The sequence below is a fragment of the Vanessa tameamea genome, chromosome 3 (genome assembly GCF_037043105.1).
Source record: "Vanessa tameamea isolate UH-Manoa-2023 chromosome 3, ilVanTame1 primary haplotype, whole genome shotgun sequence".
NCBI classification, from domain to species: domain Eukaryota; kingdom Metazoa; phylum Arthropoda; class Insecta; order Lepidoptera; family Nymphalidae; genus Vanessa; species Vanessa tameamea.
Genome location: NC_087311.1, coordinates 769,658 through 1,058,015, shown reverse-complemented (window position 1 = coordinate 1,058,015; position 288,358 = coordinate 769,658). Strand labels below are relative to the sequence as shown.

Sequence of the window (288,358 nt, the reverse complement as noted above, 5' to 3'; positions counted from 1 at the left end):
TCAGAAGTCATCTTGGACTTTCATCGAGCAGATATATTTAGATAAAGAATAGGAATGTTAGCAAATATATTTTACTTACTATTAATAATATCAAACAGTTTTTTATCTTAAATACTTCATAGGGTTTTATATATACGATGAAAATAGAAATCCTTTATAGGATTTGTTTGTCTTTTATTGTGACCTCGATTACACTAATTGGTTCGTATTTTAAAAACTCTTTGTAATTGATCTAACTGTTCAACAAGAACGTGACATTAACCACGTGAGTGAACTTAACAGATAATTGTCCAAAAGATCGAAATTAAAATATGAGAGTTATGTTCGCATACATTCATTCCTGATTTTTTTTTAGAAATAGTTCTGACGTTTCTATCTTGTCAATTGACAAAATAATCTGATTGATTCCCTTTATTTATTTACACATGCAGCTGAGTTGTTTAGCTCTTGATACTTTTTAGTAATAGTTTACTACGAAACATTTGAAGAAAACTTACTTTTAATTGTTTAAATACTCTAAAAAGCAAGAACCCTTTTGTTACTCAAACATCGGTAACAGAAATGCAATTTATAATCTAGAATTAGAATTTAGAACTCGTTCTTAATCCAGAACTCACGTTTTTGTGATTTCTAGACTCAGAACGAGGCTAGGACTATTTGAGGATTTGGTCAAAAAATCATTCTTGGGGCAAGGTATCCGTTTCTATAATAAAATTCCGCAGACATTTTTAACTTTGCCGTTTCATAAATTCTAATCAGTTGTAAAAAATACATTGGTAAAGTAGGCATATTATTCGATACCAAATTATATAGATGATAAAAAAGCGTGTAGTTAATGCTTGTTGACTTCCAGGCAGGAGACATAACATACATATATAATTGTATTTAACTAACATGACTGTATTATTAAATATCGAAAAAGAATAACTACTGAGTTTCTTGCCGGTTCTTCGCGGTAGAATATACATTCCGAACCGGTGGTAGCTTTACTTAAAATAGTTTGTTAAATGTCGATTCAAAATTGCTTGTAAAAGCCTACTTGAATAAAGTATATTTTGATTTGATTTGATTTGGTGGCAGGGCTTTGCGCAAGTCATTCTGGGTAGGTGCTACCCGTCATATATCCTACCAATCAACAACAATATTTAGAATTTTTGCGTTCTGGTTTAAAGGGTGACCCAGCCAGTGTAATTACATCATAAAATCTTATTTCCCGTTGTTGGTGGTATATTGGCGATGTAAGGAATGGTAAAATTTTCTTATGGTGCCAATATCTATGGGCAGTGGTGACCACTTAATGATCAAGTCAGGATCATTTCCATTTGCGCGTCCAATACCAATGCTATAAAAAATACCTCGTGATAAAATATTGAATTTAATGTAAGCATATTCCAATAAGAAGCTCTAGTTTGAATTATATTCATAAATCAATTTATTTATAGCTGAGAGATATCCCCCTCGTTATAGTTCTCTAAGGCTTTAGAAGGGATTTTTGATTTCCCCAGAGCTTCAGCTTGTACTACGGTATCTGGTAACAAGTCATTTGACACGTCGGGTACTAGAAATGTAGTAAGACCAGCTAAGAAGGAGACAGTACCAAAAACCTGGAAAGGCAGACCAGACCAGTAGGTTATCTGCAAAAGAAAATTATTAATTAATAGCAATTAGCATAATATAATATAAATTCCGTTAGTTGGACATTTAATTGCGTCGATTCTAACGACAGAAGAATTTATATATGTCACATTCGCTAACTCTTTATAACTCTTTTTGAAAAACACTCCGGATTCAAAACTCAAGATTACTTGTTGAATGACTTCCTATTATATCAAAAAATATTATTCGACTATATATTTAACAGGTATAAAGTTATTTTTATGAAGTTTTGTATTTAGTAGTTTTTCAGTAAGGGACTACAAAAAAGTCTCCTTATTTATAAATATAGATTTGGTAAAATATGCTTACATTTATATTCTACCTAAGTACATCTAGATTAAACCTAATTTATTAATCAATTTTAAATAACGTAATATACTGAGTACAAGTACAGATTTAAGCGAATCGATATAAATAACTCTATAAAGTTATAATAAAATGTATATATCTATAATTTTCAAATCAAATCAAATAAAAAATCTTTATTTGGACATACACATTTTACAGATCATAGAAATATAATATAATAATACATACAAAATAACAAAAGACACAGAGAATGTGATGTCCAAATTGATAAACCACTCGGCTTATGTTGAAATCATTGTAAAATGAGTTTCAACGCTGGTATTCTGTGGTCGCCAGTCAATACGTGCGTCACGTCGCAGGTAGTGAATAAATACAAGATAAATAAAAAAAGAAAAAATATAAAGATTTGTGTGATTATATATAAATAACAATAAAGTGAACGCCTTAGTGAAAGTCCGGACGCTCGCTTGATCGAACGTTAACAAACGTCACGGGACTTATCGAGACACTCGTATGTATGTACTGATAATAATTTAATATTACAGTATATAATAGTGTCTCCTAAATGAAACTACCTAAAGAAGAACCGTTAAAACTAAAATAAATATAAAATGAATGCTACAACAGGGGGTAAGTTGAAAATAAATTTTGTTAATCCCTCATTATGGAATAGATTATGAATGAAATTGAATTTGGTAAGATATAGTACAGTCATAATAATTTAATACGCGCTTTTCTCAGCTAGCTGTGGGTATAAAAATAGTAAATTTTATATAACACAATTTCTAATTACATTTTTAGATTGGGGGTTTCAATCATTATATCAAGCAATCAACGTACTTGACAAAATACTGTACATACTTGTTGAGAGCACAGGAGCATCGTCACGCTGCGAAAAGGCCATATCAAAAAGCTAATAATTTACACCAATTTTACACAAAAAAAAACATGCGAAGAAAAAAAAATTATTAGAAATATGATGATATGATTATGATTTATGAATATAATTGTGAATCTGTTAAATACTTTTTAAATTTGTTACTAGATATTGAATTGTTAATAGATATTGAATGTTTTCAGGTTTTGAAGAGGTTGTTCCAGCAATTTGTCGCAATGTAAATAAAACTCCCCCGAAAGGCACCAGTCAGAATATTAAATATGAAATAAAAATATTTCGAAAAATGAAATTGATACCCATGGCAAATCTAGAAGAATTTTTTTTATACTTTTACTTTTGGGGTTATCTCGAAAAACAATCTAAATTAAAATGTTATACTTCTGCCATTATTATCTTAAGACAACGTTTAAAATATTATATAAAATGTATTAAATTAATAATATTTTTTTAATTTTATTTAAGGAGTTAAATAATTTCTTACCATTTATACCGGATAAATCGGAGTGCCAAGCACAAAACTGCACCAACAATGAATGAAAACATCAATGGCAATTTTCTTTTAAAATAATTATACTATTGTAGCAATTCATGTATACTCATACCATCATCATAGTAAATGTCATATGATGCTATAGAAAACCATTTAATTTTATTTCTTTTTAATATCCTAAAGTAAAACGAAAACGTTGTAAATACGGAAAAATGGCACGTGCTTGACGGAGAGATAGGAATTTGTGAATGTCAAATTCAAAATTTTACATCTAAAGACTTTCAATGAGTATAAGTATTTTAAGAGCTTATATAAAAAAATATACACAAACGTTAGAGACGAATCCACGAAAATTTCTAAGAAAGACCGCCATTAAATAAATGACATAAGGTTGAGCAGACTTTTTACAGAACCGATTACTTTAATTAAATTAAAGAAATAACTTTATTTTTCTTCAAAAAGTATGAAAATCTTTGAAAATCTGCAAGAGTTTACAACAAATAGGACAATGATAATATATTTTTCAATTGGTAATATTTACCTATCGGACATGGGTCCAGCGAGAAGTAGACCGCACATATACCCAAAACTGTGCACTGTTCCGACCAACGTTCTCTTCCAGTCTTGACAAGCTAGATGAAACTGTAATAAGCATCTGTAGCTAAGTTATCAACAAAGAACTACAACATTGAATAAATGCTTTCATCTTTATTAACCAGCTTCAAAAATAAGTAAATTCACGATGCAATTGTTTTCACTTTAAGTCTACAGAAGATATTTTATTGCTATCATGTTGAGACATAACTCTCAATACTATGTTTAAATAACATTAGCATAATATAAACAAGAGTTTTTTTATATGCAAGGTACTTTAAAATAGTGCAGTGAATATGATTATTGTCGATCCAGTTTGTACATATCTCCAAGTAGCTTTAATTAGTATTATACTGCTGTTTAAAAGGTAAGAGTAAAGATCGTTCCCTAAAATTATCTATCATTATAGCTATTATGAATGCGATAGTAACTAATTTGGTTTGAAGCAAGCTTGAACTCAAATGAAGGACATAGGCTTCTTTTCTAACCCCTACAACGCGAATCCGCGCGCGAAACAAGTAATGTATTTAAATTAAATAGTTCACTTAAAGCACATTTTCATGAAACTTATACTATATGTCAATAAGTAGTTTGTGCGGGAAAGGTCTATACGTTTGCCTACACGTTTGACGAAAAAATACTATTAGAGATTACATATGTTTCATTCTCAGGTCACGCATATAAATAAACAATAATTTATAAATATTTAAATTATCTACGAATATATAAATAAAAGTTGATAATATACATATTCCATTAATAACTAGGCAGAATATGGTCACGTCATTTAAAAATCCAATTAAAAAAAATAGTATCTTCATCGTAACATTCTGGATGGATATAACCAAGTATTAAATCTATAAATTCTCAGTGGTTTATCGTAATAATAGCCCATAGTGATTCATTTCTTGCAACACAAGCTGTTCGAAATTACTTGTGAACTTTATAGTTATAGAATCAATTTAACAATAATAAATACAATCAACAATATAAGGCCAAGACCTCAGAGAGAATGATAAACTTTATATTATTAGTTTATCAATCACTGCTTCTCTATGAATAATCCTCGTTTTTATCAATATTGTGTTTATGGGCAAAAATTCCAACAGACAATAAAATTATCTTTTTTTAATCGCCACAGGGTCATCGCTTTATATCCGATCTTACCCAGGTATCTGACAAAGTTTACCACGTAAGTCGGAAGATGAATTATTGCAACAATTAAAAATTTCGTCTCATTAATGCATCGAAGGTAGGATAGGTCAAACGACGAGTTTGTGACCGTACTGTTGCGAAGATTAAAATAAAACTATCGCATACAAACCCAAAAGAGCATGCAGAATATAAATCAACACTCTTGGAATATTTAAGGCAGATGGTCAACGGCAAAATTCTGACCAATCCCTTTTTCGTCCAGAACACACAACACACTGACACGAAATCAGTGATATAAAGTGAGAAATTTTAAATTAAATAATAATTGTTCTATATTTCGAAATCACCACTGCTTCATAATTTTAACAAGCATAAAAACTATCCCAAATCCGTCAGTCAAATTATATTAATTAATAGTCACCTGTACATAACAATTACTATATTAAGTTAAACATTGCTGTCTCCTTCTTTCAACTGTGATATCAATGTAGGAAGAAAAGGAGAGAGCAGTGGATAACAGAACACCCGATGAGTTGCTATTAAAGCTATTGTAGGTAAGCTATTCAAAGATATTGATTTTATTCTATCATTAATTCGCATTTGCAAAATAAGGAACACTATACCTTAGATATTCGTTGTATTATTTTTGTATTTAATTCTTAAACCTTCGTGTGTAGTGTGTACACTGGTTTTCATTGGTACGCCACTCCGAGGTCCCGGGTTTGATTCCCGGCCGAATCGATGTAGGTACAAAAAGTTCATTAGTTTTCTATGTTGTCTTGGGTCTGGGTGTTTGTGATACCGTCGTTACTTCTGATTTTCCATAACACAAGAGTTTTAGCTACTTACATTGGGATCAGAGTAATGTATGTCATGTTATCCAATATAAAAAAAAATGCTATTAATAACTTACATAAACTACAAAGCTGTCCGTATCATCGTACAACCACTCCGAACAGAGTTGCGTCGAATTAGCAGAACAGGAATGTGAATTATCCAAATCGTCTTTGCATCTGCAATAAAAGATAATATTTAAATTGGTTACTTATTGAAAACTAATAATATTTTTCGATTAATCGTTATGTTACTGCATTAATATTTAAGCTTACAAATAACAAAGGATTCAAATAAAATCACCACTGAATATATTCGAGGCACACATAGCTTTCATGTGCTAAAATTGTGCTCAAAATTCGTTCCATTTTCAGTGATGATGGAATTATATCGGGGAGAAACTTACATGGGTTGGCTAAAAATTTTCTACAATTAGCAGTGTGGTGAAAAAACCTCCAAGTCCAACTTATCATCAACTGTCATATTCGTAAGTTATAGTCTAATATAATTGCTTATAGTTTGGACGAATCTTATATATAATCTTCAGTCAGCGATTGACACGTTATTTCCTTATAAATTGTTTTCAGCCCTAGCGGTCGTAACATTATCAGCAACAAGGGGGCGAAAGTCGAACATTGAGCCTTAGAAGTGAAAGAGGGAAAATGGAGATCATCTTAATGGTGTCACGCGAGATCGCTCTTCGGATTAGCGCGTTATCAGGACGGAGTAATCTTGAGCACGTATATTCATCGATACATTAAAAGTAACACTTCAAATCTCACTTCTACTCAAGGCTCTTTAATAACTAATTATGTTACTTCCAGATTGTAACTTTACTTTACTACGTGTCGAGGTTACACCTATAGAAATTTATAATAAACACGTTAAAAAAGATCTGATCGTCCGTGTATTCATAAAATTATTAATGGACTTAATTTTAAGAACATTTAAAAAAATCATAAAAGTTAAATCATAATTTAAAAATGAAGTTACTAAATGAATAACACAAATATAATATAATGTTATATGTTCATATGATGGACATTTCGTAACGACGACGAGCACCGCATGCGTATTCTTAATAGCAATAAACATACAATATAGTTGTACATAAACTAGCGTCCCGATTTCGTACGGATGAAATAAAAAAACCTGATCGGGTTGACCTGCCGGGTGCAATCTAAGCACACACAATAAATTTCATCGAAACCGGTCCGACAGTTTAGGAGAGGTCAGTAAATATACACGTATAGTAGATTTACAATTATACAGATATAGTATATTCCGTGACCTCTGACGGCATCAATTTAAAGGGCAAAAGCTTTAACCGTCAGATTGTAACTTTCTTACTGCGTTAAAAAAAATAACGGTATTATAAACATCGTATTCGAAAATTTAAATCCATGTCACCAATGTTCGATCGACCGTTTTCTTAACGGCCTTCTGAATTCAAATTATTGTCAATTTCCCAAAGCATCAACAGTGTATATTTGATTACACCGGCTTCAATCCAAATCTAGTGCATAAATTGTCTATTGCAAGGGATTTCAAACAGTTTATATTTATATAATAGACCATTATTGGAGTCATTTAGAACGAATATACTAAGACTGTGGTAATTAGACGCAAAGTATGTCTCGTTAGTTAACATTATTTTAAATATAAATTAAAGAAGCTTAATACACTTCGATATATAATATCCACAATAAGTCGGTTGATTTACCAGTTTAAATAAAGAAAGTTTTTATTGCCACACACTACAGAACAAGTAATGATAATTTAATAAACAAGCCAGATAACAACTAATTAGTTAATAACTGAGTCGAAACACAGCAGGTTTTAGCCGTTGACTTCATAAATTGCGCAAAATCAATAAACAATGGATTATGCAAAAAAATATCAAACAAAAGATGTGTATTTCTAAGTGATATTAAAAGTAAAATTATCTTTCACATTAACAAAAAAAAAACGGAAAGTGAATTGATTTGGTGTAAATCTACCAGTATTTTTTGTACTCATTAAATTTTTTATGATGTTACGAAACGGCGAGACGGTAAACGATACCATGGTAACACTGAAGAAAGAACTTGCGGTTTTGAATTATTAATAATAAATAAATTATTTCAAAGTGGCGTCACGATACAATTTACCTCAACTTTTAACGATAAAGGGATGTGAATTATCATTATTTGTGAGCGAAACACCACTCATCACATCTTTGAAAATGTAGGCACTCCTTTCGCGACGTTGACTTTTACTAAAAAAAGGATGATTGAAAATTTTAACGTCAAGTGTGAGAAATGGGATGTATGCCTTTTTTTTGCCCGTACGAAGCTTAATTCGTATTAATTAAATATATGCACATATATATTTAATTCTCATATATATATATATATATATATATATATATATATATATATATATATATATATTCTTTTTTTTTTATTTAACTAGCCTAGTTCAATAAAATTAATAAATATAAGATAATTTATAATTAGTAGCAATTATTTATTATCGTCAATTCTAATCATCGGTTTTATAAAGACATTTGTATGATATGTTAAGGGGTAGCCTGTAGCTGTTAATTTTTTGTAAATAATTAATTATTCAATTACAACGATAAGAGAATTTTTTATTGAAGATTTGATTTAGACATGTTATAATTAATTTTATATTTCATAAACAATGGTAAAAAAGGTTGTAATGTAATTTTACATTAGCCATTGTAGAAGACTGGAGAATTAAAAATAAAACTTCTGACCAATTCAAAACTTAATTTGGACACCATATTTAACTATTCCAAATTTAAACCGTCCAGGTTTTTTAAAACAGATCTGAAGATCTAATCGGGTAAAGGATCGACTAAAAATTAAAGCGCTTGCGACTCGATACACATGTATTTATCGAGCAAGAAATGTTTATATAAATAGATAAGAAATACCTGTAATTGACTTCCTTAGCAACAAAGACAAAATTCGCGCTGTACAAAGCATTTGTAATAAAAGCGAAAAATGTTAAAATCATCATTTGTAAATGATAACTTTGAAATATTCCGAATTTTCCGGGAATATCGTCCAAATCCATTTTCTTTTCACTGATAAATTTTGGCGCACACATTCTTGTTATACGTTTCAATAGTCGTATAAAATAATATTATTTATTCAATATAGAACTTCAATCAGTAACTTCATTGTATATAAGATTCGCTTCTATTTATTTGCTTTATTAATAAGCGAAGAGAATTTCGTTTGAAAGATAAACACGCGATGAATAAACTCAGATGAAAATTTATTTCAATGCTATCTATGAAGGTTACGGTCTAGAGGTATGGCTTAATAGCATTCGAGAGTTCTTTTGTGGTAAATATATCGAAGTCTAACTGTTTATAGGGTTCCGTAGCCAAATGGCAAAAAACGGAACCCTTATAGATTCGTCATGTCTGTCTATCTGTCTGTCAGTCCGTCCGTCCGTATTTCACAGCCACTTTTTTCCGAAACTATAAGATCTATACTGTTGAAACTTGGTAAGTAGATGTATTCTGTGAACCGCATTAAGATTTTCACACAAAAATAGAAGAAAAAAAACAATAAATTTTGGGGGTTCCCCATTCTTAGGACTGAAACTCAAAAAAATTTATTTTCATCAAACCCATACGTATGGGGTATCTATGGATAGGTCTTCAAAAATGGTATAGAGGCTTCTAATATCATTTTTTTCTTAACTGAATAGTTTGCGCGAGAGACATTTCCAAAGTGGTAAAATGTATACACATGTCCCCGCGTAACTCCGAAAATAAGAGAATCATAAAACTAAAAAAATATGATGTACACTTTCTTCTCCATGCAAACTTCCACCGAAAATTGACTTGAACGAAATCTAGTAAGTAGTTTTTTTTAATATGTCATAAATCGTAAACCGCAATTTACCTTTCATTCAATCAACTCGATTTTAAAAATAAAAAATTGAATTTCATAAACATAAACCTTGTTACTTGCTGCTACGGAACCCTTCATGGGCGAGTCCGACTCGCACTTGGCCGCTTTTTTTTATTTTGTTGCATACTACGTGTATTTGATAGACATGTCCTTCTTTGATTACACATCTACCTATGGTATATGCCAGTTAGTAGCGAGCCAAACCATCTGTCTGCCCCTAATGTGTTACGGTACCTTAAAAATCTTACATCTTCAACCTTTTTTACTTTTTGCATTTATGTTGAGTAATATTACAAAAGCTGTCCTAAAATGATGAGTATAAACGCAGACGTTTTTTTTTTTTCAGAAAACGTTTATCATGTTAAGTAATATATCTATAAAGATGTTCGTGTAACAAATAAATTTCTTTTTTTAATTTGAATATATTCATATTACGAATCTTGTAAATAAATAAAAAATTGAAATATAACCAATAATAATATATCCAACCTAAAATCTCTCTCCGTTTCTTTGTGGGTCAAGGTATTGTCTTTTCCGAACCGGTTGTATTGTACAATTTGACAATCAATAAGTAAGTTAAATGCTTCTGTATTGAATGAAGGAATTCGATTTGATTTGAAAACTAAGCCTGAAATTGTTGTATAAAAAAGAAAGAAAATAATATCCGAATTACAGTGTGGCGTTGCAGTAATTGATTGGCTCCACAGTCATTTAAAATTATGATTTCCAACGCTGTTTAGGACTAAGACTTACAGCATGTGTGTAGGCTACTCTGAGATTAGGCTTCCACCCTGTTTGCGTAGCAGGTTAGGAGCTTATTTCAAAGTGACTGGGATAACAAAAACTATAGAATTTACCTATTTAACTTAGCCAATTAGTATAAAAAATGTGTATATTTTTTTCATAAACATATAATATATTTTAAGAAGTTAACGATGGGCAATCTTTATGATAATAATGATGATTGATAAAGTAAATAAATTGAAACACTTTTAAGGCGTTTGTAAATAATTATATCATACATCAATGAAATAAAATAATGCAGTTAGTTATAGTCATGTAAGATATGTTTTTGTTCATAGATATTTTATTTGATTACGAGCGTTATCTGTCACGTCGTAACTACTAATCTTTCTTTCTTCTTGAAATTATTTTTTCACACAAAAAAGCATTAAAGGTACATGGTTTTGCGTTTTTAAAAGTATAACAAAAGTGATTTAAATTGATTGCATCTAGTTCATGCAATAATGGATCCCCGAAATGCACCTTAATATAATCATACCTGTAATTATTACATAATATTTATGATTTATTTATAGAAAAAGTTTGAGCATTGACTCATTGTCGGTTCTTCTCAACAAAATCTTTTTTTTTTAATGGCGTTGGTAGGCGGTTGTATCAAATTCACTCGACATATGTCAGTTAAACTACATGGATTGAAAAATTGACTTCGGTATTCCATTTTTAAATATTTCAACATTCTGTCAACTGCTTGTTAGTTGTTTCAAATAATTATCAAATTCATTGCAGAAATGAATCTCTCATAAGAAAATTTTTGAATGTAACAACGGGATATTAATTCAAGCCAGTGAAAAATCTAACAATATTTTTGTCCCCATTATTTAGGAGTAGGTTAGGTCCACCAACATTGGTAACATCTGAGTTACCAATGTCGGTGGCGCATCAGTGGGCTTATCATCAAGTGGCCCATTTTCCAGTCCGTTTACAAATATCAAAAAATGAAACTGTTATAGACTGTATTGAATTACAGAAACCGATTTGATCACAACACGTGTCAATCAATAGAAATGTAACTCAATTAAATATTTCCTTATCAATAATAACGTATATTCTATATGTAGTTAAACTGGCTCATTCACCTTTCAAACCGGAACAAAGCAATACTCAGTAGTACTCAGTTTTGCGGTAGAATATTTGATAAAACTATATACAAGCTTATTATATAAACAATTTTGCAACGTAACAGTACCTTAACAAAGTGACATATTTATTAATTTAAAAAGTCAAACTATTAATATTCACCGCGTAGCTATTTCAAAGACATTTCCTTGAAAATACCTTCATATAAGTCCATATTCTCTTTACGAATACAAACATCCAACGAAACTACTAAACATATTCAATAATCTATCATTTCTAACGAGCTATATATGCATTTCTACTAATGCCTTTTAATGTTAGTATTAGTGTAAAGTATCTGTTAATTGAATCATAATTTACTTAAACATTTTAGTGGAATTTTGATAGTTAGTACGTAAACATCAAATCGATACACCATTCCATTGAACAGTTATTCTGTCACTGTACGTCGAATGGCTTCATTTGATTTGACATTGGTTCCTTTTTCTCGGTCATTGTTATCGGAAAAACTGGAAAAAAACACACAAAGTTGTATAAAAATATTCTCTGGCTCTGTTATATTAATTCATTCAATTAATAAGTAAACGATCTCAACATATGATAAGTCTTAAATAGAACAGTAGCTCTCTAAACAACAATGAGCACTAATATTTATATTGATGTATTGAAGTCAACCTACCTACTGTTATGATACTAGCAAACCTTATACGAATTGTGAATTATATCAGCATAAAATGTACTAACCACCAATGCCAAAGCATAGGAATATGCTGAGTCCGTCTTACTGACACACTCAGAGACATTAATCGATTACTTAAAGTTAAAGCTTTTTAGTATAAATTTTACATGTTTAATAAGGAGCGCCATAAGTTACTTATCCGTTAAATGCCTCTAAGAGTAGGAGTTAATAATTTACTCGTTGAGACTGAGTTCTGACAGTTATAGAGACATTAAGTAACTGAATTGATTGAATATTAGTTCTTTTATTTGAATAGAAATAAATATACAAGATCCGAAATGGCTCAGTGGTTAGAACGCGTGCGTCTTAACCGATGATTGCGGGTTCAAACCCTGGCAAGCACTACTGAACTTTCATGTTGCTCTGCGGTGAAGGAAAACATCGCGAGGAAACCGGCAGGTGTCTAATTTCAACGAAATTCTGCCACATGTGTACCCGTGTGGTGGAATATGCTCCAAACCTTCTCCTCAAAGGGAGAGGAGGCGTTATCCCAGCAGTGGGAAATTTACAGGCTGTTAATGTATCTATGTACATATAAATTTTATAGAATAACATCCATGTTCCACAGCTCCGGTGGCGCTTAGAAGATTTAAATTATAAATATTTTAATTCATCATTTGATTTAATGGTCGATAATCAAAGCACTTACCGATAATGTTTATACATTATTTATAGCTGACCAAATGTAAGTTACATTAACTAACGGAACCTTCTTAAGTAGAATTATGCAAAGAAGATAGCCGACAAATGTAATTTTCGAGCGTACCGCGCGTCCCTCGAAAAGTTCTTACAACTCGGTAATTGAATTACTCTCGTCCTCATGAAATGTGTTCGCCTGAACTTTGTTTTATCTTATTCTTCGGCCAAAACTGTTGTACTAATTGTGTTACGAAATACATTTTTTATCACTACTTTTGTACCATTTATTATTAGTTTTTCGATTATTATTATACATAACATAATACATACATAATCAGCCTGTAAATTTCCCACTACTGGGCTAAGGCCTCCTCTCCCGTTGAGGAGAAGGTATGGAGCATATTCCACCACGCTGCTCCAATGCGGGTTGGTGGAATACACATGTGGCAGAATTTCGTTGAAATTAGACACATGTAGGTTTCCTCACGATGTTTTCCTTCACCGCCGAGCACGAGATGAATTATAAACTCAAATTAAGCACATGAAAACTCAGTGGTGCCTGCCTGGGTTTGAACCCGAAATCATCGGTTAAGATGCACGCGTTCTAACCACTGGGCCATCTCGGCTCATTATCATACATATTAGGTATTCTCTAATATATAATACTTCACAGTTTTATTGGTCTAGTTAATATTTTATACAGATGGACGGGCAATTGGGCTTCCTCACGATTAGTGGTCACCTCCACCTATAGACACTGGCACTGTACTAAATATTAACCATTCCTTACATCGCCAATGCGGTAAGCTCACTCACTTACTACTCAAGCCGGAACACAAAATTTATTAGGTAACTAAGTATTGTTGTTTAGCAGTACAATATCTGATGACTACCTGATGAGTAGCAACGATCATATGCAACCACGCTAACACAGGCCGGCACCGTAGACTCCTTTTGTTACCACTGTGGTTCACAATTAAACTATGGAATGCGATCGATCCTGTTTTGCAGAAATGACGAAGATTCTTAAAGAAAAGATAATTATATAAGATGTTCGCCTTGTGGTCGCAATTTGGCGATAAATAATACTACTATTCCCTCCTTATTTCAAAATCAATTATTCTAATTTATATGTTCTTGATGACAAAACCCGATCTTTACCAGGATAGCTATAGACTAAAATAAATGAAAATACGGAAAGGCTCTTACATTTTAGCTGATATTATGTATTTACTAATTTTATTAATATATGATATAACTGAAGATGACATTAGTATCAATCTACGTCAACTTACAGGCATACTACTACTGGAACTGAAACATATTTATATAGTAATATACAGGATATAGCAACCTCATCATCATCATTATGAAATTGAGCTGCAACCACGTTGGAAAAAAGCAGACGATTAAAGAAGGAGGATAAGAAAAGGAGGTTATCCTTTTTTGTCAGGTAATAAAATTAAAATGTAATCAAACTAAAGTAATAATTGTTCTACGTACCTTTTTATACAGTTTTGTAGTTCCGAGTCTGAGTGTTGAGTTACGTAAGGACTAGTTAGAAACGTTAACGCAATTAGCCTACAGCGTCGACAGTCGAATACGATTTAAGTGACTAATTAAAGAAGTCCTTTAGACATCATCATAGTCCATTGTAACAATTATAAATAAACGAAAAATCTTCGATGGAAATTATGGACAAGAAAATATATTCAAAATTATTTCGTTATTAAATTCATTTCAGAGACAGCGTTAACTCTATCTGTACTTAGGTACAATTTTACTACTACACTAAACACAGTCTTTAACAGAGGTTGATGAGATGATGTTCAAAGACTTGAACAATTTATCGAATGAAAAGTTAATATTTTTTTATTGGCCCCATGGAATGTGTACCCTCGGTGTCTGGTATGTTATTAGAAAGCCATTAAACTAGGTAAGATATTAATTTAATAACGCCTATAAAAAAATTAGCAAATTCGACAAAACTATTTAAAACTAAAAAGTTGTCTGCAAAACTACAAATAAAATCGTATAATAGTTTCTCATTTCCCAGCGCAAATATAAATAATCAAGAATAAAAAAAAGTTGCTCTCGTAATGGCGACCGCGATGTGGAACTGCGCCCCGACGTACATTACGTTATGCTTAGACTAAATTTTATACCCGTAAACTTTCGCTGCTCTGAAAATATGTGATTATATATTTTTTAAATCGTTGTTTATTAATTCTTTTCATAGAAGGTATTTAACAAAAAAAAACGCTGGTTTGGCTGCAATAACATTTTTGAAAACATGATTGAAAAGTTCCGTTGTTTATCTCCAAAACTTATCGTCAAATATTTACGAAATTTAAATGGGACCTTATTGGATTAATTATCTTTCAACAATTAAATATGTTTAGAAATCGGTATACGCACATAAAAATATTTACGCGTCTAAATTAAGAAATCATTTTATGAAGTCCTATGGAAAATCATTAGTTTGCTTATTTTGCATAAATAAATCTAACTAGAAGTACAGAAGAAGACAAACGGAGCTTTAACGTATTAGGGGCTTTTGGCAGAGAGCCCTGAAGTGAACTATGCGGTATGCATCTCTGACTGATGATTAATGATTGCAAAAAATATTTAAATTATTGTCTTCATTATCTTTTTAAATAAAATAAACTAGTGTATTACATGTGTTTGCTAAATAAATAATTAAAAATTTAAACGACTTTATAGATTCAAATTTATTTATATATTTGATACGCAACAACAAATAACACATCGAATCCAATGCGACAGAGGTACACAGTATTTTTGTACAAGCTTAAATAGTGCTTCAATTATAGAATACATTCGAATCAATATTAGCAACAGAAATATCAATTAAGCAATATTCAATATTAATTAAATGTAATGAAAACATGGCGCAAGACGATCGCCAGGCCGCTTGTAATACTTAACTAGCCAAACCCGCGGCCTTACTCAGGCGAAATTTATAAAACTTCTCATATACCACACAAATTGTCACCCCCATTTTAACTTCTCGAGAGGTGAATTAAAAAAGTTTCCACAAAATTTAAAAAGTGTCTTTTCCCGGGACTCAAACTATTTCAATAGCAAATTACATCCAAATCGTTTTAGCGGTTGAAGCGTAATGAGATAACAAACAGGGTTACTTTTGTATTTATAATATAAATATATGTATATATTATCGCTCATATTCATACTAAATTATCGGAGATTTAAAACCTCGCCAAAAGGTGCTATTCATAATCGTTCGATCGATAAAGTGTCTTCGATGTATACAAGCTAGGACCTTACTATAAACCTTCGATATATATATGAAATCATAAAAAAAATCAAATATGAGGAACACCGATATCCGAAGACAACTATTTACAAGCCCATAATAAATTGTTCGCATTCTTTACGATGCGAGTTTTCAAAGGGTTTAATTTTGTTTAATTAAAATTTTGAGGTAATTGAAGTGGGAAAGTAATTTTTAACTCGATCAAAGGAATTTAATATAGCCGGATTCTTGTTTGAAGCTTATTAAAATATTTTTGATAAAATTTCAAAATTTTAAATTATACTTGAAAATTTTACCAGTATAATAATATATACATCCAGTGGGATACGGCTTTTATTTGTAATTGCAGATATATCGTATTACAGTTTTTAAATATTTGTTTTTATCATATAACGTAATAAATAATGCTGTTATATATAAACCTACATATAACTTTGTAGCTGATCGATTATGTACCCTATGTGCACCAGTTATATGTTACATTTATTCTGAAATTTAAATATATTAAGATTTTTTTCTTTAATAATTCTATTTATAATCTGTAATTTTTCAGTATATATCTGTAGTTCTGTGTATAATTTTACCCTGAATATATTATCATCAATATTAATATGAAATAATTAGATGCCATCATTATGAAAATGGCAGACATTTCCAATCAAGGCTGTTTCATTAAATCTACTAGCGATGATAGTAATGACTACTGAAATCCTGAAATACACGTATAACTGTCAGTAATTTGTAGGTGCCAGTCTTTATATTTTGCTATCGTTAATATTTATAAATTATAAACGAAATACCAGTCATCACGATGTCTCCGAAACTATAAGTTCGATTGAATTGAAAGCATAGTTAGTCCTTTCGGGATGTAGATGCTCGCTGAAGGTTTTTGGAAATTTCAAGACCAAGGAGGTAATGGGTAGGGTAATTTTGTATGAATTTAGGTCAGGCAGCTATTAAACTATTATATTATAAGTCTTTCTTAAACAAACCGGACCATTCCTCGCGGCGACGGTTGTGCCATTTCGCTAAAGCTCTCCAGCGTTCCCGCCGTTTCAACGCCTCGAGCGCACTAGGATCCCCCTCCTATCTAGCCTCCCGCGCTTTCGGCGTTCTGTTGGAGGACGCGGGTTTGCTGATAGACTCTCGCCATATCCATTTCCGCCAGAATGGCCAAAAGCGGAAAGTGCGCTAGAATATCCTCGCAATATGAGGATGGCCACTCTCCACTGCGAACTTTGGATCTTAGTCCTGCAACGGCAAACAGTCTGTGTGAGCAAACGGGGACCCTGTAAAGGGCCATGAGCGCACGACAATTATTATAGAAACGACGAACTTCCTCTCTTGGTTCCCCGCGATTTGGCAACAGTCTGTGCATGGCACCCGCTACCCTTTCGATCCGGTGGACTAGGTGCTCGAAGTGCTCTTCGAAGCTTCAGCGATCATCCAGCGAAATTTTTAAGGCAGGTAGTGACTTTCCATCAGGTGAGCGTCCTGCTCATTTGCCACCTATAATATAAAAAACTGTCACAGTAAGATCAAGGTGTTAATATAAATTGAATTTCCTATGTGATTAGAGTTTACATGGTAACATACATAGCGTAACTCTCTTTGACAGCCATCAGATAAATATCCTTTTAAATCTGGATATATTCGGCTTTAATGAGTATGTACCAGATATCGTACCGGTTCAGTTGTGATAAAATTTTAAAAGCCTAGAAAAAATGTGAAATGCTTGTTTAAATTTACGATTTAAATATTCGCCACATGGGTTCGTAATGCGCGCTATAAATTTGAATTAAAATATTTTATTACCATTAGACCGAATATTGGATCCATATTGCATTTTTCGTTGATGACATTATTTACATTTTTACTATAAACGTTAAAAAGTAATGTATGTTGCTTTAAATGTAAAATTGAAGCATACTTGTTACACACAGTTTTGCTTGTTGTACATATATACAGGGTTATTGGTGATTCCCGTTAGGAGGTAATAGGGATACCTATTTGCGATAATTTTAACCCCCATATGCATAATGCAAAAGTGAACCATTTTTGAGTTATTGCGTTTTTTAGATTTTTTCAAAATAAGTCAAAATTGCAACTTCAAAAATTTGCTTAAAAAAGTATCAAAACGATTAAACATTGGTTATTGGTTGTGTTATTTTTATAATAATTCTAATTCTTAAATTATTAGGAAATAGGAAAAGTCTAGCGTGGAGACTATTGATGGTATCAACACTGCACTATTGTACTGATCACACTAACAAAACGTCAGCGCGATTTAAAAGACTAGTAATGTCATATAGATAATTTTATGAAAATAAAACTGACTGACATAAATTACACTAAATATTTTAAACAGACGGCAACGCAAATTTTCGATCCAATAGCACGCACTCCTGACCTTACAATTTAAACCCGTATATATTAAAGATTTTGAAGAATAAAGAAGATATTGTGAGGAAACCTACATGTCTGAGAATTTCTAGAGTTGTGTGAAGTTTGCGTGACCAAACTTCTGCCTTCAACCGTTAAGGCAGCAAGGTGGACTATGATATTACTCTTATTATCAAATGAAATAAAAAAAGATTTTTATTCGAGTAGGCTCATAAAAGCTCTTTTGAATCGTCATGTTAGTCTTGAATTAAATGTTAAGCTACCACCGATTCAAAAATAGGTTCTACCAAAGAATAACCAAGAAAATCAGTAATTACTCTTTCCCACCATTTAAGTTATAGAGTAAAATAAATACAAAGTCCACTAAGTAAGATGAGTTTTTCGAGTTTTACCAGGTTTATTCCAAATGAATACCAAATTAATACTGAAAATAGGTTGGCAGTACTGATAAAGTATTAAAATTACTGTTTATTGTTATTTAAGTATCGTTGGCACTGAAGTAAAGTTTTGTCTTAATGTATGTTTTATTATAATAAGAAACTCTACACTTACGACAGTGCAAAAATGTTAAAATAAAAAAAATATTAAATAATTCAAATTCTACGTAACATTGTTGTATAAACTGCGCGCACATGAAACCGCCAGATGGCGCCGTACACAACCAATATTGAATTTCAAATTTTTGTTTTTGCATACGCATGTAAAAACAAACCGAAGCTGTAAATTACTCTAACAAAACAACGAACCTCGAAACGAACGCTCTGCTATACAGGTATTGAAATTCAGAATGAAATATTGTTTTTATCCAACACTGGAAACAGGAAGAATGATAAATTTTCACTATTTGTAAATGGATAGCCAAAGTATTCGCAAGTCGCAATCAAAATTAACCCATTACAGTGCAGTAACAGACAAATGATTCCATAATGGGAGGATAGGGGAGCCATTAGAGCCTAGGTGGACCGTCGATTAGAAAACGTCATTTTAAATGAAGATTGTGGGTGTTTATTAATCACCTCTTACTCTGTATTGACGGAAAACTTTTTGTATCCAACATTGGGCAAACATAGTGGAACAAGCTCTGAAACTTCCCTTCATAAGGAGCCTAAACCTAGCAGATATTTGCAAGGAATATTATTTAACAGTACTATTATATATTGAGCCCATCTGGTTAGATACCACCCACATATCAGATACTGAACCGAAAATCAGCAATACTAATTACACACATCAAGTATTCCCGTTAGAAGAATGAGCGTGTGCGTGAACTACAAGGCACAAGGGATAGAACATCTTAGTTCTCAACGTTGGCGTTGGGGAATGGTTAATATTTCTTACAGCACTAATTTCTATGCTCAATGGTGACCACTTAGCATCAGGTGTGCTATTTCCCCACCAGGTCCTCGCTACCTCAGTGCGGCTGGATAAACATATGACAGATACACTTGATGCTTGACACGCTAAGGTTTTCTTACGATGTTTTCCTGTACAACCGGGTATAAAATAAATTGTAAACACAAATTTAACACGAGATTACTCAACACTGATAGCCTGATTCTGTTCTTATTTACTTCGATTAAAATCTACACAAATTAATTCCATTACGTCATAACATTATCTAAAAAAGTTTGTAAAGTAAAAAAGGAAAAAAAGGTTGATATATTTTAAATTTTAAATCCACACCAAACAAACGTTGACTTCTTCATTTCGTTATTATTCAATCATTGACGACCTCCGTGGTCGAGTAGTGTGTACACCGGTTTTCATGGGTACGCCACTCCGAGGTCTCGGGTTCGATTCCCGACCGAGTCGATGTAGAAAAAGTTCAATAATTTTCTATGTTGTCTTGGGTCTGGGTGTTTGTGGTACCGTCGTTACTTCTGATTTGCCATAACACAAGTGCTTTAGCTACTTACATTGGGATCAGAGTAATGTATGTGATGTTGTCCAATATTTATTTATTTATTTATTTATTGAAGATGGCTCAACCATTAAAAGTATCTTAACAAAATTGCATCGATATAAAAAATATTTTAGCTTCTAACTGGAAATTTACGGAGAGAGCTCCGTAAATCATGTCAAGTATTTACAGGTGGTCACAATTTTCTCTTCTAATCTGCCTGTCGTCTATACGCATACTCTGACCACGTTAACAAAACAAACTGTCAAAAAATATACAGCATATAAACCAACTTCATAATCAATGTCCATCCTGAAACTTGAAACTGTCAAATCGACGCATACGAGTAGTATATATAAATAAACTACAGTACCTTTATAATATCACTATGATAACATAGTTTAAATCGAATGAAGTCTCAAGATATCAAAAGTAATGAAAAAGTCAGTGCATGAAGACTCGTAGCTACTTACCCGTACATAGAGCAATGTAGAATGTTGCAACAGCAATCCCGCCTCTGTATTACCGTCGCGAGATTGCTCTGAGCTGTCTCGTTGCCGCCTATTTGTTCCACTTACCCTTTCTTTTCTCATATAGTCGTAACTAAACTGTTCCTATATACTTTTCTGTTACTCATAGTATTTTCTGTGTATTGACCTTATCTAAACTATCAGACACGTAGAATCAAGTTGAATTATATGCCTTCCTCACGTACAGGACCTGCCCTTGGTCCCTTCGGGGTTGTTGTAATAAGTGCACGAGTTTCTCATGTTTTGTGACCAGATGGTTTATCGGAGTTAGAGCGGATTATGAACAGATAAGAAAATACTTCTTTTTGATCAAACGCCAAATATATTTGGATAAATACTGTATTTTCCATACTGAATATACTCCAAACCTTATCCTCAAAGGGAGAGGAGGCCTTAGCCCAGCAGTGGGAAATTTACAGGCTAGCTTTAGGTTATAGCTTCATACAAAGGTTATTCCTAATTCAATTATAAGCTAGTTGAAAAAAATCAATAAAATATCTAAGGCCTGCAATAAGATTTATCGGAATGGCTAGATCGTCATGATAGTTTCTTAATTAATTTACTTGGCTATAAATTTTCTAGTTGGTAGAACTATGTGGAAGCCTGTCCGGGTAGGTAGACCGTTTACTTTTTTCAAGTTAAATTGCTATGACTTAATCAAACTCTTTAAATATTTAGTTACGGGTACTCGACTGCCTAATCTAAAAACAACATAATAAGGAAGGTAAACAACTGCTCAGTAAGAATTTGTAGTCAAAATTAAAAAACAAAATCAAAATTTACTTTTTCTACTATTACAAGAACACCGTAGTATCGGCTACATCAATACAGCCACTGTTATATGATATATTATAATTTTGCTTTATAACATTTGGTAGGGTAAAAACCACACATTTTGTTTTTTGAGCATTCAAAACTAAATCGTTTGTTGTGAACCAATCTGTACATCATATAGCCCTACGACCGACTATAGATAGTTTGATATTATAAAGAAATATTTATTACAATGGAACTTATAATTCAAATTGTAAACATATTATAGTACGTATCACTAGTAAATATGTTTGTTAGGACAAACCAGGAAACTATGAACACACGTGTTTATTATGCTAATAAGGATCTACAAACCGATCTTCAAGAAGGAAAGTTTAGGTAATAATAAAAAATATATATACTCATAAATATAAAATAACGAAGACTAAAGATATGACCAGAACTCGTATTACATTGAAGGTTATATTCTTTCATTTTATGATAATGGTGAATTATGACGTATAAAACTGTTTAGTATTTTCGACTTAGTATCCGAGATAATTGAATTGGTTTTAGTTTAGACTTTTATTTAAAAAAGCTAGAACTTTATGTATTTAAATAAAAATAATTGTCATTTTTACGGATCCTGTTGTACAAATTACATTAACAGCCTGTAAATTTCCCACTACTGGGATAAGGCCTCCTCTCCCTTTGAGGAGAAGGTTTGGAGCATATACCACGCTGCTCCAATGCGGGTTGGTGCATACACATGTGGCAGAATTTCGTTGAAATTAGACACATGCAGGTTTCCTCACGATGTTTTCCTTCACCGCCGAGCACGAGGTGAATTATAAACACAAATTAAGCACATGAAAATTCAGTGGTGCTTGTGAAAATGTAGTGGTGTTTGAATCTTGTTGTAAATACTCTTATATTGTGTCTCGAATCATTGAGAGAATTTCGTTCTCGAAATGACAAATACATCGAAAAGCTCTTTTTAAAAATACAGTATATATAATAGAGTGAATATGCCTGAATCATTACCCCATATTATAGCATATTATACCATGATATGATACTAAGAAAATATCCAAACCATAGTATTTTACGTTATAGAGGAATTTGTATCAAGGTCACTTGCAATTTCAAGCACTTGTCTAGTTTTCCTAATTAAGTATCAAAGGAATACAATTCTAATGAATCTTAATTTAAATATTAAGCGATTTTATTTCGTAGGAGAGAAAATTACTAAAATGTGAAAGAAAACCAATTGAATTTCTGATGTGCAACAAATTTTCCACTCGCTTGTGGGAATGATCACGTGAAAAGGGACGAAGTGTGTAACGGTAAGCCGGGGAAGTGCGCGATATTTGATTTGACCAATGGTGTTCAGTGCTAGCGTTGGCCATCAGATGGTACCAACCAATTTTCTGACACGACATAATGTTAATGTTGCTTTTTACTAAGGTGAAGACTTTAATCTTTATTGTAAAATTTAAAAAAGTAGGACTTGCGCGCGAAGTGTTCCGTACCATTATCTATAAGAACGGCAAAAAATCATGTCTATTGTAAGCCCCCTTGAATATTTATTTTATTATGTTCTTTAGTATTTGTTGTTACAGTGGCAACAGAAATACATCATGTGTGAAAATTTAAAGTGTCTAACTATGACGGTTCATGAGATACAGCCTGGTGACAGACAGACAGACGGACGGACGGACGAACGGACAGCGGAGTCTTAGTAATAGGGTCCGTTTTACCCTTTGGGTACGGAACCCTAAAAACATAAACGACACCATTAGTACTATAAAATATATTTTGTATATAACAATACAAAGAATTACAAAAACAATTCACACTCCCACCATAAAATTTTCAGAGGTTATCTGTAGGTACAATATCCATAAGTAGATTTTTGAAGTTTTATGGAAAAATGTATAAAAATAAAAGCAATTTCACAATACTATTTGATTTTTTATAACATTTTTATTGATCGCGTACTGACAATATCTACGATATAATAAAGGCCTTATATATTAACCTCCAGTTTTATTGGCCCGCTGGCCCTTAAATAGCGTTTGTACCTGCCGTTACGTTTTACGAGTTTTGACATAAAGTGAAACTCGAATGGAGAGTTATATCGTTTTCTTTTGTATATTTTAACGCCTCTATTCCTTTGGATAGGGGTGATATATTTTATGAGCGTGGTTTATTGAAATAACGTATACGGTAGCTCGCGGTCGGAAATGAAAGTAACATTGGTATTAGTTATTTAAAACAAATATTACTTTCTTAATATAATATAAGATTGTTTTACCAAACAAACAACAAACCTACTAAGGGTTTTCTCACGAAACTACTATATGGGATTCTACAAAATACAAGTACTAGACAAGTTATATATATTTTTTTTTTGTTTTCTCTGTAGACATATATTTGAGCGCTTGGCACACTGTCTGTGCAATTCATATTGCCAAAACTTTTAGCTCAGTTTCATTCTATTATCAATTACTCACCTTAATCTATATAGAAAAGACAACAATTTCTTCTTTTCAGTCGAGTTCAAGTTCACATCAAATGATGACTGTGCTTATCAAAATTTATAATGACAAAATAACTATTGACAATAAGCTCGTCGATATTACTGTCCCTCTTAACATCTATTAATGCGTTTAATAAACACCTAATATGTCACCTAATTTCGAAAACTGTTTTCATTCTTATTAATATGATCGGCAACAGCGCGTACGTGGTCACAATATTTACTGTTCTTGATGTATTATTTCGTCTACATTCTGGGGGATCGCAGGGTGTCGTTCTGTGCTAATTATTTACAATACGATAGAATTGCAGTACGGTATCATGTATTTTAACTTAGTTCAATAGATTAATTATTATCGGTGACTCTCAACAATATTTCAAATTATAAGATGCTGATATTGTTTTTATTCTCGTCGTTTGTTTTGCTAATATTCCTTCTATTTTCGTAGATTATTTTGCAACCCTTTTTAGTATATGAGTTAGTAAATATTAGTATATTTAAATTATCACCAATACTCTTTCAGACTTTGGAAAAACATTGCGTCACGAGAATACAGTTAGTCTAACTCTACCTATAAATGTCGTAAGTAGTAAAAGATACACATATAATCACACATACTCAAGCACGTAATCATCGTAATGAACCATATGGCGAACGGCAATCAAGCCGTAAGCGACTGACTATTAAAATCTGTCAAACCCTTTTAATGTAGTTTCAAAATAGACGATCACAGATAATAAAATCGTCTACATCGATGACGTACCTTGTGAATGTCGCAGGCCGAATACTTAATTTGTCAGTTCAAAATAGCCTAGACACAGTAATTAAACTGTGACGTTTTTAAGTGGCCTAAAAGCAATTCAGGCTCATTTAAAATAATCCAATAACAAATGATTCCTTTTAAATATAATCATGTTCTGAATTTTTCTACATATAAAAAGTAACTCTTTACAATTGAGAAGAAAATAATAAGTATTTAGATCTGACTAATTTTTTAATTTTGACATTTATAATTATAGGCCTTTTCTCAAAATAAGTATTTTTATCAATACATTATTGAAAATTTTGCCATCAGAACTTTTGTGTTAATTATTTATTGATCAGATTATATTCTAATTTCATAGGCTTAAAATATTTTTATCATTTTAATTAATATTTAAAACATATATGTATTTTAAAAGAGAGTTTATCTATTCTATACGTTGCAATTTTAATAAGATATTGTTAGCTGTAACTTAATCTTAAACTAATATAAATATTTATTTATAAGGCTGACCGGAAATAAACGCGGATACCCATTATAAAATTATTTATTAAATTCAAAATATATTACGATGTAAAATATAAGTAAACTATCATAATTAAAATAAGTCTTAGGAACAAAATAAACACCCTTAATAAACCGAGAAGAATAACACACGATAAGCTTAAAAAAATACTTATATTCTAGCTATACAAATTGTTCATTTATATAAATTAAAAGAAAATATTATTTTGGAATATATTCTCATCCTGGCGACAGATGTGCCGGTTGAATGAGGGACAAGAAAATCTTTACTCCAAAATGTACGGTCAGCCGCATTCAGTTGGTGATTTTGTACTATTAAGGTTAGCTACTTGACTAATAAGATCTACCTGTGTGCCTTATTTACTTTCTTAAATACGAACCTCGTAGTTATTAGTGAGTTTTTCGTGAACTAAACCAATTTATTTTTAGGGTCGTACCTCTAAGGGACAAATGGAACCTTTATAAGACCACTTCGTTGTCCGTCTGTCTGTCTGTCCGTCGATATCCTTTTTCTCTGGAACGTGTAGAGGAATACAGTGAAATGAATGCCAAATACTGAAATCTGCGGTCCCTTGGAGCTGTGAAAAAATTAAACCTCTAAATCTACTCAGTTAAAAGATACAGCTGTTTATGACGCATTTCCCATAAATTCTCAAGGATAATCAAAACCTATACATCCCGTTGACCTAGAATCATGAAGTTTGGCAAGAAACAATATCATATAGCACAAGTATAGACAAAAATCCGACAAACGTAAATTTATTGTTACATCTGTACGTGTCCGTATATCTGTGTGGTATATCTGTGTGGTACGGCGCCTCAGTGTGCGAGTTCGAATACCATTTGTCCGGTTTTTCGGATTTTCCTTTTGTTTCAAGAAACATTTATAAGAGTTTTTGGAATAATTGACAGTGATATTTCTGACGTTTTACTATATTTTTCATTCATTTTGAATCCACTTAAGAAAACATTTTCGTAACAATAAAGAACAACAAATGAATTAGATTTTAATAAATACTAACTTGAGCATAATCTTGAAACACTCTGAAAATATTTTACGTCCCACGTTATTTAGCAAAGAATACTAAACACTCGGAAAGGTCTCGGGGAACATTCATTGTTGTCGAGGGAGACAGATCCAGTAGCACTCGTTATAATTGCGGGTACATTTCTCGGGAAATCCAACCTTTCTTCAACTGCTCAGTCGATTGTTGTTTGAGAGCTTTTATACTTTAAGGTGGAACAATTACGTTTTCCGATATGATAACCACTTTTACTTCTACATTTGAAACATGAAAATTAGTAATAAAGTAATAATATTAGTGCGAAATATTGATTCTTACACACTTGAAATTCAAGCTTTGTAAGTAAAATCAAGATTATGGCCGAGTGGATAAAATACAAAGATTCTTAACTGAAATTTATTTATACACCATATTTATTACATCACCGTCGGCCAATATTAATCCACATCTGTATATGTATACAGATTTGGACTATTCCCACCCAAGCTCCCGGTTCCTTCCTCATCTAGTCGAGTCCTATAACTTCCCAGGAGCCCTAAGCTGCATATGCCTATCCATGGTCTCCAATCTTCATTTGCTCAAACTAATTATTGTATTTATTTGTAATTGCTATAATTATCCTTATGCGATCCAGTGCCTTCTGAAATAATGTTAAAAAGTATTCGTAACAAAGTAAACTTGTAACCACACACATATAATACTATGTCAAAAAGGTTCAGGCAAATGTCAAAAAAAATAGACAATGTGTTCGCTGTAGCGGATGAACTATGAGTGAATGCATAGAGTTCGGATAAGTATATTTGACTGGCTGACTGTAACATCATAGATTGCAATGTCTCTTGGAAGACTGACGGTATGACTTGCACTAAGTATTTATTATCCGTACTCCAATGTATTATAGAGACATGCCATTCACGTGAACAGACTTTTTTTACCGTAACGTTATAGCGTGAACTAAAACATTTTATTTTGCGATATGTCTTTGTAAAAGCCTGTCTAGGTAGTCGTCCAATGATCACATATTCTACACTTAGCCTTTTTTCTAAATTAACCTTCAATTCTCAGATGAGTGAGCCGCTGTAACTACAGATACAAGGGACAAACTATCTTAGTTTCTATCTTAGAGGTGGTTAATATTTCTTACAATATCGATATATATGGATAGTGTATAGTGGATATACAAAAGATGCACGCTGTAAAGTCATTGCCATTCTTTATTGTACGTGCAATACAAGTATACAACCAAAATCGAAGAATTGAGTTTTTTTTTCTTCTAAAAAACAACATAGTAAGCGTTTTCAGATGTTATCCAACCCACGGGTAACATTCAAAGGATCAGGACAAGAATCGTCAGTGGTCAAAAGACGATTCAATTCCCGATACAAAACGTTTTATTCGTTCACCAAAAATAAGAAGACCGGTTGTTAGGCACATTTTCGAAGATGGCTTGGGATCGAAAGAAAGCCATTCTTGTACATCCCCTACCATGGACTTTAAAATAATATACAAATAATGTTATGAGGAGATCCAATGTGAACTATTCAAATGTTCATAATCAGTGATAATCATTGTATGTGCACAAGAAGTAAGAGATAATTAAATAAATGAAGGCTTATAACGCCATGTTTCCGACTCCGCAAAGTCGATAAATCATTCTTGGGGCAAGGTATCCGTTTCTATAATTAAATTCCGCAGATATTTTTAACTTTGCCGTTTCATAAATTCAAATCATTTAAAAGAAATACATATTATTCAATACAAGATTATATAGATGATAAAAAAGTGTGGAGTTAATGCTTGTTGACTTCCAGGTAGGATATATTACATACATATATAATTGTATTTAACTAACATTACTGAATTTTTAGATGTTGAAAAAGAGCATAGAACTACTAAGTTTCTTGCCGGTTCTTCTTGATAGAATCTACAATCCGAACCGGTGGTAGCTTCGTTTAATATAGTTTGTTAAATGACGATTCAAAAGTGCTTGTAAAAGCCTACTTGAATAAAGTATATTTTGATTTTAATTTTACAATAAATTGTTAAGTTATGATTCATCTATAGGCCGATCTAGAAAACACAGGGACAGAATATTCACGTAATTTTTCTCTGATACATTTGTTGGTTTTTTTTATTAGTACAACTCGATAGGACTTCGCTACAAGTAATCGATGTGAGAACAAATGGTAAAAGATTCGGTAACTTTACAGGAAATAAGAGCCCGCTCGGGGCTTGATACTGCCACAAAAAACATTTGGCTTGATTGGCTCGCTAGGCTTAAACTACGCACGAGAAACATAGTTGAACTTACATTCTGGAGGAGGCACTTATAATATTTCTTATTATTATTCGCCTCCAACACACACAATATTTACAAATACATGGACGTCAAGACAGGACAAGAGCCGAGATGGCCCAGTGGTTAGAACGCGTGCATCTTAATAGATGATTTCGGGTTCAAATCCAGGCAGGCACCACTGAATTTTCATGTGCTTAATTTGTGTTTATAATTCATCTCGTGCTCGGCGGTGAAGGCAAACATCGTGAGGCAACCTGCATGTGTCTAATTTCAATGAAATTCCGCCACATGTGTATTCCGCCAAACCGCATTGGAGCAACGTGGTGGAATATGCTCCAAACCTTCTCCTCAAAGGGAGAGGAGGCTCAACAGTGGGAAATTTACAGGCTGCTAATGATGGACATCAATAAGTATGAAACAAACAATTTTTTTGCGTTTTTAATTCTAACAGAAACAGATACTTACGTCGTTATTAGTTAATCTTATAAGAACAAGCGGTTTTACGACATAGCATCTACCGTTTTTTTTTTAATGTTTAATCAATGTTATAAGATAAAACATTAATTTTGTTGAGACTTGCAGATGATTTTTTGCCATTTATGTATCTGTCGCAGCCTACTACTTTAATTAGCCATTGAAGTACCTAGCCATTTTACTAGTCGGTTAATTTGTTAAATAAAATTTAATATTTTATTTAATATCCTAATTGCCTGCGATATGTCCACCGGTGTGTAAAGGAATAAGCTCCCTTCTGTGCGAATTATATGTTATTCTACTTGGAAAGTATACTTTTAAAACCGATCTATATAACTACGTTTGAATCGTCTTAGTTTTATTGACAAAGCGACTTACTAGGTGAAATAGAAGTAAAGGTTTGCTTTCGAAAAATTGTTAAATAATAATAATAAATTCTTAAATATTTAAACAACATAAATATGTCAATAAAAACATATTTCTCCGTTTGCATTATTGGTGTATCCTTTTTTATTGATTTAACCATAGGAGTTTACGATATATTGGTTTATTTTTTTGGTATCGTACTCTTAAACTAGATTAGTTTGTTCGGACATTGCACAACCTCTTAGACAATGACAAAAGTTATGTTAGTAGTGGTATTGATAAATATTTCAGTTAAAAATAACTAACACTAATTAGTTAAATGTATCATAATACAGTCAACTTTTAACGAAGTGTTCACTTGGTCAATCTAAACTATTCGTGCGATTAAATTTATATAGACCTTGACGCTCTAATGTCAGTTAAAATAGTAAAACATCTCCCCGGCAGGGAATCGAACCCCGGTCTCCCGCGTGACAGGCGGGGATACTTACCACTATACTACCGAGGATGATACGAATTTGATATAAAATGAGAATCTTATAATTTCAATGAAATTCTTATTTCCAACAATCATTATCCACAACACTGTTTTGGTTTCATTACCAGATCAGCATGATGGCACCAAATAATTCACTGTTATCTGAATCCCTTAAACTTTTACATATACGTCCACTCATCACGTATTCTACCGGCAAACAGGAATATTAAGTAGTTTTGGTTGCAGGTTTGAAGGACTAGTGTCACTATAGAGACAAGAGATATGACGTCATAGTTCTCCAGGTGGTGGTGAAGATCACTTACTATCACGGTTAACCAACTACCAAATTGAATTTAAAAAAGTCGGTATTTTCCATGTAACATTTATATATACCGCCTCCAAATATTCCTAGCGCCGATATATTTATAATGTCACGTGTATCGTGAGGTCGAGAGGGCAGCTGTTACTTTTATGCTCATCGGTTCGCTGCCTCGCCAACCCTATTGAGTCGGCTATGCTTCTTCGCTTCTTATATCTATACATACACACAGTACACTGTATTGTTGTGTTCCGGTTAGAAGGGTGAGTGAGCCAAGGTAATCACAGGCACAAGGGACATAACATCTTAGTTCCCAAGGTTGGTGGCGCATAGGTGATGTAAGGAATGGTTAATATTTCTTACAGCACCTTTGTCTATGGGCGGTGGTGACCACTTACCATCAGGTGGCCCATAAGCTCGTCCGCCAACCAATGCCATAAAATTAAAAAAAAAAAACATAATTCCTATATACTATGTTATGTTATTTCAGACTTTGAAGCTCGCGGCTTATATCTGACAAATTTATATGAATTAAAGTAAACTTAACTAGTTATTCTGTTCAACTGCAACGTGCGACGGTTCTTTAAATAATATCTAATCTAAAAACAATTTGTAAAATATATTTACTGACAATATTATCTTCTGATTTCTAGTACCTATAATATATTTTTGATGTATAATATATGTCCTCTTGCTCTCCTGCAATCTGTGGGAGTGACGTCATGAAGAGGGACGGAAGTGTGTAACAGGAAGTCGATAAAGCGCGCGCTATTTACTATGACCAATGCGCGCGCTATGCTGGAGATGCTAGGGATGGATAATCTTGCTTATTACTAAGGTGAGATGCTATACGTCATACATGACTACAGGAAGAGCCTTAGGCATAGCTTTTTAAATTAAGTAATATTGAGATTAAATAAGAATAATAAGTCATAAAATCGTTAAAAAAAATAGTTTCATTCGATCGAGTAAAAATCTTGGAAGAGGCTTTTGTAAACTTTGGAAGCTAAGATGTTACGTTTCTTGTGCTTGCAGTTACACTGGCTCACTCAAACCGTAACACAACAATACTAAGTATTGGCGGTAGAATATATGTTGAGCTGGTGTTACCCAGACGGGCACAAAGACTAACCACCAAGTAATTACTACTTATATATATATATTATATATACTTATTATTATACTAATTTCATGTTTGTCTAAGGTCTATGAGCGGTGGTGACCACTTACCATCAGGTGGGCCATTTGTCCGTCTACCTGCCTATATCATAAAAAAACTAAACTATTTATATTATGTAAAATAAATAAGAGGCATTAACTCTATTAAAATTCAACAATTTCAGTTTTATTATGTAATTAGAGTCGTAATTCGACTAGAGGCCAGTTTATGAGAAAAGTTCAGAGTCTGGATGGCTCTTCACACCCAGAACAAACATCTCCAAAGCCGCTTAGATTCAGAATCGACATACTATATCTAACTTTATACAAGCTATTTCAACTTTTAAAACTTTTCGTATTTCGTCTACTAATTGGAATTTTATAGTTTTATTTAATTCAAACCCGAATGGATACATATAAAAAGAAATATTTAAACTTTTTATTAATATAAAATAAAAATACGAAATACACAATTATTTCATAATTTTATGAAAAATAGTTTCTGATCAATTACTCATAAAACTTAAATAAGCAAGTCATGCGTTAATAACTCTATTCTGTTCAACTAATAACTATAATCAGTTAATACTGATTTTAAAAATCTATTGAAATTTATATATATAAATCTTTATTAATTTTGATTAAGAATTATTAACATTAAGTCCTTAAATATATGCAAATATTAATTAAAAATAATGACTGTATAAATCTTGACCGCGTGGTATGGTAACAAGATCTAAGATATCCGATCCTCTGGGCAAAAAACGAAGCAGCCCTCCTATAACCAGGTGGAGGCAATAAGGCGAGGTGTTATACTTTTAATGAAGCTATATATATATAATTATAATATACACTTATAACAATCTCTTCCTATCCTATCGGGCACGGAGGCCAATCTCGAGCAGAACATTTGTGCACTCTCGTAATTCGATGGCATGCCAAATCCAGTACGACCGGAAGACGGAAAGAGTTCAGGTGCAAAAACAATGGCTTAACGTGCTTTTCGAGACTTACACTTTCGACATCCAGACTTCGGGCTGTTACTGAGAATTTTTCATCAAAAGAACCTGATAACTTTTTATTGGCCTGACCTGGGATTTGAACCCAGGATCTGCGGTCTTATATCTTGCTACTAGATCATGAAGATATAAAGAAATCCTAATTGTGATAGAAGGTTACTAATATTATTTTTTATTTACTTGGTAGGGTTTTGTGAAAGCCCGCCTGAGTAGCTACAACCCACTAATCAGATATTTTATCCGCTTATCAGCAATACATAGTAAAGGTGATTGAGCCCTTATAATTATCGGTACAAGAGACATAATTAAAATCTTACGTCAAAAGGTTAGTGACACATTGGCGATGTCGGGAATGATTAATATTTCGCAAGGCGCCAATGGCTATGGGCGGTGGGAACCACATACCATTGCTATTATCACCAGTGGCCCACATGCCCGTTTGTCTATCAACACTATAAAAAAAGACATAATCTTAATATTAGTAATACTACCGTCCTGGTTTTTTTTAACACAGCGACAGTTTTTCAAGATCACCTAGTCTCTAGCTAATACAGAATATTTTATGGTCTAGTACATTAATAAATAGTAACTGCGCCAAAACCAGTGTAGCCTCTATATCTTCACTCTCAAAATCCGAGGGGACGGCAAATACGAAAAGTAAAGAATTCAGATGCAGGGCTAAAGGCCATATATAAGTACTTTACGGTGCACAGGAGTGTAAACGTTGAGAATTTATACGCCGAGCTACTGGGGTTTTGTCAACAGAAACTTCGAGATTTGCTGTCATACAAGCTAACCAATATAGCAACGAGTAAAATGATATCGTATAATACTGTTACGAACGCGGTGCCTTATGAATTCTAAATGAAGCAAACAATGAGCGCTTTGTAAAAAAATAATTATTTAGAGTAACTGCTAGATCTTTTACTTGGAACTCATACTATCACACTTGAATGCGGGTTGGTGGATGCACATGGAGCAGTTTGTTTTTTTTTTTTCGATCTTTTGCATTTCGCATACGATGAATAAGCACATGAAAGTTCAGTGCATGCATGCCTTGGTTCGAACCCGCAATCATCGGTTAAAATTCGTATGTTCTAATCAATGAGCATCATCATGTCTGTATATATTGTGTAAAAAACGCAAAACTAAACTATACTTATTTTTTCATAAGTTACCATACAATACCAATATTCTTATGAGTAATAGCCATGTAGGTATCCATACGAATATATTGAACAAGATACTAAACTAACAGGTAACTTAGAAATTCAAACACGCATTGGTGCTCATCCCATATCTATTACTGCTCTAGTATATAAGCACTGTAAACACTTCAGTAATTACTATGCAGTAATAATCTGAACACGATTGTTAAGACTCAACTTCCGCACGACCCATAGAGCGTAGATAATAGATTATTTATACAAAATTATTGTGGAAAGATTTTCTACTAATGGAAGACATAGCAATGCCTTCAACGCCATGTATAAAATGTGTTGTGAACGCAAATTAAGAACCAGCAATCATCGTCAATCTTAATTTTCTAAGCAATTAGCCTTTTCGATTCTGCAAAAACAAAATATAAAACCATAACAATAAATTACAATCTATACAATAAAAGCGTCCGCAAAAAATTGAATCATGATACATTAGCAATCATCCCTTCAATCAGTTTCCGAAATCCGCGGCCATTAATAAGAGCCACAATCCTGCGGACTGGATTGTCGATTTGACGTCGCTCGTCGTTGGCTAATGACCCCTTAATTGGAAGCCTCATTGCATGTCTAATTGCTGAGGCAATTATCCACTTCATTTCACATGCACGTCGCGCTCGATGAAAGATTTAACACAGGACCGTTTTGTTTAACCCTGAAAGACCTAACTTTGATATCAGTCATTGTCTATTCGTGGTTTTCTTAATCAGCCATTTACTTTAGTCAGCTTGTCATGATTTTTGAGATATATACGGTCTTATTTATAATTTAAGTAAACAATGACTCATCTCTTTCTGTCTTTATTGATTTGTTATTAGAGAAAAGAAGACAGCATGCTTTCGATTCTGATTACCCTAATCGACAATTTTATTGGTGGAGCTGATATGTAAGTTTAAAAGATGAGACAGTTCATGTTGTATTGGTTTTTGCGGAAAACATTAATGTTCAAATTAGTAAAACTTTCGCCAATTTATTTTTATAAGCATTTATAGACCAATGTACACTGTACATTTAATATTGGGCTAGATTTTGTAAGCATTACCCATAATAGATGAATAATAATATTGAGTTAGAAAAGGTAATTCCTATAGACAGTTCCTAATTGGTAAGATATTACAGTACTGTTAATCTTGCTACTAAGAAAGAAAAAAGAATTAAAAAATCATTTACTTGACCTAATTCTAGAACGACTAAGCCTTTATAGGTTACATAATTGCGGAGAGCATTTGATCTCTAAAAACTTTATATTCTTGGCTCATGTAGCTCAGATCAAAGAATAAGGTCTAGTAGCTTAAGCCAGCTAAGATATACCAAATAGCAAAGTAATTCTAATCCGAGCTGCGATTGAGACAAACATCTATTTGCATTCAGAAACGTCTGTTACTGCGTCGTAAAAAATGTCATCGCTCATTCGATGTATCTGTAATATATGGTTGAAATAATACCAAACAAAATAAGACCCAAAAGTAAATTATACATATATTGTATACGGACGGGCGGATGGATCACCTGATACCTACTAAGTAATTGCAACTGCCCGCAGACATGGTGGTATTTAGTGGTAGGCTTTTGTGCAAGCCCATCTGGGTAGGTACCACCCACTCATCATATACACTACTGCCAAACATCAGTACTCAGTATTATTCTGTTCCGGTTTGAAAAGTGAGTACGCCAGGTAACTACAGGCACAAGGGACATAATATCTTATTTCCCAAGGTTGGCGGCGCATTAGAGATGTAAGGAATGGTTAATATTTCTTAAAGCGCCCTTGTTTATGGGTGGTGGTTCCCGCTTACCATCAGGTGGCCCATGTGCTCCTCCACCTACCTATGAAATATAAAAAAGATATATATATTGGTAGCTGTAAGAAATATTAACCATTCCTTACATCACACCAAAGTTTCTTGTGCCTGCAATTTTTCATGATTATAATCATATGTAGCATACGCACAACACTGTGTGTGTGTAGATAGCGGCGGCAGACGGGGCACATGAAAGCATATCGAGAGCGTTATGCCGTCGTAGCATACTAGTTTTAAGGGTAAGGCGCGCCAATACATGTTACGTATCAGAAATACTGTTAAATCACAAAAGGAAATTTAAAAAGATACTGGGATTAATGTATTTTCTTAAAACCCTTTTTCAAAAGAGTCCCTATAAAGTTTCATTAGTTTTGAAAGTCATATATTAATGTCTTACTTTTACGCTTCGTTTCTCGTATCACAAAAACGATTGTTTATTGATTAAAATGACAATTCATTAAATATAAAGAAACCCGACACTAGTTAAGTCTATTCACTTGAAGTTGAGAAGTGTTAATTGTAAATTTCACATTATTTCAAAACTAAAACAATCGCGTTGCACGTTTGAAATATGCGATAGCATTTTTACTAAAACGGTCGAAAATCAAAATTAATAAAGTTAGCTACAATTCAATTTCAAATGTAGGCTTAATAGCTCTCGCAATAATCGATTTAAATCAATTTCCAGGTGAGCGGACCGATGTAGGCTACAATTTAATAGAACTAGTTAAAACCGCTTAGTTATTTTCAACTTCGCAGTATTTTTTATGTTTTTATTTTACAATTGAGAAATTTTATACTATAATATATACACAAATAATAATGTAAAATAATGTTCATATTAATGATACTAAAGGTGTCAGAATTTATTGGTAATGGTGGTTAAGGGGACTACATGAGCTAAATGCAAGTTTTATAATGCAAAAAGTATATGATCCAACGCAGTAAACCAAATGAAAAAAATATATGATAATCTTCAGGATACATGCTAGTTATTTATTATTTTGAAAACATAATGTAATTAATTTGATACGATAGTAAAAAAATCACAAAGTTACCTCTAAATAATCTTTTAACAAATAATAACTACACTTATATACATTCAATAATTCTGATTTTTTGTCAGATTATTCTACAAGCAATATACTACTTTACCCCTGTGTCACTTTTTTAGTAAAATCAATAGAATTTTTTAAATATATATAATAATCTTATTTTAGAACAAATAGCGTACGCATGTGTGCGTAAACGCCATGTACAGACTACAGACATTGCCGGCCGAGGCCTGATGCTATACAGACGTGTCGATCTTTTGCCGCATCATTACGTTACGAGATATTTTTTTCTAATTTTAATTGTAAATTCATTGTTTCATGTTTTCTTATAATAAATATTATTCTTTGTTGTAAATAAATATATTAAGTTAAAATAGTGTAGTAGTAATTAGGCATTTGTTTTTTATTATATTATTTGTTATAAATTTTAATTGTATAAAAAACGTTTATCTAAATTAAGCGCCGAACATACATATGAAAGATATTAAAAGGTAAGAGTATTTTATTAGTAAACATATATTTTTTGTTTTTATAAATTATGAATATTGAAAACATCTATTAGAAAAAATGTGCAATCAGTTCGCATAGAATCAGATTTTTCGAGCTATTTTTTAAATATTACGATAGAGTATTTGGTCAAAGTAAGGAAAAAATAAATTGCGAGTTACTACATTCGATCCCCATGAACTCGAAGCAATATGATATTTTTCATTAAAAGTACTATGGGACATATTTAGATACATATTTTTTAAATACATACTTTTATAATTAATAAAAATATAATTACTAGCATATATTTATTTTTTACAGAATAAAGAAAGTCGAAAACAATAACACGGAAGCTATTTATATTGCGTAAGAGTTTAATTTTATCGATTTTGTTTATAATAGGAATTAAAGTTATGTATGAACTAATTTTAATAATAAAAAAAAAGTAAAGTCGTAATAAAAAAAAATTTAATTGTTGTGAACCAGAGAACTAGAATATTTAGAAGTGTCGTTTGTACGTAATTCAAAAATTTTATTTTTTTTGTAACGTCCGCCATATTGGATTGAATATGGCAGCAATTCATGAATCGTGGTTTGTCATCGAGACTAAATATGTGTGCCAACTTTCAGCTCCATAGCTTCAGTGGAAGTGGGTGTAATATTGATTGCAAGATTCCAGGACATATGTACTGTATGTACATATGTCCTGTATCATACATACAAGTGAAATTAAATAAAAGATTTGAATAAAAAAATTAACACTTAATGTTGATTTTTTGTAGTACCAAATATAAATAAAAATATTTTAAATTTAATTAAATCAGTTTTATTTTTTAATCATTTTCGAGTAACAGTCAAAAGCAATATAAATAATTCTAATATCCTATATATTTTTATGAGATTTATGATTAAACCTAGTATGATTAACCTAGTTAAACAATGATTCAACCAAATCGACGCGACGACATTTTTTTCTAGTAAATATTTAGATGTTTTTTTTTTAATTGACTATATATTTTTTCTTTGTGAGCCGATATTAATAAAACGAACAAACACTACGCTATTAGTTACCCCACGGTTACTACACTAAAGATTTTGAACACTTACGATTTTATTATATAAGTAGATTATCAAACTTTTATAAAATGTTAAAAATTGGTATGTTTTAATATTTAGTATAAGAACTAATTGTGGTATATATATATAATATAAATAAAAGAAAAAAAAGATTAAAACTAATTGTCTATTTTATTGTATACAAAATAAAAATAAAAATATTGTAAGTTTAATTGAATCAGCTTTATTTTATAATCATTTGTTAACTAACATCGAAAGAAATAAAAACAATTCTGTTGTCCTATCTATTTTTTATGAGATTTATGATTGATCTTACTTCGCTCAGTTTGGCGCCATCTATTAGAATATTTGGGCGTAACCTCATTACCTCGCTTAACCATTAGTTCACGGGCTTGCCATTTTTGTCGATTTTGTAAGTGTGTGCGTGCGATTCTCAAGGGCTCTTAGCTCTTTTAGTCCTCTTAACTAATCAATTATTCCCCCGGTTCATTTTGTGTCTGTTCTCCAGTTTTTAGAGTAAGCGAAAGTTAAAGAATAAATAATTAAATGAACAAAACTCATTATTAAATAGTACTTCTTTCTAAATAGATTTCTAGGTAATATGAAATATAATATTTACAAATATATAATCCTGGACTGATCTTCGTCCACGGCGGCCAAAGTCAAAGACTACCCAGGCGGGTTTGCTCAAAGCCAACTTACTGGTAGAGCTTTGTACAAGCCCGTTTGGGTAGGTACCACCCACCTATTAAATATTCTGCCGTCTAACTGCAATAGATACGTAGTATTGTTATGTTCCAGTTGGTAGTGTGAGTAAGCCAGTATAAATACAAGGGATATAGCACCATAAATCCCAGGGTTGGTAGTACATTGGCGAAGTAAGGAATGGTGAATATTTCTTACAACGCCTATGTTGTGACCACTTATCAGGTAACCCAGTATATATGTATATAAAAAAAATTAGAACGCTCACAACGGTCTCTCTATTCTTTCACTGTCACAGTCTAAGGAATGGCAATCCAGAACAAAGTTAAGGGGCATGACCATCCGCTTTACGTGTTTTCCTAAGTGCTAGAACGTAACATTGCCAACTTCCCAACTCCTGCCTGTCACTGAGAATTTCGTTACAAAAAACTCAATTACTTTTATTAGCCCGACCCGGGATCAATTAAACTTTTACTGGGAATGTGTACCCAATCCATGATATAAAATAAAATACTCTACGATTTTTTGTTCAATAAAAGCATTTTGATTAAAATAATAAATACCAAACATTTCTATTGCCATACCGACATACTTCAACTTCATGTGGATTAGATTTCATGAATATGGCTTTACTGGTTCCAGTTTTACCTGGAAATAAATTAAATAAATAAAACATAGAAATCGGTTCATTGGTCATGCGTAGGTACTCAATCAAATACTCTTTATTGTACACCAAATAAAAAAAAAACAAGCGATCTTTTCCAAAAAACCTTTGGTTATAGAACTTTACCCAGCGGTGCGCAACTGTACATACTTTCATAGTGGTGACCTAAAAGAACTATTTGGTTTGCGAAATGATTTATGAATAAATAAGATGCTTAGTATCCTTAACAGAGACAATTATCCGAAAAAAGAAATATTTAACAAAGTTGCGAGATCCTTTCTGGAGCAACATTATTGATGATATTTACCTGCCTGTTTTACTTAAAGCTATTTGCATTATGTCTAGGAAAATATTTCTCAATTCATGCTTATGAATACATTTATTAAATTAAAACATTTTCTCAGCCCTTCCGTCAACCACAAGTTTTTTGGTCGCTTTCGCGCATAGCCCATGAAGACGCTCCGAAAAAGTCGTTAACCGGCCGGTTTGTTACAAGCACAATATATGACAAAAAATAGTGTCTCGCAGTATCAGATAAATTACTTTCTATACCTATAAGTACTGTCGGCCTATACACTTGAATTTAATCTATCTATTAATAGTCAAATACCACTCGAGCAGAAATATCTCAAGAAGACCGACGCCTGTTTGTGCTTCCAAATTAATATGAGATACACAATCTGTGTATATGGAAGAATATAAATAAATCTGTTTATCCAATACCATACAATACAGCTTCAATGTAAATACATTTTAGGAGCAAACTAAACCCACGGAATTCATCTCACGTTTGATTCGCGCTTGAATCTCACCAGCAATATTGAATATTTTTGTCGCTGAATCCTCCGCATTTATTACGTGTTTGAAATCGATAGAAAATGTGGACAATACATACGACACGGTTATATTACAATCCGTCTTCAGCTCCATCGACCAATTACAATTCAGATGAAAGTAAAATCAAGAAATTTCATTTTAAATATTTAGGGTATTTGCACACACATCATTCATCTCTATGTATAAGTTTGTTTATAGTTCATGTAGAAACTTTATTATACATGGCCCTTATTTGTTCGAAAATCGTCTCATCAAAAGTTGTCTGGAAGAGATTCCTACAGCAATAATACTGCCTTTGTACAGTCGTATCTCATCGTTATACCTCAATTTTAAGCTAAACAAAAGTTGTATACAAATCTATTCTATAATCTGCTATTTATAAAAATATTTTTATTGACACAAAGTTTTACTGACTTCACTGGTCCACTATATAACGGTGAAAATGTCGATATTTAAAAAAGGAACGTCTCTGTTAATTTTGTTTTAGTTATAAAACATGTTCAATGGAAATGGTAATGTTACGTGTGCCAACAGCCGCTGCCAAGAGAGGCGTTATCCTGACATATATTTACGAACATTTATGACATCAAATATTTTAATTCACTACAACTCGTAATCCAATATAATAATTTAAATAATAAAAGAAAGTTATGTCCAACAAAAGTCCCACAATTGGCCTAATTCCTTCTCTCCTTTATTTTTTAAAGGAGAACGTTATCTCTTCCACTTCTCCAATGCGGATTTCTGCAATAATGTGGAGTATATTTTAATGCTGGTTTCTTAAGAATATTTTCTTACACCGCCGAGCACGAGATAAATTATAAATACAAATGAAGCATATGAAAATTCAGTGGTAGTTGTCCAGGCTCGCACGCAGGATCGATTACGATTCCCGTCTTCTAACCACTGGGCCATCGCAGCTTTAGGACAGCATTTAAATAAATTGACATATTATTTGCTACTAATTTTTAACAAATATATATTAAATCTATTTGCTGAATCTCTAAACGAAAATACTTTGTCAGATTAAAAAATAACGTAGACAATGATTTAGCAATTATTACAATAAACATAAAATAATATATACACAGATTATCTAAAATGATAAAGTCTTCATAAAAATTTTAATACTGTTATTGTTGTTTTAAGAATAAATTATCTTAATTACGTTTATGTCCTTCTCCTCGAAAGGGAGAGGCTTTTGCTCAACAGTGAGACATTAATACGCTGTTATTTTAGGAGTATGTCCATTCGGAGTTTGGGTTTCGGATTTTCTATTATGCGATCAGGTCGTTTCACAAGCAAAATATACGTCTCACCCCATAAATAATACAAGCTTCGAAGCGAGTTATCCAATCCGGTATCTCGGTCTATCCTAATTCAATACGGCTTAGTTTCAATCGGCCGACGCGACGTGACAGGAATTGGACGGGTTGCGCGACGCTACGTAACGCGGACGTAATCGACTATGGCTCAAGAGCCCCGCCTCACATGACTGTTTCCGTTGCATTGTCAGCGATGTAAGTCAAACTTCAAGGTCAAATTTAAGGTGACAGAGTAAAATTTGTATGTATGTGACACAAAATGGTCTTACTTCTGTAACGTGTTGAAGGTACCACGCAATTTTTGGATACCGCACATAATAAAAAAATATTGAATACTTATAAACGAGTACTATGTATCGCAGATGACATTGGCGAAACAATCTGTGCCCTCTCGGCACAAACAAAAGCTAAATAAAAAAAAAAGAGTAGTACGTAAATTCCTCCATCATTATTCACAGTATTTCAAACTAAACACCGTCTGTCGTCAATGAAATTCGTATCATAAACTTTATTAAGCCGTTTGCCAAAATTTACATTACAATAATAAACGTTAATAAGGTTTTTAGTAAATATCCTTGAGGGTTAATTTGTAGCTTCATAAAGTGCTTCGTAAAATGAAGAATAGCAATACAGTCCTAAATAAATATATCCTAAGTTAAGCTAAAAACCTTTTAAGCTTAAACGTTGTAATGTATATGTTCCAGTTCTATTCTTATATTATAAAGCTCCAAGATTATAAAACAAAAGGCAGACGGGGCGGGCGGATCTTTGTAGCCAAGCAACGAAAGCGATTACAAATTTCCAGCAGTGTGAAACGATGTTAATACCTCAATAATTAGTAATAATTAAAATAACAACACTTTTAACACATTCAAAAAAATACGTGTCTATCCACACTACATGGAATTTCTATTCGCTTTCGATTTTGTATTCGTTTTTTTGTTTTAGTATAATGTTTAGCATACTCCGCCTGTCTGTTATTTTATAATCTGAGATAAAGCTTAAAAGTTTATACGATCTTACTCGGTAATCTTATAAATAGGGTGCACATTTCACAGATATGATCCTAGCCTATCAGTCTAGTCCCCGTTTCTAAGACATGTATTACGTATGCGGCAAAGTTAGATATGATGGGAAAGCCGCTTCGAAGATTAATACTACGCAATTTCTTGAAAATAGGTACCGCTATTTTTTTTTTTTAATACTATATCATTTTATTGAGGAAAATAACACTACTTCACTCTACGACCTTAAGGAATGAGACTATGACCTCGAAATTCGATCAATGTATAAACTTTATGATGCAGGCCTTAGGTACTTTTTGTATTTATATTATAATAATTTTAATGATTAATATTTATTCTAAAGCCTTTACAATAAACTATTTAGTCGTTTTCTTTAAAATTGTTATTAATAATTCGTTGTGATTTTGTTTTTTTTTTTTTTAATTATAAATATGCGTTCTGTCAAATGGACCACCCGAAAGTAAACGGTCACCACTACCCATAAACATTGAAACTGTAAGAAATATTAATAGTAAAGTATAGTAAAGTATCTTACACTGGCTCACTCACAACTCAAAACGAAACACAATAATACTGATTTGTAAAAATAGTTTTGCTATGTATCCGTAGAACATGTGATATGGACCTACCGAGGAGGGCTTGCATTAAGGTCTACCACCGAGTAAAATCTTTGAAACATCATATTGTGAAAATAAAAAACATATTATCAATGAAGCTAAACTTATAAGCCCATTCAAAATTAAACCAATATTTTCCGAAGTCAAAATAAATATTACAATGATGATAATATTAGTGTATGTTCATGCACTGTCATTTGGTATAATTTGGTTCAATTTAAGTTCGAAATTATTAATGCAAATACCTCCCAATGTCACCGAGCCTGAATTCGGTCCAGAGTCGCGACCACCAAATATAAATCGGTCGAAATTATTTCCACTTATATATCAATTAACTTTATAATGAACTACACGTTGAGAATTGCATTATTTGTGAACTAGTGAAAGACATTAAATAACATGTATATACCTAACAAATGACTTCGTTAGTGATTATTATTTGGTTTGTGAATAGAAACCGATATCGCTAGTGCAATGGTTAATGTAAAAGATCGCAGGATCCGATCCTGACCCTTGAGCTGTAGTCGTCCCCACTCCTAACACAAACTTCAAGCTTAATTTGACGGGTAAATACGAGTATTAGTAATTCCTTATACTGGGTCAGCGCTACTATATGGATGGCCCAGTGGTTAGAACGCGTGCATCTTAACCGATGATTTCGGGTTCAAACCCAGGCAGGCACCACTGAATTTCCATGTGCTTAATTTGTTTATAATTCATCTCGTGCTCGGCGGTGAAGGAAGACATCGTGAGGAAACCTGCATGTGTCTAATTTCAACGAAATTCTGCCACATGTGTATTCCACCAACCCGCATTGGAGCAGCGTGGTGGAATATGCTCCATACCTTCTCCTCAACGGGAGAGGAGGCCTTAGCCCAGCAGTGGGAAATTTACAGGCTGATTATGCTACTATTCTTTTAAAATAATAATAATATTTTTTATCACACTATATTCCTCGAAAATATATTATATAAAAATACGTAAACTTTTCATATAGTCTGAATCTAATACTAACAGTGCAATAAAACGCATTGCATTCCAGAGAGGTATTTTCACCTTATCTAGGTACAAATCAACGGAATTGCAATTTAACAAATAGGAACGCATTGAAACGAATTGTAGCATAATAGCATTCTTGACATTCTACGCGGTCAGCATTTGTACGGCAGCTTCTAATATTGATTTATATTTGTTTTGCTTAGTTTTAAATATAATAAATTTTATGCAATTAATATTATAATATTCGATTATATCAAAATAAAATATTATTTATTCATGTAGCTACCACCGGTTCGGAAAGTAGATTCTACCGAGAAGAACCGGAAAGAAACTCAGTAGTTTTTTCCGCCATTTTAAATACAAAGTATGTCAGCAAAGCACAGTTATTTACAATTATTTTTTACATCATGCCTAGAAAGCATATCATCAATAAATAATATGTCCACGCCTTTTATGAAAGTAAGAAAATGTTTAAGATATTCAACAAAGTTTCGGCTTTAACAAACATGCAGAAATAATGTATCAGATTTGTAAGGCCGCTCGTTTACGCTCACAGTAATTAATGTAATGTACGCATTTACGCTTTCAGACGACATCTATAGAAAAAAATATAAAAAAAAGAGCTTGAAGCTCCGACTCCCCGCAGAATGATCCAAAAAGTAACCTAGAAAGAACGACCGGTATAGCGCAACTATTTCAAAGACAATTTTAAATGCTGTATTTTTAAATATTTCAAGCTGGCGTCCATTTCGTAAAAACGGATTTTTTTTTACTGTGTTCCATTTTTAAATTGATGTAGATAAAAACAGGACCATCTCCATCATTCATTCGTAATTCTATTTACAAAACAAAGACACAATGTGGGTTACCATATTATAGGAAATTGAAACGTAATTTAAATGAATTTTTGTATTAAAAATATAGTGCCTGTAGTTACACTGGCTCACTCACACTTCTAACCGAAACTCAACAATATTAAAGATTGCTGTTTAACGGTCGAATGTTGTGAATAAATACTTTTACCCTCTGAAGTTTGACATTATTTGCCTTATTAGGCTTCTGAATATTATATCATTATAAAGTTGTATATCTACATCGTATACTTTTATACTTTTAATTATTATTATTAAATAAATTGAACAAGAAAGAAGTGAGTAACAAGAGTCAGCGGTGCCCGAGAGAACTCAAATTTCAAGGCTGAGTCTACTCGCCCCCACGCCCGGTGACACTGTAAAGGCCAGTAGGGCCAAAAGCAAAACTACACACAGATATAAAAACAAAGTCAGCGATGTAAGAGAGTAAGGCTGGATCCATACCTACTATAAGGTCAATCCCGGTTCGTTCGCGGTCCGATCTCGGTCTAAGTATCGACGACGACCAAATTAAATCAATTTAAATAAACGTTGAACGCTTTGATATTGAAATAAATTAATATAAAAAAAAAACAGTTCAAAAATATTACTGTGATTTTAAAAATTATCATTTTAGTTGAAATGTTTTTCGGATATTCTCGTATCAAATATTCAAATCGACGCTGGGACAGTGCGGTGTAAATTTACACAAGGATGGAAATCAAACAACATCTGTTTACGGTCTATTGACCCGCTTTTTATCGTGCTGGATATTGACTTTGATGGGCCAGTGATTTATAAAACCACGTACATAGAATGTGGACTGCTATATCTATTCTGAACAAACTACCCGTCCCGACTTTGCGTGGCTACAATAAGGGTAGGCATAAAATGTAAATGTTATATCATCATTCATATAATATTACTCTATTGTTTTACGTGACACGCCAGTAAAACTGACATCTTCAACTGTAATACGAGTAAAAAATCCACCTAATCCTTCATCGTAGAACACTCCGTCTAATGGTGAAATCTTTATGAAAATACATTTAGTAGTTGTTGAATTGATCGCATTTAGACAGACGGTTTCTTAGTATTTTCAATACATGTTAAAAATAATAACTTATGAGATACTTCCATATACATATAATAAAATTCGAGTGTCGGTTTGTTATATTATAATAACCGCGTTTTATTAATGCATATGTATATATATATACACGGTACATATACCAAAATAACATTTTTTACAATTTTTGTCTGTCTGTCTGTTTGTTCCGGCTAATCTTTGGAACGGCTGAACCGATTTCGACGGGATTTTCACTGGCAGATAGCGGATGTAATAAGGAGTAACTTAGGCTTAACTTTAACTTACTTTTATTTTAGAATTATATATAGAATAAAAATAAAATCACGCTACAATATCCAAATAACTTAAATTCAAACAACGCGCACGAAGTCGCGGGCACAGCTAGTTTAATAATAAATTTTCACGTAAGGAGAAAATTTGATTCATTTACAACGTTCCTATGTACAACGTTTATTATTTATTCGTGTATTTTTTTTTATAAATTCATTTTATATCCCTCGATTACTATATATCACATTTTCTGGGAATCCATTATGGCAACACTTTTTATTTACTCAAATAATATAACAATTTAAACAAATAAGACGTTTATGTTTTAAAACATATGTAGTAAATATCGATATAATATAAATGTTACGTAATATCATAATTCAATAAATTAGGTAAAATTTGCGCTGACCGCAGGCCGAGCGTACTCGAAACACGCTTTGTTGTAAAATTAACTCCAAACAGGAGTGCGCACGAACGCTTACAAACAATACAGACTCGCAGATGGCATAGTACTAAACACAACAGGAGATAACATAAGTTACTCGTGCATATTGCAGAGAATATTTGCTTATTTGTACAATTCTTTGCTTCAAACTGCTGGTTTTAAAACCTTTACCATTTATAACAAAACCAACAAGAAATACGAGGTATCTTGTATATGAACACTAAATACACCAAATAAATTTGATAAAATCTTTTAGAAAAATCTTACTGAACTGTTTTATCTATAGAAGATGTTAAATATTTATTTATTTATGGAAATCAACAGAAATCATATAAGATATGTTGACATAAAAAACAGTATCTAGAAAATATTGTCAATTACAATTTCCCATCTTTTTATACAAATTAATTGTGAACAAAAGAAACACACAATCATAATATAAAAATGAAAATAAACCGACCAAGTTCGAGTAAAACTCGCGCACGAAGGATTCAGTACCATATAAAAAACCGTATAAAAACTGCAAAAAAATCATGCCATAAGTATTTCAATATATACCAGTAAAATACCACACGTAAAAGTAAACCAATAAACATACTACACAAAAATGTTATAAAAATGTTTCATATACATTTTAGGGTTAATTTAAAACTCTTTCTTCCTTTCGTACCTTCAAACGACTTTTGTTTCCTAGAGATAAATAAAAAGTAGAAATATAAGGTAACGCTGAGGTAAAACGCAATAGTAAATTCCACAGAGGAAGAATAAACGGTCGGACAGACCATGTTTATTAGTTAATAAAAAATAAAAATGGTAGTACAGCACTTGCTCTAATTAAACGTGTGCATTTAGTATTAAGCAGCACCTGCACTATGCGGCGACCCTACAAATTAAAACTTGGATTCACTGCCTCCGCGAATCCCCTTATTATCAAGGTTACAATAAACAAGAGATACTGGTACTGGTATTTCTGAACTGACTATATTATTATTTTGTTTAAACTATACCTTCATTGACTTTTGGACCTGGCATGTAGAAAAATAGTTGGCATCAATCAATCAAAACATAGGTAATTGCATCTGCATAAATTAATTATCTTTATTAAAAATATCTTTAATAAAAACTAAATTAATTTAGTTTTTTTTCCTTAAATATTTCAATTGATTTGCAATCTGCCCCTTCCTTTTTAATATTATAAAGCGTCCCTATATTTATCTCTCCTTTTTCTATGTACTGTCGCCTCAAGGAGAGGGATACACGCAGCAATATATAATATAATATTATGATTTCTGCCCGCGCAAATGCACCTACACACTCACTAGGGTAATACAAAAAATACATGTACTCGAAATACAGTTCTTCGAGTTTAGTTCTGACAATTGGTTAGCCCATATCTTTTCAATATACAATTTCGAACTATTTATAAATCAAACGAGTTGTTCAAATGCGATATCATCGAAAAACCTCAACAAAATACAAAATTTAATGTTTAATATTTCGTTTTAAAGTGAGCGCCGTTACATCCTAGTTATATTACTCATTTAGAATTTATACCACAGACAAGTCACTCTCAAGTTATACCGGGAACTGTTAAAGACGGTATTACTTTGTTAGCTAATAGGATTAATGTTTTGACAAATTTGACGATGAAGATTGAGAGAAAATTGTGGCTCTCGACGATAAATACTTAAACGTTTCTCGAATGAAAGCCAGTTGTGTTATGCATAATTTATAAGTTGAATAACTAGCTTTTGAAAGCGGATTTGTTTGTGGATTTATATATATAGCTGTTACATTGTACAGTTATGAGACCTCTCTAGTATCAGTTCAAGTTCAGCTCGTTTCCTTTTAAGATATTTGAATTTCAATTTTATTCAAATGTTAAAGCCAATTTTATAATACGATCACTCTGTTTTTCACTGACTTAAAAAAGGGAGAGTTTTTCAATACATCTATATTTAAAACACATTATATGTATGTTTTTATTAATCTCCCATGCTTACAAGGGTTAATTTAGGAGATTCAGAGCTACTGTTCCGGGGTCCCCGGGTCCCCACAAGAAAAGGTCCAAATTGAAATGTTATAAACAAAAAAAAACACAATTCCGACGAGTAAACACATATAATTTAGTATATGCACTTGTTTTATTTTATTATAAATTATTTTATAAGGTGTTAAAAAAAATCTTACAATATATTAGGAAATCTCAACATCGGTTCACGAGCATTCAAAGCCGTATTTAGAGCTTTCGTGTGATGTAAGGAATGAATAATATTTCTGACAATGGCAATTTCTATAGGCCGTGATGAGCACTTACAATCAGGTCAGGTCCATGGCCAGATTTTCGATAAATGCCTGCTAACCGCAAATGCTATTATACTTTTGCTGTATGCTAGGAGCGTTGTGATTTTTATTATTAAATAAACTTTTTTATTAATGATGATGAAGTCATCTTGACAGATTTCAGTCCTGGCGGTCACGGCGGCCAATCTCAAGGGAGACTAGCCAACTCCGTAGGACATATTATATAGTTCACAAGTGTGAGCAAACAAGTGCACTCAATATTCCCAAACTCTCGTAATACAATGGGACAGCCAATTCAATACGACCGGAGAGTTCAGGCGCAGGACCAACCGCTTCAACTGCTTACCGAGGCACGGGAGCGTACTTACTTTCAACTTCCAGGCTCCAGGCTGTTACTGAGAATTTTTCGTTTGGAAAATCCATCTGGAATCAACAGCCTTATATCCAGCCACTAGACCAACGCAGAGAGACAGACTAGGAAATTTCCTACCTTTAGATACATGTTCATCGAATTTTAAATCGAACCACTTCCAATGCACTAAAAACCTTAACAACTAAGATGTTATGTTCCTAATTGTTTTTATAACAACACGGACTCACTCACCCTTCAAACCAAACCAAAACAAATTATTACTTCTCTGCGGATATTTCAATAGAGTAACACAAAACAGATATTAAAGAGCCGAGAGTTTCATAAAAAATCACAATTAGATGAGGTTCTTCTCGTGAATCTGATATAAAAAGGTGAAACAATTTTCAAAACATACTTCAATTAAATACTTTTATTCAAATAGCCTTTTGAATATCCGTTTTATTTCAAATTAAATTGAAATACTTCCATTAGAAAACGACTTGCAGAATAAAAACGTAGGTACTCAGTAACAAAGATAACTTCCAGAGTTAAAAAAAAGGTGAAAATTAATGTTTTTACATTTAAAATGTTATTTAAGAATATTTCATAAAAGATTTTTTTTTCAACTCGCAATTAATTTCAGCCATTAATTTTACTCCTACATTTTGAAAAGACTATTTTATACAAAACTTTTGCTTTGAAATATCTTTAATGCCGAATGCAGTGAAGATTTTTTTCAATCTCTTTTACAGATGTTCACTAAGCCATACATTAATTATGATTATAATTTGTGATTTAATTAATAAATATACGTCAATATTAGGTATAAAGGTTCGTCAATTAACCGGCTAAATCAAATCAAATCAAATCAAAACATTCTTTATTTACTTATGCTCATAAAACACTTTCGAATCATCGCGTTACGGTTTTGAAATAAATGAAAGATCATTTATTCTTTTATACGGATTATTCATTTATAAATTACTAGCTGGGCCTGCGGCTTTACTCACGTGAAATTTATAAAATTTTACCTATAGACCACTAACCGTCAATCCTTCCCCCCATTTTACCACCTCAAGGGGTGAATATAAAAAGTAGGCTTATTCTTCCCTTACTTCAATTTAGTTCAGTGGTGAGCGGGACTCAAACTATCTCCACACCAAATTTCATCTAAATCGGTTTAGCGGTTTCAGTATGAAGAGGTATAACACAGAGTTACTTACGTATTTGTGATATAACTATATATATATAGAATTGGGATTAAAATTTGTATACCCTGCATGTCGATTCGGTCTGCCTACCTATTACCTACATAAAAAAAAAAAAGAAAACAAAAAAAACTAAACCATTTCCACGTATTTTGTCTCGAATAAAACTGACAACAGATGATTTTATTGTATAAAAAAACTTATTTCGTATAAAATTAAAGACACTTAAGATATTCAAAAATCTACATTGTACAGACGCTTTTTAAAATGCCTCCTAAATAGACTTAAGTAAATTGTCGTAATTGATCTTTTATATGTACTGCAATCCATATAATCCTGTCAATTAATATCAACGCATTAAATTTCCACTTTTAATATGTCTAATATGTACTTTGAAACCGATCTGTAAATGTATAAAGCAAATCAAATAAAAGCATTACGTAGATGCCATATTTTTAAATCCGGGAAACTCAATAAGTTTGGAAAGTTCTAAATTTTAATTATTCAACTCTTGCTGAGCTAAAAGAAAACATCGTCAGGAAACCTGAACCCGAAGCCCTTTACTACCGATAAAAACATTTTTATTTATACTGGTTTATAATATCGATGAAAATATTAGTACCGAGAGCATTATTTGTAAAATATCATAAAAATACCAGTACTGAAACATGACTTTTAGTAATTTAAATGAAAAAAATAAGATTTATTTTAATTATAATTTGTTAAAAAAATATATGTTTTAGTGAATAAAAACTAAGTCAATAAAATAAAATCAAAAACACTTTATTCAAGTAGACTTTTACGAGTACTTTTGAATCGTAATTTTACAGAATTTAAAAGACTGGTTAAAAACTGAAAATCAACTACGGAAAAATTCGCCCTCTGAAGCGTTTACGTATGTACGTACGAGTCCGATACAAGAAAATATCCTTACTGACATTGTTTTCTATAAGCTATTCAATACTTATGTTTAATGACAAATATTATTACTATTAGGTATATGTGGGATAATGTTCCTCATTTATATCTGTATAACTTTCCAGCTTCATACGATGCATCAATTTGACGACCTCCGTGGTCGAGTAGTGTGTACACCGGTCTTCATAGGTACGCCACTCCGATGTCCCGGGTTCGAGTCGATATAGAAGATGTTCATTATTTTTCTATGTTGTCTTGGGTCTGAGTGTTTGTGGTACCGTCGTTACTTCTGATATTCCATAACACAAGTGCTTTAGCTACTTACATTGGGATCAGAGTAATGTATAAGACGTTGTCCAATATTTATTTATTTATCAATGCAACAGGATTCAGTTATATAACGTGCTAAAGTACTGGTGGTAAAATATTTTAGTAGACTTCCTCTGCACTCATGAATTGATCAAATTATATAACAATTGTATGATTTAAAAAATTGAATATTAGTAAAAGCACTGAAAATATTTGCCTCGAATATCTAACTAGTTGATAATAACCGGTTCTCAATGTGGTCCATTAAGGCAGCTAATCGGGCGCTGAGCCAACTCTTCCGGTACCGAACGATTGCAAAAATAAAATGGCCAATAATCCACGTACCTAGTGCATTAATTATTTATCTGTGCAATGCAGTCTCGAAGGAGCATACATTTTGTTCTAAAAATATATCTATTAATATTTTCTACTCTAACATTGCCTTAATTCTAAAAATACTAACCTAATTGTGTACAAGAATATTTTATATTTACTATTTCACGGTATGAAATTTGTAAAGCAAGGTTTACAATTATCAAAAAATTGTAAAATGGTTTGTTGTTTGAAAATAAATAAAGACTAATCTTTATTTAAAATCTCATTTTTAATTAGATAAAACTAATTTCATATAATAGACTGAGAGCCTATTATATAATATAATATTTATACTGTTATTATATATCCCAAATTAAGAGGACGAGAATCAAAATAATCCACCTTCATAAGGACAGCTAAGAAACTTTTATGTGGTCTGCCTGCACCTTAGAACCGACCTATGTGTCTGCCTTTGTAAATATATGTATATAATAATAGTATAAATATTATATATATATATATATTTTTATATATATAAAATATATAGGCTTTGCTGAAATGACGTAAATTTGTATCAAATTTAGGTACCTTTGAAATTATAAAAATATAGTAGGAACCGGAGTAAGTGTCTGCCATTAATTTTTTCTATATTTTTTCTAAGATATTTTAAGATATCAAAATGGCGGACATGCTGCGATCACGTTTTGAAAGTAAATTTTTAAGCTTTTCGACTCCTTCGCGTGCTCAAAAGAACCCTCGATGGGAATAGTGAACCTCCATTTCCCCAACAGCAGGTGAAGCAGTATACCTGACAGTAATATGGAGTTTGATACTATACCGTAAGTCTGCCGATCACTGGCTCTTAGACTTTAAGACTATATTTAAGAAAAATAAGTACGGACTTAATATTTATTGCAGGATTTATAATTTTTTTTTTGTATTTTACTGATATACTCTGTAATAAAATGGTTGAAAAGACTAAATACTGAGTTTTGTGCCGGTTCTTCTCGGAAGAATCTACGTTACGTACCGGTGGTAGTTTTACATTGAATTCTACACTATAACATGATGATTCAAAAGTGCTTTTATGAACATCTTTGAATAAAGAAAATTTTGATTTAATTAAACATGAATATACTGCTATCGTAAATTGTTATAGTTGTTTGTTTTTTCGAAATAACGTTTAAGACACCAATGATATGAATTTTTTAAATATATTTATTTAAAAGATGAAATCAAAATCAAAATCAAAATCTGACTTAATAATTCATCCCCTTCTCAGCTGTAAAGGAAAACATTCATGAGACAAATTAAATTCTCTAAATCTTCAAAAGGAGAAGACGCATTGAAAATTGACATTTTTTTTACGATCGAATGGTAAGTGGTCACAACAGCCTAAATAGATTGGCGCCATACAAAACAGTTTAACCATTCCTTATATCACCAATGCGCCACTGACCTTGGGATCTAAGATATTTTGTCCCTCGTGCCTGTAGTTACACTGGCTCCAGTCATAGTCCTTATAGTCAGACTTACCCTTCAAAGATTACTGCTTGGCGATAGAAAATATGATCAGTGGTTGGTGCCTACGGAGGCGGGTTTCACAAAGTCCTACAACCAAGAGTATACTACCTTAGCACCAGCACACCACCTGTCAAATGTAAAAAGTATATAGTTATTATTAAATTAAATAATAAAAGCTTAATATAACATTTAAAATTATGACCTTTAGTAAAGTATAATAAACAAGTTAGTTTTATTTTTCCAGTGCACTAAAATTTTACATTTAAGAAAATCCCAACGCAAACAGATCACAGAATCAACATATCAAGAATATGTTGTACTTTGAGAGCATTGCCAATCGAAATTCGAACATTTTATTGGCGAATTGTAAGCAAGTGCCAAGTGCCAGCCGCGAGGGCCCAGCGCAGTCACCGAATCTGGCCGTACTCAATCACACCGCTCGTTTGAGTCGCTGCCAACAGTGAATCGGATTTGAGTATTTTAAGACGAGTGCTCACAAAAGGGTAACCTTTCGTAATCTGATTAGATGGAATGAGATAACAGTAGAGGAAATTACAGCTGTAGTTGAAACTTGAAGGAAGATTTTGTATATGTTTGATGTTCGAGAGCTGAGCCGAGTGCCCAAACTTAGGCAGTAGTGAAACACACAAATATATGTTTATTTTTTACTTATTAATATACTTATTTTTAACGAAGGCGCTCTGACGTTACCATTTCTGAAATTTTATTCTTCATAGTATTTGATGTTTCAAGTTAATTTCATTTTATGAATGTGCTTATAATCGATACTTAATGGATTATTTCTGTCCTCCAAATCATAGGTCTGGTATTAACATTGATCATAATTATGTAGTCAAGTAAATACTAAACTTAGCAACTAAACTCGATCATGCTTGTTCCCTGACATTAATACTATGTACCACGCAATTTTTGTCAATGTTATTATGCCAATAAACGTCATTGTTGTTTTTTTTATGTAAACGAACGTGAAATATTAATCATTCCTTACATGTACGATATAATGTCTCGGGTGTCTGTGGTTTCACTAGCTCATTACCCTTCAAGCTGGAATACAATAATATTATGTATTACTGTTTGGTAGTAAGATATCCGACTATATGACTGGGTAGTACATATATAGACTGGTCTGCACAGAGCCTTACCACCAAGTAAAATAATTCTGATTAATTATTAAATTCCTATATTTCGTCTGTTTTCGGTAACAGTGTATACAAGTGCCACAATTTTTGTGACTTGGATCGTCTAAATTGTTGTTTATTGAATGAATATGTCTGTATAATTATATTAAATTAACAGTCTGTAAATTTCCCATACCTACATTGCTAAGGCCTCCTCTCCATGAAGAGAAGGTTTGGAGCATTATCCACCACGCTGCTCTAATGCTGGTTGGTGGATACACATGTGGTAAATTTCGTTGAAATTAGACACATGCAGTTTTCCTCACGGTGTTTTAATTATAAACACAAATTAAGTAAATTAAAATTAAAGTGGTGCTTGCCTGGGTTTGAACTCGCAATCATCGGTTAAGATGCAAGCATTCTAACCAATGGGCCAACTCGGCTTGAATTTATATTATGAAAACTAATAAATAAATTTGGAGTAAAATTAATAAAAACATGAAATATAAAAACGTATAAAATAAATATTTTTGTCTTATTATTACTATAGTATATAGAAACGAATTATATTTTATACGCACCACGTACACACAATGGAGAAGAGAGCGACGAAGAAAATATTCGTATATAAGATAAAATCGTGCCGTTTGCCGTCCCGGCGCAGGAGTCGGGCTTCCTATAAAAATGATGGGTATCTGCCATCTAGTACCCCTTAGACGCGCCAAAAGACGACGAAATAGACCAACTTTCAACGGTGGCTAATGAACGACCAACTTAACATCACGTTTAAAATGTTGGTAGTTAGTGTCCCTGATTTGTGAAAGAGCATAGCAAAGTCAATTAACAAGCAACTTAATAATTCCCTTTGGAGATTTGTCTCGATTTGCATATCTTTGAAACGTCGAAATCCGATTACTGCGATAGATGCATACCTGTTTATATAGTAACATTATTTATAAACTTACCGAGGCTAATCTCATGTTATTGATATATATTTTTAATAAAACAATGACATGTCTGTAGAAATTATTAATCTGTGCCAGATTTGTGGTACATTTTAAGAAACCATTTGCGTTGGGAATACTATATGTGTATATATATATTATTCATATATATGCACAAAATTCGGTGGTATAGACTGTTACTACTGAACAGATCTATAGGAGTTTGAATAGAAATATATACTCATTATGAAACACAACAAAGACAAATATTTAGTAACTGCTAATCTATAAATACCTATTTATAAAAAAAAAATACAATTTGAAAATCGAATATAGAAAATACGGTATAAGTATATAAAACCAAATATCGGAACAACTGTTATTGCACGAAGCTTGATATCTCCGCAGTAATCAAATTTGGGTCAAAACTTCGAGGACGAGAAAGTGTGAAGGCAAAAATATGTAAATATAGATCAGATAACATGAACAATATTCCCACGAAATCAAAGGTCCGAAGGGCGAATGTAAAAAGTTAGGTAAAAAACATTGGCCTTCCTTTCTGTAGCGTTCGTGTATTGTACTATTACGAATAGGTACATTAATATTCAGTGCCCCTGGTGAGAAATTTAAACGTAGACTATCGGGATTGCGTTGATAAAAAATATATTTATATCGCGAAATGTTCAAACCTCTATTTATATAACCTTAAGATTTGGCAACGTCATGATGTAATATGCATCTGTGGGATGTTTTTTTGCTACAGTTCTACCCACAATGGAGCAGCGTGGTGGAATAAACTCCGAACTAGGTCTCAAGAAAAGATGCCTTTTACCAGAAGTGGGATATTTGCAGGACAAACATTAACTTACCTAATAAAACAAAACTAATATATGTGTGTTAAAAAAAGAAAACAACGACGTCGCCATTTTAAAATTAAATGTGTTTAAATAAATTAAAAATAACACACGTAAAAAAAAAAACAATACAATTTTTTGCACGTATAAAACGAAAAGTCCCGTCTGATAGGCTTATCTCTCGTTTTGCACGTCGAATGCTTTGAATGACGTCAACTGATAGTAACAGAGTTACTATTTATTTTCGAAACCTTTCATATGACTAAAATGTTTATACACAATTTTTGTAAGCGTTGCTCAATCATTCATTTAACAAAATTTCATTCAACAAATGGAGATTATCTAATAACAATTTCCGTTGTTGCCGCACGGTAATTAAACTCTGTTGGTAGTAAGGCTTCGTGCAAGCCCGTCTGGGTACCACCCACCCATCAGATATTCTGCCGCCAAGAAGCAATACTTGTTATTGTTGTGTTCCGGTTTAAAGAGTGAGTGAGCCAGTGTTTCTGCGATGTAAGGAAGCGCCATTGTCTATGGACGGCGGTGACCACTTACCATCAGGTGACCCATATAATCGCCCGCCAAACTATACCATAAAAATAAAAAATAAATCATTGAACACAAAATTAGCACCCGAAAAATCAGTGGTACTTACCGGATTTGAACATGCTATATCCGATTGAGATCTATATACTGGGTCATTAATATTCGACCATTTTTTAACTTAAAACTTCAATAGCGTATTGGTTTAAGGGCCGCCTAGCGATGTGAAAAGTCGCAAGATCGATCCTAACCCCTTGGGCTGTTGTCGTCCCCACTCCTAACACAAGTTTTAATCTTAAATAGAGAATTAATTAGGAATATTAGTAATCTAACATTGCTACCATTGTTTATCAAAAAAAAACTTGAATATTTACGATAAGTAATGTTTTATTTAAAGGTGAGTTTCGCTGAATAAATTTATATATTTTATAATGCTATATATAAGTTGTATGTTTTCGAATAAATAACCTTACCAGGTTTGGTACTATTGTATAATCGGTATCGTTTATTCTCGCTGTTCTTTTACAGCTCAATAGAGCAACAATAAACCACACGTGATCAATAAGATCGGACACGAAAAGGATGTTTTTGCGCCTGCAGTATTTATCACTAGACCGAAGTAGGCCCAATTCATTAATAGCCCCCGAGGGAGTGAGTACTAGTCACTATTTTTTCTCACCTCTCTACTCTTCCCCTTATTTACGACGCTTGCGGGTAAAATTCTATTTACCGTAACAAAAGACACAGAGTAAAAATGTTTGTTTTAAATAAAGATTAATTAATTTGTATTTAAGAGGAATGTTGGGTATATATATATTTTTATTATATTGCGCATTTATTGTGTGATGTAAGTTATTTTTTAAATAAATTTATACGAGGTGCCTTACGCCTTCACTACAGACAAACATACATACGCACTCTTTATTTCCTCAATCCCGACCTGGGCTTTGAATTTAGGACCTTATTCTTTTTGTTTTTTTTTTCTTTTTCATAGGTGGTGAAGGTAATCTCGAAAGAAACATCACCCCCCCTCCCCTCCACTATCATCCCAACACCTACACTATACTACTACCATACGACTATACCATAGAAGCAAATGTACAAAAAATAACTATACAGGGTTATTGGTAATTCGACGTATTCCCGTTAGGAGGTGATAAGGGTGACTATTTGCGATAATTTTGACCCCCATATGCATGATGCAAAAGTTAACCATTTTTAAGTTATCACGTTTTTTAATTTTTTTCAAAATAAGTCAAAAATGCAACTTCAAAAATTTATTTTAAAAAAAGTATCAATTAAAATCTATTTTTTTCTTTTGATTTGTAAAAACGATTAAACACTGGTTATTTGTTAATATTAAAATAGTAATTATCCGTCCAAATTCAGAAATGCGAGACGGAGAAAGATATTACTTCAATGTTTTTTTGATTTCTTTTCCACAAAATTACCTTAAAAACTAAAAAATCGCTACGAAACTTGTCCTGCAGATATTTTTAAACATATAACCGTTTTCTTAGCTTTCCAAAAATATATAACAACTAGAAACTTATTTCAAAGCAATCGAAATAAAATAACCACTCTAATTAGCCATAGCTAATCAGGGAATCATAAAATATTTATTCTTTGTATACTGTATTATTTTAATCTGTGACCAAGTTATCAAGGCTCATCGTTTATTAAAATAATGTTAGCGGTAACGATATTGGTTGAGTATTATGATGCTATACACCCTGTATAGTGCCGAGGTCTCAGTGAATATTTAAATTCTATCTTCTATTTTATAGAATAATTTCATTCGAATAAAAAATATTCAATCTCGGTTTATCTTCTATTCGATTTAAATGTTCCACTGCCGGAAAGAGGCTAGTCTGATTGATTTTCATTAAAACACTAAATGTAAAAACTATTTTGGTCTGAAATATCAAAGATACCTTTCTGAAAATATGTAAGATATTTTTCCGTCATACAGCCATTTTTTTGTATCAACTTCTAAAATTTTTGTAAGTACCTTCTTTGATTGCTAAGATTGCAAGTAATCTCTAATCGAACTTATGTATATTGAGATGAATGAAATCAGTTCATTTTTCTATATATATTTTTTTTTTTTTCACCATCACCATCATCAGCAGCCGAACATGATTCACTGCTGATTATTTCTCTTGCGTGTGCAAACGCCAGTTGTTTGCCCTCTACATCCAGTTGGGCCTTCAATTAGTGGACACCAGTCTATAAATATCTCACAAGCACATCTGCTAAACGGTATAAAACTTTTCCCAATTGTAAGTTAAAGGTAGTAAGTAAAAGTATTACGTATGACTATGATTTATGAAAACAAGTAAACAAATCCCTCAGGGTGCATTTAATCAAAACTTGAGTGATGGATGACGAGAAACGTAAAAATAAGACGTATGTAAAAATATACATAAAGTAAATTGTATATTTATAATAAAGGTAATATAACTCAAAGAAGAAGTTATTTTAAAAAAATAACACTAACAGCCAGATTTTTTAAATAATAAAGTTTGATCAACTAATTTTACAAAATACTGAACGCTCATTGGTCAAACGAGCAATGAGCGTTCAGTTTCAAAACGAATTAAATGATTTTTTGAAACATGAAACAAGCTTGAACCCCAATGAAGGACATAGGTGACTTTTTTGTAATGAAAACCGCGCGTGACAACTACTACTGTTATAAATGCGAAAGTAACTTTGTCTGTTACCGCTGAATAGGTTAAACCGCTGAACCGATTTAGATGAAACAAGGGAGGAGGGAGTTAAAATGGAGGTGAAAGTTCCTGTGCTATAAAATTTTATAAATTTCACACGGGTAAAGACATGATTCAGCTAGTTAATAAATAACAATGAAATCAATAACATAAATCGATGTTGTACTATTTGTACTCACAATAATTGTTATTAAAAATATAAAGATTGAAAAAAAAAAAATAGTTTTTTATTTTAGTTTACATTGATATTTCACTTAAAGATCATGTTCTATGACGTCACAACATTTTATCCATAGACAAATTGCCGGTATATACAAATTAATGATCACAAATATGCTCTAAGGGATAGGAAACGCTCGCAATGGAATCATTTCTAAAGCTACGATCACACTTGTGCGTCCAAGTGACCGCGGAGTCTCTTTGTTGTAGTTATCTCGCTTAGTTGCACTGTTATCGCTGAGGCTTTAAATATGATTTCGAATAATATTATACGCCTCATATATTTAAAAATATTTTTATTATGTATTCAAATTTACATTATAATAAATATAATTTCTATCTTATATTATTATGATATCAAGTTAAGTGGGTTGAGACCAAAGATTACACTATATACTTGAATTTTCATGTGCATGTTCGTCTTATGTTCGACGGTTAAGGATAACCGAAGGATATAGAGTCGTGAGGATGACTACATACTTCCTCACCACTCTAGAAATATATACATATATATGTGCGATTGTGGGTTGATATACATGTGGAAAATTATCATTCTGTGTATATATGTATATATAAATATATATATATATATGCATATATTAACCCACAATCGCATTAGCATTAGAAGCGTGGTGATCTAAGCTCGAAACATACTCCTCAAAATAGGAGTCCAGTTGTGGGACGTTTACATGCTAAAACTTTCTTAATCTTGTAAATTAACGTGTACCGAGGGTGGCGATTATAATCAAAACACCATATTTGCTATCAAATAGTTTATTTTCAATAACAACATAAAAACAAAAATCAGATCACTTTGAATACAATAATAAAACGTTTTACACTAAATAACTAATACTGGTTTTTAAAATCCATTTAATACTATTTAGTAGAGCTTAAGGAACCCAGTAAAAGTTGTTTTTTTTAATTCTAGTACATTTTGTTGAAAAATATCAAATTAAAATTTCCATATTTAAATAGCGCGCAAAAACGCTACTTTGACAATATGGCGCTGCAATGGGGTCGGTGACGTCACTTGACTGTATTGTAATCTGTGGCACATATAATCCACATACAGTAGGCAAACGAGGTTAACAAGCAAGGGACGTCATCATAAACTCGACCAATCAGGAGCGTTTTGTGTCACGTGACAAACGTTTATAAAATCCTTTTTTTATTTATGGATTTTTGTTATTATTTACAACTTTCGTTAATAAATAATCACTTTTAAACTCATAATATATACTGATTACAATAATCGACACTTTATTTTTCGCATTGTCAAATAGCCTATTGCATCAGATCTAACGTTTGCTTCAAACAGCATAACAACGAACTAAGTTCAAACTAACATTGAGGCCCTTTTAAAAATATGAGTACATCATAAACATAAACATAATAAACATCATAATCAGCCTGTAAATTTCCCACTGCTGGGCTAAGGCCTCCTCTCCCGTTGAGGAGAAGGTATGGAGCATATTCCATCACGCTGCTCCAATGCGAGTTGGTGGAATACACATGTGGCAGAATTTCGTTGAAATTAGACACATGCAGGTTTCCTCACGATGTTTTCCTTCACCGCCGAGCACGAGATGAATTATAAACAAATTAAGCACATGTAAATTCAGTGGTGCCTGTCTGGGTTTGAACCCGAAATCATCGGTTAAGATGCACGCGTTCTAACCACTGGGCCATCTCGGCTCTCACATCAACATGAGTACATCATATTTTTTTACAATCTTGTACTTATTAGATGTACGAGCCCGGCAGCGCGTACAGTGAGTGCTATGTATCGTCGCATAAGCATTTTCACATTATTTCATCAGTTTGTGTACGGCTAGCAATCATACCGCGCGCGCTCATATCATTATAACATATAGTTCTTACTTACTTATATCAATCAATATCATATATCAGAGACTTTCAATCCACACTACTATCAACTATCAGTTACCAACAATCAATTATCACTAAAAGGCTGTACGGACCGTACATTAGATTATTAATAAGTATAATATACAATACTTATTAAAGTTTAATCACATATTCAGTTAAATAAGATCTTTTAAAACTCAGTATTTTATCCAATGTTATACTGTTCATCATAACTGTACGTTTTTCACGTCTCCCGGGGACGAACGTTACGAGTGTCACAGTACGAGTTGAGATGCTACGTTTATTGCGAACACAACTCGGTGTCTTGAGGGATGTCCTGAAAAGAACTAGCTTATCGCTTAGGATAACTTGAATATAAAATATTTTGCATTTTAAATATATACTCGTACAGTTGGAGATGCAACGTCGTCGTGAATAAACAATAGGTTCAGCTTCAAGATAGATTTAATTTAAAATTGATTGATTGAATTAATTTTTTAAATAACGCAAATAGGTCGAAATAGAGGAACTTTCACGTATGTAAAAAAATATTTGTCTAGAAGATTTCAGGTAACGATGCATGCTCGTGCTCAAAATAGGCAGTAGCAGTTTCGAGGAATTAATTATGAGGAACCAATCCTATTTTTCCTTTCCATTAAGTCAAACGGCAGAGTATATATATATATATATATATGTCTGATCATCACCTTTAAAATGTTCTTGGTTGTTTTCGTCCACGGTGGGCGTGATAATGGTGAAATATCAGAAATAAAGATACGTTGTAATTCTTCGGTACACTATTATTTAATGTCCCAGTACAAATACACAAAATATAATACGATTTGGTTGATTAACTTAGATTGAAAGCCAATAGGTTAGAAAGTGAGTTGAATGAATCAGCTGTCAGCACGTTTTACGACACACTACCCTATTCGGGACTGCCCGCTCTTAACATAAATATTCGATTACAAATAAACAATTTGTTATCACAAAAATCACAATAATTATCAGACAGGACACAAACAATTGATCACAAACAACTCGAACGCCATTAAAAATAGGCAAACTATGATTAATACTAAATCACCCTCTGAAATTATCAACGCGCTGCCATATATGTATATTAGGATGGCAGATGAGCAAAATTCACAGGTCACTTCTAATATAAATTATTTTTTCCATCGTTAGCGTACCACAAACCAAAAAAATTAAATATTGTGTTCTTTGTGAGTGTAATCACATTGGTACACTCACCCTTCAAACCGAAACCAAAGGTTTAGCGATAAAGTCTGTCTTACTTAATATGCAGTAACGGACTTAAAGCGGACTAAGGCCCTCAGGAAACTAAAATCTAAGACGCAAAATGCAATATTCCATACCCAACTACGAAGTGACAGTCCTAAATGGGATAGATTCTAAATCCTAATTATTTTAAAAATTTAATTGATATTTTTCCGTATTAAAATATTACACCACTTTAATTATAGTTTGTGTAAAAAGTATTCACATTTTCTGTATCGACTCATCGCAACATTATCGTTTTCATTCGAAATTCTTAGATAAACAATTCAAAGCGACAAAAATACTTCCTTATATAAGATGGTCAGCTAGAGCAGACATTGCAATAGCAATACTAGAAGTTATAAATGAAATTTCTAGTGCAGAAAATGAAACTCAAGCTTATTTCTCTCCGGATCTCTGCCCACTTGCTGAATCCACTTGACTTGAACTGCCTCTGGACATATTACATACACAGAAAAATTTTAATGAATCTCTCAATATCTAAATAAATTATTTAAATATTGATAATATTACCTGAAGATTTAAAAAAATATCATCAAAAAATTAATCTTTTTTTTAGCGTAATGTTTTTTTTTTTTATTTAACAGAAAGCAGTTAAATTTATAGTAATAATGTTTTAGTTACATAATTTTCCACTCTATATCCTTATCGTCACTTGCTGAGATAAGCCTGGAGTATAGGCAGCTGAAGGCCATTTATTTCAGCCGTGACGCCGCAGACATCGATACGTGTCACGCTAACAAGTAACAGGAGGAAAGATGGAGTGCTCCTGTTAAAACATAGAAAAATGAAATCACTTTAATAAAGTGGTGAATTAAAATAATTACATTTGAGAAAGCCACAAAGTACAAACAAAATTTGAAACTTAGGACTTTGTATATTAAACATATTTTTGAAGTGAAACTTAGCTGGAAAATGTCGTATTTTAATAAAACATTTAGCTATATTACATACTATAAAACCTAAATAAAATACTTCCTTCATGAGATATCGATCGTTTCAAATTATTATTTTACTTTCAAATACAAAGTTACCTCGAGGACTTCGATGGCGTAGGACTCAATTAAATTTAAATTAAATTCAAGCTTGGATTGCTAAGTAATTGTTTGTTGTATCGAATTTAACTATAAGTTTTATCTTCTATATTACAATACTATCAAATATTCTGTTTTAGTTATCTTTGTTTAAGGTTTAAGTCGGCTTTGAGCGATAGATACTACGAGTAGATATACTCATAAATATTACTGTCAGAATACTTTTCCGGTCAAAAGTTTTGACACGGATAAAGTCTAGACTTTAAATAGGTTAGGTATGCTATATTTCGGAAAGCGGACACTACGAAGATTCACAAAAACATCTTGTCTCTGTATTGAAATACACTTCTTATGACATACATAAGTATTCCACCGCGATAGCCATCCTTATCATTGATCGGAGTGGGCTTGTGTCCACAGCATCCGCTGCTCATCCCGTGTTTTGCTCAGCTCGTAGCTCGGCGAAGCTCTTCTCAATGGGCGACCGAGATTTCGCTCCCTCCCCATTCCTCACCCCTCTCAACATATACATAAGCAAATCTCTGCGAAACGTATAAACTTAGTTGTTAAGTACATATATTATGTTTGTAGTTACACTGGTAATTTAAAATTTCAAACCGTAATACTAGAACTATAATATCATAACCCATCGATGGTTAACAGTCGAGTATTTAATGAATGAGGATCTAAATCAGATACTCCTATCACCTGTAACTATTTATCTAGACACGCGGTAGTGTGTCAGCCAAGTTCAAGTAAAAGAACTGGCGAGCAGCACCGTGTGTAATATTACACGAACCATTTGGTGCCACTTTTGACCTCCTCATAACTCAAAAACTATCTGACATAAACGTGTCAAATTTGGCTCATATATTGAGACTTGTGAGATACATGTGTGTTCCGAATTTCATAAATGCAATCTCAAACGGTTATTTAGATATAAATGTCTAAAAATCGTCATTTTTATCACTGACTGACCTATACATCAAAACTATAACCTACTTCCAGGTGACCTAGAAAGTTCAAATTTGGCATGCAGGTAGATAATTAGGCCAATATAAAGTAAAAAATCTGAAACTAGTAAATTTTTATCATTTTATTATAACTTTTCATTTTATTGTTTCTATTAGGAACACTTATATACTTAGTTCCTGTAATAACTGTAAAAAAAATGATGTAAGAACCAGCAATCAAAACTTATGGCAGCCGGTCTTAATGTGGATTTTAAGGTCTTCACGTGAATATATAACGAGTTGAATACCACCCTTAATTTTTTTAAATCTAAATATTTCCGTTTTAGTACTTATGAGTATAGTCGACTTTCGTATTTATTACGTTATTAACTAGCATTTAGCGCACATCAATGGTGCAAAATCATTATACTTTAAAATATTATAATAATAGGCATTTTGGTACACGGCGCGCCACGCTACGCCGGAGCAGCGGGATAGGAGCGTTGCGATAAAACCTTGACGCGGACGTGTCCGAGCGAGGGAAATTGAAGCGGAACTAGCCAAGACAGACCTTAGGCTATAATATATTATCCTAAGTTATAAGAAGAAATGATATTTTATGTAGTTATAAATAAATTTCAGGAAGGACCATTGAACTTGGCACCCATTTAGATCTCACTTCTTTTGTCGTTGAAGTCAACAACCAAGGCATATATCATAGTATTGGACTTGGCTCTCATTTTTACATTAATGTTTTTGATGGGATAAAGTATTCACAGAAAAAGAAACTCAGACATGCTTAGATAATATACAAACGAGCGTTGCCGAAAGTTTTAAATACATTAAAACTTAATTGAGACCAACTGATTGATTACATCAAAACTTATTTTACTGAAATACAATTCAGCAAATTTGCTTACCCACTATCTATTTACTCTGCAACATCTCGAACTAGTTAAGTTAAACACAATTAACAAGTTAGCACCTCGGTGAAACGCCGTTGACGGTTGACTGCTTTTAATCGGTAACGAATATAGATAATGCTGCTTCAATGAGACTACATGCCATGTATAAATACAAATACAAATATTGGACAACATCACATACATTACTCTGATCCCAATGTAAGTAGCTAAAGCACTTGTGTTATGGTAAATCAGAGGTAACGACAGTACCACAAACACCCACACCCAAGCTACATAGAAAACTAATGAACTTTTTCTACATCGACTCCGCCGGGAATCGAACCCGGGACCTCGGAATGGCGTACCCGTGAAAACCGGTGTACACACTACTCGACCACGGAGATCGTCAATCAATGTATTTTTATAAACACTTATTTAAAATTAAATACTAGTCTAGTGATTATAGATCCGAGATAGACCAGTGGATTGGATCCACGATCCGATATAACCCTCACATAGAGTTTAGAAGACGGCCCAGGGTTCCTTTTTATTTCCGTCGCTTACCAAAAAAAGTCGAAAGAAAATAATGTCTTAACGGGACGGCAAGGAAGATTCAGGTTTATTTAAGGAATCTAACTTTACTCTTTTATCAACAAATGTCTATATTTCACGACATTTACTTTGTCTCTGGGAAAGATTAGATGAAGAAAGATAGAGAATTAATACAACATATTATAAAAAGTAGTGTTAAGGCATTCAATTTTAACAAAAATATGTTTCTATGTTACATTTTTGTATTTGACGGCGTTTTTAGTCGTAACTTCATTCATGTAAGTTGCAATGAACATAAAATGTTTTGTAACGTTTTCTTTCCGTTCTTTGTCTTCAGTCTGAATACAGCATTACAAATAACCCTACGGTACATGCAAAGATGTTTCTAAAAATGTTTGCACAATATGTTTTATTGAATACTTGAACGGTAAGTATACTAGATTGCGTTGTCACGAAAACTAAGTCTGTAAAAAAAATTCAGTTCCGTCGATTGGGTTATACTGGTATAAATTATATTACAATATTTAATTTATATTATTTTATTTATAAGTAAGAGGTGAAGTTAAATATAAGCCTTTAAAAATGAGAGGTAATAAAATTACAGAAAAATCATTGGGTAAAACTTCCAACGCTTCTCTATGAAGTATCCGGTGACCGAAGGACTAGGAGTTTATTCTTTCATTTGCCTTACTATTCGGAGCGCGGGTGCCTGCATTCTTAAGGACAAAGGATAATTTATATAAATATTTTTTTCCTCATTTAAATGTTTTATATGTTGTATTTCGTTACAAAATTATAATATTTTGTGTGATAAGCATTTTATCTTTTAAAAACAAAGGAAATATTTGAAATTAAGCTCATCAAAAGAATTGTTACTGAAAAATATCTTCAAAACACCTTGATGAATTAAAACGAACGAACGAACCGCTAAGCATCAGATCAACTATAAACAAAAATTAAGGACATGAAAATTCAGCTAGTGGCTGTAAAGATCGAAAAATCAAAATCAATGACTCTATTTTTTACAACGTTTATTGTGACGCAATTTAATGATACCCTTATTATAAAAGACCATTAAAATAATAATTATGACAAAACTAGGAATACTTATAACTAAATAGGATGTTACAAGCGTAATACCTTCGCATAATTTATTCTCTTCTACAGAAAGCTTGGTTAATGAGAGAAACGCAAACACAAGTTTATTATCATTAACGTAACATGTTAAAACGTTTCTCCTTATATGTTGCTTCCGTGTATAAAATCATATAACCCACTAAACAAGGCTGAGTATTAAGGCATGTACTTACTAAGCTCCGACGCGTAATGCCTCGGGTCTTGTCGGCTTAGCGTCTTGGCAGATACGTGTCGATGTACAAGTATCAGCTATTGCGAATGATGTTAATGCGTTTACTATATTATTTTATTATATACTAGGTTTCGTCCATTGATCGTAATTTACTCGTAATTCTTTGTGAATAAAAATATAATATAACTAAGTGAAATGAGGCTCAACTAGACGATACCTTGTCATTATTCTGATAAAAAAACCCAAACTAGTATAAAAACATTCTTTGTATTGAATGGAATCAAAGGTGATTTTTTTCCAAAATGATTAGGAATAACCATTACGATTCGATTCAAAGTGATATTTCAAATATTCCATGGTTCAGTCGTTATTGTTTCATGGATCGTAAGATCACTTCTATAATGTGGCTTCGTTTGGGTCATGTCAGTACTCCTACTCATTTAGCAAAAATCAAATTTAAAGATTATTTTGTGAATACGGTTTAAATAATGATCAATTCGTCCAGTAAACATCATTCCTTCAAGGCCACGGCATCCATTTTTCATTTAAATTACTTAACTACCGGAAACTCCAGATGCAGGTGCTGGCGTAATTCTACCGGCTCTGGGTTGAAGCCAGGGCGGCCTGGGTGGGTGAAACTGTCTTGACGCAGAAGGATGCCGCGTTGCGGGAGTCAAAGTTAATGTCAAAAATCTTTATTCAATATAGAAGTGTTCCACTTTGCTTATTGAGGAAAGTGCCTCCACTGATCCAATCTGCCAAAGACGACTAGACGGTGGCGGCTTCAGCGCTATGCACACCGTCTCACACTGCCGTAAACGTCGCCGAGACGAAGGGAACCTTCTAGTTTGGAGGCCCAAATACGAGAGCCAACCGTTATGGTAGCATCTGCAGAATATCCCTTGATGCCCCTCGAAGAGAAGATAGGTACCCGTAGTTATATAGAGGGTATTTCTTCCCCCACATGATGAGAGAAATGCGTACTTATATTTTTTCCAACAAGACCAAAAAATAGGATGCATGATAACGACCACTGACAATATACTCATATTGATTGTTCAATAAATGTTGTCATTTTTAATTAAATGTGAATATCAAATTTCGATACTGAACAATATTCTATAAATACATTTATTTATTTAAAAAATACTTGTTAATTTAATGTTATTAAACTTGAATAATGTGAATCTCGAGACGGGGTTAAAACACGTAACCAAAGATAGGGAAGTTAGCTCGGGCAAGCGCTTTATATAAATTATTTACACCTTTTATTTTCGCAATACATCCATTTAGATAGACTCAATCAATCTCCAAAACCCAATTCCAAACATACTCTATCTTAAAAATAATGTTTAAAATAATTTACATAGTTTTCATTGTACTGCGCTGCCGAAATCTAAAATATATATATTGGAATACATAATACACTACACTCCCATCAACAACAGTTGAATAAGGAATATCTTGAAAATGTTTCAAATTCAGTGATTTCCTTTTTAGAGTTGGAAGGTATATGATCGGGGATAATCCGCGTATCGGCCATGTGACAGACTAATAAATCCTCGTGTCAGTCGAACTTTTTATCTAAAGCGCGACTAATCTGCGCGCAACCTCTCTCTACGTTCTATTGCTTAAACCTGTCCAACTATCAAAGGCACTACAGAAAAATATGCTTTCAAAAAATTCAGCGACAAAATCTGAAAAATGCTTTTACCATCACAATATTTTTAAATATAAATAGGGAATGGTCTACACGATGAAATTTATTTTCCTATTGAGAATCTACCCGGTTGATCCCATCTGTGGTACCGATTTCAAATATATTTTTTGGTGCACATATATTTTTTTTTATTGTTGAGTTTTTTTACATTTTAGTACATTTACTTTACATTTACTATTTATTTTTGAAGCCAGATAAATTTTTAGGGAATTCAGAACGAAAAACGAGCATGATTTACCCAACAGTTTGTTAAGTAGCCCCCAAACTATGAATATCGCCGAAACGTCCGCGGTGCGGCAGATTCGCAAAAACGTGCGAAACGTACTACTTTTAGTTACTACAAACTGCAACTTGCTAGTCGTTGTTAGTTCCACGATAAACTCCCAACTTCGCTCTGATTGCGAGGAGCGGGGCCGGAGCGAAAAAAAAACTTGGCTAAACTTCGAACCTTGTTCCGCTGAGAACAGAGGAGTTGCATTAAAATTCACTTTGTGAATTACTAATGAAACGTTTCTTGGCAGATTAATGGAACGACTGTTTTTGCGATGGAACAACGCAAGTAAAAAGCTGAAACAATACTTGGCCAGACGCCTGGTCGCTGATGAAATTAGTCGAGCTTATAATTTGCAAGGCAATTATTTTAATGGATACAATTTATAATCACTATTCGAAGTGTATACGGACGAAAGTTAAACCATAGTTAAGTATCGAATTATTTTAAAGACAATTAAACATTAGCATATTATTTTCTACATCGAAATCAACGACAAATCCATTAAAGAACAGTATCTCATATAGAAGCGGTAGTAGATACTGATACTGAAACTAATAGCATATATTATCTAAGCATTGCTTATATAACACTATGTACTTGGTTGGTAATGTGATCTTAACTAAGACTGTAAATAAGAAAGTATTTATATCTGTCGGCTATCTTAACCCGTCATGAAACTATGAAGTAGAAGCCTCTGATCTGGATAGAATCAAAATCAAAATATTCTTTATTCATTTAGATTTTTACAAACACTTATGAACCGTCATTTTACACAACTGTATTAAACTAAAGCTACCACGGGTTCGGAGTGTAGATTCTACCTAGAAGAACCGGTAAGAAACTCAGTACTCTTTTCCAACATTTTCAAATACAAAGTTATGTCAGTCAAATAAAAATATATATAATACAGTCAACAGTAGTACTTGTACCATGTACATACACTATCTATATAATATTTATAATTGGTTAAGGTATTTATAAATGATTTGAATTTATGAATCGGCAAAGTTAAAATTATACCCGAATTTTATTTCAGAAACGAACACCTTGCTCCATAAGAACATAGGCATATAGAAACGAATTAAAAAAAAATACTTATAAAGTTAAATATAACTCAAAAGACAATAGTATCATTCGAAATTTAAAAATTAGTGCACAGCCTATGCGCACTTAATTTACATATAGAGGACGTAAAGAAAAAAAAATATTTTCGCTCGCAGCACTGCATAAAGTAATGTAATTGCCTATTACTGTCCCGCTGCATGGGGCCTAAAATAAATATTTTAGAAAGCTTATGTAATTGCTTTTATGTTGTAGCCGGCGGTTATTTTATAGTTCGCTTCTGTGCAATGTCGCTATTTATCGTTATGTGGTTTAATAAAATTAATCTGTTTATTTATATCAGTTTATATAAACGTTTAGCTAAATTGTTGTTTCGAATTAAACGTATCTTCTCCAAACCTTATATATTTACAAATCAAATTAAAGCAAAATTCAGCTTATATAATATTATGTATAATCATAATATGTTTTATAGTCCAAGTAGGCTCTTGCAAGCAATTTTAAATCGTCATTTTGTAGAATTAACCGAATTAATTAAAACCACAACTGCCCAAAATAGGAGTTATTTTATAGTTATGTTATTTTCAAGATTCATTGACGTAAAGACGTTAGTTTATTTATTCCAACATAATTTTTACATCCCTGAATAGATTTGGATGAACATCATACCGAAATTACCATTCAATCCAATCAGGCGTTGACATGCAATAATGTGAGCAAATAAAATAACTTGCCTCCTGACCGAATTCCGTACGACTAATCTCAAAATTCAAGGAGGGCGCAAACGTTTAATAGTGCAAAAATATGTACGCAAACGGGTACATCCTTATTATCCAATGGGCAGGCAATTACGACAGGAAACCGATCAAGCGAAGGACCAGTGGTTTGATATTACTTGGTGATAGGGATTTGTGTAAGCCCATCTGAATAGGTACTACCTACTCGTCAAATACTACCACCAAACAGCAAAACTTAGTATTGTTGTTCCAGCTAGTTTCCGCGTTGAAAGGTGAATGAACCAGTGTAACTACAGGCAAAAGGGACATAACATTTTTTGTTTCTAAGGTTGGTGGCGCATTGGCGATGCATGGAATGGTTATATTTCTTGTAGCCCCAATGTCTATGGGCAGTGGTGACATCTTACCAACAAGTGGCCTATTTGCCCGGCCGCCTACCGTTATGATAAAAAAGATATACATGTGTAATATACTCTTTCCGAGGCACGGAAGCGAAAGTAGAACTCTGTCAACTTACAAACTTCTACATAAGTATATCATATTATGTATAATGATATGTTTTATATTGTTTTTTAATTAATATTAAATTAGATATTAATATACGTTAACCTTTATATTTTAAGAATTCTGTAAACCAACAATAAATTACCTCTTCTTGGAATCATTTTTTGTCGCTTTTTTTGAGGAGATCTTCTGAGGAGTAACAAGCGGGAATAAAAAATAAAACTATAAAATTCTTAGGGAGTTTTTATAACACACAGTTCTTTCAACTGTTTTCTTCGAAAAAGTTTTACTCAGTAAGTCAGTTCATAATATTTTTTCTTTTGTTATGAAAGTGATTTTGCCCGGGCGTGTAAACTGCGTGTTATTACATCATTAATTGGCGAATTGAAACCTATGTAAAAATAACTATTAATAATACATATTCGACTGTAAAATTTATGAATAACCCGCTATGGTCCAGTAGGATAGAATATGTGAATCTTAATCGATGATTCTGAACTCAACACTCTGCAAGCCCGACTGAATTTTTATGTGCGAAAATTGTTTTTATAATATATCTCGTGTAAGACGGTGAATGAAACCTGCATGTGGCGGGTGAGAGAGTATCCATCAACTCGGTGCATTAGAGCAATCTTGGAATGTGATCCAAAATTTAAGTAAAGAGCCCAGGGACATTTACGATTATTAAGATTATTTAATCAATAAAATAATCTTAATTATAAGTAGGTACCTTAAGTATCAATACTTGAGTAACAATATATTTTTATAACAGTATTAATCAGCAACACTCAAATGATGAGAAAAATTTAAAAGAAATGTTATCTTTTCCAAATTTCAGTTGTCTCTGTTCTATTATGGATCAATTTCCATCCTATTTACGGAACTGAACTACTCTTCCGTCAAAACGAAATTAGTATCAATAAATGCGAATACAATTCTCTTTGAAACCGTTTTAAATGGCAGTTCCACTTTTCTTGCTTTGTTACAGAATACAGAAACGCAATCAGGCATCTGTCGAAATGTCCGTGGAACGGACGTGATGCTGCGTAAGCCGCGATTTTCTTTTTCTAACGCCTTGTCTATTGGACTTTTACATCCAATATTTGTTATATTACCTGCATGATCGAATAATCGAGTTGCAATTCATTCATTTCCGTATTAATACCGACCGTTTAGATATTAAGTCTTGGTAAATATTCAATGTATTTAAAACAACTACAATACTTCTTCGAGAGGATTCACGATATTCTATGCTTTGAGGTTCTTGCGGCAAACGCAAATCTATTTGAGAAATCCACATTCATATATTTTTAAATTTTACACTTAAAATATTTTATTGATCCACTACAATATAATACATATTTTAAATACATGAACGTACTTCCTGCTGCGTTACTTTGTACAATCTTTGGGTATATAGTGACTCTATATAAAGCATCTGAGGCGATTTCATAGTTGTTATTTTACAATGTTGATGATGTTACAAACAAAGATATGTTTTACAGGATTCGAACGTTCGAAGTTTCTTTCTTCCTTATGGAAGGTACTATTTCCCATTAAACAATAGCCTCCAGAAATTAAATGCCAATCGAGTGGTCCTTCATTAATAATTAATTATTGGGTTATGTCGGACACAGGAGGCAGGACAATGGCCGCCCTTCGTCGTTTATAACTACAAGTGGCACTCTTTGTTAAAACTGTTCGAAAGACCTCCTGACAATAATTAATCTAAAACGGTATGGGTTTGAACAATTTGAATGCCTATGCCTATTTATTTTGTATTTCTTATAGATATACTACCAGCGTATAAATAGACGATGCATTGCACTTTCTTTTTTTTTAATATGTCGGTTGGCGAACGAGCAAATGCCACCTGATGGTAAGTATTCACCATCGCCCACAGACGATGGCGCTGTAAGAAATATTAACCATTCCGTACATCGCCACCAACCTTGGGAACCAACCGTGGTACTTCTCGGAAATTAAAGATAATAAAATCAGGATAATTCCAGGAAAGTTGCTAGTAGATTATAATTTTTTTATATCCATATACTCCATGAAAAATTCAATATTTTAGTGTTCAAAACCGAATGCTAAATTCCAGTAAACTTTTCAATAAATACCATAAATTTGATTTCGGGATTAAAATCATTCCTCCAAATTATAACTCAATTTATAATTCTCTTAATAACATTCATAATTGACTGACACATCACATGAGAGACGCGCAAAGCATTTCACAGCTCAGTTAACTACGTAATGCGTACCCGAAGTTATTGAATGGAGAAGCGAAATACGAAAATCCAATAAAAAACCTGTCAAAACCAACGCACGTGACAGGTGTGAGTAGTTCGTAATGTTTACTTTGGGATTGAGGATGCGTGCAACAAAGGTTAAAAGCAATTATTCTTTGGATTTCCGTAGACATTTTTAACTTTGACCTTTCCTAAATTCAAATCATTTGTAAAAAATACATTGGTAAAGAAGGCATATTATTCGATACAAGATTATATAGATAATAAAAAATCGTGGATTTAATGCTTGTTGACTTCCAGGCAGGAGACATAACATACAGAACGTATATAATTGTATTTAACTAACATAGCTGTATTTTTAGATGTTGAAAAAGAGTAACTACTGATTTTCTTGCCGGTTCTTCACGGTAAAAACCTACTTGAATAAAGTATATTTTGATTTTGACTATAGTTTAAAAATAAAATATTTTTTATTCTGAATAAGATCGATCGATCGATTCAATAATTCTTCAAAATAATATGTTCTAGACCACGTGGTAAGTTAGGTTACCTTCTGTCCTTTTCAGTACATCTGACGTGTATGCAAAATTCACCATCAGGTTTAAAGTTAAGATGTAAACGTGGGACAAACAAACTTCGCAAATATAGTATTCGTTAGGAATTTTAATAAACAGTGCATTAAAATTTAAAAACCAAATTATCACGATATTGATACAAACTTTGCTTTTAGTTTAATTTCTTTTTCAATTCTTAGATTTTCCACAATTATTGTTCAATCAATCCTGTGAAGGTACCCAAGCTTAAATCCAGACTTTTTTCTAAATAGTATTATTTTAATGAAAAATAAGCACTATTGATTAATTTAATTTTAATATACCCATGTTTTAAATTTTTAATGGTACATTGATATTATTTTCCAGGACCTAATTTGCCCTAAAACGTTCTCTGAACCGTATGCAAGCCGAAAGCAAGGGTTACAAGCTTGTTTTTATTTCTTGTATTAATATCAGCTTTTATAAAATATTTTTGAATATTCTTCCGTATAAAGGTTATTTTATCATAAATACATTGTGAAACAGTCGTTAATACAAAAGCAATTTCAACATTACCCCATTACAACATTTCATATGATATAAGACTATGAAAATTTCTAAAATAGCAATACTTATGTCTGTAAGTTTTTAAGTTGTTTCAATTGCATAAATGGCACTACTTAGTTTACCTGCATTACATATACACATTTATTCTTTTTAAAGAAATTTATTTCAGTTACAACTAATTATTGATAAAATAAAATGGATCTAAAGCAAAAACTAAACGGTGAAAATCAATATACAATGTCAATGTCATTGGACGAAAATAAAACGTCAATTTGCAGTAAAAAAAAAAAACTTATTAAAGTTAGCATGAACTTGTAATTCAATTTTATTTGCCTCGATAAGTTTTGTTTGTTTGTGATGTTTTTTAATATTGAAATTGGATAACAATGGAACATATAAGGCAGTTTGATTGGTTTGTATATTTTTGTGTTTTTACAATAGGTTTAAAACAGCTATGTAGTGCTTTACAATTCAAAGATAATATTTTGAAACTAGTACTTTAATTAATTTAGCCAAAATCTTTTAAATAATTAAAAAAAATATAAAGTATTCGAGTATTAATTTGACTTTTGTTTAAGGTGTTTTTCTCAACCAGATATATATTTCCTAAAGGAAGATGATCTTACTAAGAGTGTGACAGAAAAAATACTTCGCAATAAATTTCATGATCCATTCATATCTAGTGATTCAGAAGAAGAAACCCCTAAAATCAATTGGGATGAAGTATTCACCAAGAAAGAGATTGTAAGTTAACTTTATGTGATATTAAATCTGATTTATTTTTATTAACATTATACTAACTTGCAACCTGGCTGTTTATTGACATCCTATGCTTAACATATAATTATATTTAAAAAAAAATTAAGTGTAATTTTGATAATTTTGACTAATTAGAGACAGCCAACACTGCTTGTTTTAGGACCTCCACAGATTTATAAACATTCGGAATTTTAACAACATATTCCAAAGCACATATTCAATATATATAATAATAGGACTATACAATTTTAAGCTTTAACATATTCTATCCTTGTAGTAGTTTACATCTAATGTTTATGAATTGTGCAAAAGTACAAGTTTACACAAGAATCAGTACCAATTACTGTAAACTGGAAATTCTTTTAATTACTTTTAAATAGTTGTATTTAATATAGTCAATATTATATTATGATTTAAGTCTCTATATATTGTATGAGTCTTTGTTACCTGAATTAAAAAAAAATATACATAAAAATATAAATAAATATACATCTTGCTATGCCATCAATTTATATATATTACCAAATGAAATAAAATATGATAAGATTGTAATACCAATATTGTTACATAATTAAAACTTTTAATTGTAAAATCTGTCTTGTCTCTGTATTAACTACAGATATCTTACTTTAAATAACAACTTACCTTATTTTCAGTTGAATCGAGAATATGGTGTCTATGTGCCATGTTTACCAAAGATACAGTACCCAAAGGTCTCAGCCCTCACTGCCCACCAGCAGTATCAGATTCTCAAGGTCATTTGTGCAGAGCATCCCCGTGTCCTAGAACAGGTGTTCATACCACGACCGACTAAGACAGACCGTCGAGTTTTTGAGGTACAAAATACAATAAATTTAAATAATCTAACTTATAGCTTCATACTCAGATACAATACTGGTATAGCTCTTTGAGCAAGCCTGTTTTGACTGACAAAAGACATTTACGAGCTGTTACTATTAATGTTATATAAATTTCGTTTGTTTCCAGGAACTTAAGCCTATATATGAAAAAGAGCAAAAAGAATACATGGAGTGGGCTAAAACCCTCTGGACTAATGTACACTGCGTCAGAGCACTACGTCCCAAGCCGACAATCGAAACTGTTTATGATGCTAGGTTTAAGATGAGAGCCACTGAAATGGAGTCATATCCTAAAACATTTAATATGGCAGCCCAGATACCTCTGGAATCAAGAAGTAACACTATCGAATTGATCCTAGAAAAGGAATTGATAAATGTAAGTAATATTTTGTTTCTTAAAGGTTGACGACGCACCTGCGAGCCTCCTCCTACACGTTTGATATCTAAAGGACCATAATAAAAAATAAAAAAAATATATATTAGGAATGCAAAAGAGTGATTGTTTATTTGTTATACTTCTACATCTTAAATAATAATCATCATGAAATTTGCATATGTCAGGGGACAAAAAAGACATAGGGTAACATGATGACTTTAAATGATGTTACTGAGGTTTATCACAAATTCCGCCCATGATCACTCGGATTCTTTGTTTAATTAGAAGAGCAACTTAGGTCAGCCAAATCAACTGATTATATTTCATAAAGAAAAAGACACCATATTCACCAGTTATATGATTATCTTCAATTATTAATAAAACCGAAATAAATATTATATTTGTATCTATTATATATTTAATTGCCATATACTACGTAATGAAAATAACACAGAGAGTAAACACACATGTCTTTTTAAAAAAATACAGGCTTTTAAACCAAACTCGTGTTAATATGAAGTGTATATTTATTTTGCAGGTTGATATTAAAGCGTTACCTCAAATTGAATGCAGACCGATAACAAAGAAACTAAGTATAATGAAACCTTGTTTGATCCCGGAGCCTTGCACCAAACATCCCTGCAGATTCATATTGCCAAGTAAGACTAAAATTTTCAATCATTAAAAATTAACCAAAAAATTATACATATATTACAAGAAACTATATGTACAAAAAAAAATATAAACAATGTCATCAAAATCGGTTCAGTCATTTCGTAGTTCACTTCAGTGACACACTCACAGAAGAATTATACATATACATGCATATATAATGACTACCTGTTTGTATATACCACTTGAGTGATGAAAATTTAACATATCAGTCAAAACATAATTGATGTGCTGCAGCTAGCAGCTAGTAGAGAATTGATGGTATTGAAACCTTTTCGTGATGTGAGTAAGCTCTTAACTTCGGAAGACGAGAATGCTCGAGTTCAGAAGTGGTTACTTTGCTTTACATGCAAATTTCCTTACGATTGCTCACGATCGTTTCCTTCACTGCCAAACGCTAAATTAATTATATTATATTATATATACTATAATTTTTGGTAGATGAAAAGTCAGTTTCCATACTTCCCTACACGGAGGTTCAAAGGGAGCTGGCACAGTTCGCGGTCGACAATGGCTGTCAGTACATAGCCAGCGAAAACGCTCTCAGATGTCTGGTGGAGCAGGACAGATCCTGGGATATTCCCGTATCCGTCTGCTCCGTGTTTGGACCCGGTACGTTCATCATTTTTTCTTCTCCTTTACTGAAGTACTAGCAAAACATAGCAAAACTATAAAGCAATAAAACATAGCAAATCTAATATATACTGACGTAAAAAAGGCGCTTCTATTCTATTTATTTGTATAGATTCCTAACATTCAAACACAAGCACAAGCCCCAAAATCGATAGCGCAACTGCTTCTTTTAATCAGCCATGAACCAGTGATTTTTATCTCCATAGATGGCGAATCGACGGACGTAGTCGTACTAGGCAACGAGTTCTCAATAAACAGGGAGTCAGTTCTCGTCAGGACCTACAAAGCCTACAAACATCTACTTCAACATACCCTCTTACCGTAAGTGGAACCTAATTTGTTTTTAACACGGCTTGCTCTGTATCACTTTTGATTAATATCCATTTCAAACCTACAGAGCGAAAGCATCCAGACTAAATAAACTTTTTTACAGTTTTTCAGAGAAATTGGAACAATTTCCTCCAAATAATACAATATTCCTCCGATCCCAGTCTGGTTAAGCAATCGTTTCGTCCAAAATTGTTTCTAGAATTCTGTAAATCTCGTCTTAAACAAATCACATGAATTCACAACATTCGTCTTACAATAAGTGACGATTTCATCCAAACTAGAATTAAAATCAAAAAATTATTTCAGACCGGCTGAAAAAAAGAAATTGAACTACAAAAATTTTGATCAAGAAAAAAGTAATCAAGAATCAAGCAAATTGAACGTCCTTAATGACATGGACGTGTCCTCCGATGATGAAGATAACAGCTTGTGTATAGACGGTATGTATTCATACTATATGTTAGTAGACTAGGTGGTGGTAGGGCTTTGTGCAAGCCCGTCTGGGTAGGTACCACCTACGCATCACATATTCTACCCCTAAGGCTTTTCATCGTCATCATAATCATAACAATTGTCATGATTATAATTCTCATCATCATCATCGACATAATCATCACGATTGACAGTATCATTATCATCATCATTATCATCACGATTGACAGTATCATTATCATCACGATTGACAGTATCATTATCATCATCATCACAATCGTCATCATTATAGTTATGATCGACAATCATGATCATTATTCTTATAATCATCACAGTTGTCATGATCATCATTATTATAATCATCACAGTCATCATCATTATGGTTATGATCGACTGTATCATCATCATCACAATCGTCATGATCACATGATCATTATTATCATCACCATAATCGTCATCATTATAATTATGATCGATAATATTATCAACATCATCACAATCGCTATGATCATCATTATTATAATCATCACAATAGTCATGATCATCATTATTATAATCGTCACAATCGCTATGATCATCATTATTATAATCATCCCAATCGTCATCATTATAGTTATGATCGACAATATCATCATCATCACAATCATGATCATTATTCTTATAATCATCACAATCGTCATGATCATCATTATTATCATCACCATAATCGTCATCATTATAGTTATGATCGACAATATCATCAACATCATCACAATCGCTATGATCATCATCATCACCATCATCACAATCGCTATGATCATCATCATCACCATCATCACAATCGCTATGATCATCATTATTATCATCACCATAATCGTCATCATTATAGTTATGATCGACAATATCATCAACATCATCACAATCGCTATGATCATCATCATCACCATCATCACAATCGCTATGATCATCATTATTATAATCATCACAATCGTCATGATCATCATTATTATCATCACCATAATCGTCATCATTATAGTTATGATCGACAATATCATCAACATCATCACAATCGCTATGATCATCATCATCACCATCATCACAATCGCTATGATCATCATTATTATAATCATCACAATCGTCATGATCATCATTATTATCATCACCATAATCGTCATCATTATAGTTATGATCGACAATATCATCAACATCATCACAATCGCTATGATCATCATCATCACCATCATCACAATCGCTATGATCATCATTATTATAATCATCACAATCGTCATGATCATCATTATTATCATCACCATAATCGTCATCATTATAGTTATGATCGACAATATCATCAACATCATCACAATCGCTATGATCATCATCATCACCATCATCACAATCGCTATGATCATCATTATTATAATCATCACAATCGTCATGATCATCATTATTATCATCACCATAATCGTCATCATTATAGTTATGATCGACAATATCATCAACATCATCACAATCGCTATGATCATCATCATCACAATCATCATCATCGTCATTATAATCAAATCGTCAACATTATAATTTTAACATCATCGATCATCATCGTCGATATCTTCATTATTCATTTGAAGAATAATAGACGGTAATTATTGTCACTATGATATAGGGATGTCTATAATTGTTTATTTTTTTGTTTGTATCATGGTTTATTATAGTCTATTAATCATCGCCACAGTTAATATTATCAGTATGTCCGGTTTCTTTATTTAACGTATTGCTATAATCGTTTTTGAGACGTTCATATAAGTTTATACGTCACATGTGACCAGCGACTTCAAAACGTTCGACGCGTTTTTATTGGGACGCTTTTAATTCACAAGTGTCCCTCGCCTCGTATATAATCACACCATCCCTAAGGACAGCGCTTCATTCCTTTAATATAAGTAACCTTAATTCGTGTGTGAGTGATTGATTTTGTATATGTGTGTGTTTAATATTTTATGTCTTACAGATATTTCCCAAATTAGTTGTGCGGAGGAACCGCAACCAGATAACGACGATGAGGAAAGCGAACAAGAAGCAGCGACGAGTGATAACGCAAGCGAGAAGCGAAACGAAGGAAAGAGGAAGTCGGATAATGTGGAGTTCTATAATTGTACTTGTAAAGGTAATTCCAGGCAGAAACGAACATTAAGGGAATAGCCTTTGTGAATTTTATGTTGAAACTTGAAAAAACATGGGATTTTTTTATGGTTATGTTATTAAGGCGATCTAAGGAATGGTTAAAGCAGCGTGATGGAATATGCTCCAAACCTTCTCCTCAAAGGGAGAGGAGGCCTTTAGCCCAGCAGTGGGAAATTTACAGGCTGCTACAGTACTACTGTACTGTAATGTTTCTTACAACGCGTTTGTATGTTGAGGAGGTCTTACAAGCTGGCGGCCCGTTCGCTCATTATGGCGTCATTTTATGGCTTCTATTCGATTGAACTATAGTCAGCAAAATCATGAATTATATTTTTTGGATTCCACTCGATTTAATTCGGTTTTTACTAGGTTTGTTTGTGAAAATATAACTTCACACGGGTTCGTTCGCCTATCTATATATATATATATATAAATATACAGATGTTACTATATATATATATATATAAATATACAGATGTTACTATATATATATAATAACCTCCTCAACGTCTAGAAAGATTATGATGAGTTCTTACTTCACCAGTACGAAGTCAGGACGGGCAACTAGTTTATTTATAAAACCGTGATTCCAATATTATTGAATAGCTACCTTAATTTAGTGAATACCTACCTTAATTACTGATACAGTTACTGAAACGATGCTTGCGCTACAAAAGATGATTACATATAATTTGAATATATTCAATATCAGTTGTGTTTACGTCTCAGACACGATGTTTGAGCTGCCGCCCCCCCGGTCCTTCAAAAAGTGGCAGATCGTTGACAAAACAACCGACGAGATTTTCAATATCGTTATACACTGTTCGCATAAAGTTCGGGTGAGTCTGATGTATCATTACATATAAACTTATAAAACTTTTAAGTTTTTCATTTAAGATACATCCATCTATGTATATTTAAATTGGCAATATCTTATATACTTAACATTATAATAAAATATGTTTACATTCAATAACATTATTATTAATTATGAATAAGAACTATCTATTATTTTAAAGATTAACTATTAAACTGAGTAAAATGAATCAGTAATTTTAAAAAATAATTTAGTTTTGGCAACGCTCCACTTGCGTGTGACGTCACTGGTTCCTAAGGATGCGGTTCGTATTCGCTCTGTTCATACAAATGTGTTGTGTTGATTGTGCCGCTTAATAGCTTTAGCTTTGTAATATTATAAATAAAAAATGAAGTAAAATACTATAGGACAACAATGGCGAAGTGTTACTAGAACCTATCCCGGAGTATCAGCTGGATCTCGGCGGCAGCGAGCAGTCGAAGGGTCGAATCAGAAGCTTGGCACTGGCGCTCCATCTGAGGAAGAACGTTTCCTTGCTGAATGGTAACATTTTTTAGTCTTTGAATTGATTATATCAATATTTGTAAATATGCGAGTCAGTTTTCACACACTCGTCTTTAAATTTTCATCGAAATTTGTTAACTTAACGGAATATTTATATCGATAGACCCCGTAGCAAATGTTGGAGATGACGTAGATAGTACAGAGAATGTGTTATTTTACACTTTTTAAGTGTACTTGACTGCTCTTTTGAATTGACGACCATGACCGATTAAAGCCTTAAGTTATGCATAAATATTTATTTATTTAGTGTTACCAACAGGCTTTATAATAATACTGCGATCTTCTTAATCCTGTTAATTTTAAGCCCACTGGTAATTTTAATTTTTATAAATATCAGGAAGCGAAAACAACAAGTTGTAAGAAATGAGTTGTAAGCCTTTATTATATTTACTTTTACTCGGTGGTCGGGTTTCGTTCAAGCCCGGCCAGGTACGTACCAATTACTCAGCAGATATTTTACCGCCAAACACGAATTTTCAGTATTTTCGTGTTCCGGTTTGAATATCTTAGCTTCTAAGATCGGTGGGAAAGAACGCGGAACACGATCATTTCAAAAGGAGACAAACATTACGTCGCCGGGCTAAGAGATAATTTTACTCGATCTTTCTAAATTTGTGGACGGATACACTGGGATGTCGGAACTTCCTCCGGCACGTCTGAGTCTCGCGCGCATCCTCGGGATCGAAGGGGCCCGGGATGGGACGGACCCAGCCGGGCACGTCTCGTACTCCGCCGGTCCGGCCCACAGAATGGCAAGATTACAATGTTTGGAATATCGAACAGTGCGGATCGACGGCGCGACCGGCGAGGTGGCGACTTTCGAAGCGACGAGCGCGGACGAGCTGCGCGCGGCGCACGCGGACGCGCTGCCGCTCGCGGCGCGCGCGCTGCTCGGCGCGCTGGAGCAGCTGCGCGGCCTGCGCGCGCGCCGCTGCGTGCTGCGCCACCAGGTCAGTCAGCCAGTCAGCTCGCGCGCAGCGGAACATGCTTTCTCTAGTATTTTACGCTGACCACTGAAATTTTACTTTTTGGCTTTTTACATCGAGTATAGAATTATTGACAGTGACGATGCCCTTGATGATGTAAAAAAAGTTAATTCACAAAACTCACTAAAATTGAAAATTCAGAAGATAAGGGAGAACATTAATATAAATTAGAAATAAAAAACATCCCAAATTGCACCCCCGGACCGCCTTTAAAGCGGACGTGGAAGAGCTATTTTAATTTTTTTTTCTTAAATATTTTCGGAGTACACGATGTGCATCAACGCGCAATGGATACATCATCATCATATGGAGTCAAATCGATCGGACGATTTAGTAGCCGACCTCCAAAAACCCATACATCGGACGTCTCCAACGCCGATACCGCTCCGTTGCAGCCGAGCCACGGCAGCAACGCGCTGCTGTTCGCGGCCGCGGCGGCGGCGGGCGCGGCGCTGCGCCTGCACTTCGACTGCGCGCGCGCCGCCGCCGACGACGAGCTCGGCCTGCGCGCGCCGCCCGCGCTGTGCGCCGCGCTGCTGCCCTACCACAAGTACCTACCGCCCCCTCGCCCGTCCTCGCCGGAGACCCACACCCAGCCCGCCGAGGAGATGAGCGAAGGAAACGAAATTGTTGTCGATTGAATATACGTAGGGAGATACGATCGGAGCGATATTTTCACTTGATTAATCACAAAACGTCTCTCCCCGCCCATCTCTTTAGTGGGTCCCCGACCTCGGGGCGGGTAAATGCTACCCCTTCCGCCTCTGTAATATCGGCCCGTGATACAAGTGCGGCCCGCCCACAGACACCGGCGCATGGCCCCGTGCGCCTTCACCCCCCACGAGCAGCACGTGTGCCGCCGCGCCCCGCGCCTGCGCGCCGCGCGCCCCCCGCCGCGCGCGCTACAGGTACGCGACACGCGCACACGCGCGCACACACACACACACGCACACGCGCGCCGACTCGACCGGTCCAGCGGCTTGTTTCGCCAGTCAAAAATCGACTATCACTGTTTTTTTTCAATTACCGATCTGTTCACTCACGACGTCGCACCCTTCCACATTTTACGAGTACATTAAACTTTGTAGACATATATCTGTATATATATTGTTTTCATAACAAATGCATTATTCCCTATACTTACCTAAAATAAAAAAAATAAAATAATCTTGTAAGCACGGGTGTCACTCGTATTAACGCACGCCGATATTTTAAAGTGACGGAGTGAGTGAATAGATCTACATTATTACGTCGCATAGTGCGTGCGCACTTCTACGGTCCATTTTTGAATTTCGATTCTCCTGGCGGATGCGAGTCGGACGAGAGATTCGGCGCTACACATGATACAAATCAACAGTCGAAATAAAATTTATAATTATTGATTGATTGACGAAAAATGTTTGTCTTCGTGACAATCTAATTACCTAATTCTAAGATACTAAACTCATTAAAATTGCCACAAAAACAGACCAACAAACGACTACACTATTGCACACTACGTACTAATTACTTTACCTTCAACATATTAATGTAGTTACGAAATTAATGTAAAAAGTTAAAAAGTAAGCTACTCTATACAGTACCTATTGTATACCTACCAGTAATCACACAAGTTGTCCTTATAAACGAATATGTAGCGCCGAAGTTAAGGTAGGACTTGCACTCGCGACTGTTCACTAGCTTGTTTCATGCTTTTAAATAACTATTTTCGGAAGCGAAATAATTTACAATGCAATTCATTCTATCCACGTAATCATAGAACAACCACACGGATCTGTAACTCGTTTTTTTAGGAATACGAACAATTAAAGTGGTCACCACCGCTCATCGATTCTGACTCCAAGAAATCACTCCTTAAACTGACAAAGTGGCACCATAGAATCTAAGATGTTATCTCTCTTATGCCTGGAATCTGGTCTACAGTCGTGTGCTCAGTTTGGTGTTGAATTTTCAATTAAACCGCAAGAAAACTTAATATATTTGTCAATATTATAAGACGGTAAAGACGTTAAGACCAAATTACACTTCTCTGGTCGACGCCGTTCATAATCTGGGAAGAAATCTCCCAAGAGTCATTACTGAAAATCGATTTATTGTTATGGATATATTTTTGCCAATAAGATACATTTAAAAAAATTGCATTTAATTTTTAAATGCTATCTTTGCATGGGCTTTTCTACTACTATCTTCTAGACTAAAATTGTTGTATTGTAATTATTAAATATAATATTCGATTATCAGTATTACTAAATATATATGCATTTATTAGGTTATTATTTATATCACCGAAACATTAATTTCACGTTAATATTCTTGAAACTTAGTGTAAACATAGAAAAAAAAAATTATGCCATATTAATATAGACTGATTGTTAAATTCGAGTATTAAAACGAGACGTTCGAACTATAAATAAGACAAATTATTAAAACATATTAGCTAACTCTGTCTGTTTTCAATCATTTTATAAAGAGGTCCATATTGCTTTTTTTTTGTTTATGGAAATTTAATATTTTTTCTATCTTCATAATATTAAGCTATTTCAATTGAAGGCGGATAAAAGGTAAATAACTTGTAAGGTGCTAGGGGTTTGACGTTTCAGTTGTTTTTGATTTGCATATACGTATGAATATCCTCGAAGTAAATATTCTTCACAGATTATAATCTGTGAAATGCCTCTAAAGTCTAAACGTCAAATATAATTATATTTGACGTTTAGACTCTTCTCTCTTCAATATTAATTCTATTAATTATATATCACAATGTCTACTGAATATTTAAACAAATATTATTGGGATGATTATTTATTTTCTTAAACATCATAAAATAAAAAAACCTTAATTTCAAACAATAATAATATTCAATCAAATCAATTATATTCATTGATCATGTTATCAAACTTTAAGTAAATTTAAAATTAACACTAGTTTTGTCATTAGCTCAAATTGTGTAGTGCTATAGAATATTCATGAATAATAATTGTTAGATGTCAGTAAATTGCATTGAATGTGTTTGTGAATTGTGAAAGGTTGTTTAGCTTTTCATGTCTTGATTAAATTTAATATTTACATTTTTAACTGTCTGCCAATGAAATACTATTCAATTTCCAGTTATGTATTTCTATTCAATTTTTGTTTATTTATTATACAATTATTTTTTTTTTTTTACAAATTCCAATTCAACTTCTTCGATGATTGTTGTAAATTAATATATTTTTTTTATGTTACCTACATCACATGTTCGTCGATTCTAATGAGATCGTTGTCTGTATGTCAACGTTATATAAAGATTGGAGTTCGTATGTCTAGTCAATAGCAATATTAATCTGAAATAAATCTATGTATACAATATTGAACGAATATTACTTTTAAATCGTCTGTAAAACTTTGCCATGTGTATTCGTAGTCACCTCGATGGAAGAACTCGAACAAGAGTACGAGTGTCCGATGTGTGACGAGCTGTATGTTCTTGGTGTTTGTTCGTTAGCTGGCGGCGGACGCGGAGGCGGGCGGCGCGCGCGCCAAGGTCGGGCGGTAGGGCCCGCTAGGCGCGTAGATACGGCCGTACGGCGCCGCACGGGCCGCACGGCTCGCGCGTGACGCTGCGCGAGTTCGGATACACTGATTACCAAATCGGCGAGCCTATTGCTATCCTTTTCTCTACTGCGACCGCTGGAGACCCCGAATACCTTCAAGTATCGATTGGCATGTTTACGTACGTCAGGAGCTACTGCACCGATGGCCTCGAGAACTACTGACCGAAGTACCGTCGAAGGGGAAAGTTTAAACGTTTAATTGAAAAAAATAATTGCTGTTTAAAATTAATTTATTTTTATGTTTTAGACTTTCTTTGGCGACCGTACGGATGTACTTTACTTCTGAAAGTATGTATGTAGCGGATTTGTTTGTGGATAAATTCATAAAATACACTTTCGACATTGAACTTTTTTATATTTTTTTTTCGAAGATGTGTTTATTTTAATTAAAAATGCATGAACATGATTTACAGTGGCTGCTTAGCGTGACGCTATAAGGACGTATTTCCTTCATGTATGTTTTTAGTGGTCAGTCTGCATCTCAATACTGTATTTCAACATGATAATTAGATACTTTAAAAAAAAAAAATCTTTTATCATGGTGTATATTACAAACATTTTTTTGTCTGTTTGTCATAATGTTAATTGATTTTATTTATTTGAATGACAGTAATGAGTATTTAAAATAACTCGATACTCGTTAAGCTCCTACTAGCGTTTTATTTCAACAAGTTATCACAATTCGTTTGTTTCAGTGGCCAAAGAAAAAAAAGAAGAAGAAGAAGAAGTGCTAATGATGTGACCGCTGTCAGTGGTAATAAAATATATATGTAATCAAAGGTGTCTTTTATTGAATAACACAATATACAATCTATGAGCACCTACGGTCTAAGTAAATAATAAATATATCCCCCGAGTATTCACGAAATACTCTCCCATCCGGCGGCAGTCACTACGCAGCCTCGTCGAAGTACCCGTCCAGCTGCGCCGCGATCTGAAAGGTGACAACGTCTCAGAAGCCGGTGGGCCGGGGGGGGCGGTACGGTGGGGGGCGGTCGGTCGGCTGGCGCACCTGCAGCGGCGTGTACTTGAGGTACTTGTCGGGGTTCTTGCTGAAGGCGGCGGCGGCGGCGCGCGCGTGCAGGGCGCCGTAGGGCGGCAGCAGCGCCTGCTTGTTGGCGCGCTTGAGCGCCTCGCGCAGCTCCGCGTCGGGCACGCTGTAGCTGCGCTGCGCGCGCGTGCTGTCCTCCCACTCGCGGTTGAAGGCCTGCCGCACGCACACGCTCACTCGACGCCTCGGCGGAGACGCCTGACGATTAGTCTGGTTTCGGTTAAAAGTAGCGACTCACGGAAAACTTATCCTTCAGCATTTGCCTGTCCTTGTCCCTCAGCTTGGCCGGCAGAGGCTCGTCTAGCACCAGGTGAGATAGCAGTTTGTTCCAGCTGAAACGACATTGCGTCACCCATACCTTCATTATATATTTGTGACAAAAATGTTCATTATTAGACCGTAATGGAGATAAATTACGAACTATCGCAGTATAAGCGAATCATAATATTAAGGGCTCCAATTTTTCATACACTTTACAAGTGTCAATATAAAAAAAATAATTAAAAAAAAATACCTTTGTATATACGAATTCTTATAATCCTGTATCATATCGCGATAGTTGGCTTCGCACTCTGGTTCCGCCAACATCAAAATATCTAGAAGTCCACTACGCTGTAAACCCTACAAAAGTATTTAATTATAAAAAAGTATAAAATAACAGACGCCCTCACTGCGAAATCACTTTGTAAATACACGAAACTACTACGTCAAACAATGCACAATAATAATAATTTATTATTAGTTTTCTTTTCGTTTCAATAGCCAGGCCACACAACGACGACATTATGGATGTTTTAAGACTTCTAACCGATTGTTTCATGTTTGTGAAATTTTATTAACATACAAATGTTATTCAAAATTTCTAATGAATTTTGTCAGTCAACTTATAGATGGCGTTCAAAATACTGGACATATATCCGACATTTTTAAATATAAAATAGAGATGAAGTTTTAGTATTGTACGAACACCATATACCATAGAAAAATATCAGTATCCGCCGATCGTTCAAAAAGTATATTTATTATATAATATTACTGGAGGTAAAAATGGATACAATTTCGCATTTTTGTGTTCAATTAGCTTGTCTATTGACAAATAAAGTAGATTTGAAAAAAAATAAGCATAACGGCTGCGTTCACACAGGGGTAATTAGTTACCCCACCCCGAGAAAATATAGCGCCGCAACGCGGTTATTCCGCTACTGAAGTAATGGAATCACACTTGTCTGTTACCGACTGATGTCGTCATTTGTATCAATTGCAAAGATTTTAGATCTCTAATTTCACTTTCTGAGCCGGGGATAACTAGTTCCCCCATGTGGACACTAAGGGTTAAGGTTAAATTTAAATAAGTTTAAATTATTACCCAAAAATAATTGTTTAATAAATGTGTTATAAAGTTTTACACAGCAATTTCTAGATTATTCGCAAAGCGATCATGGAGGGCTTTTGATTTAGTAATAGCCAAATAAATTACAATAATTTTCAAAGAAAAACGTATATATTATATAAGCAAGTGGTTAATAAATATGAGATATAAAGACGAGAACAAAAAAGGCGTTTTTCTTACCTGTAATAAATACAAAGTGTTGTTAAGAAGGAATATCGCTTTCAGCGCGTCCGGATACTGCTCGCTTTTGTTCCTCAGTGATAAATTCAATTGAGCCAACACTTTACCTAGATTTTGTGAAACGAAATATTATATTTGAACAACATATTTTACGGTGATCGATGTACACGATCACCGAATGACGAGAGATTGTTATTATTACAAAATTAACATTGAAGCATTCAACTTTGTTATGCAATTTGATACTATTAGTCACAGTATATAAACGTCAAATTTATTATATTTAACAATTGGTCAGTCGGCCACGATAAGTTTTTTTCAATAAAGTCACTAAACATAAAAATCATATTAGACAATATTGTATATTTTAAAATAGAAATTAAACACATGTACGACTCGTAAATAGCTCAAAAATGTTTTTAAAGTTAGGAAAAATGAAATGGATGGACCAGATTTTGAATTGAAACTTAATAAAGAGCCGACTTCTCTGAGAGTCCAAGTAGAATAGGTCACAAGTAAAAGGGAGCGAGCGACTTACGCATGTAGAGCGCCAACATGAGCGCGTTGCGGTCCGACGCCGTCAGCGCCGACGCTGCGCGCGCGTACCACGCCTCCGTCGCCAGCGCCGGACCTGCGGGCGGCACGGTGAGCACGGACACGCACACGCACACGCACTGCGGGGCGGGGCACTCACCGATCACGTGCATGTGCGCCGCCAGCGCGTGGCAGTAGGCCAGCGCCGCCGCCGCCAGCTGGTGCACCGTGCCGTCCACCGCGCCCGCCGCGCTGTCGCCGCGCACGCCCTCCACCCACTCCTCCAGCGAGCGCACGCACTGCACAGACGACACTCGAGACACTGCCCGTCGGCTCGGGGGGCGCGGGCGGCGCGGGGGCGCTACTCACGTGGTGGGTGCAGCTGTTGAGCAGCGCGGCGTAGGGCGCGGGCGACGCGGGGTGCAGCGCGCGCTGCATGTCGGGCTGCAGGCGCTGCAGGCGCGCCGCCAGCGCCCAGCACGCCGCCGCGCCCGCGTTGCAGCGCGCCGCGGCCTTGCGGCTGCGCAGGCACACGCGCTCCACCTCGGCGGCTGCGAGGAGCGGACGTTAGCGGGGGCCGGCTGCGGGCGCGGGCGCGCGGGGGCCACTCACCGAGCAGCGCGAGGCAGTCCTTGAGCAGCGCGGCGAGCAGCGCGGCGAGGCGCGGTAGCGGCACGAGGCCGAGCGCGTGGCGCTGCTCGCGGCGCGCCACGCGGCACAGCGCGGCGGCCAGCGACCCCGCCGCCTCCGCCTCGCGCTCGTCCACCGCGTCGCTGCCCTCCTCCGAGTCTGCGGGGAGCGGCCACTGCGTGAGTCGCGCGCGGGGTACGGGGCGCACCTCCGGCGCGGGGGCACTTACAGGAGTCGTTGATGGACCGTCGTGGGCCGATGGCGAGTCCGGTGGACTGCTCGAGAGTCTGTGACGCCTTCATCATTATATTGATCGCTCGCTTCTCCAGCCTGTTCGATATAGCAAAGAGAAATAATGTTTTCTGTTGTAACACTTTTCATTACAATTACTGATTTCATTGTACCAAATGAATATGCTTACACTTTTTGTATTTTGCTCGTTCTTCTCTGAGTGCTATCCGTACGATGCAGGATGTTTTTCGTTCTCTGCGAGAAACATTGAAGCACAATATATTATAATCAATATTTATTTAAATTCTCATAAATATACAGTCTAGGATGATATCTTACCATTAGTGGCGAGGCGGCCATCGACCTCGATCTGAGATAATCTTTAAAAGCTATGAGCGAGTTCAAAGCGGCCGGCCCTCGTATAGCGAGCAGCGGCCCGGCTGGAGGTCTGCCAGCGGCGCTGAGCCAGGCTGCAGCGGCGCGCATTGTTTCGAGAGCTATACTGGATGTCGAATTACCACCACTCACACTGACACTATCAACACTTGAATCTGAAAATTAAAAACAAAATTGTAATAAATGATTACTCATCCGGCTCAAAGGACCAAAAAATACTTTGTGGCTGAGTATGGATAATTCATAAATTAATAACACATCTCAGCTAACTATCAAGTTATTATGTAATTAAAATTTAATATAAATTCTTCACCATCCTGTAAATTGACAATTATATAAAATAATAATAATAAATTTATAAGTAAAACAATATTTAAATTTTATACTTAAAATTATTACTAACAACTGATGATATATGTTTGTAATATATATAGTGTTATGACTCACCTTCCTCTAGAGCAATCATGTCCATAAGAGAAGTTGGTGACAATGGTCGAGTATTACGACTGAGGAGCTCTTCAAATGCATTCTCTAATTTTAAAACTCCAGCATTATAAAGTTGATTCTATAAATAAAAAAAAAAATTCAAAATAAATAATATGCAATTACTAACAAACCAATGTTCAATTTATTTAGATAGTATTTAAATTTATTATCTATATATAATCTGAAAATTTTCTTTAAAAAAAATATTCATATACTTACAATATTCTCTAGTTCAACACTTTGTGGATTGTTTTTGTTGAAATAATTTTGAGCCTCTGCCAACTTATCTAAAGCCTAAAACAAAGTATTACCGAGTTAGTAATAAAATAGTATTTGTCAGAAGCTGAAATATTTATCTAAATTATTTTAATATGGTTATTTTAAATTGGTATTCAACGTTTTTTTAGTATGATATTAATTACATAATTTTTGGTAATGTTTCAGAGCAAATAATCTGCTATGAAATCTCTTTAGTATAGGAAATACTATAAACCAATCTGTATAGAACTCAAGTTCCCTTTAATAGAAATAGAGATGCATTAACCGAAGACATACCTCAAGATATATGTTCAAAGAATCCGTGGAACCTACATGAGGACCTGCTTGTATGATATCAGCTAGATCTCTGGACACCATATAGTAATTAATTACATGATCCAAAGCTGTAACTGTGTGTTCCATATCTAGAATAAATGTTATAATTATAATGTATGTTCATTAATACAGAAAGGAGAAAACAACTTAATAAAAAAGGACAATTACTATGAGAGGATGAACACTATAAAAACTATAGAACTAATATTATAAATGTAACTTTGTTTGTTAAACTTTCGAATGTCAACTACTCGATCAATCATCTGAAAATTTTGCATTCACTTTTGTAATTTACAGAAAATGACATATAATACCTGACACCTGCCACTCACTCACTCATGGGCGGATACTAGTATGAAATATTACTAACTATGATGTATTTGCTGTAGCCTTGCAGTGTCACCATACAGAGGCAGGACTGCTGTCTCTAGCTGCTGCAATCTCTGCTCGCATGCACCCAGCACATTACAGACATCACTTGCAAGAGATGAGCTTCTTTGTGCAGCCGCTTTAAGCTCTTGGATATTAGTCATTTCCTAGTAATAAAGAGATGGATACGCCCCATTTAAATATAGATAAAAATATTGTTATGAAAACATATTATTTAATTTAAAATATCTACTAACAATACATATAATTAACTATTATTTCAATATAATAAAAATCAATACCCTCTTCAACTTCATCTCGATTTCGAATTTTTTCTCCACTGCATACATCTTCTGTTGTATACTTTCTTATATTATCTTGTTAATCTTCAAATATCTGTTCACAAGGTTTTAAAATCTATACATACTAAAGAAATTAAAGATTGACAGCAAATATTATTGCATACTTCATCAAATTAGAATTACAAACACTACGCCTAGTTATTGGAAAATTAGAAATCACAATCAGTAGACACCTTGTAAAATATTTGTTATGACATTGATGTGGTCTGACGTTTCAATTTTGACATTAATTTTAACGTTATTTTTAATTTGCTTTAATAAGATGTATGTAAGATTTCAATTGATTTCTAAACAGTGCAATAGAAAAAAAATTACAATAACACATTCACAATTCAATTTAATACAAATATAACAAAAGATAATTAAGTATTATGCTTTTGGAATTTGGGTGATATTATGTAAAAGTATCCGATTTAGTATGTGGTGACGTGACGTACGACGTCGAAACGTGGCTGACATTCGTAGCTTTTACTTGTCACATATTCTAATCGTCACTCGTAGAATAGAGGTATTTTTATTTGCGAGACAAATACTAAATATCCCTTCGTTGTTTTTTGTGGTGGATTAATAAAATAGATCACTAGTGCGTATTAATATTAAATTGATTAGTAATGTACATGTTCTAATACATAATTTTTTAAATAAACGGTACTTTGTTTTCAGAAAATGGATCAAATTGCCAAGTTTGTTGAGCCTGGTAAGCAGTTCGCCAAGGACTCTATAAGATTAGTAAGAAGATGTACAAAGCCAGACAGAAAAGGTGAGTTCTAAGTAGTTTAACTTTGTTAAGATTTGTTTCCGCTTTAGCGCCGACTAAGCTATCAATGCTAGTCATGTCGAATTTAGTTCATTATGTATGGACTAAATTCGATCAGCTCCACTAAATAAATGATTATATATACTACTAAACTAAACTAAATAATCATTTTCATGAATATTTATTAATATTGTCTTTTTTGTGGAGTTATTAATAGGGCAGCAGCTGGTTCAACTGACATCCAGCCACTGTATTTCATATTCTATATATATTTTTTAACTAGCTAACTAAATCGCATATAATTTAAATTTGATACTCATTAAAATGTGTGTTTAAAACTTTTGCTACTATTTTGAGATGACCTTTTAATCTGTTTGCCTTCTTACTTTAAAAAAAAAAAGAGAATGAAAGCCTTTTTCTGTTAAATGTTGTGCAAATTTGAACATTTAATATATTTTAATAATTGCTTTCCTTAATATAAAACGGTTACTTATTATCTGTCAACATTCCAAAATATTATATGCCCTATGTCTGTAATAAAACTGGCTTACCTTTTTAGCCTTTACCGTCTGTAAACTAGTGGTACCAAGTAGAAATTAATAATTAAAGATAGTGCTAGACCAAGATAGAGTGTTAAGATATTAGTAAAATGAAAGCATGTTGTTTATTTCAATGTTTTTTTTTTCAGAATTCCAAAAGATTGCCATTGCCACAGCTATCGGTTTCTGCATTATGGGTTTCATTGGTTTCTTCGTTAAGTTGATACACATTCCAATCAACAACATTATTGTCGGATCATAGGCTAGTCTAGTTTAGTTATACCTTACCCTTAAGCCCCTGGATGTGTCTAAGTTAATTCTCACTTTCATAAAACTATCAACAAATTTTACTAGAATAAATTATTTCATTTTTAACATTTGTTTTATTTAAACAAAAAGAAAGTGTCTTATTAACATGTTATATCATCATTTATAATAAAATTTTGTAATAAATATTTGTTTTCCTACTCATTGACACACAGAATATAATTCTTCTGCATTAAGGTGGAAATTAACATGAATTCAGTAATTAGCTATTATTGCAATATTTCCAATTTGTAATGCATATTTATTATTTATATTCATATAAGTTAATATTGTCCTTGATAAATTTCCTACATTTAAGTTATTAATATAGTCAGTATTTAGCACTCCCAACTCATTAAAAAAAGATAACATTATTTAATTGTAGGACCAATAAGTTACTAATAAATAGCAATAAAAAAATACCATATTAATAGTATCTTGACTTAAATTTAAAATTATAAATGAATAGAAAATTAAAATTAGAATAGATTGATTAATTGGTGCATATAACATGTACTGTTAGCTATATATTTTTATAGTATACTTATGTTAGGTCACAGTATAATAAACAAGGACATTTTTCGATCTTGAGAAATTATGCCTAAGTTGTAAATGCTTTTAATAAAATTGTTTCAAACTCGAAATTTGTTTTAATTTGTCTAGTGTAGTTGATTATTATGCCTACACTTGTTTAGGCTGCACATCAGAATAGTTATAAAAAAAGTATAACAATATAAATTAACAATTTATTTATTTAGCTATATGCATTACAGTTTCGTTTTATATTAATTTATACATGACTCACTTTGTCCATAAAAAAATATTGTTTGCCCTTAGTACAGAGTAAAATAATCTAGTTATCACAGATTTGATTTTCTATAGATGTTTATTTACCCATGTACATATTTATTACAATTTATGTTATATAGAATTCGTTTTACAATAAAGGATATAATGTCGATAATCAATTACATATATTTTTATTTTTATGATTGCCATGTTTTTGAGCCTCTCTTAAAGTATCAATTATACTCTGTTCACACAGATTATAAAAAATGCATTACGAACTATACATTAAAGTACAATATGTTTGGCCATGTATAAGTTGTCAGTTAAGCGCTTTCTGCATGACGTGGATGTAGTAAGCGGGGTTGTCGACGCGCTCCAGCGGCTGGAAGTCCGCGTAGATGCTGTGCTGCGCGCGGTTGTCGAACGCGTCATCCAGCATCCGAGTAAAACTGTGCAATCGATGTGGGAAGTAGCACAGGCGGAATTCACTGAAATTTATTATTACAAGATTTAAATGATTATTTGCTAAAACTGCATTATCAAAAACCATTATTTTTTTTATAACTATACTGGACACTACACACGAATAAATGTAATATAACAGTACCTCTTTTCCGTTATGAGACCATCGTCTGTGGCGTCGATACAATAGTCGAGCGCGACAAGCTCGGGCTTACCACGTACCACTAATACGGACGTCTTGATGTCGACAGGATATTTGCACTGTAATATTTTAAATAAATATATTTTTTAAATACATTATTCTAACTTTATGAATTTTAATCGTCGCAAAGGTTCACAGAAAATATAAGTAGGTACATAAACTAGCACACCTAGGTAGGTAAAATCTACAAATCACATATTGTATTCGATTTGAATGATGGATTAGCAAGTGTATAATTATATAAACATCTTAGTCTCTATAAATAGATCGATAGTAACAGCCTGTAAATTTCCCACTGCTGGGCTAAGGGCTCCCTTTTTGAGGAGAAGGTTAGGAGCATATTCCACATGTGACAAAACTTCGTTGAAATTAGACACATGCAGGTTTCCTCACGATGTTTTCCTTGAATTGATTGATGAATTATAAACACAAATTGAGCACATGAAAATTCAGTGGTGCTTGCCTGGGCTCGAACCCGCAATCATCGGTAAAGAGTTACACGCTCTAACCACAGGGCCATCTCGGCTCTTAGTCCCTATGCTTGGTGTTAAATGATGGAGAAAATAATGGTATATACTTCAGTTTCTGTATGTATGGGTGTTTGTGGCCATTTTCTCTAAGTGGCTCCTTTATAATAAAAGTGACCACAGGAAATATATAAACTAAAAAAAACTCTATATTTATATTATATGATGGGGTATTTATTATCTGTGTTATAAAAATATTATGAAATAAAAATTGGTTATCGCTCACGCACACAATTGTTATTTAATATCGATAAGAAGTTATAACATGGCGTTTGATCATAAGTTTTGTAAACAAAAGATAATACTAAAAAGATGAACAAATCATCTTCAAAATTAAAACATTTATAAAAACAAAAGAGCCTCATGATTTACCATAGTCATACCTAATGGTAGACACCGCTCTCCATTTGGGTTCGTTTTGTATTCAAACATACAGTCAAACTAATGAAATAGTTAAGTCGATTCTCTCTAAGTTAAATTGATTGTTTTCATTACATAAAAATTTAAAATATATTTGTTTAGATGTAGGCAATCATTATTCATCATTAAGTTCTGAGTCTACATGTTACATAATATTTTAAATAATAAATCAATATGTTTGTAAGATCCTACATGAATAACAAATATTTTTGAATATATTTATGACAATTTAAATGCAATGCACTATTATACATTCCAAATTTGTTAGTCAATTGAGTGAATACTTACATTGTAATAAATAGAATGTCCAGGTGTTGCGCCACTGTTGATCATCGCGTCATAATTTCTGTGATCGATAAATAGCAGACCACCGGGTTTCAACACTTTAGCAAAGTTTTTTAAGCACATCTTCTGTGTTCTTTGATCCTCATATTCGTCCAGCAAATGGGCAAATGAATTTCCAAGGCATATTACTGCATCGAATGATGCCCCGGGTAGGAAGCCATCGACATCTTGAGGGAGCGTTTGCCAGCTCGCTTCTTCAATTACTGAAAGATTAGGCCAAGTTACAGTTAAAAATATATTTTTTATTAAGTATTTAAACACCTATTTTAAATAGGTAGGCTGGCAAATGAGCTACCCCCATGTAGTGCCCATAAATCATTACCATAGACCACTGCGTCACCTTTATTAATGGAATAATAACAATAACAAAAGCCAAAAGGATAATTAAACTGGCTTATTTATTGCCCAAAAAATACTTTGAATTATATATGTTGTAGGTATTGAACTTTTATGATTGTTATTGACAATTTAATAGGATATAGTACGCACCCCATTCGTCGTATCTGGAATCTTTTCTTTTTTCCCATCTTGCTTTTAAAGCATGTTTCAACATTTTATCGGATGCATCCACTGAGACCACCTTAAAACCTTCATCGACCAACATCATCGAATCTATGCTGAAATGGAGAAAAAAATAAAATATTTACATATGGAAACCTGAACCCGAACCTGAAATATGGCGCAAAAGAGGTCTTGTTTAGACTAAATTTAAAATTAGTAAAAGGCTAAATTTAAGGCTGTGTAACACCAATTTCAGGAATTTGAGGTTGTCAGGACGCACGATTTTTTAATTGTTTGGCGACCCACACTTAGCTCTTGAGTCTTCAAACATTGTACAAACTAATAAATATTTTTATTTTCATATTTTTTCAAATAAAACAACAATAAACGTGAGCACTTATCTGTGCTTAATTTCATTCGATAGACAATTACGAAAGGTCAGCCCGTATCTCATGTCGCTACTCGCTTACTGTTAAAAGATATTCTAAAATATTATTTCTCATTATTTTTCGATGAACTTTAACTAGAGTTTTAGATTACATGTAGAAAATTAACGCATCCGATATTTTTTCTTGACAAAAAAAAGTATAAACTCACTCCGAAACATGATTTTCGGAGTGAGTGTCGTGAGAGACAGCAAAAAGATTAAGATCATGTAAAAGTATATATTAGCATTTAAAATTGTAAATATAAAAATATACAGATATATATAATATATATTCTAAAATTAAAAAAAAACGATTTGGTAACCCTATTCACTTACACGAGACACATTTAATGTTTAATAAGTATAATAAATAATATCACTTTTGAGATAACAAGGTGATGTTACACGTCTTTGTAACAATTATTTGAAATAGAATATACAATAAGAAAATATTTTCTATGACAACTATTACGAATAATACTATAGTCTGGAGTAAGAAAAACTATGTAAAGTAACGGTCTACAGTGTTTAAATGCCCTACGACTGAGCTTTTTGTCCTTTTAGAGAGAATGTTTGTACTTTTGTAATTTATTTCTCTAAGCTGCTTCAACACAGGCGAGTTTCCTCGTTATATTTTTCTTCGCCGCCTTACACAAAATGAAGACAACTAAGGCATATGTAAATCCGATGATTGTTACCTTACCCAGTTTTTAAGCCGCAATCATGCGGTACGATTTATACAGGTATACTAGCTGTTTGGCTATATCTCTCTATCTTATGATTAGATGTTTATACATTGTGTTTACATATCTGCCAATGATCAATTAACAAACATTATAAACTCACCCGGTACCGCACGCCGCATCCAAAACGCGCACACAACCATGCTTTTTCAGCAGTCCAGTTAAGAAGTCTCTATAATTTTTAGTTCTTTGGTTACTATCTCCGATGTACTTCTTCCACACTCTGGCTGCCTTTCCATCAGCATACTGATCCTTAACACCCTCAGACGGGATGCCTTGCGACCGTGAATGGAATACTTTATCCGCTGACATGATTCACTGTAATTAATTATTTATTATTGTCGTTATTATATTATAAATGATGTTAGTACTGGTAGAGTTTTGTTTAAGCTTGTTTAAATAAGCTCTACCCATTCTATTCCCCGCCTCATCAGGCGCCGCAGAAACTAGTGGGGTTTTCAGTACCCCGGGAATCCCCCCTGTTAATTGGAAGCCCGCTTAGGCGGACCGACTGTCATGACGTCACGGTAACATGCGAAAGCGATCCTGTGGCGCAGGTTTTTTAGCGGGTTTTCCGGTTTACTAGGGCACCGTCGAGTCCCACATACGCCCAATTCGCGGGGGTTTTCGAGCGAGAAAAAAAATAAGGCTCTACCCATTCTAGAATTATTCTACCGCCAATCACCAATGGCTATTTTATTTTGGTGCACCTATTATATAAAAGCTGAATTGTACCTACATGTAAAAGAAACATAATAAATAAATTATATCAGAAGACTTCTTACCTCCTATGTATGTAAATATAAATAGGAGATGCCTAGATAATATTATCTTACTGTGGCAAAGGAAAAAATCTCACATTTAATTTATATGCTGACCGACTCTTAACATAAATAAATAAAATGGTCATAAAAAAATCTACTTATTTTGTTTTGACTAATTTGTTTAATTTCTCTTAAATTTTCGTAATCGAACCGTAAGATATATGTATTAGATACATATAAATAATTTAGAATATAATAGATTGTCCTACATAACATACCACGTATAAATAACACACAAATTAATTTTAAAATTACATATTTATAAATAGTTTTGGTAATTCGCAGAGACATACAAACAGACACTGATTGAAGCTGCCATGCCGCAAAAATACTCGTTACAATTACCGCTTTACAGATATACGTAGGAACGTTCTCACTACAGACATTTGAACTGCAATGCGGCTATAAAATAATCATAACGGGAATTGAATCGGTACACCTATCCCAAAACAAATAGTATACTATAATACCAACATAAGTTAATTCCGTTAAAACATGTTATATAACACAACGTACGATAAAGTAATTTACACTATGAAATATTTTTACATTATTTTAATGTAATCGCTCATTTTTTGTTAAATAGAATTCGTTAGAAACTCACATTATATTTAATTTAGAGAAAATTTTAAACGAGAATGACTCTCTGATACAATTGTTTCACTCTATCTTCTACTCATTTGATTCGTTTAATTTAATTCCGAACTAAAGTCTATTTCAATAAATCTGTAAACAAAACTAACTGTTCATTATATGTATTAAATAAAAAATGTTCTTAGTTCATGTAAATATACTACACATACAAAGGTTTAGCTGTAATATAATAGTGTTCGAAATTTAAATAATAAAAAAAGTATATTTGTTCCAAACATTCAGTAACAGTAACGTCAGTAACACGATAGTGGACTCACATTATTATGACGCAACAATCACGCGTGTGTAGGGAGAATGTGTGGAGTGACTGAGTGTGCACTTCTAGTCACCGGCGCTACCATGCCGACACTGCCGCAAATCAAATGTGCTCGCTTGATAAAAATCTGATATCACTAGGTTTGTTTCCTGGCTTTTTTAAACACAAGCATTTGATTTGATTGAGAGGTGTAGGTTGACCTTTTTTTGTTTTGTTTGATATGAAAGAAGAATATAATCACATGTAGGTATTATTTCATAGTTTAACATAATTTAATATTTTCTTTTAATAATAATAAGAAAGACGATACAATTGTTTAAAATTAATCTGGTAGATTTTACATCTAACATCACTTATTATCTAGCCTAGGATTCTTACCTATTCCGAAAATATAGGTACCTACTCATTAAATATGAAATTCAAAATTTTACACACAAACACCCATGACGATAATGCTATATATAATTAACAATTCATCATTCCGGATGCCCGTCAACTCTGGCATATCTTGTTTTCGCTTCGTGTGATGTAATATTGTTGTTCCTTACAAGATTGGCGTTTGTGTCCACGCCGGTCAATAACGTTTATTTTGATTTTAAATATCAAGTTTATGGGAATAAACACTAAGCTTTTAAAATTCGCAAATATATCCTTTTAATTATTTGAATTTGGATTTTTTTTTTAATTAATATTATTGAATATTTTAATTATAATGGTTTTTATTCAAAATTGAAGATGGTGTTTGACAGGTTGAATAGTTACGATACGTATTTACGTATAATGTAAGAATGTCATATGAAGACTCTTGGTTTCCCACGATTTTCCGTTTTACATTAGTTTAAAATTACATCTTTGTAATCATTATTGGTGACTCTATCGGCTAGAACGACTCTATAATTTATAAATTTTTATTTAATTTAATTTATGGTTTCGACTCCAGAATAAATCTTACGTGTCATTTTTATTTTTTATTAAAAGCAAAGACGCCCGAGACTCATTTTAATATTTCTCGATATTCCTTGTAATTACGCGCATAAAAAACTAAGTACTTGTTAGGAGGTACTCAATTATTTATCACGATGCCATTTTCCTTACAATCATACGTATGATACGTCATGCAACTTTTGCTAATATGATTCTGTCTTGTCATTATTTATTACATACCCTGTAAAAGATACCTTGATCTTATTGACAGATGTAAATTTTTCTGATCGACATAACTTATTATTTTCTTAATTTAATGATTTTAAAAATTGTAAAAATATTTAAAAACATACGTATAATACAAAAGTCTCTAAAGATTCGAGCATTATCCGAAAATTTTAAGACTTTTTATTGCTTCAAAGTAAAATTTAAATAGAAACACTGAAAATAATAGACGCTTGTACAATGTTACATCGGTCGGACGCTAGAAACACGAATAACAGGCAGTAACTGTTCTTGGTTTTTGACTAGTGGTTGGGGTTTCTTTAGCTGGTATAACTCTTTTTAGAAAAATAAGTTAAAAAAAATTTGAATTCTAATTTGAATTACGCATTCCATCGTTCCATCGACTGCTATATATGTTGTATTTTCTGTTTCCCATCACTAGCCGGTCTGTCAAAAAGATCAAGCTAACTTGAACAGGGTATACTCACATATACATTATACAATGCATTATAAAATAGATATATTTTAAGCTGGTAAGCAATTACCAACAAGATCCAAATCTAAAAATCAAAATATCTAAAATATACGATACGTACATGAAAAATTGTATCACTAGTACCTCGGCATCTTACATAAAACTTTACCGATATCACACAAAACCTTCATATTAAAAAAAGCCTATGTCATCAAATCAATCTCTGTACAAAATTTCATCTAATTCAGTTCAGGGGTTTAAGCATGAAGAGGTAACAGACAGACATTATAATGTTAGTATAGATACCTGTACCTACATATGTATAATTCGATGAAAGTTTTTATAAACTTGATGCTGCAGATTACCTTTGAATGAAAGGCGTGCTAAAAGTTGCGTCATAACGATAATGTATATTTACATCAACATTACGTACATTTATAATAATATTTATTATTATTTAAACATTTATAAACATTCGGTAAGATATAAATACACTGTGCATCAAAAAATATATTTTTGTAGTTTTTCAAGTAGGTTATACTTAATAAATTATCTATAATAATAATCAAATAATAAGTAATTTAAGTAACCTTATTAATCGGTAATAGATTTTCCTTTTCACAATTTTTTTTTTTTTTAACTTCTTGAACTGAAATAGGCCGCGGTGCGCATCGTCATATATTTTTTAATTTGAAATAATAAGTAGGTATTAGATAATGTCATTCCGGTTTAATACGGTTTTTTATTATATTATCAGTTGTTTTATTATAAACATATATTTATAAACGTGTCTCGTAAGATACAAACAAGAGATAAATAGTTATTTAGTATCTTTAATAGGCCTTATCTTCTATTGTAGAAAACAACATTTTTGTACGATTCTGCTTTTGAAAGTCGAACTATAATTTGAGAATTGTATATTATAAATGCCAAGTTTATTTTAAAACACACTGGGAACGTATCCTTACAGTCTTTGTGACCATACAAATGTGTGCACCACGCACAAACAATACTGTTTGCGAGGTGGATGCTTGATGTAATTTCTTAGCTGCCAAATTTGAGCGGACCCCTGTCCCATGTTATTTCCCTGTGTTGCTATATTTTTTTATATGGCTGAAGATGACTCAACATATTGTCAACATTTTTTTTTCAAGTCATAAAAAAGTAAACAAGGCACAGGGTGGTAAGTAGAACGCTTATAGATGTAGTTGTAAAAAAAAAACAAGAGATCCATAATATTCGCCAAAAAAAACCAACGATATATTGGTAAGAACTTTATTATAGGACAAATTATAAGTTCTTAAGCAATTAACTTAATGTTATAAATTTTAAGTAAATTGTAAACCAGAAATACACATGTACAAACTCTCAAGTTTGTACATAAGGACTACAATTGAAGAAAACATTATGTTATATGTATATTGCATACTCATAGACAAATTATATCTAAATTAATGGAATCGTCAATAGAAAAATATATACACATATCATACACATTATTAGTTTGATAATAAAATTTTGTACAATATTATATTACGTCAAAACTCAAATATAATCATTAATCAATGTTGACGCAATCACCTGAACCTAATATAATAATATTATACGTACTTTTGTACTCATCATCTATTCTTATATGCCATTTTCAATGAAAAAAAAAATGTGCTAAAATAAATATAATCTATTCCAATCGAAGGAATAAAGATAAAAAACTCTTAGATTTACAGATCCCATGCGATTTGCCAAGAGGTCTTCTATTAAGCACTTGATTAATATATTTATTACACGACACTACAACGCTTCAACACTCATGTCTAATTTAATATTATTTCATTCTAAAAGCCATTTCCTTCCGATTCCATACTGAAGACCATAGATTATTCAAGATCTCGGCCAATAATATCGCGCCAATTCCACGGCCAACTTGTTTATTGGTCTTTATTCCTGCTGCTGGAATAGGCTGTAAGATGTGAACATGGAATGAAATGGATTTTGAACATGTATTCTGTATACATGTGTTCAAAATCTATTTCACCACACAATCGTGTCCGGTGAAATACAAATAATATGTATATTTTAAGGTATATAATCCGCGCTATGAGAATACGAATAATACGACTTGGGCTAAGCCAAAAGAGGGGTTTATGGTTTTAGCAGAATGTCTATGAAGCGATATGTGATATTACATCTCCTCTTTCTCATTATTAATAGTATAAGTTTCGAGTAATGAAGTTATAAATCACGAGCATAAATCTATAGTAGTAAGCGAGCATCGACGCGAGTTTGCCGACGTGATTGCTAGCGAGCGGACCGCGTCTGAGCCCATTTTGATCTCGCGGATTAACGATATAACTTTAAAAATCACTATTAATAAATTTAGTGTAGCCTTTATTTGATTCTTAATATATTTTTTTGGTGGAACATAAAACTGTACCCTGTCCATTAGTCACATTTTACATAATTTATTAAATGAGATTTTTACAATTGAAAACAATACTCAAGACAAACTGAAAAGCTAAATAATACATATTTACTTGAATTTTACTAATGTAAAATTGTATAGGAATATGTTAAAAATGGAGCATTTTCAATTATCCAGCAATACTTTATTTAATAATTGAAACAGATATTAATTTAATCTTATTCTATCTTAAAAATAAAAGCTCAATACGGTCTGTTAAATACAATATAGATTTCTAATGTCAATGGCTACTTGATAGACTAAGACTGGAGTATGACCAGTGATATTTTGAGTCCAATATTATTAAATACAAAAATAAATCAATCATTATGTTCTATTACTAATTGTAATAAAGTTTATATCGTAAACAAAATGTTCTTCTTTTACATTCCAGCGCCAACATCATCTGCATCTATGCCGAGCATGGCCAGGTCGTCCAGTTCCTCCTTGTTCTTGGTGGACACCGTGGGTGTGGGCATTCTAGTCAGCGTAGTCGGAGTCGTCGCAGTGTTCTGGTTCTCGGCTTGATTGGAGGTTAAAGTCACATTGACCGTGGCCGTATTCTTACCCTGATTGTCATTCTTTTTGTCCTGGTTACTTTTGTTTTGATTCTGCCTGTTTTTATTATTCTGCCTCTGCTTCGGACTCGGCACTATCGGGACGTGCGTGTCGTACAGCTGCGGACGAGGCTGGAACAGCGGCGAGTTCATGTCGAAACCCATCATCATATGGGGGGGCGGCTGGCCGAGGATACTGAGCTGGGGGAAGGAGGGCATGACGCCCCCCAGGCTCAATCCCGGGGGGAAACCCGGGGGTGCCAGACCGGGCAGCCCGGGGAAGAGCTCCTGCTGTGCCATCTCGGCGGACTTTACCTCCGACGGAAAGATTATGTCCAGCGCGTCCTGGAAATCTTTCGGCAGCGTGGGCGGCGGGGCGGTCGTCGCTCTGGAACGAAATCACAAGTAGCTAAATGATGCGCTAAAATATTCCAAGTGCACAGACATTCGAGTCGACAAGAGAACGTGAGCTCACGGCGGCGGCGGCTGCGCGGGCGGCGCGTGCGGCGGCATGAAGGCGTGCTGCAGCGGCAGGCCCGGCAGCAGCATGGGCGGCGCCAGCTCCACCTGCTGCCGCTCCAGCTGCGCCTTCGCTATCTTCTCCTTGAACTCCGCCACCTGCGGGCCGACACCACATTCGAGGCGTGAGGTTCCGACCGAAGGAGTACGGGTACCGTTACTTATTGAGTTATACTACACGGGAGTGCGTAGTATTTTGATAATTACATACAATTATGGTGATTTATTTTCATAGACAAAAAAAATATCAACATCTTCAGTCTTACTCTTGGGCTACCTGTGAGACCTGCAAAATGACGAGGTGTTGCTGTATTAAACAAAACTTTGTCGTAGTTACGAGTACCATTTTTTATATAACTTCGTATTATAAATTATTATTAATAAGAAAAATAATTTTTAAATATCAGTTGTAATATTGTTTCACAATACAAATATGAACATAAAATCGATACCTTTTTTTGTATCTCCGCGTCCATCTCTTCTCGTCTCTTCTTCGATACCTCCTCGTCTTCTTTTTTCTTTTGTTCCTCTTTCTTCACTTCATCGACCTTTGAATTTTTACTCAAGTTCTTGTAAACGGGCATTTTACCTACGGAAAAAAAATCGATACTAGATAAGCACCCTGCCGACTGATCCGGAAAGCAACACGCAAGGGGAACTCGTTAATATAAAAATTATAATCGTCACACAAAAACAATGAGTGGGTGGGACATCCGCGGACGTCCTCGCACAAAACCCTACCACCAAGCAGACATATTTCGCAGTAAATACTCACCGATGAACGGCATCTTGCGAATATCCGGTTTCTTGGACTCCTGCCGCGGCGGGCTCCGGCGCTCCGAGTCCCGGTCCTCCTCTCGCCGTTCCTCTCGCCGCTCATCCCGCCGTTCCTCCCGGCGCTCCTCCCGCCGGCGCGACTCTTCGCGGCGCTCGTCGCGCGAGCGCGATTCGCGGCGCTCCTGCTCGCTGCGCAGCAAAAGATCGTTATAGCGCGCGCCTGTGTGCGTGCGTGCGTGCGTGTGCGTACGTGTGCGTGCGTGCGCGTGTGCGTGCGTGCTCACCGGTCGCGGCGCGGCTCGGAGCGGTGCGCGCTCTGCAGCTTGTCGAGAGTGATCCTGCGGGCGCCGAACATTCGGTTACACGATCGGTTATGACGTTAACGTTGGGCTACCGACGACTTATGTTATCGGACATAAATCGACTGGTGTGACTAAAATATGGGGAGTGCTGTAATTAATTATTTTTTTTTAAATGGGACTCTTTTTTTGTCGTAGATAATTTCGCTTGATGTGACATTTAACACTTAAAAAATATTATAAAATAAAATCCTCCTTTACCTCGTTTTAATATTATCGAGCAGCTTCCGATCGTTGTCGTTGAGACGCTCAACTTGTATGGAAGACATCCATTCGCTTAACTTGTCGTCCGAGTCATACTTGGACTTTGATTTCTTACCTGAAAAAATACTTGTATTAGTATGAAGCATACTAAAATGACTTGACTTTTATTCCGATTTTATCGTATGTTTATCGTTACGTAAATAACGATATATGTAAATACATACACAATGCTTAGCTTGTATGTATATGTAAGAATTAGATTTAAAAAAAATCTAGAAACATTATAGAGCTATGTGCAAGAAAGTATAATAAAGTTGTCCCGGGGTTTGTCACGACTGGACTCCTTGCCATATCTGCTGAAATATCTTCAAAAACACCGAAATCATAAATGTTGTGCCGACGTATACTCACTCTTCTTCTTCTTCTTGGGCTCGCTGTCGGAGCTGGAGGAGTCGCTGCTGGAGCTGCGCTTGCGCTTGCTCTTCTTGCTCTTGCTGCGCGGCGACAGCTTGCGCGTGGTGAAGCCGTCCTTGCTGAAGGTGATGGTGTGCGCGGCGTACTGCGGGGCCTCCTCCGCCTTGCCCTTCGCCCCGCGGGCCTTCTCGAAGGCCTTCTGCCGGTCCGACATCCAGTCCGTCTCCCAGTGCGGATTTTGCTCCACGAAGTTCTGCAAAGTTCACAATCATACTAACCCGCTGATCCAATGCCACGATCGTCAACGGTTAGAACGAATTTACGTTTTAAGTAAAACAAGTTTGGTCAATTAGGATAATTGACTGAGACTCAAGAAGTATATACCACCATATGTATGGGTACCGATCTACAAATTAACAATGGAGCAGCTTGGTACATTAAGTTCCAAACTTCTCGCCCAACAGTGGGCCGCTCATTGCTAGTGGCCCTACGAATGACATACGGTGTAGTTCTTGGAGTGCGTGACGGACTTGAGGTGGGCGGAGGCGCAGTGCAGGTCTCCGATGAACTGGTCGCACAGCTTGCAGTACCACGCCGTCGACGGCACGAAGAACTGCAGGCCTGGACACACGACACCGACTTACACGAGATGCACCTTGACACGATACAAAAAAAGGTATCTTCACTTTGCGAAACAATACCTCTGATGGGTGTCCGCTTGGTGGGGGCTGCGGGGAAGCTGGGGAAGCCCTCGTTGACGCCCGAGACGGAGTGCCAAGGAGCCTCCATGTGCGCCGCAGCCATCCTGACACAACAGGGGTGTCAGTATTTCAGGTTGCATGTTACTTTACCACATTATAGTTCGCATAACTACTGAATTATAGAAATGCTATTATAAGTTTAAACAGATTAAGGAACAATTTTGAATCATTAATTCATATTTATTTTATCTGAAGTCAGCCTGTATTTTATTGTCGACATGATTGAGACTAGTGTGTGTGTGTGTGTGTATCTGTGCGTGTGTTGCCACTGACTTGTGATGTGCGGGCGAGTGCAGATGGTTGAGGTACTCCTTGGCGGTCGGCGGGAACTCGTTGCACACGCGACACCAGTGCATCTCCGGGTCGTAGTACACGTAGTTGAACTTCTTGCCCGACGGAGACCTACAACCGCATCCAGACGATCACACATGGACACCAACGATAATTACAAAACGCTTAAAACTCTTTAAAGTTTAAATATACAAAAGTATAAATACTTTTTTTCATATAACAAAATGAATTAAATGTAAATTTACCACAGCCCGATAGCACATTAAATGTACTAGTTAATACTGAGAAAAACCGGAGGACGAAGCGCAGTAGATTCTATTGTATACGCATTCATACGTGTATATATTGACGTTACACTTCGTGAAAACGGTGTATATGAATATTTTTTAATATGTAAAAACACGTTTTATACAGATCAACGTTAAATAATAATAATAATAAATGGAGCGTCGCTCGCGTGGAAGTCGCTCTATATTTCGGTAATAAAACGACAAACTTATTAACATAACATATATTTATTTAAACGTATACAACAACTAACCATTAATTCTTAAGGTAACATTGGTGTGTCTTATAATATTATAATTATGTATCTATTAACAAAGCTTGCATACAAGAAACAGATTAAAAAACAATTCAAAAAGAATCCCAGCAATTATTATTATAAAGCATAGAATTTATTTAAATAATAAATTCACAATAAAAAGTAATTTCTTCGCTTCCCATCAATCCTTACCCGTACTTCTTGATATACTTCCATAATAAAAAGCTCAAGCTCTTGCATATTCGTTAAACTGTGCACTTCTGCTGTACATAGCAGTCATAACCACCAAACATTATTGTTATTAAATATCAGGAAAATTCAAGAGGATGACAAAATATACATGAGATATAATATATAATAATATTTACACTAGATACATTATATAAAGCGACCAATAAAAAGTCCGAAGCAACAAACCTCGACTTGCGTTTGGATCCGCGATCAGCGGACTCGTCCGAGTCGTGTATCTCCTGAGCCTCCTCGCCGATGATTCCGTTCAACATATCCACGACGTTGTTGATAGTCTTCAGTTTGTTCTGGATCTCCAACTATGCAATGCAAGGTAACACGATGCAGGGTTAGCTTCCGTCCCTAGATTCTTAATGATATACAAGCCTAGTTCTAAATAAGCAAACCTCTCTCACAACAACGAATTCTTCAGCGAGCATAATCAAGGAATTTTATATTAATAAAAATTGAACATATCACATCGGCAGAACATAGTCAAACCTGGAGTTTGGTGTTCTCTTTGAGAAATCTTTTCGTGTCGGGGCTCGGGGAGCGCTTGGAGTCCCCGCGCAGTTCGCTCCGTTGGTCCTTCAACGTGTCGAGTTCCTTTTTGAGAATTCCAGCCTTCTTTATGTAATCCTCGCGTTGCTTCGACAGAGCGGCTTTCTGATGACGCATTTCGGTCTCTATGGCCGCTGTGACGGAAAGCATAAGTGATGATTACATTCATACTAAGGAAATTAAATATTACATTTAAATTATAGCATTACACTTTTACCATTAAGTTAAATTGCACTTGATATCATAGCAAATAACATGTTTGATTTTGTATGCAAAGCTCAAAATCCTGGACAGGCCCGATAGTGTAGTGTTTAGGCAAAATTATTTTACTGAAATAAATGTTGACAGAAGAGCACATAGAGTTGAAATGTTACAAACCACTATTACACAATAATCCTGAAAAAAATAATTACAACTAAATAATAATGACAAAGCATCATTAAAAATATTTAGGCAAATCATCAAGGATTTACTAATATTTAGATTTTCGCCTCCACATAAGCATGATATGCGTGTTAATGAGTGCGTACGACAATAGCACAAGGGTTCAGGATCCAACCTGCCAGTTGAGGCAAAGCTCATGCACAAAATTATACTGTAAGCTGACTTACATATTTGGCTAAATAAATCACGAAATATTTATTTAAACAGTTTTAAAAACAACTTTATCATTTTTTAATTTCCTGATCTTATCAAAAAATTTTACATACTTATTTTATTAACCAGAAATAATGTAATTAAACTTGTTTTAACCCTCAACAAACTTAACTGTTATCAATGTAGGTCAACACTCTAACGAATACATGAACAATAAAAGTATCATAACAGAATAATTATTTACTGTTTAGAAAACTAAACTTTATATATAAAAGCATATTATAAATAATATATATTCAATTTCTCTAATACAAATGTATTTTATTCCCACAAAATAGTTACAAGGCAGTCCGTTATACCGAAATTATCTTTGTCAATTCTGATTATATTTATTTTGTACCTATTTCACATATGATATAGTATATATTGTTAATTGGAATATATTATAAGTATGATTATATTTATTTCACAATGTTACCTTCTTTTTTAATCTGATCTTCAACATTATATACTGGAGGAGCTGGTGGTGGTGGCAGTGACATTTGGTTCCAAGATGCCACTTCCGGAGGATGGGGAGCTGTTGGCATTGAAGCCACAGGTGGAAAATCATCATATATTCCTGAATATGATGGCTGATAATTGCTGGCATAACTGTTTCCCTGTAAACAAAATTTGGTCATATAGTTGAATATTATATGGCCAGTTTAATTTGCAAAGCACTCTGTCCTATATAATAACACAATTTTATCATCATTATTATTATAATACTACTGTGCTATTAACTCATACTGCCGCTTAATCTATTGTCGCTTACTTCTTGTAAGAATGCCTGTGGCGGAGGTCCGGAGAATCCTCCTTCTTGCAACTGATTATCCCATAATTCACTCGGCTCTGGCAATTTGGATATCTCACTAAGTATATTTTCGTCGAGCAAGTCTTTGTCACTCTTCCTCGGCGAACGACTTCTCCGTTTATCAACGTCCCTGGGATCTCGTGGGGGCGGACTGCGGCTATGCTTCCTCGACAAGGATCGTCGGCGTTTTTCAAAACGATAATCATGACGGTTCCAATCGCGATCGCGATCCCGATCCCGATCTCTCTCTCGTTCCCGACTATAATATGTTTTACGTGCAAAATCACGTGACATTTTTATTAAATATATTATATTCCCTAATTTAAATGATTACAAACATAAAATTGATACCAAAACACAAAATTCCACGCTATGCTTGGGCATTGGCGACAATGACAATTGACATTGACAATTGCTTTGGTAATGTGCGTGACAGTTGAGGTTAGGTGTTGACACTTGACTGTTCAAATTAAGTTTATTTGATATGAAGATAACTATAAGATTGTATTTATTTTATTTATAAATTTTCGAAATAACATCGGCATATCCACAAATTATGGGTGATATACAACGACAGGCGTTTACATTATACATTTATAACAACAATACTAAACACTACACTCCTACATGGCTACATTAATATCAGAGATGGTTCGAAGCCCTGTAACCATAACCGAAACTATTGGATATCCGAAATAAGAATCTATCAGAGATAAATAAATTAAGTACATTATATTATAATTTTCTTTATGCATAGTTTTATACTTAAATAGAGTTAATTGTATTTTAAAGGTCTTCGATTTAGTCCTGTGTTTATACCTAATACTGAATAGTAGCCTACATCAAGTAAAATTAATATCTTGTAATTTTTCTTTAAACATTTCTAAATAATGTAATATTCGTAACCGAAACTATCCGAAACAATCAGATAATCCGAAATAATTTCGTATCCGTAACCGTATCTGAAACTAGTAAAATATTATTCATATATCCATATCCAGATCTGAAATGACATATCCATAACATCCCTGATTGATATACATGGTTACTGATTAAGTGGACTTAGATCCATTAAGAGGTTGTAGTTTCCATCATTCCTGGCGGATTAGACTATGAAACACCGCACCCTAAACCTAAACGTTTTTCAAGATATTTAAATCTTAAAAAAATATATAAACATGAATAACAATATGAAAGAACAATATGTAGTAATTTAGGTAATTTATAACAAATTAAAATAAATAAACCAATGAAAGAAGAGCAAAAAAAATATTTTGCACTAATTAAGCAAAGAGGTTTACATTTTCTTAGAACTAAAAGCTATTATGGTCTATGAATATATGTATATATATCAATGTCATGAGCCGCGATATCTTATGTATCGGATCATAGGCAAAAACGAATGTAATATAGGGAACATTTGTAGAAAATATAAGAATAGCATAGGTATTTTGAATTGGGTGACGCTGAATCGTTCTTGGGACATTTACATAAATAGTGAGTGTAACTTTGCGAGTCAAAGTATTATTCCAAATATTATATAATATATTAAATCAAAATATTTATTCAAGTAGGCGCATAAGAGTACTTTTTAATCGTTGTGTTACAGCGTTGAAATAAATGTACAGCTACCATCGGTTTGGAAAGTGGATTCTTCTGAGAAGAACGAATTTGAATCACAGAGTATTTCAGTAAAACACAATTATTTTTTTATATATCCTGCCTAGAAATCAATAAATACTAACTCCATGTTTTTTATCTTTAATATAATCTAGTATTCAGTAATATGCCGTTTTTACCAATGTTTTTTTGAAATTAGCAGTAAACTTTTTAATAGGCTAAGTTAAAAATATTCTATTGAACCGTGAGTTAATTTATGCAGAAACATTAAATCATTAATGGACCAACGCTTCTCCAACGTGACCATGTGTGCTAAAAACTCTGTAAAACTTGTTTGAATTATTTCAAGTCGAGTAACGTGAATTGTATGACTAGGATTCCATGCAGAAGATAAAGTTATAATGACATCTATATTTTTAAAATCGTGACAAGTTATTTTAACCAATTATTTTCAAGCATTGGTTAACTATTGTATCTTAGTGATTTATAAATTGTATTTTTTAATTTTTAATTACACTTAAGTCTCGTATCTTTCCAACTTCGGTCAGTAATTTGTTTTCAATTAATAGTCACTAGTCACAAATAAGTAATTACAAATGACAATAACACACTAAACCGTGGCGTAGCTATCGTAGGGCCGGGAAGTGCAGTGCACCAGGGCCTCGGAGCTCACAAGATTTTTTTTCCAATCTGTAATTTTGAAGGGAAATATAAGTTAAAGAGGGAGTGGAAAGAGGGGATGAGGGCCCGATTCTTTTCCTATGCACCGGGGCCCTTGCCCACCTAGCTACGCCACTACACTAAAGACTGAGCGTTGAATCGCTTCCGGTGATAAAATATAGAGGACGTCTTACGATGTCCGTAGTAATGATATTTAATCGTACATAGTATATATCTTATTGGTTAAAATTGTACGAGATAAATTCTTAATTTTATCTGTACAAAGTAATGCATACTCCTGTGAAACGTTTTCATCAATTAATATTTTTCGTTAATTTGCTAAGAAATCGTAGTAGGAGAAAATGGTAACTATCGAAACATTAGTACTTGTATGTTTATGGAGTGTTAAATATATTAAGTATACGTTATATTATTTTTATATGAGGTCTCTTTATGCGGAGATGTTTTTTTCGGTATGTAACTGAAAATAACCTGGTTATGACTAACTAATGCCTAAATAGGTTAAATTAATGTTTAAAAATATAATTTGAAACTAAAGGCCTACGGGAAAGATCGTGTACTGAAAAATATCATAATATAGTTGATTTGGTTGACGTTGATGACTTTAGGGCAATAAGGAAGAAAAATACGAAGTCCCATACGGTTAAGATGTAGAAGAAAAAGAGTAACTTAGGACATTACTTGATATAAAACGATAAGAAAATCACACTGTACCGCCTAATTGGTGTGTTTTGATCTTTATAGAATTTTTCTTTTATCGAAATTTAATTTAGTTTCTACTTTCTGTCTGGTTTTAAAGCCAGTGCTCAATAAATCTTTCGGAACAGTTGTGTCCGTCAGAGGCAATTTGTCATATATCAATATCCAGTAAGCAGATAAGTCTTCATCATGACCTCCGCCTTATATGGGGATGCATACAGAAAGCAAGCTTCCGGTTTTGCTGAAGAGATTTGGATGAAAAACGCCACATTTTGTATATGACCTTCGTAACTTCGAAAATGCCAACGGTTTTTATCTTTTTGTTAATAATGTAGGCACTTATTTCGTGTACAGAAACAGAAAAGAAACATGTTCTATAATATTCTATAAAAAGAAATGAAATCGCAACAAAGTAACAAGTACAATGTAACAAGATGATGATTCGAAATGGCATAAAATACTTTATAATTATGTAATTATGTAGTACAAATACAATCAATTTAATATTTGTAAATATAAAAAGTAAAAGAACAAATCGCAAATCCTCATTACATCATGGCGTTAAACTAACGGCAAGTATTTTTTGTTATACCTACTAATATTAAATGTAGACTTAAAATCGTAAAGTAAAATTGCAACAAGCTTTTCATTTTGCAAGAAAATACTTAATCGATTTACAAGACTAATTTGTATCTGAATGGCAGATTGCAATTGACAAATAAAATTTGAAATGATGAAACAGTCAAAGCCATTAGTTAAACCAACTGTATCGCGATTTCAGCATCCTAATCGTGTTGAGCGTCATTTCTGTCTTACCTTCAACTTTGTATACATTATTGTTTAGTGCACTCTGCTTCAAGGAAGTTAGTTGAGAACACGGGTCGTTGCACCTCTATGGCGGGGAAGCAAAACTACAGCGACGGCTGAAGCGCAGCCATTGTCGCGTGGTTGTAGACCACGCATGCGCGAATAGTTTGTGCGGCGCGAAAAAGAAAAACGTCGTGCGTCCAGAAATATAATTAAAAAACATTATATTAAAAACAATAATTGTGTTTGTGTTTAAGTTCAAAATACTAAAACATAATGAAGTATAAGGTAAGCTCAAACTATTTATTAGTGTGTTTAGTTTTTTTTTAATTTAAATAATTATCTAAAACTAATATATTATATTCTGACATATATATTTTTTTAAATAAGTACACAAAAACTGTTTTTATTTTAATTAATTATACAATGCTTTATTCAATATTTATCATACCGGCGGATTTATTATTGCTATACAGACAATATCTAGTTAATTCAGTTAATTTGACTGTCATAAAATAAATAAGTAGGCTGCATTTGTCTTCGAAATTTTTTAAGAACTATCTGCAAAACCTTGGTGGTGCGTCTTCAAGCGAGATAAATAATAAACGTAACACTAATGAACGGAATGATTTTTTTAATGCAGTTCTTTCCTAAAATAAAAAGGCGACAAACTAAGGCTACCAATAAATTTGACAATGAGAATTCACGCGATACGAATAAACACTTAATGCAAAATAATTATTTTATTTATACAATAAAAATAAAGGTTAAAGTTCTTATATAAAAAAATACAGCTAAGTATAAGTAATTTTTCGTATTCAGGCATGGCGAAGGTAAAAAATATCGCTTTTTTTTTATTCAAAAGACAAGTGCCATTATCTGAAATGTAACTGATGATACTTTTTAATTAGTTGATGTATATATTAAACAAAATACATACATATAACAAAATTTATTTTGTACAAGGTTAGCGATTTACTGCAGCTTTGGGCAAATAATATAAAATAATTAACAATGTTCGATTTTATATTTCACTTTGTATGTTTCTTAAAACTAATTTTCTGATTTAGACTTAGACTCGGATTCTTATAAAAATAAAACTGCTTGCAAGTTACCTTAGGGACCTATAATTATAACCTTCTTAGCATGTGTTTGAGTGTTATAATCAGATTTATTAAATAATTGAACGTATTCAATAATTTATTTTAAGAATGTTTTTAGAATTGAAGTATTTTGAGAACACGCGTTACATCGGAAGTAAGATAGTACTAAAGTCGGTCTTATCAGTGGAACTGTCACTATCATACAACCTCGAATGAGAGGACACGACATAATTGAATACAATGAAAAAGTTTTAGGGTTCCGTATTAATAAACTATGCAGTTGTTTGAAGTTTATCATATAATTTATATTTTTGTCTGTAACGAAAACATTTCAAGAAATATGTTAGGATGTAATTATAATATGTTAGGATTAGATTAGCCGGTGTATGGAATACAAAATTGTACTCTGTGACAATAAAAATAAAATTAGTGACAAGTTATTTTCATAATGCTTTTTGACTGGGGAACTCTATTCCGCGCGGCTCGATATGGTCTTGACAGATTTAATAAACTAGGTATCTGATTATTTTAGTCTGTCATCCTAGATTATATCTAGGTTAGTTATTAGCGTGATTAAAACTTCTATTTCTATCTTTTTTTTAATAATATTTCATTTCTTTCGTTTTTCTTTTATGTTTCAACAATAACTTAGAAATAACACTAAAAGCTGAGTGTGTATATATTATTACTAGAAATAAAAATATATATATAAATTATAGGCTAGTGGTTAAACTGTTAATTCTGATTGCAACGGTTAAAAAATAGTTGTATATAAATCAAGCAATCCTTCTTTTGCATTGCTTCACTATCGCTCCCGTATAATATCACAGATATTATGCTTGCTACATTTATAATCTAAAATAAACACCATATAAAAATGTTGGCTCTGGTGCCAGAAATATGAATAATACTGGTTCCTATGTCGCGGCCACTGCAACGCACGGCACCGCATGCCTGACGCCGCGGTATCACGCGTACGTATGCAGCCTTACGTTTGCCATATGTATATTTTTAAACACTTTTCGTCGACCAACAACTCATTATTATTAATAATGAGCTGTTAGCACATAATAATGACTTTAACGATTTAACGAGGAAGATTATTTATTGGTTTTTTATTAAGAGAATAAGTAATCAATAATATATTTAACTTAAAATTTCGTTCAGGAATAATTGAATTAAAAAAAAATAATATTTTATTCATAAAATAACTATCTCTAAGGTTGATTGCGGAAAGCAAACCGTTATTTTAATCATATTATATACTTGACACCTATGTACCTTCTATATAACCTATCACAGCAACGACAGCTATATACAACATTTAGATTTTAAAACAAACACAACAGACAATTTCTTGTTTTTTTGCAGCTATGAAATTCAAAATTCTCGGTGTTTTTATACTATAATATAAATGTCTTATACATATGAACCTACCCCTAGATTGAGTCTGTTTATTGATGTAAATCGTATTGAAATCCGTTGCGCAGCTTACAAGATCTATGCGTACGGACGGTGGGAACACATTTTGTTTTATACTACGCAGAGATAACAAAGGGGTACTTTTGTTTGTTTGCTTATTCTTGTTTCAAAAGTAAACTTTTCGATGTGAAATATTAACAATAATGAGACATATTTTAGTTTCCGGATGAACGCTATAGACTACATATTATGTTTCTATCAAATTTATATTATATGTGTATGCAAAATTAAATCTGCTATTTATTTCACGACATAATATTTCATTGCTATTGATTCAGTGATAAGTCACTGAATCAATAACAATGAAATATTATGTAGAGGTAGTCTGGGATCTGAATAAGAACAGGTTTATAAAGTTTGGGATCTACGGGAAAAATAACTTGTAACTTTGTTACAGAAATATATACTATTGACAGGAAGCTAGTATAAAAATTATAACATTTAGGTACGTGTCCGTTTAAATGTAATAAATAGTTTAAGTAGAAATATAACGTTATTATTCCTCAACGCAACGCGCCACCCATATTGAGGACTAAGGTATTATCTCCTCTCTACAACTGCAGTTGTACTGTATTAGCTAACTCACCCTTTTAACTCGGCGAGCTACCCAGGCGGGCTTGTACAAAGGCCTCTAAGTAAAAAAATATTTCATTACAGACAAATTTTCATAGAAAATCGAGGAGGATGCCGATTGTGTAGTATACATCCGATTATACAGTCTTCCAGTTTGAGTTTTTAAAACAATATTCGTTTCTGCAAGTGATCACGTTAATCTAGTACTACTCGCTAACCGTTTATTCTACCTCCGAACAGCCATGCTTTATATTGCTGCGTTCCGGTAAGAAGAATGAGTCAGAGTAATTACACGGACTAGGAACATATTAACATCTTTAGATTCCATGCTTGACAGCGCATTGACAATGTAAGGAATGGCCACAATGCCAATGTCTGGACAGAGGTGAACACTTATCATTGGCATTTAAAAAACACACACAATTTAGTCATTTGTTTCCTGTAATTTTCATTGCTTATTAAATAACCTACTGATTTACGGCCATACCGATTTACTCTAACCAACTAAACATTGTATAATGAACTACTAACCTCACGGTTTCGTATGTAAAGGAAGATCAGGTTATCGGTACCTCGACAGCGTGTATATTCAATTTCATTATGATCGGTTGAATAGTCAAGAGGTAAAAGCGTAACAAACGAACAAACTCACTTTCGCATTTATAACATAAGTCAGGGTAGGACAGGGCATTAGCGTGCCCTGGCACGGGGCATTAGGCCCCGGTTGAGTCCCACATACCCGTCCCGGTCCCCCGACCGGGCGGCATTCGTAAATGCATTTCCTCCTCGTAAAACAAAAAAAAAAAAGGATGGTCAGTTAGAAACATTCCCATAACAGTTAACCCAATCAATACATTAGCAAGCGAACTTCAAAGTGACCCAGTTACGTATTCGCCGTTACGTTGAAACAATACATTCAAACAACATTATATTATGCTCTTTTCTAAAGAGATAGCCGATCGGTTCATACAGTGCTATAATGATAAAAGTCAAATCTGTCACATGTACACAAAGAAGAGTAGGTAACGCGTTGTCTGTATGTACTCGTACTGTCCGTTACATAACCCATAAACTGTGTGATTCACACTGAGATTTCGGTAGGCAGCTGATGACTTTATTGTTGCTGAGATAAAATTGAACAATGTTAAGGAATATTTCACAATTTATAATTGTGTTTTATTTAATAAAAATAATGCTTATATTCCATACATAATAATAAATAAGCATAGTAGACAACAACTCATCAGTCATCTTAGAAGTTTGTAATTCAATCTTATGGTCCCAGAATTAGAAAGGCCAATTGTGAAGAGATATTCATAAAACATAAATATAATTCATATATATAATTACAAATATAAGCTTTTCTTAAGTTAGGAATGAAAAAAAATATTAAAAAGAAGTTAAACTGTCTTTGTCTAAATGTCATTGTCTTTGATAGTAGGCTATGTAGGGTAATTACAATTAGTATATAGTGTATGTACTAGTTAAACAATACAATAACTTGACAGATATAACACTACATCCATTAAAAGGAACAAGTTCAAGCTTATCAAGAATTGTAGTCTCTTTGATTAGTGGCAACTTATGGCTCATTTAAAGATCGTGGCTAGTGGCGGTGATAACCAACTTAAATATAGATTCAAATTCCTAAAATCACGTCATTAAAATCTATATTTTAAACGTTTACGTTCTAGTTTTAAAAGCCTAAAACTAGAACGTAGTCTTTATTAGGACAAATTCTAAGCAATGCTTGAAGTAAAAGCTCGTGTCCTTGTTAAAAGGATGCGCACGCGCACATTATAGAGGTGCCTGAACTATAATCGATTTAGTGATCTTAAGGCATGCGGTTTGAAATATTTGAAATGTTATAATTCAATACTTATATGCCTGCATATTTAAAATCTTTAAATTATATTGTACATATATTTCATATATTATTGAAAGAATAAACATATAAGACATAAAGATTAAGTACTTCAGAAGTTTATAGATCTTCGATTAAATTGCAAAGACTCTGGGTTGATATCACAAGTGATATTCAGTCGGAATCATTACACAAAACCTAGATTTTCATATTTCAATCATTGAAAACAGGCGAAATTCTTTGCAAACGTTAATTTCCAATTTCACCCTCTTGGGTGATGACACTGTAACATATTTTCTTCACTTCACTTGAAAAAAACAACAAATTCTATATTTCTAACTTTCGAAAACAACAAATTTCCATGCAAGCTTTCATTATAAGTTTCACCTTTAAGTGATGAATTCTGAAAGACATTTTCTTAGTGCTCGCATAATTTCCATTCAGAATTCCTGTGCAAAATTTCACTGTTTAACCCATTCTGATTTGGGCTGTGCATTGTATGGCAGACAGTTATTTTAAAATTTTATTAAGGTCACTTCCATAATGTTTAATATTAGGTTGAATACCTAGTATAATAAGTTATTTTAGACAATTTAATATAAATGTGTAATTAAATAAATTGTTTCCTTCATTTGTTTAATTATATGTATTATAATATATTTGTTCAATAAAACGTCTGCATTTCTCATAGTATTGTATCATGCCACTAGAATGTCATTTATCTTGTATTACGAACCATAGCATTAGTTTCCCATCGCGACAATCAGAGAGTAATGCATGGAAGACGTTCCATGAATAATAATCGTGGTTTTATGCATCCGCGTTGTAATTAAATCACAACGATTAAGTACATAATAAAGTTACAATAAACAAACACGTTTAATTGGAAAAATAAAGTAAGTACACCGAAATTACGAAATTAGAACAATTTTACATCAGTTTTATCTTGAACTTGAGATTTCCATAGAAAACCACTTTTATTCCGGTTCAGTTGCTATTATTACAAATTAATCTATGGCTAAATAGTGACATCAGATTAGCGGGAAAAAAATAAAAATGGCGCTAGCGTTACGTACCGAAATGGTGCAAGTTCGTATATTCTACGATCCACTGAATGATTTAAGCCTTGAGAATATTATGACGTTTATTAGTTTATTTAGATCTTTTCTTTTACAAAATAATCAATCTTACATAACATTTAAAGCATATAAATTTCGACTTTTACTATGCGTTTGTAATCTACTAAGCTTTTGAAATGTATATGTATTATATAGTTTCAAGTAATTATAAAATTTCTGAGTATGACAGTTCATGTTTGCTCAAGAATATTATTCATGTGTTTTTGGGATGTTTTTTACTATCGCTTAACCATATTGCTGGATACAAACACAGATAGTCGATAGAAATTACTTTTTACCTAATTTTGGTGTCCATGATAATTAAAATCGACTTATATTATTATTATTATTATTATTATTATTTGAATTACGATGCTGAATGTACACAATAATTATTTCCTAATAATTGGATTGTTAGCTGTTAGTTTTAGATTATCGTGTATAACAAGATACACTTTCTAGTTTTATGGTAGAAATAAAGATACAGATAACACTTGTATGCTTGATCGTTAATTTAGTTTGATCCCCGACTTGGGCCATTTGAATGGTATAGTTCTTTTTTGTTACGATAATTTCAGTAGTTGCCCAGAATTTCGAAATAGCTCCCGTACTTTAAATCACGCTAATCTGTTGCTCAACTAACGAACAACTTTTTCTGTTGGTGTCAAATTCGCCGTAGTATGAGATAAAAGGTATAAAGAGTACGCTTTAATTACACTCCCTTGAGCATTCTTAAGAAATTATCAAACTTACATTTTTCATAAACCTTCACTAATCGCCAAGAGCGACGTAAGGATGTCACATACAACAATATGCAGAATACATTAAAGGGAAAGTACTACAAAGACACATATTCATTCTCCCACGGTTAAGGAGAAATCATCAGTTTGTCGCAATAATAATGGTCTCACGTTATTATATTAATAAAAAAATTTAAGGATGGAGTAACGGTAAATTGTATCGAAGCCGACATCATTTGTTTAGGCTTAAAAATAATATTAATATAGGTCAGAAATTTATTTTATTTAACAATGTAAATTGTAAAATAAATAGTAGAATATTGTCACATAAACACGCATACATCTATTGTATTTTTTTATAAATAATATCTTTTGCTTTTAAATATGTGGTATATAATTACAAAGAAGTTTTGTTGCTGCAAGTTAAAAATATGTATATTTAAAATAAAACAGAGACTGTGTTGTTTTATAAGTGTAAACAAAAAAATAAAAATAGACACCAAAAATATATATCACAATGATTTACCCTCTTACCCGATCCATTATTCAATGCTGTAACAGTTTTTATTCTACTGTAGATATATACCATGCAACAATGAAAAAATTCACCACAAAAGCACGTTTCGTGATGAGTTTATTTCCTTTCGAATTCAACGGAAAGCGAATGCCTAAAAAGAAATAAGAAAAAGTCAGAAGTAGAACAGTGTGGCAAGTGGAACACATTGCAAGAACAATATGACATAACTCAGTCCGCGCGTTCGATTATACTTGCATTCGGCAGATCGTTAGTAGATCAGTCTTTTTATATTATGTTATGGCTTACGTTGAACGTTGTGTATGTACTTGTACTTATGTTTCGATCATAAATAATCAGCTTACAATAAAATGTATTATTCTACATAAGATTATTTAGATTTAAAATTTCTCGGAGCTAGTACTTCTTGATAGTTATAGGTACAGCATATATAAATTTAACTTTATACGATTTTAACCTGAATATGACTGATTAATGAGCAACTATATTCTGGTCGGTTATTCTCAGTAGAGTCTTACGTGAAATCAATCGTAATTTTAAATTTATTTTATGTTTTAAAATGTCAATACAGAAGTTTTCGTACACGCATACTTCGTTGAAGTATATTTTTGATTAATTATTTACGACATAAACATATTTAACGCTTGGTTTTGTACATATATTTATACATATTTCGACAGAGAGAATTATCAAAAAAGTAAAAGTAAGTATCTCTCTACTGTCAAAAATTCCCTTCTCTTAAGAAATAGCTTTGCATTTTATTTGGGTTTTCAAATACTCATGACGTTATTATAGTGTTTCATCCGACATTTGTAAATGTACTCACGAGGATATCTTCACGGCTAAACCCAAGATCAGTTATCAACACTAATTAAATGTGTATTAAACCATTTCTCCATTAGAAGACTACAAATATTATATAATATCTAGGACCTACTCTAGTTTTATAATGAGTAAGTTGACGAAGAACAGGCTGCAAATGCTATACTGCTGGACTAAAACCTCTTTACACCCTTTTAAAGATAATTTTTGAATCAATTCAAGTCATATTCGATACACATGTGAAAAAAAAATTCACCCGAGACATGCAGGTCCTCATGATGATTTTCTTCAACACCGAACACGATTTGAATTATAACCTCAAATTAAGCAAATGAACATTTTTCGTTGGTTGCGGTGAAACAGTCGAGAATTGTTATAACTAAACCGCAAGGTTGTTGTTTTCGGGGATGTTAGTTATATTTCGAGAAGACGAGATCGAGCGTACACGCCTTTTATTTCGACGAATACCTATTGAGAGTAGTTATGGTTATAACTATATACCTCTCCCTTTGCGGATAAGCTTTTGAGCATATTCCACCACGCTGCTCCAATGCGGGTAGGTGGAATACACATGTGGCAGAATTTCGTTGAAATTAGACACATGCAGGTTTCTTTACGATGTTATCCTTTACAGCCAAGCACGAAATGAATTATAAACACAAATTAAGCACATGAAAATTCAGTGGTGCTATGCTGGGTTTGAACCCGCAATCATCGTTTAAGATGTACGCGTTGGCCGAGATGGCGCAGTGGTTAGCTATGGTTGCTTTGTTAAATATGAAATACTATGGTCATTATTCCGGTGTAAGCAGAGAGTAGATTGAAATTAGCGTTAGAATAACAATGATAAATTCCCAGAAATTGTGACGTCCTCGCTTTACTAAAAAATACTTATCACAGTAGAATTATAACAAGAAACAAGACTTTCTATTGCAGTTGATTTTGAAATTATTTGTCAATAATTTAATAGTACAGCAAGTAATTGTGATACGTTGAACTTCGGTGCAATAATATTTAGCTAATAATACTTAGCCGTGGCCGAATAAATAAATGATATACGTATACATTTGTTTATGTTGTATAATTATCACTATTGAATTGGTTCTCATTAGCTTATTAAAAGTAGGTATAACAAGATCATAAAAGCTAGACATTATTTGGGATTTATTTTTATTTATTTATTTATTTATTAACATCATAATTATGTCAAGAATGAAGAACGATCGTAAGGAAATCTTTATTTTTCCATTGTTTGATTGTGTTACTGTTGTTAAACTATTTAATTAATCTCAAAATAATATGAATTTAAAAAGCGAAGGATATTCGATTTTTTTTTAACTGAATTAAAACCAACCTAAAATACAATTAAAAAAAAACAAAACGAATATAAAAACTACTTTATAAATTAGCTCAGAAATGAGTCTGGTGATAAATAATTAAATAAAAACGGATTATGTGCTTGATTTTCGTTTTGTCACTTTTGCCGTAGTGATCTTATCTCCATACGCGAACGTTATGTCATTTAATTCGGCAATTCAATGGCCAGCATCTTATTAACCGGTTTATGTTTTCATTGGTGTATTTATCTTATAGTCCCTCTTATCTCGGCCCATTGTTTCAGCACAATGCGTCTGATGTCATGCTAAACTGGTTATATAATTAATAATCATTATTCGGTGATATGTTTTTGTTATTGATATCGTTTACCAATAATATTAAAACTTTGTTCTGAAATTTGTTCCGTTTAAATTGAACCCGAAAGCGACACGGCAGTACAGTGCCCTGCGTAGTTGGTTGTGGCAAATTTGAAATCAATGTTTCTCAGTCTTAATTTCTTATATAATTATGATATTTTTTACAAAATCTATTGTAACGTCTACTATTAGTATGTTTGGATAAAATCTTGGTGTGAGCCAGTGTAACTACAAGCACAAGGGACATAAAATATTAGTTCCCAAGGTTGGTGGCGCATTGGAGTTTTAAGGAATAGTTAATATTCTTTACAGCGGCATTGTTTATGGACGGTGGTGACCACTTACCAGCAAGTGACCCATTTTCCCGTTCACCTATATGATACAAAAAACAGAGTTGCTTGGTGTATATTGTTTTTTATTACAACAATAAACAATTTTTTGATTAAGCTTTGCTTTCGTTAAGATTAAAAGACACTTCGTTCTGTAAACGAGATGAATAATTCTGTTTTTCTTTCTGAGATGTCCCAATAAATTTATGAACTCAGAGTTTGAAACCATTAGAACAATAAGGCAGTCATGTACATGCACATAAACCATAATATTTTTGATGTTTGCAGGTCAAGGACATTGACAGTGAGAGCCAGCGGTCTGCTGCACAATTGCCGGATACCGCAAGCGGACTGGAGGAGAAATTGTAAGTTCATTATTATTCTCATGTTCCAGTGTAAGGACGGAAATAGCTAATGTACTTAAATGAAAAAGTAAAAAAAGAAGATAATTAAGTACATATATATATTATTTTACTGCCTAGAAACGCAATTTTTAATAAGAATAACGCTATTTTTATAAAGAATTTAATAATTTATAAATTCGTCTTATTGATCATTTATCGTCCCCGGTAATAAAATAAACAAATGTGTTATTGATAAATGATATGTTTTATTTGGACAGATGTATTGTATAGGTGCTACTTATCCGACGACACTAGACACAGCAATCAGTATTTTATTTTGTTCTAATTTAATTAAGTAGACCTTGTAAATTTAATTCAAATTTAAATAATATATATCTTTATTAATAACATTTCAGTTGTTTCTTCAATTTTTTTTTAAATAATCCCAATTTTGGTATGTTCTCTTTAATGTGCATTATTATATATTTTTGAAGTCATTTTGTTTTTAACTTTTCTTTCATGCTGTTGTTTATCGAAGAACATCCTGAAATATATTTTTATCTAATTTATTTCATACATATTCAAATTAACTTATTTATAAGACTACTGAGAAAACGAGGAAGTGTGCAGACGTGGCACAGCGGCGCATCATTGCATTATGCAATACTGTTGTGCCGAGAGTGCGTACCCGCATAAATAATGCACCTTCATCACATTTCAAATCTTTACATAGGATGAATGAGAAAATGGAAACTATTAAAAGACCATATAATCTCTCAACATCGATTTTTGAATATAAAAATGATGACACATAGCCTGATTTGAGCCCAACTATAAATAAACTTATCTATAAATTTATTAATACATGTTTAATGGTTTTTGGTATATAAGCACTGATCTTTTATAGGCATTGGCAACGCGTGTGATAAATTGAAATACTTATTAATACCTATTACAATCTATACACAATAGGGAGATAAAAAATATTATGCTACGGTAACAAACACGTTTCATTTACAAACGCCACTCGAAGATCATTAATATGACGGCAAAACTGTTATCATTATATTTTCCGTGTCGTGTCGAGGAAGGCATAGTAATACACGATTGGTACAAATTGGTAAAATAATAATAAGATTAAGAATTACATATTAAACGGTACAGCATTACTTTGAAAACAGAATCTGGTCGCATTTGGCCGTGACTATTGTTTATACCAGATTTTATAATTCAGTCTTAATAATCCTAACTACAGATATTTCGGCCTATAAATTTATAGTTTTTGAACAACACAGAATTATGTTAGATAGCTTTTAACCATCGACAAATCAAATAAACCAAACCGGATATATATTTAATTTTAAGTAAAGAATTTAAAAAAAAGAGCTCTTAGTTGGGTAAGTTTCGTGGTTTTCTCCGTTTTATAAGCTACATTCTAAACAGATGGTAGGTAAATGCTTAAAGGAAAGGTGCAGTACTGTTTTTTATTACTTTAATAAAGTGCATTTAGGTATTTTGAATATAAAAAAAAGGAAAATATCTTGGTGTTTTGTGCAAGCCCGTCTTGGTAGGTAACATCCACTCATAAGATATTCTATCACCAAGTAATAATAAGTAGTATGTGTATTGTGTTCCGGTTTGAAGGGTGAGTGAGCCAGTGTAAGTACAGGCAGAAGAGACTTAACATCTTTGTTCCCAAGGTTAGTGGCGCATTGTCGTTTGTAAGGTAAGGTTAAGATTTCTTACAAAATCACTGTCTATGAGCGATGGTGACTACTCAGAATCAGATGGCAGATTTGCTCGTCCACCTACGTTTAAATATATATATATAGGTATATTATTGCATAAAATTGCCCTTCTGTATTTATTTCCTTAACATGATTATAGCAGTATTTATTTAATTTGGGAACAGAGAGAAAAAATGCAATGTTATGCAATAGAAGATTACATAAGAAATATTAGAATATCCTAACAATATTCAAATCGATTAACGTCGTATGTTCGGAAAAGGTTGCTGGGCGTGTCGTGGAATTTGCCAATATTGAACGATGACGCTATCTAGCTATCCCAGTGCTATATCATCCTAACGGCTCCTGAGCCGTTGACCTTAATTCTTGACCTCCTCAGGTCAAGAATTAATTAACATGTTTGTACGCCAAACATTAATTATTATGTGCTATTGGTAATTTATTTAAGGAATCAGAGCTTTGGACCTTCGTCTAAAGACGCTGTTATTGTTCATATATTCTGCTCTTCCACCTTCGATGTCTAACCAGGGGTTCTAAGATGATTTATACTCGTTTTTATTCACACTGGCTCTCTCATTATTCAAAATACAGCAATACAAAGGTTTGCTCTGTGGTAGAGTAACTGGTGTTAGATACTCTGTGGATTTAGATCAGGGATGTTATGGATATGTAATTTATAAATAGTGTTTTACCCGTTTCAGATACGGTTACGGATACGAAATTATTTCGGACTAGCTGTACCCGCGACTTCGTGCGCGTTTGAATTTAACAAAAACTTATTGTTGTAGCTTAAGTTACTCCTATTTACGTCAGCTATCTGCGAGTGAAAGTCCCGTAAAAATCGGTGAATCGGTCAAATTAAAAAATATATTTTGGTATATATACATATATATCTCTGTATGTATATATATATATACCGTGTATACACATATATGCATGTATGCATAAGCGGACGCTCCAATTTTATTATATGTATAGATCGTCCAATTGTTTCGGATAGTTAAGAATATAGGATTATGTAGAAATTGTAAAGAGAAAATTACACAGTAACACTTGGACTTTATATTCAGGCCTGACTTCTATCTTTAAGTATGAGACTATCCTAAGACCAAAATGATAACAAGCAATGTTTTTATCGGATTCATTTACGGTTACGGAGATCCACAACATCCCTGCTTTAGATAAGAAAGTGCAAGTGCTGATTTTGTGAAGTCGACGGTTTCTGTTATGCTCCGTCAATGTATTCAGATCATGTTTTTTAATGTGCTTACTTTTAAAATTCTTATACAGAGTGTTCTATATATTGATAATATGAGACGTTGTGAACTGTTTGAATTCATTTATTTATTAAACACGAATGGAAAGTTTTTGAATGATTATTTTAATTTTAAAGTATAGTTAATTACATTATTGTTGCTATTACATACAAATTAAAAGAGAATTGAAGAGAAGGATAGGTTCCTTCAATTCACAGATAAACTACTGAATATAGAAAAAAATCAATACTTTTCAATTTTCTAAGGAATTTTATGTGTACGCAATAGATATATCCGTTAGCACTTATTGTCTAAGAACTGAATGGTGTCTGGACCTTAAAATTTTATCATAATATTCAAAAACAAATTAATTATAAGTTACCACAGATTCGTTATGTAGATTCTACCGAGAAGAGTCGGTAAAAAATCAATTGTTATTCTTTTCTAACAATTAAATGCACTCATATGCAGTCACCACAAGATGTCACAAGATGACAATTCCCATGGAGTGTTAGCGGCAGACAATCGATCAGTTATAATTTTAAAATATTCTCATAGCCTTAATCTTTGTAATAATAATACACCAAACGAATCCCAATAAATGGTCTTAACGGTAGTAAGAACTCAGAGCAATATAGGTAGGTATATTATTACAAGAAATCGAACGAAATTATGATCGCTAATTAATCTTCGTTATGAAGACTAGCTTTTATAATTTTCACTACATACACTTTGTAAATACAATTTATGAAATTCTTCAGAATAGATCTTATTGTATTATGAACAAAATAAATATTTAATCTCAAATATGTTATCGTACTTTAAACTTTATTTCTAAAGTCATTAGATACATTTTAAATTGTAACTAAACAATGTAAAACTATATGATATTCGTCGGAAATGATAGGACACGTAGCTGATAAGCTCAATGTAAGCACTATGGTATTATACATTCATAATTCATACTTGGAATATGATTAAATTTGCATTTTATGTTATCGTACCTACTTGGTAACAAAAACAGATGTATTAAAAAAATATGAAGAAAAAAATCCATACAATTTAAACGTGGAACTTAATTATCTTATATATTAAACTTTACACTTCCCATATAAAGTTAATTTATCTTATAGAAATTTCTAGAAGCTATTTTTAATAATAATCAAATAAAGAAAAGATAATTATGAACTAATATGTAAAATCAAACACCAAAGTTTGTGGGGATAGATGAATAGATATTTACTTCTCTTTCACACAAAAACCACTGAACGGATTTAGATTAAATTTGGAATCGAGATAGCTAACCTGACTTAACACATACATACCTAGATCTCACCCCAACGACCCAAACACGGGAGTGCAGCTTCGTGCGAGTTAATATCTACGTGTTATAAAGAAACAAATATTGAAAGTTTTACATTTGACAGACAGAGAGATTTACAATCAAGTTTATATAAGAAATAATTTATCATGAGTTTGTCTTTGGACATAGATCATAAGGACATAATCCAATATGAATGCGTAAGTCGAAGATTCAATATAAATAAAAACATAATTTAATCAACACACGCGCCTTATAATCGCCATACAAAGACATGGCAGAATTATCGACAAGGCATTACGGAGAAAGATACACATGTATCATCGGTTGACACGATATTGTGATAATGCGATGCTGTTCCTGGTCAATTATATGCAAAACTCACGACGATCGACGCATACGAATCATTATACCTACGAGAATTTATCGATCGAATCTTTCTTTTCTTTATTCATACGACCTTCGATACAGCAACGGTATGTACGTAAATTATGGAAATTTCTCTAATTATACTCGAGTTACAGTCATTGTAAAATATAGTAGGTTTTTTTTTTAATAATAAATATATGTCAGTATTATTCGTTGATGACATTATTGATGCGTTCTTTTAGTTTTTATTTTGAAACGTCGTTGTTATTATTATTCATCAGATAATTTTCAGTTTACATCACTATGGGTACTCGTCGTTTCCATTAGGTAATTATGCAAGTAATACTAAGGCCACGTACACACTACTGTAGATAATACATTTAGTAATGTATTGAATGGTTACCTAGTTTACGCACTATCGTTCACTCCTAATTTACATTCAATTATGTTTTGTTTGGAATCGATAATTTTAACTGTAATTTTATGATGTTTCACGACATGGTTTGGCGGAATACAACTAACGTGTTGTTCGAACGCATAGAACAAATATTCTTCAATATTTTTGGTGGAAAGACTTTGTGCAAGTCCGTTTGTTTTGGTACGACGTAGTTATATATCAGAGTATATTATGCGTATTCCGATTTGAGATGAACTAAAATATAGTATTGTTTTCCCTTGAATGGTGATTAAGCCATGTAACTGCTTGTACAAGAGACATAACATCTTAATTTCCATGGTTTGTGGCGCATTGGCGACGTAGACATTATCTATTGCTTAATAATTCGTTTCTATTTTTATTTATTTATTTAAATACTTTATTGCACAAAACATGAGTATATAAGAGAAATAAAAAATGATTAAAAATGGTGCGAAAAGGCAGTCTTAGGTATCGCTTATAGCACACTCTCACAGACAACCTTTGGTTATAGGAGCTTATAACGATATATTTTTTTAATGTTTGGTTTGAGAAATATTATTGTATTTATATAAAATGTCACAATCAAAATATACTTTATTCAAGTAGACTTTTACAAGCCCTTTATAATAGTGATTTTACAAAACTGTAATAAGTAAATCTATCACCGGTTCGGATGATTCAGAGTCTAGTCTAGTCTAGATTCTACCGAGAAGACCCGACAAGAAACCCAGTAGTTACTCTTTTTTAACATTTGGGATACATTGTCTTAGTTAAATACAATTATATATATCTCCTAGCTTTTTTATCATCTTTGTAAACTTGGGTTGAATAATATGATTTATTTATTAATGTTTTTGAAAAAAAATATTTGAATTTAAGAATCGGCAAATTAAAAATGTCTGAGGAATTTAATATAGAAATGAAAACCTTGCCTCAGAAGGATTTGTTGACTTTGACTATTATGAGCCTATCCTTACGTCTCGTGCAAACACAATGATCATCACTGATTCTATGTTACTGTTTCAAGCGATCAATGTTACTGTTAATGGAATAAAATTGTTGTAAATATATCGTGAAGCAACAGTGAGTATTCCTATTTTGTTAAAAACATCCCGAAGGGAGTCTCTAAATCCAAGATTATAAATAGATCGGACAGCTCTCGTAAAATAAAAACAAGTTCAATATTTGTAGCACTACTTGAACGTAATATGCCATATGACATAATACTATGAAAATACCCAAAATGTACTAGACGAGTGGTAGTCTAAACAAATACTACTCAATTAACGAATAATGTTTAAAATGCATACGATTTTGATCAGACTCGGAATTTATTTGAACGCTTTAATATTAACAAAACATCATTTTATGTATTTAAATAAGACAGACATAGAAATACATAAAATGTCTTCGAGTTTGAGAAGAAAAGGAAAGCATGTCAGTTATGCAGTAAGTATATGCATACTATTATCTTTGCACGACTTTGTCTTTAAACAATCGAACAGATTTTGATATTAACATTACAAAGGTAATGGATATTTCTATTAATGATTTAAAACATTCCTTTTCAAAATCGATCGAATGTATCGGTACGTAAGTAGATTTATAAAAATTCTAAAATCGTTTTTTTCATTAGAAGTTTATTATAGAAAAAAAAAATGTATGTATTCTACGCTACATTATGCAGTCTACGCTTTAAAGCGGGCGCGTAATTTGACACAATTTGACATAACTGGTGTGACGGATGCACACGCGATCAATTTTTCGCGTTATGTACGCGGTATTCGCAATTGAGATGATTGAATATAAATTATAGCAGTTGTTGCGAAATTAACTGCTATTTCAATCGACGTTAATTGAAATACCTATATTGTTGATAACTACAGTAATCTACTCAATGATTATATTTTTAAACCAACTACATAAAGGGGTGGCTATGGTGGGCTATTAAAAATAATATAATTAATGAACATTTTCAGGCCCATTCGTATTTTTTTTATATTATATATTATTGATTAATGTATTTATATCTTATGTCAATAAAAACATTGATAAATAAGGGATATTATACATAGATTATATATGGGGATAGTATTTGTTGATTTCTAGGCAGGATAAGTATTTCCTATTTGAATAAGGAATATTTTGATTTTGATTGTTAATTAAAAGGTTTCGATATAGTTCTCTAAATTTACTATGGTTTAAAATTTAATTGGCGCGCGAGTCGCTTCAGATGATTACTTAGAAATCATTTTAAAAGCCTATGCAACCCACGAGCAGTTATAGTATTAATAAATTATGTTCGGAGGCTCTGTAGACAATATAACACACTTTCTAGGAATGAAATGATCTTGATATTGTCCAAATTCAGAGTGTTTCGCTAAAATTTTAAACTAACAAAAACATGTTTAATTTTTATTTGATTTCTTACCGTTTTGAATTCTTTTTTCACTTTTTATCGTTACTGTGCTTAAATATTTGTTGCTTATGTATAGTGTATTCTGTGGTCTCCTGTAATTGAAGGAGCAACTCACATTGATTAATTTTAAGAATATGCATTTAGTGGGTGCCTTTTGTTGGAGATACATAAATTCAATAAAAAAAAAAAATTATAATAAAAGTCCAAATTTACTCGTTTAAGTATTTCGTTGGATATTTCGGATTTAATTTTTCTTTTTATTATAAACATGAAATGATCTGTAATTATTATTAATAATATTAGAAAATATTATGTATCTATACATTTTTAATCATTTATAACTAAAAAAAATAATGTTATAATCCGTACAAATAGGTAAACACAATGTTCCTTAAGGCTACGTGTAAACATTTTTATTCCAAACGAATAATAGTAAATCCTATATAATAATGTTTTGAAAAGTAGTTCTAAGAGCCTACTTGAGTAATGTTTGTTTTCATTTTATATTAAAATTTATTAATAGCTACGTGCATGGAATCGCAAGGAGTAAAGCCCTTTGTTCCACGAAATCTCGGAAATCCCTCCAAGGCGAAGGTCGTACATCCTCATAAAGAAAGCCGCACTGACTCACAAACATTTATCATTTAAATAATGCGAATAATTTATCGTTAACGCATTTGTAGGTCTCGTGATGGATGACCTCTGACAGTTTCGACTTTACAATCTTGTAACTTGTCAAATCGATTTTCTTCATGATTTTTTTAAGTCAATTCTGTATATAATTTGTGGTGTCGTATTTATTTGTCAAACATGAATGTAAGAAACAGAGATTTAAAAAAAAAAAAATATTATTATATAAATAAATGTTACGGATGGACAAATGGGCGACCTGATAGTAAGTGGACACCTGATGGGAGTGAATATTAACCATTCCTTACATCGCCAATGCGCCACCAACCTTGGGAGCTAAGATTTTATGTTCCCTGTGCCTGTAGTTACACTGGCTCACTCATTGTTCAAACCGGAATACAACAATACTAAATATTATTGCTTGGCGGTAAAATATCTGATTAGTGGGTGGTACCTACCCAGAATCACTTGCACAAAGCCTTCAGGTGAAATTCACCCCTTTTTCAAGATGGCGTCGAACGCACGTAGGAAATCGAGGTTGACAATTTCAAGTTAAGCTTTTCTAAGGCTCTCCTACAACATATCCAAAAGTCAGCCGTCTCGGTTCATTTACATTTCCAACGATGATTTAGAACACTGATTGAAGGTCCAGGAATAGCTTAAATTTCCCAGTGCTGATGTCTATTGATAGCTACGACCGCTAGGCATCAAATTGCCCATTTCTTGAGTTCTTATTAAAATTGAAAAAATAAAAACATAAAGATACTCTATCTCAATTTGTTTTTAAACAATTTTTTTATTATAAGTTCTTTACTTTGTGTAATAATTTTGTAATAGAATTTATTTCGATAACAAATTCACGTTACTGGTATTTAGTTCTTGTGTCAGGATAAAGAGATCTTATTACATAGACTCGTGACAACTATTGCTTCGTGATGTGCCCGACATTGTACGACGTTGTGAGATAGGAAGGTAAATTATATGATATTAATAGATTTACGGATCTGTGGATCACCTTGAACTAATGTCAATATGCTAATACTTTGTAACAGTTGCATTGTTGGAAAAGGTGTCTCATCTTTTGTGATGAAAGATTTACCGTCAGTGTAACAGGGCAACGACCAATTACTCGTTTGATCGTCTTCATCTCTGAAAGAAAATAAACGTGTACACATTACAATTATTTTGATAATCAATCAAAAAATATCTACGGTTTATTGTATTGTTTTTTTTTTTTAATTCAAGATAACAATTTATTAAAATCCAATGTTGTTACGTGAATATTATTAATTTTTTTCTAAGATTAGATACTAAATTAACAATGTATGGCATTGCTAATTAAAAGATTATTATTCGTTGTAACAATAGGTTACTTGAGGGTCATAGTCAGCTGTTGGAACAAGCCACCATTTCTGACACTATCACATTTAAGCAGATTTAACCTTAACCTCCAGTTTCTGAAACGACAGTAAAAGTTAGATTAGCTATTACTAATTTAATCTGAATACTTATAGATTGACATCTTCTCCAACAATGACCTCAATTTAAATTAAAGCCAAAATAGTAAAATATTATTTATCATTAATTTCCTCTAAAGATCGACAGATGATATAGAAAATTTTTGGTATTTGAAAATTCAGTAGGAAGTAAAGGTCTGATTGTACGTACAGGCGAAGATGTGAAAGTTCGCGGCCCGGACCTCGAACCTCGAACAACGGCAATTAAGAGGGAAAGTGAAGTCCTTATTAGACATGATTATGGTACGTTGTGCACGCCACTCCAAAAAGTGAGACATTACATAATATGAAATTACAACGTAATATTCTTACTTTCGATGTCACCATCGTTATATTGTTTTAAAACATTTAAAAAAAATGTTTAAACTTCGTCAACGGTTAGCAAAGCTCAGCAGAATTTAAAGTTACCAGGACCAATTTTAGGGGACTACACACAATAGATATTTCTGAATAAAAAAGTAAGACAACGTTAATGTAGCATCTATTTATATTTTGTATATAGATGTTTGTTAAAATCATTTAATTTTCTCATTCATCATCATTGAAACAACTGATAAAATACTTAAAAAAAATTGTTCAATTTCAGAAAATACGTATGGCCCGAGAGTCTTTTACTCTTCTGTTGGTCCAGGGCCTCAAAATCTCTAAATTCGGCCCTGGCTCATACTTACTGAATATAAAAAACAGTTTTTAAAGTGCAACTTAGTCTCAAATCTTTATTGCTTAGTTTCTTAAGCACGGTGAGATCAATGTTCACTTTTAGTGTTGGGTCCTTATGATTTGAACACGTTAAATATTACATTTCCAAGAGATCTAGAAAAACAAAGATAGTCTATGTCAATAGTAGATAATCTACTAAATACTTTTTAGATGGACTAAATCCACGTACATTAATGTATAATATTTTCACTGTTATTTTCCGTAAGCCTGTCACATGCCATCACGGTAGCACGTCTTGTGTCGAGCGGTGAAAAGGGGATGTGCGCTGCGTTAATTAACAATCGTGACACAGAACAGAGAATACGAGTAATAGAAATGATATAAACATTATTATTAATATTCAAATTATCGCAATATTATGTTTCGGTGAGACTACTGTTTCCAACGTCGTCAGTCACGAAATCACGACGTCAGAACTCGTTAAATACTTCTCTATGAATCAAATGAAGCCGGAGTGATTAATAATAATTTTGTTTTATTGTAAAATATATAAAGGAAATTTCATTGATCGTAAAGTTTATTTTGGGTTTCTGTTGTTATGAGCATAGCTACAATCATTTATATATAAAATCAAGAATATATCATACTAGTGGTCGCCTGCAACTTCGCTTGCGTTTAGGGGTTGTTCGTCAGATGGTCGGCATAAAAAGTAATATCCTTGCTTGGAGTTCGAGTTTGCTTCATATGAAATATCATCAAGTTCAGTATATAAGCATTTATAATATTAGTAGTAAAATTGTCTATGTCTTGCCATTGTCTCTAATTAGATTAATCAACGCCAGATGAACTCTTTATTAAAAATAAATTTAAAGTGTAAAAGTAACTAATTATAATGATAATTCAAAATTCCAAAAGGTGTTCTGAAATTTTATTTTAAAAAATTAAAACTCATCTGTTAATACACTATTTATTAACCATGCGCGCGCATACCACTTCTTATTTTTTTTATTCTAAGAAACAGGCCATCGGACTTTAGAACTTAGCACAGTTTTGCTTTGGCAGTGAACCTGACGACTGGCTCGACATTTTAAATAGCCGGAAATCTGTACCTAATTGTAACGCAGGCTTTGTCGTCCTCCCTCTTGGTTATCCCTATTACTATGACTCCTATCCCTACGACTGCAAGACGGTTGTGAATATTGCACGAGTGAGACACTAAATGAATTCTTATACAATCTCACTATAGCAGTGCAACTTTTTATAATCATCATAGTTCTGTCTCATATAACATTTTGACATTTCATGCCCGTTTACCACGGTGAGATTCGAGTCTCTTCTTACAGAATACTTCTAGAGAGCGTGCCAAATAAATAGTTGTACATATAAAAAAACAAAGACTCCAAAAACAAAATTCTTCTTCTAAAACACATAAAAGGATAAGCTTTAAAAAACGTGTTTACATGTTCAAAATAAAGTACCTTAATTGAGAGAAAAAGTTATTCATGTGAAAATATCAGTTATTTTAAATACAACACAAATAAAAAGAACATTATTAAAAATTAAATTGCCTCAAGATAATTTAGGAGGCAAGCATAAAAAAATAATTGCATTTTCAGTGGACGTTACGTTGTTGACGTCTAATTATTATTATATAATTTATATCCTTATAAAGACTGAGTGTTGATGACACTTAAAACTTGATTTATCTTTAATTTTATTGAAGCTTTAGTTGCGAAATCCTCGAATGAAATATAACACTAGACTAGATACTCTACCCGACTTCGTACGTGTAAAATATGTCCAATTTAAATTATATTCCAATCCAGGGAGTCGATGAGACACATAAAATAATCGGTCCATACACAGATATCCAATAATTATATATAAAGATTTTCTATCGTATCATATTAAGGCAACTTAACTAACCATCGTAGGTTTGGTAATTCTGCCTACCTACTTGAAATAAAAAAAAATACATTCTTTTCGAGTATTTAGTATAACACTGTTTAACTCAATACATATAATTTTTTTTTTTATGAAATTGTAGTGTAGTATATTTCAGTAACAATAGCATTGAAAAGTATTTAGGAGAACTATGTTGTTCTTCGTAGAGCTCTCTGGCGAAATATCTTCGTATTAAATAGCTGAATAATCTACAGTTCACAAATAGACTCGTGATATAATTTTGTATTTTCTCGTCTGTGTATGGGCTAGCCTACTCGTCACATATACCACAAAACAGCCAGAATATTGTTTTCTGTTTTTAAGCAACCATCTCTCGTTTGGATATACCATACTTAGTTAAAACAATAGTTCATTAGTAGTTACGTAAGTCGTGTTTCGAATACATTTTCTTCCTTGTACGAAATGATATACAAAAAATCCGTATTGTTTGTAACCTATCAAATTGATTTATTACGATTATATCGATAACGAAAGAGGGTAAAATCATCTAACGTCTTTCGTTCTATTTTTATCATACAATATCATTTATTTAGAAACTAAATGGTATGGTATAATAACATTAAAATTTTAATCCAATCACAATACAAACAAATAAAAAAAAATCGCGTTTTATATTAATATGTATGTAATTTACGTATTTCGTTAATTTGTTCATAAAATTTTCAGGCCAGCCTAAAGTGACGCCGAGAACTGTATATATGATACAATTCCCAGCTCAAAATATTTCGTACTTGTAGATTCGTCCCGTTATAAACAAAACATGTTTTTGCAAAACATTTGCGAGAGCAACAACCTTTAAATTTTCGTCATATCTCCCACACAATAACTCAAGTTCGGTGAACCGTGACTCGAGCAGGTCCTACCTTAATTGAAAGTAACGACCAGAGATTTAATTACGTTATGTTAGGTACACTTTAGTGGTGAAGAAATATAAGAGATCATACATTTTCAACCTTCCTCAATCACAAAGTAACCAGGGTACCTAAAACCTGACGATCAACCCCTTAAACACGTATAATACTTTAGTACTAGTAGTAAATACTTTAGTAATTTGATATCACTTTTCTCATCAAAAGTAATCTAAGCTCGCGTTCGAAAAAATTAGCGTCTAATTAAATTCTTATTTGTCGATAGAAACACATGGAGATGAATTGTATTTGCGAGTACCGTTACAGGATTACTATCACAACAATCAGTTGCCGTTAGCTTAATCTAAATACTTTCAAAGAATTGCCTTTAAAAGATTAATTAAATGTTATAAGACCTCTTCGTTCCTGATAAACCGTTATGTCCTGTAGAAAGTGCAACTTCGATCAAAATCAACTAGAGTGACCAGATTTTTTATGTTAGACATGGACAATGGAGATATTATTTATTATTTTAATTTAAATGGTATTTTTATTTAATAAAAACAAATTTTTTAGTGTTCAACTGCAATATTATTTTTACTTTTATTGAAGTTAAATTTTATTTTTGAAATAAAAAAACGTCATTTTAGTAGCTAGATTTGTCAGTATAGTTATTTACACTTACAAATTTACTTGATGTACTCCGATTTGAGCAAGTACAGATCCTGTCACGAGAACATAACATAAGAAGGTAGGCGGCCTGGCTAATGGACTTGATGGTAAGTGGTTACTACCACCCTTAAATATTGGCCCTGTAAAAATGAACCAATGCACCACTAACCACCAACCACCGGATGAAATGATAGGTAGTTACGCTGTACCTTTCAAAGCAGAACAAAAAACTAAGCGTCATTGCTTAGTGGTAGAATATATGATGATTGTACATGGTGGTGCCACCGAATATACTTTATATTTTTCACAGTTCCCGTGTCTATGAGCGGAAATAACCACGTAATTAAAAACCCATTTGCCTTCTAAAACTCAAATAATAACAGTTTCAAAAAGTCGCGAAGCCTGAAATAAACATATCTTTTGGTCACCCTATTCGCGACATGAAACATTTGCCTCGGTATTGTTTGTACAGTTATGCAAGTTCTTTATGCGAGGAATACAAAGAAATAACTTTATTCTTTGTGACACATGATAGCCATTGATGTATGGGTTTAACTGTTGATCTGTTATCGTTGTTTTGTATGGCTGAAAGATGATTTAGTCGTGTTATTATGTAAATTATGTAGGTAATCTTATTTGCGGTCGATGACTTCCTGAGTTTTCAATAAAACTAGGACATAGTAGAGACAATGGTTCGTTCCTCTGAACTGGTATATCTCATTGATATTATGGGTGGTTTGAATACGGGTAGGCTTTACTTTGTGGTTTATGTATGTTCGCGGTGGTCATCTGCATATTTTGTAAAAATGTTGCTGAGATTTAATTTACTTGATTCGAACCCAGTAGGTCATTCAGATAAGATAAATTAGAATCGTATAATCTGTCATTTTTACTAAGGCTGAGATCATACTGAATGCTATAATAATATAATATAAAGCATGTGGCTCAATTTCATATATTTTTTTAAAATTTAAAATATTCGATCATTTATATGTCATAAATAAGCATAAACGTAAACACACGGTTAAATAAATTACAAAAATATTATCTAGAACCCCACATAATAAGGATAACGCGGCAGGTAAGATATTTGGCAACGAAATGCGTTCATTAGATGTCACTACACAACTACAAAGAGCTCCAGAGACGATAAATTAAACGTCACACTCATAGGGCGCCTGCAACCATGCTTCAGTATTATAAAAATCGGTTACTAGGCGTTAATGTGCTATCTGAATCGACTACAATGTATATACACGAAATAAGGCTTTGTTTAGTTTGCCCTTATTAAAGTCAAATTATGCACGAAATACTTTTATATATAGAGTCTGTAATGAATATAACACTAAATTTTCCAGTATTGATATATTTACAGAATCAGTTGCTAACTTCAGGAAATTAGTGCTAGAACCATAAAGCCTAGATCTTTTATTTGTTTTTTTTCAAATTTGCCCTTTTTTCATAGGTTTGTTATTTCTTATTATTATTATTATATTAGATATTATAATTAATTTTGTTCTGCTCTTATTATGTGTTTAGTTATAAGTGGAAACTTTACTGGTATATGTGCTAATTTTTATGCTTTAGCTTTAAGAATGACTTGTACTGTTTGTTTCCCTAATAAAGTAAAAATAAAAAAAATAAAAAATAAGTCTATGTAATATGGTAATGTCTTACTTAACTAAAACTAACTTGTAAGTTTCGAGAAAATTTGCAAACGGTCTGTTACTTATGTATCATAAAAAAATCGATATTAGTCTTAAGCTATACACGCTGCATAGCATATATATTATATACTATATCTGGAAGGTGCAATAGAACGTCAGCATAAATCGAATTCAACGTTTAATTCATGTCGCGTGCTCGCCGAGTGAATAATAACCGCTGTCACCGTTAGTTCGAAGCGATTACAATCTAGGATTATTTTACCGAAAATATGAGTAAACGTATTTTTTATTTGCAATTCATGTTTTTCCTTTTTCAAATCAAATCGAGGCAACTCATTGAAATAGTATGTGGTAACATACTATAGACATTACTATTGTAAGATATGTATGTCAATCATTCCTTACGTCAATGCGCCACCAACTTAGATGCTGAGATTTTAGATCCTTGTGCCTAAACTTGTGCCACAGGCTCACTCACCCTTCAAACTGGAACTATACTTTGCGGTATATTATATTATGATGAGTGAGTTCTACCTACCTAGACCGGCTTGCTTCCACCTAGTTAAGTTTATCTTAACGTTACAATGTTTGTAATTTAATTGTGTAAGTGTTTAAAATAGTATCTCGTGATACGACTAGCCGTCTCAGACTTACTTCATCTACACAAGGTTTTAAGTTGTAAACGTTCACAATCTAAGTTTGATATATTCGTACCTCGACGATAACCTTCAACCTAACTTTTATATACACAGTGTTCATCATTTTCCTGTTCAGTCAAAATATGTAATATTTTTAATGAACGACTCCACGCGCGACTCTCGTCGTGTGAAAACATTGCGTATAAAATTAATTACGAAAGTCCAGGACAAAAGTCTACTCTATGAAACACGTAGGACTGCAGATGTACACAACTACTACAAATCCAAATTTAAAGTAGCTACTGTACGCGTCATGACGCTTCCTCGTTGTACCACATTTCCGATTCATGTCAAAAATAGACCTGTGGCTATAATACGACGTGGTTTTATATATATATTTTTTTTTATTACCCCAAGGTCCGAGTATCAACTGCAAACGGCAGAAATACATTATTCGGAATTACAGATTGATATTTGCGCTATTTTTTCGTTAGCAAAAAAAATCCGCTGCGGCTTCATCCCTTAAAATATTTTTCCTAACATAAGAAAGGTTCAATGTATCACACAGAACATACATCGTCCCACATTAAGACTCGTCCTCTTTTTCAGAGACCCTGAGTCATTTCAACGTGTCTTTAGACTTTATCACGAGAAATTTATTAGCCCCATACATGAATCGCATTTTTCAATGGAAATAAATCTTTAATATTTTTACTAATAAGAGGTATTATATCTATAACCCTGCCAAATTTCATTACAATCATAAAGAGAGAGGGAGAGAGAGAAAAGAGTCACATATAATAATTTCAAAAATTACATAATGAACAGACACACACATCTTATATGTGAATAATATCAATTTAACAAAAGTCTGCCGTAACCGTCAGAACGTAATGGAATTCTCTCAAACATCTTAAATGGAAAAAACCACAAATATAATCATTTCAAGATCCTAAATAGTAATCTTCATTGTTCTTGAACAGTTGTCTGTGTGTATTCAATTTATATAAGGGGTTAGATATTCAGTAGATGGATTTAGAAAATATGCTATAATTTAAAATTAAATAGCCTGGCTGATAAAACTTTGTTTATTTTTTAATTTTATGCAAGGAATATAGACATTTAAAACTGTTTGTATTTTTTAAATTTATTGATATAGAGGGTAGATGGACAAACGAAACGATAAAATATGTCTTTGACTCATTCCTGTTGAATATCTTTAATTTAGCAGCTAGCTCTTATTTGATCTCCAGATTTTACAAACCATGTGATCAAATTTGTACCCACTTTTTTCCTAATTACACCGTCCTTCGCACCATTCATAGTATATCGGATCCATTCATTACTGTTCCAACCTAATCAATGTTTGCAATGAGACTACGTCTATAATTTTAAGTACCTATTTCATAAGTAGGTACTTAAAATGTAACCTGTAAGGAAATGTCATAAATATAATTTCAATTAGTTGTATTTAATCTCAATTGTTTTCCGGTATTAGCTGAGTGTAGAGGTGTGCAATCAATATGAAAGTGTAAATGTTTTAAGTGATAGCTGGGTGCAAAACAATTGTTGGTTGCATTCCGTTCCGTCGCCTGCGCGCGCAACGACGATCCGCGGAAGCTTAGCGATCCGCCTCTAGCCACAAATAGTAAAGACTTCGGACTGGAATGTCTTAATCACGCACTAATTGTTACTTTTTGCTTTAAGCTTGTTAGTTTATAAATAAATTAAATTGTAATACATTTAGGTGGCTAATATACACCAACGTAAATGATAATATGATGATGATAAGATGATAATTATACTATACTAGGAACACTTTTAATTGCTCCATATATATTCTCAAAATTTCAAATGTTTACCTTTTATAACTGAGAGTATGCATGCATGCATTACTTTAATGTATCCCATTATAAAGGATGATGGAGTACACAGAAGATTAATCTGAATTAAATATCAGAAGGCCCCCTTCTTTGTTTTTGAGGCCTCACGTAAAAAAATCCACCCTTATAAATAAAATAAATACATCATAGTGTTCCTTACTCTTTGCCTTATGGATGCCTAACTGAAGATTAATGAAATAATCACAGAATTATCAATAACTTCATTAATTCTCAAAAATAAAAAAATGACAACTTAACATTATGTGAGGGTTATATGGCACCCTGGAGGCCAAATTAAATGTATTGGACTTTAATAAAATTTAACAACAAAAATCACAAATATAATATTCGCCTTCAGGACCTGCACAAGCTGTATGTTTATCGCTAGAATATCTGGCTCCATAAAATATCCAGCTCGTATCTACATTTTCATTTGGATTGAAACGGTTCTTATCATATTTAGAGTGAGTTTCTCCTCCTGCGTCACTTTCAGAGCTACGGCTGGATATACTGACTCTCTGGCGTCGTCGATTAACACTGCTCCCGCTGCCCACTCCACCACGTTTAAGGCCGCGTCCACCGCCTCGTCCACGTCCACTACCTCGTCCACGTCCACGAGTCTCAGCTAAGCGCAACGATTCAGTTAATAGATTTTTATTATTAATAAACACCATTAGGTAAATATTCCAAATTCCCAACAAATATATTCAATACTAGATACATAGACAATGAATAATAACATCGCAATCAAAAAAGCTGCAGATTACGTAATGTACTAACTTTTATTATAATAATTTTATATGGCAATTTTATTGTCTATAAGATCCAAGTATTTTACCGTTTAACGCAAGCTATAACAGTTATTTGAAAACTTATACTACATGTATCCATAAAAATAGTAATCTTAACGATCATTGCCATCACGCAACATAAGGCCGGTGTGAAGTATTCCTATCTCAATATTTTTTTATGGTATAGCTTGGTGGACGAGCAAATGGGCCACCATGATGTAAGTGGTCACCATCGCCACGCGACACCAACCTTGGGAACGAAGATGTTATGTCCTTCATGCCTTTAGTCTCACTGGCTCACTCACACTTCAAACCGGACCACAATAATACCTCTCGGTATTGTATACTGCTGTTTGGCGGTAGAATATCTGATGAGTGGGTGGAACCTACCCAGACGGGCTTGCACAAAGTCCTACCACCAAGTAAAATATATAAAACCTTTAAAATATAAATTATTGGATTTATTATTTTGCCTCAATCTATACTAATATTTTAATTGCGAAAGTAACTCTGTCTGTAACCTCGTCTGTAACTCTGTCTGTAACGCTTAAGCCGAACCGATTTAGATGATAGATGATATGGAGATAGTTTGAGTCCCAGGTAAGGAAATAAATAATGGAAGATGGTATCAGTAATATAGGTAAAGTTTTATAAATTTCACGGGGGTACAGCAGATTCATTGTTTTATTTTATTTTGGTTCATAATCTTTTCATAAGCAATTAAATTGAAAAATATATAAGAAATTAATTGATTGTTACAGTTTTAGTTATTTTATTAATTCTAAAAATAAAATAACAATTTTGTTAACTAGATATAGCTATTCAATTTCAATGGTCTTTTGATTTCGTCACGACCATTGAAATTGAATAGCAATTGCGACAATTATACATAAAAGTTAAACTTCTGTCGTCTTATAGCAAAAAAAACTGTATACGACAGTTCATACTTTTAATAGTCATCTTGTTTCGAGAGAAATTCTCGACATGGTTCAATGTTTATCATTATATTCAATTAAAAAACTTTATTATAATATACGGACAGATGAGACTGTTGCATGTGTCTGTTAAAAATATTGTGTACTAATAATAGTTTATGATTAATATATCTTTATTGATAAAACAACACTTAACGACTTATATCGACTTTAATTTTAATTCCAAAATTCCGATAACAGAGTAGAATAGAGTAATATAATCTATTCCAACCACAAGAGGAGAAAAGCTAAATAAACAATATAGTAAATTGAAGCGATATCATTGGTCGACAGTTTAATGATGATGATGATGATGATATTCACTGTGAATTTGCGGAACAATCGCGTTTTGAACGTCGATGAAACTGTTTTCGGAACTTTGGAAGTAAAATTAAAGTGAAAATAAATGGTTATATTATATACTCATCATAAACTTTTAGTAGGTAGTGTACAATATAACTGAGTTATTAGCAAATCGCGTGGAATACGTTAATCTAAGGTTAGTTTATCTTTATTCCTACTTCGATTGGAATAGGCTATTTTGATCTCTGTAGTATAAGAAAATGAGAGAAAGTGGTTCTAATTTTCTTGCAAGACAATTAATTGTTTTACAAGATACTATTTTATAACATTATTTATATGCATAATGGAGAACTGGAATTACTATTAAAATAATTGATAACTTTATGAGTTAAGCTAAGATTTAATATGCAGAATGAGTTTCTCTTAAACAAGCAGACATGACACCGGACACATGTATATATAAATAAATACGTGAAAAGTAAACTTAATACCAATTTTTTTTAAATATAACAAGAACAATACTCCAAGTTAATTAAGGTATTACTAATATTCCTATTACCACTCCTTTTAAGAATATCACTTGTGTTGGGAGTGGAGACGACAATAGCCCAAGGGGTCAGGATCGATCCTGCGACTTTTTAAATCGCACAGAGGAGTATGGGGTTTTACATAGTTAAACTTTACACAGAGAAAGAGTGCAGAAAGTAATGTCCTCTAAATCTAATGGATTTAATAATACAACGCCAGCGTTTCAGCGGTTCGCATAAAGCCAAATTGGCATAAAAAAGCTTGGTGTGCTCAGTATACAAGACACTAATTCGGCCTCACATGGACTACTGCTCTAACCGCTGGGCGGGTGCTACCCCCGGTACCAGCTTCTTCCATTTGACCGTATTCAACACAGAGCAATAGAGATACGACTATGGAACCTTCGAGAAAAAAGCTTACACATTTCTTAAAGGCCGGCAAGAATCCCGGTATCGCAGATGTCCATGAGCGGTGGTATTCACTTTCCATCAGGTGAGCCTCTTGCCCTTTTACCACCTATAGCATAAAAAAACTTACCGCTCTTAAAAGATTGCATATATGTACAATATATGCAATATTTTTATGGCCGATAAAGTATTTTTTTTTTATTGACATCATTATTATTATAACTATACTTTTACTTCCATGAGTAAATCATTAGTTATGGGAAGTCACCCCCCTAAACAATCATCATTTGTACCACATATACAAATCTCATATGAATAACAAGGAAAACTTCGATTTACTCTTTCTTATCACAAATTATAAAATGCCTTTGCTATGCGACATATTAATTAATAATTATAATTAAATAACAAATACTTCACTAATTCTAAAGTATCAACATATAACTAGACTATTAATAACTTGAAATTAAATGAAATTTGAATAACCAACGACACGAACCTAACCTCTGTGTTAAAACGATTTATATATAAGTATATTAATGATAAAAGTCGTTTGTAATTTTATTTACCTGTGATATCAAATACCATCCAAAAAAGCATTTGCTTGAAAATTTAATTGAATAAAAAATTAAAAAGGTAATTTCTTATCTTAATTCGCGTCGCCAAAAAATGTACGGAACTTAACTTACACTTGTTCTTTTTTGTATCGACGAAAGGGCATTGCCCTACACATTAGTCATCTACATCGCAATTAAAACATATAAAACACTTTATTGTCTAACTTCAACTTTAACTACAAGTACCCAGGATGAGAGGTCTATTTAATCAATAAGAACGCCTCTTGCACATACTTCTGTAACACTTCTTCTTTTTTATATTAAATTATTTTTGGTCTGTAATATAACATATTTGTGTTTGTAAAATAATTAATTCTACAAAATTCAAGAAAATCGTATATTCTGAGTCAAGAATACCTAATCAAATACTCTTTATATTATACCAGAGGACGGTAACTCGTAAAAACACTTACGAATCGTCTTGATACGTATTGAATTAAATGTAAACTATAACATCAATTAATATTTATTATATTGATACAACGTATACAATATATATGTTAATAATACATAGGTTTAAGGAAACTTCACTTTAAAATGTACGAACGTAGCAAATTGGAATATAAACGGCGCAATTTTTTTAAATTTGCATTACGAATAATATTTACAAAGGAACCTGTTAATTATTATAATTATTATTATGTTACGATCATAACCATATTTGTAAAGAGTGCGTAAACATTGTGTGTAACTTCATTGGAACTAATTAATAAAACGTCATCGTTGGAATAAAACGTCACTTGATTTATGTTAATGCGGAATATGTTCGAACCGGAGAAACCCTATCGATATAAAAAATCTAATAAGTCGTTTACATTATGCGTTTGTATCTGGAAAAGTTAACGATAGGGAAAGAGCCTCATTTAGGGTATTTCAAGACTGCACTAATATTAACTCGCTTCGTCCTTCCTATAACTAACAGAGTGGAACGAGGGTTAAGTGAATCAAACTTGGGTTGCTTTTCATACTGATATATTACTATTTTTCGATCGTGGTTTGGCCCAGGTGTTAGGAGACATACTAGGGCGGTTATAGGTTTTTGGTATAAAAAGTAACTTAAGACTTTCCTTGGGGTTCAAACTTTCATACCAAAATTCATCAATTTCGGTTCAGCGGTTTAGCCGATGGAGTTACTTTATTGCGACTATGTTATTATAAGCATCATTGCTAATTATATTTATTAGAAACACGCTAAGCTGTTATTTGTGTATAAAAAAATAATATTTCGTATTATGTACATATTCTATAGTACAAAATATTAAACATTTAAAACATTTTTTCGGGTTATAATGGCCCGAAAAAAATGAGTTTGGACCTTTTGACCTTAAACATTTGTAGCAACTTTATGTAATCTGTTCAATCAGAGTAAAATTTCAAGGACGAATTTACGTACAATATTTCTTGTACGCAACTTTCTCGACGTTTTTTCTCAGCGAACCCAAAAATTATAAATGCGCAATAAGTGAAAGATCTAACGAACTCGTCTGTTTATATTTAAACTGTTTAACATCAGTTCACTTTCACGTGCATTAATTACTGGGTCAACTACGTACTTTCATAGATTGAGAACAATCTATCAAAACTGTTAGCATATTGTATATTTGTTATAGAATGATAGACGATCAAATGGTCCGCCTTATGGTAAAGTTACCTTGATCACTAGACATTGTCATTTCTAGAAATATAAACTCCTCGGACCGTCCAGACGCAGCCAATTTTTGCTCCAATTAAATATTTTCAACGTTGGTGACAGTGGTCTCTGGGTGATATTTGAGTGGTCTCAGGTGGTATTTGTTTTATTCCACCACGTTGCCCCAATACGGCTTGATGGATATTAGATCTACTATCCATCAAACCGTATTGGATCTGCTTACATGTTTATTCACCACCTTGCACGTGTTTATTTTTGAAGTATAAACACACATGCAAATTCAATGATACTTACCTGGGTTTGAACCCGCAATCATCGGTTAAGGTGCATGCGTTCCAATAACTAGGCATACGTTTTTTTTTTTTAATTGAGCTATTAAATACCTGAGATTAACGCTTTTAAACAAATAGCTCTTCCACTTTATATTTTAGTACAGATAATGGAACCTCCTATCCTTAAAGAGGAGAATGCTAGGAGTTTATTCCACAATAGATAAAATAAATAGTGTATGTACAAACATCACTTTTTGTAAATATATAAAAAATATGCTAATATTTTAAATTGATTGATGTTTTAAAAACCTGAGTTGAATCAGTGAAAGTCAAAAACATTTGAATATCAATATATGTATGTAATATAATGGCAAAAACTAATACTAGAAAACCGGATATTTCATTATTCAAGGTCTCATCATGTATCTGTGTATCTTCTATATTAAAAAAAATAAACGATTTTTATCTGCCCTCTATTCGTTCCTATGGCTTAGTATTTTATTAATCCGATGGTGACGAAAATTTAGTAGGTTCTTTTCCGTGCACTCGTTCAACTCAAGAATGCCCCAAAATAATATTTTTTTTATACCATATTTAAAATTTATTTTTATATAGACTCTTATTATATTAGCAGCTAGTTATTTATAAGTATGGAGTTATATGACCAATCAATACTAATACTATTTTAAGAAAACTCGAAATTGAAAATTTGAAAAAAAAAATGTTCTTAACGTCAACTTTTTTCCAGAGAGCGGACAGTGCGATGTTCGTCGGTGATAATCATCGCGCTAGGGTTGTCACTGCTCGCACTCGGCATCTACACCACTGTGCTGGTGCTCACTGAGTACAAGAGCCCCCGACCCTGTCTCAGCGAAGTCTGCGTCAACACAGGTAACATGTTTGTCACACAGTTGGGGCTAACTTGCCGATACGAACACTTGTCCTTCAAATGGAGCGATCATCAAAATTAGTTTTGGCTCTCTGCCTGAGTTTCGTTTTTAATGTATTTGGTTCACCTGTCCCTTCAAATGATGACGAAGATACGCAGATCTGTACCAGCGAATTATGCTCTGTTACCGGTGAGTTAACCTATTGAAAAAATATTTGCAAATCAGCTGTCTTGAGGTTTTGATATTTGATTTTCAAAGGGAATTCGAGTTTTAGTTACGGGATGTTATTTAATTGTTTTCTTTTTGCATATATAAGAATATTTATTATGTATTCATATACATGTAATGTATTATAATTATTATTTCATATCTCGTGAATCATGACATACATAACAACTATGATTACAAATATTATAATTATACAATATAATACGTATCATAAAATATAATATATATTAAATTTATGATTATTGACAGCCGATATAGTGAATAATAAAATTATTTGTAATTTGTACGTCTTGCGTTAGTTTAACACGATGCGGAGTAACTGCTGGCTTCGAAGCTCACGGCGCACACGATCTTTGAGACCTTCAGACCTTAGATCATTGATATACTCCTGCATATAAACCTCAGAATACTATTATTATTTATGTTATCTTTATCTTTTACTGAAGATGTTTTAATTTATGGAAGACAATATAATCTACCATAAATTAGTTTCCACTGTTTGTCTGTCTTGTTTGATACCTAATGTTGAGCGTGATGATGTGAGCTACATCTTAAATACACATATAACCAACGAAGACGGTTCTTGCCGTCTGTACGCTTAGATCTTTTAAACGCAACGGATTTAAAAGGAATGTTTTTGTCTATAGTAATACATGCATAGTAGAGTCGAGCCGCGAATTTCAACTTTCCTAGTGGAAATAAAAACAATATTTTTTTCTTTTTATGTCTGTTCTTTAATCTAATAACAGTACATTTATTGTACCCATGAAAGAGATTAAAATAACGAACGTTCCTACCAAATCAAAACCTTTGTTTATGTAAAAGATGTAACATGCAAAGAAACATATTGTTCCTATATCGAATAACACGGTCAGCTCGCAAGGATTTGAATACTATCAAGTTATTATACTTGCAAATATAAATTAATGGATGTAGCTATGTTAATATTATCAATAAATCTTTTAATACCGTTATAATGCAGCAAAGGAAATCTTTTGGCGCACGTATAAATAAAAAAGCTCGTGTCAACTCAAGTTGTTAGCAGGGTTCCGTATAAATTGTTTTTTACTCGAAATTTATTTTTATGTTATTCAGACAATTTGTTAGCTTAAAACAAATATAATACGGTAGATTTATTCAGTTGCTATAATAATAAAAACTTATTTAATGTTTGGTTTTTATATAAATAGTGTTCGTTCATTGGTCAAAATTCGATCATTAGAATTATTGAAAATTTAAGAAAAATATGACTTCGAACATTCTTTGAAAATCAATAAATGAAAATAAATACACATCTATTGAAATATATATGTATATGAATATCTAAATAATATTTTTTGGTCATCTATTTAAAGCAATTTGACGTCACCCGAAACAGGCTCACGTCTCTAACAGAGTTTAACGGGACCAATACATACATACATACAATAAGAAATAAAATAAATATTAAAAATAGAAAGTATTTCTAAAATTTTACGACTACTCATCTTACAAGTCCTTGGCGATCTAATTAATCTAAAAATCTAAATTAATATACTTTATCAAGTTGACTCTTTTGAACCACTTTACAAGATTATATTAAATCTGTATGTACTTCTATCGATACGAAATATCTATTCTGCTGAGAAGAACCGGCACCATAGTCAAATATTTCTTTGCCTGCAATTCGATCACTTAAATATGATAATTAAATACAGTTGAATTCATTAATCCAGTATAACTCCACTCTTTTTTATCCTTATTCATATTATTATAAATGCGAAGGTAAGTCTGTTTGTTCGTTCACTTATACATCGTAACTACTTAACCAATTGTGTACCAGTCTGGTGTACCAAAGCAGAGAATAATTATGTAGTTCTTGAAGTGCTTTATTTAATAATGCTTTTACAATTTAAATTAATTTGATGAATTTTATTATAGAAACGAAAACCATGTTCCATTAAGAATGTATTGATTTAAACAATCGATCTAAAACCTTCCATTGAATTAGATATGCGCAACTAATTAATTTTAGTTTAAGAATTCTTTGATATTAATTCTGTACACATACATTTTGAGCTTTTTGTGTGCACACGATGATCCAAAAATCAACGTCAAGAAGGCGAAATATAACAAAGTTACCCAGTCATCCCAGTGTGATTTTTCAATTTACTTGGTGGCAAGGTTTTGTGAAAGCCCGTCTGAGTAAGTAAGCCTTTCGTCACATATTCTACCGCCAAAGAGTGATACTTAGTACTGTTGCGATCCGGTTTGAAGGGTGAGCCATTGTAACCACAGACACAAGGAACATAACATCTCAGTTCCGAAGGTGACTCGCACATTGGTTATGTAAGTAATTATTAAAATTTTAAACGGCGCCAATGTCCATGGATAATGGTGATCACTTACGACCATGTGGCCCATTTGCCGATCCGCATAACAATGTCATAAAAAAAGCACTCAAATGTTCATAATAATTTTAATATATTAAATGAGGATAGATTTTAACTATAAAGTATTATATATTTTATACGTGCGATTTTTACAGACAAGTATAATTATGACATATAAAAAAATGCAGCTCAATTCGCGTTGACGTCTAATCTATCGTTCCTATCACAAAATTTTGCTAAGCTTTAGGGATGGAGCACAAATTCGGCACAGCAAAGGTAACGCGAGGTTAAAGTCGTAGTCGTAGATATAAGTATATAGAAAATCTAAATTAGTCATGGATTAGTTAAACATAAATGTGATCAATATTGAAAATATTGCGCTGAATTGTGCTTGTATCTCGACCTTTTTTGTTTGTTGGTGTGAATGTCTCCGAAATGTTAACTAAAATAATATATGCATGACTATATTTATATCGAGTCGTACTCTTGAGATTTAACAGATTTACAATTGAATGTAGCGCCAGCAATCATCAGCATGCTATCTCTGCTGATTTCAATTAAAAATTTTCCTCTTCATGACAACGATTTCCTGACCGATTTCGGCCACTCCAGCTATTCTCTAGAAGAAGCACATTCTCTATTGTTTCAATATCATAACCCGACACTTCTAAATTCGGCTTCTAAATTCGGGGCTGCTACTGTCAAAAAAAAATTTTCATTGGCTTGACTTCAGGAATCCAGTCCCACTAAAGTACAGCATTATAAGCTTGCAATTAAACTAATTCATTATAATATAATAACTATAATTATTGTTCTGATTCGCTTGTCGAATATTGACATTTGAAATGGAATCTCATCAACAATTTGAAAAGCCATATGTCGAATATGAACGTATCTTCATACTTCCACTATTTCATTTCATTTGCATAAATTGTATTCAATGTCGCATTGGTAAATCTGTTAATGCATTTTGAGTCACAATACATTTTTACTGTTTTTAAAACTAATCACTACCATTAAGAATATTAAGCTTTAAAAACACATTCGTGTTATTTTTCGTATTATCCTCATTGTATATTCCACGTGTTGGTCTAATTAGGAAAACTGTTCGTACTGCGTCATTTCGTACTGTCGTACTTGCATGTGCAAATCTCTACGCGTTTTGTGACAAGCTACCATTACGCAGTTCGGACACACGTGGGGCTGATGCAATTGAAAAATTAACTTCGTGATCCTTTGACGCCGCGAATATTGTTTACATATTTCTCAAATGAGCTGTCATCTCATTTTATATAACTCAATATAATTGATGTTTATGTTGTTATCAATAAATTATAATTTTAAATTATTTATTTAATTTTTTAATCTATTATATTTATTGTCATGTGGTATGAATATATTAAGCTCATTTTTATGTAAAATATCCTAAGGTATATAGGATAATTATGTCATTTTTTATTTCGATAATAATTATTATTTTTTAATAAAAGATTTTATTTTCAACTTAAACCAACCTTAGTTTAAATTTTACACATTCTTCTGATACCTACCTACCTTAAGTTTTTGAAAAGAATATTAAGTTAGTAGATTATTAAGTTTATTTTTGGTTCTTCTCTGTTGAATATAATTTCTAAACCAGTAGTAGCTTTGTATTTAATACAATTCTGTTAAATAAAAATTCAAAAGTGCTAGTAAAACCTTCCCTATATAAAGTATATTTGGATAATTTGTTATACGTAATTGTTATGACAAGAGTTATTTGTCACTCTTGCTGAGCTCGTACTGTCAAATATAATGGAACTAATCAAATACTATAAAATACAGACATAGACAGTTCTAATATATAGATATAGCAATATATAATATTTTTTTTACATACTGCTCATATCTTGTAAAATTTTTTACATTCGTTTAAGTATATGTTTTTTTTTTTAAATTATTTATTATATTTGGAAAGCTCTTTTCATAAATGTATGTATTTATTACTTATAATGTTACATAATGTTTTTGAATAGCGTCAAGAATCCTAGCGGCAATGAACAAAAGCGTCGATCCTTGCGAGGACTTCTACGAGTACGCTTGCGGTGGCTGGATAGAAAAGAACCCGGTGCCGGAGTGGGCGACTTCCTGGGACCAGCTGGCGATACTCCGCGAGCGTCTCGTGTCCGACCTGAGGGAACTCTTGGAGGATAAAAACGATGATGGACTGCCTGAGAGTGTATTGAAAGCTAAGGCGATGTACCGCACTTGTATTGATGTTGGTAAGACATATATATATATATGTATATATTTTAATTATTTAGTTTTAATTTGTTTTGTTATTTTACTTTATAGTAGTACAAAATTTATATACAATATTGCAAAATTGTTTACTTAACAGGTCCGTAATTGATAAATTGTAGATTGTGTTTCCTTGTGTTACATTTATTTAAAGAATCAGATTACAAAGTTACTAATCTCCTGAAAACGTCCAGATAAACTTGAAGAGAAAGGCATTGAGCCCATCCAGAAACTTCTGGAAAGTCTTGGTTTACCATCGCGTCCGCCCACCGAGGCCAGCGCGAACTTCACTTGGGAGGTCGTTGCGGGACGCGCGCGCCGCCTGCTCGGGCTCAACGTCTTGCTGAGCGTGCAGGTCGCGGAGGACGTGCGGAACACTAGTCGCAACAGGGTCGTGGTAAGGTTTTTGACAGTTTAGATTTATTACCTTCGCCGAATAATATTTCATCATAGATTTCAATATCATCGTAATATCCTTTTTTTCTTTAAATAAAGTATTACTAATTAAGATGACATAAACTGTACCTAAATGATCCTACCAATAATTGGATCGTATCAAATCCCGCCACATTTCTTCATCCACCAACACGTAGTGGAATTGACTAAAAAAAAACAAAAATACAAAGACTAATATGTTGGGGCAATTTATTTTAAAAGTCATTCACATATATTCATTACGATTTTCATTCAATTAACACACAATGGATTCTGTAATGAATTATACATAAAATCTCAAACGCTTTCAAATGAATCCGAAAAAACTGTCAACATTGATGAGGACAATGACTTGTTTAATCTCATAAACTTTATTACATTTATTTTGAACTCTGAATCAGCAAAAATTAAGATAACTATCAGTAAAATCACGCTGAGATGAAACTTCGTTCGTGATTCTGATTATCGCCGCTACCCTTGAAAAACACAATCCCATTTAAATGATAATCGCATTCAGGAAGTCACGAATCGAATTTGAAAAGTATACCTACTGGATGTCATTTGAGATCATCACTTGGAACTATAAAATAGTTTGATATTCAACGAGTGCAAATACTTTATTCAATTAGTTTTAATTATAAAAATATTTATAGTTAACAGTAAATCAAATGAAATGAAATCAAAATATACTTTATTACGCTTAAATACTAGCTTATACAGAAGCGTCTCGTGTTCTACACAATCAAATGCTTTAGACAAATCACAGAATACTCCAATATTTCTGTGATTTTTCCCAAGCATCGTGCTATTCCCGCATCAGTTGTCCAGCGACCTCTTGTAAAACCGAATTGCTCACTATGAAAAATAGTATTTGTACCGAAATGGACGAGAAGTAGATGTAAAATATTTTTTTCGAATATTTTACTTAAAGAGCCCAGTAATAACAGGCTTATTTCAATACTCCCAGTATTGAAATAAGCCTGTAATTACTGAGATCGCTTCTGTTTCTAGTCTTAAAAAGTGGTAAAACTTACTACATTTTAACAAGTTAGGAAATGAACCCGTGTCTAAACTCTTATTAAAAATTACTGCTATATGCCGAGCAATATCGTATATGATGTTATTAATAAATTTTACCGAGATGCCCCATATGTCGTTAGTTTTTTAATATTGATAACTAAAAAAACTTAAATTAGCATTAATATATATTTTCTTACTATATTGTTCCGTCTGTTATACTGTTAGATATATAAAGATGAATACGAGCAGAGATGAAGTGCTTAGAACGCGTGTAACTTAATCGATGATTGCAGGTTAATTTCCAGGCAAGCAGCACTATATACCCATGTGCTTAATTTATTTATAATTCGTCTCGGCGGTGAAAGTATCCATGTCAAATTCGGCCACATGTGTATCCACCATCCCACATTGGAGTAGCGTGGTGAAATTCGCTCCAAACCTTCAGCTGAGCAAAGCAAAGCTTAAAGACAACTCAATAGGAGAGGAGGCCTTAGCCCAGTAGTTCGACATTTATAGACAGTTACTTTACGTTTTTTAGACCAAAGAATTACTTTGGCTATGTGCAAGACTGTTTAAATACGTCACACTTCAAAGTTCCTCTCATTCTTAAAATTACTTCGATGCGGATTGGTTATATATGTTGTATATATGGTTTTTTTCGAGGCTGAATATGGGATAAATTATAAAACACATACATGTTTATACAAATAGTCGTGATGTTGCTTATTTACCATACCGTACCATTCGCGTAATCAAAAAACAATAGTTAGGTACATTGTCATAGCTCAAACAATCTAAACAATATTAATCTATTTCCATTTTCCTATACAGGTGGAGCAAGTGTCACCTGGCTTTTCAGACCGCTACCTCCGCCAGCCAGAACAGTTCGCTCACGAATTAGAGCAGTACCACAAATACATAAAGTCTGTGGTGGCCATCGCTGATCCTGAAGTTGATGCACAGAAATTTGCGGATGATATTATCGAATTTAGCAAGAAATTGGCTATGGTAAGATTTTTGACAGAGATTTCAAAGATAAAGCTAAATTAAAGGCTTACATTTGTACTACAAAATAACTCAATCCAGAATAATGGCAATCCAACACGACCGGAGAGAGCTCAGACCCAATGTAGAGTGTACTCCAAAGAAGGTCACACATTTAGTGATTAGTGGTCTTATATTAGTTGGATGTTCATACTTAAGAGGTGACTGGTAACCGTTGTGACGTTAATTGCATCCCTCCCGCAGAGCATGACGCCGGTGGAGGTGCGGCGCAGCGGCACGCACCTGTTCCACGAGGTGAGCGTGTCGCAGCTCGTGAAAGGCGCGTCGGGCGGCCCGCCCAGCTGGAAACAGGTACCTCAGCGGCCTGCACGGTATTTCTTTAAGTAGTTATTATATGAAAAATTAAGAATATTCATGAAATCAGTATGACTATTATTATTGTACAATAATTGTTTAAATGCTTCTAAAAACGTAATCTTCTGAAATATCTGGTTCAGTTTTCGATTGTGAATATTTCAGCACGACTGGCAGAAATACATCGATCTGGTGTTCTCCAATACGAGTATTGTGTTGGATCAGAACCAAGATCGTGTCACTGTCATGGACCTGCCGTACTTACACAAGCTGTCGGCACTGCTGGCCGATACGGATCCTGTGACTATCGGTGAGATTAAATGATTACATTTCACATCAAATTCAAAACTAGCTTGCTTTTTAAAATGTCTTACTTCATACGAGACGCTTCCTGGTACTTCTAGCGCTGCATCCAGGCGCTTCGTGTGCCTTTAGTTTTATAATCACAGTAAAATATAATAAGTGAATCTTTTTAAAGATTTTTTAAGCGTAGCTATTACCTAAAGTGCTTACGATATTATAGTGGGCGTTTAAATAATAATATTGGCCTTAAGAAAATACACTTTGCTGTATGTAACTAATTAACAAAATCAATAAACTGATGAAACATCAAATTGAAATAAAGTCATAATTATCGGTGCAAGAGCGGACGCCATAGTTGTTTCCGCGCGCGTACCGACTCGACTCCCTCAAACGTTCCGGTCACGGTAACGGGCCGGCAGCTGTCGCACGCGGCGTGGGCGACTACCTGATTCGTTCAGAAATCCATCCGCTATAATATTTGTATTAAGTTTTTATCGTTATATTTTCACAATTACAGAGAAATTCCTCTGGTGGAGCGTGTTCTCGACGGTCGCCCCGATGACCAAGGGTGCTTTTAGGGACCTCGGCTTCGAATTTTCGAAGGCCGTTTTCGGTCTCCAGCAGAGGACCCCTCGCTGGAAGAGCTGCACCGCCAACGTCAACGCCAACTTTGGCGTCGCCCTCAGCTACCTCTACGTCAAGAAGCACTTCGATCAGGCGTCGAGGCAGAAGGTTCGCATTCGTGTACGCTGACTCGGACGAGTCGAACCGTCAGACGCATGGCGCCCGCTAACCGCCCGCTAACCGCCCGCTAACCGCCCGCTAACCGCCCGCTAACCCGCCAGGCCACGGAGATGATCGAGGACGTGCGCGAGGCGTTCTCCCGCGCGGCGGCGCGCGTGGCGTGGATGGACGCGGGCACGCGGCGCACGACGCTGCGCAAGCTCGCCGCCATCCGCACCTTCGTGGGCTTCCCCGCCTGGCTGCTCGCGCCCGCGCGCCTGGACGACCACTACCGACACGTGAGGCCCCCGACCGCCGCGAGATCGGTCGCTCGCCGTTTCTCGTTCGTCCCCGCCACTAGTATCCAATTCTTTGGCTGCTAAACAATTACCTGTACCTTTTGGTTTGTTAATTGACGACGTTGGGGATAGGACGCCGTACAAACGGCAGCATCTCAAATTGCATATAAACATTAATATTACTTTCAAAATCACTTTTACTAGAATAACATAATCGCCGTGGCGAACCGAGAATTTACCACAATTAATTGCCTACTTTACCAATGGGTATGGATAAACTGAGACTGAACTATTGACGTTACAAAGGCTGGTAGCGACCACCTAGTACACTACAACATACTGTACAGTACCTGGCTGCGAATAACATATCTCGTCATATCGGTTAGTGTGAGCCGTGTAATAATAATACGTTTACGTTTGTCAGGTCGAGGTAGTCGAAGGAGACTTATTTGAATCATATCTGAAGTTAACGTGGGCGATGGTCAAGAAATCCTTAGAGACCCTCAGGGAAAAACCCGACAGGGACAGGTGAGATATTTGTCAATAATAACTATTTACGTTATTTGTGACATTACAAAAAAATGATTTTAACTCCTTTCCGTCAGATGGGTTGCCACAGCCACCACGGTGAATGCATTTTATTCGGCGACTCTTAACTCAGTCAGTAAGTAACAGTTATCATTAACACATCCATAGTTTATATACAAAAGTCTATTTATAATATTATAACGCTGTTATTTTTAGCATTCCCAGCCGGTATTCTCCAACCACCTTTCTATGGAAATGGAATTGAGTGAGTTTTTAAATATTTAGTATTATTAACAATCACACGTCAATACACGCACGCATAGAAGTTACTCGCTGTCTTATTATATCAAAGTATAAAATAATTTAATATTTTCTAGGGCGATCAATTACGGATCTATTGGAGCTATAATGGGACACGAGATTACTCACGGCTTTGACGATCAAGGTAAATAATTGTAATTTTAATTTTTTAAACTTAACACAAACTAGAAAAGTTTGATAAAAGTAGGTCCCAGTAATCATCCTTGCAGTACTCCTGAATTAATCTTAAATAAAGTTATTCAGATTACGACGTTTTTAAGTACAATTAACGTATTAAGCAATTTAAATATTAATTGAATAGAATTTTAATTTCTAAAATTTAATACGCGAAGCGTTTATGAAAAAACAGCTAGTACTTAAAGACTGTATTTAAATTTTTCTGGTGTACAGGACGTCGCTACGACGAGCACGGGAACCTCGCGCAGTGGTGGTCGGCCGGCACGCTCGAGCACTACCACGCGCGGGTGCGCTGCATCGTGGACCAGTACAGCAACTACAGCCTGCCGCAGCTGCCCGGATACAAAGTGAGACACGCCCTACTCGTAAGCGACGCCGAAGGGGGTTCTCGCGGTACATTCTTCTGATATCAATCATATCGACAAACGATCGAGATGTTCAAGATTGATCTTAATCTGCACGCGGTCGAGGAGCATAGACATCCGGGAGGGGCTCCAACGGCGTATCGGTGTGTGCAGGTGCACGGGTTCAACACGCAGGGGGAGAACATCGCCGACAACGGCGGGCTGCGCGCGGCGCTGAGCGCGTACGCGCTGCTGGCGGCGCGCGCGCCCGCGCACTCGCGCGCCGCGCTGCCCGGCCTGCCCGCGCTGCGCACCGACCAGCTCTTCTTCCTCGGCTTCGCGCAGGTTTGCATTCACCTCTTTAAATCGTACGCAATCGATACACTTACCTCCTCTCAATGATTAATATATAAAACTTGAGTGCGAGGTGTACTTACCAAGGACATCATTGCTTATATAAGTACAAAAAACATTACTCGGTTTGTCATTTTTTTCAGATATGGTGCGGTAATACGACTACGGGCGCTCTCAAATCTAAAATGGTGGAGGGTGTGCACAGTCCCAATAAAATCCGAGTAATCGGCACTCTGAGTAATTCTAAAGAATTCTCAGAGGCCTGGCAATGTCCAGTGGGCTCACCCATGAACCCCGAACATAAGTGTGTGCTGTGGTAGACTAAATGTGATCTTAGAAATAATCGAACCAAAGACAAGACTCGAATGTTACCAGTAAGTTACCCATAGACTTATTCGTTAGCTAGATAGGGCCAAAGGCAATGTTTCATGAACATACTATGCGAGTCTACCTCTTCAACTATTCAAAAGATTGAAAATAAAATGTAATCTGTGCTTAATAATAATTATATTAATAAAAAACAGCATTTTTTATATATGAGAGTAGAAATGCATACTATTTAATACATAATATTATAAAAAAATCCGCAACAGTTATGAACAATGTTCGTTTTCAAAATTTTCATTTGCAGTCTGCAAAATATTATTCATAGGATTAAAAAGCGTAATTCAGATTTGCTAAGTATAAACATGAAATAGGGCCAAGTATAACATAAGAAATATTAAGCATGAAATAGTTTTAATAACAAAAATAAAGACATAAATTATAAGATCTATTACTGATTAAAGTTAACTAATATGTGATACTATAATTATGAATGTGGCATTTTAAAATTATTCATTAAACCTTGACAAATTGTTTATTTTAGACATAAGTAGATTAAGTTAGAAATTAAACAATAGTTAAGATAAGAAGTGAATTTATTATAAGAAACAAAAAAATACAATAAACTATTTATTATGAAATAAGAAATGATACAAATGAGACTTTTATTTCTTCCTCACATACTGGAACTTGTATACGGGGGCTGAAACTTTGGTCCCACTCTGTATTCTTTTGGGTTTCAATACTTTTGCATCCTGTAAATGTCTTTTGAGTTCCATTTTTTGTTGAATGACGGTGAGATGTTTTTCACGCTCTATCCTTTGTGATAGTTCCTTGTATGTCTTTTCTTTAATCTTCTTTGTTGATTTAATTATCTGTAATTAAATCAATTATTTGATGGTTCCACTAACTCACTGCACTAAAATTTGGTGTCATAAGCTAGTCACAAGACCAGTGAGACATGAGACCAATTCAAGAAAACTACAAATTAATTTAATAAACAAAAGGAGTTGTAACATTTATGTACGTAGATTATTTAAAACAATTAAAAAATAAGACATATGACATAAAAATTGCTAAAACACTTCATTGTAAATTACCTCATCATTAACTTCAGGTAGGGTTATCTTATTGAGATCGGAGAGTCTCGGCCTGTTAGACTTCCTGTTGATAAGTGAGGGATGTGTATCCAATCGTTTAGCCAGATCAAAATTTTTCTCTTCGCCTTCATCCACAAAGAAAACATGCGTGTTTGGTGTAGAGTCTGCCACATCTGTCATATGGAGCTGAGACTAAAACAAACAAATATGTACTGATATTATTTATTCTATTATCAAAACATGATGATGGTAAATCTCAAGTAGCTAATAGTGTAGGAAATATATTAGTGCACAAGTATTGGTTTAATATTTGGCTCTATTTTCCTTCATAATTGAATGATCAGAGAGAATTCAGGTGCTGTAGTTTAAATGGATTTATATGGTTTCTGAAGCATCTACAAGCAAAGTGTTAAAACTCCCAACTTCCAAACACCAGGCTGCTATTGAGAATTTCTTGCCAGGAAATACCAATAATTTTCAATAGGCTCAAACCAGGATCTAGGGATCTTATAGGTATATGAGCTGGTCAGTGGGCTATCAAGGCATTCACCTAAACAAATATGTTAAACAGACACAAAAAAATATATATGAAAGTACATAATTGGATTAAATACTCTACAAAGCAAACTATGGACAGGGAACCAGTTATCAAGATTGAATTAAAATGTTAACCATACTACATTTAATAATCATGCATTTTATTATTTAATACAAAAATTCAGTGCTTACAATTAATTCAATATTCTTTTAATAATATAAAAATCAACATAAATTTATAAGATGGCTTTCAATTTACCTGCAATCTTTGTATCCGCCTACTCTCAATAGTGCGTTTCATATTAATATATTTAAGATCCTGTGTTTGCATCAGTTTTACTTGCTCAGGTGTGTGTTCATCTTCTTTCTCCAGTTCATGATGTTCCTTTAAATAAAATAAATACAACAATATCATACCAAGCATAACTATATGCTTATATGGAATCTTAGAGAACATAAGCAGCTTTAAATGTAAGATATAGACACATTGTAAGAAACACCAATTACAAATGTACACATTTAACAGAGGTGTTAGTTTTACATACTATTTAATAATGTAAATGTTTATAAAGATCAAATGAGTATAAGTATTTATTAATATTAGATAGTTGCGTATTTTTGGCTATGAGTAATTCTTATTCAAACTAATCATGCCTAAATTTGTTTAGTTGAAAAGCAATACCAAAAAATGTTGGCTACAATAATATTAAATGATAATTTAAAAGTTATACAAGAAATCGTGTATTTCATGTACAATTTATGTATAACTACAATTTTGAATTTTTGAAAACGAATACAAAATATCCTTACCCCATCTTTCACTCTAGAATTGATCATATGAAAATAAAACTCATCGGGATTCCTGTCCAATGTTCTTTTACGCAAAAGTTTAAGCGTAGCACCCTTTTCATGGTAATCATTTGCGCGTTTTTTGTAATCTTTCTTTTTTTCTAGTAAACCAAGATGTTTTCGAGACTCAGGTTGATGTCGTTCCTTATGAGTCTTCTGATTAGCCTTAGCGGCTTTTCTCCACGATGACATTATTGTTGTTTTACGATACTTATTATAATTGAATATATTTAATTCAAAGATTTATAAGAGTTTACTTTCCCAGATCTCAAACTGTCACGTTCACGTGTTTACCGTTGTCAAATGTCAAAATGACAGGTCTCAAACTTAAGAGAGTTCTACTCTTAGTTGCCATACTAACATCTCTTCATTCTTGTTAACTAAGCTACGAATATGTTTTTTAAAGCATGCTAGGTGTACATCCAGAAGATTGCAACTTAATAACACTCTGTTTAGCTTAGATTTTATTTCGTATGCACTAGTTGTAAATAAGTTTTGTAAATAAAAAAAAAAAAAATATCTTGTATTATTTATATTAGATTTTATACATTTTGTGTAGATTTTTGTAAAACTGTTGGTGTTAGATAACAAAGTCGATGTATATATTTTAGCACTAAATATATTTTGGACTAAAGCAGTTTTTTTCTACAATGTGTATCAAATTAACTAACTATATACCTACTATTTAACTATATATTTAGCAGTACAAATTATCTATGCTGGGTGGAATTTGAATTTCAGTAGATCTGCGTATTGCAATCGGTAATCGCACAAACAAAAGAAATAAAATTTCTAAGGCACTAAAAAGCCCCACTCCAAGAAACATATTAAATACTCCACCTAGAGATGCTGTAAAAAAATATAATTTACCACATTTTACAAATAAGGGTCACGAAATATTTAAATTATTTATTAAATACTCAATAAAGGTGAATAAGTAACAAGAATACCAGTACTTATATAGCTATTATTAGCTTGATAAGTAAGAAAGGTAATGAATAACTCACACAGCAAAGTAATCCAAGTTTCTGTTGGATTCACCACAAATATTCTGGATCCACTAATCCTTATTGATATAAGGAGAACAGAACTTGCAGTTTCGTTTAAGCCGGCACTAAAAATATGATTTATTATTATATTTATAAATCTATACATATACGTTTATTATATTTTTTGTGTAAAATAACTTACTATATTTCGTTATGAGTATATATAAAAGCATTCATAGGGCTCGATTCTAAAACTAAGAATGTAGATACCTTTTTGCAAGATGGCAAACATTTACAAGTAATATTTTCTGTAAAAATATTAATATAATAATAAGAATTAATAGGTATCATTATATGTGTTACTGAATCACACAATATATAGATAATTCTTAATCTTTTACCAAAATTAAATCGTCTTAAACAACTCATTTGTGTCATGAGACACGGTGGAGGAACACTATCTTCATTTCGGCTTTTACTTCGTAACGGATCTGAACAGCCACATGACTTCTCCTTACATTTTAGCTAAAACGTTTTATTATTTTTCATTAATACACTTTATCAATATGAATACGACGTAGTACTGAAAATATTAGGTTATTATTTAAATGTAATAGAATATAATCTCATAAAATGTCTGACCAAACATCGACTTTTCGAATATCCATCCGCAGTACTGCAAGTTCCTTCCACAAATTTATCAGGATCGCTGTCCACTACAGACGTGAAAGTCACCTGAGCAAGATAATTATAGCCAGGACTCAGGATCATGGGTTCTACCCATTCTTCGCCGTTAAACTTAGTGTAAACCTGAAATATTTCATAACCTTTTTCGGTTACTAATAATAATTTGGTAGAACTACAATTTTATAAACAACATTATAGTATTTTGTCCTTATATTTATTCATCATTCTCATGCTTATATATTTAATTATGTATTAGAAGACATACATATAGTAGAATATCACTATAATGAATAATTTTATCTCACCTCACAACCATTTAAAGTCGGTTGATCAGAACATTGAACTGCAATTTGAAGATTTCTTTTTGCTTCTAATCGAGAAGTTCGACTTTCTCCGATTTTCAATCTAGAGATTTAAATAAAACATATTTATTTTAATTACAATTCAAAGACAATACGGTAACATGAAGATTCAAAAGTTCTTTTTGTGAGCCCACTTGAATAAAGAATATTTTGATTTTGATTTATAAACTATTATATAAATCACACTTACTTCTTAGGCCGTGACAAGCAGCACACGCCCCATTCAGTTAACTCCCTTTCAAACAATTTCCCACAAGGTATCATGATGGATTGCCAGCGACAGTTTTTGACTATACTATGACATGGAGGCATGACTTGCATTAAAGCTTCAGGTAAAGTCAAATTATTTTTGAAAAGAATTTCTTCTAAGATAACAAGATGCTCCTTGTTTGTGTCTTTTCTTCGAAGTACATGATTTAAAATAGTTTGGAGACGACCTGTGACGTTTGTATTTATTAACCTAGTCAGAGAGATTTAGGTGATTTAAGCAAGTTATTTTTAGGTTTGAATATCAATATCACCTATAACTAAGATACCTTAGTTAGTATTTTTGTAGGTGATCTAATAGATAAACAAATAGATATATAGTTTGTTAGATACTAAAAGACAGATACATAAAAAATAATAAGCATTGGCTCGTTTTCTAATATAGAATAAATATGACAAGAACTTACAGTTTTTTCTGAAATAAATACGCAATAGTTTCAGCCGGAGGGCAAACTGCAACGAGTGGCATTTTCACTGCGTCTTCCTGACCACGTAAATCGTGTAGAGTCAGTAGCGCAGGTACCTCTAGGAAACGTTCCCATAATACAGCACAAAGAACACCGGCACAACATGCGCTGGCACAGCAGCAAATTAGCCATCCAATGCTACAAAATGAAGATGCAATGAAACGTAAACTCAATTAACAGAAATGGGAACTAAAAGGATATTCTTAGAGACTATACTCACCGATCAGCATAATACTTAGAACATAAATACTTAAACCCGTGTAGGGTTGTAGTTCGATAGAATTGCCGCATTGCATGACTACACGCTGACTGCTTCATTTTGGTATATTTTTGCAATCAACTGCCAAGTCAAATAAGTTATTCTTCTCTGAAAGAAAGTCTTAGATTTTGTAGCAATTTACGCTTTGATGTGAAACTCGTGAGTGCGGTATACAAATTCAACAATGGTAAATGATAGCGGCTAATGTCTATAGAATTTTACAAGTTCATAGATGGCTATCATCGAAGCCTGTAATTAACGATCACTATCATGTGAAAATTGTGATCGATTAACTGTTGATGTGTTTACTAGTTTAGTTTAGTAGTGACTTGTTCGCGTGACCTTATATAGTAATTAAGTGTATACTAGGTTTTTTTGCTGCATATTTTCGATTTCATATTCACACTAATAAGTATTATTATAATAATAGGCATATTTATTTCATAATGCATATCGAAACTTTTATAATTTTGGGAGTAAAATTAAAGTGGAAATAAGTAAAGTGTAATAGTGTTGTTTAATAAATAAAAACATATTAATCATAAACTCTTAGTGCACAATATAGCTGAGCTATAAGCGAATCACATACAATCTGTAAATCTATGGTTTGTTTATCTTTTTTCCTTCTTTCATTGGAATAGGCTATACATCGTCGTGGTAAAATAATAATATCTTAACTAATTTGAAATCATGAATAGTTTGATAAGAAATTAGCTGTTTGTCGTATCAAATTTAATATAAAATCAAACGTTTAATAAAATAACTCGAACGGTAACCACGAGATGGGTAAACATGAAATAAAAATAAATAACATTCACTTTTAATTCCTTTATTTGCATAATTTTATAAAAGTTACACTTTGGTTGCTAGACAAAATTTGTTAAAAGATTTTGGACATTATTCGAAAACAATATAATTTATTATTACAATAATAGAACGTGCTACATAATATAACAAATATTTTTAATTAACATTCAATTTTGTCAAGTGTGAGATCACTATACATTGGAATGTGAATGCAAATATTTAAATAAAGTATTCTCCGTGTACATTTACGACCTTTGATACATTTTACATGATGGTAGGACTTTGTGCGAAGAAGATACCACCCACTCGTCATATATACTATCGTAAAGCAGCTGTACTTAGTATTGCTGTGTTCCGAAATGAAGTTTGAGTGAGCCAGTGTAACTAACGCAAGGGACAACAACCTTATCCCCAAGGTTGGTGGCGCATTAAAAAAATGGTCATGGGGCATGGTCAGACGGCCCCTTTTCCCGTCCACAAACATTTTAATAAAAAAAAAACAATAGTAGGTATTTGGCCAGTCGGTAAACATAATAAAGACACATAACGCCCAAAAATATATTTACAAAAGTAATCATATCAATAACAAAGAAGAAAGCTGTTTTGCGCACCAGACGTCACAGATAAGTGTTACCGTGGTTCTCCTAGTCAATCAATTTTGTGTTACATCAAATAATCCGATAAATTTGCCTCAACAACAACATCGGACGAGACAAGAAAGTTCTCGTGCAAATACCATGATTTCATGTCACTATATAATGTACGATAGCATATTAAATACGTCACGTAAGGTTAGGGGCCATTCATTTATTACGTAAGACTATTTTCGCTTGTTTTTGACCCTCTCCCCTTTCTCGAATCTTTTTCAAATAATTTTAACTTTGCGCATTTTTTTTATCTTACGTAAGAACTATCGAGACTCCTTCCCACCCCTTGTAAACATAAGACATGGTCGACCCCCCCCCCTCCTAAATCGTCGTAATAAAGGAATGGCCCCGTATGACAATATTTATTTACTAGGAAATCACAAGTTTATTGAAATATAATCTATTTTTTTTTAATATGAATCAAATATTGTATGCGTAGTTACGAAATATTATCAACATCAATTATTTAAATAACTATTAAATAATTATATAAATGATTCCGTCACATTGGCGTCGGATCCAGAGCCATCTCAATCTATGTTGGGGCCCTTGGACACACATGAATTTGGGGCCCTTTTATTAGATATTTACTAAAATTAAAAATCTAGAAAAACATATTGCAAAAAAAACACAATGAAACAATTTATTTTTAATTTTAAAAATTCGTCTTCCATGTAGAAATAATTTGCTTATAGCCAGGCTTTAACGGTCGTTTCAAATAAACAGTGCTGTAATTTTCATAAATTCTTAGGAATCTGATTGGTTGTATAATGTTATGGCCATAGTATATCCATTTGTATCATGAAGAGCACGTCAATAGCTTTCAACCTTTTAATTGGTTAATTGTGACAGTAGGCTGTGTGTAAATAGTTGTTTATCGTACTTCGAGTATCTAGCTGCCTCGCTGGTCTAACGGCCAGATATAAAGCCGATAACGATGTTTTGGATTCAAACCCCAGGTCGGGCCGATAAATGGTTATTGGATTTTTCTGTCGAAAAATTCTCAATGAAGTCTGGAAGTGTGTCTTCGTGCCTCGGAAAGCGCGAAAAGCCGTTGGTCTTAGACCTGAACTCTTACCGGTCATGTGGGATTTGCCGACTTATTGGATTATGAGAGTGAGTGAATAGAGCACAAACTTGTGTGCGTATCTCGGCTCTAGACCGTGACCGAAATCGGTCAGGACACCATCATCATTAATTTCACCCCCAAGGCGCTCCAATAAATGTTTTACATCATAAATATATTTAGTGGTAAAACAATGTAATTGATGTCGCTAACAGCGCTACTGTTGCGAAGGATTAGAGACGCGATCTGAACTATAGGTCGCTTTGTTTCGTGGCGTGGAGATCGCGCGTCGATGTAGAGCGGCGGAACTGCACGCTGGATGATAACAAGTGCTTTTAAATTGTTATCACTCATTTTAGTTCATCGTTGTTTTTGTAAATTACAATATTTAAAATACATTGTATAGTGACATGATATTATTCACTTCCTTTAGCTGTTATCAGTAAAGAGATTTTTCGTATTTTACGAATAGAAATTTACTTGTACAAAAACAAAAATATCAAGGAATTACAATTATTAAAGTCTCAGTCTCCTGAGCTAGGTATAAATTTAAATCAACAGGAGTTATATCATTTTTGTATCTGTTAACAAGTACTTATATTTCACTAATTAACAAATCAACCAATAACATCAATTAAAAAACGTGAAAAATTTAAAGTAGAACCATGCTTGCATGCTAAAAGTTAATCAAAGTAAAATGTATTAAATAAATATATCTGCTACATATTATAGGATATAATATGTATTACATCTCGTGGACATACAACTATAAATACTACCAAACTATAAATAAGTATCCAGTCGTTTGAGAGATTTGTTCAAGTTGGAATATGCTGTCCGTTCTTGCGTCTGTTTCGCCCCAATCACGTTCATACGAGACGCGAATTATAGCGTTCTCTTCACTTTCTGCTCAGAAACTTAATAATTATTTTTTGTGATTGTTAGGTGTATACCAATTACTAAAGTAGTAATATTATCTATGCCTAAATATCATTGTCTTTGATTCGGTAATATTTGACAGCAGACGGCAATCGTTGTCATTGATGATATTACTCACGCCAAGACAATATAGAAAACTATTTTTGTGATTCTAATGTTATTTTGTTTTATTTCGTGTCTGTCAATAGCCGTGTACTTATTTTAGTGTAAATGTCAATCGTTAAATGTAATTTATACATACACGAATTTGTGAAAAAACAACTTTATACGATATTAAATTTCGGATAAGTAGATCGTATATTATTAGGTACAATTATTCTTAAAATTTGTAGTTACGTCTAAATATTAATTTTAACACCGAGTATAATATTATAACATCGAATACTAAAATACTACGGACATTTCATAAACATTACATTTATATATTTTTTTTGATCACATTCAGTTTTCCATAATAAAATTATTCTACAAATTGTCTATTGGCGTAATTGTGTAAGCGGCATGAGTCGTGAGCACAACCTAAACTTGCGCAGCAGGACCCTCGGTCTCCGTAGAGCGCCGAGGCGGCACGCGATTGGTCCGTCAGTAGATGCTTGTCGTCCATTGGAATCTCACTTGTCATTTGGCCGAAAATATAACGCGAACCGGCCCCAACTACTGCTCATCTACGCTCACGCCTCCTGCTGACTGTTATACCATAACATCAAATTGATATTTGTAGCCTTAACACACTATCGATTACATTTATTTAACATTTTTCAAAAATATATTCAAAAACTACTTGTTTTTACATTAGAAAATAGTTTATCTGCGAACTGGAAAAACCTGGACATCGTTATAGGTAAGTAATTCTTTCGACGGGGGACTAGTCTTACAGTCGTTACAGCATAATACATCCTAACGTCCAGTATTTACCGAAGTCAATGTCACATCTGTCAGTCATTCCCTCACCGGTGTGAACCACACATTAGTTTTCAAAATTTATTAGCTACGACACGTTTTCTACAAACGATAATAACACACAGAAAAATTTAAATACCAATAAGATATTGATGGTAATCAGATATTTATTATGTATTTAAACTTCTAAAAATCAAATAGACCGAGCAGTACCCAATCTTCGATCGGCACTCACTCAGAGAAGTGGTAAAGTCGCTTAGGAAGCTGGACGAAACATATCGCCAAAAAGGGCGCGCAGGAGACGAGTACTATGATACAAACGTTCGTCGACCGGTTGAACTTCGAGAGCAGTCGGGCGAGGCGAGCGCGCGTCACGAGCGGCGCGCGGCGTCAGGAGGCGGCGCGGCGCGCGGGCCGCGCGGGGCGCACGTCGCGCAGGCAGAAGGGCGCGCGGCACACGGGGCACGAGCCGCGCGCCGCCAGCCACGACGCCGGCGCGCCGCCCGCGCGCGCCGCCCACCAGCGCGCCATGCACGCCGTGCACCACAGCACCCTGCGTATTGCGTATCGCGTATGATACGCGATCACGACGATGACGGAAATGTGGTCTCCGGCGTTATTATATGATACGATACTTGACTGCCAATACCTATGAATTGGCACTCGCCATATTATAACAATATGTGACATTAATAATGTTTGTTCACGCAGGCAATTTCGTGCGAGACCTCATGGGTGTTAACGTGTCGCCGTCATGTTCACTACGATCATACAGCGACGACAATAAAAGTGGATATAACTAGTTCAGTATAATAGTGTTGTATTACAAATATAATAACAATTACTTAATGAACTGTTTGTAGGAACTATTAGCAAATCGCATGGAATATGTAAATCTAAAGTTTGTTTATATGTACCTATTCCTGATTCGATTCAAGAGGCAATACAAAGCATTCCCAAGGTCACCGGAGAGGAGGACTGTCTGCTATGCTGACGGTACTAAATTATGAGAGTGTATCTTAATGATATTACCTGCAATTGCACTGTTGACACGGCAAGTGCTCGTCCTCGATATGCGGAGGCGGCGGGACGCAGCGACGGTCTAACTTTACATCAGCCGGGTTTTGCATGCATCCGATGCATAGCTCCACTTCCTTGTTACAAATTAAAAATAATTTCGATTTGGATAATTTAACGAACAGATCGTGGAATCTGGACAGATCGCTGATGTTTTTTGTGGCCCTCGTTTTATTTCGTCTCTAAAGATAATGAGGTGAGGTAGTTAGTTTAATAACACACAATAGATAAAACAAATAATTTAAAAGCGCCATCTTAAAATAGCGGACGAATGGGGACTACTGACTAATTAAGTTATAAAAACATAAAAGTAGTAAAATGTTTATAGATTTACCTCATCAATTTGGTAAACAGGATTCTGCTCGACATGCTGTTTGAAAACATCTACAAATCTCTCAATTAGTGTGGGCAGCAGAGATATATGCTCAGGGACTCGTATTGCTCTGTCTAATCTTGGTTGTAAGTCTCTCAGAGACGTTGTCGAAATCCTAAATGTGAATTTTTTGATGTCATCCCTTGATGGGATCGCTTCTATATTCACATATTGTACTTCATCCTCACCCGATGTTGATAAGTTGTGGCTGTCAGTCTGTTACAATTAATAAAACTGTTATTCATAAATAAATATTAGTAATTCAAAATTTTTTATTAAAAGCTAGAGTAATTTACGAATACAATTACTCCATAGCATTAATAATATCAGTGTTATTACAGGAACAAGGGGCATAATATCTAAAATCCTGAGGTGGGCTGTGCATAGACAATATAAGAAGAGGTCTGTAACTGTGTACTTTTGTCTTTGATCTCACGGTGAGTATCTATTTATAGTCCCGAGGGTATGTAAAACTATCAGGTGTTACATCACAATATGTTTATTAAACATACAATAAGAAATAGTTAAAATACTCACCGCAGTCGCTACCAATGCACAGTCTCTCTGTTTCACCAAGTTTATGCCATATTGAGTTACTTTAACAAGCCACGAGTGAGTAACAACAAATTTGCTGGTTGCACTTAATGTTATCGATACTTTATCCACACTGAAATTGTAATATTTACTTATTGTTGTATAAATAACAAATTTAAGTATAGTAAATTTGTAAAAGTAAAAATAAAATAACGAATAATAAATACTAAATACTGTTTTTACAAACAGTAGTGAGTAGATCATCAACAAATTCAAACACAAGCATAACACTAATCTGCTGAACATATTACAAGAGTTTATAAATAAGAAAGGCAGCCCAAAAAAAAAAACTTTAGGGTGCTTGTATGGCATGCACTGACTAAAATATCAGAGATGCATCAAATGATACATTTATTTGTTATTTACTCATAAGTGGGCAAACATTCTTTGAAAAAAGTTTACAAGTGTTTATTTTGTTTTAATATTTTATCTGTAATCCAATAGATTCATTACAACTATTGAAATATTAAACGTAAACTTAACAAGATCTACTTTGGGAAATTCTGAATTCAATTCATGTTCTATGTTATTATTGTGAATATTTTTATAACTTTTATAAACCTAACTCAAAACCATATAAAATTTCTAAGCTGACAGAATTGTGAATATGTAGATTTGTCTGAGTTTATAGGAATTGCAAAAGGTTCTTCTAATTTTATAGTATAAAAATAATAAATATTTATGACGTTATTTGATGACACCAAAATAGACAAAGAAATTTAACCTTATTCTCATATTTTATCTTGGTGTCACAATTTTTATTGACTTTTGCTTAATGTATATTATTTTCAAATATTTTTACATACTTTTGGTAAGGCTAACAGGCTTATGGCTCATCTGATGGTAGTAATCACCACTGCCCATAGACACGGGTATTACTTAGAACTGTTAACCATAGGTGTTACATCCCTTGTGCCTGTAGTTAAACTGTCCACTAAGTAATGTGATATACCCAGATTATAATGCACATAGCCCTATCACCTATGAAATCTTTTCATAGCTGATAGGGAAATTCTTCTTGAAATATTAACCTCTATGAAATCATTCTAAGTAAATGAATCAAATACAATAGTTTGCTAATTCATCAGTATAGATCTAGTTATGTGCCATACCTGACCTATAGTAAAATATAATACCTTCGAAACTCCACATTGAAGTTGGATGCCACGACTCTCCAATCGATTCCTGGTGTCACATAAGGTTGTAAAGCTTTTACAACAGGGTGCTTACTCTTGTCATATTCCCACCAACTGACCATTTTGTACCCCATGTAAAATGGGATTATCAATACAGCGGCTGCAGCCGATAGCATCCACTCTCCACGCACACCACCGCACCAGAGTGTTGCGAGGTACCCAGCTGGCAGCATCGAATGTATTAAAACAGTTATAGTTGTTCTCTTCATATGATATCCAATAAAATTCGTATTTTCGGAGCCAAGCCAATTGTCGAAGAGTTGAGCTATAGTAAAACCGGCGGAAACAAACTCAGCGGGAGGATATACAACACAAATCGAAAAAAGAATATAAAAAAGAGTGATTAAGATATCCATTATGAAAAATCACTGTGCGCAATTTCTCGTTCTTAAATAGACTGTGCGTACTGCGTAGGTTGGTAAGGTGAAAAGTATTACTGAGCAATGCAAATGTATTGATCGATGTCACTATTTATTTTTATTGTAAAGGATGCACACATTTTGCAGCTTTACAGTTTGCACACAAGACACAACTGAAAATGACACTAAGGTAAACTGATTTTGACTTATAATGTCAAAAGCCAAATACAAACAACCAACGAGTCAAGAATTAAAAGCATCTGTCAGAATTAAAGTCTTTCCAATATCGATTTAAAATCTATATGAGGCAACATTCCGTGCCTGTTTATTTTGTTTACCGCAAAGTAATCGAATTTATACCCAACATCTACACTATATTTGATCTTTCAATGTTTCACGACCGGTAAGCTCTATATCTTAATCTCGTATTTTTTTAATATAACTCTTTGCTTACTTGATTATACATTTCTTAGAGTGAACGTTATACTTTTACATAAACGTGATAAGCGAATCATAACAAATTAAATGGTCTTAAAACGTATTTAAATTTATTATTTTATACTATTTAAATTATAATCATAAACAACAACCACTTAAGTTAGGAAGGGAAGATAGATAAGTGATTAAAGAATAAATTAAGAATTTTTAATCGATACTAAAAACGTTTATTGACTAAGTAACAACGTTATTCGTAACATGTCAAAATTCGAAACGAAACATCAATCTGTTGACACTTGTGACATGTCAATTTCGATGTGGAAATGTGGACACGTATTAAATAATAATATTGGTTAAATTTCATCATATTATATATTTATATCTGTTAATAAAGCTATTTACTATATTCCATCAAGCCACTGCTCTTTTAGGCATACAATTAAACATCAGTGACGTGTACTTTAAAGGTAAAACTGAAATTAATCATAGACGCCGATGAGATAAGATGTTAAAATTATGTTTAAGTCATTTACTTTTGATTAATTATAAAAAAGTGTTCACTTAAATTGTAATCCTAAATCTACTCCAGCTATAGACAATTTTATATCTTAAATACATATATACTCATTTATACAAATAGTCAAAGATTGTCGACGAATATTCACGCACGGTAATACATACTATACATAATATGCATAAATATATAAAAATATTTTATTTGTCGGTATTATTTATAGTGTTAAATAATAATAATAAAATCAAAATTGTTTATTTTGAAATATTAATTATTGTTTATACATAATAACTGGTAGAGATGCATCATTAACCAGATGAGATTTTAACATTCTAAAAGTTTGTCAATATAACATTATAAATAAGTGACATATAAGAAATAGCTGTTAGAATTATTAGATGCCAACTTTTCATAAAAAAGAAAAGAAAAAGAATATTAAGAAAAATAAAATCACACTACATATTGCTAAGTGTAATAATTACAATTAATTTTAATGTGTAGTAGTATAAGTTAAAGCTAGCTTTCAGCGGGGAATTATTGAATATATTTTATTTATACTTATATATTATAATACTGTTACATATATGCAAAATAAACAAATACAGTTGTGGATGATATTAATTGAAATAGTTTAATTGTAATTGACATTAACAGTATGATTTTGTTTTAGTAACATGGCGGGTGTAGAGCAGCCTTGTTATACCCTTATAAACTTTCCGACAGACTCAGAACCACACAATGAAATGCAACTGAAGCTTGACCTAGGTAAGCTATATTCTTTAATAATCAATACTAGTTAAAAGAGCCTGAGACATGTTCCTTTGATCAGCTCCTATGTTGGGATTGCATTTACCAATTGTCAAGTTAGAGGTGTATTTAAACTCATTTCAAAAATTATTTTACATACATGTTTTTTTTTATTCAATAGTGTTGTTAACAGTATCAAAAGTGTGTAAATTTTGAGCTTGTATTGTAGAGAGTACTTGTCAAATATATCTATACTTTCAATTTTGATTCACACATTTTAACTAGTGGATGAAATTGAATAACAGATATAAATGAGGTGTCATACAAAACTTAAAAAAATATATTAACAGAAAAGGGTGACATAAAGAAAAAGATTGAAGCCCTAAAGAAGACTATTAGCATCATACTCTCCGGTGAGAAAATTCCTGGTCTGTTGATGATAATCATCAGATTTGTGCTGCCACTACAGGATCATACTATTAAGAAGTTATTACTTATCTTCTGGGAAATTGTACCAAAGACCTCTCCTGATGGCAAATTATTGCAAGAGATGATCTTAGTTTGTGATGCTTATAGAAAGGTAAACTATATGAATGCATTCTTTATTTTTTTATATTTAAAATGAGAAGAACGATTAAAACTAATATACAAGCCAATGGCTAAATCCAAGAGATTTTTAAAATAGTGATGTAATTGAAAATGAAACAAAAATGTTTAGTACCAAGTTGTAGACAATTGTGTTGCGTTGAAAATCAATTCAGAGTGCACATTGTGAAATATATAGCATTATGCATGGATTGTAATGCCATTATTAAAAATAATTATCTATATATTGTAATAAATCGTTTTTTTATGTAGGATCTGCAACATCCTAATGAGTTTATCCGGGGCTCGACACTCCGGTTTCTGTGCAAGCTGAAGGAGCCAGAATTATTGGAGCCTCTAATGCCGGCCATTCGAGCTTGTCTAGATCACAGACATTCATATGTCAGGAGAAACGCGGTTCTCGCCATATTTACTATTTATCGGTAAACATTGTTATATATTGTATGAAGCATTGTCTTTTGATGAATTTCCAACATATACATATATAAGTAATTTATATTAGGCACAAATTTTTGTTGAAGTTTGTCAGTAAGCATGTGACATATAATAGTCTGTATGATTTGTGACATTCTTCGTGCAGAAACTTCGAGTTCCTGATCCCGGACGCGCCGGAGCTGGTGGGCACGTTCCTGGAGGGCGAGCAGGACATGTCGTGCAAGCGCAACGCCTTCCTCATGTTGCTGCACGCGGAGCAGGAGCGAGCACTCGCCTACCTCGCCGAGAGGCTCGACCACGTGCACGCCTTCGGGGACATCCTGCAGCTCGTCATCGTGGAGCTCATCTACAAGGTGCACGATGCTCCGCCGGCACGTATGGGGCACGGCAGATGAGCATTTGATATCTATTAAGCGGCATTAGTTGACTATTTAACACGTATGTTATCATTTATAAGTCATGTATTCAATATTTTATACAACAGTTGGTATCTTTCAGGTGTGCCATGCGAATCCGTCAGAACGTTCACGGTTCATACGTACCGTATATGGACTGCTGAACGCCCCCAGCGCCGCCGTGCGATACGAAGCGGCAGGAACTCTCGTCACCCTCTCCTGCGCTCCAGCCGCGATCAAGGTCGGCCATATGCTCAATTGAGTACTTCGTATCCCATCGAATGCCCTTTTCACGGCCCGAGCTCGCCACATTCATATCCCCCACTAAAATATCGATCTCGATTCGCCCAGGCGGCCGCCGCGTGCTACATCGACCTGATCGTGAAGGAGAGCGACAACAACGTGAAGCTGATCGTGGTGGGGCGCCTGAGCGCGCTGCGCGCCGCCAGCGGGGACGCGGGCGCGCGCGCGCTGCCCGACCTCGCCATGGACGTGCTGCGCGTGCTCGCCGCCTCCGACCTCGACGTGCGCCGCCACACGCTGCACCTCGGTGACGCCTCGCCCCACGCCCTCCCCCTCCCCGTCTCGTCCTCGCGCCCGCACTGACCGGCGACTTGCTCGTGTGCAGCCCTGGAGCTCGTCGGGTCGAGACACGCCGAGGAGCTGGTGGGCGCGCTGCGCAAGGAGGCGGCGCGTGCGCAGCTCGCCGACCACGACGACGCAGACAAGTACCGCCAGCTGCTCGTGCGGGCCATGCACCGCGCCGCACTCAAGGTGCTCTACCCTTCTACCGTTACAAAATATGAATATTTTTTTAAAATGTCTGCCTTCAGAGACACCACTAGGAAAATGCTCAGCTCGAATTGACCATCATTTTAACTTTTCAGTTTCCGGAGGTGGCCGGCACGGTGGCCCCGGCGCTGCTGGAGATGCTGGGCGACGGCAGCGAGGCGGCGGCGGCGGACGTGCTGCTGTTCCTGCGCCACGCGCTTCACGCGTTCCCCGACCTGCGCCCGCGCATCTACTCGGTGAGCGGGGCTCGCCGTCTCGTTAGCCTCTCTCTGTAACGGCAACGATTCGAGTTCAGCGTGAACCTCAACCCCACTTCCCTGTCACAGAAACTGCTGGAGGCCGTGAGCGGCATCCGGGTGGGCAAGATCGCGCGGCCGGCGCTGTGGCTGGTGGCGGAGTTCGCGGAGAGCGGCGACAGCGCGCGCGCGGCGCTGGACGTGCTGGGCGCCGCGCTGCCGCCGCTGGCGAGCGCCGCGCCGCGCGCCGTCAGTGGCCCCTTGGGGATGCTTGTTTTATTCACATTTGTCATAATATAGGTAGGCCGCCAGTGGGCCGACCTGATGGTGGGTGGTCGCCGCCGCCCATAGACGTTGGCTCTGTGAGAGGTGTTGACCTTCAGCTGAGATGTTATATCCCTTGTGTAGTTTCACTCACCCCCGTCCAAACCGGAACACAACAATACTAAGTATTGCCATTTGGCGGCCAGACGGCCTTACCTACCCAGAACTTAAATGTTTCTTTATAAAATTGCTTATACATCATTGCACATTGTACCGTACTTGCTTGTTATTAGTAAATTCGCCTCATCAATAGCCTTATCTATAAAGGATGTTTAGCGAGTGTTTGATTAAACACTGACCTCCCATTTTTTGGCGTCATCAATTTAACATTCGGAAGTAAAGGGTAAAACATTCATTAGCTAATGATTAATTAGACTTATAATTAAAACCGTAGATTATTATGAACGATGTAAATTTAGTGAGAGATAATTATTTTATTTGCAAACAATTGCTACTCAGGAAGAGGAAGGCGCACAAGAGAATCCGAGCGTGAAAGAGAAGGAGACGCCCGCTCGGCAGCTCGTCACCAGCGACGGCGCGTACGCTACGCAGTCCGCTTTCAATTTGCCTAAGTAAGTAAATGATATAAATTCGTGTAACTAAGACTTTCGTGCGGGAAAGCAATCGATCGAATGGAATATTTGCTTATAAATATTGACTCATTTCGACAAATGTCTGAGTACATAGTGGCGTGTACGACTTGAACTTTCTGCAGAGGAGTAATATGCTAATGTCTTGTGTCAGGGCGGCGACTGCGGCCGACAGCAAGGTCGGCGGGCTGAGCAGTGCTCTGCGCGAGGGGGAGAGCTTCACCGCGGCCTGCGCGTGCTCCGCCCTCGCCAAGCTGTCGCTGCGCATTCGCGAGCCCGCCCTCGCCAACCGCGCGCTGCACCTCGCAGCCTCGCTGCTCGCCTACCACAAGATCAACAAAGGTCGGCACCCGTCGGCTCCATCGAACGGGATACATACTATATTTCTGCAGATTTGCCGAAGAGAAGCGGTTCCACCGAAAGAACTGTATTCGGTCGAATCGACAAACACAACAATGACGTCTACTAATATGCGACGCTCCGGTGCGCAGGCGCGGGCGGGCTGACGGCGGACGACGCGCAGCACGGCGCCACGTGCGTGCGCGCGGCGGCGGCGCGGCCGCCCGTGGTGCGCGACGCGCTGCTGCACGCCTCGCGCCGCGCGCTGCACGCGCTGCTGGCGCTGCCCGAGCGCGCCGCGCCCGCGCTGCTGCCCGACTCGGAGGTGAGTGTGCACGGGGCGCGCGCGTGCGCGTGCGCGTGTGTGACGTCACTCACTCGTCACTGGCTCGCTGCGCAGGCGGAGCGCTCGGCGCGCGGGGCGGAGCGCGTGTCGCGGCGCGCGGAGGTGGAGCGCGGCATCACGTTCGCGGCGCTGGCGGGCGCGGCGGCCACGCAGCACCACGACATCTTCGAGGTGTCGCTGAGCAAGGCGCTGCAGGGTGCGTGTCCTCATCTACGTGATACGTTTCTTCTTTCTTCTTCCGTCTAATATTGCGGCCCTCCGATTCCGTCTCGGCCGGCGCGATGATACAATTTATATTGAACTCGACGTGCGCAGGTCGCAGCACGACGAGCTCCGAGCGCGGCAAGCTGTCGAAGGTGACGCAGCTGACGGGCTTCTCGGACCCTGTGTACGCGGAGGCTATCGTCGCCGTCAACCAGTACGACATCGTGCTCGACGTGCTCGTCGTCAACCAGACCGGTGCGCTTTTCCTCACTTCGTTTATTCGACTTTCACAAAAAAAATATATACTTTCACTCTATATAATATTCGAATGCCATATTGCTAATATTCATAACTGACGATGTAAACTACGACTCAGTTATTCGAGTTATAGTCATATGAGCTAATCTCGGTGCGAACGTTCGCAGACGACACGCTGCAGAACTGCACGGTGGAGCTGGCCACGCTGGGCGAGCTGCGGCTGGTGGAGCGGCCGGCGGGCGTGGTGCTGGCGCCGCGGGACTTCGCCTCCATCCGCGCGCACGTCAAGGTCGCCTCCACGGAGAACGGGATCATTTTCGGGAACATCGGTGAGGGATCCAATCATTTTGATCATAAAAACCTAATGTTTTGTTTTATAATAACACTCTAACTTTGTTACTGCTCTATGATCCGAGACGTAACCTCAAGTAGATAATATATTTATTAGAGGTTTAATAGTTAAAAGGTTAGTTTTAGTGTAGAGCATTTTAGAAAATGATGCATCTCGGTACGCCCGCAGTGTACGAGGTGTCGGGCGCCGGCACGGACCGCGGCGTGGTGGTGCTCAACGACATCCACATCGACATCGTGGACTACATCCAGCCCGCTGCCTGCAGCGACGCCGACTTCCGCCACATGTGGGCCGAGTTCGAGTGGGAGAACAAGGTGCGCTCCTGACAGATTGCACTCTTTATATATATAATTATTTACTTTGATTGTAACGCTTTTTTTTATGTGCGACCGTATTCCAGGTGTCCGTTAACACGAATATCACCGACCTCAAGGAGTACTTACAGCATCTCTTGGCATCTACCAACATGAAATGTCTTACGCCGGATAAGGTGAGTCATTATCAATATACGCCATTTGTCTTTGTATATATACAACGCGGTCCGCTATACGAATGGTACCCATACGGGCGGCGCGGCAGGCGCTGTCGGGCCAGTGCGGCTTCATGGCGGCCAACCTGTACGCGCGCTCCATCTTCGGCGAGGACGCGCTCGCCAACCTCAGCATCGAGACGCCCCTGCAGCGGCCCGGCGCGCCCGTCGTGGGCCACGTGCGCATCCGCGCCAAGACGCAGGTAAGGCCTCGTGCCGGCCCGTTTGGCCCGGTACCGATCGCCATGTATTCTACCCTCGAGCTGCGATAACTGCAGTTGTTGTGTTCTCATTTGACGGCTGAGTTAGCCATTTTAACGACAGGCACGAAAGCCATAACATAATAGTTGCCATGGTCGGTGGCGCATTGGTTATGAAGGAATGGTGAATGTTTCATACAGCGCCAAGTCTATGGGCGGTGGTGCCCATTTACCGTCAGATAGCACATTTTTCAGCCCGCTTGCCTATATTATAAAAAAAACTCTATAATTATATGTAATGTGATGTGTCCGCGGTTACAGGGCATGGCTCTGAGTCTAGGTGACAAGATCAACATGATGCACAAATCCCCGCCGAAGCTGGCTGAGCCCACCGTCGCCGCCTGAGTCAGCTAAGTCAGCTGCGACACTTAATAGATTACGTAGTTTTGTATAGTCTATTTTATTCCAATTCGACTAGTACAAAGTGTGAACGGAATGAAAGACTAAACTTTTAGTGAAAATGTTTTTAACTTTGCAAAACGCTATCATTAAAGGAAGAAAGTAGATTATAGTAACTCATTTTTGTCGTGTTAAATTTTTGTGCTCGTTGAATTGGAATATCCTATATCTTAATATTATGGACTAGAAAATTATTATGATTAATATAAAGATAATTCTGAGCGAATGAGTCGATGTTGATGCGATGAGACCATTTTTCTAAATCATTGTTTGATTATAACTTTTTGGTAACTTCCCTAATTTTTATATTTTTAGCATAAACAGATATTTATATTGTTCTATTCCGAAATATATTCTTTTCATTTTAATAATAGGTATTAAAAATATTTATGACAAATTAATTTGTATTATAAACCATTTTGTCAGCTCTGTAAATTAAAATGCTGCCTTTGTGATGATTACGAAAAATACATTTTGTTAAATATATTTCTTAGATTAATTAAACTTTTTTTCTTTAAATATTTTCATTATATATTATATGACTTTGTAACATTTATACTTTATGGGACTTAAAATCAACCAATATAAAAATGTACTTTATTCAAGTACAATCTTAAAAGCACTTGGGAATCGACATTTTTCAAGATTTAAATAAATATAATTATATCATCACGAATTAGGAGTGTAGACCATTTCCGATCTCAACCGATGGAGTCATTTCAATTCAAGGGCACAGTTTTTTTTATTTTCTTTATTCTTTACATTGGATTAGGTTATAAAATAAAACAAACTAATAATCTCAGAAAGTATGACGTAATTTCAAACTCGCGTATCGGACTTTTCAATATACATATCTAACTATAGACATACGCGGGATTGGAATATAGTGAGGTAAAAAAACACAAAAGCCTTATGAAATAAATTAGTTTATTGTGACGTCATAGATGTTGGTGACGCAGTAAACGTCCATGTTCCGTAACGAATGATTCAACAGTATAAATAATAAAAATAATTTATAATAGAAATAAGTTAATGGATTGGTTACAAAACAGTACATTCCGACGCGTCTGAGTCGGCGGTCTAACCCTGGTCAAGAGTGGCTTCTTGTATCTGAAATTGAAAAGAAATATTAAAACATTTTTCACTTGTATTAGTTAAATCTTAAGTACTTATTAAGCGGGAATCCCCGAACACACGAATGAAGTTAAAATGTTAGCGTCAGATTCGATCCATTAAAGTTTTAAATATAGAATAGTTGTATACGAATTCGACCTTAAAATTCCATACTCATCTCGACCAAAGATGTTTCACTTAAAATCCTGTATATAATTCAATTTATTATGAGTGAAGCGGTACAGCTGGCAAAATAAGTAATGCGATTGTCAGTTTCTAATTCTTATCTTGAACTTATATATTTTTATTAACGAACTAGTACTAGTAGTAGAACTAGATAAACGGATATCAATTGACATGCCTTGACCAGTGTAGCCAAAATTAATAATAATTAAACCATAAACATTTATCTATATATATTTCAATTTGGAAGAAATTACTGATTTATTAACACAAGAAAGACTAAATAAAACTGACACCGTCATAAATGATTTTAAAAAAATCTTAATAATTTATAAATTCAAACAAATATTGCAAAGAAAAAAACAATGTAACAGTAATTATTTCTTCTTTTAGTTGTACTATATAAAACAGACACGCTTGCCAAATGTTTACCATAAGTAAGATTACTCATTGAGACTAATTACTGTCTACAATGCGCTTAAAGATGAAATGATTAGGCGGATGATTGATTGTTTTGGCAACATCGGTCCTTGTTTTGCCAATTCGAAACATCTATTTGGGCGCCAATCACTAAGAAGTTTTCACTATTAAATAGTCTTTAAAGACGATACGAGAGATATTTAATTACACGCGCCTTAATGTATTATGATTTTAAATTATCTTTAAATTATCTTTCTATAAATGGTGGAATGTTGTGACAAGTAACCAGTAATAGGTATTGTTTGTACTGTTGATGTATATCGAGTATTCATAAATAAATCGTTTAACTCACTTATTCCTCCTCCTCTTCCTCTTCCTCTTCCTCTTCTTCTTCCTCCTCCTCCTCCTCTTCGACCTCTTCGACCTCCTCGACCTCTTCAACCTCCTCTTCGGGCTCGGGTTCGAAAGTGGGTTCTTCTTCCTCCTCGACTTCCGCCTTTACGTCTTCCTCGCCTTCGGGGGATTCGATGTCGCCCTTCTTCTTGCCGGGCCTCTCTCCGAACCACTTGGGCAGTCTCGCTGTATAATTAACATTGTGTTAGTCACATATAATTGTCTACTTACATTACTTTGTGCAGTGACTCGGACTGTGTGTAAACATAGAAAGGTTGACAAACGTCAGTATCAAATAAGTAAATTATGAAATCCATCTTTCTTTTATTGTAAAAGAAGACCTATAAGTATTTCTTGCCGTACATCGGCGATGTGCCGTGTATCGGTGATTATATTTGTAAACATTTTGGTTGTGTGTAGTGTTTATGGCTCATGTTTTCGGTAACAATTATTTGGGAATATTAACAAAACAGAACAACTGAAAGACACGAGCAGTGATGTTAACGAAATATATTTGGTCAATGTATGTACACTTTCTTTCACACAAGTGCTTCATAAAATTGATACCCACACAACAAATAAAGGAAAATATCTTACTTACGCACAGTTTTATACAAATACTGTTGGTAGTTCCCAAAAAATTAAATTTATGTTCATACGGATACTGGTAAAATTTCTTCGGTAAGATAGGTTTTAAAATCGTGATGGACCAATATCCTGATGTGAAACTTACTCTTTTGCCTGCCGCCGAACTGGTCGGCTCTTTCTTGCCACACCTTCTCAAGGAAGTCCTTGTTGAGTTTTTCTAGGTCCTAGGAACGGTTAACACAAGGGTCAATTTAAAGGTTAAAACAACAAAGGATCGTAATGTCGAAGTGAATCCCCTGAGAAATCGTTTTAAGACATTGTCAAACAATTGTATTTTATCTATGTCTACTATTTGACAATATCCATTAAACTGTTCTCGTGATGCTTATTAACCCATGATATTGATGCAAGAACATGCCGGGGTCACGTGGACATGCCATACATTGGAGCAAATATGGGGAGATAAACAACATGACTTCATTTCCGCATCTTACTTTTCGTGCGGTTCATGAACTCTTCCATCCTCTCTTTCCACGTCTTTTCCAAAACCTCTGCTGCTATAGTATCGTAACCCTGTATTTAAAGTTGCTAATTTGAATTCAGAAAAGTATTTTATTGTTATAGTTTTCTGCCCAAAGTCCCTGAGTTCCATCATATGTTATAGAGTTACCTAAAGGCTAAAATAAACTCATAATATAAGGAATGCTATGATTCTAAAGAGCTCTATTCTAGAACTAAATTGGTCATTTAAGTTTTAAATACGTATTTTCACTTTTTAATGCTGTACTTACACCCTCGAACAATTTCTTTTTGTCATCGTAGGAACGTGTGTCGACGCGTCGCTCGTACTTGGACGCAACTTGGATTTTGGGCTACAAATGAAAGAAAAAAACATGAGTTACGTATGAAAATTTGAAAATATTTTACCTGATTATAATATTGTCTTATACTCACGGGATGCTTGCCTGTTAGCGCCTCTGGGTCGAGACCTTTCTTGAGGGCCTTGTGCCTCAATTGTTGTTTCTGTCTTTCTTTGAGCTCTTTTAACTGTTAACAAAGGTAAAGTTTTAGTAATTTGAAAGATAAATAATAAAGATTCTTCACGTAAATACTCACGTCGTAGTCCTGTCTCTTTTGTCTCTCCTCGAGATCGTATTTCTCTGTCTCGAGTTTGATAATGCACTCCCATAATTCGACGGCCTTCTGTCGGAGCTTGTCCACGGAGAGACCTTCGATGTTAAGGGGCTTGATACGGATCGACAATGAGATCTTCTTCTCTTCTTCAAGCTGTTCCTTGGTCTTGTTGCGCTCGACTTGAGCGTTGCTAAGGCCGAACTGTTGAATATTTAAACATGATGATAAATATTTATTATAATTTTTTGAAATATCATTTTCATTGTTTGTTTGTGATACTCACGTTTTCGTTCTTCTTCTGAATAGTGAAGTTAGGACCGGTTTTGCTGGCATCTTTCATGGCCTGAAGCATGGCCTGGCGCTTCTTCTCGGCTTCCTCGAGTCGCTGCCTCTTCTCTTCGATGTCACGTTGTTTCTTTTCTTCAACTTCACGGACTCTCCTTTCTTCTTCTTCCTTCTTCTTTTGAGCGAGGCGCTTCTCTTCTTCAGCGCGAGATACCTTAACAAAAAATATAATTATATATCGTTCACTTAATTTTCGAATTAAACTATTCATGTCCACATATTGTAAATATATTTATTACCTTGCGCTTAGCCTGCTTCTCTTTGAGGCGTTTGAGCTCATCTTCTTCCTTGGCCCGTTGTTTGCGCCATTCGTTGATGTACTCCTTGAGTTGTTCATCCAAGTCCGACCGCTTCTGGTCTTGACGCTGTTAAGAAATTGCTCCATATAATCAACTTTTTTCTATATTGCAATTTTTTATTATATAATATATTTTATTCATAATTTGATTGTCTCTGAGCTAATTAATTTTATCATTAAACTAGTATTTGATTTTTGATTCTGCGAAAAAATTTAAAATTTGACAGTTATGTTACCTTGATGAACTCTGGGTCTCCCTCACCCCTGAAAATGAAAATATAATATCAGGATATAGATCCTATGGAAATGTTTATGTTAATGTTAAAACCCGTAACAGCCACGGTTCACAATACATATAGCGGTGTTACGATGAAATTATTATTTCTGGTCATCTTTTAATAGGTTTTCCTTATTTAGAATATTTTGTGTTGCTTTGGTAAAGTTAATGTATCGTCAGCTTACTTTTTGTTATGTATAGTTAACACTTAGAACATATGACCCATTTCTTTAAAAGCTGTACAAAACGTAAACAAAGGGACGTAAAAATAACCTAATTAATTTTATTATTAAAAGTTAAGTTATGCATATCGTACTAATTTAAATTTATAAGGTAAGAAGAAACACATCGACAAAAATGCCTATAAGCGTTGACACTATCATTACCAGGATGTAACTGTACCAAATAATTTCTTAATTTGTTTACCTTTTATACAAGTTGTAATTAAATGGCATATATATACTGTTAAGTCAGTCTGTACTACATGTACTTTGCCATTACTTATAACGATAATATTATTAAAAAAATTGTCAATAAAGCGTGTATTGTTCTGTGTATCGGGTTTGTAAATGTTTTTATTTATTTGTGTCAATTTGTCGTTTATGAAACAATTGTATTACTTATCGAGGACAATGGTTTACATACAACAATAAAGTTACATATTAGCCATGCTTTAGTTAAAACGGTATTATCGTGCATTTCGTTATCAAGGAAAAAGTCTTGAGAACTCTTCGAGTTTCCCGTGACCGACATCTGATTTCTTTGCGGGCCGGCGCGGGCGCAACGCGATAATTACAAAAATAGAACGCCTACCGGCGGATAAAAATAGCGTTCGGCCACGGTTGGTTTAATCGTTTATTCAACGATCGTGTGGTCGGACGCGATAAATCTAGAATTAGAGAGAATATTCTCAACGTGTCCATGCGCCCGGGCCTCGTTAGGTTAGTGTTGGGATTATTTAGTTAGTGACACCACAGAGAGCGGTGCAACTTACGCGATCGACGGTCTACTCCTAGAAACAGAAAATGACAATCAGCCTCTACTACACTTTACAATTTACTACTCTTTAACTTAAAGAATCACAGATAGATAAATAAAAAAAAAAAAAGCGGTGAGAGGATTATTTCGCGCATCCAAAATAAAAAAGTTACGTGTGTCTGTAACATCATTTTAAATTTTGTAATATCCTTTCAATTGTTTGATCATTCACCCAGTGCAATATATTAATTTCGTTTCCAATCTCAGCGTTGCACGACCTTATGACCACATTCAGTCACTAAAAGCGAAGCGTTTCATCTTAAATTACTGTAGTTGCTTATAATACTTACTCTTGTTTGGGAGCGGGTCTTCATTGAGTAACGGCAACGGCGGCGGAAATAAAAAAATACACCAGATTAGAAACTTATATATCATAAAACGACAATATTTTACAAATGACACTTCACATAAGCACTTCAATATTAGAATGATTAACTGCGCGTACTTACCTGTTACCAAGTCGATCATAAAGACCGATGGTATTAATTAGATGTTAACAAATGTTTTCGATATTAATAAAGCGTATTTTGAAAGCAGAGCTCCTATGGATGGTTGAGAATCTGAAAGCAATAAAAGCGAAGATTCAGCACTAGAAGCGTTAGACGGGAGTCTAATCTTAGCCTAATTAGCGAAGTGAGTGCAAGTGTCGGATCAACGAAAGGGCACGCCACTTACTTCCTGTAACAAAAGAGAGAATAGGGGTTGGTGAGGACGTGCAACTAACAAAAGTAGAGGATATGAAAAGATGGGAAAACCAAAATGTGTCTCGAATTTACATATCGAAATTGATTATTATAAATTTGTTTTCTAAAGTCTAAAGAAAATTGGTATATCAAATCTGCGAGGCAGAAAGTCTGGCCTTCGTAAGCTTGAGAGTCTAAAACTAAATAGGAGTAATGAAACTAAACTTTGGGGAGTGATTGGATTGAGCGCCGATTGCAGCAGAAATACTTACGTCTCCGGGACTTCTTCTTCTACTTCCTCCTCCTCGGAGCCACTGTGGAATATATCAATGATACAAAATAGTTCGATCAACGCGATACGGGCTGGGTGCAAGACCATTTCATATTGGGGTCATTAGCATATGTTAGTAAGAGGATATATACAACTACAGTTGAAAAGGGATTTTGATAAAGTCGATAGATTTCTGTCTGTTTACGTGTAGGCATATATTTTGTATTGTGTCTTATTGCGTATGTTGACATAGCTTAAATTGTGTGAAATCGATAATTTGTATTGAGCGATATGAATTTTAGATACTTACGAATATTCCTCTTCGTCAGACATATTGGTGATTTATTATTCTGTAAAAAAAGTTATGTTATTTAGTTAGGAATTTATGTGCAGAAGTTATTTCTTCTTCATACTTATATAAGTATAAAGGGGAAATAACTTGGCCATAGGGATAGGTATACATTATTTTTTTAAACGATTAAGCTTATAAAAGATTTCGGGTCTCAATTAGTTCCATGGGGTACTCGAATGTAAAAAAATATAATTTTATATTCATTACATTGGTAACGGAAATTTTTTTTTTATATTTAAAGGACCATATTACACTCATACGCTTTTTAAGAAATATATATATATATATATAGATATATCACCAAAAGTATTGCGGCTTGTTTTTTTTTACGCAATCTTTAACTAGTGACGTTGATGATGGAACAGTGAATATATCTGTTTACTATATTAATAGCTTCTTTCACCTTCAAATATTTCAAGTAGCGCAATATTTATACACCTACATTTATAATTTAAAAAAAAATCTGTTGCTATATTAAGTAAAAATCACTGGATCAATTTAGATAAAACTCAGCTTGTTGATACAGGACATTAGCTATCACTAAAACCTAGAATCAACGGATTCGATACCTTTAATACTGGAAATGTAAAGGTTCCGATATCGAAATTGAATGTGGACGAAGTCGTGAACAGAGCGAGACGTGATATTAAAATAGCATTAGTTATATAGGTTGCCTGTCAATACTTATACGAGTCTATCTCATTGTTTATGAAGTTCAATCTATTTTAAGCGGTTTTATCTTTCCGACCATTAGGCGCACCCACGTCCCGCTGGCTTCTTGGCAAATGTTCAAAGCTACATCAAAATTGGATTGTTCGTTTAGTTTAGCTACGCTCCTGGTGCCGATTTCAGTATTGCTATTTATTAATCACGCGTCTACATGTAGGCCCCTAATTATATTTGTTATAAGAGTACGACATAAAATCCTTGTTAACTGATTTTTAACAAGGATTTTATGTCGTACTCTTTAGGGTTAATACATTGTCAAAAATTAAATTGGTGTACTAGCAATAAATAAAATATTACGTGCTTGGCATTAAGATGAGCAAAGACTTCGTAATTGTTTAGTCGTTACTTGAAATTGAATAATATAATATAATCTCTAATTTCTAGTCAATAAATATTCTCCTAAAAGGAGTTTTACTAGGGAATCGGAAAAATATATTTTTAGAACACTCTAAGGAGTTGAAAACAAGCTCATCTTCATAGGTCACATTTAAAATTGTAATTTTATATCATTGTATTAATAAAAAAAAAACGATATCCTTATTTGATGTATTTTTGATTTTAACAATTTGTTACGAAAATCACAAACCTAGTGTACAGAGTTTAGTGTAAAATGTTTTAAAAAATACTAAATTTGTATTAGATGTGTTTTTGAATTTAACAATTTGTTAAGAAAATCACAATCCTAGTGTACAGTGTGTAGTGTGTAAATGTTTAAAAAATATATGAATGTATCGTGTGTGTGCGAGGTGCGGTAACGTAATCCCGCGCGCTAAAGATGGCAGTTCTATTTCGGCGCGCAGCGCCACCCGAATTTGGCACAGTTCACGCTGCGCTTATTTATAGGCCACTACAATGCAAGTCCATTTCGTACCGAAACTTTTCTCCAAACTTTTTAATTTTCAAAAACAATTCCGTTTCCGAACGCACTAAGGGCTCCTACACACTGTACATCTGGACACTGGCACTACACGGCACGGCACTTACGTCGCACGGGTTGAAGGCGGTCACTCAGTCACTAGGCACTGGTTCTTCGACCGGCAGCACAGCGACGTTGGAATGTGGAGTCCGCGGCGACCGGGGCGGCTCTGACCGGCCCGCGCTTCGACCGCGCCGCCGCGGCTGCCCCGCACCCCGCGGGTTATATTTAGCCACAGTCATTTTTGAGCCGAACGCAGCCAGCTCCGATTTCTAAAGAGCTCGCTGAAACCCTGCACTCGTGATTCCAACCCAGCAGGAGGTCGCGAAGGGCGTGGTTTCAAACCTTACCGTCCGCATCTGATGGGACGTACTTGTTGCAGCCGAGTTGTTGGATAGCATTATATGTGTATGAACGTACAACAATTTGTAATCATATTGCTTTAATTAAATATATTTATAATAACTTATATCACTTTTACAAATAGTTCAGTATAATAAATCCCAGTTATGTAAAGAAATATGGTTTGTACGAAACGATGAAATACGATAACATACAACTTTGGTGGTTACGTTAAATTTATATCTTACTTCTATATTAGATATATATAGCTATATAAAACTTCTTTACGGAAGATATACTAGTATGTTTATGATTTTATCCATTTCTACTATCACTGTGTGTATAGCGGTTATATTACGCAATTCTTTGTCTTAAGATTATGTCAGAAAGGAAGATTTCAGTATGTATGTAATTTATGATGTATATGAATAGGTACATATTTTCGTATATTTAGAGAGACCATTAATCCGATACCAAACATATGACGTCAAAAAAGTTTTATAATTTGAAAAATATTGTGAAGACCAATTAACTTGACATTCAGTATATAGCAGCATAGTTACTCCTTTCGCTCCTTTGTTTTGGTGATGATCAATAATATTGACTGACTAAAGATATCTGTCGTGATTTAACAACGAAATTGTTGGTTAAAAAAAAGTTTTTAGGTATATGCATTTTTAATTAATTTTGAGAAGGTTAACGAGCAAATAGGCTTACATGGTAAGAAATTACATACTTCCCTCATAAGCGCTGGCGTTGTGAGAAATATAAATCATTCTTACAATGTCAATGTGTCACCTGCCACAGCTTCATCTCATGCCAGAAGCCTGAGTTCGGGCCATTTGAGAAACACATGTATGCGGTTTCATCATCATGAAGTATCATCTCACAGTCTCATCAGTCGAAGGACACTAGGCCCTTTCTGTTTACTTCTCAAATGGATGTTCCATAAAGTAGCCCGTACCGGTAGTAACTTGTCATATACCGGCACTACACTTACCACCGCTTAAAAACTATAGCTGTATTTTTTTCGCCTGCACTATTCTATAAATCGAGGATTGTAAATGGTTTACTACTTTGACAAACAAACAGGCATTACTGGTGATCAGAATCTAAACATTTTAGATCTTAAGCATTGTTAACATGATCCACAACCTTAAGTGTTTTAAACTCCACTTTTATAGCAAAAGTATCATTCAACTCAGAGCATAGTCAGTAAGGTTAGCGTAAATACGGTTACAAATATCTCGTCGGTGTCTAACTCATCATAGATATTATCTCTCTATTGGGCTTTTGATTCCTTTTATTTATTCTAATCATTTAACAATATATAATGTATGATGTATCTCTACATAGTATAAAACAAAGTCTTTTTCCCACCGTCTGTACGCTTAGATCTTTTAAACTACGCAACGGATTTCAATCTGGTTTTCATCAATAAATTGAGTGATTCAAATGGAAGGTTTATATGTATAATCCATGCATATTATAGTTTTTTTTCTTTTTATGTTTGTTCTTCAAGCTAAAAGTTGTATATAGACCCTTGTTGTATCCGTGTGAAGCCGGGACAGATAGCTAAACTTAACTAATATTATAAAGCTGACCCGAAGAGTATGTGCCTGAAGAATGCCTTTTTTAAACTATATCTTAAAAACTGGAGTAGGTTAGCCCGTTTTCTAAGAAAGTTTACGATGCATCCTAATATATATTAATCAATGTAGCAAACTATAAAAGAAAGTGGCTTAACAAGAACTAAGAAATGGATGCGGTAATGGCGTTGATACTCAAACAGGTTTATTATTTAATGAGATGTTTTTGGATTATTTGTTCATGATATTGTATAACAAACAGACATGTACAATATAGAAATGTGGGTTAAACTGCAAAACACTGCCTTACAGATCACTACTAGTAGTTTTTCTTTACTCTGTGCGTATATCGTAAAGGTTACTTTTGATTTCGGAACTGTATGTTCCTGTTATTGTCACTGTCAGTATGAGTATGACACAATCTTAAATTTATTAATCTTGTTTATTTACCAAAATCCATTCGATCAAAAAAATTAAATTCTATTAAAAATAATGTGCAATAAAAAATTTAAAAATGAATTTTCATAATGAACCATGTGATCCATCGACCCCGAAACGTCGTCGGCTTGGAATAACAAAAACGAAACCTCAAAACGTATTCAAAGCGGCAAATTCATCTTTCATCAACACCACGCCTATTCAAATGCGTCTTTCTTCAAATTTAGCTAATAGGTGTGATTCGCCGCCGCTACCATGCAATCAAATAGAATATCTATCTGAATCAACAAGTAGTAGCTCAGTCACTAATGATATACCATGTTCACCTGGTGTTTTCGAAACTTGCTTCTTTAAGGACATTGCAAATTGGGATTCATTTAAAGTCTCTAAGAATAAAGAAAATATACTAAAGGATTATGCAGATGAATTTAATGATGAGTTTCAAACAAGACCAGAACAAAATATTACGACCGATTGTAGTATTTCAACATCTAAATGTGAAAAGCTTTTTAGAGATGAAATAGAGCAGAGTTTTAATAACTTAAATCAATCTATAATTAATATTAACATTAATAAGGATAAGAGTTCATTATTTGAAACAAATGATTCATTTTTACTAGACATAAGAGAAAGTGGTATTATAACTAATCAGGAAAACTCTAAAAATGATGAAATAAATAAATTTACTAATAATCAAGTTATTTTAAATATGAATCAGAATAACTTTTATGGATTGCCGATGATTGTAAAGGGATTATTTAAGACTTACAGAAAGATTGAAAAATTTTATGGTAATTTTTTTTTATTACTTTTCATATTACAAGTTGATTATGTCTGAACATGTACTACGTTACGTCAGCTAGCTTATTGTTCTACTTAAAATCTCATTCATTTGTTGTTTTTAATAGAGTAAAGATTTGTTCAAACACACTGACAAGAAAGAAACCACCAGTTACTGACTCAACTGTTTATAAAAATATTAATAGTTTTATATGCTCATAAACATATAACAATTTGAAAATCAAAAAATACATAAATAAAGGTTTTAGGAAGCGTACTAGCATCTCTCTAAGTATGTAGGATAACAGTTTTTGTAGGAGTGTTACCTTCAAAGGCACTTAGACATAACTTCAAAAAGTGCGTGCAGTAATGAACTTTTGTAGTGCAGTTCACACCAGCCTGGTTGCTTCTTATTAATTTGAACATTTTTACGGCAGTGGATTGGGGTAGTAAATAATAAATAGACTGCATTTTTAACAGATTGGCAAGAAGAATGTCTCAATTTAGACACTATCAAAGAACGGCGTAACCTTATATATGCCTTGCCAACCAGCGGAGGAAAGACTTTAGTAGCAGAGGTATTGATGCTCCGGGAGATACTGAATAGAAAAAAAAATGCACTTTTTATTTTACCATTTGTAGCTATAGTTCAAGAAAAGGTAAAAAATTTCAATTTATAATCATTTATTTGTATTGTATTATTAAGAGAAATAGGTAAATACCTCATGATCATTTGATAGTATGAAAACCTAGCATGTCAAATTTTTATGGGGACAAAAAGCAAAAATTGCAAAAAATTAGCAATAAAATTAATGATGTTAGGTTATATCCATTAGCTTGATTTACTACCATAGAAGAGTTTTTGCAGTTTTTAAGCCCCAATTACACTAATACAAACTAAAGAAGTCATGTGGCAAGTTTTTTTTTAAATTTATAATCTTTGAAATGAACAAATTTTTACCTGAACTTGTGCCTTTTCAAGGTTTCATAAGGTACCCAGCTATAGTTAATTGATTGTAATAAATTTTTCAAGTAGTTCTCAGAGGTCACATAGGCTCACCATTGGTTACATATCTTAATTACTATGCTAGTAATTAAGATATCTAAAAACTATGCCATTTTAAAGTTTGTGAATTGATTTATTTAAAATTGTCTACACTATGTTTAATTTATTTTCTAAACAACTGTACTTTTCGTGGAGCAGACATTGCATAATGTTATAGTCTAGCTTTATTTTTGTATAAAAATATATTGCTTTTACTGAATGTAATTATTGATGTGTGCAAAATAAATAAATTTCCAGATTTGGTCCCTAGCACCATTTGCACTGCAGCTAGATTTCTTGGTAGAAGAGTATGCTGGTGGTAAAGGGCACATACCACCAAAGAAGAGGAGAAAAAAGAACAGTATATACATTGCAACCATTGAAAAAGGGCTGGCATTAATACGAAGTTTAATTGAATTGGATAGACTTGATGAGCTCGGCTTGATCGTGGTAAGTTATAAATTACTTTGTTTAAATTTTTTTGTTATTTTATTTATATACTTGTGAACTTAATATGTTTGAATTTCAATGCTTCATGATGCAGGAAAGAGGTAGTATACATTTTTAGATTACTCTTTACAAGACTTTGGAAATGATAACTGTACACCTTATCTTTTTATTCAGGTGGACGAGTTGCATTTGATCGGAGAACCGGGACGAGGTAGTACACTTGAAATGTTGTTGACAACTGTTATATTTGCTAACAGTAAGTTTTATTTATCTTCAATAAATATCTTTGTTCTCTGGCTTCAGAATTGATCATATAGAGATACTATTTAAAATCTATTCTCCAAGTTTTGGTAGAAATGAGCAGTTAGGCACATTGTTTACCAATTTTGTACTTGTTCTTGGACTCAATATAATAATTTTTTTTTATATACTATGTACGTTTTTTATAAAATTACTGTTTCTTATTCACCATATTTTTGATCGTATCGATAAGCCAATCATTTGAAGATTTAATAATGTTTGTATGTAATATGAATATTATTAATTTAACATACTTTTATCAAAAACTATATCGAATATAATGTACTTATTTACAGAGGGAATACAAATTGTAGGAATGAGTGCGACCATAGGTAACCTTCCTGATTTGGCAACCTTTCTAAAAGCTGACGTATATGAGAAACAGTTCCGTCCAGTCGAGCTGGTGGAATACGTCAAACTGGGCAACGTTCTGCACCGGATCGTGTGGGGTCCCGGTGGGATGGAAATCGTGCCCGACAGGGAACTCTCCTTCGACGTGAGCTTTATTGTTATTTAATTTTGCCAGTCAAATCACTCGAACTTCACGAAAGTCAGAAACGGCTGAATATTTCTTAACCGGCCACTGCAACGGTTATAAAAAATCGATCGCTTCATCCGCGAGCTCCACAGACGTGACTGACATTCCCTCGCGCGGCGCAGTACTCGCGCGCGGGCGCGGCGCTGGACCCCGACGCGCTGGGCGGGCTGGTGGCCGAGACGGCGCCGCGGGCCGCCTGCCTCGTGTTCTGCCCCACCAAGCGCAACTGCGAGAACGTCGCCGCGCTGCTCTGCAAGCTGCGGCGCAGGTCGGCCCGCACACGCTTGCTTTCATTGCGCCCTCGGGGCGACTCGCGACGAGTGACCGACGTTGTCCTCGAGTCTGACGCGTCCTGTGGTGCCGCACGCCACTCAACTCAACGTATTGAGGATAACATTTTATAAGACTAATTTTGCGATGTCGTTTCTTACCAGTTGTAGAGATTATTACTTTATAACAAATTTGCCTGAAAAAAAGTAAAACTTACCGGATATTGTAAATGACATTTAACGGGCTAAAACTAATAGGGAAATGACAAACCATCGCGTAGAAGAACGTGTCGCTTTGCAAACGGCGCTCCGCAACGAGGGTGCCGGATTGGACCTGGTGAAATTCGTGCGCTTCGGAGTGGCCTTCCATCACGCGGGGCTGGCCGGGGAGGAACGAAGTCTGCTGGAGCACGCTTTCAGGTCTGTGGAGTGATTGGAGTTGGTCTAGAAAATGAGATATTTGTGAGCAATTTCGCTGAAACTAATACGGTTCGTAGAAATGACTCAGTATTTTTCAGAATAAGTTACTATTTAACTCGAAAGAAATTCGTGAATATTCGTACGTAACCATTCGGTCGTCGTCCGCCGACAGAGCCGGCGTGATCTCCGTGCTGTGCTGCACGTCCACGCTGGCCGCCGGGGTCAACCTCCCCGCCCGGAGAGTGATCATTCGCGCGCCGCTCGTCGGCCGGGAGTTCATCACCCTCGGCGCCTACAGGCAGATGGCGGGGCGCGCGGGCCGGGCCGGCGCCTGCGAGGCCGGTGAGTCGCTCGGCCGCCGGCCGCCCCGGGGCGCGGCGGCCGAGCGAGCGTACACGGGCCCGTGTGTGCAGGCGAGAGCGTGGTGGTGTGCGCGGCGGCGTCGTGGGCGCGGCTGCGCGCGGTGCTGGCGGGCGGGCTGGGCGCGGCGCGCAGCGCGCTGGGCGCGGGCGGCGCGGCGGGCGCGCTGCTGCTGAGCGGCGCGGCGCTGCGCCTGGCGGGTGCGCGCCGCGGCCTGCGGGCGCTGCTGCGCGCCGCGCTGCTGCCCGTCGCGCCGCCCGAGCCGTGAGTGCGCACGTGAACCCTAGGCGGCGGCTTAAACGTTTGCCGTTCCGGAAGTGCTAGTCGTAGTCGTAGACGAAGTTGCAAGGAGGCAAACGAAAATATTTTTGAATAACCATCCTTTTAGAACTCGCCTGTAGAAATGCGGTCCTCGTGCTGCGATCGTCCCGCGGTCGATTTCATACGAAACTCTGCCCGGAAGTAATCGTGTCGTCTGTCGTCTCAGGTCGCTGGACGTCGACCGAGTCTGCGACGACGCCGTCCGCGCGCTGCTGGAGAGCGGGGCCCTGGAGGTGGTCGGCGGGGGGGGCTGGGACAGCATCGACGACGACACCGAATTGGCTGTCAGCAAACTGGGGAGAGCCGCGATCAAGGGTACGTCTAGAATTGACCTCGGTCAATATATTATTAAAATTTACACTTAACGTGTATTCAACTTATCTATTTGCAATGATTTAATAAAAAAAATTGATACACTACAACATAAATAGTTAACATAACCTAACTTTAGATGAATATAATTACATAGTTTTTAATAATAGTATTCATTAGTAGAGCAAATAAACGATAATAATACATTTTGTGGACTGAAGGACTGGACTGGTGGAGTAATGGGCTGGAGATTTCATCGTCTATTCCATTCCATTCCATTCCATTCAATTCCTCCATCAGGAACGTATTCGATTACACAAATTAACTAAGATTGTTGTCCACTAACTACGTTTAACATCGCTGTACCTAACAATGTCATATTGATACGTACAGTATTTGCAGGATGCATGGAGTTAAGCGTCGCCAAGCGACTGTTGGAAGACTTGGAGATAGCATCACGAAGTCTCGTCCTAATGGGCAGTCTACATCTGTTGTACTTGGTGACACCTCACGACTCCGGTATAAAGCCGGATTACAGGCATTACTATTCGTTGGTAAGAGTTTTTTTGGGACTTTATAGAAATGTTTATGAGCATAATTTGAAGCCATAAAGTAGTATAGAACGGAACACCTGAACATCGACGTACCTGGAAACTGTTGGGGAAAATGTTATGTCTCTTGTTCCTGCAGTAAAACCGAATGAAGCGACAATAGCGCGATTTACAGGCCGCCTAGCGATGTAAAAAGTCGCAGGATCGATCCTGACCCCTTGGGCTGTTGTCGTCCCCGCTCCAACACAAGTGATAAGCTTTAAAGGGGGTGGGGGCGTTTATAAGAATATTAGTAATTCCTTAGTTAATTTGGGTACCCCAAAAAAGTTAATATTATATTTAAAAAAAAAAACTGGATCACTCACCATTTTTGAGGATACAACAACACTACGTTTGAGAGGATGGTAACTTGGTAAGTTAGTGGTGGTAACACATTGAATGACTTATTGATATAAGTATTGAGAGTATGTTCAAATTAGACACTTAATGAAAATTTTCAGCAACACACAATCAAAGATATTATCATATGTTAGACATCTTTCAAAATCGTTTCGTCTAGATTCCAATATAATATAGGCAGACTGGATCGTTTTACATTAGTCACAGTGAAAGTTAAGGTATAATATTTTTTGCAGTACTGCGAATTGGACGAAGAAGGTGTGCAGACCGCTAAGATATTGGGGATAACGGAAATGAACGCGATTCGGATGATGACCGGGAAACCTATTACCGTAAGTCATCTGATTTTTAGGCTCCCGTGTGGGGTATACGGAGCCCAATTGGAAACCGTTTCAGTGGACTCTTCTGTCTTTTAAGTTAAGTCTTATATAGACCCTCATTCAAAACTCACAGAAACCTCATTCGTCTAAATTAACAGGAGAAACAAAAAAATAATTGTATTGTATTTTTAATTATGGATTTGTGGTGAAATGGTAATTTTGTTTTCAGAACGTACCAGAGAGTGTTCTGTGCCGATTCTATATAGCGCTGATGTTACGTGATCTCTGGAGGCAGATGCCGTTCCCTGCGGTCGCTGAGAAGTGCGTATAGAGAGTTTTGATTTTAAATGGGATAGTTACAAACTTCAAAATATATCAGGGAAAATCGGACAGGAACTTTTCCTATTAACGTTAATGAAAGGACCAATTGGTCCATTTAAGTCTCTCAGGTATTATGATACTGTAACATCATAACATTACTAAAGTGAATTTGGAATCAATCGGTCGCTACTTTAAATCTTAACGTCTAGATTCTAGATCATGTACTGAGTACATTAGTAATGGCTCCGGAGCTACACACGTATCGTCGTCGCCGTGGCTAAGCGAATAGGCATGTGTCCGATGTATCGAAACTCATCTAAAATCGAGAGATGTCGGAATATCAGATGTCATCGATGTGATGTTGACGAGTAGCCGTTTTCACCGCATCTAAAAAACTATGAATATAGTTTTGGTACGTCAGAGCACTCAATGTACGATAACATGAACACTCACGAAACATTCGCCCTACCTCTCATCAACTCAACGGCAATCCATACGCGAGAAGGAGATGAAGCGAACGTTAGACCGATTTCGACGTCCCCCTCTCACATATCGCCCGGCGTGAAGCTGGACAAAGACGACACGACACTTGAAATCGCGCAGGTACGGCGTGTCGCGCGGCGCGCTGCAGGCGCAGCTGGCGGCGGCCGCGGCCTTCGCGGGCGGCGCCACGCGCCTGTGCGAGGAGCTGCCGGCGCGCTGGGGCTTCCGCGCGCTGCTGGAGCCGCTGGCGCTGCGCCTGCAGCACTGCGCCGCGCCCGGCCTCGAGCGCCTGCTCGCCCTGCCCGCCGTGCGCAAGGTGGGCCTCGCCGGCGCCGAGTCCGAGCTCGTGTTCGTTCCGCGTTGTGACACCCGGCCGCCCGCAGGCCCGGGCGCTGCAGCTGCTGCGCGCCGGGTACAAGTGCGTGGAGGACGTGGCGCGGGCGAGCGCGGGCGAGCTGACGGCGGCCATCGGCCACCTGTCGCGGACGGCGGCGGACCACCTCGTCAGCTCGGCTAGGGTATGTGCCGGTTCGATAGTACCCGGAGGGTGGTCATGAAGGTACAGGCTACACTGCCGACCCGCATGAAGTGGATTCTAGATTATTTTGTAATAATTGTTATATATTTTTTTATATATATAGATGATGCTCATAGAGAAAGTTGAAAATCTGAGGGCAGAAGCTGAGGACGTAATGGAAGGCTTGAAGATATGAAATAAAAAATGTAGCATTTTAAAAAGTTATAGTAAAATTGTATGATTTTTTTTTGTGTCGTAATATCAGGGCAATGATTTTTTAAATTGTATTTAAGCAGTAGCACAATTTGTTAAGGTGATCATTATTATTAATTATCTGTGTTAAAATAATAAACAATTACTGATTCGATATGTACTTTTATTTATCGCTTTTTATAGATACAAGGTTTCAATTTCAATATCGGCAGTTTCGACTTCTTGGCGGGCGGGTCCCGTATCTTCGTGAACTCCATGAAGAAAAACACCTTGTGTGTCTTGTCTAGTTTCTTAAGACTGAATCCCAGTCTCTGAACGTCTCGGACGAAGTCGTCCACGTTATCGAAACGACTCTCGACTTCGGCTATCAACAGATGGCCCCTGTAGAAGAGAGAAAAAATATTACTTATTAAAATTAATCTAATTCTAATTTAATTGGTGGTAGGGCTTTGTGCAAGCCCGTCTGGGTAGGTACCCACTCATCAGATATTCTACCGCCAAATAACAGTACTCTGTATTGTTGTGTTCCGGTTAGAAGGGCGCCAGTGTAATCACAGGCACAAGGGACATAACATCTTAGTTCCCAAGGTTGGCGGCGCATAGGTGATGTAAGGAATGGTCAATATTTCTTACAGCGCTTTTGTCTATGGGCGGTGGTGACCACTTACCATCAGGTGGCCCATATGCTGGTCCGCCAACCAATGCCACAAAAATAAAATCGTATTAATCAAAGCGAGCGAGAGGCCCGTGGCGGGCGACGCAAGCGGCTCGCTCACCCGAGCCGGAGCACCCGGTTGGCCTCGAGCAGGTAGCGCGTGAGCTCGGTGCCCATGAGCGCCAGGCAGTACACGGCGGCGTCGAGCTGCGCGGCGCACAGCGGCGTGCGCGTGACGTCACACGCCTCGACGGCGGCCGAGCGCGCCACCAGGTCGAACGAGCGCACGGCCTGCGCCACGCGCCGCGCCAGCTCCGCCTCGCCGCAGCCCATGTCCGCGATCTTGTAGCTCTTGGGCCTGCCGGACGGAGTGCTTTTAACTTATGTTGAAAATTAAAAAAATAATTGTAAGCACTTATGGCTCGGGTCTTTTTTGATTTATACTGAAGTTTTATTATTATGAGCACATAGTATGTACATATTGTTTTTTAGTGTTAATATCTTAATGCTCAATATAATTAAAGATTTTTACTAAAGATCTCTGTCGCTATAACTTAGAGTTTGCTTTTATAAGTAAAAATCTGTGGCATGGTGATAATATCAATAACCCTTACTTTTGAATGAACAGTGGTTGGGTATTTTATATGACAAGTCTTTTTCCATAATATTATTGGTATTACTAATGTTAAGCCAACGCAGCTTTATCACATAATCAGCCTGTAAATTTCCCACTGCTGGGCTAAGGCCTCCTCTCCCGTTGAGGAGAAGGTATGTAGCATATTCCACCACGCTGCTCCAATGCGGGTTGGTGGAATACACATGTGGCAGAATTTCGTTGAAATTAGACACATGCAGGTTTCCTCACGATGTTTTCCTTCACCGCCGAGCACGAGATAAACAAATTAAGCAAATGTAAATTCAGTGGTGCCTGCCTGGGCTTGAACCCGAAATCATCGGTTAAGATGCACGCGTTCTAACCACTGGGCCATCTCGGCTCAGCTTTATCACAAATGAGTTAATTATTTTATAAACAATTTGGCAAATGGCAAAATGTGGTTTACATTTTATTCAAAAATTAACTTAGGTCCTTTTACCATTAGATCATAAATGAATAAAGACATTAAATACAATAAATATACATATAGTACCTACAATTGGACACAGAGCAAACATGTAATATTTGCTTACATTTTTTGAATTCGTTTAACAATAACATCAAGTGGCTTAACCGGCCACTTTTTCATTTGCTGCTGGTACCCTTCATGGTAGGTTTGAAATGCCGTAGGATCTTCTTCAAATAACTTCTGTGCCTCTGATCCAGTTGTTGTGTATAATTTTTCATTTAAAAACCGAAATTTTGCCGCTGAAATTATTAAAACTATATTAATCCAGATATCAATGGATCATATCTAAGAAAATATACATTTCACCATATATTTCCATAGACAACAACATAGACAATCTCTTCAGTAGTTAGAAATACATAACCTTTTTAATTTTTTATATTATTACTTTTTGATTTAAAATGAATTATCGCAGTTGTACAAGATTTGAACAAATCATTTTAACGTAACAGGAGTGAGTTTTATGTTCTTGTATCACCATAAGTTCATAGCAATATTAAGTCATTTAAACTTTTAATCATATTTATTATAAATCAATTGCAACAGCCTCTTACCCAGCACATTTACACCTAAACTTCAATAGACAATTAGACAATATTTATGTATAATAATAATATTTATGTACCTTTAAGTCTCTCCAACATTCTCTCTCTCAATGGATTGCTGCTAATGTTTATATTATTTCTGTGAGTCTCCTTTTGCAAAATCGATTTGATTAATTGTTTCTTCCGTTCATTTCTAGTACTCTTTTTTTTTTCTTCAGAATATTCCTCATGAAACATCTTTTCAACATCGTCATTATTAATTTTGTTTAGTTTTTCCTTTTTCTCGTTAAGTATTAATTCGTCTAAATTATCTGTGTCATAGTAATTTTTATTTTTTATACTGCTTTCTTCATTTTTTGGAGCATTTTTTATTTTATTAGGTTTTGGTTTTTTATTTACAATTTGTTCTATTACTTCTTCTACGGGGTTTATTGTTACTTCATTTTCAGTATTATTTTTTATTAACTTAGGTTTTGAAATGTTATTTGCTGCTATTTTTGATTTTTTCACATGATTAACTATTTTCCTTGGATTTGTATGCAATTTTTTCTTAGATTTAAAGTTTGGTTTTTTAATGTCATTTTGTTTTACACTTGGAGGTGTTTTAGTTTTCTTAAGTTTATTTTTTTCTTTCTGTAAGGAAGACAATTTAAATTGAATAACCATTGGGTAAAAAATGATCTCAATAACATGATAGATCAAGACAAATTTTCCTTAGCCGAATTTTAGCTGAAGCTGCCATTGCAAGCCTCACCAAGAGTCCTTAGATCGGATACTATTTACAGAGTTTCAGCAATATCTGAGAAAATGATAATTTCTTACCGGGGTTGGTTTATTGAACTTTGATTGGCTTTTAGGAATATCCTCTTCCCAATCTGGTATTTTAAACATTTTTCAGGGTCCCACGATTAAACCGATATAAATAAAATAAGAATTATTATAATTTTTAATATTTGAAACAAACTTTTAGCAACAACGTGGTTTTGAAGTTTGTAATTGTAAATAATAAAATGTCAATGTCAAATTGGCAGTCTTTCAATCCTTTTTTTAAATTCAATCAATAATAATAAATGGTAAAACCCTACAGCCTAGTCGGTGATTGTTTTTTACTTTATTAATTAATTTATTTATAATTTTTGTACAATTAACAAAAATATTTTAGTTTGAAGAAAATAGTATGATATTATCTTCATGAACATTGAACAGCGTTGAATCAATCAAAATGAACATCTCTTATTAATTAAATATTTTTAATTAATAAGAGACATACATTTAAAAGTCATTGCTATATTAATCGACGTATAAAATAATATATCTTATAACCCAATTAAAGATCTATTATTTAAATACCCATATATTCGATATTTACTCTAAAAGGCATATGAAATTGATTAAAACTGTCTAAAATACGAATATTTGATAGTCAAAACCAAAATATTTTTATTCAAGTAGGCTCATAAAAGCGTTTTTAATCATCACGTTACAGTGTCGAATTAAATGTAAACCTACCACCGGTTCGGAGAGTAGATTCTACCGAGAAAAACCGGCAAGAAACTGAGTAGTTACTCTAACCACCATTTTAATAACAGAGTATGGAAATAAAGTAAAATTAAATGTATATATTGGATATATATGATTTTAATTTTACTTTATTGCCTGGAAATCAAAAAATACTAAATCCACCCTTTTTAACATAATATTTAAATCTTTAATAGGCTAATTAAAAAAAAACTGTGGAGTCTTATTATAGAAACGAATAACGTGCCTTAGGAAGGATGTTTTGACTTTGCAAAGTCGGAAACTAGGTGTTATTAGTTTACATTTTCTCCTCATGGATATACAATTATTGTCATTGTTTCTTTGGAAAATATTTATGTTATTCCTTTTTTAAATCAAGTTTACGACGATGACGATATCTTCCGGATACATTTCGGCTGCGGCACACCACAGCACAGTATGGCCAAAGCAAAGTAATTGTATTCCACGATATATTTTACTTATATGCCAAATTTGTTAACGGCCGTCAATACCGTGGCTAAACAATAAAACATAAATAAGCTGTCGTATTTATAATAGTAGTTCTAACTAACGTAGTTGAAATTTAATGTTATGGAGGTAAAATTAAACAGGTAAATTTAAAGTAAACTTACTAGCACACTTTTGCTACTGTACCGTTAGTATTAACACCTTCGTCATAATAGATTAGGAAAATACTATGTTTATGATTGGTAGAAGTATACATAACACAACTGCCGAGTTCATAATATTATAGTCATAGAACATTTTAGTAGTGTAAGCCTAGTGTAGATTTCAATTCTAAAAATAATATACAAAGTATAAAAAATCATACGAAGCAAGAATATAAAACATTTTGTTATGTAATTAAGATATTTAATTTATTTTTCATTTAACAACTAAGAATATAAGTGTAAAATATCAAAATTTAATTATTCAATTAATATATCCCGTTTTATACGATTTGAAATTTAATAGTGTACTGAAAATTGATTGTGATCCATCATTAATGGGAAATAAGATAAAGGTAACTGTTTTATAATGTTTATTATATACAATTAAACATCTCGACGTTATGTAGACAGTGGCGGACTAACAGGGAGGCGGAAGGGGCGGCTCGCCCCGGGTTTCCTGTCTTGAGGGGAGGGGGGGGGGGTCAAATACATCCGCGTTCCCTGATAAAATCCTAAACAACACTTTAAAAATGTATTTAGTACCTACATACATAATTTCAACAAGATCAAAACGCTTCTCTACTGCCATCTACACTTTTTACATAATAAATAAAAATAAACATTTATTTATACACACTGTATGTAAACAATGTGAACTGAATAAAAAGTTTGTGAAACGACATTTTTTTTAAAAGTTGGGGGGCCTCATTCAGGGTTGCCGCCCAGGGCTTCTGACGGGCTTAGTCCGCCAATGTATGTAGAACATAATTTAATTTAAATCATGTAAAATTCATTGTGATTATTCACTAATTTATCTAGAATATAGTTTAATATTAAACCCGCAATCTACCACACAATATTATATTGTGTAATAGATCGCGGGTTCGCGAGATGAGAGAATGACTTTTACAATAATAGTCCTCCAATCATGAATAACGCCCGTTCATTACTGCGTTGAAAAAATAAACCAACAAACATTCTGTTTATATAATATAATTTATAGTAACACTACCACTGCTGGCAGTACAGATTCCTGTTGCTGCTGTTCATTTCATTTTACACCAAGACATAGGATTTGCCATATGAAACCTTCACCGAAACACGCTGCATATTCTGCATCATCTCCCTATGTTCTACATATATTGGTTTAGTAGTTTTTTTGCAGGCAATAGGCACAACAAAACTTCTCCTCATTTATTGGTATAGATAGATGTACATATATATCTATACAGTCGGATTTAAAGGTCTGGAGGTCCTAGAGCAACTGAGGCGGGGAGACCTTAATTATATTATGAATTAATTTGAATATTTTAATTGAAATCAGTAAGTTTCAATTTATTTACTTGTGTCGGTAACTTTTAAAACAATAATTAGTAACAGTTTTGTAATTTGTCTATGTCTAGATATTTGTTAACTCGTCGGAATCTCTGTTGTGGGGGCTTCTCTCATTTTTAGGCCCCGGGGCTGTTGCTCGGCTGCCCTCCCCTAAATCCGGCCCTGTATGTATATGTATTTACGTGTTTGTTCTGCAGACATTAAAATATCTACGTATTATACAAAAAAACTTTTCGAAACTATGTATTTATTTAATTGTAATGTTATTGTTGTATATAAAATAAGGTTATATTTGATTAGCTCTTATAAATAAACCGACAACAACAAATTATAAAATTATCGAGTCTTATTCTTCTGCGCATGATCGAAAGCTGAACATGCGCTCTTAAAGCAGACATTACCACCCAAGTCGGTGTATTTTTACCAGAGAATACATTCTTATTTTATCTATTACTAAATATTGAAATACATTTAGTGTTTTTTTTTAAATGATTTATTATTTACGAAATGTTATATCAGTGTGATGTGGTCAAATGATAATAAGCATTTGAAGTATTAATTGCGTAGAGGTTATACTCTACAAATAAGTGCAGAATATAAACTATCACTGCGAAATATATAAAAAAAAAATATCAACAAATGTCAAATATTAATGAAGAACTGAAATAAGCTGTGAGTATTTTAAAAAAAATAACTGAAAATTGCACACTTTAATATTTTAGTATTGTTCGATTTTAATCGTAATTTTGGGTGTCCTTGCTTGCATTGATTTAAAAAAGACTTATATTTATAACTTATAAAATATTATTAATTATTGAATTAAATATTTGTACGCGATATGAATTTTGTCTTAATTCATGAAAACAAATCTTTGTTTTAATTGTGCTTTCAGTACGAAGCTTTGTTCATTAATATCACTTGCGTTAACAGTTGGGAATATGCCTAGCTGCGAACAGAGATGATGTCAGTCTGAGGCAACCTTTACTGATGTAATGTGAATCTCAAGTTGGCAGCGACCCATGGCGAAGATACGAAGAGACAAGATTGTAAGCTATTTTTTAACTATCTGTACTGTTTGGAGCTTTATTTGTTTTCTTAGTTTTATTTAAAAAAATACTATTTTAATTGTTTTTTCATAGATATGTTGTGGAAAACTTAATGATAGTTTGATGAATGTGTTTTCTTCATTGCAGTGGCGGTGGCGTTGTCAATGGAGTGTGGTGACCCTCGCAGCAATCGCACTTGTCGTGTACAATGCAGTTGCCAACATGTGGCTGCTGAGCCCACAACCCTGTAGCGTGCGGACCACGCCACCTCCCAGCGAGCTACCAACCTGCGAACCGTGCGTCGATACGGCTGCGGTTATGGCTGTCGACGACGATCCTATAGCCAGGCTCGACTTACGACTTGGTCGATGGGACAGCTCTAGATCATATAGGATGTTCGATTATGCCACAGTTGGAGACATGTATGCTGAAGCATCAGCTAATCACCGTGTGTGTTTAGCGACTCAGAGCTCCATAGAAAGATTGCACGAATTACTCAGAGTTGCTGCTCACTGGACAGGACCTATATCGGTAGCAGTATTCGTAGCCGGAGACGAGTTGAGACTTCTGAGGGCATTCGCCACGTGGTTGTTCCGATGTCAGCCGGAAGTGTACGCTCGATTGGCTCTGCACGCCGCTACGCCCGTCGATAGACCAGGAATCCAGGGTAATATGCCTAATTGGGCAAAAAACTGTGAAGCAGCTCCATTGCCTCCGGGAGAAAGAAGAGCGGATACAGTTGCGTGGAGAGCGCGGCATCCTTACCCACAGAATCATCTTAGAAACTTGGCCAGAAGAAATTGCCACACACCTTATGTATTCCTAGTTGATGTGGATATAGTACCGTCTCGAGGAATGGGAGAGGCGCTAGACAACTTTCTGGCAACCGCACCAAAGTGCCCTCTGTGTGCGTATGTCGTACCAACGTATGAATTGGACAAACGCGTAGCGCATTTTCCTGCTAACAAATCGGAGTTACTTAGGCTATCGAGAAACAAATTAGCCATACCTTTTCACAGAAAGGTTTTTATTTACAACCAGTACGCCTCAAACTTTTCAAGGTTTGTGTGGTTTCTGATAATAAACAGATAATTTGCCTTTATGGTATCGACGGAACTTTGAAAATTTGTGTTATTCTAGATGGGAGTCGTCTGGTGGTAACGAAACTCTCGACACTCACATCAGCCACAACGTGACAAACTTTGAATTGTTATATGAGCCCTTCTATGTGGCTCCAGACACGGTACCGGCTCATGATGAGAGATTTTTGGGCTACGGTTTCACCAGGAATACTCAGGTAAGATATGATATATACACATCAGCTGGCTCTGGCGAATTCTTCTTCATGTCAATGTATTAATGTATAATGTATGTAGATAGAAATATTATAATACGTGAAATTGAAACATTATATCAATCAAATATTTATATATCTTTAACGTGCTATACGTTAAAGATATATAAAAATAAATAATGATCAAAATAATAATATTATAATCTGTTATTTGGTTAAAAAATGGTTAATGGCCTTTTCTATCGTGGCCTACTGAGCTCTCTCAATGGCAATCCAGAAGCGTCCATATGTAGATACTCAATTACTGTATTTATGACATTTCTAAAACGAGCTCTGGGCTTATCATACTACTCGCAATACGCTCTACGGCGAAAAAGAGTTATTGGTTAAGATATTACTTGTTATAATAACGTGTTTTTTGATGTAGAAATGGTTTTTATATTAACCACTTCGTACAAAGTCGTCATTAGTTGACGTTATAGCTCATTAGCCTCCATATCGTTTGCCATGACAATTGACATACATATATACATAACCAGGATCACGTCTGGCGGGTCATGCTAGTATAAATATAAATTTTATTAGGAAGACAGACCTGCATTCGTCGCCGTGACGTCAACGTATCCTATTTATGAAGCTGCCTAGTATGTTTACATGAAACCAGAAAAAACTAATAATAATTCTGTTGATGTTTTGATAAAAACATTCCTAAAACACGAGAAGTAAGGATCAACTCGTGTTACCTGTTTCCAACTTTGCAAAGTCGATATTCTTTCTCTTACATTTGAATAATTTTGAAGTTTATCTTAAAACAAATATTAATATGTATACTATTATTCTGAATTTTATTTTATCATCTATTATTGGTAGTATCGTTGGTATTCAAGGTGTAGAGTCGGTATTCGTTGATTTTCTTGTATTATATATGTTTAGTTGTATATGACGTAATGTGATGGTATTACCAGATTATTTTTTCGGTAGTTTCAATATTTTGAACCGTACATACATTCGGTAGAATCTATATGAGTACCGGCTTTTTTGTATCTTATAAAATGACGATTCAAATATATTTAAGTTATTGAAGGATTTATGTTGTTTTAGTAATTAGATTATATCACTATAGATCTAAGTGTCTTGAGTTCGATCCCTGGATCAATATCCTTTAAGATTTTGTCGAGAAAGTCGTTTTTTTCCATCGGACTATGAAAGCGCGCATGAGTCGTGGAGTTAAAAAAACAGACAAAACTCTAAAAAAAAATAGGTTTTCTTATAATAGAGCTCTGTAGGCTTGGGTTTAAATTATCTTAATATACATAACAACTTTATGCCTCTAGTGAATTTATCGAAGATGTTAAATGTTAATAAAACACATTTTTCGTGTTAAAACGATCATACATAATAATGGCTGCTTGGATCTAATGAAAAGACATAATAAAGTTTCATGACGGTAATTGGAATGTTGCCAGTACTGTGAACCACATATATTTGTAAATATGTCTGTGGACCGTCAAACTACGGAAGAGAGGTAAATGTTTCATTTTAATATGGATCACTGTACCTCCGGGTGACCGAAGTTGGCTGACCTCGTTCTAACGAGACATCGCTTTGCTTACGTATACATAATTTTTTTTACGCTATATTTTAAATTAAAGCATACAGTCTTATTATTATTGTCCAATAACAATAAAATTACTTTTTTTGTTTATATTTACAAAAAAGGGAAACGGTTCTTAGTTTGGATATAATTATACTCGTACATATATTTGTTTGTATGTTTAGGCATAACTTCGTCATATCTGTACAGGCTGAATTGTAAAATTGATTTGTTTTATAAATATATATCCAAGCAACGGTCAGTAAATGTCAGCAAAATACCGGCCCAAATTTAAGGAGAAGGACGTATTATATTATTAATTACATATATAGCTAATTAGGAGAAGAGCAATTTCGTGAGTGGATAGATCTATAGGTAAAACTAATTATTAGATTCACAGAACTTGTGTGTGATGTTGATTTGAGAGGATTTTCTTAGAAAAGTCTAATTAAAAAGTAACAAAAACTTGGTGACTATTATGAAAAGTGCCATCTTGGCAACAGCATTAATACGTCACTAATTGAATCCTACCTAGCCTTACTATATTGTTTCGGCTCCGTTAAATAACTAAACCAGGATTGTGCAGTTAGACACGTAGCATCCACACATACTTTCCTCGCATTTAATACGAGTGTTTCGATGTGTTTTAATAAAAAGAGTAATTATACTACGACTGCTTCATTGTGTTTTATATCCAATAGAGTAAGAATATTGCGAGACGTTGAAAATAATAATGCATTATAAAAATTAAAGCTAGTATAACTCGGACACGTACTGAAAACGGTGCAAATTTATAGTGACGCAATATTGAAGTCATAAATTTTAATTTCAAACTGACTCCAAACTATTTTTTCTTTTTATCATAAGACTTTTTTAAAAAGTCGCTGAATATCATCTATGTGAATAAACATCTGACGTCACATAAAATTAGGTCACTGAATATGTGCCTTATAATTAGTGACGTCATGGTTGATAGCACGCCGTGGGAATGAAACGATCGCCTCCTGGATATTTCTTTGTGATATTGAATATATGTAAACCATCACAAATTGAAAAAAGACAAAAAAAAAAACACGCTGAGTTTCTTTTGCCCGTTCTTTTCAGGTCAAGGTATTTTCTTTTCCGAGACGGTGGTAGTGCTTAATTTGACATTTAATAAGTGAATAAAGGAATTTGATTTGATAATTAAAGGTAATATGAACATTTCAGATTTACATATTGATAGGGCTTTTCTGTTTCACCGGCCAGCATTCCTTTGTATTGCTAGGTTTCGTTTGAAGGATAAGTTAGTGTAGTAGCAGACACAAGAGCATACACAGTTCATCTTAAGACCGCGTTGCATAGATATTGCAAAAAGTTGTTTCTACTTCTGATAGTGGCTCTTTCTATCGGGTTGTCTATGTGTTCGTTGACTGACCTCCTCTTTAACAACAAAAATAAGCTTTATTTGCATTAAATCAATTACCAGACGCAATTTTAATTTTATTCAATTTTGAATGACATGGATACAAGCACGTTTCTAAACTTGACACATTACCAGGGCGTTTAACGTTAATTCTGTCCACAAAAAATATCATAAACAAGAGGCCAACGCGCAGCTGGCTGAGAGTTGTTTGTGAAATGCGTTAGAAATAACTGTGGCGGTTGACGTTAACCTGTAAACCTCTTTCGACTAACAGATGATTAATTACGAGTTAAATATTTCAGTCGTTGCTTTAATCGTGCTACTTGTATAAATTTAATAAAACCATTTAAGTGTATAAATGAAATTAATGAAAAGCTTAAACTACATAAATGCACTTACTTTATGTTCCACATTATGTTAAAAACATCCACTTTGGTAAATTATCACATATTTTTTAAGTTTCAGTATATTATATAAAATCAAGAAAAACCTTTGATTGCTAATTGTGTTTTTAAAACTCAGAGGATTATCGGTTGATTTTTGTAATCTATGTCGAAAATGTAAGAAGATCTTTTAGAAAAGCGCGAGCCGCTGATTTACTGTAAAACAAGGCAACAATTAATTATAGTAATGTTAATATTAATATATGATAATGTTGGCGATGTTCCGACCAATTTCGGCTACGGCGAACAATCTCAAGGGAGACCAGTTAGCTACGCAGGAATATTATGCCCAAGTGTTTACGCAGGTACACCCTCTATTCCCTTACTCTCATAATCTGATAGGACGGCAAATCCAACATGCTCGAAAAGGGTGCAGGATCACGTACTTTTCGAGGCACGGTAGTGTATATACTTCCAACTTCCAGACTTCGGTTCGTTACTGAGATATTTCGACAGAGAAACCCAGTTCATTTTCATCAGGCGAACTTATGATTTGAACCCAGGAACACGTGATCTGCAGCCTTATATCTTTAAACCAAAGAACATTTTGTTATAAAGTTATGTTAATATATTGTATTATTATCCAATACTTTATTCACAAAGATTATTACCTCGTATTTTTGGACTTCAATAAAGCCGAAGGAATGGTAGCGGAAAGCGCTTGTCTCTACATATTGTTACTGATGAATATTTACTTTCTGTACTATGTGTTCTGCTGTATAAGTATTGCTAACTGATCTACCATTCGGTGGCCTTATAGTCTTTGAAATGTTTCGGATTTGCCTTGTACGAGCGAACTTTATAACCAAAAAAGTATAAACGATATGTTTTCACAAGACGAGATACCCGATTAGTGTAAGTTGTAATATTGAATGGAGGAAAAGTTTATACGTTTTAATAGTTATATATTTTCTCAAGTTTACTTTGTCACGTATTAAAAACCATATTAAACGATTTGAACCCTATTTTAATAAGTGCTCGGGCAGTGTTCGCCTCGAAATTAATTTACGTAAACATAAAACCATATTTTATCATAAAGACATAAGTATTTTAAGCAATTGCTGATATTTTTGGCTGTGACGTACTTTATCTCATACAATAATGCTATTCGATCCACTGCCAGGAATCTTATTATCAGTTATAGTTTCAAGAATACAAATGTTTAACGAAGGCAAGCATTCGAAATAAACAGTTATTTATCGGAAAGAGAACATTAATACTCGTTCAAATAAATATGTCTCAGCTAGCTTGTTGTTTGAAAAGAGTTGTTCATGATTTTTTATTTAAATTGGCTCGTACAGTATACAGTACCTACATGCCGATTGATATAAATTACGTAATGAGTGTTGCAATGATTAAAAATATCTCTCAGTAATTAAAATATTACTAACATTGAAATGTAAATAGTATAATATTACTAATAATACAATATTTTATTTAAATTAAAATATATAAAGTGTTTATGAGCTTAGAGTGAGTTAATGTTACTTTAAATGTTTGCAGATGCCAACAGGAAACAAATAATTCTTTCATTGTTGTTTATTTTGTTCATGTATGTACCACCTAAATTATTATACTAGTTTTGCGAACGAAACATAATAAATAAATAATAATATAAATCGAGTGAAGGATGTCTATTATCAAGTCGCTTCCGTCCGCCATATTAGATTATTGACGACGTCATTCAGTCTATGACAGTCGTGCCGTTAATGCAAATGTCAGGGGACCTTACGATAGCTGATTGGTGGAGTTGGTTAGACTCCAGATAATGTCACATTATTTGATTAATATTACAGATTATATCGTATATCCAAATAAGATATTTTTTTCGTATCTGACCTATAAATAAACTTTTTTTCCGTCACGACAGCGCGTAATTGGTCACGACATAATTTATAGATGGCGCCACATATTGAAACGCTATCAGATTAATGAGTTTCATTCCAGTCCGGCCTCTGACGTCCCCGTCGCATAAATTCACCCAAAAAACTCCGAATTAAAATTTCTCGGTCCAGATGGAATGGAATTTGGGTCATTTGTATCGTTATTATTATTTTCATAGTTTTAACAATTTACAAAGAAATTTAATTTGGATGGGTTTTTGTGTTTGGGGTTAAGGCTATTCACCCTGGACGTGAACGTTCAACTTAGAACACAAAATGAACAAAATAAAATCGAATCATTAATAAATATATTATATAACTTTATCTCAGAAAAAGGAAGATAAGTTTTTTCTTAATTTATGGTTGCTTTAGTCGTAGACAATGGTAAAAAAACATTTCTTCCACCATAATGCACCGCCAACCGCGCAATATAAAATTTATATGTCCTTTGTGTCTGAAATTATACTGGCTAACTCAACATTGAAACCAGAATACAGTAATACAAAATAAATTAAACCTGTTGGCTGAATAATCTCTGCGTAAGCCTTCGTCGGATTCAGATTGGATTAATAGATTACAGATAATACAGAATGCTATAAATAGCAATCATTTTAATATTACTAAAGTGAATTAGGATTTTGTAAAGAATGAGCTTTTTTTCTATCTTATAATTACATAATCGCAGATATGTCAGACTCATGCCAAGATACACACACCCACGGATTTACTGACACATAAACTACACACACATAGAATCACATATCAAGTTTGGATTAATTTAGATCAATATCTATGGAAACGTTTCTTAAAAAAAAACATATATTTTTATTTACATTTTGTCTAATCATGCTTTACTTTTTGGAGCTGCCTATAGTTTATAAACATTTATTTTTTATTTTTCACATATTATTGGATACAATATATATTACAATATTGATTATACTTAAATTAATTCTTGCAACTCCCTGATCTTGTAATATGCTTACAAATTACAATACAGTTTAATTGATATTCCGTGAGTGAAATTGAAAGTAGAAATTAAAATTAGACCTTGAATATTAAATCTGATCGCGACCAAAGCAATTTAACTTAGAAAACTAGATAGAAATGAACAAAAAATGTACAAGGCAAGCCCCCCTTACGTTAGTCATTAGATGTCGCTCATAATCGTTCCTTTAAATCAGCGAGTATCGTTCTTGTCAATCGAATGTAGGCTAACGATTTATTTCCTTCGTTTTTTTCTCAATCCTACATGATATAATTTTGCTGAACGACCTTCGATCTCTTGGTTCAACCAAAACTCATTAAACCTTTAATTATATTTACTCTGCTTCGGGTTCCTTCTAATAAATTTTATCAAAATCCGTTGTACCTACTCTTCCACGTGTGAATAATTGCACGATCTTTAAATAGCTTCGTGCAATTGTTTCTGCAACACGTGATTAGTTTATTGCACCGCGGGAGCTGCGAAATCGCCTGCATCTCAACCGTCGGTACATATTATGTTATTATGTATACTTATAATCTTACAGGTTATAAGTAACAGGTAACTTACAGGTTAAAATAATATGGTAATATTAGGTTATAAGAATCTCTTAAAAAAAAATTAATAGATTTTAATGAGTTTCTTTTTTGTAAGTACTTTTTATTTAAAATAGATAGGCAGACTCAAAAATGGGCCAGTTGATGATAAGCGGTCACCAAATGGCACCGTAAGAAATATTAACCATCCCTTGCATTGCCAGTGCGTCACCAACCTTGTACCATTAAACTATATGAATATAAACATTCTAGAAGATTGAATATTTCAACTTTTGTATTTATGTATATTCTAATATTTGGTTAAATATTTACATATGTCATTCACATTCGTGAATTTGAAAGTAATAATAAACAAAAGAGAACCTGACTCTTTCTAATTTTAACCTGGAGCATAATGGACAAAACGACGTGAGACGTCGTCAAACGTTAATATTTTTTTCCTAGGAAAAGAAATATCCATTACAGTCTATGTAATATAGTCTCAAATCATCGCAAATGAAGACAAACATACATCTCGCATATAATAATATAAAAAATTCCATTATACAACATGTTATATTGGATGTCTTGATATAATGTAAGCTATTTGCATTTTAATGGATTCCACGTCAGGATAAACATTAGTTTTAAAACTACGGATAATTTTAGAACAAGCGAAGCCACATACTTATTTATAAGACAAGTTTTTAGCGGATAAATGGAAACAGTAGGACAGATTTTTGAATAGTTTAATGTGAAATTAGATAAAATTCAATTTGATGAAGTGAAAGTACTTTGTATTATTTTCAAGGACAAAATCGAGAGAACCGTGTCTTAAAGTAGCTCTATCGTTGTTAGTTGCTAATTTTTATGGCTGCAGATTCCGAACAAGTTGTAACTTCTAATTCCAGGTTAGTATTACGAAGTCATTGAATTTTGCTGGCATGAAATTTTCAGTACCAGACTGGAGACGCAGAGAATGGCATTGTTTAATTTCCTTGACTTGGAATGTACGTAGCCTATGGATCTATGTTTAATCTTCGGTCTTGAAGAATTGCTATTCGATCAAATGAACACGTGGGAATAGAGAGTGCACCTTTGATGCGACAATTATTTTGCACTATCATTCGCAGTGGGCTAGTGCTCCAGATTAGTCGCGTTGGCCGGAACATAGTCAGGAGGATCTTTCATATGGATGTTTCAGCGTGAAACGACTCTGACGCAAAATTAGTTACATTTCGTTTTAAGTTTAGCGAGCTCCTTTTCGTACCTTTCATATTTGAGACCATCACATGTTGTCATGAAATTATTTTTTCTGATTCCATACTCGCAGATTAATAGGGTTTTTTCTTATTATGTTTTTACCGACTGTTCCTTTGTCCACCGTGTCAACGTATATTATTTCAGAAACAATGTACAGCAGAGAAGGCCTAGTGATGAGAACATGTTAATCTGAATCTAAGATAGCCAAACTCAAGGCACTTTCACCAATTTTTTCTTGTTGCCTAATTTGTGTTTGTTATTCAACTGATGGTCGGCTATGAATGAAATCTTGTTATTAGGTTTTCATCTTAAGAGAAGACCAAGCCTTTGAAGCAATTTAATTTCAACATGATTTTTTGGCACTGGGAATCCTAATATTCGGGTATAAATAACGGGAATTCCATTTCTATTTTATTTGACGCGAATCTACATGTGATACGCAAGCGTAATGACATTGTTCCAAATTATGTGAATAAAATTAAAACTTCGTATAAAAAGGAAATTTGTATCGTATTTAAATATTAAGATAGACATGAGTGAATATTTTAGTATTATACAAACAACTAGCGACCCGCCGCGGCTTCGCACGGGTGAAATGCTGATACTAAATATACTATAGAATGTCTTACAACGTTCACAGTTTTTCAGTCATTAGACAATACAAACCACTATTTCCCTGCGTTTTTAATCTGTAATATCTTTGAAAATATCAATTTAAAATAAATGCTTTAAAAGCGCCATATTTATCTATATTAAATTCACAATGTATTTAAGGTACTTAATTGGATAAGGATTGATGCTGTATTCCTTAAAATAGTTTTGGAAAAAAGCCATTATTTCTCGTAAAAAGTTAAGAATAAAAAGTGGTTATTGTGGGTTATCCCTAAGAGACAGACATATACCATCGCTGACTATTTTGAAGACTTTTATAAGGTGTACAATACTATAGTACATTATCTTGATCTATCACATAGGGTTCAGCCAGCGTTTGCAAAGTAAGCGCAAAAAATGATCAATTTTTTAATGTCTAAAATTATCAGTATTTCTCTACTACATTGAGCATGTATTATACATATAAACCTTTCTCTTGAATCATTCAATCTATTATAAAAAAACCGCATCAAATTCCGTTGTGTAATTTTAAATATCTAAGCACACACAGGGACAGACAGCGGTAAACGATTTTTTTTTATACTATGTAATGATGTATATAATGTTGTCATAGATATTTCGAATTCACAGTTGGTGCAGATTTTTGGCACAGTCACGTTTGTAGTTTTCTGTCGCGAACCCTTTAATTATATTTATAGATCTTCATGTCATAGAAACTTTTCTATAAATAGCTTGAAACTAATTTACCCGGCGCAGTGTATGTTTGTAGTCGGATGGAGTTTCTGTTGTACATTACTTCATTGAATTTGATACGGATTTCACCAAACATAATGTTTATTTAAATATTATAGCTATATATATATTACCACAATAATAAATATAGTATAGTATAGTAACTAAAACATTAGAGCAATTTAAATTAATGAATTCTGTAAAGACTTATATTAACTTTATAATGCTTACATAACAATAACGCCTAGATATGCTACAGTATAGCATATGTAGGCGGACGAACAAATGGGTCGTCTCATGGTAAGTGGTCACCGCTGCCCATAGACATTGGCGCCGAAAGAAATTTTAAACTTTCCTTACATCGCCAATGCGCCGCTAACCTTGGGAATCGAGATTTTATGTCTACAATCGTCGAGGTCCCTCGTCGGTCGAGATTCATTATGTCTCGTGGATGCTTAGACGTATGACAACGCACACGTTATTCCTTCCGACGTCGATGATATTCTAATTCGAGGTCTCAGAGGAGGCCCTTAGGACTCCCAACATCTAGCTCGATTAATTTAACTAGCAACCTGCCTAGTGTTAGCGTCCGGTGACGTTGTAGAGGACATTATTACCGACAGTAGTACACAAACCGATTTTTTTATTTATTTCGGATGTTATTCATAAACCGTGAAACATTCAGGTGACAGATGACAGCTGGTCGATACCTTACGTCGAAGTATTTTATGATAAAATAAATAGAAAATTGTATGTAAAGGTTAAAAGAAAAAATAACGTTACTTATATAAGAGTATATAACCCTAACATTATTCGACCAGAATAATTCGGTATTATTAAATCGCACCTGAAACATAACATTTAGAGAAGTACAGGTGAACTAATAAGAATAAACAAAGCCTAATGCTTGCGTTAGCCGCTGATTTACGGTACGACTTCTAGTTGTCTTGTATGCCATCATGGAGCCGTGCCAAGCGATGTTTGGCAGTTGGCACCCGGGATCTATCAGGGAGGTGTTACGCTTCATAACTGTTTTGTTTTGTATTCTGATGATTGATCTTTGCATCATACATTTAAACTCTTAACATATTTTCTTTAAATATCGGTGATTGATTTGGCATTAATAAGAATCAAAACAAACTTTTAAAACAAAATCGTTTTTATAATGTGGTAGCTAATCATAAATCCTCTTTTGTCTAAACTGAATAAGTGAAAACACAACAAAGCTTATAATTATGTAGTTGATTTGTTAATTACAGTACAACAATATATAATTAAGCTAATTGTCCCTTTATCAAAGTGCCATTGCTTTCATTAAACTTTAATAAAACAAGATTAATAAAAGATTGATAAAAACCACAACAGAATAAAAATGGATGAATCAGTTAAGTTACAAGAGTGTATTGTAATATGTCAATGTACCTACTTCTCTATAATACTACCTGACACTGCAGAAATAATCTGTGCCCTTTTGGCAACTCTCAAAACCTACGATGTTATAGTATACAGGTGCAAAAAGGACGTAACTAAATATATTGGAAGATAAAAAACACAATTCTGTTAAGCTTCAAATTATTTAGATTCAAGTGTTTGATTTTCTTATGAATTTAAAATAAATAAATAATAAATATGGCCTATTCCGAGATATATCTACCTACGTAAAGAAAATAATTCGAATCTGATCAGCAGATTTGGTGTGAATCAGTTATGAATATAAACTTAAATACAATAATAAATAAATTACTCACGCTCAGTCTAAACCGGTTGGCCTAACGGCAAGATATTTTGCACAACAGGAATTCCATGCTGAACAAAGGAAGGTTGTTTTAAAAAATCATCTGTTGACCGTTGAACACGGGATGGAAGTTTGCCGTGCCATCGGATTATATGTATTAGGGATACGATAGTGAAATAACTTATTACACAAGAGTATTTTTTAAAACGAATTGTATGTTATGATTTTTATATAAAAATAACATGAATATTATATAATAGTTATCGTAATTTTTTATTCAATTGTGTCGAATACGTTGTATACAGCACTCTAACAGTTTAAGCATTGTGGCGATAGTTAAATTAAATTAAAGTCGCTCGTATGTGTAGTGTTCATTGCATCGTGCCAGCACGTATGAATGATTGCGTGACTAAATATTTACGAGTCAACGGACAAGCAAAGGCACGTTGACACAAAATATGTACTAGACTGAGCACTGAGTAGTAAATTAAACAACTTCATTTGTGACATCGACACGTACAGTGTATTTGTATTATAACGGTTTAATTTTTCATTTGTAACTTTTTAACTCTCCTTCGATCTATGGATGTGATTATATGAAAAGGGACGGAAGTGTGTAACAGAAAATCAGGGCAGCGCGCGCTGTTTGATTTGACCAATGGGCGTACTCGATTCTAACGTTGGCCATTGGATGGTACTAATTCATTTTCCTAAGTGAGATGTCAAATGTTACACATCTTATCCAACGACTGTTAGGTCGTCTTTTTAATATATAGTGAGTGGCTTAATTAATTTTGAAAGGTGATTCACCCAGTATGTTAGGAAAGGGAAATAACACTAAATATTGATATGACTTCAATGTAAGCTGCCAGATAGATTTTAAATCTTTAAAATTTAATCAAAGACATATTTATAATTAAAAAAATATATGTATCATGATATCAGATTAATGTAAATAACTCGAGTGCCTATTTGCGTTAGTTTTTTTTAGGTAGGTTGTCTTACAACTTATAAGGAGTAGATCGTACATCTGGAAGTCCTGAATTCAAATCCCGGATCGGGCTAAAATGTAATTTCGTTTCTGTATCGAGAAATACTCGATCACAGTACCGTTTTTCGGAAAGCCCGTAAAGTCACCAGTCCTTCGTTTGAACTCTTGCCGCCCGTATCGGATTGTTCGTCCCTTCGGACTATGAGAGTTCACTTGTGTTACAAAACGAACATGTGTACTATAATTCGCGTAGTTGCCTAGTCTCTCGAGATACGCCACCTTGGCCGAAATCGGTCAGAATGATGTAATCATTGCTGTTAATAAAGATATTGCATATCAATCCCAATATTATGTTGAGGTGTAAGATTTGTATTGCTTTTCGCTGTCTCGTTAATAACTGTGACTCTGGTTTTATTTGAAAACAAAAAAGTCGTTACCTTTCGTGAGTGTGATTAAATGAAAAAGTCTGTTTCTACGAATTTAATGCGGACTGAATACACGTGCAGATTTTGTCATGACTGTTTTCTTCGCCGCCGAGCAAGATGTAAATTTACAATAGAAAAAAATTAAGCGATAGCTTAATGGTGTATTTCCGAATTTGAACCCGTATCATCCCGTTAAATATCAATATATAATTTTTTACTGTTTTTTATATGGTAAAGATTGGCGGACTACCAAATGGGCCACCTTATTGTAAGTGGTCACCACCGGTGATAAATATTAACCATTCTCTACATCGCCAATTAGCTACCAACCTTGGAAACTGAGATTTTATATCCCTTGTGCCTGTAGTTACACTGACTCACTTAACCTTCAAACAGGAACGTAATAATACTGAGTACTGCTGTTTGGCGGTAGAATATCTGATGAGTACCCAGACGGGCTAGCACAAAGCTCTACCACCAAGTAAATATGATGTTATTATTATTCGTAATGTTTATCGGATTATTGTATTTTGTAATGTGTTACTTAATACTTTTAATGTATTAAAGTTCCTATACTTTATTTATAAACGTAATATGGTTTAACATACAAATATATTCGTCGTAGTTTATTTGCATTCAGCGTAAAACCGTACGGATGTTACAGCGTGTGACGTGTATCCATTTCAGGGGTGCAGATATGGTTTTTGAATAAAAAAAAGTTGTTGTCACTGAAAAATAAAAGTGTTTGAAAAACGACGTTGGTAAAAACAAAATTTTTAGTAGGTATTTTGTAATTATTTCGTGACAATTTATATAATATATTTCCTTTATCATGAAAGTTAAAAAAAAAAAAAGATAAATACGGTTATAAATAAAAAAGTCATTATTTACGCTTTGTTTGTTTAATATTAATTGACATATTTAAAGTATTAATGACTTAACGAGTAATATCGTAATCGTCTACCATTTTAAATATTAGTAAAACTAAAAACAGTCATTGTTTGTATAATATATGTATATAGTGTCTGTCACCCCTGATCATTGTGTACGCGGCGAGGATGCTACAGAAATAGCTCGGTTGGAGAGCGAGGCGGCGTGTATTGCTGAAATTCGATACGGTATGTCGAGACCGCCGTGACGCGCGCTCGGCCGCAGCGTCGCAACGACGCGCGGTATTTCGACGAATACCTTGTCCGCAACGCTTGGCGTTTTCTCGTTTCATTTTAATCATTTTCTTTTTTTTTTTTGTTAATTATTTCATTAATCGAAGGTGTTAATATTTTGAGATGTAAGCCAATACGATATCTGTAACTTGTATTTCTGTAATTACATTGACCACAATGATGTCATATGATCCATCAATATAGATAAAATTTAATGTCTGTGTGTCTGTATTTTATACGTTACTAAATCATTCGTCTGATTATGATGAAACTTTGGAGTTTTGTTCTTTTTAGGAACGAGAAGACTTTTTCTTTGTGTGTCGTTCAATGTAAACGTTTTATTTAGACTCTTAATCTATCCGCGCAAAGCCGGAACAAGTATTAGTGTATTAATATTTATTGTATTATTGTCGTTATAGTAGTAGCTTGTGACTTTTTCAGAACTTTTTGATTAATTTTCTTAAGTTAATAATTTTCACGTCTGCAGTGAAAATTATTACCTTCTAAAATAACATTTTGAGATGTTAATTACATCTATAATTATCTACAATAATTTATCTACAATTATCCGATCAATGGAACTTACCTATGTTGTAAAGAAATGTAAATATATAATTTTTTCCACATCTTTATCTATAAAAAAACTGTAACCGAGCCATGTCTGTACATTGAATATATTTTGTCTTATCCTCATAGTCATTACTTGATATTATCGATACAGAGGTCAAATATGTTTATTATTAAATGCGTATCTGCGTACTTCTTACCACGAAAAATCTTAACGGATTTTTATGTAATTTTGTATGGTGATATTGTTGCCTATGTCAACACCTATTTAATACTTCTTATTGTGAAAAAATGAAGCATTCCCAAGGGAAAATATAAAATATGGTTCGAGCAAAAATAAGTTTTTAACTTTCGTATATTATGATAAAAAAATAATTTGCGAAACCGCGGGGCAGTTAGTTATTAATATGTATAATACAAGTCAACGCGTATAAGATCATTTTACTATGTGGTTGGACTTTGTGCAAGCCCATCTGAGGAGGTTCAGTAAGGTAGGTACCCGTGGCCGTGGTACCCTGGGTGGGTCAATCGGGGTTGGTTGTTTCCGTACCTACTAAAAACGCTGCGAAAGCCGTCTTGGGCACGGATCGAAGTGGCTGCGGGATCGTGGTGGACCACCTTACAAGTCGGTCACGATCTGTCTCTTAGGCAGTGTGTGAGCTTGTGTGTGTATATTATCGAATAGTCTTGTAGCCGTTAAATCCCCGTGAATGTTAAAATACTGCAATCACATTTTCCTTCTATTAAAAATAATACGGATATAAATAAGGAGGCATGTTTTGTCTTGGGAAATCAAAAACTTTAGAAAACTCTTACATTTTGTAGTATTGTCATAATAAAGAAAACAAAATCTTTTATTATAGCTATTCAACGACCGTCCGTTATACTTACCTCAGTATTTTATTTATTTATCAATAAGTAATTGACATAATGACTCTTTTATAAGAATGGTTTCTTTTGTTGTTCATATTCGTGGTTTTAGAAACTATTTCAGCATTTGACCCAGCTTTGTTACAGTTTATATCTTACAGGTCTAAAGTACGAGCGGAAGCGTTTATAATTATTTGTTTGAATAATTATGTTTTTTCAACTGGTCTAGTGGCTAACTCATAAGGTAGTATTATGAAATCCAGGGTTCATAAACCAAGTACAGAATATCTTAGTTCTAAAGGTTGGGGGCGCATTGGAAATTTAAGGAATGGTTATTTCTTACAACGCCAGTAGACATTTCTATCGGTGGTGGTGACCACTTACCCAGGCGACCTATTTGTACGTCGACTTAATTATTATCAAAAAAAAAACCGAAATTGATCGTGACAGTATTTCAGTATTTATACCCATAAATTATAACACCTCGTCTTATTGCCTGCACTGGTGACAGGAGGGCTGGTTCGTTTTTAGCCCAGAGGATCGGAATTGCGATTCAACGGGGAAATGCTTCTAGCATTTTTCCCAATATTCCACTATTTAGAATTCATATTTATATATATTTAAGGACGTAATGTTAATAATTCTTATGTAAATCAATAAACAAGTGTAATTCCCTCATTGTATTGAATCTGATCACTTATATAAAAACAAATTCCATTTACTTGGGCCGACACGGTCCGTTGGCGGGTGAAGGTCGATTAATCATCGATTTTATTCATAGATCGATGCGAAAGTTATCACCTGATTTCTGTTTATAATAATCTGGAAAATCGATTAAATTACATCGAAAAAATTTAGTAAGTGACCCATTGAGGAGTGCGGCTCTTATGGAGAAGGCTTAGACATTATCACTATCTTGCACCCGTGCGCGGTGTATACACACGGAGCAGAATTTTATCCATACATGTAGGGTTTTTGCTTCAAAACCGCAGGTTTTCCACAAGTACAAAATTAATTGTAAACACTAATTAATTCAATACATCAAATTCAGTGGCGCTTGCCTGTGTTTGAATACGCGACCATCGCTTAAGATCCACGTGATTTGTCCACTGGACCACCTCATCTTTCTGAATTTATTACACTGAATTAAAATTATATTTTCGACCCAATTTATTTTAAGCTTTTGTAACAATTTTCAACGTAGGCAAGTAAATAAATGTATGCAACAAACAAACAGGCTATGGAGTCGATTTTCACAAGCGAATGAGACTCGACTAAATTAAAGGAACACATTTTTCCATTGAATATTTCCCAGTGTTTCTTAAGAAGCAAACGATTAGAAATCTCATAAAACGTGGAATGTTGCAAGCGATATAATTATTTTCAGACGTCCGCCGAACGGAAGAACTGATACTAAAAATAATAAAAAGTCGGTTTTGTGCCAATCCGTCTGTCGCGAATTTACCATTTCGCAGGAAATCTTTCGAAATATCCTCTCGTTAGAACTGATTGGATGTTTCAACGGATTGTTAACTAAGCTAATCACGGTACTTTTTCTTTATCAACGGCCAGATTGCTCAAAAGATCCGAAATAATACAGGCGAAATAAATTTTAGTGATCATTTCGTATTGATATTATTTTCCATTTTAAATTTCGAATAAATATTTGAGACGCCATTTGTAATTATTTACTTTCTCGTTACAGCTATTTGATGAGGTTTTTAAAATAGTAAGATAGAAAGATACTCATTGAAAAGAATATTACTTCCTTGTATATATGAGGTTATATATTTTTAAATCGTATAAATTTCTCTATTTTCTTGAATTTTGATATTTCTATTGGTTTTGTTGATGTTTACTTAACTTGTAAGATATATCGTTTTGCTATTAATGTCAATATTTGAATTGTACTGAATCAACTTTTAGATAAAAGATACATTTAGCTCAATGGTATACATCCGGGCTCCGGGCTGTGTTATAGTCGAAAGAGGGACTTCCTGAGTCGGCATATTTGTATAGCTTTATTCATAGTGCAGTATTTTATTAAATAAAATTGTAAAACTACTACCAATATTGATATTTATTATTATATATTAATATTAAATCGATATATTAAAATATTAAATAAAAAGCGACCATTATATATTTTAAGATTATACTAATCTGTATAAACATACATTATATATGAATATACATTATGTTGGGTGGTTGGGTTACAGGCGCCACGCACCACTCAGTTATATTATCGCTAACATCTCATCATCGAACTTTATTTCAATGAGCGTGTGTATTTACAGGCAAAAGGGACACAACGTTTTAGATCCCATTTTTAGCGGCGTCTAGAATATTAATAAATTGTCAATGTTACATTTGCCGTCTACCTGCTGTAAATTAAAAAAAAAAACAACAAATATATTTGCATGAAGTTTTGCGAGTAATAATTATTGGAGATGAATGAAACATATATATTTCAGACAGTTTACTGATTTCAGTCCGCTCTGATGTATTTTTAATAATCCTCAAATGCTGGTTCACGAGATGTAAGCTGATCTATTTATGTTAGAAACGTGTGAAACATGACGTTAGAAATGACGACACGTTGTGACGACAATCGAGTGTATTTGAGATGTAAAATTCCGTGTACCAAAAACTATTCGATAAAATTTAGCGTTCGTTTTTTTTTAGAATTTGTACACAAACATTAAACGAAACTGTATACGTGCACCTGACATTTTTTCAAATGGTGATATTCATAATTTATTTAGATAAAGTACCTTTATATATCTATACTAAAAGTTTAAATGCGAAAGTAATTCTGTTTGGTACCCTTTCACAGTTAAAACAGTCAATCGAATTTGATGAAATTTTGTATGAAATAAGTTTAAAGGGAGTAAAAAGTAACCTGTACTTTTTATACCTAAAACCTACAACCGTCCTTAAACGCAGGTGAATCGGCAGGCGAAATCTATTTTATCACAATTGCAGATTAAGTTGAAAATAAGAACCTGCAAATGACTCCCAGCCATGGTGTAGGTCTTCCTTCGAGGAGAGAGTTTTGAGAATTTTCACCACGCGGCTTCAATGCGGCTTGGTGGAAATACGACATGTGTTTGAGCTATGCAGGTTTTCTTTCAACGCCGAACACGATATCATTTATAAATACAAATTGAAAGGTACGAATAGGTATATTGAATTGTGATTGCGCTTTCAAAAATGAGATGATTACAAAATAATCGTCAGATTCATTAAAACAGAAAGTAGTCTTGTTATAATAGATTGGTAACTTGTAATCTTCGATATATATATTTTTCAATATAAATTTAATAAAAAGACCTTGAATACCAATTTAGGTGACAAATTGAAAATCATTGTTTCCAACGGTGGATATATAATTTAGCCGAAATTAATTTATCTGCAAACGAAAGGTCGCGACCGTGGCTCTAGAGTAGCGTGAGAAATTTTCGATTGCGGTCAAACTTATTTTGCAATCTGTGGCTTGGGACCTAGCCGTAGTCGCTCCAGCTCCTACAGCTCCAGTTAATTGTTAGCTGTTCACCTGCTCCGAGATGGCTTGGCCAATTTTATGGCTACTTCTTACCATAGCACATTTTGTAGGTAAGTGCTTTTTGTTTTAAATAGTTGCTTCTATCTATTTTTATTATTTATCTTAGATTTTCCCATTGAATAAAGATGTACGCTAATAATTATCGAATTTTTAACTCTTATTTGAAACTATTTCAAATTAATTAATTTTCGGGAATTGTTATTTGGTTACTTTTTACGTAAATTATTATTGTAGATCCCCAACAAACAACTGCGGGGGAATGTTGTTCTGATGATCAAAATACTGAGGTGGCAGAGAATGAGGTACAAGAAGTGGAGTTGGCAGCCGCTTGCCCTGAGCTCAGTGAACAAATCATTGGTGGTAGGCCGAGTTCGATAACCAGGCACCCGTATCAGGTGTCTATGGTGATGAACGGAAACTCTTTCTGTGGTGGTTTTATAATTAGCAGAGATTATGTTCTCACAGCGGCACATTGTGTGCAAAAGTAAGTTATATTAAACTTGTATGCTTACGAAGTTTTTGTGTACCCTTAATAACTACAGTAATATATTTCTATTGGATTCAGTTCTTTTAGCAGGCTTTTTCTTACTCGTTTTAAGTAATCTTGTTTTAAGTTTTTCAATTATGTCAAATTCGACGTGTGATTATTGTGGTGATGAAATTGTCAATTAAATTTAAAATTTGGGTGATCGTTTATCTATCATTAAGAAACGTTGACATTAATTACTTTATTATTATTATTATTTATACATATAATTATTACGTAAATAGTTTTTTATACGTATATTTTCTTAAATATCTATAGCACAGCCCCAGAAGCAATTCGATTGCGAGTGGGCAGTACACGACGAGACTCCGGAGGTCGCATCGTCAGTGTGTCTGCAGTCACCGTGCACCCTCAATACGGGCAGCCACAGTTTGACCATGACATTGCTGCATTGCGACTTTCACAGCCACTAGTTTTTGGGCCAGCAATCCAACCTATTAGACTTCCTCGACCTCGTCAAGCTGTACCGCTTGTGCGATTAACTGTTACTGGCTGGGGACTTACTGCTGTAAGCTAATTTTATTTATAATTCTATTCTGCGTTGTTCTATATGCGTCTAACACAAAATGGATGTTTTTCAATAAGGCATTTTTCAAGGTATACCTGAATTTCAGAATGTCTTATATTTTTATGTATTATTCTGAGATTAAAGTTTACATTACACTCCCCAGTTATTCATTCCCCAGTTAAGCCTAGCTAATTGATTCGAGCTATTAAATCGAATAATAAATTATCGCTTTCTAGCCGGGAGGGCGTAGAATTCCAAGGACAATGATGGAAGCCAATGTACCAGTTGTTCCACACTGGTTATGTAGACTTTCATACGGAGACTCGCTCACGAGAAATATGTTTTGTGGGGGGCACTTCCTAATCGGAGGCGTATCATCATGTCAGGTAAAAGACTGAAACAAAAATAATAGAATGAAAAGTTCTTCAAAATCGGATTTGTTTCTTATTGGAATAATTTTATATTTTCATTTAAGGGTGATTCTGGCGGTCCAGCAGTTTTCAGAGGAACCGCTTTTGGTGTTGTATCGTTTGCTAGAGGATGCGCTCTGCCTTTGTCGCCGACCGTCTTCAGTAACATAGCCTCTTTACGAGACTGGGTCACACAGACTACTGGAGTTTGATCGTCACTCTGAAATGAACTTTATACCAGTGCAAGAGAGTTTAAAATAGCATGAGAGTGTCTGTGATATAAATAAAGAACAAATATTTGAGCTCGTACGCCTGTTCTGTTTATCGACTGTTTTTATTTATTTTGTTACATTTAAAAATAAAGCTTACATAATGAACATTTTTTTCTTTACTATCATCCCAACCGAATTAAATTCTCGCGCCTTCTGTAATCTGTTATACGATAAATTTTAATTTAAAAGTAAAGTTTCAATAACTCCTGAATAGTGTATCCTAGGTAATGTTCCGTTAAGTTACTTGAATCACAAATTGCGAGGCAATAGATTGTTTTATTTAGTTTCTATTTTACAAACATATGTTCTTTCTCCCAACTTTAATAAAACCCGTTTTACTAATATAATAGGATCTTCCTTTATCATGGTCTTACCGAATTAATTAAAGTAAATACTTAAATTTTTAGACAAATTTGATGCACTTAAAATAAAGTATAACGCGTCCCAGTTTAAATTTCACAATAATTACTGCTGTCAGATTAAACTTATTTTTTGTTTCAAAATAAGTTTGTCGTAATTATTTTGAAGTAATGCATGTGATTATTTTTCTATTAATAATAATGATACAATATTAACAGCCAGTACGTGTCCCACTGCTGGGCTAAGGCCTTTTCTGCCTTTGACGATAAGGTTTGGAGCATATTCCATCACGCTACTCCAATGCTGGTTGGTGGATACATATGTGGCAGAATTTCGTTTTTCTTCACCGTAGAGCACGAGATGAATTATAAACACAAATTAAGCACATGAAAATTCAGTGGTGCTTGCCTGGGTTTGAACCCGCAATCATCGGTTAAGATGCACGCGTTCTAACCACTGGGCTATCTCGGCTCTAATAATAATTATATGCAGATATTAATTAAATACTTTGAAATGTATAATAGTTAACAATTGAGTATCTAGTTAATTGTTTTCGGCGGGATCAAATTTGATAACCACTTGACGTTTTAATAAAATCGCCAGAGTAGCACTATTATAAGCACATTTGACAAGGTAACACCTTGCAATTTTTTTTTTTTGTGTGTATATCAAAAGAGGTTTCGAAACTGCCAAGGAGTGTTGTTACAAGTTTATGTATAGTTCTAGATATTCTACAAAGATGTTTAAACATTAATTATAGTATGAGTCAAGGGTATGACCAAAGTCCAATATGACTCGAATTACACCCAAATACAGGGTTGCTCTACCCTATAGTAGATGATGATGATGATGATGATGATGATAGAGTGATAAATGGCTCCATATATTAAACTTTATTTCTATATTCAGCCGTAAGATATAACAAACTTATAGCTATAGCCCTAATCATAGTCACAAAACGTGGAACAACATCTCAGATCCTAGAGGCACCACTTATCGGATGACCCCCTTGTTCATTCCTTGTTATCAATAGAATAAATGAAATAATATATTATACAATTTATATATAGTTACTTATTCTCTTAACATATGTTCCAATTAAAACATAAATTGTTCAGATTCAAACGAATTCGTACAATATTCTACTTGAAGTAGAATATTCAAAAGCAATAATTCGTGTTTTATTCTAGTAGGCTTTTACGAGCTCTTTTGAATCGACAAAATGGTACCGTTCACAGAAAAACTACGTTTTTAACGAACCTTTTTATACACCGGAGGATTTTAATGAAATATTAAACGTGTGCTGGTTTATTACGTTATGAGTTTAAAATAAAGATATTTTTGAGAATAAAAGTTCAAAGAGTTACTCTTGGCATACGTGTTGTTAGTCAAAGTTAATATTCAAGGGTGAAACTTGTAATTAATTATTAAAAATCTATCACCGGTTCGGAAAGAATGGCAATGGTTTACGATCTGCCTAGCGGTGTAAGAAGACGCAGAATCGATCCTGACCCATTGGGCTATAGTCGTCCCCACTCCTAACACAAGTGATAAGCTTAAAAGGCGGGGTAAATATATATGTAATAGGGAGAATATTAGGAACTCCTTTATTAATTTGGGGCATTGCTACTATATTTAAAAAAAAAATGATTATTATGGACCGGTATCTTCTCCCATTATTTGCACTATTAGTGACCTACTAGGTTGTGTCTAATGTCCACTTACGAATTATAATATATATTTTATTAATAATGAGTTATAATGGTTTTTATTGTCTCTAGGTTTACGAGATGTTCCTGATCGGATATCAATTCAAAGTACTCTCTCCAATCTTTACAATTCACTGGGGCCTACAGGCGCGGAGGACGCGCCCTCTTTGGAGGGAGAAACAGAACGAGAAAAACCGTAAACACTTCGAGACTTTCAAAAGAGAATTGTACGCGAGGTATAGGAGGGACCCTCTTCATTTACTGCGAAGACCTCAGCAGGCGAAAAAAACATAGGCTTCGCAAGGCCGTGCTTCAATTGCCGGCCTTGTCGTCATACTAGCCATTGTACTTAGACTTTTCTAACATTACATTCTGATGTTATGTTCAAGAACGGCTAATGGATTCAATGAATACAGTGCAGTGACCTAAGGTGACTATAGTCTGTAAGAAATTTCATTTTAATTTAAATTAACGTAAATGTTATTGAATAAGTTATTTAGGTTTAATTAATGTACATAATTTAGAATAAATTTTAACAGGTGAAAAACTTTTTGAACGAAATAACAAAGCCCATTCGAATAGAATTTGTAAAAACAGGAAACCTTGGTTGAAATAACAGTCGAAAATTTCGAATATATATTTATGAAAAAATAATACCAGATACAATTGTTAGTTAGAGACGAATTTCGAGTTCGAGCGTTCCGTGGGTTACCTAGCTGGGTGCCGAGTAGAACATGTGGCAGAGGTAGAAACTTCAGCAGTTATCCTTGCAATGCGAATCGATACTCACCTTTACTTTGTCGTGTTCACAGAACGTTCAGCAGATAATGGTTCAGGTGGTACTGGTATACCATAAGCTCTTGAAAGTGTGAACGTATTTTTGTTGGTACTAATTCAAATGAAAAGGCTCAAAGACACTTCCACTTTATTTCTTAAAGTACCGACATAATGCTTGCTGAGATTTTTAAGAGTTAATTTTTAAATAGGCCTAAATTAACGCACTTTAAAAGTTATGTAAATATAGATTGTTATTGAGGTCATATAGAACGGTCTAGATTTAGTTCCTCGATATTTTTACGTTTCAAATAGTTTTAGATTTAAAGCACAAAAATCGCTGAAAGACAATGTTTATTTTAGTTTCTTCGAAATAGTAACATGTCCCGTTAAAATGGTACGTTTTAAGCGAAGAGAGAAGAGTTTTATTTTGGTTATTGTTTGTTTTTTTAATGGTTTTAAAAATACATTAACGAACTTGTCGTACTTACTTGATATTATGGGGCTATCAGGTATTATGACGTGGGTAACACCAGCACTTTACCGTCTGCGAAATGTTATCATAATAATTACTTCTCAATTTCAATAAAAAGTTTAATTTAATGTTATTAATAACAAACTTTAACATTACTCTGTTATGTATTTGAAATTTAAATTTAAAAATCACCTTATAAATGTCGACGCTATGTTCAGTTAACGAGGTTGAAACTTTACCTTTAAACAACAAAAAACAATTTAATTAATATTGCATTAAATTTATATTTTTTCTTAAAAAAAAATATTTTTGTATAATGTACAAATACATGAAATTATCACATCAACTTTTTAAATTTGAAGCGGATGAAACTTCACTTATGTAGAAGTATTATTTATTATACACTAAACATATACCTTCTTCTAAACGCGTTGCATCTTCTGGTGGTAGTTTTATCTATATTGGTTAAGTAGGCACACTGCTGCTTACTTAACACTTGTTTGTATAGATGCTCGGTGAGCATAAATATCTTTATTGATTAAATTGGTCGATTTGTTGATAGGTTAAAATAATTTAAATTATTTAATTATGCAAGAAATTCGAAAAACAATTGCGGATTACATTAATTCAACTACTTCGTTAGATAAGTTTTACGATTACCTATGTACACGATATGAGCAAATGCAATATAAAATTTTATTATTTCTGTAAATATTTAATTTTTAATAAATGATAGAATTGATACTCAATTGTTTTTTGACGACTATGAATAAATCGAAATTCTATTAATAGATCCGTGTATTGTTGATTTATTCAATTGTGTATTACTGGTTTGTATGAGTTTCTCTTCTGTATTCAATTTCTGCTACCGCAGAATAAACGGTTGTTGATATGCTTCGTAAATGTGCTATTAATATTTCCGTAATGTTGATATCAAAATGGGATTGAAGCAAACAGAGATAATTTGTAAGATAATTTGTATATACGAATGCACAACAGGTAATTTGGAGAGCAATGAAACTAAAAGGATTTACTCGTCGAATCAATTGTGAGAATGGTGTGTATTTCTTGTCCAGAAGAGAGAGACTTTAGCAAAATAAAGAAACCTAGTAATCGAGTTTTCATTTAAGATCGGGCTCAATCGCTTGAAATTGAGAGTTTGCAATTATTGCATAAATGGTGCGTCGTACGAAAAAAACTAAATTATTTTTCCGATTAGTTTTACTTGAAAATCTTTTTGATATCATTCGATTAAACACAGTCAGCAAAATTTTTATTTTGCATCTCCAACTCCAACCCAAACACAACAAAACACACTTCATTGCACACTTATTATATTTCAATAGTAAAATCTAATATTTCGATGTTTTTAACTTTTGAAGTCCTCTTTCTTGGAATGAAACGGTTAAATTTTATTTGGACTAAAGAACCGATACCGTTCAATGTCTACGATCGAAGTAAACTATAACAGTATCTGGTGCGATTAAAGTTTTGGGTTACTTTACTTTTTTAACAATTTAAAGTGAAATTAAATATTATACATTTGTTATGATATTTTTGTGCACAAAAGTATTATATAGTATATAGATAAGTACGATAGTCATATGATAGGTTTAAGAACCTTATGTGAAGTTAATTATCTATGTTGTTATAGACTTAAATGTTGTATGACTAGATTAATTTTGTAAATATACTCAAACTAAACAATAACATTGTTAGCCTCATTATGTTCAAATTTTATGTAGTCTATATATATGTTGTAATTGTCTTTATAGTTGCGTTATATATGTCGCAGTCGCACGTCAATTAGGCATTCAATGAAACGCCTAGCCACTTTACTAAACAAATTCAGGCCACTGGTTGAACGGCGCCTTTTAGTAAAGTGTCTAGGCAGTTAATTAAAAGACTAATTTAACCATTTGGCTGCGACATATATATTAATTATTTACGAGCAGTTATGATATTCAAGAAACCAATTGCTTATGGATAGTTGAATATTCTACGAGCTCCTATTCGTTAGCTTCCAACTAAGGCTACGATTAACGAATAGTAGGATATGTATATTTGGTTGACAATTAAAAGTTGATGTACGATTCAACTGTCCGTAAGTCTACCATCTTGAATATAGTAACTGGACTTATGTTGTCTCTATGGAGTAGGATATAGCACAATTGGGATCTTAGAATCCCCCAGACGTCACGTAATTATGAAAGTCCCGACGACCTCATTAACGTCTGCTAAGCTGTCACCGGTCGATCGAATAGTATTATGTATTTTTGTTACTATTGTTTTCGTTACTCGTTTAACCAATTTGCTGATGTCAGATATGCGTGCATTGAGGCGGACCTTCGCGTCCACGTCATATGTTATTGTGCGAATCTTAATAAAGAAACTGGACATAATTATATGGTAATATCTATCAGGTTTCTTTGTAACATTGTCTAGCACAACTAAATTTATACGGATAATATAAGGGACTGCTGAAGCTGATAATTATGTTAGCTATTAAGAATGTCCTTTTTATAATCAGACATTGTTGTTACCATGTTTTATCGATATACGTCGACATGTCTCAATCGCTTATGTTAAAGCATATATTAATAGTAAAATTTATTTAGAAAGTTATAATCGATGATTTCAGACGCGTAGTAACAATTGATTTTATTAATATTACGCAGTACGAAAAGAACACACGTTGGCGTTGATTTTTTTATTGCATTTGAAGCTTTGTTGTAATATTAATAAAACTATCTTAATGTCAATGATAGTACCTTATGACGATTTGTTTTGCACAAATAAACGTAAATGAAATTATTTCATACCATATACATAAATAGTTGTGTATTGTGTTACGTGTTTATGTGAATTTCCGTAGGGTGACAATGATTCATCGTGGGTGGACGGATTAATTGTAAAACATGTGCTGTGTTTAGTATATAGATTATAATTATTATTTAGAATACAGTAAAACCCGCTGAATTTGAGCACGTTTAATACGATTTCCGGTATAATGAGCAATTTATGATCGCCTACAGCAACATGGTATGTTACTATGTAATATTGTCACGCTTATTACGAATTGTCGTTTAACCAAACGAGTTATTTTTACGACGAGTTGTTTAGTTGAGCTCAGCAAAATAGTTTTGTGGGTGTTTACTGTATGTCCGAAATAATTTTATTAAGGTACCTAGCTGTTATTAGTACCGTAGCCTGGTGCTGATAGGGCCCACGCACATTTTTTGAGTAAATCATTAATTGATTTGTGCTAAATTGTAAAGGCTAAAAATTGCTATTTGGGTAAAATTTTTGATATTGGTCCTTTTATCACCGGGCCACAGGACACTTAAAACTTTTTCTTCTATGTAGATAGACATGATTTTATTGTACTATTTTGTTTCATTGTTTTTTCATTGCATTGACGTGACGCCACGGAGTCATAAATGCACAAATGTATAACAAAAATATTGTTTTAGTAATATCGTTATAGTAGTTGTTTAACACTGATTAATTTTATTTTAAAGAAAATATATATCCGAATTGAGTACAAAAATATAAAAAAAAAATCATTGCAATGGTTCCTTTTATTTTGTATCGTGCCTTGTTGTTGTGACATAAACCAAACATTGTTATCTACGTGGTCCCTTGATATTAAAATACAGTGTCACTACGTCATATCTGTTAGATATCAGTCTAAGTGGTCGTCACAGCATAGAAATATAAGTCGGTCGAGTCGGTTTTACCTCCAAGGCACAATAGACGCTTTTCTGATATAAAAAATACCGAATGATTTTAAAAAATGTTTTCGGTTTAATACAAGCCATGGAGACCGAAATGTTGTTGCGAGACTATATTGTAATGTTGTCCTCAAGATATCGAGAGGTGTAAGGAATGATCACACAAAGGACGTAAGAACATGGGTGATATGAAAATATTCCTAAAACACAATTGAGACTAGGTGTTTGTGGAGAAAGGCGGGAGGATACATATATAATGGTATTTAACTAGCATGACTGTATTTTTAAACGTTGAAAAAGCGTAACTACTGAGCTTCTTGCCGGTTCTTCTCGGTAGAATATACATTCCGAACCGGTGGTAGCTTCACTTAATATAATTTGTTAAATGACGATTCAGAAGTGCTTGTAAAAGCCTACTCGAATAAAGTATACTTTGATTTGGATGAGGTGTTAGGTACAATCTGTCCTATAACGTAAATCTGATAACGTGTGGGATTGTGTAAGACATTATATTGTAACAACAAACTTAGACTAACTTTGTACTTCTAAAAGTAAAGTAGAAAAAGAAAATTCTATGATATACTTAAATAGCAATGAAAGAGAGAATCAAACTACACACAATTATAAAAGATACTTTAATTATAACAATTATATAGATTATTACAAGCATTTATTGAACTTGCGATGTTTGTTAGTTTCATATCATGTGATTGACGGTTTAAAAGAAATGTTAAACATTCTTTACAGTCAATGCGCCACCGAAATTGTGAATTTAAATGTTACGTCACTTGTACCTGTAGTTAGACTGGCTTACTCACCCTTCAAACCGGTAGGGCTATTCAGCGACACGAAATTCAAATCTCACCACAGAACACGAGTGTGAAATATCCGAATGTGATATGCGACAATGACATTAATAATTATAAAATTTATAGAATCCTCGTATCAAAATGGCGTATCACTGTAAGTAGGTTGTCAACATTTCACGAGTGAGATACGAAATCTTACAGAATCGCACTGCTGAACGCAATACGAATTGCTGTTCGACGGTAGATTATAATATGGTGGTACATACTTAGAAGGACTATCACAAAGCCCTACCAAGTAAGGGTTTGGGTCAATCTTGCAAGCTAAATGAGGACCACTTCCTTTTATCATACGGAGTTTACATGTTGGTTCGGTTCCGATGACAATGTATTTTTATGTTAAGCATATCTCCATTTTACATCCTGGATTGGCTCTTCTATAATATAGTTTTAATGCTACAGTAGTCAAAACAGAATAAGATTTAACTCTATCAGAGAGTATTATTAGTCCTTGATGTTCTAGAGATGAGTCCATACACCCAGTCCCAGATGACAGGATTGGTTAGCCGAGTATAAACACCAGGGAAGTTCCCTCGTGCGCAGCCCAGACCCCATGACACCACTCCGATCAAGACGCCCTCGCTCACCAAAGGTCCACCGCTGTCACCCTGATGATAATGAATAATTCATTAATTATTAAAAAAAGCAATTACTTTGTGTCTATATCCAAACAAGCACCATTGGACTTCATGTGCTTAATTCTTGTTTACAATCTTGTGATCGAAAAAACTACTACTATTTAACCATCCCACATAGAAGCTGGGAGGAGGAAGAGTTCTAAACCTTCACATCAAGCGACGAAGAGTCTTTAGCCTAGCAGTGAATCATTAACAGTTACTTACTTAACTAATCACTTTGTATCATATTATTGTTGTATACTCGTATATGCCCTTTTATAATAAGTTATCACATCACGTCATATACGCATTTATATTTATAATAATTATAGGATAATTTAACGTGAATGGGCGCGCCTTCGCGAGTGTTTACACCTTAATTTATCCCTCAGTCCGTACGTGCAGGAAGAAACAAAAGTAAACATGCCACTTTTAGTTCCAAAACTTGAATAAAATAAAAAGGCGAAATGGTGAAATGAAAGGTTAAATTACTTGGCAAGCATCTGGTGCTGGTTGACTGAAAGACCCGGCACAGAACATAGACGCTGGATCGATAGGGTTTCTATCCAAACCAGAGTGGCGGCAAAGTTTCATCGCGATCGTCATAATCGTTGATGATTGTAAAAACGTAGCACTCGGACCACTTTCCTGAAAAAGACAGTTGGAAATATTTTGGACAATTCGAAAAAGTAATCATTCATTTTACAGAAATATAATAAAAGTAAAGCTACCACCGGTTCGAAAAGTAGATTCTAATCAGAAGAACCGGCAAGAAACACAGTAGCAATATCCTTGATGAGAAATAGATATAAAAATTAATTCTATTACAAATTATTTCTCTTACAAAATCGTCGTCTTTGTATTTCGGGTCTTTGGTTATTTTCTCTTTCTATCTTTGTCTTTTATAAGAACATCCGGTGAAATAACGAAAGCGTCATTCTTGTATCTGTTATGCGGTAATTGTTACTTACTCTTAATTTTCCCCACCCGGATACGATGGCGGCTTGATCTGCTAGCATCCTGGCTCCTTTTTCCACCATCCGGATGGGAAGCACTCTCGCCGAGAAACGCAGAGGAGAGTATAGTTTGATTAGACCCACGTCGTTTACTTTTGTATTCCTAATGTATTTTGGATGTACATATGACTCCTTTATGTCATACATCTCTCCCCCGTGGGTTTTCCAAGAAGAGCCGAGTCGTACACTCAGGTCGTTCGGTCGCGATCTTCAAAATAATCATTTTGGAATTAACTAGTTACTGGAAATGAGACTATAAAATTTTAATTATTAAATCCTGATTAAGTACGGCTATAGTGACCATTCAGAGTAGAATGAGAACCGTTACAAAATTAACCACCCTCAAAGGGTTTGGGTTACCCCAAAGTACCTAATATGCTGTAAGGTAACCAAAAACTGATCAAGCAGTATCAATATCAGTTAGTTGTCTAACTTTTCTGACCACATAAGCTGCAAAGCTAAGTCTTATCCGCATTGGAAACTTATATCCATGAAAACTGGTTTAGATATAACTTTCAGGACATTAAAAGCTTAATTCCATATGTGTGATTAACTTCGTATAATTCGCTTTTAATTATTAAAATAGAATAGATTTTAGTGATTTGAGTAGAACCAAGGACAAGCTTCTATTGAAACTAAGTTTTACGTTAAGTTATTTATATTTTTATATAGTATATGTTAGTAGTATATATTAGGATGTAAATATAAAATTTTTGTTAATAATTCACATCAAAGTTACGTTCTGTAAACGTTTCACTGTTGATCTTAGACTCCAGTGCTCTTATTTGGTGGTAGGGCTTTGTGCAAGCCTTGGTTGGTACCACCCACTCATCAGCTATTCTATTGCCAAACAGCAATACTTAGAATATTATGTATTGCACTTGTTCATTATTTGTGTTCCAGTTTGAAGGGTAAGTGAGGCAGTGTAACTATAGGCACAAGAGACATAACATCTCAGCACACAGGGTTGGTGGCGCATTGGCGATGTGATTGATTTGAATGGAATGGTTTTTTTCAGCGCCAATGTCTATGGGCGCCGATGACATTTGGTGGTGACCACACACCATCAAGATTATTTGTCCTATACAATAAAAAAGGCGGGTTACATGTTGTCGCCGATATATGCATGTTTTATTACGGTGTTTTTTTTTGCTATCGAGTATTAAATTAATAATGAACACAAATTAAACACAATAAAAATTCAATTGAGCTTTTCCGGTTTGAATCTCGGAATAATCACCTGCACCACTCCATTATACATATTATAAATGTATTGTTTGTATGAATATTCATTCAAACTCGCACATAATAAAAAATATTTACTTGCTAGCTATAAAGTACCACTAAGAAAATTCGTTCCGCAGGAGAATAATAGTTTATAAAAATCCAAGTATCGAAATAGAAGAAAAGTATTTTATCAAGTAGACGTACAATGTAAATAAAAGAAAACATATGTTCTTAATATCCCAGAGACGTCCTATTGACTGAAAACAAGCTCACCATTCGTAGAAAACGTATCGCTTTCCAAGTATTCGATAATAAATTTCTTTAGAGCCGTCGTAAAGAGTCGAACCACCTACATTGGACGGGGAAAAAATATATTCCTGTTTCTGCCACCCTGGAGGCGATTGCTGTTTTGCATCGGAAAAAATACAATTCACCCCTCGAGGATAAATTGAAATTGTGGAAGGCTGCAATTCACGAGGGGCAAGGCGTAAAAAGATTCTGCCATGCTCGTTTAAATTCACGCGAGTGACAGTACTGACTTCGATGTATATGAAAAATTGTTTCGATTTGTGTCATTTATCTGTCTATATGTATTTAATAGAATACCAATCAATATTTACTTTACTTTAAATAAACCATTCATTATATTAAATGTTCGAGAAATAGATTATTCATTGTGATGTTATTTATTTTGTGATATTTATAATACAATAAATTTATTATACTTAATGTCGTGGGATATCAAATATACTATTATAAATTCAATTATTACTAACAAAGCTGCCCGATGCATTATTTAATAATTATTGCGTTTATAGTATTATTTAAAAATATTTCTGGCTTTGAGCTCAAAGACGCTTCGCTTAAACGAGAACGTAAACTTGTGCACATTCTGGTTTAAATATTTCCAAGCCCAATCAAAGGAGGCTTATAATATAATAAAAAAATGTTATGTTAGAAAAGGAGTGTACTATATATAAAAACTTCCGTATCTCCCCCTTTTCATACCCTCCGTGATAGATTTTCGGAAACCGTATTTTAAGTTATTGTCTCTATATATGGTAAGTATATAGTATTCTTGCTTTTTAATACAATTTATATAAAGTTAGTAATGGGAATTTTCTTACCAAAATACAACTATGCGTCGCGTTAGGAACGTATATTAGTACTTATAGTTAAAAAAGGTATTATATATTGGTATTTGATGTAGACACGACACCTTCGCAAATAGGAAATAACTTTTTAAAAGTTTTAAAGGTTATCTAAGAAAATATATTGTAATTTAGGAACATATCAATATCGAGTCTACAGAACTTAGATGACAGATGCTTCCCGTTTTCATTTAGAAGTTTTGTTATATAAATTAAAATTTACTTCAAATGTGGTTCGAAAGAATGAGCTTTAAAATTGATAAATTCCGTTCGATAAATCGTAGTGAACTAAAACATTACATGGAAGTTTATTATACTACAAAGAAAAACTCAAATTCGGATTTCCAATAATCTATTTGTAATTTTTATCGTAGTTTTTTTAGTAAAATTATTCTTGCGTCGTTTTTTGCTTTTCAATGGTCGAAATATCCCATCATAATAATCATTATTAATTTTTTGGGAAGCCGATATATTAAACGAAGTATCAAATTCTATATATACATAAATTCTTTTTAATACATTATAATGTACATACTCGTCAGATATTCTACCGCCAAGCAACAATACTTGGTATTGTTGTGTTCCGGTTTGAAGAATGAGTGAGCCAGTGTAACTACAGGCACAGGCGACATAACATAAGTTCCCAAGGTTGGTGGCGTATTGGCTAAGTAAGGGATGTTTAATATTTCTAACAGCGCCAATGTCTATGGACGGTGGTGACCACTTAACACCAGGTGGCCCATTTGAAGGCCTGCCTACCTATTACGGCTACTACATCAAAAAAAAAAATTAAGTTTAAATAATATTATATAATAATATATTTTTAGAAATAGTCATGGAGAAAGGATAGAGAGGCAAAGGTCGCCTGGAGTCATAAAGCTTTTTCCTAAGGTGAAGATTTCAACGAATTCACTCTACTGTAAGTCGCGTAAATGGACTTCGTTCCAGAAAATCATATTGTGTTTTTCTTCATCGTGCTATCAAAGTGTACGTGATACCGAAGGTAATAAAATAACTGAACTAACCGCAAGAGACAGTGCGCTGCTGTTAACAACCACAGGGCAGTTATAATAGAACCACCGCATATTGGATACGTCTTCTCTCTCAGCGAAACTTGCCAAGGTACAGCGGCTATGGATGTGTTTACTCCGAAGACTATGCGGCGCGTTGAACCTTATACACCGAACAGTCAGAATATTATTCTATACGAATAAATTATGACACGGCTAACTTATTTAGATCTAAGTAAAGGTATATTACCTCGACGTGTAGCTTTTGTGTACGCTGAAAAGACAATTGATAATTAAAGTACGAATTTAAGTCGGCAATCGATTTAATATTAGTTCCCGTATTGTTTTATATGGGTCCCTTTTTCTTTTTTAATAAAGTAACAACTTATGTATGTGTAGTGGGGTATTTTATTTCTCACTCTTGTCTCGTAGAAATAGCTTGAAATTATTATCTGATACATACAAGTCTATCACCTTCAACCGTATAGCAAATAAATTGTAAATATAAAATAAACATGAAAATTGAATAGAGCTTGCTCGTATTTAAACTATTTTTGGTTATGATCTCGTGTTCCACGGGGCTATCATGTTTCATATTTTTAATTTTAGAATCTTTTTGTTTCAAGACTGGTCAATCCACATCTTTTTTTTTTAAAGAAAAAATATGTAACGCGCAATTGCTCACGCCATTCAGTCTCGTACTTAGAAACAAGAACTAAGCCTGATAGGAATATTTTAAAAGTTTCAGAGTTGCTTCATGCAACAGCCACAACTTTTATAAAATTCATGAACTTTTACTCGCTTATATGTAATAAGATTTATCTTGAATCAGTAGCGGTCGCAGCTGAAGACTTTAGGATATTTATTAAGTATAGGGGGATTAAAGACTTCTCGTCGTTAATTCTTACTGGCCAGTTGCTCATTTGAGACATATATGGTTATTTAGCTTGCTCTAAGCGAAGATTTTATGCGGCTTGACAAAGAGACGAAATATAATTTCGAATGTACGAAAATTCATAAATTTAATTTATGTACATTTATTAAAAAAATAATCTGAATTGTCTATTTTTGAAAGTTTTAGACGTTTACGATTTTGAATCCGAACGGGGATCACGACCCCTATGACAGCAACCCTCAGACCACGACTGTCTTGAATAGCGTAGTTACAAGAGAAAAACGACGTAAGTCATATTTACTCGTTAATTTATTTAATAATGTGCCGAATAGCCTTTTATACTTTTCCTGGACTCTCGTTTTATTTAGAAACTCTAGAATGTTATGTTTATTGATCTCCGCCTCGTCGGCCAGCTCGGAGTAGTCTATCTCGACCTTATGGCTCACGACAACTTCCTTAGCTTTCCCAAACACTGATATTATTATTATTAGCGCACATATACGATACGCGACTTTCATTATTGTCACTTAGGGTATTTGTTTAATGACAAATCAATAAACGTATTTTATGAAAATAAAACATGAAACACATTTTCTTCGGCTTTGATTTTCACTGACATTTAAAAAAAAAAAACAATTTATTTTTTAATGTTTCGATTCAATCTATGAATTGAATGCTTAAAATAATTAAGCGTGAAATTAAATTTACGCAACCGATAATTATAAGTCGATATATCATTTAAGTTGGTTCATATTTTTAAATTCTAAATAACATTATAAATACGAAAGTTATACTAGTTAGACAACATAGAAAACTAATGAACTTTTTCTACATCGACTCGGCCGGGAATCGAACCCGGGACCTCGGATTGGCGTATCCATGAAAACCGGTGTACAGACTACTCGACCACGGAGGTCGTCAAGTTATGTCATTTAATTTTACTTTTTGAATATTTCATATAATTTTTAACAGCTTAAATATTTGGTTCATAATTATTAATATATTCTATCTCAACGATTTAGTTACGATTTTATTAGCATTAATTATCGAAAAATAATTAAAAATAATAAGAAATACAAAACTGTAACGTTAAAGTTGTATTATTCATTAACTCAAACTTATATTTATTATGGAAGATGTTGAGTCCGACTGGATTGAAAATACAATTTTCTATAGCGCCGCGGGTCTTGCAACACTGATGAACGTTTTAAAACTTAAAAGATCCTCCCCCTGAATCTAATTAACGAGTTCTCAGGTACTAACACGGTTTCTTCGCCAATTTGTAATTAAATTTGCTTCTTTGCCGAGGTTGGTCTGTAAATGAGCTGGGCGCGTGGTGTCTCCAAGTTTCTACCTAATTCGGAGTTATTTACTTAATAATTTTGTAAAACATTGTATTGAATAAGTTTATTTTAATATTGTTTGTATTCGGATAAATGATAATGCTTATTTTTGTAATTTACAATTCCACTTTGTATATGTCCCACGGTTGGGAACCGTCCAGATTTCACGATGTTTTTCTTTATCGCCGAGCACACGTCGAATTATAAACTCAAATTAAACATATTAAAATTTAGTACAGCTAGTCCGGGTTTGAACTCTTTTGACGACAGTGTTATATCTAGAAAAATAAAATACGATTAAGTTTTAAGCTGAACAAAGGTAATTTTAATTGAATTTACAATTCATAATTTCAGATATTTAAAATATGTTTGAATATTTCATAGTAAATTATGTTAGTTCAGGAAGTAATTGCTATTTTAAAAACAAAGGCGCATAAGATTTTAATACGAGTAAGTGGATATTTATTCTTATTAATGGTTCAATTAGGTTATACTACCATGTTAGACTAACGATTGGCTACATTTAAATGTAATTTTATACAATAGAATACCATCGAATCTTTAGAATTTGTATATAATGCCCGTAAGAAAAATAACCACATTTTCCTTACTAATGAGCGTACAATATAGTAACCTTTATTATAAAGGCAGCTATCTTTATTAATTAAAAATATGCTTTTATATTTTACAAGGATCTCTTAAAACCTTAATCTTATATCTAAGCCCATTGTTGGAGGCTCTCAGGCAGGAAGCACAAAGGCACTAACTAGTATGCTACCCCTCAAGTGATACAGGTCAGACTTTGACCTGCGCACTTTACAATGTATGTGTGACGCTACTTTTACACAACTAAAGCAAAAATAAAGATAATAATTTATTTAAACAGATATATATACATAAATAAATAGTAATGATATGCCTTAGCGGTGTAAACCCAGGAATCTTAACCGAAATAGTGGTTTCAAAGTCGGGTCAATGAATTTTAATGTTCTAAATATTTGTAAATAATTTAGCTTGTGCTCGGCGGTAAAGGAAACATCGTGAGGAAATCTGTATATGCCGAATGGAAATCTGACACATGTTTCATTCACCATTCGCCATTCTTTTAAAACAAAAGGCGGCCCGCGCAACAAAAATCAAAATAATCCGAGTCTGTTCCGTTTGAATGATTGTTATTTGTTATATCCAAAATTTTTACAGTTTCTTTTTTTTTGTATGTATGCCGAAGTACCTCGAATGTTTTTATATGGAATATTGTGAAAAGGAGATAAATACATTATTGCAAATGGTAATAAGTATTTACTTAGAGAAGTAATAATTGAATATACCTATAATTTATTATGAAACAATCCAAAAGTGCGTGACATAAGAGAGTTCAGAGAAATAATAAAACTTTTCTTAAATAAACTGATGTATCTCTGATAAAAATCTAATATATGATACAACTCTGATACGGAACATTATGTCCGCATACTCGATGAAACCCTTCTCGAGTTGCAAGCTAGTTAAAATATTTCAGCGATAATAAATAATGAACTGCTCTTTTAATTTTTATCTTTATATTTTATAGTCTGTACGGTGTAAGCATTTATTTGACAGCTTTTATCACAGAAAATTCATGAATATTGATTTCGGGTAAACCGATAATATTTTAATTTTTTTTTAAATTTTATTAATGAATGAATGAAATTAAAACTTTTTTAAGAATGTACAATTACGTTTCTACTGCTTTGTATAAACTAATATAATTATGTAGGTTTAGATAGTGTCGAGGCTGAGAATGTGTCGAATAAAATGAATATGTACGACTTTGATGAATGATAAATATATTATACAGTAGGACGTTTGGCGAGCGTCAAGCGTCATCACGCACACAAAGATAATAAAGTTGACTCGTTTGTGTTAGTTCTTTTGTAGTGTGACACTATCTAGTCACATTATATAAATAATTTAAGATGTAATATGTAACCTTTTTCATAATATATTTGAAGAATATATTAAAACGATTTAGATAAGGTTATGAAATGATTTATATGATACAGATTGAAAGTAGAATGATACAGTTTTGACATATTTTTTTTTTTTTATTGAAACGGAATTTTACAACATTTAATTTATTTCAATCAAGAAGTCACGTGTGGTATTAGTTCAGAAATTGCAATTAATTCCGAACAGGACAGGTGTGTCATAGGTTTAAAATTAATCTTAAGTTTTCAGTTATCGTTCCAACGTCAATATTATTTTAAGAGAGATATATTAAAGCGAACAAGAGCCTCTTCGAGCGAAGTATATTTCTGGACTTGATTTTCTTTTATTGCAGTCATTGTTGCAATTTAACGAACACAAGTTCCAATAAGTAACGTTGTCGCTCCCACAGATCGGCTGATAATCGCCTGGGCAATGACTACAATCACAATAATCATTTTTACATTCGCCATCGTGGAAAATACTTAACGTATTATTCATTTTTGGATTCATTTTGTTGTCACATCGAAGTTCGCAAGAATTACTATAGGTTTTATGATTCGTACCACAAACTGGTGAGTAGACATCTGTGCAGTAACAATTAGGACACGGGCCTTTGCTAATCATTTTCAAATAGGGGTTGCGTAAGCGTTTCGCATCACAATCAAGATGACACGGGTTTTGATATGTTTTGGGTTCCATAATTCCGTCGCTTCCACAAACAGGGCTCAGAGTAGCAGGACAGTTACAGAGTTCACAAATGTTTCTATTGGCAACTGTTACAGCAGGTGTCTTTGAGTTCGAGGTTATTCTGTTCTGGCACTCTATGAAACAGAGGTTATCATATACGACACTGTCACTCCCACAGACCGGTTCCATCTTCTTAGGACATTGGCATCCATTTAAACAAGTTCCAACATTTTGAAATCCAATGGGCAAATCACCATTTAATTTGGTATGTATTGCTGCGCAGTCGAGAACGCACTGATTCCTGTATAAAACGTTGTTTGTACCGCAAACAGGCGATGCTAACGTTGTGCATCCACAAGGTGGTCCGATACAAGAGGTTCTGTAAGCGAGATATATGATTGGTTGGTTTTGTTTCAATCGCTTGAAGTTTTCATAAGTTAATTCACACTCATTAGGGTATGTTACTCCATCTAAAGTGCAAACTGGTAGGTCCACGTTTTGACAAATGTATGGAGTACACTTGCTTTCATCCTGAGGTACTATTGGTGCTAAACCTTTATTCTCGTTCTCATTACTAGTGCAATTGAGGAGACATTGATTGTAGTAAGTAATGCCATCAGAACCACATACTGGGTTGAATGTATACTCACAAGGACAAATTGTTGTCGCGAGATATATTGTTTTGGTCACTATTAAAGTATCACATTCGATTGGCGGGACTTTCAATATTGTTAGGAGTGACAGCGCACCTGAAATAAATTAATGTTTCTTATGTTATTCATTATATACCTACATATAAAATGATATACTCGTATTTTGCTAAGTAGGTGGCTATCTGCTTATCGTCGCAGTTAATAAAAAAGGTTGTATGTAAAATTATGTGTACTTTGCAGCATGAAAACATTATTTCGTATATATTTATTTATTATTTCAAATTTTCTGTGGAGTGTATTTATGGTACATAATGTCTAATTGACTTCTTGATAATTCACCTAAGATGAATATTTTGTTGTTGGGACACGCTAATCGCCTGCCTGTTTGGAAAAAAAAACTATTTGCATAATGCAGTCCCTCAACAAAAGCATTTGCCTATCCAACATTTCAAATTCTTGAATAACATAAGTGAGTGAGAAGAACTGAGCATTGCAGTGTGCATTCTGTCTGACATAACTGAGCCGACTGCAGGAAAAAAGTCAAGATCGAATACCTATTCGATTGTTACATTACAGGATAATATTTTCGGCGAGCTCTTTGATTGACTATTATATAAATATTGTGTTAAACGTTCCACTTTAAAATAAAAGATTGACAGAATTAAAAATACAAAGTTCTTGAAAGGGTATACCGGGTTCTTAATAATCCCGAAGAAGCACCAATTTGAATTGAAATCTAAAATTGAAAAAACATAGGCGCTTGGTGGTACGGATTTTTTTCTCAGTTGTTGGGTTTTGTAAAGGCCACCTGAGTAAGTATTCTACTAATACCATATAGTACAACTTAATAAATAACATAAAAAATATACGTTTATATAAATATCTCTTTCTTCTGCGTTTTATGTGGGATACATAAAATCAAAACAAAACAAAATATACTTTATTCGAGTAGGCTTTTACAAGCACTTTTGAATCGTCATTTAACAAACTATATTAAGTAAAGCTACCACCGGTTCGGAATGTAGATTCTATCGAGAAGAACCAGCAAGAAAGTCAGTAGTTACTCTTTTTCAACATTTAAAAATACAGTCATGTTAGTTAAATACAATTATATATGTATGTATATATGTATGTATGTATGTAATATATCCTGCCTGGAAGTCAACAGGTATTAACTCCACGATTTTTATCATCTATATAATCTTGTATCGAATAATATGCCTACTTTACCAATGTATTTTTTAAAAATGATTGGAATTTATGAAACGGCAAAGTTAAAAATCGCGTGGCTTAGTTTGCTTAAAAACAAAAACACAGTTAAATACGACCTATTTTAATAACATTTAGTTTATTAGTAAGGTTATTTATACTTACATAGTATTCGGTAGCTCATAACGAAGAATCGGCACTTCAGCCGAGTGATGTACCTGTATATACTGAGCACCTTATTTTAAACATGCAAAATATAAATGAAATACTGTAAGGTACTTATTTGCTTAATTAAGCGATATAAAAAACCAGTCTTGACACATATGATAATTAATTATCTTTTCAGTTTTTTTTTGTATTTCAGATCTTTTATGTTTCGAAGTTGGCGTCATAATATAACAGAATAATATAGTCGGTCTGTATGTTACGTTAACTAAAGATTAACAGCTCACTTGAACAACATAGTATATGTGCATATGATGTCATGAACTTGACCGATTCTAGGTTCGGCAGACATTATCAAGGGAGACCAGACATTAATGCTGGACATATAACTATAGGCTGTGCGTAACCACAGATCCACTTTCCGTATAATTCTATTCTCTCCTGTTCATAGTCTGGCCCGACTCCGTGCTGCGGCTGATAATGTCTCTATCGAAAAATTGATTATATAATAGTTATATTGGGTTTTTCCTATCGGAAGGGAAAGCGTAACTTGTAAATAGAATGATAATGATAAATTAATTTGTATAATAAGGGTTTAAACTAAATTCCAATGTCAATTGTTGAATTACTTACCTTACAATCTGTATCGATGTATGACGATTATTAAATATTTCAAGTTTCTGAATCGCGAATACTAGATATTTTTACTGGGTATGTTTTTTTATGATATCGGTAGGCGGACGAGCAAATGGGTCACCTGATGGTAAGTGGTCACCACCGCCCATAGACAATGGCGTTGTAAGAAATATTAACCATTCCTTACATCACCAATGCGCCACCAACCTTGGGAACTAAAATGTTACGTCCCTGTAGTTACACTGGCTCACTCACCCTTCAAACCGGAACACAACAATACTGATTACTGCTGTTTGGCGGTAGAATATCTGATGAGTGGTTGGTACCTACCCAGACGGGCTTGCACGAAGCCCTACCACCAAGTGAATGTAAGGTATCCGACAGTCTTCTACGTCTCCTGACTAATGTTGGTACGGCTCGCCTAGTGTATTTTAGTTATTTTTACACAATAATGTCTTATGGCATTCTACTCTGGGATAATGCAACCGATTTGAATACCATCGCTCAATTTGTTTCTGATAGTGTTATTATGTACGCAAAAACATAAACGATTTTTCCAGAAAGTGTGCCGTACGTATATAAACTTGTTTGTTGTTGTCATTAACGTACAGTTGAGAGTACAGGGGGTGAGTAACTCTTTTGTGGGCCTAAAAACGTATAGTTTTTATAGGAGGATCTCAAAAACCGTTCAAAAATAGTCAATTGTAAAATTTAAAAAAATAGATAAAGAGCGTTTGTCTGCTAAAGGATTTTACAAAACTAATGACTGCTTAGTTGATTGCACACTTTGGGATTGAGAAGATTGCCTAATTTAACCGATCAGGCTGTTTCAAATAACGAAAATATATTTATTATTATTGTATGAAAACAATAATTGTAAAATATGATATCCCGCTGAGTTTCTTTCGCCGGATCTTCTCAAGTTCGAGGTATTAATTTCCGAACCGGTGATACATATTTAAATATCAATAAGCAAGTGTAACGCTTCTATATTGAATAAAGATTTTTGACTTTTTAACTTTGAAGACTCGCCCACCCGCCTGATGACGCTGTAGAGGCTACTACGGCCAATAGCTAAGGTCAATACGAAAAAAAAAAATAGTTGGAATGTATGCGTTTGGTATTATTGAACATCGTTCCTCGATGATATTTCGGGGGTAAACAAATTTTACGTAAACATTGAACGAATATTAATCATTATTATTGGTCTCTTGTATTAATTTATCAGGCTGATGATAAAATAAACATATGTAGTGCACGTTACAGCAGAAAGATATATTTTTACCAAATTGGTATTTGATTGTGTTTGTAGGTTAACAAGAGCATTTGTATTTAACGAGAAATATTAGGTGTTTTCGAACGCGACGCTCACGTAAATAAAATGTAGGTCAGTTTTTTTATATTTTCCTTCAAAAAAATGATACAATACGATAAGACGTGTCATATGTGATCAAGGAAATGGCAGCTATTGTAAGACAAACGACGAGAAGCATCAGAGGGTGCTTTATGGTTTAAAAATTTCATTTCTATTCGACAACTTGGAGCTATTTTTATTACTATAAAAGTTATTTAGTTTACGGAATCAAAATATGTGGCGTACAGACTACGCCGCCGTTGAGATAATTTAATCCATTAAATTAATTGATTTCATCTAATAGAAATGTATGAATAGGATCTTCAAAATAATCTAAAAAAAATCCCGTCAATCTCGTGTGCGAATAAAATCACTAATTAAGTAATTTTTTTTTTCAATTTTCTTAAGGTACCTAAGGAAAAAGGGAACCTTTATAAGATCACTTCCATCCGTCAGTGTGTCTGTCCATCAAGACCCTTTTTTTTGGGAACATGTAAGATGAAACTGAGGTCAGCGGTCAGTGAGGAGTGAGGAGCTGTCAAAAATCCGACCTTCTTAGTCTACGCAATCAAAAGATATGGCCATTTATGTCGTATTTCCGATACATTCGCACGTGGAATCAAAACCTGTAGGGTACTTCCCTGTGATCTAGAATCGTGAAATAGAATTATGAATTTGGCAAGAGTCAATATTTTGTGGCACAAGTATAGGAAAAAATCAGAAAATCAGTAAATTATTCAGTATTGTGAGGTGGTACGGAACCAGAATTGCACTCACACGATTTAAACAATTGAAGAACTATTTCTACAAGATTTCTACTAAAGTCTAGCAAATTATTGAATTATTTTTGTCAGATATATGTATATTTCGAAAGAAATAATAGTCCTAAAGGACATTTTTCTATATTAATTTGACAAACAGTGTACAAATTTTGTAGTAGGGTATTTTTTTAAATTAAGTATACTACAATAAATAGCCGATCATATCAATCAATAATATATATATATATATAAAAAAAACAAACTTTATTTCACCAAAATTCTCTTGTATTTATATTTCAATTATGTAACAGTATTACAACAGAACACATTTTTAAACTTATTTACTTAAATATGAAAGGTTTTTAGTCTCTTAAACAACTTTTAACTTCCATAAAAAACAAAATCATCTTTTTCTTTAGAAATATGTTTTTTCTGCAACCGTTACCATATTTAAGGTACGTAGTTAGTTGTTAAAGGTACAACGTCGCAACAATTTCTTTTGACAACCTTCAACATAGTGTTTTAATATAAGCAGTGACGACGATACGTGGTAAACAAATGAACTAATATAGTAAACAATATAAGAAATTGACAAAAATAAATCGCCTGATAAAATTTTAATAGCAATAACTCTATAATGCGTATAATGTGTTAAATTTATGAAGGATTATTATTAATCGAGTTATTAATATGGTTAAAATATAACATCTTTTGTTTAATATTCAAAGATTATCAGTTTTTCTGTAATTGTTGTTTTATAAGAACAAATAAAGTACTATTTTTTAATTTTTTTTTTATGTTTAAATGTCTACAAAACAAAATGACAATTACAAAAATACACATGATTACATTTTTCATGATGTAGACACGGCATGCGTTTAATATTAAGTACCAATTAGCGTCTAGTCGATGATACTATATATATATGATGATAGCAGCAGATACCAAGCATACATTTTTTTTTTGTTTAATTTGAGTTCTTTAATCTATTGAAATTTTTTTTTTTAAACAATTTTTATTGAGGCTATAGAACGGTCGGCAAAAATATCGTAATAATAACTAATACTATTGTAAGAGGAACACATGCGGTATAAAGGTGAGTGGCTAAGAACATTTGTTCGAGAGGTAGGAAGACAAGAGGTCCTAGAGTTGGGCAGGCGACTGTTTAAACGAGGGATGGAAAATTTTATGCATTGCAGGATATCGGACGAGTCAGTAAGCCCATGAATTAGCTTGTCAAGAAAGATAATATCGTTCATTTTTCTTCTAGTATGAAGTGAGCTTGCTCTGTAAAAATTGAGCCATTATATGTACGATTTAAGTTCGTGACATTTTTTATCAGTATAAGTGAGGTGATATAAAAATATCTTTTGAACACGTTCAAGTCTATTAATGTGAACCTGATAGCAAGGACTCCATACTACACTACAATATTCCAGGATATTTCGAACTAAGGTATTGAATAAAAGAATAGCAACACTCGGCTGCTGAAATATTTTTAACTGTCTAGTAATAAATCCAGATAGTTTAGATGCTTTTTTTATTATATGATCAACATGTAGCCTATAACTTAATGAACTATCAAGTATAACGCCAAGATCACGTATGCTCTTTACTTCTTGTATAGTTGAACTGCCATTAATATAGTATATCACCGACTCAGAAATAATCTTGCGAGAAAATTTTATGTAAAAACATTTTGTAGGGTTGATGTACATTTGATTTATGTGGCACCAATCACAAATACAGTTTATATCCGCTTGCATTATTAGCTTATCTAAATCACTTTTTTAAGTCATCAGCAAAAAAATTAAAATTAGATTTTATGTTAAAGCATAAATCATTTACAAAAATTAAAAAAAGTAATGGTCCTAAGTATGATCCTTGAGGTACTCCTGTAGCTACCTCATTTTCTGCTGACTTGAAACCACGAATATTAACTAATTGTGAACAGTTTTCTAGATAAGACTCAATCCATCTCAATAAAGAACCATGAATTCCTATAATATGTTCAATTTTTTCAATAATATCCTTCACAACATCAAACGCAATTACAGATACATAAGACACTAAATTTGATGCTGTTGATCTACCAGCCAAAAATCCTGATTACAATTTATATATTTAAGTGTATGGACTAATATTTCTCTATGCACAATGGACTCAAATATCTTACCACAATTTGAAAGTAAAGAAATAGGACGATAAGCTGTTACATCACCCACATCACCCCCTTTACGGATTGGTATTACATGAGCTTTCTTCCACATGGATGGGAATATACCCGTCTCCAGGGACTTATTATAAATAGTTGTTAAGGGCATATACAAATTTTTTGCCCATTTTTTAAAAAATAATGAAGGTAATTCATTGGGACCGGATGATTTATTCGTATTTAAAGACTGAAGACATCTCAAAACATCGATTTCTGCTCGAACAATTTACTTAGCGACGTAACGTTGCCATATGGATTACGAAAATCTAGTGTTGGCAGTTCTGAACATGCATGACTTAAATTATATGTACTTTGAAAATGCTTGGAAAAAAAGTTAGCTATGGCTTGTCCACCCACTGCTTTTTCAATTCCTAGTGTCATTTCATTTGGAATTTATTTTACTTTTAAAAGCGCTCCAAAAATACCTCGGATTTTGACGTAAAGTATTAGGTGTGTTATTTATATAACTAGTATAGATTAATATAGATTAATATAGATCAATATGGCCCTTTACAGCATGTAATTTAAATTAATATTTTCGAAGATATTACAGTTTCAAAACGCAAGGACATAGCGGTATGTATTTCCTAACGAGTGAAAACTGTGTACGTTGTACCTATTTGTTATCACTACATAGTATAAAACAAAATTGCTTCCCGCTGACTGTCTTTTCCTGTCTATGCTTAAATTTTTAATAGATAGAGCGATTTAAAGAAAATGATTTTGTATGTATAATACGTGGACAATATAGTAGACACTGATAATTTTAGAGGTTTCTAATGTGATGTCGTAAAGACACATTTTTTGCGCATATATTGTAAACGCTGGCTGAACACTATGAGATAGATCAAAATAATGTACTACAGAATTGTACACCTCAAAAATGTCTACAAAAAAGTCTGTGATGGTATATGTCTATCTGTAAGTGATAACCCACTATAACATTTTTTTGTTATTTATTTTTTACCACAAATATTGGCTAATTTTCGAAGCCATTTTAATCTATACAGCGTTAATCCTTATCCAATGAAATACCTTAAATACATTGTTGATTTAATATTGATCTATATGGCTTTACAGCATATGATTTAAATGAATATTTTCGAAGATATTACAGATTTAAAAATTGCGGAACGTTTTTAGCGTTTGCGGTGGTACCGGCCGGCCGGGGCGGCGGGAGCGTGCTATAGGCGCGTCGGAAGTCGGAGGCCGCAGTTCTCCCTGTAGCACTTTGAATTTAGCAGCGATCGGACGCGGTTATTATCGGAGCTCTCTAGCGATTGAAATAACAATCCATACTTCCATACTAATATTATAAATGCGAAAGAAACTTTGTCTGTCTGTCTCGTTTTCACGCCAAAACTACTGGACCAATTTAAATGAAATTTGGTACACAAATAGTCTAGAGCCTGAGAAAGGACATAGGCAACTGTTTATTTGGAAAAAAGTGCTGTAAAGGGTTGAAAAGGGGGATGAAAGGTTGCAAGTTGTTGAAAGTATTGTCATGTTTAGAATTTTGAGAACTAGAAACATAAAACTTATATTTTAGGCTGTACACTTATAAAATAACATATTATGACACCCACTCGGGAGGGAATTTTGGATATTCTACCCCTAAATGGGTGAAATAGGGGTTGAACGTTCGTATGGAATTTTTTAAGTAAGAAACATGAAACTTTATTTTTGGGATACTGATTAAAAAGGAGTAGATACTTATTTAAGTGTTTCTGCATATTCTACCCCTACGGGGGTGATATAGGGATTGAAAGTTTGTATAGAAGTCCGTCATTTTTAAGATAGAAACATGAAACTTTATTTTTGGGATACTGATGAAAAATGAGTAGATACGTATTTAAGCGTTTCTAGATAATCTACCATTAAGGGGGTGAAATAAGGGTTGAAAGTTTTTATGGGAGTCAGCCATTTTTTAAGTAACAAACATGAAATTTTTTTTTTGGGATACTGATTAAAAATGAGTAAATACCTATTTAAGTGTTTTTTGATATTCTACCACTAAGGGGATGAAATAAGGGTTGTAAGTTTTTATGGAAGTCGTCATATTTTAGGCTAAAAATATGAAACTTTATTTTTGGGATACTGATTAAAAATAATTATAAACGTATTTAAGTGTTTCTAGATATTCTACCTCTAAGGGGTTTAATAGGGGTAGGACATTTTTTATATAGGTTAGTCTGGAAATCCGTCATTTTTTAAGTTAGAAGCATGAAACTTTATTTATGGGCTACTGATTAGAAATGAGTAGATACGTATTTAAGCGTTTCTTGATATTCTACCTCTGAGGGGGTGAAATAAGGGATGAAAGTTTTTATGGAAGTCCGTCATTTTATAAATTAAAAACAAAAATCTGTTTTTGTGCCACTGATTAAAAATGAGTTGATACGTATTTAAGCGTTTCTGGATATTTTACGCCGAAGGGGAGAAATAGAGATTGACATTTCGTATATAGGATAGTTTGGAAGACCGTCATTTTTGAAGTTAGAAGCATGAAACTTTATTTTTGAGCTACTGATTAAAAATTAGTAGATACGTATTTAAGCGTTTCTTGATATTTTAGGCCTAAAGGGCAAAATAGTTGTTAACATTTCGTATTCAGGTTAGTCTGGAAGTCTGTCATTTTGAAGTTAGAAGGTCGAAATTTTTTTTTTTGGGCTTCCTATTAAATATGAGTTGATTCGCATTTAAGCGTTTCTGGGTATTCTACCCTAAGGGCTGAAATACACACCAATGTGGTATACAAAGAGGTATTACATTAACATAACATTTTAAGTTAATTTGTAAATATATTCATATTCTACGCGGGAAAAGCCGCGGGTAACGGCTAGTAAGAGATAAAGTGTACCATACAGGGAAGTTCTCATTCGTGGGCAATCTAACTGGAGTTAATTCATGAATAATTGACATTAATTTAGAGTAAAATACTTCAACCATTTCATTAACATTCGAGCATCCATCCCATCTGATTGTCCAATCTATAGCTTCTAGGGCAGTATTCAGCGCTTCATAGTCACATTTTGTGTAATTGTATCTTAGAATTTTATTATATTTGACAGTGGCATATGAAGACGCTTGTATAGATATTTTGAGAGGATGATGATGAATGTCAGAAGGTACTAGAGATGCTAAGACTTTGAAGCTAGAAAATGAGGAGGAATATCTATCTCGCCTAAATATGTTATATCTCTGATCTATTACCTCGTAATCATATACAGATTCATTTAACCACGTTTCGGTTAAAATTATCATATCATAATCATTACATAATACAGATAAATGAATTTTTCTACCTTCGTTCTTAAGCCTCTTACATTTTGGTAATAAATACTTAAAATGAATTTTATAAAAATAAACAACATAAATAGACATGCTTTAGATTGGTTAAGTTAATAAGTTTATAGTTTTTCCAAAAAGTCTTTATCCCTGACTATTTTAGCGTCTGACTTAATATTCTTGCGCACAAAAATCTTTCCATTGCGTATCCAAACAAACTCATATTTTTTCTCCTTTGCGACTATCCTTGTAGCTGCATGCAGTTGTTTATTCATAGGCGACAAATGTTCCATCGCATAAATGGGCCGATTGGTTGCAAATCCAAGGTGTGTTGAATTGAGCTTATTATCCTTGTTCTTAAAGTTGTATAACTTGGTAGCTGCTAGAAAATTGTCACGAACTCTTGGGCTAATCATTTTTATAATAATACTGCGAGGCCTTTTGCTCCCTGGGTTGTATTTAGCAACCCTATGACAATTTAACACATCTTTTTCTGATAGTTATTACGACACAGTGTTTGCAAGTTGTTTGATGTGGGTAAACAAATTTTCAGATTTGCTTTCTGGTACGCATTGAAGTTCCATGTTAGAGTCTCGTGATCTCTGCTCTATTTCTTCTAGCGCTGCTGTTATCTCACCCAGTTTTGTTTGCAAAGTACTATTTTCCGTTACAAGATTCGAAATCAGCTTTGAATTTTCCTTGTTAATATTTATTAATTAATTGTCGTGTATTTCCGATAAAAAACTGTCAGTCTTTACAACCTCGTCAAGTTCTGTACGCATTTCAGTAAATTTTGTACCAAGTTCTTGGATATCTTTTCGGATGTTACTTAACGTTGAGTCGAATTTACTTAAAAGTGACTTTTGCTCTTTGAATTCGTCATTCATCTCATTTCTTAAGCCACGAATTTCGTCAAGAATCTTGTCCTGATTAGAATTCGGAGTACAAGCATCTGGTGATTTATTATAGCCAATAAAAGGAGACTTTTTCTTCGTTATATGTTTTCCGTAATTAAAGAGTGCTTATCGCACTCCGGACACACCCACTTAGATCGTGATATCGACGTAGATTCATTATATTTCACACATTCCTGATGATAATGATTGGGGCAATTTGTAGACGAACACCTGATACGTTTCTGAGTTACCAGAAACATCCATAAATCATCTTCGGAGGTGTAACAAAAGAGGTATTAAAAATATAGTAAAAATAAAAATATGATTTCTTGGATTTAAACCCAGCGCGTTATAGTTTCAATTGAGTAAATGACACCGTTCGGCCAACGTTGTGTTTCTAATTGAAATTACTGTACCATTCTTTGTCCTTCAATGTATGTTGATTTTTATCTACAATTTGTTTTGTTTTTGTAAGTTGTACGTAGGTAATCACTTAATAGTAAAACTAGTGCCTACCGGCATTCACTTTATAACTAGATGTATTTTAAGTTTTTAACAAATAACACTTAAGTTTTTTAAAAAAATATTTTAGCACTATATGTAGACTGACCATAAACAACTTAAATAGTATAATGTTTTTTACTTAACACGAAATTTTTACGAAAAAATATTTAATTTTACTGACGAGTGAGGATAGTACGCTGCTGTCTAAGACGCGACCAACATGACATTTTAGAACATTCTAGAATATATATTATTATAAATTTATAAATTGATGGCTCGAAATGTATGTATTTAATAAGAAAATTAAAGGTTAAAACAAAATATAAAATGCGTTTTTAATATAAACAAATAAATAAGTTTCAAAAGAGTTTTGATTCCATTATAGTTATAAGATAACAAAATATTATAGTTTATAATATAATTAGCATGTAATGTGCTTTTGCATGTTTGAATAAAAAGTTGTTTTTTTTTTATTACAATAAATAATAAATTTCAAAATGAATAATTTAATCTTTTAACAATAACCATTTTTCTCAATTTCGACAACAGATATTCCTTTACTCTGATTACACTGGTTTTGGCAGTACATCAAGCAGAGGTTCCAATAGGTTTTATAATCAGCTCCACACACAGGGCTATACAAAAGTGGGCAATTATCACAATTGTAATCGAATCCATGACATTTGCCTTTATAAAGTATGCTTAAAAGTGGATAATTGTGACGTATACGTATCTTATTTTCACAATCCAATTGGCATGTATTTGTGTATGTGTTGGTATCGCTAGCACAGATGGGATCATATTCATCAGAACAAATACATCCTCCGCAGTCTCCTTCGTGTACAATAAACAGAGTTGGTCTGCCGAGGTATTCTAATCGTGTACTTTCACATTCGAGTTGACATACATTATTGTATGTATTACCGTCACTACCGCAGATTGGGCTGTAGTTAAAGGGACAATTGCAATTTTGACAAGCTCCGTTGTACTGAATTTTGATAGACGTATCGTTCGATACTTGATTAATGTCAGCACAGTTTAAGTAACAAGCATTACGGTATGACTTATTATTAGTTCCGCAAACGGGAATAACCGTGTTGTAGCATTCACATGGTTTTTTGCACAGTCCTTTGTATAGTGGTTCAATAGGCGATAAACCTACTTGTTCCAGATATTTGCTTTGACATACTAAATGACATTCATTAGGGTAGCTTTGTCCGTCACTTCCACATATTGGATCGACTACTGCGGGACAAATGCAAGAGTCAATGCATTTGCCTTCATTAATTATTTCAATAGTTGGTTGACTAAGTTTCAGGAGCTCTTTATTCCTAACGTCCAGTTGGCATTGGTTGTCATAAGTTTTACCATCGCTTCCGCAAACCGGTTGATAGACAGTTGAACAGATTGAATTTTCGGAACATTCCCCTTGTTTAATTATTTTGATTAGCAATTGACCTTTCTTTTGTAATACCTTATTTTTGCAATCTATTGTGCATTGATTAGGGTATGTCTGCCCGTCATTACCACAAACTGGTTCATAAACATTAGAGCACATACATCTATCAGGGCATATTCCTTCACTGATAATAGATATAGCCGTTTGTCCATTTTGTGGAAGTTTATTTTTGCAATTTAATTCACATTCATTTGAATACGTGTTGCCATCGCTGCCACAGACGGGTTTAAAGATTCTAGAGCAGACACAACTTTCAAATAGTTTTTTAGTGTTCCCAACTTCGATAGGTGTTTGTCCATTTTGCTGACGCCGATTATTTTCACATTCCAATTCACATTCATTAGAATACGTTTTTCCATCACTGCCATAGACGGGGTTATACACCGCAGGACAAGAACATCCTGCAGAACATTTCCCTTCGTTGAAAACTTCGATGGCTGACTGTTCATTTTGCTGACGCAGTTTACTTTCACAATTCAATTCACATTCATTTGAATATGTTTTTCCATCACTACCGCAGACGGGTTTAAAGATTCTAGAGCAGACACAACTTTCAAATAGTTTTTTAGTGGTCCCAACTTCGATAGGTGTTTGTCCATTTTGCTGACGCCGTTTATTTTCACATTCCAATTCACATTCATTAGAATACGTTTTTCCATCACTACCATAGACGGGGTTATACACCGCAGGACAATAACATCCTGCAGAACATTTTCCTTCGTTGATAACATCGATGGCTGACTGTCCATTTATCTGACGCCGTTTACTTTCGCAATTCAATTCACATTCATTTGAATACGTGTTGCCATCGCTGCCACAGACGGGTTTAAAGATTCTAGAGCAGACACAACTTTCAAATGGTTTTTTAGTGTTCCCAACTTCGATAGGTGCTTGTCCATTTTCCTGACGCCGTTTACTTTCACATTCCAATTCACATTCATTAGAATACGTTTTTCCATCACTACCATAGACGGGGTTATACACCGCAGGACAAGAACATCCTGCAGAACATTTCCCTTCGTTGATAACTTCGATGGCTGACTGTTCATTTTGCTGACGCAGTTTACTTTCACAATTCAATTCACATTCATTTGAATATGTTTTTCCATCACTACCGCAGACGGGTTTAAAGATTCTAGAGCAGACACAACTTTCAAATAGTTTTTTAGTGGTCCCAACTTCGATAGGTGTTTGTCCATTTTCCTGACGCCGTTTATTTTCACATTCCAATTCACATTCATTAGAATACGTTTTTCCATCACTACCATAGACGGGGTTATACACCGCAGGACAATAACATCCTGCAGAACATTTCCCTTCGTTGATAACATCGATGGCTGACTGTCCATTTATCTGACGCCGTTTACTTTCGCAATTCAATTCACATTCATTTGAATACGTGTTGCCATCGCTGCCACAGACGGGTTTAAAGATTCTAGAGCAGACACAACTTTCAAATGGTTTTTTAGTGTTCCCAACTTCGATAGGTGTTTGTCCATTTTCCTGACGCCGTTTACTTTCACATTTTAATTCACATTCATTAGAATACGTTTTTCCATCACTACCATAGACGGGGTTATACACCGCAGGACAAGAACATCCTGCAGAACATTTCCCTTCGTTGATAACTTCGATGGCTGACTGTCCATTTATCTGACGCCGTTTACTTTCGCAATTCAATTCACATTCATTTGAATACGTGTTGCCATCGCTGCCACAGACGGGTTTAAAGATTCTAGAGCAGACACAACTTTCAAATAGTTTTTTAGTGTTCCCAACTTCGATAGGTGTTTGTCCATTTTGCTGACGCCGATTATTTTCACATTCCAATTCACATTCATTAGAATACGTTTTTCCATCACTGCCATAGACGGGGTTATACACCGCAGGACAAGAACATCCTGCAGAACATTTCCCTTCGTTGATAACTTCGATGGCTGACTGTTCATTTTGCTGACGCCGTTTACTTTCGCAATTCAATTCACATTCATTTGAATATGTTTTTCCATCACTACCGCAGACGGGCTCAAATATGGTAAGACAATAACATCCTTCGGTGCATTTCCCTTCGTTGACAATTTCGATGGCTGATTGTCCATTTTGCTGACGCCGTTTATTTTCACATTCCAATTCACATTCATTTGAATATGTTTTTCCATCACTACCGCAGACGGGCTCAAATATGGTAAGACAATAACACCCTTCGGTGCATTTCCCTTCGTTGACAATTTCGATGGCTGATTGTCCATTTTGCTGACGCCGTTTATTTTCACATTCCAATTCACATTCATTTGAATATGTTTTGCCATCACTGCCACAGACTGGTTGATATACAGCTGAACAGACACAAGATATAGGACATTCTCCTACGCGTTTGACTTTTATCGATGGGAGATTATTATCCACATTTCGTATGCTAGTACTATTAAGGAAACATTCGTTCGAATAGGTAACATCATCTGTACCACAAACTGGAGCATAAATTGCTGGACAAATTTCATTCTTCCGACATTCGCCTTCTCCAGCCAATTTAACGATTGGTTGCATTTCCCGTTGTCGTTCTTTATTCTTACAATTAAGTTGACATTCACTTCCATAAGTCTCGCCATCTTCACCACACACAGGTGCGTATATAAGTGGGCAGATGCAGCTTTCAGGACATTTTCCATTACTCACAATTTCAATACCAGTTTCACTATTTTGTTGACGACGGTCGCTTTCGCAGCTTACTTCACATTCGTTAGAATAGGTTTTGCCATCGCTACCACATACTTCGTCGCAACCACTTGGACAGTCACATTGCTCTCTGCACGTTCCTTCATAAGCAATCGAAATTGGCGTTGCATTATTTTTTTCATAGAAATCTCTCGTACAATTGAAAATACATCTATTAGCATATGTGGCGTTGTCGGTACCGCACAGGGGCTCGTAGTTTTTTGGACACGGACATGCCGGTGGCGCTACAGATGTCGCTGTTGCATCGCTTATATACCAAACTAGGAAGGCCAAAGCTGTAAAAAGTGAAATTAAATACTTGTTAACACATTTTCGAATATATTTCGACTATATTGTTACGAAATAAATTGCATACAATTCTGATTTAAGTGACAGTTTGCTTACCTATGCGAAACATTGTACAGTGATAAAAGACTGGTCGTGTCTTAATATCAACTAAGTTGTTTACGATACCACACTTAATATATACTGCACTAATATTTACAGAGGTGAAAATTAAAATAAAGAGTAGACAAAAGAAGAATTTGTAGCGATAGCAACAAAGAATTTGTAATTTAATTGAAAACATGTTACATATAAAACTTACTCGAAACCGTGACTTTGCTTATAAGAATTTGTAATATGCGTGCTTAAAATATATGACTGTTTCAAATGATTATCTCATATTACAAAAAGTTTTCCAGAACATAGCATATCAATATTTATTTATTTAAAAATAATTTTCATATTTCAATCAATTTACTTGAGTACGGATATTTTTCATAGAAACGGATTGGATCAACCATAATAATTAACTTCAAGAAAAAACTGTGTTCGAAAAGCGAGTTCGTAATATATTATTATTACGATTATTATACTAGGGTTTTTTTTAGGATTTCGCCGTTTAGAATGGAAAGGTAATTCTGTTATTTCATCGAATGTATCGTTGAAAATATTTGATGCCTTTTTCCTTTTAAAGCTGTGCATCTTAAATGTACAGTTGAAAGTCGCTAGCAAATTATATTTAATAATATTTAAATTGAACCACATGTCAGTTTGCTACTGGATCATACACCAGGTCCGACCGGAACCAAAGGAGTTTTATTGTGCACCAAGTTGTGTATTTAGTAAAAATTGCTACGATTTGAACGCACAGACATTACGCTGCATTATTGGAATTCTACAAAACTTTAAAGATTTTGTTTTCCTAACCAATTTCATCCATAATGATCATTCTTAAAAGTAACTTGCCAACGGTGAAGGGCATATTATAGTGGACACACACACACACTCATAAATCAACGAGATGATAAACGAAGTTTCGTGTAGTGATTTGACCAAATAGGCAATTAATGCGGAACCTATTACAATAATAATAAACAAAGGTACATACAATATTAAGTAGTATAAATTTAAACTACGTGACTGTTTTCAAGTTGTTTGTTTTCTTTATAATTATTTTAATGAACAATTGTTCGATATGCTTGTCACGAGTTTTTTTTTTTTATTAATAATCGAATGTCGTGTGTTATTGTACATCATTAAAAATTTGTTCAGGTGGACTTTATTTTTAATTATCGTTTATTATTTCTTGTTTTCACATGTAACGCATATACACATTTCCATTATCAGCAGCGACTTCGTATTTATTAGAATATGGTAAAGTTTTTAGTATTTCGTAAAGTAAAATTTATCAATACTTCGAAAAGAAAACTAATTATAAAGGCAAAATAAGTACATTAAAATTATGTGCTTGCCTAGGTTTGAACGTGTAATCATCTCAGCTCACTGTGACTGGTAATAAGGTGTTCTTATAATTATATTTTCCGTACCAATTAGGCGTAGTTTCGGTTAGAAGTAGGTACTAAAATAGGCCAAGGAGGTCAGGAACGGCGGCTGCTAAGCCGTCGCGCTATAGACGCTTGACATGTGGGACAAGTACATAGTATTAAATTATTTAATTTAATTTTATTATCTTTTATTAATTAAATATATCAATTTAAATAAAAAAAAATGTCGCAGTTGCTTATAATAGTGTTTAATTAAGGAAATGGCATCATAGATTGTTTCCGTATTGATAGTAATTCGTTTTGATACTTGAAGTTTATCACAGGGCGTGAGGAATAGGAAATACATCGCGTGAAAGTTGAAGATATATTCCTATTAATTTCCTGATAAAAAAAGTCTTATGTATCGACATAAAGAGCATATACGACCAATTTTTATTAAGCATACCTAACGAAGTAAATATAATCTCACGCGAATAAACAGTAGAAGTATCTTTATTAAAACAATAACCTTACAACAATACAATACACAAAGACGAAAAACCAAGGCTGACACGAAGAATATGGTAAAGATAAACTTATAGCAAATTTACTTGGGAAATTTAATAAGGAACTACACACTCGTCATTATATTCTACCGTACAAAATGCAATATTTAGTATTTCTGTGTTCCACTTCCCAGGTGAGTAAGCCAGTGCAACTACAGGCACAAGGGACAGAAGATGTTCGTTCCCAAGTTTAGTGGCGTATTAGTAATGCAAGGGATACTTCTACTTATATTTCTTAGAGCGGTAATGTCTATTACCAGGCCAAGGAATGTGGTGCCCAATTTGCCAGTACGTCTACCTATTTTATGTAACAAAAACAGCAAGCTCTTCCAGAAAGTCTTTGGGTAAAGGACATCATACTATAATCACTTGTTAACGGCTAGATAACCAAATCAAAAATCAAATTAATAGTCTTTATTTGTCTTTATATATTGTTAATAAAAGAAGCTTCGAGAGAAAATTCGAGAAGCTATCTGGAAACCGGCTGTCTTGGTATGGGCATGTTATGCGGAGGAATGAGGACCATGTTGTGAGAAAGGTTTTGAAAATGGATGTGGATGGATATAGAGGTAGGGGACGACCCAAGAAACGATGGATGGATTGCGTGAAAGACGATATGGTTAGAAAGAATGTTACTTATGAGATGACGTCCGACAGAGAAGTATGGAAGAAGAAGACATGCTGCGCCGACCCCAAGTAAAATTGGGATAAGGGCAGGAGGATGATGATATTGTTAATAAAATTTAATTTAACATGAACACAATATAAAATAATAAGGCATTGAACACGTGTATTTGTGAACTGTTACGTTGCTTCCGAGAGTAATAAAATAATTCACGGTCACAGAGTTAACATATATATATTGCTTTATATTAGAAGGTGTAATTATAAAATTTCTTTCTTTGATATTAATTTGATTTTTTTTATGTTATAGGTTACTTAACGGTAAGTGGGACCACCTGATGGTAAGTAGCCACCACCGCTCATAGACATTAGCGCTGTAAGTAATATAAATTATTCCTTACAACGCCAATGGGCCTATTATTTTATTATTATTATATATTGGATTTGGTTTCTATATACAAATAAGGAATTAATTTCTACATTGTATTAATATTTCCTATTGTTATAACTAAACAACTTTATTTACCAATGGTAAATAAAGTTTTTAAAAGAAATAATTGGTATGTTAATTCCATATTGAAAAAGGTGTTCACATAAAGTTCCTTTTAAAATTTTGACTTTCAATCGCTATCATCCATAGCTACCATCAAGGTTAGTGGCGCATTGGTTATGAAAGATATGATTAAAATTTCGATCCGCTTGCTCTTTTAAACCAATGCCACATGCATGAAAACTGCAGCTGTATAAAATAATACAACAATGTATCTAAATATATATCCCTGACAGCATATCTTGTATCCCGAAGTAAACTTTTCATGGATAACACGTAGTCAATAATGTGTGGACCGAGCCCCGAGTTCGCTATTCGTTCTCACTCCAGTCACGTTCGATCAGGCCGAATTGAAAGGTGCCCATGATTGAATAAAGATGGCCGCGCTAAGGGTTCAAACAAATCATCCTATCCATAAAAAGACACTCTTAGTTATAGGCTTAGAACTTTATGGGAAGTAAATACGTAACTATTATTACTTGAGTATTATTTTTCTGAATGTTAACAGATTATGTCATTTTGCAAGGTCACTGATGATGATATTATTGTGCAGGCAGGGTGTTGTGGAAACGCGTAGTGAACGCTAGACTTAGCAACTACTAATTCACCAAGTGAAATATAAATTTGCTGTTTGGTCGTGGAAAAACTACTTACACGTGACATACGAAAATCATACGAAATAATTAATATTTCTTACAGTGTGATTATCGATGGATGTTGACTGTTTATTAAATTATCTACTAGTAGTGCTGCCTTACATGAACTCACTTCATATCTTATTCGTATGTTGTAAACTGACTTCCGTTGACTATTTTGATAAGCGTATCCTTAAAATGTTATAATTATAAGAATCTGACGTTTAACGATTGTCTTCTACGGTGAGTTTTCGTTTCTCTTAAATATTATAACTGCTTATAGATACAATAATTGATAAATTTCAGCTAGGAATTATATATATATATGTATTTGATTGACATAACATTGTATTTCAAATGTTGGAAAAGTACTGTTTTTCTCGCCGTTTCTTCTTAGAGAAATCTATATTCCGAACCGATGGTTTTCGAAAATGTACCGAACATTCAATAAAATTCTGTATAATGTCATTAAAAAGTGTTTGTAAAAGCCAATTTCAATAAGATATGTTTTGTTTTTGAATATTTGGGTAAATTTTATCTGATTGGTAGTGCTCACGCATTTCATGGAGCACAGCTCATTGATTTGAGACCCAGGATCTGAGAGAGCCCTTCGAATGCCGTATTTGCAATCCATTAAGACTTTGATTGATTGACTTAAAGCCAGCGTCTATATCTACTATTGCACGCAGGGGTTGAATTCCACTGTGATGGTTTCATTTGCTTTATGTCATATAGCATTAGCGATTTTATTTCATGAAGGTGTGGATGATAATATGACTTGTACATAATCGTATAAAATAATTAAAAACTCGCGCTCGAGCACATTTTGTTTTTACCAAAATAACCCAATAAATCTTTTAATTTTAGGTTTTAAGATCTTGCGATTTTATTAATATTGATCAAACAAAATTAGTAATCATAAAATAAGCTTTTGTTATGTTGTCAAGTTGGCAAGTTACCGTCTTGGAAAGTAGACTTTATCAAAATAAGTCTTTTTTGCGAGAAAATTATGTTGGAATGAAGTAAAGTTCTAGAAGAGTATCAAAGTATGTTATCTAACAAACAACCTTGCAAGGAAATCACCACATTTTTATTTTACTTTATAAATTAATAAAGATAATAAAATAGACAAAATTTTAATTGAATTTAGTAAACATACTTATTTCTCTTTAATGAAGTAAATTTTGTGCTGGAAATTAAATTATTCCTAGACTTCTTTGTATGTTTCCTGATTTATGTAAAACCGTTTTCTTTAGAGAATGAATACGGCGTCTTGGCAAGTGCCTGCAGTAAATTAATTGTATTTTTGGTAAGAACAGCGTGTAAGGGCTTTGTCGGAGCCACCTAATTAGAACGTATGCTCGAGGGGAAAATGTTCATTGATTGCTAACAAAAAAAGGGTTCACTGCATGATAAAAGCAATTGTACCCTTAGCTAATTTCATTTATCTATTGCTCAATATTGATTTGATTGCCATAGAGAGTTCTGTACTTACTGTTCGTAGTTCTGTACTGCGTTGGCTGTCTTGGACACAGATAGGAGAGGTTGCCAGATGTCGTGCTTTGCTCCGCTCATGGCTCGACGCTCAGCTCATCTCACCTCCCAACATTTTTGACTAGTTCCTACGGAAGAGCCATCGTAGCAGTCGTACTCTTTAGTGCTATCTAAAAAGGTACACGCGAAGCCTCTACTTAACGGGAACCCGCGGTGACACCCTAAGGTAGGAAAAGCCTTCAAAGCCTATCGTAGGAATCGGGGCTGATAAACGAGCCATTAAAACAACGAAGAATAATCAATCAATAACTAACTAAACTACTAGAGCTTGGTTTGAAATAAATAGAAAATTTCAGACAAGAAGTATTTCAGTGACATCTCTAAGATTTATACATTTTTCTTTGAATTAAATCATGGCTATGTTTATTAGTCTATTAAAATAAATTATTTTTTTTGTATTCTGTTTTTTATAGTAAATGATTTGGAATAAACTGCGTTTGACAAAAAGAAGTCGCTTTGCTCTGTGCTGAAGTACTACTGCTTATGGAAAGTTTTATCGAAATCATTTCAGCGATGGAAATGAGAAACACCAGTTAAAGGACATAAATTATTTAACTTAATGTATTTAAATGCCAACTTTTTATACTTATAATATATTTGCTTTAAACGTATCTAAAATTAGTGTTCTATAACTATATATCAATTACAGCTTAACTTAGTATGCAAAAAGTATTTAAATAATACAGATTTTTGACATTAACTATAACAAACAAAAATTAATACAAGTTAGTATTACGATTGATTTCCACCAACCCGCATTGGAGCAGCGTGGTGGAATATGCTCCATACCTTCTCCTCAACGGGAGAGGAGGCCTTAGCCCAGCAGTGGGAAATTTACAGGCTGATTATGTTTTTTTATGTAGTATTACGATCCAATTATGATAAATAAGGACTTAAAAATATGCGGGTAAAATATAAAACTCCATAAGCACAAAACAAAATTAAAATTGACTAAAATATTAATTGATTGAATTTATATGTAAAACGTTTTTTTTTTTTTATATATATTTCAAAAGCTGTGTGGCTCACTGTATTATCAAATATATTGTAAGCGATACGAAGTTGATCGGAAAATCTAGTAATGTTATATTTATTAGGTATTCATTTTAAATTGTTTGTTTTCGGCAAAACAAATTCTTACAATTCGCAATTCTTAAACGCACTTTAGAATACGTGTTACAGTATTGAATTAAACGTAAAGCATCGAAATAGTTCTTATATATTATAAATTATTTAAAAAAAAAAACGTATTTACAAATTAAACTTACTTCCAAATGTTTTAAATAGTGAAAATACTACAAAACTGTCGTGAAGTCGGTGCCAGGCCGAAATAATTTACCATGTGGCACAGAGTATTAAGAAAACACATCATTCGTTAATATCAAAATGTAATTATAATTAAGTATAAATTATATTTATGAGATTATATAGGGATAACGTTATTCTGTGGAATGTAAAATAACATGAAAATTTAATTGAGTTTGAATACTGAATTAGTCCATTAATGCATTCGTATTTACAGATCAGTCCCGAGAATCATGTAGACTAGAATCTATACTAGAATATTCTATGCGATCAGCTCTGAATACAGAACTAATGCTCACTCTACGGCCGGTAAATGGGGCAAGTTCAACGGAATGGATCGGGCGATATTGTTTCGGCTCTGTGCGTGTTTTATGTTACTACGTGTACTTTGTATATGAAGATAAACATTTTACAACACCCTCTTGTCTTTTGGATCGTAATAAAAGTCGACAAGAGGATGACTTGGGTTAATATATGACGCTTTTAAATCTGGAAAGAATCTTGCGTTATTTACAATTTGAGTAGAACCAGTTTTAGGTATAATTTATATTACGATGAATTTGAATAAGGGAGTCTTTCCATTGTACGGAATGAATTATTATAAAACAACAGTGCTTAAATTTTCCATGTAAATTGTTCTGCATCAAATATCCACATGGGCATTTTAGATTTAATGCAATATTGTGTACGTATTTTCATTGCTATATTTTTTTGAATAATTGTTATTTCGAAAATCAAAATTGAATGTCAAGATCTAAAATATAAAACTTATCTAGCATCATGTTTAACAAGGAAACGGATATTAATTTAGTCTAAGGTGATTCATAACAATTATTTACAAAAATTAACAAACAAATAACACTTTTACTTTGTTCCAACTTTCCATGGTTCTGTTTCAGTAATATTTTGCTTTCTTTGTGTGTGTGTGTTTTTTTTTAATTAAACAAGAAGGATGTCGTACGGCTAGGCTGCTTAAATATGATAACTGGCTTTAAATACATCGATTAGGTTTAATTATTTTTAAGTTTTCATTTTAAACGAACACGCAGATACATTTGCTGTATATATTCTATAGTTTAAATGAATATAACATACCATAATATTATATATATTTTGTTTAAATAAATAAAAGAAAAAAAAACAATTCAGCGAGTGCAATCGCATGCAACGATTAGTTTTATTAGGTATCAAGTGATAGAGATCAGAGCTTGATCAGTTTACATTGCAATTTGCCTGGACTCAATAACAATGGCTTAATTCCACCAAAGCGTGCGCGCTTTAATTGAGCATATAAATAATCTAGACCGTACAATGGCTGCTCTGAATTGTTATTGGGTACGGACAATTGATAGCTACGCCTGAAGTATTTTGTTTTGTTTATACAGAAGACATATGAAACGTGGAGCTACCCCAGTGGTTAGAACGAGTGGTTTATATTATAACGCGTGGTTCATATTTAGGTTGGCACTGATCGTGAGTACTCCCATGTGCTTAATTTGTGTTAATAATTCATCTCGTACTTGGTGGCAGATTTACATTTAATTCAATACTGCAGTACAGACTGATCGATGACATGACGATTCAAAATTAATTTTATTATTAATTTATTTTTATTTTAATACGTCACCTGGTAGTAAATGGCATCATCGCTTATATGGGCACCGTCAGGTTTATTAAGCATTTCGTAAAACAATATGCCAACGAACTAAGTTGTTATATCCCTTGTGCCTGTACTTGCACTGGCTCAATCACACTTCAAACCAGGACACAAGAATACTGAGTATTGCTGTTTGGCGGTAATTATGTATACAGACGGGTATTTTTTTAACATTAAGAGCTTGTAAATTTCCCACTGCTGGGCTAAGGCCTCTAAAGGGAGAGCCCTTTGAGGAGAAGGTTTGGAACATATTCTACCACGCTGCTCCAATGCGGGTTGCTGGATACACATGTGGCAGAATTTCCTCAGGATATTTTCCTTCACCGCCGAGCGCGAAATGAGTTATAAACACAAATTAAGCACATGACAATTCTGTGGTGCTTGCCTGGGTTTGAACCCGCAATCATCGGTTAAGATGCACGCGATCTAACCACTGGGCTATCTCGGCTGGTGGTGGTGGTAGAGGATATAATCGAGAGAAAACTTGCACGTATTGGATAAAAATCTGCCACATGTGTGTCCATAATATTGCTCCAACGCGATAGAATAAACTCCAGAACAAACTCTCTTCTCGAAAATTCTTTTCTTTTTGTCCAGAATAAATGTCCTACACATTTAAAGGCCGCTATTTTACACAGAAACGATAACATACCTTACAATATCATCTAACGTTAGATGGGCAGTTATTGTACAAGTATGTATACCTACATATATTTCTAAAGTCAATTTAAACTTTTGTGTATCTCGGTAAACGCAGGCAACCTTCGTCAAATTTGCAGTACGATCGGTCCAAAGGGTTAGTCGATGCTGTCATCACGACAGAGTTATTTGCATGCATTTGAAATATTAGTCTTTTTGATCTGATCCGAGTAATTAATTGCTAAATGAAGTATAAAATAAATCCTCTCGTGCTGTAAGGTCGATTTATCACAATGAGTGGGAAGTTGTATTTAATTTCTCTTGGGAATTTAAATTGATATTACCGATGAATATTATTTATGTGCAGTGCAGTTTAGTTTTATATTATCTCATTAGTTTAGTAGCTAGCTTATAAGTCAGATCTTGTTGTCATTGGTTGAAACCCGGATCAGGCGAATTAAATGCTACTAAGTTTCTGTGTCAAGAAATACTCAGTGACAGTCTGGAATTTGGAATTAGTGTTAAAATGTCCATTTTTTTTAATTTTTAAAACATTTGTGTTATAGTTCCTTAATTTATTAATAGATGGCGTTGTTTACAATATTAGTTTTTCTGAATCACATTATACTTTGTCAAAGAAAATACTATTGGTTGGTAATTCAATATATAAATTGACTTGGGGACAAGTGGTGTTTTATCACCGCTAAGCAGTGATCAATCAAACAATTAAAGTCTGATAATAATATAATTATATTAATCACAAACAGACAAACATATATACTTACATACCGTTTTATCTATATGCGCTACAACCGTTCTACTTTCAATGTGTACTCGTTAGCTGAAAATTAGTTTTCATCCCTGAACCACAAAACAAATGATTACCGTTTAATATTTATGGAGTAGGAAGCTGATTGTGCAATTAAATGTTAATAGCCCACTGTTGGACTAAGGCATCTTTCTCTACTTTGTCTCTCCTTTACTGATAAAGATTTTTGATTCATGGAGGTTTTCGAAAGTTGCATTCCTTCACCGCTCAGTATGTATCAAATTACAGTTCACGAAACTCCAGCGAAGCCAGGGTTTGAATCCACAATCTTAGATGAGGATTTACATTTTTAACAACTGCGCCATCTGTCATTATAACAGCAAGTATAAATAAGAAAAATCGAAAATTAATAATGATAAATTTCCTTGAAGTAGTGCATTTGTGTTTCCATTGCAGAAATACATAACTAAATCAAAAAGGTATCTTGATAAAGTGCTGCCGTGTCTGGAACAACGTTACGGAGCGTAACAGAAATAAGTGTTACTTAAAGAAATTTCAGTGCAGTTGCCCGTAATGCATTGCGCTTTAAATGTTTAGGAGGCATGCTTGCACTTCACGATACGACGCAGATTTATAATATATTTTTTTTTATCTCGTAATAGGAAGACTGACAAACAGATGGACTTACTTAGCGGTAGGGCTTTGTGCAAGCCCGCTTGCGTAGGTACCATCCACTCATCGGGTATTCTACCGCCAAATAGCAGTACTCAGTATTGTTGTGTTGCGGTTTGAAGGGTGAGTGAGGCAGTGTAACTACAGGCACAAGGGACATGACATCGTAGTTCCCAGGGTTGGTGGCGCATTGGCGATGTGAGGAATGGTTAATATTTCTTGCAGCGCCATTTTATACGGGCGGTAGTGACCACTTATAGGCGGCGGGCACATTTGCTCGTCCGTCAACCTATGCTAAAAAAAAAATATTTTCTGTGAAGTTTTTGATCAATGTAATAATTGTAAAGGAAGCCGCAGGGTACGGTATATCGACGAGTCAATGTGAGAACACCATGTATATATTAGCCTCGGATTATCTCGCCTTGTATCGCCTCTACAACTAGGATTATGGACAATGCTCATGGTAACATAACACATGGTATTTATACAAGATTCTCTATTCAAATGCTTGAAAATATCGTTTCAGTTCGGCCGTGTTAGGGATAAGGCCTAGTTTATAATGTTACTGCGCGGTTTCAACTGCTGTTATAAACCTTCCTCAATAAACGAAAACTATCTTACACAAAATAAATAATTTCTTTATTGATATCATTCTCCTTCAGACCAATTAAACTAAAATTTTTGTTAGCCAAATTAATGATACTGATTTTTTCCGATAACTTAATCATCACTATCGTTTATTGAATTTACACAAAATATTATACGCATATCCATAGTAATATTATAAATAGGAAAACTTTGTTTGTTTGGTTGTAATGAATAGGCTCAAAATACTGGCTACTGGACCGATTTAAAAAAAAACTTTCAGCATTCGAAAGCTACATTATCCACGAGTAACATAGACTAAATTTTATTTTGAAAAAAAATAGGGTTCGGTAAGATATTTGGGTTTAACGGATTCAAGGTGTAAAAAATCAACCAAAAAAGTTACTTATTTTGCGTACGCTGCCTAAACTATAGAAGATAGAACCATAAAATGTTCAAATTAATTATAGATCTTATAAATATCTACAAAAAAGTCCGCGACACACTATACCTATCTGTGTCGAGTGAGGCACAACAACCATTTTTTTATTTATAACAATATTGACCTGGGAACATTTTGCTGACCGTGTCTTTCCTGGGTAGGCTTTTTGCAGCGGTAACCAATATCCAGGCGGGCGGAGTCGCGGGCGACCGCTATTAAACATATAAAAATATAATAAGCTTTGAATTTTCAATAAATATTCAATGTACACCTACAGATTCGGTCGATTTACACCTTAATTATATGTATAGAAAAAAATTGTCCGTAAATAAGTTTACAAAATCAGAAATCAAGTCATAATATAACTATTTACATCGCACACACACATCCATGACCTGTATAGTGCTGTAAAGTTTTCATAATTTTCGCAAAGTTTAAAAAATTCATCTTCTTACTTCTATTTATTTAAAAAATATATATTTTGTATCTTTATGGATTATTTTGATTTCCGTTTGAGATACGCAATCCTGTCACAAATCCGAAATATACGCGGACGAAGTCGCGGGCAGAAGCTAGTAAATTATAAATCTAGTTTATCACGAATAGCTCCGTTCAGCAGTCGAAACCGTATAAAAATCTGTTTGGTAGTTTTTGAGTTTATCGCGTACAGATTGTAGGATTATGTACTTTTCTTTTTCTAAAATATGAATTTAGACAGATAATTTAAACGACATTAAAGTCGAATGGTGTAAGAGCATCCTGAAACACACGAATCTCTTTATTTATGGTTAAACTGCTAAGGCAGCATTTTTGCAAGAAGTTTACGAAGTTGCAACTGCCGTGAAGCAGGTCTCAACTTGTTTCGCCGTCTATCCAGGGGATTTTGGCTGACTTCGTTCGTATATCTGAATGGATACGGTAACTTTGACAGTATGTTACGCTGCTTTATTAAGCGATATTTATAGAAGGCCATTTGCAATCTATGGATAAACTATTTTTGAATACAGTTACGAGTATTGAGAATTTGTTTTATGTCGAAATATTAACGGAATTATGAAATCTGTTTTTGTGTGAGAGCAAAGAAATGAAATATAATGTATATAACATTTATGTATATGAGGTATCTAAGTCAAATACTAACTTAGGTACACTAAGTGTACTCAGTACATAAAAAAAATAATTGTACTATAAAAAAGGGTATCCAAATAGTCGTAATTTTCCAAACAATTTTTTATCAGTTTCTAATAAAACCTAAAAGATTTCAATGGATGGTGATGAAAGGGCTTTGTGCAAGATCGTCTGAGAAGGTGCTAAACAGCCATTCTTAGTATAATTACGTTCTCGTGTAGGTTGAGTGAACTAGCTTAACTACAGACTCGCGAAAGTGGCCACAGTAGTTCGTGAAGCTTTTGAGGGCGATATTCGATATTAACTAGAATATCTAGAGCATTTAAAAAATACACGCATCAAAAAATCGTATCACTGTAAATCGGCTGTTTTAATATTTCACGAGAGCGATACAAATTTGTTTAGGATAGCATTATTGATATGCTCGTATTAATTTGGTTTGAATTGATCATAATATTAAAAGTAAATTACTGAAGTAAAATACTGATTCAAAGTTTCAGGACCAGATATCGTATCACAAACACCCAAGCTATAGAAATAATTCAAAACCCAATAAGACTAAAGTTAATAAAACTCGAGATGGTCCGTTGGTACGTTTACTCGGGGCTTAACGGCACAACACGCGAATAATAAATTTCAATAAGGAAAACAATCGTGCCGAGGTGAAAACAATACGCCGAGGAAACTTACCCCAATTTATGACGCGGCTCACTAGTGTATAATATTTGCATGAGTCTGTATCCCCGTTTTGTGTACACGAGTACAGGTATTATATTATACCAAATACAGGTAATTTGGTTCTGTTTGGTCTCTTAGATGATGTTCTAAGATATATAAATGAAAGAAACCAGTGTGAGTCTGAAGGCATATATCGTGTTGATATCTTGTTAATTATATGGTACTGACCAGCTTCGGTCACAGCGGCTAATCTGAAGATGAACTAGCCTTTTACGCAGGACATATTATACTGCACAGGTGTGTACGCAAACACAGGTGACCTCTCTATTCCCTTACTCTAAAACCGAGTGGACAGCAAATCCAACACGACCGGCAAGGGATCAGGCGCAGGACCAATTGCTTTAAGTGCTTTCCAGGAATGTTTCAAATTCCATTTACCTCAAACTCACTGAAAAACCCAATAACTTATTATCGGCCCGGCCTGGGGCATGAGAATTTCCCACTGCTGGGCAAAAATGAAGCAATCGAAAATTCAGTGGTGCTTGCCTGGGTTTGAAATTGCAATCATCGGTTAAGATGGCCATCTCGGCTCATGGCTGTGATAGGGTCATAAAACATTTACGAAAATAGAATTGAATCAGTTTAATCACTTAATGTCTCATTGAACAACACAGTATGTATTTAGTATAAACATATTGTCATACGTATGTGCCTTGAAAATAAATTAAGTGTGCAAAAAATGATAAGGAGTAAAACAAACGATCCATTAGATCCGTTCTACTTTCGTTGTCTAAAACAATCCCCTGCAAACTGTTCCAATCTGAATCAATGGAAATATTCCGAATAGTTTTATCGGAGTGACTTAAAACACATTACAAATTCAATCTCCCAGTCGGGTAAGTTGCACGCGTTCCTCGCGATTCTCCCTCGGATGGCTCTCGCATATTTGAAAGTGTGATTTGCCGCAAGGGACGAACAATTAAAAGATATTGTATTAAAAAAGTGTCTTTCAATTACTGTGAGTAGAAGTTCTATAGCGTAATAAATTCGTCTGGTATAAGCATATAATACGTCCGTCTCATCATAATCACTTTGAGACGGATCATAATCACAAATTGAGTACGTAAAGCTGAGTGGTACCGATGACAATCGAGATACATATAAAATAATAAGTAACATTTATAAATTCAATGACGATAACTAACCTAAAAGTCACCTGAGGAAGAATTTTCTGTTTCCTTTTCTGTATTCTTAACGGGAACCCGTTTTGCTATTACTGTAAAAACCGAATTTATATTTTATTTATTGCTCGCTTTTTCCTTCGTACTTGTACCAACATCACTCAGCTTCAGTAGCGATCTGGACTAATTATACCGCTGGGATTGGAGAGCGGGGGAATTTAGATTCGTTATGTTTTGAAATCGACACCCACTGAGTGAACAGAAATAAACCGTACATCGTACAACGCAATTCTATCTCAGTAAATATGAATAAATCAGTTAATATAATCGTGTCGTGTTTGGTATTACCAATCTACTGCTATTAACAATCTCACAGTAATCATTTCAACGTAGGTTATTAAGTTTACACTCGACGCCGGTCCATATGTAAGTCGGTCCATATCCATAGGGATATATTTTAATCTCAAATAATCGAATTCGAAATTCAATTCATTTTATTCGTAGTATTATAGAATAATTATATACTTGGTTATGTTCAAGTACAGTTCGGTTTTTTAGTTATGTAGACTGTTAAATAGGCCCCCTGATCGGTACAGAAAGAAATTCCTCACACCAATGGGTCACCAACATTGGTTACTAAGATATTATATCTCTTGTTCTTGTTGTACTCTGGCTCACTCTTCAAACCGGAAATCAACAATACTAAGTATTGGGCTGTTTGGCGGTATAACATATGATGGTGTCTACCCGGAAGGGCTTGCATAAAGCCCTTCCACCAAGTGAAGGTGTAAAGTTTTTTTATATCTTTGATATCTCATATACTTTAGTCACCGTGTGACAATTTAGTTCGCTATTAGACTTGATTACACAATACGGAAACGTTTCTACATATAGTGCGTATGTCACCTTAAGGACCGTAGAGTAATAACCCTATCAACTTTAAATATCTGCAATGAATGGTTAAGTAAGCAAACATGAGGGAAGGTAGCATACGATACGTCTTTATTACACGGACGACGGTAGCGACGCTATCGGCAGATTAATCGGCCGAGCGGCGGGTGTTTCAGAAAAGACCATCCTAGAGCACAGCCTCAAGACTATACATAAACGCGACATCAGAGTCGCCGAGGCTGTGCTGTGTTTGAGCAGGGCCCGCTGGATAAAAGAAAAAAAAACTACTATATACAGTATTTTTATATATTATTAATATTATTTATTATGGATTATTTATATATAATTTTAAATTGAAAAAAAAAAATGTCAGTGTGGGCCACGTCTTCCAAGAAGACGACAAGCTCGAAGTCCAGCGAAGATTTGCTGATGTTCAATAAAAATATAAAATAACGCCAAAATTTATAAAAATAAAATGTAAAAAAAGGCACGGGCAACTGTGAGCCCGTGGATGTTGTAAATTAAAAAAAAACGCATACGATATGTCTCTTCTCCGGACATTACTTATTCTTTATCTGTGCTAAATTGAAATATATCAGTTGTCTCCTTATTAGATAACAAGTAATCGAATAGTTGGTAGATAAGTAAATCGGAGAAGAATAATTATTCTTGTTTCATATTTCTTAGAACCTGATTGTTTCTGTCATTGAGTTTTACTTTTAAACTATTTTTTTATGAACAGTTTATATCAAGAACGATGAAAAGGTATAAGTTATTGGGATTAATGCTGTGTTGGGAATAAAACTATTGATAAAAAGTGGTAAAATTATCTATGTAATAAATCTCATTGTTTTTTTTTTTTTGATCGTTGTAGACATGTACTATCACAGATTCTACCACTGAAATCAACTTTGTATATAAGTGAACTGTGACGTTCTTTATTGGTAATAAAAGTTCTCTATCCTGATTGTTTTTGATAAGTATATATAATATTTGATAGTACGTACTAAGGCGTTGTTAGAATTGTGTATATGCCGGAGGATCTGTAGTAATAATAAGTATACTTTAGAACTCAATATGTAACAAGAGAGTTACGGTAAATTGAGAATAAAGATGACGAAAGATGAACAAAGATGGAACTGTAACAGCGTATGCATAATTAAAGGAACAGATAATATCACAAGAAGAGTAAAACACACGCGCCCGATTACTCAGATAAGGCTGGCGAATGACTGTAACTTCCAATCTCTTGTGCTAATAGCCCTTAGAGTAATTGTTTATCACATACGAGGTGCAACAGAGGAGCGGTCACGCCTCACGACGCGATAGTATTATATATTGGCGTACGGTGACTTAGCGTAAACGTTATTCAATCTGTACGTGCTTGTAATAGAATCCTGTAGAATGAATCTCATATAGAATTAAAGAACTTGCTTAACTCAGGAATAAGACTATGTTTCTTAATTTTTTTTATATATTTTTTTAACAATTATAATTAATGTTGTACGCGATCCCCAATAAAATTATGTATGTATCAAATCAATTATCCCGACATGACGAGTTTATGTTATATAAGCCAATGTTTATGTTGCCAGATTTAGAAAAACAGTATTATAATGAGTATTATACAAAGTGACAGATACTCGTCTGTAACATATAGATGATAATAATTCGTATAATATTTCATATTAAGTATTACATTCTAATGGAGTGTTACACGTATGAGTTGGCGAAGACCTCATGTGCTTAAGGATTTTATATTTTTTGTAGGCTTTATTGATTGTGACATTTTTAAATTATTTGAAAATAGTTTTCGAATAAAATAGGGCGCATTTTTTATTACAGCGCCAATGGTACAAATGTATAGATGAATAAAATGAGTAACAGAAAGAAAATCTTTATTTACAACACACTCTGTGACAGTTAAAATTAAAATATATGTTTGATATTATATTATGTAAACACTAGTAACTCGATGTGCAGTTTATAAAATTGTGTTATGATGTTATTTGCATGAAATCCATACTAAATTGTTTTTTAAAACTCTTCATATTTATATAGAAAAAGTATATAAGTTATTTGTAATACATCTTTTAAGCTCATCCCAAATACCAGTGTTCTTCAAATGTGATTAAAATATATCTTATAATTCTATTAGCTTTATATTAAATATTTACGTCAATAATTTGACGTTGGTCCTTTGGTTATGACAGAAATAAATTAATCCTTACTATCCGCACATATCCGTATATAAACTATATGGCACTGAAATATTAAGCTGTTGCTCGAAAACTTTACATTATATATAGTTCAAAACGTAGTTGTAAAACAATTTTCGCAATACCGGAACATTTCTGCAATTGTAAACTTTCAAATTACCGTTAAAAAGCAAATCGAACTATTGTGGTTCTCGATTCACTGCCATCGAGCTATTGCTAAATCAAAATTGTTTTTTTATTCTATTTCATTGTTTTGTTTGAAATATAATTTTTTTATCTTTAGTTTCGTTTATTTTAGTTACGAATTGTATTTGGAAAAGAAGTGAGATTTTATGACGTATAACTTTAATGCGTTTTATCACAACTTCAAAGTTCAATTTTATTCAAACTTAAAAATGCACGCAATAATATATAATATACTATAATAATAATAATACGACAAGTTAATACTGTAGTGCTGTCTCTAGAAAGAGAACCGTAGCTTGTCTAAGACAGAATACGTCAAAACTGGTTTACAGTGCCTCCCGTGCAATTAGTCCGTGTTGTGAGATATAAAATTTTTCCACAATCAAAATTTTGAATTAATACACCGATGGACTCATAAACTCGTTCAAGACGCCTTTGAAATAAACATTTTAACCAAGTATTGAAACTTTTATACAAATTTAAATTGAAACCTATAGTTTGGTTAGTTAACTTCATAACATCGTCATTTGAATTAAAATTTCTACGTTGATTCAAGTTTTCCCGCTCCAATGCCACAATTTGAGCGGCTTGTTGGGACGAAGAATCCATATTTATTGTTACTAAACCTTTGTTGAGTTTAAAAGACTAATAATAAATATTGGTAATAATAATACAAACCGCAAATGAAAAAAAAAAACAAAAATAATTAATTTCAAACCTTACATGAATTTGATTTCGTGAATGACATGCATACATTTTATTTCCCCGTTCATATTTTTACTGCAGTTGTAATTGTAAATTTTCTTTTTTTTTCTTTTTTATTATTAATGGACAGTGTCGACCTTTTTGTTTAGTTTAATCCAAATAGTTTGTATACTTATCAAAAATATTAATTTGGAAGATTGCTTACAATTAATTACATTATATTTTTACTCTAAATCGCTTGAATAATTTAAAAACACGTGTGTATTTAATTAGCCATGGGCAATATATTGGGCATTATACCTTTAGTAGGCAGGTCAGCAAGTGGTTAAAATTGTATCGTTAATGAGTAGTATGATTAGATTTGGTGCACGTTAGTATCGAGATTTTACGCTACATATTTTATTGGAACGAAGTTCTTTTACGAGGATTACAGTTGAGTGAAGTAGTAGAAAACGTGACGTAAGGCGATATGCCTCCTCCGTGCAACGTTTCCCTCTCTTTCTCTCTCTCTGTCTCTTTCTATTATATAAAATTACTAACACATTTTTTTGGTGTTGTTACTTTATTTTATCGTTGTTGTTTAATACATAATATAAAGCGAAAGCAAGTTCGTTCCAATCAAATGATCCCACGACTCCTCTCGTTTTATAATAGTTATTTTATTTTAACGGTATGATCGAATAGCTCGCCAAGCCAATAGCGTCAGTTCCAGCAGACTTAATATGCTGCATCCGAAGAATGAGTTGAAAACACCTCCGAGTTGAGCTGAAATTAAAGTACTATTAGTATTGTAATGAATAAATATTGGACAACATCACATACATTACTCTGATCCCAATGTAAGTAGCTAAAGCACTTGTGTTATGGAAAATGAGAAGTAACGACGGTATCACAAATACCCAGACCTAAGACAACATAGAAAACTAATATTTTTTTTCGACATCGACTTGGCCAGGAATCGAACCCGGACCTCGGAGTGGCGTACCAATGAAAACCGGTGTACACACTACTCGACCACGGAGGTCGTCGTCTATAGCAGATACATCTTTTATTTTGTCTTGCGGGTTTAAAATAAGTGAGCCAGTGTTATTGGAGATAAAATATAATCAGCCTGTAAATTTCCCACTGCTGGGCTAAGGCCTCCTCTCCCGTTGAGGAGAAGGTATGGAGCATATTCCACCACGCTGCTCCAATGCGGGTTGGTGGAACACACATGTGGCAGAATTTCGTTGAAATTAGACACATGTAGGTTTCCTCACGATGTTTTCCTTCACCGCCGAGCACGAGATGAATTATAAACACAAATTAAGCACATGAAAACTCAGTGGTGCCTGCCTGGGTTTGAACCCGAAAGCATGGGTTAAGATGCATGCGTTCTAACCACTGGGCCATCTCGGCTAATGAATATTAGTATTAGTATTTGTATTGGAGATACACGGGATTTAATATATGAGGTGGCCAATTTGCTAAAACAAATAAAGTATACTTACAGAATAAGTTGAAAGTAGTGAAATAGGATTTCCTTTGGTAAACTCTTTCGACGTGGTTCGGCAAGAACACGCGCACGACGCTGACACGCTCCAAATCTAATCCATCGCTGAAACAACATTCTGAATCAGATCTTTAAATCGATATAAAACATAAATATATATGTTGCATAAACTTGTTACATTATTTACTTGGTGGTAGGGCTTAGTGAACTCATCACATATTCTAACGCCAAGTAGCAATACTTAGTTTTATTGTGTTCTTGTTTGAAGGATGAATGTGTAAACTACAGGCACAATGGACAAAACATTTCAGTTCCCAAGGTTGGTGGCGTATAGGTTATGTAAGGAATGACTAAAATTTCTTACGGCTCCAATGTCTATAGACCGCGGTTACCACTTACCATCTGGTGGTCTATTGGCCAGTTGACCTACCTATGCAATGAAAAATAAAAAGTGTTGCATTTTATTCATGTGTTTTAGTTTGCAAATGAGTTAATATAGTCACAGGCACAAGGGACATTGCACCTTATATGTCATGGTTAGCAGCGAATATATATATATTTTTACATTTATGACAGAGTTAATTTGATTGGCGAGATGCTGCCTACAATCAGGTGAAGTATTCACTCATCTACCTCTATACAACATGATAAAAAGACCACATACTTATCGGTTTGTCATTAGCTGCCTAGTGTAACTGCGAGTGGGTCTTATAGGTCTTTCAATATATTGTTATTATAAGTATGTATTTTATTAAGTCAGCTATAATGCTTAAGATGACCATTTAACATCGGATGGAAGGCGCGTCTGATACTTTAAATTATATTTCTCAAATAGAAAAATGGATGTAAGAGATTGTGCAGGAAGAAATAAATAAATATTCACAACAAAATAAGGACGTAAAAGAGTTGACGCTTGTTAGAAACATCCTTAAACAGCCGTTTTATTAAACACTGAAAAAATAAATAAAATTTAGTTAAATATATCAAACATTTACTAAAAACTATCATAAGTGGGCGAGTGTTGATTCAACTCGAAACTTGATATCTTAGAAATCTCCTGTTCGACGCTGCACGTAGCAAGACAGTCGCACTCGTCAATAGCGTAGGAAACTGAAAAATGACACTTTCTGTTATCTCTATATCTAATATATGTATGTATAATCTCTGTACTTGTCCATACTTGTCTATACTAGTCTATACTAGTCTATACTAGTCTATACTAGTCTATACTAGTCTATACTAGTCTATACTAGTCTATACTAGTACTAACTACTACTAACTAGTAGTACCTATTATAAATGCGAAAGTAACTCTCAGTTACACGTCACACTTAAACCACTGAACCGATTTAGATGAAAATTAGTATGAAGATAGTTTCGGGGAAGGACATAGGCTACTTTTTGTAATTTACCCCCGCGAGAGGCTAAATGGGGTTGATGGTTTGTCTGCTATAGGTAACGTTTTATAAATTTTGCGCGGGTAAATTCGCAGGTTCAGTTAGTTGGTTATAAGAAACAAAATATGTTAAAGTAAAAAAAAAAACAATATTCGAGTCAAAATCAAGTAATACCGGTATTTAATGTTACAATATTTTTTAATCACTTTAAATATTTTTCTTCATTTATCATCACCAACAGGAAGGCTCAACTTGGCTGCGGAGAATACTTAATGTAGTCTTACAGAATCATTAATCAAAATTATTTGTAGCTTAGCTTAGCAGGTTGTTTTATGCGTACATATTAGGTTTGGGAGTAGAATAAAAACCACATTTGTTGAATACCTGTAGCATCTCTGGAGCAAATCAAGTTTCTAGCGCGGCACACAGGTATCCCTGGTAGCCTGGGGTGCGCTAACTTTAGGCAATGACAGTTCCTTAGGGTGCGTTCCATCTCGCACTCCATCAGGCAGTATGTCCTACGTATTATTTTAAAATATTTATTACGGTATAAAATATCTACTCTAAAAACTTCCTTGACCAACTTATCGATTGTAGAGTTTTTCATAAATATTGAAGTTTTTACTCACTGAAGCGTAAAATTCTAGAATGAAAAAACCGTCTCTCTAACGATACTTAATATATATTGAAAAACGCTGCGTCACCTGGCTGATATGGAATTTTCTTTCGGTCTTCGGTCTCCTGCCGTAACCATTATGTTAAATAGGATGTTCTAGAATATTCTATGTACACATACGCTCCTTACCTACGCTTCATTCAACCTGGCGCACGAAAAACATCGAAATATAACGATAATCGAGTATTCATGTATTTATGACAGATCAATATGCGATAAAATATCCTAAAACCTATACTTGAACAGTCACGAGTGACAAATTCCTGACCGGTCAACTCAGATCATGCGTATTGTAACTCGAACCCATTTTACGTTATCACACATCTAAAGCCATTCCTACTCATATGGCCTTTGTCCAAAGCAACAACAGTATCGTTGCGTTCAAGTATGAAAGGGCAGTGTAACATAATGTAAGAAACGATCCAAAACATTTTTACTTTGACAGATGACAATGAACAGATTTGATCAAAGCTAGTCTGTTGATTGACATATATC

The 288,358-nt window shown here is 34.0% G+C and overlaps 19 protein-coding genes, 1 long non-coding RNA gene and 1 other non-coding gene across 28 annotated transcripts in view; 7 read left to right on the top strand and 14 right to left on the bottom strand.

Annotated features, from left to right (window-relative positions):
• Positions 1–3,894: 3,894 nt before the first annotated feature.
• LOC113397102 (uncharacterized) lies at positions 3,895–9,194 on the bottom strand. The gene is made up of 3 exons (XR_010309479.1): positions 8,878–9,194; positions 6,016–6,115; positions 3,895–3,995 (listed from the first exon to the last, which is right to left on the bottom strand). It is a non-coding gene; the product is annotated as an uncharacterized LOC113397102 (long non-coding RNA).
• Positions 9,195–30,444: 21,250 nt separating this feature from the next.
• On the bottom strand, positions 30,445–30,516 carry Trnad-guc (transfer RNA aspartic acid (anticodon GUC)). The gene has a single exon. It is a non-coding gene; the product is annotated as a tRNA-Asp (tRNA).
• A 23,350-nt stretch (positions 30,517–53,866) lies between these two features.
• On the top strand, positions 53,867–96,537 carry LOC113397148 (protein transport protein Sec61 subunit gamma). 2 transcript variants are annotated; one of them, XM_064217882.1, is made up of 4 exons: positions 53,867–53,877; positions 95,301–95,375; positions 95,456–95,552; positions 96,238–96,537. In XM_064217882.1, exons 3-4 carry the CDS (start codon positions 95,459–95,461, stop codon positions 96,348–96,350), a joined length of 207 nt encoding a protein of 68 aa, XP_064073952.1. In that variant the 5' UTR covers positions 53,867–53,877; positions 95,301–95,375; positions 95,456–95,458; the 3' UTR covers positions 96,351–96,537. The 2 variants fall into 2 exon arrangements, with proteins under 2 accessions (XP_064073952.1, XP_026491148.1); XM_026635363.2 differs by lacking the exon at positions 53,867–53,877 and having other exon boundaries at positions 95,226–95,375.
• LOC113397147 (uncharacterized) lies at positions 76,660–89,348 on the top strand. The gene is made up of 16 exons (XM_064218150.1): positions 76,660–76,802; positions 76,969–77,134; positions 77,806–77,985; positions 78,137–78,385; positions 78,924–79,044; positions 79,499–79,669; positions 79,897–80,011; positions 80,327–80,460; positions 82,437–82,592; positions 83,339–83,448; positions 83,834–83,969; positions 84,774–84,986; positions 85,241–85,526; positions 85,782–85,884; positions 88,461–88,499; positions 89,265–89,348. Exons 1-16 carry the CDS (start codon positions 76,777–76,779, stop codon positions 89,301–89,303), a joined length of 2,244 nt encoding a protein of 747 aa, XP_064074220.1. The 5' UTR covers positions 76,660–76,776; the 3' UTR covers positions 89,304–89,348.
• Positions 89,341–94,990, bottom strand: Exo70 (Exocyst 70). Its single transcript, XM_026635359.2, has 17 exons — positions 94,733–94,990; positions 94,432–94,597; positions 94,023–94,150; positions 93,687–93,761; positions 93,429–93,546; positions 92,925–93,136; positions 92,776–92,840; positions 92,584–92,684; positions 92,337–92,513; positions 92,094–92,275; positions 91,885–92,023; positions 91,729–91,821; positions 91,191–91,297; positions 90,135–90,241; positions 89,859–89,952; positions 89,582–89,776; positions 89,341–89,503 (listed from the first exon to the last, which is right to left on the bottom strand). Exons 1-17 carry the CDS (start codon positions 94,778–94,780, stop codon positions 89,462–89,464), a joined length of 2,049 nt encoding a protein of 682 aa, XP_026491144.1. The 5' UTR covers positions 94,781–94,990; the 3' UTR covers positions 89,341–89,461.
• A 583-nt stretch (positions 96,538–97,120) lies between the features above and the next one.
• On the bottom strand, positions 97,121–102,696 carry LOC113397267 (glycine N-methyltransferase). The gene is made up of 6 exons (XM_026635545.2): positions 102,546–102,696; positions 100,914–101,128; positions 99,629–99,756; positions 99,083–99,342; positions 97,791–97,906; positions 97,121–97,671 (listed from the first exon to the last, which is right to left on the bottom strand). The coding sequence occupies exons 2-6, from the start codon at positions 101,120–101,122 to the stop codon at positions 97,503–97,505; spliced, it is 882 nt and encodes a 293-aa protein (XP_026491330.1). The 5' UTR covers positions 101,123–101,128; positions 102,546–102,696; the 3' UTR covers positions 97,121–97,502.
• Positions 102,697–106,719: 4,023 nt separating this feature from the next.
• On the bottom strand, positions 106,720–113,687 carry LOC113397262 (zinc finger matrin-type protein CG9776). The gene is made up of 14 exons (XM_026635541.2): positions 113,256–113,687; positions 112,920–113,100; positions 111,785–111,978; positions 111,473–111,603; positions 110,494–110,622; positions 110,161–110,264; positions 109,962–110,080; positions 109,457–109,712; positions 109,043–109,160; positions 108,767–108,820; positions 108,481–108,671; positions 108,158–108,294; positions 107,662–107,804; positions 106,720–107,574 (listed from the first exon to the last, which is right to left on the bottom strand). Exons 1-14 carry the CDS (start codon positions 113,586–113,588, stop codon positions 107,013–107,015), a joined length of 2,652 nt encoding a protein of 883 aa, XP_026491326.2. The 5' UTR covers positions 113,589–113,687; the 3' UTR covers positions 106,720–107,012.
• Positions 113,688–117,146: 3,459 nt separating this feature from the next.
• Positions 117,147–163,873, top strand: LOC113397544 (neprilysin-4-like). Its single transcript, XM_026635944.2, has 17 exons — positions 117,147–117,389; positions 127,650–127,726; positions 152,008–152,150; positions 156,765–157,010; positions 157,224–157,426; positions 159,316–159,492; positions 159,733–159,840; positions 160,009–160,153; positions 160,664–160,878; positions 160,992–161,168; positions 161,593–161,696; positions 161,774–161,832; positions 161,913–161,961; positions 162,074–162,141; positions 162,408–162,541; positions 162,713–162,883; positions 163,036–163,873. The coding sequence occupies exons 1-17, from the start codon at positions 117,378–117,380 to the stop codon at positions 163,210–163,212; spliced, it is 2,265 nt and encodes a 754-aa protein (XP_026491729.2). The 5' UTR covers positions 117,147–117,377; the 3' UTR covers positions 163,213–163,873.
• On the bottom strand, positions 163,795–166,007 carry LOC113397548 (probable U3 small nucleolar RNA-associated protein 11). The gene is made up of 4 exons (XM_026635948.2): positions 165,664–166,007; positions 165,113–165,238; positions 164,317–164,508; positions 163,795–164,091 (listed from the first exon to the last, which is right to left on the bottom strand). Exons 1-4 carry the CDS (start codon positions 165,892–165,894, stop codon positions 163,882–163,884), a joined length of 759 nt encoding a protein of 252 aa, XP_026491733.2. The 5' UTR covers positions 165,895–166,007; the 3' UTR covers positions 163,795–163,881.
• A 361-nt stretch (positions 166,008–166,368) lies between these two features.
• LOC113397545 (sodium channel protein Nach-like) lies at positions 166,369–168,810 on the bottom strand. Its single transcript, XM_026635946.2, has 9 exons — positions 168,695–168,810; positions 168,415–168,612; positions 167,931–168,200; positions 167,684–167,783; positions 167,334–167,501; positions 167,093–167,216; positions 166,894–166,999; positions 166,710–166,816; positions 166,369–166,551 (listed from the first exon to the last, which is right to left on the bottom strand). Exons 1-9 carry the CDS (start codon positions 168,790–168,792, stop codon positions 166,400–166,402), a joined length of 1,323 nt encoding a protein of 440 aa, XP_026491731.2. The 5' UTR covers positions 168,793–168,810; the 3' UTR covers positions 166,369–166,399.
• Positions 168,811–173,171: 4,361 nt separating this feature from the next.
• LOC113397546 (E3 ubiquitin-protein ligase TM129) lies at positions 173,172–176,888 on the bottom strand. Its single transcript, XM_064218447.1, has 5 exons — positions 176,273–176,888; positions 175,080–175,209; positions 174,504–174,758; positions 174,125–174,246; positions 173,172–173,645 (listed from the first exon to the last, which is right to left on the bottom strand). The coding sequence occupies exons 1-5, from the start codon at positions 176,686–176,688 to the stop codon at positions 173,483–173,485; spliced, it is 1,086 nt and encodes a 361-aa protein (XP_064074517.1). The 5' UTR covers positions 176,689–176,888; the 3' UTR covers positions 173,172–173,482.
• A 528-nt stretch (positions 176,889–177,416) lies between these two features.
• Positions 177,417–184,951, top strand: LOC113397543 (coatomer subunit beta). The gene is made up of 20 exons (XM_026635943.2): positions 177,417–177,596; positions 178,314–178,408; positions 178,741–178,970; positions 179,249–179,418; positions 179,577–179,784; positions 179,930–180,067; positions 180,178–180,376; positions 180,455–180,600; positions 180,714–180,854; positions 180,945–181,103; positions 181,638–181,750; positions 181,923–182,110; positions 182,260–182,432; positions 182,508–182,649; positions 182,769–182,912; positions 183,083–183,244; positions 183,436–183,581; positions 183,668–183,757; positions 183,847–183,999; positions 184,318–184,951. Exons 2-20 carry the CDS (start codon positions 178,318–178,320, stop codon positions 184,399–184,401), a joined length of 2,877 nt encoding a protein of 958 aa, XP_026491728.1. The 5' UTR covers positions 177,417–177,596; positions 178,314–178,317; the 3' UTR covers positions 184,402–184,951.
• Positions 184,952–185,365: 414 nt separating this feature from the next.
• On the bottom strand, positions 185,366–193,452 carry LOC113397112 (troponin T, skeletal muscle). Of its 7 annotated transcripts, none has more exons than XM_026635265.2 (14): positions 193,264–193,429; positions 191,509–191,548; positions 191,200–191,241; positions 190,535–190,552; positions 190,201–190,218; positions 189,166–189,193; positions 188,871–188,996; positions 188,570–188,785; positions 188,269–188,487; positions 188,107–188,199; positions 187,944–188,024; positions 187,647–187,725; positions 186,524–186,750; positions 185,366–185,565 (listed from the first exon to the last, which is right to left on the bottom strand). In XM_026635265.2, the coding sequence occupies exons 2-13, from the start codon at positions 191,529–191,531 to the stop codon at positions 186,524–186,526; spliced, it is 1,170 nt and encodes a 389-aa protein (XP_026491050.2). In that variant the 5' UTR covers positions 191,532–191,548; positions 193,264–193,429; the 3' UTR covers positions 185,366–185,565. The 7 variants fall into 7 exon arrangements, with proteins under 7 accessions (XP_026491050.2, XP_026491048.2, XP_026491052.2 ...); XM_026635263.2 differs by lacking the exon at positions 187,647–187,725 and adding an exon at positions 187,298–187,376; XM_026635267.2 differs by lacking the exon at positions 190,201–190,218.
• A 2,114-nt stretch (positions 193,453–195,566) lies between these two features.
• Positions 195,567–203,317, top strand: Mus301 (mutagen-sensitive 301). The gene is made up of 17 exons (XM_064218142.1): positions 195,567–196,355; positions 196,825–197,003; positions 197,648–197,839; positions 198,014–198,095; positions 198,436–198,635; positions 198,800–198,945; positions 199,205–199,366; positions 199,539–199,708; positions 199,780–199,990; positions 200,045–200,078; positions 200,128–200,362; positions 200,762–200,913; positions 201,546–201,641; positions 201,859–201,950; positions 202,554–202,749; positions 202,817–202,951; positions 203,075–203,317. The coding sequence occupies exons 1-17, from the start codon at positions 195,641–195,643 to the stop codon at positions 203,144–203,146; spliced, it is 3,069 nt and encodes a 1,022-aa protein (XP_064074212.1). The 5' UTR covers positions 195,567–195,640; the 3' UTR covers positions 203,147–203,317.
• Positions 203,312–206,475, bottom strand: LOC113397111 (ribosomal RNA-processing protein 8). The gene is made up of 5 exons (XM_026635262.2): positions 206,310–206,475; positions 205,568–206,120; positions 205,007–205,181; positions 203,940–204,176; positions 203,312–203,544 (listed from the first exon to the last, which is right to left on the bottom strand). The coding sequence occupies exons 1-5, from the start codon at positions 206,376–206,378 to the stop codon at positions 203,331–203,333; spliced, it is 1,248 nt and encodes a 415-aa protein (XP_026491047.2). The 5' UTR covers positions 206,379–206,475; the 3' UTR covers positions 203,312–203,330.
• A 2,931-nt stretch (positions 206,476–209,406) lies between these two features.
• Positions 209,407–234,578, top strand: LOC113397389 (beta-1,4-glucuronyltransferase 1). Its single transcript, XM_026635703.2, has 5 exons — positions 209,407–209,683; positions 209,942–210,057; positions 210,205–211,118; positions 211,198–211,354; positions 233,999–234,578. Exons 2-5 carry the CDS (start codon positions 210,031–210,033, stop codon positions 234,218–234,220), a joined length of 1,320 nt encoding a protein of 439 aa, XP_026491488.1. The 5' UTR covers positions 209,407–209,683; positions 209,942–210,030; the 3' UTR covers positions 234,221–234,578.
• LOC113397390 (trypsin-like) lies at positions 229,807–231,962 on the top strand. The gene is made up of 5 exons (XM_026635704.2): positions 229,807–230,170; positions 230,355–230,604; positions 230,926–231,175; positions 231,412–231,561; positions 231,651–231,962. The coding sequence occupies exons 1-5, from the start codon at positions 230,122–230,124 to the stop codon at positions 231,795–231,797; spliced, it is 846 nt and encodes a 281-aa protein (XP_026491489.1). The 5' UTR covers positions 229,807–230,121; the 3' UTR covers positions 231,798–231,962.
• A 5,214-nt stretch (positions 234,579–239,792) lies between the features above and the next one.
• Positions 239,793–246,209, bottom strand: LOC113397106 (trypsin-4-like). Its single transcript, XM_026635258.2, has 6 exons — positions 245,993–246,209; positions 245,047–245,070; positions 244,812–244,959; positions 241,364–241,616; positions 240,885–241,040; positions 239,793–240,383 (listed from the first exon to the last, which is right to left on the bottom strand). Exons 1-6 carry the CDS (start codon positions 246,207–246,209, stop codon positions 240,207–240,209), a joined length of 975 nt encoding a protein of 324 aa, XP_026491043.2. The 3' UTR covers positions 239,793–240,206.
• Positions 246,210–249,175: 2,966 nt separating this feature from the next.
• Positions 249,176–251,778, bottom strand: LOC135193828 (serine protease inhibitor dipetalogastin-like). The gene is made up of 2 exons (XM_064217898.1): positions 251,717–251,778; positions 249,176–250,438 (listed from the first exon to the last, which is right to left on the bottom strand). Exons 1-2 carry the CDS (start codon positions 251,733–251,735, stop codon positions 249,291–249,293), a joined length of 1,167 nt encoding a protein of 388 aa, XP_064073968.1. The 5' UTR covers positions 251,736–251,778; the 3' UTR covers positions 249,176–249,290.
• A 9,909-nt stretch (positions 251,779–261,687) lies between these two features.
• LOC113397311 (serine protease inhibitor Kazal-type 5-like) lies at positions 261,688–266,063 on the bottom strand. The gene is made up of 3 exons (XM_064218512.1): positions 265,950–266,063; positions 265,487–265,840; positions 261,688–264,586 (listed from the first exon to the last, which is right to left on the bottom strand). The coding sequence occupies exons 1-3, from the start codon at positions 265,960–265,962 to the stop codon at positions 261,885–261,887; spliced, it is 3,069 nt and encodes a 1,022-aa protein (XP_064074582.1). The 5' UTR covers positions 265,963–266,063; the 3' UTR covers positions 261,688–261,884.
• Positions 266,064–284,963: 18,900 nt separating this feature from the next.
• LOC113397107 (sodium channel protein Nach-like) overlaps positions 284,964–288,358 on the bottom strand; it is a 6,836-nt gene continuing 3,441 nt past the window's right edge. Inside the window, exons 6-9 of the mRNA XM_064218129.1 lie at positions 287,572–287,705; positions 286,787–286,901; positions 285,790–285,896; positions 284,964–285,064 (exon numbers count right to left, since the gene is read on the bottom strand). Of these exons, the coding sequence (XP_064074199.1) occupies positions 284,964–285,064; positions 285,790–285,896; positions 286,787–286,901; positions 287,572–287,705 (457 nt within the window). The remainder of the gene's footprint in view (positions 285,065–285,789; positions 285,897–286,786; positions 286,902–287,571; positions 287,706–288,358) is intronic.

What these genes read in the sequence shown, in the direction of transcription:
- LOC113397147 (XM_064218150.1), top strand. Translation starts at nt 76,777, where the DNA reads ATGGAACATATAAGGCAGTTTGATTG. An exon ending in GAACGTTTCCTTGCTGAATG is followed by an intron (nt 83,970 to 84,773) that starts GTAACATTTTTT and finishes AATATCGAACAG; the next exon opens with TGCGGATCGACGGCGCGACC. An exon ending in AGCGGAACATGCTTTCTCTA is followed by an intron (nt 84,987 to 85,240) that starts GTATTTTACGCT and finishes ATATTTTCGGAG; the next exon opens with TACACGATGTGCATCAACGC.
- Exo70 (XM_026635359.2), bottom strand. Translation starts at nt 94,780, where the DNA reads ATGTATGCAGTGGAGAAAAAATTCGAAATCGAGATGAAGTTGAAGAGG. An exon ending in GGACTGCCTCGCGCTGCTCG is followed by an intron (nt 92,276 to 92,336) that starts GTGAGTGGCCCC and finishes CGCTCCTCGCAG; the next exon opens with CCGCCGAGGTGGAGCGCGTG. An exon ending in ACACTTTGTATTTATTACAG is followed by an intron (nt 90,242 to 91,190) that starts GTAAGAAAAACG and finishes ATACTTTTGTAG; the next exon opens with GGTTTACAGCGTAGTGGACT.
- LOC113397148 (XM_064217882.1), top strand. Translation starts at nt 95,459, where the DNA reads ATGGATCAAATTGCCAAGTTTGTTGAGCCTGGTAAGCAGTTCGCCAAG. An exon ending in TACAAAGCCAGACAGAAAAG is followed by an intron (nt 95,553 to 96,237) that starts GTGAGTTCTAAG and finishes TTTTTTTTTCAG; the next exon opens with AATTCCAAAAGATTGCCATT.
- LOC113397267 (XM_026635545.2), bottom strand. Translation starts at nt 101,122, where the DNA reads ATGTCAGCGGATAAAGTATTCCATTCACGGTCGCAAGGCATCCCGTCT. An exon ending in GATGCGGCGTGCGGTACCGG is followed by an intron (nt 99,757 to 100,913) that starts GTGAGTTTATAA and finishes TCTCCATTTCAG; the next exon opens with CATAGATTCGATGATGTTGG. An exon ending in TTCCAGATACGACGAATGGG is followed by an intron (nt 99,343 to 99,628) that starts GTGCGTACTATA and finishes CTAATCTTTCAG; the next exon opens with TAATTGAAGAAGCGAGCTGG.
- LOC113397262 (XM_026635541.2), bottom strand. Translation starts at nt 113,588, where the DNA reads ATGTCACGTGATTTTGCACGTAAAACATATTATAGTCGGGAACGAGAG. An exon ending in CAAGCGGACACCCATCAGAG is followed by an intron (nt 110,081 to 110,160) that starts GTATTGTTTCGC and finishes TCGTGTGTCCAG; the next exon opens with GCCTGCAGTTCTTCGTGCCG. An exon ending in TCCGAGCCGCGCCGCGACCG is followed by an intron (nt 108,672 to 108,766) that starts GTGAGCACGCAC and finishes TTTGCTGCGCAG; the next exon opens with CGAGCAGGAGCGCCGCGAAT.
- LOC113397544 (XM_026635944.2), top strand. An exon ending in GCCCGCCCAGCTGGAAACAG is followed by an intron (nt 159,841 to 160,008) that starts GTACCTCAGCGG and finishes TGAATATTTCAG; the next exon opens with CACGACTGGCAGAAATACAT. An exon ending in TGGACGACCACTACCGACAC is followed by an intron (nt 161,169 to 161,592) that starts GTGAGGCCCCCG and finishes TACGTTTGTCAG; the next exon opens with GTCGAGGTAGTCGAAGGAGA.
- LOC113397548 (XM_026635948.2), bottom strand. Translation starts at nt 165,894, where the DNA reads ATGTCATCGTGGAGAAAAGCCGCTAAGGCTAATCAGAAGACTCATAAG. An exon ending in ATTCTAGAGTGAAAGATGGG is followed by an intron (nt 165,239 to 165,663) that starts GTAAGGATATTT and finishes TTTTATTTAAAG; the next exon opens with GAACATCATGAACTGGAGAA. An exon ending in TACCTGAAGTTAATGATGAG is followed by an intron (nt 164,092 to 164,316) that starts GTAATTTACAAT and finishes ATTTAATTACAG; the next exon opens with ATAATTAAATCAACAAAGAA.
- LOC113397545 (XM_026635946.2), bottom strand. Translation starts at nt 168,792, where the DNA reads ATGAAGCAGTCAGCGTGTAGTCATGCAATGCGGCAATTCTATCGAACT. An exon ending in CGACTTTAAATGGTTGTGAG is followed by an intron (nt 167,502 to 167,683) that starts GTGAGATAAAAT and finishes GAAATATTTCAG; the next exon opens with GTTTACACTAAGTTTAACGG. An exon ending in TATACTCATAACGAAATATA is followed by an intron (nt 166,817 to 166,893) that starts GTAAGTTATTTT and finishes TCATATTTTTAG; the next exon opens with TGCCGGCTTAAACGAAACTG.
- LOC113397546 (XM_064218447.1), bottom strand. Translation starts at nt 176,688, where the DNA reads ATGGATATCTTAATCACTCTTTTTTATATTCTTTTTTCGATTTGTGTT. An exon ending in GTGCATTGGTAGCGACTGCG is followed by an intron (nt 174,759 to 175,079) that starts GTGAGTATTTTA and finishes TAATTGTAACAG; the next exon opens with ACTGACAGCCACAACTTATC. An exon ending in CTGTTTACCAAATTGATGAG is followed by an intron (nt 174,247 to 174,503) that starts GTAAATCTATAA and finishes ATTTGTAACAAG; the next exon opens with GAAGTGGAGCTATGCATCGG.
- LOC113397543 (XM_026635943.2), top strand. Translation starts at nt 178,318, where the DNA reads ATGGCGGGTGTAGAGCAGCCTTGTTATACCCTTATAAACTTTCCGACA. An exon ending in GCTGAGCAAGGCGCTGCAGG is followed by an intron (nt 182,650 to 182,768) that starts GTGCGTGTCCTC and finishes CGACGTGCGCAG; the next exon opens with GTCGCAGCACGACGAGCTCC. An exon ending in AATGTCTTACGCCGGATAAG is followed by an intron (nt 183,758 to 183,846) that starts GTGAGTCATTAT and finishes GCGGCGCGGCAG; the next exon opens with GCGCTGTCGGGCCAGTGCGG.
- LOC113397112 (XM_026635265.2), bottom strand. Translation starts at nt 191,531, where the DNA reads ATGTCTGACGAAGAGGAATATTC. An exon ending in GAGACCCAGAGTTCATCAAG is followed by an intron (nt 188,997 to 189,165) that starts GTAACATAACTG and finishes ATTTCTTAACAG; the next exon opens with CGTCAAGACCAGAAGCGGTC. An exon ending in CGCTAACAGGCAAGCATCCC is followed by an intron (nt 188,025 to 188,106) that starts GTGAGTATAAGA and finishes TTTCATTTGTAG; the next exon opens with CCCAAAATCCAAGTTGCGTC.
- Mus301 (XM_064218142.1), top strand. Translation starts at nt 195,641, where the DNA reads ATGAATTTTCATAATGAACCATGTGATCCATCGACCCCGAAACGTCGT. An exon ending in AACTGTTATATTTGCTAACA is followed by an intron (nt 198,096 to 198,435) that starts GTAAGTTTTATT and finishes ACTTATTTACAG; the next exon opens with AGGGAATACAAATTGTAGGA. An exon ending in ACAGGCATTACTATTCGTTG is followed by an intron (nt 200,914 to 201,545) that starts GTAAGAGTTTTT and finishes TATTTTTTGCAG; the next exon opens with TACTGCGAATTGGACGAAGA.
- LOC113397111 (XM_026635262.2), bottom strand. Translation starts at nt 206,378, where the DNA reads ATGTTTAAAATACCAGATTGGGAAGAGGATATTCCTAAAAGCCAATCA. An exon ending in GTTAAACGAATTCAAAAAAT is followed by an intron (nt 204,177 to 205,006) that starts GTAAGCAAATAT and finishes TCCGTCCGGCAG; the next exon opens with GCCCAAGAGCTACAAGATCG. An exon ending in AACCGGGTGCTCCGGCTCGG is followed by an intron (nt 203,545 to 203,939) that starts GTGAGCGAGCCG and finishes TCTCTTCTACAG; the next exon opens with GGGCCATCTGTTGATAGCCG.
- LOC113397389 (XM_026635703.2), top strand. Translation starts at nt 210,031, where the DNA reads ATGGCGAAGATACGAAGAGACAAGATT. An exon ending in AGATACGAAGAGACAAGATT is followed by an intron (nt 210,058 to 210,204) that starts GTAAGCTATTTT and finishes TCTTCATTGCAG; the next exon opens with TGGCGGTGGCGTTGTCAATG. An exon ending in GTTTCACCAGGAATACTCAG is followed by an intron (nt 211,355 to 233,998) that starts GTAAGATATGAT and finishes TATTGTCTCTAG; the next exon opens with GTTTACGAGATGTTCCTGAT.
- LOC113397390 (XM_026635704.2), top strand. Translation starts at nt 230,122, where the DNA reads ATGGCTTGGCCAATTTTATGGCTACTTCTTACCATAGCACATTTTGTA. An exon ending in TACCATAGCACATTTTGTAG is followed by an intron (nt 230,171 to 230,354) that starts GTAAGTGCTTTT and finishes TTATTATTGTAG; the next exon opens with ATCCCCAACAAACAACTGCG. An exon ending in GCGGCACATTGTGTGCAAAA is followed by an intron (nt 230,605 to 230,925) that starts GTAAGTTATATT and finishes AAATATCTATAG; the next exon opens with CACAGCCCCAGAAGCAATTC.
- LOC113397106 (XM_026635258.2), bottom strand. Translation starts at nt 246,209, where the DNA reads ATGAAAGTCGCGTATCGTATATGTGCGCTAATAATAATAATATCAGTG. An exon ending in CCGGGTGGGGAAAATTAAGA is followed by an intron (nt 241,041 to 241,363) that starts GTAAGTAACAAT and finishes TGTCTTTTTCAG; the next exon opens with GAAAGTGGTCCGAGTGCTAC. An exon ending in CAGCACCAGATGCTTGCCAA is followed by an intron (nt 240,384 to 240,884) that starts GTAATTTAACCT and finishes CATTATCATCAG; the next exon opens with GGTGACAGCGGTGGACCTTT.
- LOC113397311 (XM_064218512.1), bottom strand. An exon ending in TGTGAGTAATGGAAAATGTC is followed by an intron (nt 264,587 to 265,486) that starts CTGAAAGCTGCA and finishes CTAAAAAACTAT; the next exon opens with TTGAAAGTTGTGTCTGCTCT.